The 257328-nt window shown below is 38.1% G+C and overlaps 1 protein-coding gene across 1 annotated transcript; it reads left to right on the top strand.

The window, feature by feature from the left end:
* Positions 1–27431: 27431 nt before the first annotated feature.
* Positions 27432–189769, top strand: TNIP3 (TNFAIP3 interacting protein 3; the record flags this gene model as incomplete). Its single annotated transcript, XM_080796339.1, has 18 exons — positions 27432–27619; positions 30300–30406; positions 30505–30572; positions 33108–33278; positions 34478–34771; positions 102852–102937; positions 140720–140840; positions 156028–156114; positions 159339–159419; positions 161129–161194; positions 162590–162721; positions 165007–165135; positions 170107–170226; positions 173049–173174; positions 177573–177623; positions 178510–178608; positions 181518–181578; positions 189155–189769. 18 exons carry the CDS (start codon positions 27432–27434, stop codon positions 189184–189186), a joined length of 2019 nt encoding a protein of 672 aa, XP_080652465.1. The 3' UTR covers positions 189187–189769.
* Between the last annotated feature and the right edge of the window lie 67559 nt (positions 189770–257328).

Here is a 257328-nt window from a genome sequence, read left to right as displayed (position 1 = left end):
AGCCTGATGTGGGGCTCACTCTCATGACCCTGAGATCATGATCTGAGCTGAAATCAAGAGTGAGATGCTCAACTGACTGAGCCACCCAGGTGTCCCTGTTATGTTTAAGTTCTCGATATCCTCATTCCATTTATTTTGCGTGACTACATAGATTGTTTATTCTACCCTCATCCTTTAATAGTAGCTGTGTTTTTCAGATGTTTCCATAATTTACTCTGTGTGTTCTTATTCCCTCTTAAAGTGTTAGAGATCTTGGCTAGTAATATGCAGAAAGCCTGAAAAGGGGTGCATCCAAGTGTTGCCCTCTTTGTGAGTTTACAGAAAGAGAGGATGTCCCTCAAGGGGCAAGTTGCTAGCACCCTAATTCAGACTATTCTGTCCTTGTTTACTCCTCTCCCCCTCAGGTAACCTTGGCCATTTTACCCCAATGTCAACTGAATTCCTTTTTCCAATGAGGATGAAGTCATCACATTTTTATTCTATCCGTTTATCTATCCATCCAATATATATTTATTGAGTGACTTCTATATGCCAAACCTACATTTACAAGATAGTTAGCTCTACTCATTAGTTATTAGTCCATAGAATGGGCTTGGGACAAAACTGACTGATCATCTTGAAAACAAGCAGACACACATAACATTACTAATTAGTCATTTTCAAAACTTTTGAGAAGATGATAAAGCAAGAATTTATAAAATGTGCAAAAGCTTACATACTTATGCCTGTTAAATAATTGTTTATACTTTAAATGCAGCCTTATTTTTTATTAATTACTTTTATTAACATACAATGTATTATTTGCCTCAGGGGTACAGGTCTGTGAATCGTCACACTTATGCACTTCACAGCACTCACCGTATCACACACCCTTCCCAATGTCCATAACCTAACCACCCTCTCTACATCTCTTGACTCCCAGCAACCCTCAGTTTGTTTTGTGAGATTGAGTCTCTAATGGTTTGTCTCCCTCCTGATCCCATCTTGTTTCATTTATTCTTTTCCTATCCCCCAACCCCCCCACATTGCATCTCAACTTCTTCATATCAGGGAGATCATATGATAATTGTCTTTCTCTGAATGACTTATTTCGCTAAGCATAATACCCTCTAGTTCCATCCACGTCATCACAAATGGCAAGATTTCATTTCTTTTGATGGCTGCAGAGTATCCCATTGTATATATATACCACATCTTCTTTATCCATTCATCTGTTGATGGACATCTAGGTTCTTTCCATAGTTTGGTTATTGTGGACATTGCTGCTATAAACTTTCAGGTGCATGTGCCCCTTCAGATGATTACATTTGTATCCTTAGGGTAAATATCCAGTAGTGTAATTGCTGGATCATAGGGTAGCTCTATTTTCAACTTTTTGAGGGACCTCCACGCTGTTTTCCAGAGTGGCTGCACCAGCTTGCATTCTTACCAACAGTGCACGAGTGTTCCCCTTTCTCCGCATCCTCTCCAACATCTGTCGTTTCCTGACTTGTTAATTTTAGCCATTCTGACTGGTGTGAGGTGGTATCTCATTGTGGTTTTGATTTGTATTTCTCTGATGCTGAGCGATGTGGAACACTTTTTCATGTGTCTGTTGGCCATCTGGATGTCTTCTTTGCAGAAATGTCTGTTCATGTTCTCTGCCCATTTCTTGATTAGATTATTTGTTCTTTGGGTGTTGAGTTTGTTAAGTTCTTTATAGATTTTGGATATTAGCCCTTTATCTGATATGTCATTTGTGAATATCTTCTCCCATTCTGTCAGTTGTCTTTTGGTTTCGTTAACTGTTTCCTAGCTGTGCAAAAGCTTTTGATCTTCATGAAGTCCCAATAGCTCATTTTTGCCCTTGTTTCCCTTGCCTTTGGTGATATTTCTAGGAAAAAGTTGCTGCAGCTGAGGTCAAATAGGTTGCTGCCTGTGTTCTCCTCAAGGATTTTGATGGATTCCTGTCTCACATTGAGGTCTTTCATCCATTTTGAGTCTATTTTTGTATGTAGTATAAGGAAATGGTCCAGTTTCATTTTTCTTCATGTGGCTGTCCAGTTTTCCCAACACCCATTTGTGGAAGAGATTGTCTTTTTTCCATTGGACATTCTTTCCTGCTTTGTCAAAGATTAGTTGACCATAGAGTTGAGGGTCTGTTTCTGGGCTCTGTATTCTGTTCCATTGGACTATGTGTCTGTTTTTGTGCCAGTACCATACCGTCTTGATGATTACAGCTTTGTAATAGAATTTGAAGTCTGGAATTGTGACGCCACCAACCTTGGCTTTCTTTTTCAACATTCTTCTGGCTATTTGGGGTCTTTTCTGACTCCATATACATTTTAGGATTATTTGTTCCATTTCTTTGAAAAAAATTAATGGTACTTTGATCAAGACTGCATTAAGTGTGTAGATTGCTTTAAGTAGCATAGACATTTTCACAATATTTGTTCTTCCAATCCATTGGGCATGAAATATTTTTCCATTTCTTTGTGTCTTCCTCAATTTCTTTCATGAGTACTTTATAGTTTTCTGAGTACAGATTCTTTGCCTCTTTGGTTAGGTTTATTCCTAGGTATCTTATGGTTTGGGGAGCAATTATAAATGGGATCAACTCTTTAATTTCTCTTTCTTCTGTCATGCTGTTGGTGTATAGAAATGCAACTGACTTCTGTGCATTGATTTTATATCCAGACATTTTATTGAATTCCTGTGTCAGTTCTAGCAGTTTTGGAGTGGAGTCTTTTGGGTTTTCCACATAAAGTATCATATCATCTGCAAAGAGTGATAGTTTGACTTCTTCTTTGCCAATTTGGATGCCTTTTATTTCTTTTGTTGTCTGATTGCTGAGGCTAGGAGTACTAGTACTATGTTGAATAGCAGTGGTGATAGTGGACATCCCTGTCGTGTTCCTGACCTTAGGGGAAAAGCTCTCAGTTTTTCTCCATTGAGAACGATATTCACTTTGGGTTTTTCATACATGGCTTTGATGATATTGCAGTATGTGTCCTCTATCCCTACACTTTGAAGAGTTTTGATCAAGAAAGGATGCTGTACTCTGTCAAATTCTTTTTCCGGATCTATTGAGAGTATCATACGGTTCTTGTTCTTTCTTTTATTGATGTATTATATCACATTGATTGATTTGTGGATGTTGAACCAACCTTGCAACCCAGGAATAAATCCCACATGGTCATGGTGAATAATCCTTTTAATGTACTGTTGGATCCTACTGGCTAGTATTTTGGTGAGACCTTTTGCATCCGTGTTCACCAAGGATATTGGTCTGTAATTCTCCTTTTTGAAGGGGTCTTTGTCTGGTTTTGGGATCAAGGTAATGCTGGTCTCATGAAATGAATTTGGAAGTTTTCCTTCCATTTCTATTTTTTGGAACAGTTTCAGGAGAATAGGTATTAATTCTTCTTTAAATGTTTGGTAGAATTCCCCTGGGAAGCTGTCTGGCTCTGGGTTCATGTCTGCTAGGAGATTTTTTTATGACTGTTTCAATCTCCTTACTGGTTATGGGTCTGTTCAGGTTTTCTATTTCTTCCTGGTTCAGTTTTGGTAGTTTATATGTCTCTAGGAATGCATCCATTTCTTCCAGATTGTCAAATTTGCTGGCATAGTTTTGCTCATAATATGTTCTTATAATTGTATTTCTTTGGTGTTGGTTGTGATCTTTCTTCTTCCATTCATGATTTTATTTATTTGGGTCTTTTAGTCTGGCCAGGAGCTTATCAATCTTATTAATTCTTTCAAAGAACCAGCTCCTAGTTTCATTGACTTGTTCTACTGTTCTTTTGGTTTCTATTTCATTGGTTTCTTCTCTGTTCTCTATGATTTCTCTTCTCCTGCTGGGTTTAGGCTTTCTTTGCTATTCTTTCTCCTGCTGCTTTTGGTGTAGGGTTATGTTGTGTACTTGAGACCTTTCTTGTTTCTTGAGAAAGGCTTGTATCACTATATACTTTCTTCTAAGGACCACCTTTGCTGTGTCCTAAAGATTTAGAACAGTTGTGTTTTCATTTTCATTTGTTTCCATGAATTTTTTTCAATTCTTTAATTTCCTGGTTGACCCATTCATTCTTTAGTAGGATGCTCTTTAGCCTCCATGTATTTGAGTTCTTTCCAGCTTTCCTCTTGTGATTGAATTCTAGCTTCAGAGCATTGTGGTTTGAAAATATGCAGGGAATGGTCTCAGTCTTTTGATACTGGTTGAGACTTGATTTGTGACCCAAGATGTGATCTATTCTGGAGAATATTCCATGTGCACTAGATAAGAATGTGTAATCTGTTGTTTTGGGCTGGAATGTTCTGAATATATCTGTGATGTCCATCTGGTCCAGTGTGTCATTTAAAGCCTTTATTTCCTTATTGATCTTTGGATTGGATGGTCTGCCCATTTCAGTGAGTGGGGTGTTGACGTCCCCTACTATTATTGTATTATTGTCAATGTGTTCCTTTAATTTTGTTATTAATTGGTTTATATAATTGGCTGCTCCCATGTTAGGGGCATATATATTTAAAATTGTTAGATCTTCTTGTTGGACAGACCCTTTCAGTATGATATAGTGTCCTTACTCATCTCTTATTATAGTCCTTGGCTTAAAATCTAATTTATCTGATATAAAGATTGCCACTCTAACTTTCTTTTGATGTCCATTAGCATAGTAAATTGTTTTCCACACCCTCACTTTAAATCTGGAAGTGTCTTTGGGTCTCAAAGGTGTTTCTTGTAGACAACATATCAATGGGTCTTGTTTGTTTGTTTGTTTGTTTTATCCATTCTGATACCCTGTGTCTTTTGATTGGGGCCTTTAGCCCATTTACATTCAGGGCAACTATTGAGAAATATGAATTTAGTGCCATTGTATTGCCTTGTAAGAAGACTGTTACTGTATATTGTCTCTGTTCCTTTCTGGTCTACTACTTTTAGGCTCTCTCTTTGCTTAGAGGACCTCTTTCAATATTTCCTGTAGGGCTGGTTTGGCGTTTGCAAATTCTTTTAATTTATTTGTCCTGGAAGCTTTTTGTCTCTCCTGTCTTTTCAATGACAGCCTAGCTGAGTATAGTATTCTTGGCTGCATATTTTTCTCATTTAGTGCTCTGAATATATCATGTCAGTTCTTTCTGGCCTGCCAGGTCTCCATGGATAGGTCTGCTGCCAACCTAATATTTCTACCATTGTATGTTACAGACTTCTTGTCCTGAGGTGCTTTCAGGATTTTCTCTTTGTCGCTAACACTTGTTAAGTTTTACTATTAAATGACAGGGTGTGGATGTATTTTATTAATTTTGAGGGGCATTCTCTGTGCCTCCTGGATTTTGATGCTTGTTCCCTTTGCCATATTAGGGAAACTGTCTGCTATAATTTACTGTAATATACCTTCTGCCCCCTTCTCTCTTTCTTCTTCTAGGATTTCAATTATTCTAATATTGTTTCCTCTTATGGTACCAGTTACCTTTCAAATTCTCCTGTTGTGGTCCAGTAGTTTTTTGTCTCTCTTTTGCTCAGCTTCTTTATTCTCCATCCTTTGGTCTTCTTTATCACCAATTCTTTCTTCTGCCTCACTTATCCTAGCAGTAAGAGCCTCCATTTTTTATTGCACCTCATTAATAGCTTTTTTGATTTCAGCTTGGTTAGATTTTAGTTCCTTTATTTCTCCAGAAAGGGCTTTGATTTCTCCAGACAGGGTTTCTCTAATATCTTCCATGCCTTTTTTGAGCCAGCTAGCACCTTGAGAATCATTGTTCTGAACTCTAGTTCTGACATATTACCAATGTCCGTATTGATTAGGACCCTGGACATTGTTATTGCCTCTTGTTCTTTTTTTTTGTGGTGAGTTTTTCCACCTTGTCATTTTATCCAGGTAAGAATATATAAGCAAGAGAATAAAATACTAAAAGGGCACAAAGACCCCAGAAAAATGTATGCTAACCAAATCAGAAAAGATCTAAAACTGGGAGGAGAATAAAGGGGGAAAAAAGAAATAAAAATAAAATACATACATATTTTATAATTATATATCTGTATATATAATTATATATGTATATAATTAGACTGGTGAATAGAACATAGCCACCCACTTGAATTTGGGTATATTTATGTCTCTTAGAAGAAACTACCTCTCAAAATTTTAAAGAAAGAAAAACTTATATGTATACAAAAATAAGGGTAAACATGATGAAGGGATGGAATATGACTGTAAAGATAAAAACTTTTAAGAAATTCTAAGAAAGGAATTTATAAGATAAGTTGGTTGGAAAAAGAAAAAAAAAAGAGGAGGGAATGTGCTCAGGCTGGAGACTAGAACAAACCCATGTGTTAGATTAGGGTATATTTTGATCTATTAGAAGAAATTGTACCCCAAAAGTTTTTAGAAAAAAGAAAACCTATATGTATGCATAAAATAAGGGTAAATACAATGAAGGGATAAAATATGACTATAATAATGAAGGCTTAAAAGATTTTTTTTTAAGAAAGGTACTGTTAAGATAAACTAGTTTAAAAATGTTAAAAGAGGAAAGAGGAAAAGTTAAAAAAATAGAATAAGAAAAAAATAAAATTAAAAAAAAATTAACTTTGCAAGACTAAAAGATCATGAGGAAAAAGCAATGAATTCTATGCATTGCTTTCCCCTAGCTCTGGAGTTCCACTGTTCTCCTTGATCCATGAGCTTGGTCTTGGCTGGATGTTCTTGCTGATCTTCTGGGGGAAGGGCCTGTTGCAGTGATTCTCAAATGTCTTTGCCCAAAGTGGAATTGCACCCTTGCCAGGGACTGGGCTAAGTAATCTGCTCGGGCTCACTCTTGGAGCTTTTGCTCCCTGAACACTTTCTGTATCACTTTGGAGGACAGGAATGAAGATGGCATCCTCCCAATCTCTGGCCTGGAGGAGCTGAGAGCTCAGGGCCCCACTGCTCAGTGTGCCCTCAGAGATAAGCAGTCAATCACTCCCGTCTCCCTGGTCTCCAGCTGCACTCCAAGCTCACTCAACCTTTGACGGAGCATTTCTATCTCTGGTGCACGGCCCCATTTGGAGTCTCCAAACCCAGCAGATTCTTGCCACACTGCTCCTCCTGGAGAAGGAAGGTGAGTCTCCCAGAAACTGCCACTTGTGGGGTCCCTGCTCCAGGAGCAGTGGCCCAACTGTGCCTTGGATCACGGTTTAAGGTAACCTCAATCTGAAAGCTCACTCCTTGGCTCTGTCTCTGTAGTCAGCTTCCCTGCACCAATACCTGGCAGCTCTGCCACACTCAGACACCCCCGATCTTTCTGTAACCCTGTGGGACCAGAGACCACACTGTCCCTGCCAGGGTTCCACTCCCACTTAGCCTCTGGAGCAATGTCCTTCAGTGGAGCAGACTTCTAAAATTTCTGATTTTGTGCTCCGTTGCTCTGCCACTTGTTGGGAGCTGGCCCCTCCCCCCACAGTCTATCTTCCTGTCACTCGGATTCACTTCTCCCCACATCCTACCTTTCAGAAAGTGATCAATTTTCTGTTCCTATAATTGCTGCTCTTCTTCTCTTTTGTCTCCTGTTGAGTTTGTAGATGTTCAGAATGGTTTGATACCTATCTAGCTGAACTCCTGGAATCCAATGTCATTTCAGCCTGCTACTTCATGCCATCTTGCCTATCCTCCAAAATGCAGCCTTATTAAGTGTGAATTCTGAGACACTATAATAGAAGTTATATTATGATTTCTGCCTTGATGTTTATTGTTACTCAAGAAGACAGAATATGCACATGAAAAGACAATACTAGGGGCGCCTGGGTGGCTCAGTGGGTTAATGCCTCTGCCTTTGGCTCAGGTCATGATCCCAGGGTCCTGGGATCGAGCCCTACATCAGGCTCTCTGCTCAGCAGGGAGCCTGCGTCCTCCTCTCTCTCTGCCTGCCTCTCTGCCTACTTGTGATCTTTGTCTGTCAAATAAATAAAAGAAAGAAAAAAAAGACAAGGCAATACTAGACAGCAAAAATGTGTCAAAGAAGAGATTTAAATATTACTAAGGAAATTTAGAGAGGGTCCTGGAATATTCAAGGAAACAGTAAAATAACAAGATCTGAAATTTGAAATATTTAGATAAGTTGTGGGGTTAGCATGGTCTGGAGGAAAAAAAAAATGTCTAGATTAAGGGAAGTAGTGCAAAGACAGATTCCTGGAATCCTATCAAAAATCTGATAAGATTCGTTTTAGAGCAAACACATCTACTGTGAGTAGGGAATAGTGCTTGAAGGGTTAGATTATATGGAAATGGTCCAGAACAGCCAAATGTGGGGAATGTGTCAATGAGGGATGATTGAAAGTGTTTCTGAGTAAGCAGGTGGGCCAGATTTAAGTTAGATTTCACAAGTTAATGGTCAATCAAAGCAGCATGGTCTTATGAAATTTTCTAATAGTGCCAAAGAGACAATGGGGTTGTCTGGGAAATTCAGATCAGCAGAGAAGGTGAACACAAAAGGAACACTAAAATAGGAAAAGATAACCACTGTTCTATTTTCAATAATGGAAAAAAGTAAGAAGAAAGCAGAAGAAAACAGATAAGGAGGAAAATAAATTACTTTCTTTGAGTAGATATGAAAGGTTCTCCCTCAGTCATCAGACACAGATAACAGAGGTATCCACAGGAGGAGAGTGGCAAGTGTGTGCAATGTGGCACAGAAAACATTGATAGGGCAGACTTCTGTGAGTAGATGAGATTTCAGGTTGTCTGATATCATTGTTCTTGTTGAAAATTTGATGTGGCTGAGACTCTGGACACCAGCTCCTCCTCATCACCTCCCTGGGTGGAAAAGGAAGAGGGTGTTTTTCTCTTTTGAGGCTCTTACCTTACTGGTAATAAGGTCCTCTGAGACTAGAATCTCATGGAGGCCTTCAACATTCTGTAGGAGAAATGTTAGCTCTTAAGATTGCCCAAGAACTGATGAAAGTTTTGTGTTTCCGTGGTTATAGATGACATCCTTATCCTTAGCAGGCCTTTCATCAGTACATGCCTGTGTCACAAGAGGGGTAGGATAAGCATATATGGTTGAATCACATCCAAAAAGTTACTGTTTACTGAGGGGAGAGAAGCAGTTAAAGAATACCGTATTTATTTATTTGCTTTAGCTAAATGAAAGTTAAAATTAATAAAATTAACTCTAACTACAGAGCCTCTATTTCACTAGGTTGGCGGGAAACTAGTTTAAACATTGAGTCACTGGTTATTCCATCTGCAAATATTAAATTTATTTATATTTTATTGTTGCAGAAATGTTTACCTTATTGTGCAGATTTAATTTAAAATGGCTACTCAAATAGAACTAAGTTTTTCCAGAAACATGACTTTCTAAAACAAACTAGCAAACAACTACAACAACAAAAAAAGACACATAATTAAATGAAAATAAAAAAGGCATACTATAAGCTTTCTTTTGGTAAAAAGAATAGAGAGTTGGGCTTCATAATAAAAATAAAAGAATTTAGGTAAATGAATAATTTAAAATTAGAATAATTCAAGCAGTTTTTTTTTAAAAGATTTTATTTATTTATTTGACAGACAAAGAGAGATCACAAGTAGGCAGAGAGGTGGGGGGGGGGAGCAGGCTCCCTGCTGAGCAGAGAGCCCGATGTGGGGCTGGATCCCAGGACCCTGAGATCCTGACCTGAGCCAAAGGCAGAGGCTTAACCCACTGAGCCACCCAGGCACCCCAAGCAATTCTTTATCTCCAATAGCTGTTTTGGGTTTTTTATCTGATGATCACCTTGCTTTTACAGATCATTGAGAGTATAAAACTCAAGACCTAAAACAAAAGTAGATGTTCTTATTTTTCCCATTATAATATAGTTCTTATATTTCCCAATATAGAATTATAGTACTACTTTTCTCATGCTATAAATCTTTATTGCCTCACATTTGGAAAAAATACAATGGGAAGTATAGTAAATAGATAAGGCCATTTATATTTGGTATTAGAGTGCAAGTAGATTTAAATTACAGTTGTGCTTGAGGTTGGAATTTATATCAATTTACCAAAACAGTGAAGTTTTCCTTTATATATACTCATTAATTTAGTATGTATTTATTAGGTGCCTATAGTGGTTATTTTTTTCCTCTAATATTGTTTTGTGGTATCTTTTTTTAATTTAATTTTTTCTCAATGTTCCACACCCAGTGCTCCATGCAATATGTGCCCTTCTTAATACCTACCACCAGGCTCACCCAACCCCTTACCCTCCTCCCCTCTAAAACCCTCAGTTTGTTTCTCAGAATCCACAGTCTCTCATGGTTTGTTTCCCCCTCCAATTTCCCCCAAATCACTTCTCTCCAACTCTCAATGTCCTCCATGTTATTCCTTATGCTCCAAGAGTAAGTGAAACCATATGATAATTGACTCTCTCTGCTTGACTTATTTCACTTAGCGTAATCTCCTCCAGTCCTGTCCATGTTGATGCAGAAGTTGGGTATGCATCCTTTTTGATGGAGGCATAATATTCCATTGTATATATGGACCATATCTTTATCAACTCATCTGTTGACGTGCCTATAGTTATTAAAATGCTAGGCATGAAACACAAATTAAATGCTCACTCTGGGAGTTTATAGCCTGTACTGGTAGAAGAAAGGGATAAAAATTTCAGGTAAAATGGGCAAGTTGAAGAGAACAATACATCAGCTACAGAAAAATCAGCTGGTTTAGAATCAGAGGAGGAGGAGGACTATACTGGAGATGACAGTGAATAGAAATCAGGAATAATCCAAGATAGAACTGACCATAAATTGAAAGGAAAAAGTCCTTAAATGACCAGACATATTTTCTAAAACTATTAAATACTTTCTAACTCAGAAGCTGATTTGTGGGATATTGAGCTTCTATGCCCTGAGAATTCTCTAGATGTGATGTGTGTCTGTGTATGTGTGTGTTTGTGTTTGTGTGTGTGTGTGTGTGTGTGTGTGTTTATCTTCTAGGAATTTCAATTATTTTTCTATTATTCTGTTCAATATTTTTCTGACACTCTTCCAATTGGGACTTCTCAGATCAACTCTTTCCTCCTTACATCTTACTGTGTAAACTTTCTTATATTCTCTGTGATTATAACAAATATAATAAATAAGTATATATAAATAATTATATAATACATAAGTAAATATAAGTAATAAGATAATGTATCATGCTGTTGTAAGGATTAAGAAAACATTTATCTAAATACACCAACACCATGATGCATATGAAAACATTCATTTCACTGATAGTAGTTTCCTTGCTTGCTCATTCTACCACTGAATTTTTTTTTTTTTGAGAAGTCACTTATTCCAATATATTATTTCTGGGAGCTGAAACACTTGACATAAATAACTTATTTCTGGATGAGAAAGGGAAGAAACTCTCTAACAAGGCATGTAGAGCGTTAGATTTGGTTCATTTTCATAACAGTAAAAAAACCTCTTTAATGCTTAGCAAAAAAAATTTTAAAAAACGCCCTTGCTTTTAAGAAATCTAGATTTTTTTTGCAATGCATTTCACATAGCATAAAATTTGCCATTTAAAAGTATGAAATTCAATAGTTTCTAGTATTCATGAAGTTGTGCAACCATCACCACTGTCTAATTTCAGAATATTTTCATTACACCAAATCAAAACCTTGTACTCATTAGCAGTCACTCTCCACTATGCCATTTCCTAGTCTCTGGAAATCACCAATCTACTCTCTGTCTCTATGGGTTTCCCTATTCTGGCACCTATTTGCCTATTCAACCTATTCTTAACAACAATAACAAATAACAAAATAGAACAATTATAACAATGTACTGGAATAAAAGTTATGTGAATGTGGTCTCTCTCTAAAAATATCTTATTGTACTGTACTCATCCTTCTTCTTATGGTCATGTGGGATGATGACATGCCTCTGTGATGAGATGAAGTCAGGTGAATGACATAGGTATTGTGATGGGTTAGACTACTATTGACCTTCAGAAGGAAGATCATCTGTTGCCAGACTGTTGACCACAGGTGACTGAAACCATGGAAAGCAAAACTGCAGACAAAGAGGGGCTGCTGTAGTGTTTATTATGTTGTTGTATGTACCAGTAGTCCATTCCTTTTTATGGGTGGATATACCACTTATCAATTCATCAGTTGATAATTTTTTTCTGCCTTTTGTCTATTATGAATAATGTTGCTATAAACATTCATGTGTGAATTTTTGTTTGATCATATATTTTCAGTTCTGCGGAATATATACCTAGGTTGGAATTGCTGGGTCATAAGCTAACTCTATGTTTACCTTTTTGAGGAACTGTCAAATTGCTTTATCACAGTAATTACACATCTTTTCAATGAATACCAATGTTCAAGGATTCAGATTTCTCCACAATCTCACCACAATTGTTACTCTCTAATTTTTTTTTATCATAAATGTCCCAGTAAGTATGAGGTGATATTTCATTGTGGTTTCAAGTTTGCATTTCACTAATGATGTGTATATTTTTGTGAGTTTATTGTCCATTTGTATATCATCTTTAGAGAAATGTAGATTCAAATCCTTTGTCAATTTTTTAATTGGGTTGTATAGGTTTTTATTGTTGAGTTGAAGGAGTTTTTTATATATTTGAAATGAACTCCTTATTAGATTTATGATTTGCAAATATTCTCACCTATTTTGTGGATTATCTTTTCACTTTCTTAACAGTGTCCTTTGATATACAAAAAATTTAAATTTTGATGAAGTCCAATTTACCTCTATTTTCTTCAGTTGCTTGTGTTTCATGTTATATCTGAAAAAACATGCTTACTCCAAGGTAACAAAGATTTAGATGTATATTTTCTCCTGAGAGTTTTCGAGTTTTAGCTACTACATTGGAACTTTCATCCATTTTGAGGTAGAAGTCCAAATTCATTCTTTTGCATATGGATATCCAGTTGTCCCAGTGCCATTTATTGAAAGACTAGTCATTCCTTTGTTGAATGGTTTTAGCAACTTTGTCAAAAACCAACTGACCAAGAATGTTTAGATTTATTTCTGGACCTTCGATTCTATTTCATTGATGTGTATGTCAGTTTCTATGCCAGTACCACACTGTCTTGATTAATGTAACTTTATAATAAATTTTAACATCTGGAAGCTTGAGTACTCCTACTATGTACTTTCTTTTCAAGATCGTTTTGGGTATTCTGGTTCTCTTGCATTTGGATATGAATTTTAAGATTTTTAAAAAGCAGTGCAAATTTTGATGGAGATTGCTCTGAATCCATACATCAATTTGGGGAGTATTGCAACCTCAACAATATTAAATTTTTTAGTCCATGAAGATGGGATGTCTTTCTATTTATTTGACTTCCTTAATTTATTTCAACAATGTTTTATAGTTTTGTGTACAAGTCTTGTACTTTTACTAAATTTATTCCTAAGTGTTTTATTATTTTTGATGTAATTACAAATGAAATTTTAAAAAGTTTCCTTTTCTCATTGCTCATTGCTGCTTTGTACAAATACAACAGATTTTTGTATATTGAACAGGTACCAAGCAACCTTGTTCAACTGATTTATTCACTCTGATTGTTTTTATTGTGAATTCCTAAGCTTTTCTATATATAAGATCATGTCTTCTGTAGATAGAAGTAATTTTACTTTTTCCTTTCCAGTGTGGATGCCTTTTATTTTTTTTTTCCTTCATGCCCTCATGCCCTGACTAGAGCCTCTAGAACCTCTAGAATGTTGAATAGAATTAGTGAGAATGGATATCCTGCATTGTTCTTGATTTGGGGGACAGTTATCAGTATTTCTCTATAAAGTATGATATTAGTTGTGGGATTTTCATAAATGCCCTTTATCACGTGGGATAAGTTCTTTTCTATTATCTAATATCTATTGAGATGTTCATGTGGTTTTGTTCTCTATTCCATTAGCATGAGGTATTGCATTTATTAATTTTCATATGTTGAATGAACATTCTATGCCTGGGATAATAGAAACATAATAAAACAAATAAATAACAAATAAAAGTACAAATAAATAAACAAATTTAAAAAACAAAATAAAACAAATTTAAAAATAGAAACATAGAAACATGATTCTTATATGTCACTAAATTTATTTTGCTAGGAAGATTTTTGGATCTATGTTCATAATGGATATTGGTGTATGATTTTTTTTTTCTTGTGATTATTTTATCTGGTTTTGGTATCAGGGTCATACTGGCCTCATATAATGCATTGGCAACTTGTTCCCATTTTTCTGTTTTGTTTTGTTTTTGGAAGAGTTTGTGAATATGTTACTCTCTCTTTAAACATTTAGTAGAACTCACCCATAAAGCCATCTGGGCCTGGGCTTTTTGTGGGATTTTTTTTTATCACGAATTTAATCTCTTCATTTATTATTGGTTTATTCAGATTTTAAATTTCTTCTTGAATCAGTTTCAGTAGTTTGTGTCTTTCTAGGTTTTTTGTTTTTGTTTTGTTTTTTTTTTTTGAGGGAGAGTGAGAAAGAGAGCACAAGTAAGGGGTGGAGGGGCATAGGGAGAAGGAAAGAGAGAATCTTAAGTAGTCTCTATGCTCAGTGCAGAGCCCGATGTGGGGCTCAATCTCGCAACCCTGAGATCATGACCTTAGCCAAAATCAAGAGTCAGATTCCTAACTGACTGAGCCACCAAGATGCCCCAGGTCTTAGAATTTTTAAGTTTCATCTAAGTTATTGAATTTTTTGGTGCATAATTTCTATACTATTCTCTGTGATCCTTTCTATTTCTATAAAGTCACAGTAATATCCCACCTTCCATTCTACGACATAGACACATAGAACTAAATACAGTAATATTTTCTTCAGTTTCCCAGAATTAGGCAATAGTTCACTAAAATTAGAGAACACATGATTCTTGATTTTATTCTAAATTTTCTGAAAATGGGTCATAATTCTTCCTCCAAACTTTAAAATCATTCATATTTTCTATTATTAATCTTTTATTGTTCTGTCATCCTGCATCTTTTAGGGTTCAATTACCAAAAGCAGAACACACATAGACTCTAGCCTCGTGTATTTAAATAAATCAAGCCTTTTTTTTTTTTTAAGTTACCCAACATTGATAGCTCCTGCTGCTGGCTCCAAGACCACACAGTTTCTGCCACTATCTATTCCATGAGAATGGACAACCTATGATCTGCTGTTTAACACTGGAGAATGAGGAACTGAGCCCTGGGACCTCTGCATTCACTGTCACAGAAAAGCCAAATGTTTCCGTGACTATCTTTACCAGCAGGATCCAGAGTTTTGCCCATACTAGTTTTATCATTATTATTATTATTATTATTATTATATATCATATTATTTCAAGGTGATACTGTTGGGGACACACATACGTTTCCTACTGCTTTTATTATAATTTATTTATAACTTAAGCCACTTAGAAATATAAACAAAGTTTAAGAGTAATTTTCTCCCATTAGTTACAATATCCATCTCCAGTAGTATCTTTTAAAATGTGTTCTTTGCTCCTTTCAGCTTTTACAATACTTTTAGAAACATCCTATTGTACTTTTCTTCACAAAACTCATGTTTGCATAGCTCCTAGCATTGACATTTTTGTTCTCTGAGTCAAAGTTTCCTCTCTACAGCATCATTACATATTTTTGAAATAAAAAGTACTTACGGGGGCACCTGGGTGGCTCAGTGGGTTAAGCCTCTGCCTTCGGCTCAGGTCATGATCTCAGGGTCCTCGGATCGAGCCCCACATCGGGCTCTCTGCTCAGCAGGCAGCCTGTTTCTCCCTCTCTCTCTGCCTGCCTCTCTGCCTACTTGTGATCTCTCTCTCTGTCAAATAAATAAATAAAATCTTTTTAAAAAAAAGTACTTACGTTTTCCAAGTATTTGAAAGAACACATACACTTAAAATGTCTGAAACTATAATGGTATATAGCAACAAATACTTACTTGAAGTCATAAAGAGAAGAAACAAATTACATGATATGAGGGGGTCATAATTAAAAAAAAAAAAACACAACATAATCTTCACTCAAATCAGTGGGGAAAACAGCCAAGTGAGAATCCTTGAAGAGTAATTTGCAATAATGTTTTCACTTTTGACTTAAATCCATTTGTATTACAGTGCAAAATAGGAGACTCTTGGATATGAAAAACAATACTCTGTGTTGAGATTCCCAGAACAGAGCTGTATGCCTTTTTCTTGCTGTCTTCATACTACCAGAACATCTAATCTGTGTTCACTACACATTCTTTCCATATCTTATTTAACTTCATCCACCTATTCCAAGTTTAATTCAGTGAAATCTCTTGGCACTTCTCTCTTTCTACTATAGACTTTTTAACTGGAGTATTATATATATATATATATAGAGAGAGAGAGAGAGAGAGAAAGGACAAAATCATAAGCACTGAGCTCAGAAAACGAAAGTAATTTTAGAATTTTTTTCTACTGACACCAGTGTTGGCTTTATTATAAACTGTGCTCCCTGTTTTCTTACTGAGTGACATCTCAGCTTACTCTATTGAAGATAATTGTCAGATGGCATATATTTAAAAATTTCAGATTTCTGTAGAGATCAGTTATCACATTAGAAACTTTGAAAAATAGAAAAAAATCTAAAAGTTAATCATTTTTGGAGCCACTAGGTGATTGATCTGGTAACCATTTACATGTGTTATGACTAAATCCTCCTGAGAAAGTGGAGGCCAAAGCGAAGTGAGGTTAATAGAGGTAGAGCAGGACCAGATCTAAATCTAAAACCTGCACTTCTTCATGCACCAGGATGCTCAGCAGTGGCACATAAGACGAATTTTTGGTGGCATTCTGTTGAACATTTTGAAACTTAAATGTCATGTATTTATTTTAATATGCCCTGGGAAAAAAATAATGATGATATCAAGCTTGTAATTTATCAAAGAAGAGTTTGGTGAGCCACAGAAAAAACTTTTAGGCCGAAATCCTGTGAGGCTGGTACTGAAGACGGGCTCACTGCCTCCATTCCCACCTGCATGAAGTGGAGTTTCTGCACGCTGCAATCTGGGAGACAAGGATTACATTTCCCAGGTGCCTTTAGAGATCAGGCTTCCCTGGGATCTACCATCAGCCTGGGATCTAGGAGACACACCTATTACATTAATGTATCTACCTTCATAATTGTCACTCCTAATTACTTAAGAGCATAAATCGAACTTAGAAGGCCCCACTTCTACTCCTCATGCTGCCTCTGAGGAAAAATCCAGCCGTGGGAGCAGCTGGCTTTCTGTGACTGCTGCAGCAGAGGCCCCTCAACTCTCTTCCATCACTAACCTATTTCACTCCCATGTATCATATAGAGTTAGGGTTTGTTGAAGACAACAGAACACTCTTTACTCAATTTATGTCAAAAAAGGTTATATAGGAGTTTTGTGGTGACTCCTAGTATTCTTGGAAGGGCTGGGAGAGCAAGCTCTAGACTGAGGTTACAGGAATTACTCTCATAAAGTGTAACTGACTTGACTAAAAGCCTTTTTCTCTGATACAATCTGGAAGATGAGGAATCAAGAGACAACCCCTGCAATTGTTGACGTCCAGACCCCATCTTGTTTGTCATGATTCACGCACTGCGTGGATTGTGATTTGTTCATTTCAAATTAACTATTTTTCTCTTTCATTTTTTTATCTCTTTCCTTTTCACATTTTTATTTTTTTTAAGATTTTATTTTATTTATTTGTCAGAGAGAGACAGAGAGCACAAGCAGGGGGAGCAGCAGGCAGAGGTAGAATCAGACTCACCACTGAGCAAGAAGCCCAATGGGGGACTCCATCCCAGGACCCTGAGATCATGACCTGAGCCTAAGGCAGACTTTTAACTGACTGAGCCACCCAGGTGTCCCCCCTTTTCACGTGTTTAAGTAAAACAGTCTGTTGATAACGAAGATATGCAGAGCTATCCTTCAAAAGTAAAGATAGCCTAAACTTACCAAGTGCATATCGTAAATACACTGTAAAATGCTCTGGTTTTAAAAAATTATATTTTTCCATTCTTTGCATGAAATCTGACCTCCATCTCTGAGGCACTTGTCTTTTTTTCCACATTGTTCTGTAGGTGGCGCCATTGCTACACAGTGGCAGGTCAGCTGCGTAAAAATTGGCCTTCAAGAGGACTCAGAGCAGGTTAATTGTAAGGATCATCTGCAACTCCAGCACAAGGCTGGGTCAGAGCTAAGTTTTTTCAGGTTTGGTCTGTGGTTAAATGTTGGCGAATTGCCTTTACTGCCTGGAAAGTAAAGGTAAAAAGAGTTGGCAGTATTAATTTGTAAGTGGGTTTCTCAGCAAGACAGAGGGTGCAGTGCCTTGCCCTTTAGTGGGAAGCCCTCGACAGCCCAGCTCTTGCCTTGTTTTGCTTCTTTCAGAGCTCACCTGGGCTGGCATGCAAATATGCCATTCTGCTCAAGAGACCGTCTTCACCTGTGGGAAGGTGGTGAGGAGTTGCCTGGAAGAAGAATGTTTACATGCTCAGGGAAGATTCACCCAACCATGACTCTGGCTCAGCATTATTGGGTGTAGTCCACTGTACTCTCAGCACTGTGGTCTGCTGTGTGTTTCACAGACTATAACTTGTACTTCACATGTACCTTGTTGGGAGGTAGAAATTTTGGTTGGCTTATTTGTTTCTACTTAAAAAAAAAGAAAACAACATAGTCTGGAAGAATGTTTTCCATATCTTAAAACAAAAGATATGAGCCCCACCCACACAGATTACAATGCAATTAGGTTTGAGGCAAAATTTGAGGATCTCTATTTCTAAATGCTCTGTGAAACACTCCAAGAACTTGGTGAGTCTTGGAAGCCTGGCCTGTAAAGAACGAATAAGAAAACTGGTGTTAGAAACCCCAAAAAAGATGGCTACACTCCCAGAGCTTGTGCTTTGATGTGAAAATCAATACATTTATAAAGCTGGAAATGAATAAAAAGATGGCTGAGGGTGAGAAGTGGAAATTTGGATTTCTGGAATCTAAATCCCTTTACTGCCTTCCGATGACACTTTGATCAAAATTGCTTTTTCTCTCAAGTCCACTTTAATACATTGTAAGAGTAGAATCATGCTCACCTTCCAATGATATCTAATAATGGGATAGAACATATGTGTGGTTAAAAAAATTAATAAGTCTTTGTGCTGGCCTGGTTCTTTATGAGCTGATCTCTGGTTATTGGGCATGCTGCACACTTACATGTCTTGTTGTTACAAACTTCCTACTACATAAAGTGTCAAGGGAATGGAGATGGTGGGGGAATCTAATACACTCCACAGTGCAATTTAAATTGACTAAGGGGGGGAGCATCTGGGTGGCTCAGTCAGTTGAGCATCCGACTGTATTTCAGCTCAGGTCATGATCTCAGGTTGTGATTCAAGCCCCACATCGGGTTCTGCGCTCAGTGGGGAGTCTGCTTGTCTCCTTCTCCCTCTTCTTTTGCCCCTCCCCTGCTTGCCTTTCTCTCTCAAATAAGCAAATAAATCTTCTTAAAAAATAAAAAATAAATACATAAATATATAAATACATAAGTAAATAAACTAATAGAGAAATGTAGTCCCAAGCTTCAGGCTTACTGATATGGAGTGGGAAAGAAAATGGGGACTATAATAAGGTACATGTTATTTCTAAGAGCATATTAAAATAACATGAGAAGCCCAAGGTAGAAACTCAGTTCAAATAGTTCAACCTTGTGTTTAAAAAAAAAAAGTCAGAGTCATAGCCTTCTATTCTTTACTGACTATGGATATTATTTCTTTTTGCATTAATAGATTACATTTTATTGTTATGTTTTATTATTAACTTTTTGTAATACATTTTTGCATCACTATTTTAGAGATTACCTTAGAAATTCAAAATACAATCATGACTACATAAAAGTAGTAGAAGTAGTAGAAGTAAAGTACTGCAAGGGGATTATAATAGCTTAACTCCATTTATCCTCTTACCATTATTTTTGTTATTGTCTCATTTTTTTCCTTCTGCATAAGTTATAAACTCTTGAATTTCTATTTCCGTGCTTCTGTTTTTTCATCTGAGCCATTATCTTTGACATGAAAAGCAATCTTTAGTATTTCTTCTATTATAGGTCTACTAGCAACAATTCTTTCAGCTTTGGTCATATGAAGAATCTTTATTTCTTCATTTTTGGAAGGATATTTTCACTCTGTATAGAGTTCTAGGTTAGAAGGTTTGTTTTGTTTTTTTCTCATTCAGTTCTTTAACAGTACCTTCTCAAACAGTTTTTAAGGATAATGTGTTTTTTCCCTCTGTTTTAAGGATTTTCTCTTTTTAGTTTTAGAGTAAAAGTTTGTTTCTTCCACTCTTGTTGCTGCCTGTGCCTCCTAAATACTTTCTATTGACCCATTTTGAGTCTACAAACCTTGTCTTGTGTGTTCAACTTGTTCTTAAACTCATCAAAAATTTCTTAATTTCAAATTCTGTATTTCGCATTTCTAGAATGTTTGATTCTTTCTTACAGACTCTAATTCTCTATTCCAATCCGCTATCCTTTCATCTGTTTTCTTCATATTTACTTCAACTTTCTTTAACTTATTAATCCTGGGTACTTAAAGTCTTAATTCTTTACTACAACTTCTGGATTTTCTCTAAGTTTGTACTTACTGGCCACTTTATCTCATGTCCCCTTTGGAACCACTGTTTTATGTTTTTATAGTATTTTAGATTCTCGTTTCTTGTGTCATTTATTTCTTCTGAGGTCTGTGCATCCACCAGTTCATCTGGGATTTTTAATAGTACTTCTTACTCTACCCTGTTTTTTATAACATTTATCCCTTATGAGGCCTGTATTGAAAGATACCTTTCAATTGTAGAGAATCCAGAGTTCTTTCTATTTGTAAGTTGTTGAAAAGTAACCCCTTGAGAATAGTATTTTGAGAAACTGTTTCGAGAAAATTTCTGTGTTCCAGCCACTGCACAGAAGCATGAAATACTAGAATTTAAGGGTTGTTCATGCGTAATATATTCTGTGAATGCTATGTGCAGCTTATTAGTCTAGATTAACTTTATTTTCCTATGACCATATTTCTCTTTGTGCTTTATTATTCGTGGCAAGAAGAGCATTTATTTTAATGTTTACTTTCAAAAAGGGAAAGTGAAGCTTCTGATTTGCCCCATTATGAAAAGGGTTCTCTCTTTTGGGAATTATGGCTCACATAGAATTCTTTTCCTTTCCCAATTCATCAATTCCACTTCTCATGTCCCACATATTATTCTTTTATTTAACCGCTTCATAACCATATGAGCTACACAAATATTATTTATGTATAGACTAATGCCAGAATGGTTTATTCAGCCATAAACTGATATTCCTCTAAAAAGTGAACATGTTTCATGTGCTTTGTACTCAAAGGAGCCTCAAACATTTGAGACCCATTTAACTGTAGGGAAGGAAGGGAAATTAATCTAGGGGATTCAGTCCCTGAGCCCATTTTAGAACAGCATCAGACATTTTAAAGTAAAAGTAGGCTCATTTTCTTTGTTTTTCAACATATTTTATTAAACCTTTACTATCAGGAATGATTAATAAAAGAATATGCCTTCACTATGCAGACATCCTTTCTTCTGTTAGGGTCACCATGACCAAGAAGCATTCTTTCGATCTTCCAGGAGAAATGGCCCCGGATTATTTGCCCTTCATAGCCCTTTAGGGTACATATAATAATATAAGTTTGCTTTGATTATGAGTCCATTACCAGTGTGTGTGTGTGCGCGTGTGTATATGTATGTGTATGTATATATATATAAAATTTCAGTCAAACAAGATTTATAAACAAATTTTAAATAGATTTGCAGAAATTATTTGTTCATCTCCCTCAGGTAATAAAGGAATATTGGTTTTGTTTTGCTTTGCTTTGCTCTTGAGAAAATATGGCATATGGCATACTTTGTTTAACAATAGATAAAAGAGACAGCGTGTTGAACCACATTTGTTCCTTTAGAAGGAAAAATCAGAGACAGCAGTGTCAAGACAGCCTCATACCCATGTAGGGGATTTTTCTGAGGGTTTCCAGTAATATCCACCCACCTCCTTAAACTCTGGTTCTCTGCCTTGACATATAATTCTCACTTAATACTATACACAATTTTCCTCTGATTTATATTTCAGTCCTTACATTCAGATTCACAGCATTTTAAATTAGCAACCTCTTGGCTATCATCTAATGGTGTGTATGGGGAAAACCTTTACTCTGTCCTACCTATTATCACTTCGTTTACCTACCTTCTGATTACTACAAATAATTTATAACCTCCACATACAGTAATCTACACTCATGAGAATACTTTCCAGCACTGAAGCAGAGAATCATAAGGATATATCATTGGAAAATCCATGAAAAAATTATTACTACTTTACATTGATAGGTCAGTTGAGACTTCCCACAAATATGATCCCACAATGTCTCTCTAGCATATCAGATGCAGGGTTGCTGTGGATTGAATTAAGTACTGCCCATTAAGTGTTTAGTGTGATGTCCTACATTCAGAAAACTCTAGCAATTTTAGCTATTATTAATATTATATTAATAGTAAATGGCAGTGCTTTTTCCAGTTCGGTATACACAGCCATCTCTCTCCTGACATTGGTGTGTTCCAGAATTCTTGTAAATGTAACATAGGCCATTGCCAGAAAGCTGTCTTTTTCCCAAAAGATAGGACTAAGTTGCACAGAATCACTTAATTATATCATAGTTAAGCAAAGTCTGCACTCTCTCAAATATTTGATTTACCCTTGTTGAAACAAAGTTTTAAATTTGTCTTTTCAACTGAATGGCTTACTTTTCTGACACAGGCGGAACTGGCTCCTAATTTCATCATCGTGTAGAAACATGCTAAGAGTGGATCGTAGATGTGTAGCTCCTTGATGAACACGGTTCATGAAGAGCTATCTACCAGCCTCTGTAAACATCCACAGACAACCTGCTCAGGTTTGTGTGTGAGTATGTGTAAGGTTACGAGGGGAGGTGAGAAAGATAGCAGGTCATGCTTGTGTTATATCAGGAAAATTCCTATCTAATCTTCTCATGAACAGATTCAACTGAATGATTTATTATTATTATTATTTTTAAAGATTTTATTTATTTTTTTGACAGAGATCACAAGAAGGCAGAGAGGCAGGCAGAGAGAGAGAGAGAGGAGGAAGCAGGCTCCCTGCCGAGCAGAGAGCCTGATGTGGGGCTCGATCCCAAGACCCTGAGATCATGACCTGAGCCGAAGGCAGAGGCTTAACCCACTGAGCCACCCAGGCGCCCCTTGATTTATTATTTTTAGCCAATTCTCTACTGTTAGAAGTTTCAGCTTTTTTTTCCCCACCACGATTTAGCAAGGCCCATCTCACTAGTTTTCTTTTTATCACAAGTCAAATATGCTTTAGAAATAGGAGTGAATATGTCATTTGTTTAGTTCAACATGTAATTAAGTGGGTCACTTTAGCAACGTGCAGAGATGAGGAGGTAGGATTTTAGCCACACATCGGCAGCACACCTACACAATGCCAAAACTAGGTGGGTTGTATAATTTATCATCTAAATTGGGACACTTTAGAAAATGAGAAGATGCTCTGTTCAGAAAGACAGCAGGAGAACAAGCATGAACTGAGACTGTCCCCAGTTAACTAGAATGTATGGTCACTCTGACTGTAACCCTTCTCAGATCTTGGAAAAATACTAGAAGACATGAGATGTCTTTTGCTTCCTTGTAAACTATCCCATAGATCTTTATGAGGCCTGGCCAAACTGTAGTTTAATAACTGATGAGCATTAGTTGGACAAGTAGAATCTATTACATAGATAATAAACCTTACAGAGGAGGACCATGAATCTAACTGCAGACTGGGAACAAGGGAATGATGCCTAAGCATGTTCTTCAGGAACTGTCTCAGAATGTCTGAGCCTGCCTGGGACTCAGCTTCTGCCAGGTGTCTCCACATCAGGGTCCAGCTCACATTTCCTAGATATTCTGGGGTTTGGGGCTCAATTACAGGCCTATCTATGCATCCATCAAGACTAATGTTGGAATTAGGTCTGTTAGGGTTGTGCAGGAAAATGAAGGCTTTGAGAACCGTGGCCTGAATGTGAAATAGAAGGGCTTATAGAAGTTGTGGAAGAGAAATCAGTCCACGGAAAAGACCTCAGGAGAACTTGGATTTAAAAAATCAACATCCAGGTATAAGAAAAAGTTTTCAAACTGAAGGAGAAATTCTGCCTCAGATTACCATGTACATCCAAGAGACTAGTTTGAGCCTCAGAGGAGCCCAGCTCTAGGGGATGCTTCGGTTTAATGAGACCTGAGAGGCAGGTTGACGCAGAGATAGAAAGTTAAACATCTCGGCTAGATTGAAAGGAACACAGGCAGTCTGAGATTTAAATCTTCCATTCAAAGCTACTCTGACAGAGGTGGCTGTATCAGGAAATGGTTCCTGGTATGTATTAGGGCCTTTATTTCTGGACAGATAAAAAACCAGAGAATAGCATTAAGTAGACAGTGAAAAAACCATGGGTTTTAGCACTGAATATTTTCATATGTCTTCCAGTCTCTAGGAAGGCCCTCCTTTCTCTTTTTCAGCCCTGGGGAGCAAACAGCCCCAAGGCTAAGGACCACAGAGATCTTGAGAGCACTGTGTTTGTAAGTCTTACCCCAAGAACGAGAGGAAGAAGCATTTAGGAAACGTCAAAGAATGACTGTAAAAGCATTAACAAAGTTTCGGGGACTTTACTCTTCCCGGAAAATTCATAGAACCATGAGATCAGAAAACCAGAAAGGGGCCTGGAGACCAGTGATTCAGATCCCTTCCCCATGACCAATCAGGCTAATGAGACCCCACATTGTTAGGAAGTTGGCCAGAGCTGTCACACAACCAGACAGCGGAAGAACTGGGGATAAATCTCGGTGCTCCTCACTCTCTGCTCAAGTCAGTGGACGGAGGGTTAGAAGGAAGAGTTTAGGGGGGAAAAGACTCTGAAACCTAAAAGGTGGGAGATAGATGAATTTTAAAAATGGATTTTCAGTTACAGAACGTGGAGTTAGAAGAAAGCATGAGTGCAAGAAGCAAACACGTAATTAGAAAGTAAGGGAGGCATTGTGGCTAGAAGGGGCAGGCCTTAGAGAGGATTAGGGGGACAACGTTAAGGAATATCTCTAAAGGCAACAAACAAAAATGCCAATTAAGATCATTCTTGCTATACATCATGGTCACCTGGACTGTTTTTTGGACAATGATATTTTAGAGGAACTGCCCCAACACTCTTTGTTCCCTAACACCAACAAAATTTTCTTTTGTGTTCTCTAAAAATATCTTGTAGATTAGTCGAAATGGTTTGTCATGGCACCCATAAACTGGGGGGTGGGGTTATGGCATGGATTCAGATCTAACCTCTGAACTTTATGTATGAGTTGTTCAGAACCAAAATCTTTGGTTCGTGAACACAGATGGCATTTCATCCAAGCTGGCTTATTGCTTACATATCTCACCAGTTGGCTATAATGACATATCTACAATGTTCGTGATCATTCCTAGAATACTCTTCTCCTTACTTACATTCTTCAAAGCCTGGGATTAGCTTTTGTTAACCTCTGAGGGTCCGCTACCTACCATGTGTCTGGAACATAGTGGGTGCTCAGCAGATATTTTTTGAGTCCACAAAGGATGGATGAGTGAATAGCCATCACTAATTACATGATCTAGTAAGGCTGAATTGCCTGGAACATCTCATTCAAAGAGAACTTGCTACTGATTATTGGGATAAGGAAAAGAAGGAAAACACATACTTAATTTTATACATATAACTTTACACATAAAAGAAGCCCTGATAAAATGTGATAACCATGCAATTACTGGAACATGTCTACCACCCCCAATAATTTTCCAAACATGTGAGCTTTTTTCATGACTCAACTCTTAAACACTTTGTGATGACCAAATACAGAAGTGAAGACCATATAGGTCTGTACTGAATCTATTCCTTTGACCTTGTTTCAAATGAAAACTGCCTGAAGGAACTAAATTTTAATAAAACAAAATTTTAGAGAAAAATCTTAAAGAGAAGCACACTGACAATATAACTAAGGGATCAGGGTTTCTGTTTTCATACGTGGAAGTTTAAAGTCACAGCAGTCGAGCAGCCCGTGTCACTAAGGAGCAACCAACCACAGCCCCAAAGTTTCCCAAGTAACAGAGCTGTGGGTACCCTGGAGCCAGCACGGACTGCCCTAGGCTGGCTCGGCCTGGAGGATCAGCCCCACAAATGAGAGTTGTAATGTCAGTTTCCACCAGAAAAGTAGCTGAAGACTGCTTTTGTGTGTGTGTGTGTGTGTGTGTGTGTGTGTGTGTGTGTGTTAAAGACACATGTTGTTTTTCCCTGCATTGTTTTGACTGATGAAAGAGTGGAACTAGGAGATACATCCTTCTCTTCCTAGCACAGCTAGTTCCTTTGCAAACAGGATGCATCTGAGAGGGAAGAAAATTTAGAGCATATGAATTAAATGGAAGTCAATCATGAAGGTCCCCCATAATGTTCACTGGGGGAAATGGGTACTTGAGTTAACCACTGAGGATGTTTTTTGCAGGCCTATTCAGTTACCTATGAATAGTTAGTCACTTTAAGAGAGCATAGATACTGCCTTCTGGGTATTTTCAGACAAGTGCAGAATAACTCGGGTTTTTTGGGGGGGGCGGTTCTTGGTTTTTGTTTGTTTGTTTTTAAAGATTTTTATTTATTTATTTATTTGAGAGAGAGGGCTGAGAGAGAGACAGTATGAGAGGGGGAAGGGTCATAGGGAGAAGCAGACTCCCTACTGAGCAGGGAGCCCGATGTGGGACTCAATCCTGGGACCCCAGGTTCATGATCTGAGCTAAAGGCAGTCACTTACCCAACTGAGCCACCCAGGTGCACTAACTCAGGAGTTCAAGCAGAATATAATTTCTTCCTTTTCAGAAATTGCTTGATCTTTCTCATGAGATGCTACCTACCTGAGCTGTGGAGAAAAGCATTTGGTCCAACTTGGAAAACCATGTTTGATCTAACGATATAAATACTCTCTTGAATAACACTCAGTTTTTCATTAATTGCCTCCTTCCTCACCTCAGTGCTCTAGACAGGGAGACCCCAACAGATAGACAGATAGATTCCCCAACAGTGTGTGGTGGGGAGTGGGGAGCCTGCATAGCCTCATAGCAACAGAGAAGAGGGAGTGTCGGGGATCCCCGCATCAGTCCCTGCAACCCTCTCACCTTTTCTGTCGCCATACAATGTTCCTTCCACTGATTACTGTACAACCTCTGGTGTAGAAAGCTGAATTTTTTGGCAAATGAACTCAGCTCTCTCAGGGCTCCTCTTTCTTCACTTGGCCCTACTTTGGCTCTGACTGGCTCAATTTCTATTCCTGAGGTTGGGCTCCAAATCAGCTTGTGGCCTTGGATCCAGGGTCATTTGCCTGTGTGACTGTGACACTCCTCCTTCACCTATGCTGACCGGCCTGGACTACTGGCTACCGTCCACGTCCCTCCTGAGAGAACGCAAGATGAGTTTAACACATTCGTGCCACAAAGAGTTTTATGGGGCCTCTAGAACCTTGACTCTGGCCATGTGGCAATCAGTTGGGGATCCCAAGTCTCTGTTGGTGGTGGTGGCAGCAGCAAGAGCAGCAACAGCGTGTGTGTGTGTGTGTGTGTGCGTGCGCGCGCACGTGCGTGTGTTGTGCATTGCCTTAAAATTATTTAGCATGCCTTCTACATTCAGAACTCCTGCTCAGAGACAGGACTTCTGGAAATGGCATCACTCTACCTGTTTTGTCTCCGATGCCCATTCTCACACAAGCCAGCAAAACAGTAAGAGGCAGACCCTCCCATTCTTCTTTCTCTCAGGTAAGGAATTTCCTTATGAAAGAACTTAAGGATTAGATCTACCAGGCCAGGTTTTTGATATATTTAATAAGTAAGTTAGAATAAGTTTGGATTTTTTTTCTAATATTTTGATAAAGACTGTGCATCACTACTATTGTCTTGCTGTAGCCTAGAGAAGGCTACCTCTAAGAGGCAAGGTTAATGGTAGACCTACTCTTGGAGGGCTCTGCCCTCTCCTTTCCTACAGGGACCTCAGGACTTAGCCTAGGGACTTCGAGGGAGCAGGATTCGTAGGAGGAAATGAAACACAGCAGTCTATTTTCCTCAAAATACTATCCCTGCTTTAGGAGTGGGAGATGGCTGCTGGGTCTGTTCTGTTCCTCCCTTCATTCTCCAGGCTCAGCTGTGCCCTCTAACAGCCCATATACCATCCCCTCTTCTTTCTCTGGCTTCCTCAGGGGCCCTGGCAGCCCCCGTTAATCCTTGACCTGGGGCTGATTCTTGCACAAGTGTTGTTCAAGATAGGAAGACCCTCCAGTAGATTATAGTGCTTGAGGACAGTGACTGAGCTTGTAGGTCTAATCTTGAAGCCTAGCTGGGCACCATCAAGGCTTGGATAGGGATCAGGGCCAGCAAGGAAATCTTGCACAAATGCAATCACAGCCACCAATGCACACAGGATCCAAGTAGCCATGCAGCAGGCACTGCCTGTATTTGGACATGAAGCTCCTTCTAGAGGGCATAAGTCCTGAGAGCAAATGAAAGGAGCCTTGATGAACTGAGCACAACCAAGAGGTGTGAACATATTTGTATCCTGAGTTGGTGAATGAGTACACCCAGGTTACAAATTAAATCATAATCAAGATTCAGTGAACTACAATGCTCCTCCTCCTAGTCTAGGTGCTTAGGAGGAGAAAGCAGTTTAGACCACAGTACCTGTCCACAAGGAGTTACTGATGAATGTGAGAGAGGCAGTTGCAGTCCGAGAATAAGGAGTGTTGAAAGCATTAACTATGCGCAAATAACAATACATGCCTAGTATTTACTAGTTACTGGATCCTGCTCTTAGTGCTTCACATCCAGTAACTCGTTTAAACGTTTCAATAACCCCATTATTTCCATTTCACAGGTGAAGACACTAAACACAGAATTTGAATAATTTGCCACAGATCACACAGCAGGGTGTGGAGAAGCCAAGACTGAAACCCATAGTCCCATTTCAGAGTCCGTGCTCCCAAGTAACTACACCACACAGCCACTGTGCATGAGGTCCCTGGAGTTCAGTGTACACAATAGCAAAACTTAGGTGGTGTAGATAAATGCACAAGATTCCTTTTACATCGAGAATCAAAGTGGAAGTTACATTTTACTGAGAAGCAGACAAAATAAAGGAATGCATTAAGCATATGTGTGTTGTTTAAGAAAGGTAGGTTGATTTCTTTAAACTACCCTTTGTGAGTTGTAAGATAAAGAACTTTTATAGAAACCTTCAAGATATTGAGCACTGTGTTCTTCGCAGAGGATAACCAAAGGACTTTAATTTCATTTTCGTACATCTAGCTTCTTATCAGTCCTTTCATTTTATCTTCATGTCTATATTCATTCAGCAAATATTTAATGAGCACTGAAGATTTAACAAGGAATAAGATATATTCCTTGCCTTCAAGGAACTTACAGAGAAGTAGGGATGATAAATAATCAAGCAAAATAATCAGAATAGCGTGAAAAGTGCTGTGCTACAAGGAAAAATGCAGACAGCTGTGGACATCAAGATGGGAAATGGCTACCTCTTGGTGTGAGTCAGGAAGGGGAGCATAAGGAGAGGTTATTTGAGCTGATGCGAGGAAGGGTGGTGTCTGGAGGACAAAGGAAGCAGCTCATTTAAAGTCCTGGCAAGAGAAAGCATTTTAGAAAATGAAGGCCATTCAGTATGTCTGGAAAAATTAATTTTGTGTGAGAAACGGCTTGGCAGGCATGGTATTTGATGAGACCAGAGACAAATTTGAGTTGGATCATGAGGTCCCTTATAGCAATTTAAGACTTACTGATTATATCGTGAGGACAATAGGAAATGGTGGAAAGGTTTAAAGCAGGGATGTAACAAAATCCGATCTGTATTGAAGAAAAAAAAATCCTATTTTCAGCATAGACAAGGTTTGGGGTTTGCTGAGGCTGGGGGTGAGCTGGTCAGTAACCGAGGCAGTAAGTCAGGTGAGAGATAATAATAGCCTGACCTGTTCAAATAGTGGTTAAGACAAAAAGATACAGACTGATTCAAGAGATGTTAAGGAAGGAAAACCAGTTAATAACTGATTGGAAGTAATGGGCAGAGAAGGAAAAAGGAGCCAGGAAGGATTTCCACATTTCTGATTTGGTCAGCTGGGTGGACGGTGATGTCACCCTATGCCCTAAGGAATAAAATGAACTTGAGCTTTTTGGGAAAGCACCATATAGATATGTCTGGTGGGCTGTGACGCCCTTTCCTTCAGGGCTGGGGGCCAGGGTGGGCAGTGTCTCACTTGCCACGATGAATATTCATATGAATATGAATATGAATATGTCAGCCAAGAGATAGGAACCAAAGCCAGGGCCAGAGGTAGGAGACAGGAAAGAGGGATGATAAGTCATAGAGAAAATATTCTGTAGAGGAGAAAAGATGCAGAGTTGGACGGGTGAGGAAAACTGACTTTTAAGCGCTGATTCCCGAGAATGCCCAAGGAGATTTTGGCAATTACGATGAAAGCAGATTTGGTGAACTGAAGGTAGTGGAAATCGTATCCAGGCGGGTTGAGACGTAAATGGAGACGTGAATTGGTGAGGAAGTGGACGCTAAAAGCAAGAAACTGTTGCTAGAAATTTGGGAGTTTAGGGGAGACTAAGTTGTTTTTTTTGTTTTGTTTTTCCCCAATAGGAAAGATTAAAGACTTAAACCCAAAGGAAATTGGGACTTTGTTAAGCAATCCAAACTCTTACTTTGAGGTCTTTCTTGGCTTCTAATTCCACAGCAAAAATTTTGCTGATTTAAGGACAGTGGTGAAAAAAGTACTGAAGCCTTGACTGAGAGGATTACAGTAAGTTAATTCTCTCCCACTCTAGTCTCTTCCTTCTTGGACTTGGGATACAGGGAAAATAAGTCTTGTGAAGAAAAGAAGAATTCAGAAGAATTTGATATTTTATTCTTTAGTTTCTTACTGATTCAAAAATCTTTCCCCGATCTTGCACAATCCACTTTAGTTTAATGAAATATAATAAGTGATGACTTGGTAAAAAGAAGAAATCATGATTAATATTGACAAGAAAGAGTTTGAGTAAACATGGATAATTGCACTCATGTGCAGATAAGTTATGGACTGTTAAAAGTATAAAAATAATTTTTTTAAGATTTTATTTATTTGTCAGAGAGAGAGAGCACAAGCAGTCAGAGTGGTAGGCAGAGGCAGAGAGAGAAGAAGCAGGCTCCCCGCTGAGCAAGGAGTCCAGTGCGGGACAGGATCACAACACCTTGGGATCATGACCTGAGCCAAAGGCAGCTGCTCAACTGACTGAGCCACCCAGGTGTCCCTAAAAAATTATTTTAACTAAAACGAAGTTTTACAAATTTATTTAATCCTAGCTTATACACACTATACAATCTTTCAGAGATATTTTTGTTGCATTATCTACAAAGACATATAATCAATGCCCCTTTTTCTTTTTCTCCAGCAGACTGATTTTTTATTTAAGTAACTACTTCGTCTTTTAAAGGGCTACACAGAATAGTCTCATAAATCTGGTCTGAGGATTATTTTTTTCATTTAAGAATTCCTCCTCCTAACAGACCCTCACCACATTTTCTCTGTAAGGGAGCTTCCTTCTCTCCCGCAGCAAATCCACTCATGTCTGCATTAAGCCAGCCTTGAGTAACTGCCCCATATGCTCCCAAGAAACCAAGCACCCTGTCCCAGCTGTCTTTGGCTTTGGATATCTTTATTTTATCCTCTCAAAGACAGATGTATAGTAAAAGGCCTTCCTTTCTTTATGAACTTGATTTAATGATCTACAACTTGTTTTTCTTCTTGTGGTCAAGAGTTTACACAACCCATTTAGACTCTTTATATTCGTTTATGCTCTTTTGCTCAATGTATGTAGTGACAAAATTAAGTAATTAATTCAATAACTATTTTTTAAATGTGTGCCAGGGTCTGTGATAAACCTCAAGAACACAAAGGTGAATAAACATGGTTTTACCATCAAATGGAAGAAGAAAGGCATTTCAAGAAGGAAATTTACTAAGCATGTTAAAGGTGCTATCATGAACTTATGTCTATGGTGACGTGGATCCACAAGAAAAAAGCAATCTTTCTGTTGAGGGTCTGGGGGGAATTGAAGAAGATAACCAGTACCAACTGAATTATAGCTCCCAGGTCCTCACTGTCTCTCTAAAAAAAAAATTATGTATCCATGCCACTTTTCATGAGACATTACAGTTGACCCTGGGACAACGTGGGGGTTAGGGGCACGCCCCCCACCATATAGTCAAAAATCCATGGATAGCTTTTGATGTCCCCAAAGCTTAACCACTTCTAACCTGCTGTTGACCAATAACATAAATAGTCAGTTAACACACATTTTGTATGTTATATGTACTGTATTCTTATAGTAAAGTAAGTTAGAGAAAAGAAAGTGTTATTAAGAAAATCATAAGGAAGAGTGTGCCCGGGTGGCTCAGTGGGTTAAGCCTCTGTCTTTTGCTCAGGTCATGATCTCAGGGTCCTGGGATCAAGTCCTGGATTGGGCTCTCTGCTGGGCAGGGAGCCTGCTTCCTCCTCTCTTTCTCTCTGCTTGCCTCTCTGCCTACTTGTGATCTCTCTCTGTCAAATAAATAAATAAAATCTTTAAAAAAATATTTCTAAGAAAATCATAAGGAAGAGAAAATACACTTATAATACTGTGCTATAAGAAATCCACACATAAATGGACCCACGGGGTTCAAACTTGTGTTGTTCAAGGGCCAATGGTGCTGTGACTCTGGCTGTTGAATGGGGAGAGTATACTTTTCCACTCCGTTGATTTTGTGCTTTGCCATGTACCTTGCACCAAGCAGTGGAATGTTAAAAATCTTTAAACTTATTTTAGTGATTGACTGCTTTTCCGAACCTGTCCTTCACCAGGAGAAAAATAGGCCCGAAGTAGTCACAGGTCCCATAATCAGAGACACCGTCTGACACAGGGCTCTTCTCCAGTTAATCTGTAAGACAGCATGAGATAAATGATTATGGTTGTAATCCACCAAAATTTGGGGATTATTTATTACCTAGCACAGGGCAACTGAAACTTCAGTTAGTACCATGATCCTTCATCAAAGCAAGGAAGGCATATGTGTCAGGAGGATAGACTATAAAGGGTATTCCAAGCGGGAGGAACAGCATGGGAAGGTTCCTCCTGGTCCACAAAAGTCTTGCTATGCACTGCAAGTTGTTCAACAGATGGTAATACAGGGCACAAGTAGGGCATAAAATTAGATTGAGATAATCAGGAATAGAGTGTCATAGAAGAGTTTGTTATAGTGCTTTAAGGATTTAGCCTTTACCCTATAGATATTAAGAAACCAATAGAGGGGCACCTGGGTGGCTCAGTCAGTTAAGCATCTGCCTTTGGCTCAGGGCATGATTCCAGGGTCCTGGGTTCAAGCCCCATATTGGGCTTCCTGCTCTGTAGGGAGTCTGCTTCTCCCTCTCCCTGCCACTCCCCCTGCTTGTACTCTCTCTCTCTGTGTCAAATAAATAAACAAAAATCTTTAAAAAATTTTTAAAAAAAGAAACCACTGGAATAAGGACACCTGGATGGCTTAGTTGGCTAAACGACTGCCTTTGGCTTGGGTTGTGATCCCAGGGTTCTGGAATCACATCCCACCTCAGGCTCCTTGTTCAGCAGAGAGCCTGCTTCTCCCTCTGCTTGCTGCTCCCTCTGCTTGTGCTCTCCCTCTCTCTCTCTGACAAATAAAATCTAAAAAAAAAAGAAGAAACCACTAGAATAGTTTAAGCAGATAAGAGATATAGTTACTTCTGCATTTTAAAAAGAATTTAACAGCAATGTGGGAACAGTGTGGAGCCAGGCCAGAGCCAAGGAGATTCAGGATACCAGTGAGCACTACTGAGGACAGAGACGAGAACGCAGGCTCTAGAGAGCTTATAGAATTGAGAGCACCATCATTTTTTTCACAACATCAATCTTCTACAATACTTTTCAAAGTGAGCTCTGGGGAAGTTCTCAAAAAATCAAGTCTACTGACAGCCAATAGACAAAAAAAAAAAAAAAAAAAAAAAAAAAAAAAAAAAAAAAAGCAGTGCTCTGAATAATCAATTCATTGAAAATCAAATAGCCAAAGCACATTCATTTAAAGCCAATTGGCTAAATAACTCTTTCCTCCCTAAATGATAACATGAAGTGAGAATAGGATGGCATGAAGATACAGAAGAGGGAGAGGCAAGGCCAGATGTTGGGGCAGACATAGGGGTTGGAGCGGGGGAAGGTGAGCGGCAAAGTTCAAGGCGTGGAGAGAGTCAGGGACAGGAGTAGGGAAGGCACAACAAAGAGAAAATCTTGAGGAAAACCATCCTTAATGGTTCAGCAAATGAGCTTTTGGTAACAGGTTTTCATTGATTTTTGGTGACATGCTATTCATCAGTTGGAGAGCCCCTTAGGGAGCAAAGAGCACATTCATGGGGTAGAACTGGAAAGACTTCAGTGGGAGAACAACTTAGAGAGGAGTGGGCAGAGTGAAAGCCAGCGAGGTCTGATGAAGCACCAAGGGACAAGCAGCGGTGAAAATGCTTTCCACCTTGCCCTGCGGAGCCCAGCCCTGCGTTTGGGAAGAGCGGTGCTGGAGAGGAACGCGGCTGCTGATCATCCTTCTAAGACTGCACAGCCTGTGCTCCCTCCTGAAAGTGTGCTCTATGGGGTTTCATGTGCCTGCAACGGGGTGTGGCGGGGAAGGGGCCCGTGTGTGCCCCTTGTGTGTGTGTGTGGTGTGCGTGTTTGTGTGTGTGGACACAGGGAGATGAAGGAAGGGGCCTTGGACTGCTACCTCCGCATCAGTTAGGACAGCTCCATTATGTCTATGTTACATATTAGAGTTTCTTACAATAACAACAAAATGGAAAAAAAAAAAAAAAGACTTACTGGACATAGACCTTCTATTATGTCCGTACTAGAAAATGGAAAGCAAAAAGAAAGGGTCTCTGCTCCAAGTAGCACACAGTGAAGGCAAGGAGAGAAAACATGCATCAAGGTAAATAACTGTACGAACTAATGTATACTGAGTGCTAAACGAGGCCAATAGGTAATTAAAGCCACAGAATTCAGAAAGGCAGGATTAAAGTTAGAGAGAGTGACTCTCTCTAGTTTATCTTTTAGATTTTGTGAATCATGTGGATGAGAATATTTCCCTCTTGTCATTTCAGAGCAAAATTTGTGATCTGTCCTCGGGTGCTGCATTGAACCTTATGGCAGACGTTTTATGAATATAAGCTTAATCCTTGGTTCCATTTTATAATGTGATCTTTGTTTTCTCTTGCTCTGGTTTTTCTTCCATAAAGATAGTTTAGTTATTTTCATGTTTTGGAATCAGAAAAGTATGACTCAAATTCCGATGCTACCATTTATTAGTTGAACGACCTCAGATAAATGTTTGGATTTTGGTCACTTGTAAAAGTTTAACCTAATCCAATTTTGTGAGAATGTATATTCTTAGCACATAGCACCATAGGTGTAGGTTAATCTGAAACCCCTAGTGGTGGTTTTCTCAGTCATGACTTTTGTCTTTGAGATTCAGCTAAAGGCACAGATTGAGGACAGGGGGTGATAATTGTCCCCACATTCAAAGATTAACCACTGGAGATCTCGATGAGGGTGTACAACTCCTCACCGGGGAATTTCCAGAAATTTGAGGGGGTAATTTTGGCTGTCAAGGGGGGTAGGACTGCTGCCTCTGCCAGTTAGTGGGAGGAGGTGGGTATGCTTGACATCCCACAGTGCACAGGGCAGTCCCACACAGTGAAGAATTGTCCCGCTCCTCCCACAATCTTCCAGTATTTCACTGGATGTTCTCTAAACCCAGAACTTAACTCCATTGCACATGTAAACACCTGGAAATTCTGGCACCATTTTAACAAAGCCTGATTTTGCAGGAATGTAACTACTGAGCAAAGAAAGGGAAGATTGCATGTTGCCTTGTTTGGAAATTAACCAAAAGTCGTTCACGGTTTTTGGAAAGCTACACAGGAAGCCTCCCAATGAAAATCAGAAATGTGCCCAAAGGGCATTTGGCTCTGCCTGTCTTACAGGGCACTCCTATCAACCAGTTATAGGAACCTCTGGAACTTTGTGCCTTTCCCCTCCCTGTATCTTCTGGCCATGATATGCAAGAGAAGGAAGCAAGACATGAATGTCGCAGAGTTGGAAAGGCAGTAGGAAGAACAACTCTTCCCTTTTCCTCACGGAAGTTTCCAAGTCACAGGGCAAAATTGACACTGTGAAATTAGTGTATTGACTCTAAGAGTCTAAAATTGAACTTCTGCATTGGATTAGGCTAGGAAGTTTTAAAGCCTGAAAACAAGTTGTAATTACTAGGAAGAGGCATAACTGAAAACTCTGGGGCCTGTCTAAGATGATTTCGAGGGCTATGTCCCACAGTGAAAATGCCTAAAGGCTGGGGTGAGAGAAAAAGTGCAGTCAATTCCTGATCATTCTCCTTCGAGATAAACCCATTCAATTCATCAGTTGATAAGGGATCTGAACTTTATCACTTACCCCTATCAGGGTCATGTTCTAAACATGAGCGGGCAGATGCTGTAAGCTAGACTCCTCCCGCAACATTGTGTGAGACACACTTTAGCCTTCAGGCGCTGGGTCATGCCAGTCTTCTCCTTCCAGTCTCTTTTCCACACCATGCGGGGGAAGTTCTCTAAAATCAAGTCAAAGAAAAATTGAACTTTTATGGACTCTCAAATAGATAACCAATAAGGAGATAGAATTTGGGGGGGGGGGGTTGAATAAAACTGGACAAAGGCAAATGCTATTCCTTTAGAAATCCCTTTCTCTCCCCAAAACTTCTGCTCCTTCAGATAGCTACACTACGTTGCTGGAAGACCAAGAAGGGCCTGAAATAGGATCAGGGAAATGGAGCCACAGAATGAGTAACCAGGGGCCGTCTCCATGCTTACAAGTCATGGAGGCTACATCATTAGGATTGGCATGAAAATAATGATTTTAGATCTACTCCAGCCGGTAATCAAGCAAGGTTAGTTTGATTAGTGTATACTTTAACCATGTACTTTCCAAGAAGCTGGTGTATTTGTAAGTAGCAGAATAAAGATTTGAAAGTTAAGACCCTGCCAAATCCTTTCTTTAGATCATGACAACCAAATAACCCCAGAGCAGCCCATTCTAATAGCTTTGTTCTGTATCCTATGAGAACTTCAAACATTTTCTCTGCAAAGGAAATTGGTTTCTAGCATTATTCAATTACGATTTTTAATAATTTGGGTGAGTAATTTGACATTTCAACTATTGAACTGGGTTTAAGAAATACTCATAACAAGAGATAAAACAATCTCATTTTCTGCTACCTAGAGAATGCCGCATGTTTGCATACTTATTAAGTAGCAAGTTTTTTGTTCTTATACAAATTATAGTAAATGTGTTTTGGGGACATTTTAATTCTTACAAATTCTGCTAAGTTTAAGAAGCAAAAGTGTTTACATATTAAAATTCTGTGAGTTATTGTTAGATTATTGACAATTAGATTATAGATTATAGTTAGATTATAATTGTTACCTGAAGAACTAATTCCTAAGAAAGATTATTTAAACTTGAAAATTCCCTAGTACAAGATCTATGTTGATTTTTAACTGTGTTCAAAGGGCATTCTACCTGATTTTCCTAAAGCTTCAATACCATTTTTTTTTCCTTTCTATACTCAAGCCTGGGGAGTATCATAGAACAAAACAGGAAGAAAGGAAAAACATTAATTAATCACCCTTAGTCAGCCATGGAGCTAAGAGTTTACTTGTTGAGAAATTGTGGATTACATTTTAGAGTCTCTTCCTAATGAAAATCCCGAGGACAACCTTCTCAGCCTTTTTGCTAAGCGTTGATCTTTTAGATAACTGATGGAGCTGATCATGCTTCCCTTTCGAGGTTTTTTTTTTTCCTCCCACAACAAAAAATTAAAGCCAAAATTGAGTTCTCTGTTTTACAAATATTAAGAATTTCATGGAGTACATTTGCAGATTAGCCTTATTTCTGGCTTCAATCCATGTTACTGCCTTCGTATCTCTTTACATCAGTTCTAATTTATGTTATGTTTTTGCTTTGTATATCTCTTGGTAAGATGACTTAAATCCTTTTAGTCTGGAAAAAGAAGGTATCAGGCATTCATACATGTAAAGCTCATAGATTACTGTCTAGCAATATGTATCATATACAGCTACTTTCTCATCAGTAGTAGGCATTATTCAGGGAGAGAAAGCCCAGAAGGAAAGACAATTATTCTGTTGTCCTAGAATACTTCTAGGGCTCTAAAGCTATGGAGAATGGGTTATAGGTACCCTCGCTTTCTAAATAAAGCTGCAAGACATATTTCTATGGATCTACTCAGAGGTGGCTAACTCGGTCCTTTGTATGTTCACCCTGACATCTACTTCTTTGGGAGAATTAAAGGAAGAGATTATACAGGGGTGGAGAACATACAGATTTTTCTTCCCATCCTTGCCTTAAGCCTATGGGACTTCCCAAAGAAGAACCCTCTAAATTCTCAAAATCTGACAACTATCTCTATTCAGGCAAAGAAGGAGTGCAGTGGGAAGAGCTTTTAAGAGAAACTGATGGGTGTTCCCTAGGATTAGGAAATGTGAACATAGAACTGGTGCCTTCTTCTATCTCAAGAACTCTTAAGTCAGGAGGCTGGAGGGAATAGCTTATAATGTCAAGGCAAGGAGACGGGAAGTAAGGAAGGCAACCCCGCTTAGAGAAAATGTTCTGGCAAGAATGTGGAGGAGTTTCCCATTGGCTAAGCAGGTACCGTTAAAGGTAATTAAACTCAAGCTTCTTGAAACTGTTACTCTCAGTGGTGATCTCCTGCAAAGGCAGGATTACTCCAGGGGTAAACCACTAGAGACAGGAGCTGAGGAGGTGTCATCTGGGTCAGTCAGGGAGTTTACTACCTGACTGCAGTTCAGAGGTTGCCAGGGAGCCCACATATATGCCTAGGAAATGCCGGTATTTGATTACCTGTATCATTGGAGGACATGAAATCCAGTCTGTACAGATCAGCACCAGTAAAATTTAAAAACCTTGGTCCTTTTATCCATTTTTTAAATTGAAGTATAAGTGAAACACAACATTATTGGTACAGCATAATGATTTCATTTTTGTATATATATTGCAAAAGGATCACCACAGTAAGTCTAGTTAAACTCCCTTCACCATATGTATTTATAGCATTAATTTTTCTTATGATGAGAACTTTTAAGACTTATTCTTGCAGGAATTTTCAAATATGAAATGCAGTATTACTAACTACAGTCTCCATACTGTACATTATCATAACTTATTTAAATTAGAACTGGAAGTTTATACCTTTTGACTCCCCTCACGCATTTTTCCTCCACACAATCCCTGCCTCTTGTAACTATCAATCTGTTCTCTGTATCTATAAACTTGGGTGGTTTTTTTTTTAAAGATTTTATTTATTTATTTGATAGACAGAGATCACAAGTAGGCAGAGAGGCAGGCAGAGAAAGAGAGGGAGAAGCAGGCTCTTTGCTCAGCAGAGAGCCCAATGTGGGGCTCGATCCCAGGACCCCGAGATCATGACCTGAGCTGAAGGCAGAGGCTTTAACCCACTGAGCCACCCAGATGCCCCTGTAATTCTATTTTTAAATTTTTGAGCAACATCTATACTGTTTTCCTTAATGGCTGCACCAATTTATATTCACACCAATAGTGCATAAGGGTTCCCTTTTCTCCACATTGTGGGTGTTGAATCATCCTCAAATCTTTGAAATAAATCTCACTCAATCATAGAGAATGAGGGTTTCTGGAGGGGAGGAGGATGAGAAGGATGGAGTGGCTGAGTGATGGAGATTGGGGAGAGTATATGCTATGGTGAGTGCTGTGAATTGTGTAAGACTGATGAATCAAAGATCTGTACCCCTGAAACAAATAATACATTATATGTTAATAAAAAATGTATCATTCAATTTGGTTTGCTATTATTCGTTGAGAATTCCTGCATCTATTTTCATCAGAGATACTGACCTGTAGTTTTGTGGTATCTTTGTCTGGCTTTCTCTTTGTCTTTAATTTTCTGTAATTTGAATATGATATGCCTATGTATAGTTTGTTTTTGTTTGGTATTTATTCTGCTTGATGTTCTCAGAGCTTCCTGGATCTATGGCTATGTGTCTGTCATTAATTTTGGAAAATTCCTGGCCATTATTGCTTTAAATATCTCTTCTGCTTTTTTCTAACAGGGCATTTATACATATGTTACACCTTTAGAAATTGTTCCACAGTTCTTGAATGTCCTGGTTTTTGTTTTCATTCTTTTTTCTCTGTATTTCAGTTTGGAAGTTTCAACTGACATATCTTAAACCTCACTGATTCTTCCTTTGGCCATGTACCCATCTGCTGATAAGCCCATCAAATGCATTCTTTATTTCAATTATAGTTTTTTTTTTTTTCTCCAGCACTTCTTTAGGTCTTTCTTAGAGTTTCCATCTCTCTGCTTACATTAACCTTATGTTCTTTTATGTTGTCTATGTTTTCCATTAGAGCTCTTAACATATTAATAATTATTTTAAATCCCCTGTGTTATATCTGTGTCCGGTTCTGAAGATTGCTTTGTCCCTTGAAACTGTGTTTCTTTTTGCCATTTAGCATACCTTGCCATTTTTTGTCGAAAGCCAGACATAATGCTTAGGGTAATAACTGATCTAAAGAACTTTTTTGTGGGGTGCCTGGGTGGCTCAGTGGGTTAAGCCTCTGCCTTCAGCTCAGGTCATGACCTTGGGGTCCTGGGATCAAGCCCCACATCAGGCTCTCTGCTCAGCAGAGAGCCTGCTTCTCCCTCTCTTTCTCTGCCTGCCTCTCTGCCTACTTGTGATCTCTCTCTCTGTCAAATAAATAAATAAAATCTTAAAAAAAAACTTTTTTGTGTAGTTTCATGTTAATATGGCTAGAAATTGAATTATGTTTATTGTTGGTTTGGAGCTATAGATATCAGAAACTTTAAATTCCTCTAGCATTCTTGTTTTTGTCCCCCTGTTGTGTCTTTAGGTATTCCTAGAAATTCTTTGTTAAATAGTCTGAGGCTTGAAGCTCTTTTAGCTGTAATCCACTGTTATTATTCGGAAGTCTTATTGCTTTGATGGTAAGATATTAAAAGGGAAAGCATTCTATAATCTTATGATTAAATCTCAGTCTTTTAGTGGGCCAGTGCCCCAGGCTATGACCTTTACAAGTGTTCCTTAGATTTTTTTTTTTCCCCCTTTTTAGGTGAGACAAGATGGCTGGAGGGAACTGAAGTTAGTTACTGCTCTTTGAGCTGGTGGGATGAGGCTTTGGTAAAGCATTTTCACCTGGATAGTAGCTCTTTCTTATGGAGAATGCTCTGAGCATCTTTCAAAATGGTTACTTTTCCTTTCCCTCTGTCAGATACATAATGAGATCTTTCCTAACTCTTCACTGTGAAGACTTGGTGGGATTTCTGGAAGAAAAACCCACGATAATCGATATTCGAGTGCTTATCTCATCACATTCACAGGGTCCACCCATACTGAAAGAGAAGGAAACTGTACAAGGGCAAGACTTACTGAGGATAATATTATCCTATCATGGTGACATTTTGGCAAGCTTAATTGATAGCAAGAATTCTACATTAATTAATGCGCACAATGAATGGTTCATCTTTCTATCTCTCCCCTGGAGTAGTAGCCAGAAATCCTTGAGTTATAAGTAAATTGTCTTTCGGAGTTTCAGTTTTTGCTTCAGTAACATTCTTAACCTAACACAATTGTTGCAAGCATTTGTATCTCTAGTTTTTATTACAGTAACAACTACATATTACTTGCAAATAGTAGTTGTATCTAAATTATCACAGTAGCTTTGAATTTCTCTGTGTCTGAATGACCTCAAACCCTGTCAGCAGGAGAGAAAATTGGGGGTTCTTTAAAGCACAAGGAGTGGTGGATGAGTTCACATTGTAAATGGAAAAACCTATAACTATATATTAACAGTTTCAAAAGCAGAATATAATATTGAGGCAATGGAATTGAACTTCAGCTTCCTCCTAAAAAAACCAATGTCATCTTTCAGGTCCCAAGTTCATTGAATGGGTCAACGGATCAAAGCTATTATTAGAAAAGAGAAAATTATTTTGGGACTGATAGAAAGTTATATCTTATAGATACAGATTATCTGAAAGAATATTCAGGAAATGGTAGCAAGAAGTTTCTAATAAATCATGTATTTAGTAGTGAGAGTGTGTGAGAGAAGCTAGTTTTACAGGCTACTAAAATACATAAAGGTAAAAACTATAGTATTAGCAACACAATTGGAAATAGAGTTACAAATTGATCCAAGCCCTAAAACATATTGTAATTTTTTTTTTAAGGGAGTTAAAAGATACATGTCTGGAAAAAAGTAACTTGTGAATTGGTATAGTTGGAAGTAAAAGCTATTATATCCTCTCTTTATGCAATGTACTAATATAAATTCCAACTTTATTTAGCTTATTACTACTATGTGATAGCAGAGGCAATAATCATTACCATTCAGGAAACAGTCCTCAAATGTCTGAGAATGTTACCTGGTTGATTTGTTAATAGCCATTGGTTCATGTTTCTCATACAGATGGTGGTAACCTATCAAAAGCCCTATATTTTGTTCCTTTCTTCTTTCCTGCAGACCAGTGTAAGCCTGGACAAGCGCTTCTACTTTGGAGGCTATTTCTTTCAGGGGTGGTAGAAAGTATATATTTCAAGGTGAGTTTTGCAGAGAGAACAGAAGTGTCATTTGCCTTCCACCCCAAGCCATATCCATCAACAAAGCTTTATCAGTAGTAAAGGCTTTATTTTTATTTCATCTGCCTGACTTCTACAATTTTCTTCTAACCGCTACTAAACTTGGGCTGGGTAAAGCACTATTATTTTACACCTCTCAAAGACCAACAATTGTTTGTTGAAAAAAATTATGTTTGAGTTATTTATATTATTTTATTCATTCATTTCTATTAACTTTAGTGACCAATGTTAATAGCCCCATTTTATAGAAGAAAATGTTGAAGTTGAAGGGGTTTAAATAATTCTAAAGATCACATAAGTAGTGTGAAAAAATAAAGTAGAAACAAAATTAGGTGAACATAGAAACCATTATTATCAAATCTCTGAAGGGAGAAAGTTGTCTGAATTTAAAAGCAGTAGAAATAGGTACACTTTCACCATTCTTATTCAACATTGTCCTGGATGTTCTAGCAACTACGATTAGGTCAGAGAAAGAAATAAAAGGCATATAATGTGGAAAGGGAAAAAATAAAATTTTTCCTATTTACAGAGACATTATTGCATTATTGTCTACAAACACAATCTTAGGGAACCCACCAAAAAAAAAATCCTAGAACTAATATATAAATTCAGCAAGGTCACAGATTACAAGATCAACACACAAAAATCAATCATATATCTGTACACAAACAATTACACATCTTGAAGTCAAAATTAGGAATTTAATGCCATTTAAAATTACCCCCCCCCAAAAAAAGAAATGCTTAGGTATACTCTTAAAAGGACATTTCAGGGGACACCTGGGTGACTCAGTTAGTGTCTACTTTCAGCTCAGGTCATGATTTTAGGGGTCCTGGAATCGAGTCCTGCATTGGTATCTTTGCTCAGTGGGGAATCTGTCCCTCTCCCTTTGTGTTCTCTCTTTCTCTTTTCTCTCTCAAGTAAATAAATGAAATATTTTAAAAAATATATTAAAAAAGAACATTTTGGATCCATATGATGAAAATTATAAATGACTTATGAAAAAAATTAAAAGCAAACCTAGTAAGATTGACCTATTCTGTTCATGGACTGGGAAATTCAACATAGTAAAGGTATAAATTCCTCCAAGTTGATCTATAGGTTCAATGCAATTACTATTCAAATCCTAGCAAGTTTTTTTTTTTTTTTTGTAAACATAGACAAGCTTACTCCAAAATTTATATTAATAGGTACAGGCCTTAGAATAGCTAAGACAACCTTGAAAAAGAAGAATAAAGTGGGACAAGGCTTGTTGTTAGTATGTGGCTATAGTAATCAAGGCAATGCGGTATTAGCAGAGGAATAGATACTTTAAACAGTGGAACAGGGTAGGGAACCTAGAAAGAGACCCTTATAAAAATGCTCAAATAATTTTTGACAAAGATACAAAAATAATCCAGTGGAGGAAGGATAACTTTTCAATAAATGCTGGTAGAGCAACTGAAAATTCATAAGCAGAAATTTGAACTTCAACTCAAACCTCACATCTTATACAAAAATTAACTCAAAATGACTTGTTGACTTAAATGTAAACATAAACCATAAAATGTTCATAACGTGTATTATGTTTTACAAAGTTTATTAAAAATTTTTGTAAAAAACAGTAAGAATCTTCTTCAGGATCTAGGGCTAGGCAAAGAGTCCTTATGACTGACACCAATGCACAATGCATAAGAGAAAAAAATTGATAAACTGAACTTCATCAAAATTAAAAATTTCTTCTTTGGAAAACACCAAGTGAAGAAGATGGGGAAAAAGCTACAGACTGGGAGAAAAAATTTGCAAACCATGTATCTGATAAAGGATTAGTATTTAGAAATACAAAGCACTCTCAAAGTTCCATATTAAAAAATTCAATTAGAAAATAGACAAAAGACATAAAAAGAAATTTTATCAAAGAGAATATACAGATGGCAAATGAAAAGATGTTCAATATAATTAGCCATTGGAGAAATGCAAATTAAAAATACAACAAGATATCATTACCCATCTGTCACAATTTCTGAAATACAAAAATTAGTGACAACACCAAATGCAGAAGACAATGCAGAGAACATGAATGAGTCCTGCACTGCTGCTAGGAATGTTAAATGGCACGGTCACTCTGGAAAACAAGTTGGCACTTTGAACTAGAACTAAATATGCTTGACTCTTAGGATGACTACTATTAAAGAAGAAAAAGGCAGAAAACAACAAGTGCTGGTGAGGATATGGAGAAGTTGGAACCCATATGGGAATGTGAAATGGTGGCGAACAATATGGTGGTTACCAAAAAATTAAACACTGAATTATCATATGATCCAGAAATTTCATTTCCGGGTATGTACCCAAAAGAATTCAAATCAAGAACTTAAAGAGATATTTGTATACCCACATTCAGACCAATGGTATCCACAAGAGTCAAAATGTGGAGGCAATGCAAGCATGCATCTATGGACAAATGGTTAAACAAAACAATATGTATGTATAATGATACACTATTCAGCCTTGAATGGAATTCTGACACATGTTACAACGTGGATAAACCTTGAAAAGATGCTAAATTAAATACACTAGATACAAAAGAACAAATATTTTATTATTCTACTTATAGGGGGTATCTAGAATGGTCATTTTATAGACAAAAAAGTAGAATAGTGGTCATAGAGTGTGGGCTGGGGAGGAGGAGTCATGGAGAGTTATTGGTTAATGGGTAATGAGTTTTAGTTTTGGATGAGGAAAATGCTCTGGAGATTGTTAATGGGACAAAACAATGTGAACATACTTAATGCCACTGAACTGTACACTTAAAAATGGTTTAAAATGCAAATTTCATGTTATGTATCTTTCATCACACACATACATACAAACTAAATTAAATGTGCAACTACAGTATTATCCAATAACTACACTCTTGGATATTTATCTTAAAGAAACAAGAAATTGTATTTAAACAAAATGCTGTATACACATGTTCATAGCCACTTTATTTGTAATAGTCAAAACCTGTAATCTGTCCAGATACCCCTACAGGGTGACTGGCTATGGCACATACTAACTGTGGCACATAGTAACCATGGACTACCACTCAGCAATGAAAAGGAATCGACCTCTGAAACAGAACCATTTTGAAGGATCTTTAGGGAAGTATGTTGAGCAAAAGAAAGCCACTTTCAAAAGTTTACATGTTCTATGCTTCAATTTATATAGCATTTTTAAAGAAGATTTTATTTGTTTATTTGAGAGAGAGCACAAGAAGAGGGGAGGGGCAGAAGGAGACAGGTAAGCAGAATCCCCGCTGAGCAGGGAGTCCCATGCAGGGCTCTATCCCAGGACCCTGGGGTCATGACCCAAGCTGAAGGTACCTAAGCCACCCAGGTGCCCCCATTCATATAGTATTTTTGAGAAAATTTTAGAAATGAAAAAGAGATTCATGGTTTTCAGAGGTTAAAAGTAGGGAAAGAGGGGAGGCAGAAGACATGTGGATGTGGGAAGGGAAACACAAGGGGTTTTTGAGGTGATGAAACTGTTCTGTACATTGACTGGACACAGGTGCCTACACATGTGAGAAAATTAGTAGAAGTAAATAGACAATGAGTACAAATGAGTACACACAAATGAGTACAAATAGAACTGGGAAAGCTGAATAAAACCAATACATTGTATCAATAACATGGTTGCAATATTAGACTATTTTTTGCAAACAGATTTTTTCATTTTATTTTGCTCATTTGTTACCATTGAAGAGAAACCTCAGAGTTTCTTGGGATCTCTCTGTATTATTTCTTACATCTGCATGTGAGTCTACAGAAATATTAATAAAATTTAAATAAAAAAGGAAGCAAGAATTGGCATTACACACAAAAGATCCAATGAATAAGAGTATATAAATGTTTAAAAATCTGTGCATAAAAAATAAAAACATGACCAAAACTATAATATGAAAAAAATAATTTCAATAGCAAATACAGCAAAAGGTTACTATCTACAGTATATAATGAACCTATACCCAGGAAACCTCCAATAGGCAAATGAAGAAAGGATGTGAATAAAAAGTTCACTTTAGTAGTGGTGATCTGACTGTGTTATCTGTGGACGTCTGGAAGTCCCCAAGGTACTCTATGCTGACATTGTACAAAAGTCATGGTGGGTAAACTGTTGGTGCCTGTACATGCAGCAAGACAATGGCACCAAATCATCATCATTGCATTTTCCACTGCTATGTACAGAACAAAACAAAAAGGCCAATTTTACTGAAGAATGTCCTCGATGAAGCAGCAAATGTTGTAGATTTTATTAAACCTTAATCCTTCAGGACACCTATTTTTAATTTTCTGTGTGACAATATGGGAATTATGAGCAAAGCATTTTTGGTAAGTACCAAAATACAAGAGCATCTCAAGAAAGCACTTTGTCATTGTTTAAATTGCAAGATGACCTAGCCATTTTTTTTCATGAAACATTTTTACTTGAAAGAAATGACAGGCAAATTATGGCTATTCAGACTTAGGTATTTGACAGATTTTTTTTTGAAATTGAAGGAAGTGAGCCTGTCACTTGCCAATGTTAAAATCTGAGCTTTCAAGTGAAATTTAGAATATTAGAAAATGTGTAACTACTACTGTGAACTCGGTATCTTCCAGTCCTTTAAGACTTTTCTGATGATATTCAGTGGTAAGATTAACAAGTTTGAGTTTTGACATTTTATAATGAAATATAACATTTGGAAGATTTGCATTACTCAGTGAACTAACATTTTTTAAATGGCTAAGACAGGATATTTTAAAATCATGGGTACAAGAATCTATTCAAAAGCTGGAAATACCAGTGGGTTTTAATGAAAAGAACACTAAAGTTTCATTGATGTGTTTCCAGATTATTTTTTGGAAGTAATCCTTAAGAAACAACCACTTGTTGGGGCACCTGGGTGGCTCAGTGGGTTAAAGCCTCGGCCTTCGGCTTAGGTCATGATCCCAGGGTCCTGGGATCAAGCCCCACATTCAGCTCTCTGCTCAGCAGGGAGCCTGCTTCCTCCTCTCTCTCTGCCTTCTTCCTCCTCTCTCTAACTGCTTCTCTGCCTACTTGTGATCTCTGTCTGTCAAATGAATAAATAAAATCTTAAAAAAAAAAAAAAAGAAACAACCACTTGTTGAGTTCTGGTGTATCATTGAAAAAGAACAGCTACATTTTTTCCAGGAAAAGTCATTAAAATAGACTTTCTTTTTTTTAAAAAAGATTTTATTTATTTATTTATTTGACACAGAGAAAGAAAGAGAGAGAGAGAACAAGCAGGGGGAGGGCAGAGAGAGAGAGAGGGAGAAGCAGACTTCCCACTGAGCAGGGAGCCCAATAAGGGACCCTGGAATCATGACCTGAGCCAAAGGCAGATGCTTAACTGACTGAACCACCCAGATGCCCCTATAATATCTCTTCTTTACCAACAACACTTGACCCCTGAACAGGTGAGAGTTAGGGACTCTGACCCCTAGTGAAGTCCTAAATCCACCTATAACTTTTGACTCCCCCCAAATGTAACTAATAATAGCATACTACTGACTGAAAGCTTTACTGGTAACGTAAACAATCAATTAATGCATATTTTTTATGTTATGTTCATTATGTGCTGTGTTCTTACAATAAAGGAAGCTATGAAAAAGAAAATAATACAAAGAGCATCACCCCCAAAAAAGAAAATACATTTAGAGTACTGTACTGTAGAAAATCTGTGTATAAGTAGACCCACACAGTTCAAGCCTGTAATGTTCAAAGGTCAACTGTAGTTGGTAAAGAAGGGATACATATTAGTGAGAGACTGGTTTTTCTGCGTATAATTCAACTAGAGCAACATATTGTGACTGCCAACATACCTAAGCAAGTATGAGAATTCAGTTGTTTTCTAATCAGTCTGACATTAAAAATATTTGTAAAAATGTAAAATAATGCCACTCTTCTCAAAAATTTTTTGTTTTGGAAATTACTATTTTCCATTAAAATGTTATATGTGATAATATGTAATATATTTATTTTTACAGTGAATTAATAAGTATATGTTCAAAAACTTCTCAGTTTTAATTTCCAATATGGTAAGATGTCAAAGGATATGACCCACATAAACAAAAACTCTATGGTCCTTAGTATTATTAAGAGGTCAAAGTGTCCTGGAACTAACAAATTGAGCATAGTTGTATTATAGGAAATATAATTGTTTAGAATAATAATGGAAAAGTGTTTGATCTTATTTGCAATAAAAGAAATGCAAGCTAAGACAATAATAATTTTTCCTTTAGAAAGAGCAAAGTTTTAAATGCTAATGCTCAAGGTAGATAAATTATGCAAGGTAGAATAGATGTATTCAGAGATCACCGGCCAGAATGTTCAACACTTTTTTGGAGGGTGGGGATAAATTAAAAGCATCAAAAGCCTTCAAAATGCTTAACTTGGTGTTTAACTTTTAAAGATTAAAGAAGGAAATCTATTGTAAGGGGAAAAGAGTACTATGCATGGAGACGCTCGTTGACATTGACTTGTACATTCATAAGGGTCATGAAAATTTTAAAACAATCTAACTATTGGAAAAAAAGACAATGGCTTAGGAGACAAGAATATTGCTGCTAAGTAAAGTTTTACGCAGCTCTTTGAATCATATCTCAAATAATTTGAGCCAACATAGAAATATTTGTGTTACAACTTAAATTTTAAAAATGAGGTATATGAGTTTGAATACAGTAGGATTAAAAATACACATGTAACTATGAGTTTTAAAAGACCAGATAGGGGCACCTGGGTGGCTCAGTGGGTTAAGCCGCTGCCTTCGGCTCAGGTCATGATCTCAGGGTCCTGGGATCGAGTCCCGCATCCGGCTCTCTGCTCAGCAGGGAGCCTGCTTCCCCCCACCACTCTCTCTCTGCCTGCCTCTCTGTCTACTTGTGATCTCTCTGTGTCAAATAAATAAATAAAATCTTTTAAAAAAAGAAAAGACCAGATAGACGTACACTGTGATATTTGTTGTTTTTCTATCTTCCTGTATTTCCCCTTACATTTTATAATAGCTGTATATTTGTTTATAATTGATTTAAAGATAAACTTTATGTAAAAATATATGGTGTTTCCCTGCAGCTCCCTGTCAGTCCGTCTTTCCTTTATCTCTCCTTCGGTACTGAGCAATCTTCCTTTGGAGACAGTTCGGTGTGGGCAAAAGTCCACAAGAAATGTCCTTTGATTTACACGTAAGGTGTTTAGATTCCAATTTGCCCCCAAAGTCCCAGTTTTATATATATATATTTAACACAATTATTAGTGGTATCCCCTTTCACTTTTTGAAAAAGTTTTCTGGTTTTGACAATAAATTATGGTCTTCAATAGGTATCATGCAGATCCACATCTAATCTCTTATCATTTTCTTGCTTGAATCCTCTAAGGTAACTTATCCTAGGTCCTTTTTCAACTGCTCATAGCTCCCTAACATTGAAGACCATATTTCCTTATGGTTCTCTTGGATTCTGTTCTTTCAAACTCAGAGTCTCAGGATGATCATCTTTCTTTAGCTTCTCAATCTCTGCACACCTCAAGAGGACAGAGTCTCTGGGCTGTTTTTCATGACAGTTGGCAGAAGCTTCTAACTACAGCTCCTGGAAGTCAGAGAACATCTTAAGTTGAGATTCATTTGAATCCAGTCCAGAAACAGTCCATTTGTGTGTGTGTATTTCTTGAACTACCTATTCAGTAACTAGATCTCTTAACTTCTCACTAAGCTGGCAGATAAGGCCATTTTTATAAACTTGTTCTTGTTTGTTAGAAGAAAAGTGGGGAGACAGTCCTAAGTGTTAAATGCAAAAGGTTAAGTTTCCATCTTTATTAGGGTTCTCCAAAGAAATAGAGCCAATAGGAGAGTGTATATATAGATACACACATGCGCACACATATATATATGTTTTTACACTGGCGTTTCCTCATAGAAGGCAGATGTGATTAAAAAAAAAAGACTTTATATTCATTGTTTTTATGCAAAGTATAAGATCTGTGAGGCACAGAGCCATTGCATATCTGCCTCAGGACAGATTTGTAGTATCTAAAATTCTCTATGAAGAGTACCTCTTTATTTTTAATTTGTTTTAATTAAAAAAAAAAACAAACTTCCCTTCAATGTTTGAAGTGAGAAAGAAGCAAAATGGGTTAGGACATTCCCTTCCCATGTCAACTCTTTGAAAGGCCATCTGATGAGTCCTGTAGGGGGAAAAAAGGCCACCTTTCTGATCTGCTCCAGTCCTGGAGGAGAATCATTTTCTCTGGGGGCCAGATATACTGGGCCAGAGGAATGGAGCAAGTACTGGAATTACCTAAATATCATTTGGAATATCATATTTTACAGGAATATCATATCATATTTTACAGGAAATAAAAGAGCTATAAAACCCTTTAGGTTTGTCTTTGTCTCTTGATGTCTGAAATGAATTAAAATATGCTTTGGTCCAAAATATGCTTTGGGAGGCATCCAAAATTTCAGTAGGTGTGCTAAATATCATTGAATGGTGATGAAATAAATGTTGCTTCATATCCCTGGCAAAATAATCTTCAAGTAAGGTCATAAGTAATGATCTCAGTAATGGACTTGATGCCCTTTTATATGTATAAATATATATAAACATATATAAATACACACATATATGATATCATATACGTATATGATAAGGAGCAAACTGAGACATACTTCCTTCTTACCCAAAAATATTAATAATAGGAAATTTTACCTTGTATTGAAACATATCAAGCTACATAGAAGCATAAAATTTAAGACAAAGAAGGAATTATGAGCAAATTCATTAGATGCAGATTTGCATATTGCATATTCAAAAAATTATTTTGAAGTGACACTGTGAGACTTCCAAGGTAACACTTTTCAGAAAATGGTAATATCTCCAGCCTCTGTCTGGTTCTGGCTCTGGCTCTGGCTCTCTTTCCCTCTCTGTCTGGATGCTTGTCCTTGGAACACATCTGTCATTCTGTGAGGAAGCCAAGCTGCCACAGACGGAGGCCATGTGTAGCTGTACCCACCCACCCCACAACTGCCAGATGTGTGGGTAAGGAGGTCTTCAGATGACTTGAGCCCCCAACCTTGAAGTCACCCCAGCTTCAAAGCTGTAAAAAGTAGATCAGATACAAGTTGTGCCCACTGAGCCTTGTCCAAATACAAGTGAGAAAATATGTGTTGCTATTGTTTTAAGCCAATGTGTTTTGGGGTTGCTCACTACACAGAAAAAAAAAAAAGTGGGGGTAAGATACTACCTAACTCTAAATTCAAGTTAACAGCTTTTTTCTTATTGTTATAATAGAAGACATATATTTTTTGTTATTTTTCACTTTTTGTATGTTCTTTCTCTCTGTCACACACACACACAAACACACATACACACACAGGTTCTAATATCTTAATTAATTACAGCCTGAATCTAAACAAAATCCGGAAATCAACCAATAAGAATTACCTGAATATAATCTGTTCTGGTAACAGGTGGTCCAACAGTATGAATGTGCTTCCCAGCTCAAGCTATATATTGATGACTTATAGCAAAAGAACCCATCTGGAGATGACACAGATGATTGTGAATGATGGTGGACTTAACAGAAGAGAGAGATGATGTTTCCAGCAAACATTAGCATCCTGTTATGACTCACTGCGTCCTCAAGCATGAGAAAGGCGCAATGTCTGTTCCCTTATCTTTAGAACATTGGAGGCATTTTGTCCCCACTTTGCAACACTGAAGGAACGGATGACTAAGCAAGAAGAGTTGAAGGTCGTGCTGCCTCTTCTGAATACATTCAGAAAATCTCTGGTGATGATACATAACTATTCAATCATCCCTTTTTTTCTTCGATGTTCCTCAATTTAAACACAAGTATTTGTCCTTCTGTGTCAGGCAGTGTGCTAGGCACTTGGGCTATCATCCTAAACAGGGCACAATCCCTGACCATAGGACTCTTGCATCTAGAGGAGAAAGACACATATATGGACAATTTCAGAACAGAAAGATAAAGACTATAATGGAGTTGAATATAGAGGTCTGTGAGTTCCTAGAGAACAGGCACTAAGCCAGTTAGAAGAGGGCTCCTTTCCATGAGGACTTTCTGGAGAAAGTCAGAGCAAATCCAACCCTGAAGGAAGAATAGAAAGGGAAGGAGAGAAGGATGTGTGCATCATGTTGCGTGCAGGGCAGGATAGGGACAGGCTAGAGGCAACATTTTTTATGCAGAGAGTATATGGTGTCTCTACAATCAAAAGCAAGACATTGCAGTACTGTGAGGGAATGGAAAGCCCTTTTTATTCCTTGTTTGGTTGGTCATCTGTGTTTTTAACAATAGAATGAGGAGTGCTAAGAGATGAAACTGGATATGAGAGCCACTGTTTGATCATGGAGTATACAGGTGTTTCAACTTGGAGGCCAGTGTAGGAAGCTAAGTCAGGGAGTAATATAATCATATTTGTGCTTTAAAAAACAACAACAGTACTGGTACCAGGAGACCAGGATAGGAAGGGCTGGATTCAAATGGAGGGAGTTATTGGAATTACTGGTTCCATGCTGAGGAGGAGGAGAGCCACCTCTGGTTATTCCCTTGTTGCAGCTTCTCCTCAGTAAGGACCCTTACTCCCGGAGTAAGGATGATGGTGGCTTATATGTTCAGTGTCCTCCCGCTTCCCCTTTGCCTGTGTCTTGTGATATCATGCCACCCTTGAGGTGCTTGTGAAGTCCAGAACTTTTCCAAACACTCCAGCAACTGTCATAGCAACTCAACTATTCGTTTCTCCCTTCCACCTTTTATTTAAGTCTGCTTTCTGCTATAATGGTATTATTATGATAAGGAATGAAAAATAATTACCACAGTGGTACTAACAACTAATTATGAAATAAAGTTCAGATAATAATATTGTGGTAATATCTGAACATCCCTCAAACTCCTCTATGCATACATTGTCTCTTCAGTTAAAAGGTACGACTATAAATAATATAAAACAGAATAGACATTTTGATGGTAAATAAAAGGCAAGAATGGGATAATTTGTGTAATGTTTGATGTTTTAAAGTTAATGTATATTATTTCTAAACCCTAATTAAAATATCATACATAGAATCATTTTCCTCTGTGATCCTATCTACTTAGTATTTTGCCAAACAAATCTGAGGATATCAAAAGTGATTATACCATACCTTTGAAGCAAATTTATAATACTTTCATTTAAATAACTCATTAAATTTCAGAAATGGCCACCATTTTCACCTCTGCCTCACATTTGTTGCTTAATTTTGTAGCACCCTACCATTTTGACTTTAGGTTTAACCATGTAACTTGATTTGGCCAGTGGGGGCAAATTGGAGGCAAATAAAGACTTGAAAAGCACTTGCACAATTGAGCTTTCTCTGTCTTGCACCTTTGCCTTTGCATTGAGAACATACTTAGACAAGTCTGCTGGAGGATGAAAGACCTGTGGAGGGAAGCCTAGTCACTGTGGTTGTCACAGCTGAAGCCAGCGTAGACCAGTAGACAGCCAGCTGGCCCTGAAACATCTGAGGAAACCAAGCCATGATCAAGACAGTCATCCAGTCAACTCCCATCTTCTTCCAGTCTCTTGAACAATTATGTTTATTATAGAATGCCCCTGAGATTTTGCAGTTGGTACACAGCATTATCAAGGTAATAGATAACTGACACAGAAAAAATGAAAAATTTCCTCTAGCACAGTTCTCAAAATTTGTTGTTTCTTTTAAAATTATTGCTGATTTTAAAAAGTCTTTTTCAACTTCATACTTCATTATTGATAATGTCATTATTTGTTAGATTGACAACTGACCTTGGTAATATAACTTTTTAGAACTGTTGTCAAGTTTGGGGAAAGTTCTACCAAATTGTGTTAATATTTGTCACAGATATGATTGCTGTTTGTATTAACACTGCTATATTGGTTTGTGTCCTACAAACATAGGAATTCAGGAAAGATCTATTTTGCATGATCTTTATCAAAATCAGGCAAAAAGCATATGGCACAGTGGCATTTGTATTTACTGCATTACTTAATATATTCCTGACAGAGGGTACCTTCTATTTTGAATAGTGCACTATGGGATCTGAATCCTCTAATTAGAATTTTACACAGCTGATTGGAAGAGTTTTATGCAAATTATCTTCTAGCTTTGTACACTTCAGATCTTGACATTCCCCCCGTTTCCATGTACTTCTGATGTCAGTCTCTGTGGGACATATTCATATTTTCCCATGACCTTTGGCCAGGCTCTGCATTTTGTAACACCTGGTGAGTGGCCACATGGGGCCGTAGGAGTATTCCTGACAGCCATTTCTAGGTGGGGATAGCAAGCAAAATTTAATCATATGTGACAAAATGATTCTGAAACACATACGTATATCTTTCTATACTCAAATTAAATGTATCACCAACTAAATATCCCTGTAGCTGGATCCCAAAAATGTCTATGGCCACTTCAAATACCATACAATGAGGGGAATTACAAGAGAGGAAGACAGACAGCAAAAATATCTTACATTTGCAAAATTTTTGAGAAGACATGACTAAGTAAACACATTTCTAAAGCTCCTCCTCCCAGAGCTTTGAAAGGAGATCATTCAAGTGAAGAGGTCTAAAGCTTAAGCTTTATTAGCTTTGAGTTAAATCAGCCTCTGTAGGTTGAAGCTGCTAAGATATCCCTCCTTTATAATTAAGGGAGATTTAAGAAGTTTAAGTCATTTGTTCCAGGACACAAATGCAGCAAGGGGCAAACTGAGACTCAGACCCAAACTGCCTAAATTTAGGGTGCAAAGATTTTAACCACCCTGTCACCTTGACTCCTGCTACAGGAAAATGTTTAACATGATCTGAGCTACAGTTAATAATAGTGAGGAAAAAAACAAGAGGTATTTAGAAGAAAAACAAGAGGTATTTAGTTGTTACTAACTGGCTAAATTGGTGTGGAAGACCTGAAGTTCAGCTAGGAGGGTCTACAGGTAGGGATTAATGACCCATTATGGGGAGAGAAGAAATACAGATATCAGAAGGCCAGTTGGGCCTAGAAGTCAGGTGGGAAGATAATGGATCCTGGAGTGGGAGTCTTGTTAAGTAGCTGAGAAGGAAGGACAGGAATGTGAACTGGAGGAAACAGGGACTGAGGGGTGGGTTGAGTAGATAAAGAGATTTCAGACTTTGGTGATCCAGTAGTAAGGCCCTAAGTACTTCATAGTGGTGAGTTAAATCTAACCTAAATTTGAAATCAAAGTCTATGGAGTTAAGAAGGAACTGGTTTTGGGATGCCTGGGTGGCTCAGTTGGTTAAGCGGCTGCCTTCGTCTCGGGTCATGATCCCAGCGTCCTGGGATTGAGTCCCACATCGGAGTCCTTGCTCCGCAGGGAGCCTGCTTCTCCCTCTGCCACTCTGTCTGCCTGTGCTCACTCTCTCTCTCTCTCTCTCTGACAAATAAATAAATAAAATCTTAAAAAAAAAAAAAGAAGGAACTGGTTTTGAGGTTGCAAAGAAGAGAGAAATCAGGGAGAAGATGAAATGAAAAATTCAAGCAAAATAATGAAGAACTACCCAGAAGATAAGAAATTGATTGCCTCCTGTTTAAAACTTCCTATCATTTGAAAGTTATTATTAAATCCCTCACAATTCTCCGTTAACCCAAAATAGATCTTCAGTCCTTCATCAAAGGGTCTTTCTAACCTTATAATTACTTTTGACTTCTGAATACTTGGGTTTCTTATTTTCAGTTACAGTATCTCCAAATGAGTCTATAGCACATCCTTCTAATAATGTTCTGGCTAAGGTCAGAATCAGAGAGAACTTCACGTCTACTGGTTAACCACAGCAGTGTGTTTATTTACATCTATAATACTGTGGTGTTTCATGGCCCCTCTTGCATCAATGCCAATTTCACAATACACAAGAATTTAGGGGTAAGTTGGTTAGGATCTTCAAAATCAATACCGCCATGATTTCCCTTCCAGAGTTCATGGTTGTACGTCATATTTTTGACACGAGTTCTAAACCACACAAACTTGTTCCAAGCAGACAAGGGCCAAAGGCACTCTAGCTCTGCAGTGACAAATGGACTGTGGACTTTAATCTTTTGAAATACTTTACAATGAAGAGCTGTAAATAGATCTCTGTCTTTTCTCCACTCAACTTTCTATTTAGGCCTCAGTACGGCATCTTCGTCTTCTCCTTGGTCAAAGAGACTCCAAGCTAAAAGGGAATTGAATACCAGAGGCAGTATAAATTACCCGCTCTGTCCCTTAGCTCAATACTGATCTAACGAGTTCCATCTTTTGAAGTCATAGAGAGTGGAGGCCAAAGCTTTCACTTCTGAAATGTCAAGAAATAATTAAAATCATAACACAAGTGACACCAAAGGAAACTCCTGATGTTCTTGGTATCCTGAGGGAGAATTTCAGTGCATATCCCAGCCTTAAGTGCATAGTTTTGCTGAAAACACAGTGAAATTGTCAGTGATTTGGAAAACTCAAATCAAATAGCCTTTGAGGGAAAATGGCTTTTTAATAATTTCAGTGCAATTTGATTGGTTCCATTATATACAGAGGCCATTAATGCTGCTTTGAACCACTGAAAAGAAAAGGTGACCTTGAAGAGACTATTTTCACTATCTAATAAGAATAGAATAAACCGAATGTGATTGTTATTGAACTGCTTTGAAGGCAGGAAAAAAAATAAAACTTTTCTGTTTTTATACAAAACTTGCTATTACAAAATACCTATTAAAATCACAGTTTACAGTTTGTTCATAAACACAAATTTCTTTTATCAGTACAATAAACCTATTTAAAAAGTAGGGTATTATTATCATATTATAGCTACAGTTTATATATGCAGAAACAGGATTTGTGATATCAAGTTCACTTACAGAAACACACACAGCTAGTAAGAAGTGAAGTCCACACTTGAACTCAGGTTTCTATCTTTTAAGCAGTGATCTCCTCATTGACATCACCATCACACTCCTTCTACAGTCAGCCTTAGCTTTGTTGTGTTTCTGGACATAAGAGAGGAAGCTACTGACAGGATCTTTCAGAGCTCCTTCTAGGTGTGCAGGCCCCAGGAAAATAATTTTTGTGGAAACCCTGTTTATATCAACATTTCAATAAAAAATGAATTCTCAGATAAATGGCTACATGGGAGTATGGTATAGTGTTTTACTGATGAAGATTTAGAATAATGGGTAGAGACGAAGGACTTACTTATTTGTTTATTGTGTACTCAGTTCAGTAAAGATTCTTTGAAAGGATAATGAAGAGGTGGTATATACATATGTGTGTGTCTGTGTGTGTCTCTACCTATATATAGTGGAATATGACTCAGCCATCAAAAAAGAATGAAATCTTATCATTTGCAACAATGTGATGGAACTAGAGGGTATTATGCTAAGCAAAATAAGTCAGTCAGAGAAAGACAAATACCATATGATTTCACTCATTTGTGGAAGTTAAGAAACAAAACAGATGAATGTAGGGAAAGGGAAGGAAAAGTAAGAGAAAAAGAGAGAGAGAGACAAACCATGAGACTCTAACTACAGAAAAAGAACTGAGAGTTGCTGTAGGGGAGGTGGGTGAGAGGATGGGATAACTGGGTGATGGGCATTAAGGAGGGCACTTGACTGAATGAGAACTTGGGTGTTGCATGCAACTGATGAATCATTAAATTCTACCCCAAAACTAATAATAAACTATATGTTAACTAAATTGAATTAAAAATTTTAAAAAATAAAGATTCTTTGTGGTGTCCAAACACCACCTCTTCCTGTTCAGATCCAGAAATCATCTTCTCATTTCTTTATTAACACATGAAGCTTCTGGGTAATTTCATATCTCTCACCACAAGCAAATGGAAGCAATGTTGTTATAACTCAAAATGCTACGGGTTTAGAATCTGCTTATGTGGAAACAAATATAGCTCTTCTTGTCTCTTCAGTTGTCTGATAACATTTATTAAAAGCTGGTTACATCATTACACTTGACGTTGTGTGATCCATCATGCTGCCCACAAAATGCTTGTTTCCAATGACTGCACAGAAAGTCTGTTTGTGCTTAATTGAAGGAGCCCACAAATGCCAGTTTTCCTCCAGGTATTTAGGAAAATGAGGACAATAATTCATTTTATGGTGACAGTAAATTTGCCACCTAGAACTTTATGCCTGAAGCATAGAACAATTCACCTTCTAAGTATATCTTCTCTTGAACTCATTAGTCTATAATCATTGTATTCTTAGAATGTTCTCTCTTTCTATGTCACCTGCACCATTGCCTTCCACATACTGTTGTCAATGAGAAGAATAGGCAAGAGGCCAGTGAATGAAATGAGAAGGGTGGTCCCATTGTTCAAGGACTGTCTACCTTTATCTGGCATGGTCTGAGACACACCTGAGAACATAATCACAATATCAGTCAGAGATGAGAGAGAACATGGAATGAAAAGCCTACCGGTATCATGGTGCATTTGTCTTGAACACTTTCAGCCAGATATGTGTGGCCTGGTGTGGGACACTAACCAATATATGGCAAGGAGCCTGCAGAGAGGGTAGGCCTGGGCACCAGAGAGGGTACAAAAGCTAAAGTATATCTTCTGCCATGCCCACCACCTTTGAGTTTTACAGAAGAGAGATGACACCATTGTTGAAAGGTGGACAAATAAGTTCCATGCCACAGTCCATACCTGCACTTTGAGACCAAGGGTAGGCAGTAGAACAGAGTCTTGAACTTATCACGTGTCTGACCTGAATGAGAGTCCCATCAATTCACTGTGTTACCACAAAGCTGATGGCCTATAACATATGATCCCATTAAAAATATATACTAGGGGGCGCCTGGGTGGCTCAGTGGGGTAAGCCTCTGCCTTCAGCTCAGGTCATGATGTCAGGGTCCTGGGATCGAGCCCCACATCGGGCTCTCTGCTCGGCCGGGAGCCTGCTTCCCCCTCTCTCTCTCTGCCTGCCTCCCCTTCTCTCTCTCTGCCTGCCTCTCTGACTACTTGTGATCTCTGTCAAATAAATAAATAAAATATTAAAAAAAATATATACTAGGCAGCAGAACAAAACATTTGTCTGTCCACCCTCCTGGAACTAGGGCCTGTTCAGGAAGGCTAGGGACAACACCACAGCAGAAGTCCCAGAGCTCCAGAGGACGTGATACACTCTTATGTGTGGGATAGAGTATCAGACAGTGTTCTGGTGGGGAGAAAAAGAAACCAGGGTCCCACAAGTCCTGATATTTTAGAGCACCCTGCCCAGGTAGTTCTGCTGGCTTCAGCTGGTCTCAGGCACCAGAAGGGTCTTAGAAAGCGGGGAAGAAGGAAAACATTCCAAAGCTCAGTGGACTGAGTGCAAAACCAAGACCTGAACAGGGCCCTTTCTTGCCCAGGTCTCTGAGTGTACTGGTCCCTCCATTCACTGCTTCTTGGTTAGCAAGATAATCAAAAGATCCAAAACACACTGTATGAATTATCATCCATTTACCCTACAAAGAATCTATTTCCACCAGTTTTTACCAACCCCTCTGCCCCAGAGGCTGACTGGAAAGGAGTACATGTTCAGGGTTCCTGTACCCCCTGACTTCCAGCTAGGTTTGATGAATGGGAAGCCCTTGCCAGAGATGAGCGGAAAGCAGACAGATGCAGTTAGAGAACTTCTTTCTCAGATCCTTCCTTGTGAGGCCATTTTGGCTGTGCCCATCCACCAAAGGCCACTGCTCCTCTCAGGCAGACATCTCCACACTAGCCTCTCTCCAGGTTCTGATCACCATCTTTCCATGGGACCAATTTGGCTGCTTCTAGCCTCAGGATATCGCACTATCCCTGGGGTGGCTTCAAGCCTCCTTATAATTAACCTTTTTAGAATTAGCCTTTACTGTGCACATACAAATGCAAAGCATTGTTAAAAGATACACAGATTAGAGAGAAAGTTGACAACTGAGTGGCTCTTATTCAGGGGCCCACTGCCAATGTGAACTGCCTGCCAGCCTCATGAATAAGCTAACCTCATTCAATTGGCTACTGGGGCCCACACTTTAAGTTTCAGATGAATGGAGTCCTCCAGCTATGAGCAAGGAACATGCCATTCTGCCTGTTTGTGAAGGAAGGAGGAGTCATTTCCTGGTCCTCTGCAGACAGTGTTATGGTTTGGCATAGTGTTGCAGCCAGTCATCATGGTTGGTCCCTCCATCTTTAAAGAAGTCAGACTAGAGGATCTCTGAATCAATCTAACACTAGAGTTTGTAATTTGGAGAATGTTCCAGAGGTGGTAGTGCCTCTCCCCAGGTCTACCTCTAATATTTGCAGGTCTCAGAGCAAGAGCACAAACGTGAGGTCATTTTACTATAACTCTAAATATTTAGAAGTTACAAATAATAGTTACAGCCAAATATAGTGAATTCTGTATTTCTACCCTAACAAATATGTCTTCATCACAACAAAATGAAAAATACGCATAAAGGTATAGTTTTTTGGATAAAATATCAAAGATATTTGAATTTATGCATAATTGCTCATGTATGAGTCTTACTTTGACAATATTAAGATGAGTAATAAAATACATATGTTATTTATAAATAATTTTTATTAATTCCAAAATTTTTGCCTTTGTTTCAGTAAAGTTACTAATAATGTTATAGTTGTCAAAATTTCTCCCTAATCTGTGTACTACAAATTAATTTTAGATTAAAAAATAAGTATAGGGGCACCTGGGTGGCTCAGTGGATTAAAGCCTCTGCCTTCAGCTCAGGTCATGATCCCAGGGTCCTGGGATCGAGCCCTGCATCGGGCTCTCTGCTCGGCGGGGAGCCTGCTTCCTCCTCTCTCTCTGCCTGCCTCTCTGCCTACTTGTGATCTCTGTCTGTCAAATAAATAAATAAAATTTTAAAAAATTAGTATAATTCTACTCAATGTATGCATTCTAATGCCTTTTATATAAATATAAATTACACTACATGTAAAAAATTTAAACATTAAAATTATTTTTCATAAATGTTTTAATTTTCTTTTAAATATTCATAACCATGAAAATTAAAATGCAAAGTAAAATTAATGACTATCAAATACTCACATCAAAATTATTTAAATCAGGATTAACTTTTTATTTGGTTTATAGATATACTGAAATTATATTGTACTAATAGACCAAATATATATATATATATATATGTAGACCAATTTATATATATATTTATATTTTACATATAAATATATATATTATATATAATAGACCAAATATTATATATATATATAACATAAAATGTATTTTGTACTAATAGACCAAGTCTTGAAACTTCCAAAAGTCATCTAACTTCTACACATAGGAGCACCTTTTAGAATTAAGATGATGCTTAGTGTCTAAGATGACACTTAGAGCGTCTTTAGAAATAAGATGACTTTTGTTAAGTGCAATGACTATAATATTGTTAGGATGCTATCTTGCCTTTTCTAGCTGTTTGCTATTCCCTCTATTCTCCCCAACATGGAAGGAGTGAGCCAGAGGCCCCAAATCCTTCTCTGTCCTCATAAGAGGAATAGTTTTATCTAGCAGAATTCCCTAAAATTTTCCCAAGACATTCCAGCCTGATGACGAAGGAAGTCCACAGCCAGATAAAGAGAACCTAAACTGATCCCATAGATGAGAACTGATTATCTGAGGCCTCTCTGCTTCAAGAAAACATTTCTAAACATCCAAACAAATGAAAAATTCTCTGAAAAATGGTGCAGTAACCAATGTCTGAATAGGAGCAGATCTACTAGTCCCAAACATAGCTTATGAATATTATTCAGCATTTGTATTGTCAGTGGCCAGGCTCTGAGAGCTCTTGATGTAAAATAAATGAAGTTAAGTGATGGAGCTAAACTGGCTTTCACAGTTCTTTAATTTCAGAATTAAAAGTAAAACAGAGAGGTAGTGACCTGGCCAATGTCCCAGCATTGGATTCTGCCATAGACAAAGATTGCAAAGCCTCAGAGGAAGTATGATGTGGTGGGAAGATCATGTATCATGTGATTGGGCAAACCTTGGCTCCAATTCCAGACTGCCACTTCCAAGATTATATTGGAAAATCTCTCTCTCTCTCTTTTTTTTTTAAGATTTTATTTATTTATTTGACAGAGAGAGATCATAAGTAGGCAGAGAGACAGGCAGAGAGAGAGAAGGAAGCAGGCTCCCCGCTGAGCAGAGAGCCCGACGTGGGGCTCCATCCCAGGACCCTGGGATCATGACCTGAGCCGAAGGCAGAGGCTTTAACCCACTGAGCCACCCAGACACCTCTATATTGGAAAATCTCTTAATATAACTAAGCCCCTGTTAACAATTTTCACATCTTTCAGAATGAAGCATAATACCTGTTTGTGGATTGAGTAAAATAGTGTGTAAAGAGCACATAACACAGACACTTCTCCAATGAAGATATACAAATGGCTCACAGACACATGAAAAAATGTTCATCATCATTAGCCATCAGGGAAATTCAAATCAAAACTACATTACACCAGTTAGAATGGCAAAAATTAACAAGGCAAGAAACAACAAATGTTGGAGAGGATGTGGAGAAAGGGGAACCCTCTTACACTGTTGGTGGGAATGTAAGCTGGTGCAGCCACTTTGGAAAACAGTGTGGAAATTCCTTAAAAAATTAAAAATAGAACCACCTTATGACCCAGCAATTGCACTACTGGGTATTTCCCCCAAAGATACAGATGTAGTGAAAAGAAGGGCCATCTGTACCCCCAATGTTCACAGCAGCGATGCCCACAATAGTCAAACTATGGAAAGAGCTGAGGTGCTCTTCAAAAGACAAATGGATAAAGAAGATGTAGGGTTCATATATACAATGGATATTACTCAGCTATCAGAAAGGATGAATACCCAACTTTTGCATCAACATGGATGGCTGGAGGAGATTATGCTGAGTGAAATAGGTCAAGCAGAGAAAGTCAATTATCATATGGTTTCACTTACTTGTGGAACATAGGGAATAGCATGGAAGACATTAGGACAAGGAAGGGAAAATTGAAGCAGGGTGGAAATCAGAGGGAGAGATGAACCACAAAGGACTGTGGACTCCAAGAAACAAACTGAGAGTTTTAGAAGGGAGAGGGGTAGGGAGATAGGTGAGCTTGGTGGTGGGTATAAAGGTGGGCACTTATTGCAAGGAGCAATGGGTGTTATACATAAACAATGAATCTTGAAACACTGTATCAAAAACTAATAATGTACTGTATGGTGACTAACATGACATACTAAAAAAAATAGCATATAGCAGATTATAGCAGATACTGTGAATATACATTTTCTTTTTCTGTCTCTAGTCCAGCATTCTCTTAACTACATACACTTATATAAGATGCCATTAAGGGTAGTGAATAAAGGAGAATGTATAGTGTTAAATATACTCTTTAAATCTCTGACCTAGAAAGTCCTTACTTTCAAAGCAATAGGCAGCAGTGACTCATTACTACAGCACTCAAAAATGAAGGAAGGATGGGGGTGGGGGGTTCCTATCAAAGCAAAACATAGAATACAGATGAATAAAAATACACGTATACATGTTTTATACACACATATTAAAGTATCTGCTTATAGGTCTAACTAGATAAGAGAGTTCAATCATAACTGATTCTACTCTCTTCTGACTCATAAGCAGCATTAAGTAACTTCCTGTACTTTACTGAAATGAGTTCTCTTTCTGCCCACCCCAGCAACCTGCAGCCTGAGAACCTGGCTCTACTTCAGAAGTTGAGTCACTGCCTTTATTTTAAAGGCTGTTTCTGCCAACAGATTCTCCATCCAATTTCAGAAAAGATTCACAAAGTGTGATTGCCTTTTGATATTTTAAGCAGTAGCTTGATTTTCTTGGTGCATTAGACATTGCCATTAGACATTTAAGGTTGATCTCAAAAAGATAGAAAGGTAAGTTTGAGATGTTATATAATCAAAAATATAAGTTTGAGATGTTATATGATCAAAAAACTAAGTACAATATCCAAACTTAAAGAAAAATGCCAACATTTAAACATCTCTCACAGCTGAGTTCAACTGCAATTTCGGATGTGCAGAAGGAAGTGATGATTCATCTCAGTTCATAATGGGTCCCCAAAGTGCTAAATTTTTCTTGCTTTACTTAATTAGAGACGCCAAAGGGACCTGAGAAATGTGGTTTAACAGTGTGGAGACTCAATTTTTTTTTATTTAATCCTATCAGTCAAACTATATGACCCTTTATTAATTTAATGGATTAAAAACTAAAAGGAAAGGTCATTTTTAAATTTAAAAAAAATTATAGCTTTATATGGGATTAACCGATAGATGGATACATTAACAATAAAGCTTTGACTTATCACATAGGGTGCCTGGATGGCTCAGTAGGTTAAGCCTCTGCCTTCGGCTCAGGTCATGATCTCAGGATCCTGGGATTGAGTCCCACATCCGGCTCTCTGCTTGGCAGGGAGCCTGCTTCCCCCCCCCGCTCTGCCTACTTGTGATCTTTCTCTCTGTGTGTCAAATAAATAAATAAAACCTTAAAAAAAAAAAAAAACCAACTTTGACTTATCACACAAAGAAAAGGTAATTGTGGTGAATGCATTCAGTTTCAATATTTTATAGAGCACCAAAAAAGAATTTCTATGTTAAAAATGGGACATGTAACATAGATTTATGGAAAGAAAGAACATAAGAAATACCTTGTGATGTGTATGGTTGTATTGAACAAGGTTGTATTCCTTGTCTACTCCTACCACTGTGAAGACTGTGGTTTGGACCATGTTTCAACCATGTTCACACAAGCCCAACCTGCCAGTATTGCTTTGAGCCATGTCATGTGCCTCATGGTGTGACATGGGAAGTCCATGGGAACCCACTTGGCATTCACACATGTATTCTGGAAGTCTGGAGAATTAATACCCATGGAGCATGCTTGAACAGTAAAGAATGGAGCTGAAAGAAATGCTTTACCTTGACACACAGTTCATAAGGCTCCTCAGAAGTTCCTACTAAGTAGAGCATCAGTTCACCATAACAACAGCAACACATCTTTATATTAATTTTCTCTCCTTCCCTGATTGAGTTCCTGTATTAGTTACCTATTTCCATGTGACAAATTGACTCAAATCTTAGTGATTTAAAACAACCAGTATTTATTCTCACAATTTCCATAGTCAACAAATCAGAAGCGGATTCAGTGGGGTGATTATAGTTCCATCTCTCATGAGCATGTAACTCAAATGTCAGGTAGGGCCACATTCATCAGAAGGCTCAATTGGGGCTGGAGAATCCACCTCTGAAATTACTCCTATGGTTGTGAGCAGGAGCACTGAGTTACTCACCATGTGGACTGCCGCTCACCTCATGACAGCTGGCTTTCCTCAGAATGAGTGATCCAAGACAGAAGCCAAGGGAGAGTACATACAAGAAGCTACATGTCTTCTGTGACCTAGTTTTGGATGGGCCATACTACCACTTCTGCTGTGTGCTTTGTGACATAGACTAACTCTGGTGCAGTGCGGGAGAGACTACACAAGAGTATGAATACCAACAGGTAGGAACAGTGGGCTTTTATGGAGATTGGCTATCATACTTCTTCTACCCTTCATTTATAATCCCTGGAATAACTCCCAATAAAGTACTTGAAAAAACTTTTATTTCAGGCTTTGCTTTGGGGCAGAAGCTAGGCTAAGACAATAAATAACTTCCTCTATTTAATTTTTTTTTAATGAGTAGATCAGTATGTGCATACAGAAAGATTTCTAAAACATTATTAAGTGCAAAAAAGAAAAATGTAGAACACTTCTGGTATATGTATGACTGAGAGAATATTTTTAAAAACTAAGTAATAGTTAATAGTGACAGAGAAGTTTTGGGAAGAAAGGTTTATTAATTTTAATTTTATTATTCTCAGTATTATTTGAATTTTTGATAATTTGATTTTTTAGGTGATGAAATTGTGGCTGATTTTCAATTTCTCTATAATTTTATGTATTAAAAGCATAATAGTACTTTCAAAAATAGTTAACAGTCAGAGAAAATCTTTTCTGTCAGAAACTACAGAAAATGTTTAGGAGAAGGCTCAATTCAGATAGTACTTTAAATAGTACTGTATTTAGTCTCTCTAGGCAGTGAGCTACAGTGTTAGCCTAATTATTTCACCCCAAAAGAAAAATGGAGAGGCATTCCACTTCTATGATAAATCCATGCCCAAGGACACAGCACATTTCTTGTTGTGCTAGCTGTACATTATCTTAACATCATATTAAAACTGGGAATACATGCAAGAATCATCTAGAACCGTGCCCCAGAATTTTGCTCTTGTCCACTATTACTTTTCATGTTTCAACCTAAAGTCAAATCCACTAACAGTACAGTGCCAAGATAATGAGAATTCCAGTATAAAGCAATTGAAAATGGGTTTCTATTATTATCTCAAAGAACAGTTCAAAATCTTTACCTTGGAAACAACAGGCAACATTGGCTGGTAAAGCAAGTGATAAAGGAGAGTGGGCTCCCTACATCCTCAGTATCTTCCTAGTCAACCTTCTCCAGTTAGAGCAGGAGAAACAGAGGCCAAATAACTAGAAGATTCCAGGAATCAGCAGGCCTCTCCTCATTAAACTGTCCTGGTGGCTGCCCCAGATGATGCTCAATTGCAGCTGAGACCAGGATGGATTTGGATTAAGCCTCTACGTCTCTCTTGCCAACTAGATACATAGCTCCAGCAGGAAATTCACAAATTTTGCATAATGTGATCTCACATTTTAATCTTTTTAAAAATTTCACCTAATTGTACCAAGATTTTATATCATAAGCAGACACCTTTTATAGGCCAGATAATCTCTTAGTAGTGGTAACTTTTGTTACCAGATAAGAATTTAAATTACTATACTAAAGAATTTGAATCATCTACCTCATTTGACTATAGTTGTAAAGAATGGAGGAGACAGACCAAAACACCTAAACTTACCAAAATCTTTTTTTTCCTAAAGATGAAAAAAGTGAACTTTAGACAATAAACATTTTTTCCTGAAGATAGGCACATTTCTCAGTAATCAAGTTAATCTCCTACAATTTTAATTGTGAATCCAAGTGTCCTTGCCAAGTCTTCCATGTTGTCAATGAGAAACACAGGTGGTTAAGACATTGTGTCCTTTGGGTGCTCTGGGCCATGACCACAGTGCTGTTCCCATTTTGACACATTGGACACTGGCAAGGCTTGTTTTTGTAATCAGTATTGGAGTCTGCTAATATCTGGAGTGCTAAGTGGCATCACTTTCCACTCCTCTGGTGTGAATCTCATTAACGTGACAAAGTTCAAAGTCTGATGCGAATACATTAAAAAAAAAAAAAGTTGAAAGTTTTTTGTTTTTTGTTTTTTGTTTTTTTCAATAAATGGCTTAACTTCCCTACAAGTTTTGTCCCCTCAAAAAAGTCTTGATGGTGGAGGGGAATTGGATGGTGATCAAAAGGTACAAACTTTCGGTTATGAGATAACGGAGTTCTATATAATATACAGCATAGTGACTATAGTTAATAGTACTGTACTGTATATTTGTAAGTTGCTAAGAGAGTAGATCTTAAAAGTTCTCATCATAAGAAAAAAATTGTAATTATGTGAAGTGATGAATGATAACTAAATTTATTGTTGCAATCATTTCCGTGTGTGTGTGTGTGTGTGTGTGTGTGCACGCATGTGTGTGTAGATAGATAGATATGTATATATATATACATTATGTTGTATCCCTTAAATCTCATAACATTATATGTCAACTATATCTCAATAAAACCAGAAAAAAATAATGAGTTCACCATGTTCTTCTGAATGACCCTCTAAAAGAAGCTATCTCTATTTAGAGTGATGTAAATTGCTTGAATTTTCATTTTTGCCTTCATATGGCAAGCTTGGATATATAGTGATTGGATTTAGGAAAGCATAGAACACAGTGGATGGCATGATGAAGGTTAAGTGACTGTGGCTAAAAATATCCTTGCCAGAAACAGAAAGATCAGTAACTATGAAGTCTATGTAAATGCAATTCCTTTTACTCATATACTCCTAACTCCTTTTAATCAAATAAGACCAAGAAGTAAATATTAATATAATATGCAAATTTATATAACAAGTTTTCTCAATTTTATAAAGTCTTGAACCACAGAGAGAGGGAATCTTCCTCTTTTGCTGTCCCCTCATTCTTTTGGCGGGGAGAAACACCACAGTTTTCCTGTCAAACTGCATGTATTCTAGTCTTGACTTAGTTAATTACTTTCATGATCACCATAAAATACAACCTTAAAATTTCCTCCATAATTTCAAGCTTCTTGTTCCAGAATTAAAACTGGAAAGAAATTGTTGTGTGAGTTCTCTACATTGTTCATGATTTAGAGCTCTCTTCAGAAAAGTTCCCAAGAGACTCTTGTATCTCCTAGAATGTGGTAACTCACAAAGTGTACATACCAGCTTTAACTGAATGTTCTTTTTTTGGACATGGAAAGTAACTGGAGTATTTACACCCTGGTTTTATCTAGGGAAATAAAAAAACTAATATTTAGAAGCTGACTTGAGAATATCAATATAAATGTAAATAATAAATAAAACATTATTTTCTTTGCTATATTCCAAAAGTTTCACCTTGAAGGAGATTCATCTTTGAAGTTAATTAATGCGTTGACAAGCCTATTTGGAGTATCCAGGGCTGTAGCTTGGTTGGCATTGAGATGGATTGGGAGAGATGGCAGAAAACTCCACTGTTCTGCTTAGAAGAGGAAGAGATCTGACACTTCACAGGGAATGGGTGGCTACAGAGAGACCCAAAGGCTGGTAATGGGAAAGAGAGACAGAAAAATTTAATGTTATTCTGAGTAAAATATCATATGTTGTGTAATGCAAGTTTTCCCTTAGTCTTCTGTACACAATCATTAGTTAATTTATACTGGTCATTCATGCTTTGCAGAGAAGAATTCCTAGTAGGGGAAACTGAAGAAGTACTGAATCCAGCTTCAAGGCTGGTATGAGGTGAAAACAGGCATCCACTGAAGATATTACATATGAGATGAGAAAAGATTTCAATGATATGATTTTCAAGCTAGAGAATCACGTCCTTTTCTAAGACCCCACATCTCTCATAATTTGTATAGATAGAACAGAATCTTAGATTTTTCTATGAGAAAATATTTATAATATTTTAAAGATAATGGTCATACTTGTGTGTGCCACCACTAGATTGTCAGGAAACAAGGAATTAAAGACAGAAATATATAAGCATGGTGCTTGGAGTACCTTAAACACCTGGAAATATAAGTTACATAAACCAGTGATTTTCATTTAGGTTGGTTTGGTTTGGATTTTCATCCCTTACAATGGGAAGTCTCTTGCCTTTGATACAGAGAACAATTCTGGTTATCATCAGAAGGTCAATGAGGACAAAGAGGGTCATAGGGATGATAGATGAAGAACCAGTACAGTTAAAAGAAAATAATCTGGTAGCTGAAAGCATTTGCCATTCTACTTGCCTTGAACAGATCAATATCTAAGCTCTAGTTTGAACACTAGTGTTGGCCTCAGAGAAAGAAATCCAAGGGCTTGTCAATGAGAGAAGCATTTTATCAAACTTTAGCTGTACCTTGAGTATTGAGGAGTTAGCCAGCTGCCAGTTTGGATGTGGAAGATGAGTAGAAGAGAAAGTTCTCCATAGCTGGGTCAACTTGGATGGGGAGGAAAGAAGAAAGGATTCCGCAGGGCGGTACATAATAAACTATAAAGGTTACTCACGGCTAAAGATCTGGCCCTTAGTCCTGAACTAGCACTGACCTCTCTTCCTTGGCCATGCTTCAGTAAATTTTTCCCACTTAACTGCACATACTTATTTATGACCCTGGTTAAAGCCACCTCTTCTATTCTTGATCCTACCAGCTCATTCTTCTTTCATATCTTCCTTGGGATTGCCTGAATCTGTCCCCCACTGGGCTAATTATGCCTCGATCTCTTAGCTGTGTTTGTGGTTATACATCTAGACTCTTGCCACCTGCTCTCTTCTTATATGGTATTTTATCCTTTGAGTTTTATTAGGGCACCAACTATGCCCATTTGGGGCTTTTGATCCCATTCACTATACTGTGAGAGTCATATGGAGGCTTATGTAGCAGTAACTGAATGGTCCAGTCCAGGGGAAAATATAAGGGCAGAAAGAAGACACAACTTGGAAGAGAGTGGGAAAACAGAATGAAAAATTATTAATAATGTTGACTTTCACTTTTTCAACCTTAAAAAAAATCTTTGTTGTGCTTTATTTTATCTCCCAAAATTAGTGGAAGATTTCCAGTCACGATTCACCAGTAGTTCAAGATGAGCTGCCAGGCTGATTTCTACTCTTCCATCTGGCCCATCAGGAAGTCCCTCCTCATATTTTGGTTTGAATATCATTTTGTCACTGGAGCTCTCTCTGACTACAGTGGTCCCTCTTATTCACAGAAGAATTGTCTCAAGACCCTCAGTGGATTCCTGAAGCTTCAGATAGTACCAAGCCTTGTACATGTTTTTTCCTATACATACATCTTTATGATAAAGTTTAATTTATAAATTTGGCAAAGTAAGAAATTAATAATAAAAACTAAAATAAAATTTAATAATTATAACAATATATCTGTAATAAAAGTTATGTGAATGTGGTTTCTCTGTCTTGATATTTTATATCGCTCGTTTTCTTGTAATGATGTGAGATGAAAAAATCCCTACATGAGATGAAGTGAGGCGAATGACATAGGCATCGTGACATAATGTTAAGCTACTACTGACCGTCTGACCATACATCAGAAGGAGGATCATCTGCTTCTGGCCCATGGTTAATCGGAGTTTGGAGGACATAAATGAAACCTTGGAAAGTGAAACCATGGATAAACGGGAACTACTGTGCCAAATTCCACATCTCCATCACTTCTAGGCTTTATGTTTCTGCATATCATTTATCACCATCTGACAGAGTCTATGTCTTACTTGCCTGTTAATGTTTCATCCCTCTCCGGTTAATCTTCCGTCCCACGAGGGCATAACATTAGGTACTCAATAGATATTGGCTGAGTGAGTCAATGAATGAATGACAAAAAAAAAATCAATATTTCTATTATATAACATTCCCCCTTCCCTCAAAAAGAGAAGTTTGGTTAATAGTGCTATTCTCTGTAGGCAGTTTCAAAGACAGCCATTCTCCCACTCATTTGTGTGTATCATGGTTTTATCTTACATGTTTCAAGACATTTAAGTATTAAAAATAAACAAAGCTGATAATAAAAGAACTGGAGAGGGGCACCTGGGTGGTGCAGTGAGTTAAGCACCCTATTCTTGGCTTGGGCTCAGGATTGAGCCCCGCATCAGGCTCTGCACTCAGCACAGAGTCTGCTCGAGACTGTCTCTCCCTTTGCCCTTCTCCCCTGCTCAAATTAATAAATGAATCTAAAAAAAAAAAAAAGGATGATATTTAAGGTTTTCAAAAAATTAAATGTAAGCAAAAAATTTAAAAATTTGTAATGATTATAAAAGATATGGGGAAAATCACATTTGGGGAATATATTAGTCAAAACAAACAATTTTAAACACGTTATTAAAAACTGAAACTGGATGACAAATTTTCATTACTGTTATTAATCTGCTACAAAATCTTTAGATTATAGATAATATAATTCAAGGCCAAGAGCAGCTTTCTTTTAGCCAAGAAATGCTTTAACATCATCCACATAATGCTAATTGGAAGAGTTCTAAGACAATCACAGTGACATTCAGCAGCCTTTGTGCACAAAGTGTGTGATATGTCAGAGATACTCACCATTTTTCTGATAAAATATTAATGATATATAAGCCAAGGCATTGAGCAAAGGGAAAGTTCAGTATTAAAAGGGGACAAATTGGACCACCCTGCCCTAAGCGTGTGGGGTGTGGGTCATGTGGGGTGGGTGTCTTCATGATAATCACCTGTGACCAACAAAGAATAACCAGACCCTAAAAAGGAAGTAAGCCACTGAAGATGTTATCAACAGAGATGCTAAAAGATCTCAATGTTATCAATAGAGATGCTAAAAGTTCCCTGGTTAGCTTTCTATAAAAGATCAACCCTAAAGGCCCTTGTTGGCAACCCTGTCGGACCCCTCTCACTACTGAGAGCTTTTTTTTTCTGTATCCTTGCTTAGTAGACATATATTGCTTCATTTGCTAAACAAATAAATAAATAAATGGGAAATTTCATTAAAGTATCATTTTTTAAAAGATTTATTTATTTATTTTAGAAAGAGAGAGCAAGAGCACAGGGGGAGGTGCAGAGGGAGAGGGAGAGAGAATCTCAAGCAGACTTCATGCTAAGCACAGAGCCAAGGGGCCCCATCCCACGACCCTGAGATCATTACCTGAGCCAAAACCATGAGTTAGGTGCTTGACCAACTGTGCAACCCAGGCTCCTTTATTAAAGTATCATTTTAATCAATGGACACATGAAATTTTACTTTGTTGTATTAAAATAGTTTAGGGAATATGTTTTGCCAACAATTTACCTATGAATGAATTAAATCAATTTGAGATTTTTTTTTTAAAGATTTTATTTATTTATTTGACAGACAGAGATTACAAGTAGGCAGAGGCAGGGAGAGAGGGAGGAAGAGAAGCAGGCTCCCTGCCGAGCAGAGAGCCCGATGCGGGCCTCGATCCCAGGACCCTGGGATCATGACCTGAGCCGAAGGCAGAGGCTTTAACCCACTGAGCCACCCAGGTGCCCTCAATTTGAGATTTTGAAATATGATTTTCTAAAATACATCCAAGAGATTTTTTTCTTTCACAAAAGGAATATTTATGATCATCCACAAAAGACTAATTTTCAACAATTTGAAACTGATACTGAGAGTTCCAGAAGTTGAAATGGTTGACTACAGGTTTAGTTCTGGTAATAACGCGGGGAAGATGTCAGATAGACCAGAGGCAACATCCACAAATATCCTGCTTCCTTTTTACTGCTGAATAGCATTGCATGCTATTTACCTGCCTCGGAGGCTTCCAAGAATTCAAAATACCCTGGCAATATGTGTGGCAGTGCCCTGCTTCCATCTATTTACTTCCTTTGTCTCAACCTTGCTCTACTCTCCCATCACCTCTCTTTCCTATCTCACTGAATCATATACTTCCAAAAGCACTCCATAATAAATAGACACAAGCCTTTTATGTATACACAACCCTTCACACATACACACACATACACATTTTACATTATGCTTATGTATATACATTTTATGTTGTGTCTATATATGGTGCTTCTGTAAACATCAGTACCAATAAACTAATTTATAGACCCTAATACTAACATTGGCAGAAGCTAAAAAATGAAATCTAAAATCAACACATGTTACCATTTTACTTGCCAACTATACCTTTAAAAGGCTAGAAAAAATAAAACATGTATTTCCAAACTGAAAAACAAATAAAAGATGATAGGTAGGTAGATAGAGATATGATAGGTAGGTGTAGGATTTTTAAATTATGTACAATTTATCAACTCCAAATCATTGAAGAAATGTTACTAACATGCTAGGACATAAAAATATGTGATACATTATAATCTGCTTGAGAATATTATTTTTTGAAAATTTTGCTAGAGGGTTTAAGTTTCCTTTATCTTACTAGTTTGGTTATTGGGATTTTTTTCTTCATTTCCTCTGAATGTTTCCCTATCTCCTGGAAATTGTAGAAATTGATGTTTTACTCATTCTACTTGTAAGGAGGTTTTAGGATATGGTTTGTGAAAGGGAGAATCACAGAAGGGCAGTTCATATAGAGAGTGTTTGTTTTTCTGAGGCAACATTCAAGGTGAATTTAAGCTCAGCATAGGTTTACACAATTTCCCATGTCATTGGCAATGTGTGATGAAACTGTACCTCGAATAATATCCTCACCCTTCAAAGGAGTGTAGATATATTCTCCTATTTAACCATCAGACTCATTTCTCGTGTCAGGTTTTTATAAAATTGCCTGCATGTTAATTGCCCAAATTAGAGGGTAAGAAAAGAGCAGTCATAATAAAAGATTTCCATCAAAATCATCATCTAGTCTTAATTTTTTCATACATCAGAATAGGGGCTTGGCAGTTTTGTCCAAGTCTCCAGATTTCTAGAACTGTCCGTGATACATCAACTAGTTTAAGTATAGCTGAGGTGATTTGTGTATGTTCATTTCTTGTCATCAAAATGACTTCTGTTACTTTGAAAACCCTTGTAAACTTTTTTGAGTGTTCTGCACTGTGGCCAATTTTGAAAGACCTTTTCTTTTTAAATGCCTTTATTTAGAGGAATCATAAATAGAATAACCATCAAAGTCCTGTCTCTGCAAACGGTTGAATTCAGAGTTAGTGAAGTATTTCATCCAGAAAGTGATGCTATGATGTGGATGAAATGAAATGTAATGAAAGCGATCTTTATGCAATGAGAAAAATCTAGCCCCAAAGACATGGTGTAAATGCTTACTAGTTAAGTCTTTAAACTATGAGTCATGAGCCATGATTAGTGAAGTATTCCTTCTCAGCTTTCAGTAACCATGAAGGTAATTTTTATAAAAGTAGTTTTTTACCCTACCCATAGTGATAGCTAGAAAAGATAAACTCCCACACAAGGCAGTGGTGGGGGCAGCGAGGGAGGAGGTTACGATCTGCGTGGGAAGCTGTAGGTTGTCAGGGATGCTTTATAGTCCAAGATGAGGCTCCTACTCAGCTAGCTTGAGCAGTTAACAGCCACTTTTTAGTTGTTTAGTTGGCCCTGCTCTCTCTCTTCCACTCCCCCCACCATCAAATCCAACACATATGTTCAAAGAACAGCTTGCAGTTCTTATTAGAACACTTGAGCTTGTATCAACTTGCACCAGCCAATGGAATCAATTATTAAGATCTTATTAACACATATTTTATCATTCAAGCCATGTTTCTGTAAATATCTCATTGAGTTGTTCCATTTAAAAATAAAGATGGTGTATCCCTCAAGATATTGTGTGTGTGTGTGTGTGTGTGTGTGTGTGTGTCCTTCAATATATTAAATTCAGCATTTCATTCAAAGTTATCCAAAGCCTTGGGTCATACTGTTCCTAGTTTTCACCAAACAAATAACTCCTAATTTCTATCTTGGCATTGCTCAGTCTGATACTGTGGCTCAAAATTATCTTAGAAAAGAATACAGTCCCCTGCAGAAGCACTTACCAACAAGAAATTTATGTTCTGAATTCATTTTTCTCTTGAAACTGAAATCTTCACAAAACTTTTTACATTAGCTTTTCTTTTTATCACTGACCAATCGCAAATGTCCATATTATATATTTTGTGTAAATGTATATGTGTGTCTATGTCTCTCTCTATACTCATGTGCATACACTCAAATAAGCAAAGGTATATGTGATGAAAAATAAAACAGAAGTCACAGCAGCACATTTTCACAAGTTGTTTGTCAATTTCATAACCCTACCACCACCTGAAAAGGTGTTCAGTGGTGTTCAGATTAGCAATCCTAATCTGAAAATCTACAGATCCACAGTGGCCATGAAGAGTTTGAAGTGTTGATGAAGCCACGCCTCCTTGTCACTTTAGAGGCCCTTGTATGCCTCATTAACACAGGGCAAGGAAGCGGAGTGCACTGCTTACTTCCCCAGCCTCTACTGCCTGTTGCCACACCCTGAGGAAGTACTTCCTCTTTATCCACAATTTTAGCAGGAGCTTTTGTGGTCTATTTTCCAGAAATTAACTCCCCTTCCAGTTATCACTCTGATTATTTCTGAGAGCCCCAGGGAACCATATCCCATATTCTCCAAGGCAAAGGCCTCAGACTTTCAGATTCCAGTAGACACGCATGCAGTCGCTCAGCAGCTGTGGCAGAGTTGACCCTCACAAGTTTGTGGTCTTCTGAGAAGAACAGTCCTCCAGTGGAACTCCGCTGGTGTTCCCTTGATGGCCTTGAGGAGTATCGCTACCCCACCGAATCCTCATACCACAACTAGGACGGGGATGTAATTTTTCTTAAGAATTTCCCAAAGAGTTGAAGGTAATGGATACATAACTCAGAAAGTACCTTACAACTGTGATTAGAGACCTGAAGATGGCTTCTTATGACTCTGTGTAGCCAGCAATAAGGGACAATATAACTCCCGACTCATAGGAAGCCTCAGATATCCATACCTCAGGGGTCACTGAGGAGAAATGTTCTCTTCTGTCCAAGCTGATTAGCAGAATGTCTGAGATGATCTAGCGACTTTATAGGTTGCCTCTTTAATCTTCACAACAACCCTATCATAATGATAATTACTACCACCACCATAATAATCCTTTTTACAGATGAGGAAAATAAGATCCAGAGAGGTTAAAAGTCATCTTGCTCAAGATCACAAAGCCAGGATTTGAAAAGTGTCTGACTCCCTCACTTCAGGGATCTAGAGGCAACTAAAACTCTGGTGGTGATCAGAGCGCTAACTTCAAACACTAGACTTAATGAAATTCTGACAGCTTCTTGAGTAAAGAAGACAGGAGGGAACCTTGCCATGAGGAAGAAGTCAGGTGATAGAAAGCAGCAACCATATTCTGAAGGTTAGGAGGAAGAGCTGACTCTGAAATGGCACCTTCCATTGCAGACCTCCAAGTTACAGCAGTGTTAAGGTTGATGCTCTCCAAGTCAAGAGGAAAAGACATTCTTCCAGCCGCACAACTGCCCCAGCTCCCCCACCTTGAGGCAGGAATCCCAGCAGATCCTAATACTGCACCCCCAGTAGCATGTGCCGTGGGAAGGAAGAGAAAGAGACATATTATTTCCACTGTCCTTTAAAAAGCGTCCTTCCGGGCGCCTGGGTGGCTCAGTGGGTGGGTTAAGCCTCTGCCTTTGGCCCAGGTCATGATCTCAGGGTCCTGAGATCGAGTCCCGCATCTGGCTCTCTGCTTGACAGGGAGCCTGCTTCCTCCTCTCTCTCTCTCTGCCTGCCTCTCTGCCTACTTGTGATCTCTCTCTGTCAAATAAATAAATAAAATCTTAAAAATAAAAAAAATAAATAAAAAGCTTCCTTCCCATTCTAAAGAAAGCTCAGTCTTACAGGTAAGCATACCATATTGTTAAGCCATGATTAAGCCATGATTCGTCTGATGGCTTCGTGGCTTGGTCTACGAAGGTAAGTACATATATGACCCTTGAACAGTACGGGTTTGAACTGTGTGGGTTCACTTATATGTGGATCTTTCTCAATAAATACAATACAGCGCTGTCAATGTATTTACTCTTCCTTACGATTTTCTTAATGTTTTCTTTTCTCTAGCTTATTTTATAGTAAGAATACAGTATATAATACACATAACATACAAAATACGTGATAATTGACTGTTTGTTATTCGTAAGGCTTCTGGTCAATAGTAGGTTATTAGTAACTAAATTTGGGGCAGGGGTCAAAAGTTATATGTGGATTTTAAACTGCATGGGGACTTGGTGCCCCTGACCCTCACTGTGCTCAAGGGTCAACATGCATATATATGCGTGTATGTGTGTGTGTGTGTGTGCGCGTGTATACGTGTGTGTGTGTATACACACACACACGTATACACACACACAGATACCTACATACATGTATAAAGTTAGAACTTACAGTGCTATTTAACAGAGATATAGGGAATGATGTGGACACTATAGAACCAAAAGTCAAAACCTGGGGACACAAAGACCAAGGCTAACAATATGGTAAGCTCCATAAGAGGATGTTCACCACTGGAAAGAACAGAGGCCAGAGGTGAAGGAAAAATAGTGTGTCTATACCTAGTGGACAGTTAGGAATAAAGCAATAAGGTCAAGGTAAATTACTTGTCAGTGAGACAAGCAAGAATGTAAGTCTTACTCCTTAAAAATACAGATGGCAATTTGCAGTTGCATTTCCTCTACATAATTAAATTCATGGCAGATGGTACAATTCTTTGCATTGTCATGTAGATTTTGCAACTACTTTTAAAAAATAACAATTTAATGGCACATTACTTCATTTTATCTGCTATCCTAAATTATTTGATGCAATTGCTTCAAGATTCTACAAGCCCAATGACAATTATAGTGACACTTCCTGTAAAATTTATGAAGTATATGCTCAAGTTGAAGTCTAAGCTGAGAAAATGGAATGGCTTTAAGAGACTTAATTGCAGAAATCTCTATCCTAGCAACATGACACTCTCTTTAAAGAGATGGATACAGGCCTAAGATAGCACACTTCTTCCCTAGTCAGGGCGAAAACATGATTCTTAAAGATGTACAAATATAGCTAAGCCAGGTATCTTAGCTCTGCCCTCTAGGCATAACTAAACTTGACTTCATAATCCTAAATGTTCAGACTAATTGCCAGGGAGCACCTTTTCGATACAAAACTTCTAGACTTGCAGAACCATCACCAGCCAAGCAGCCCTCCTGTCTAAAAAACATTGTCTGTATGATAATAGAATCTGCTCTACCTAAACAACCTCTCCCAGGAAGTTCAACTTTCCTGAACTTTCCATATTCTGACCCAATCCAAATTAGTGCTTTTGTTCATACATGATCTCGAGTCATCCTTTCATTGGTCAAGCTTATTAACAAATGGCAAATAGACAAAATCATATTTGCTGAGGGATTCTTAATCCATTCCCTGTACCTTTCCTTAAAAATAAATCACAATAAGTACACAATGATTTCATCGATCCCTTCTAAATATTTTCAAGTCTACTTTATTGTAACTACCACAATCATGTTTACCTTGATTCATCTTCTTTTTGGCCATCCTGATTCTGTTGTTTACCTATAACCATCACAGCAAGGTGTCAGAAAGAATTTTTAGCCTAAGCCAAGACCTTCTATCTCCAACATATCTATTCCAAAGCTGTGGTTCTGAGGCCCAAAGAAAGGCCCTGGGAATTTGATGATTATATTCAGAGTCTTTGACCTTTTCCACCTTCTGCTGTCATAACCAACAAGCCTACGTCTTACCCTACTCCCCTGCACCGGGGTTCTCCTAACAGTCAGTACGTACGGTGCAGATTTGTACAACTTTCCATTCATATAGACACAGACCACTTTTAGGAAGAAAAGAATTAAGTAAAACACTTCAGTTTCTCCTCCCAAAGGACTGTGGGTGTAATAGTTTGACTTACTCCTAAGCCTCATGGCTGATTCTAAGATGTGATAATTGACTCTGGCTCCCCAACTGTGTGAAGATGGCCTGTTTTCTTCCTGGTTCTCATTCCTGAATTTCTCTTGTAGCCTAACATCCTGACTCACTGTTTTGGCTGAGTTTTCCATGCTAATTGGCAAGTCAGATCTCCTGGCCTCCCACAGAAAACATCTTGATACCCACAGTTTACCCACATAGCTCTCTAGTCATATCATCAGCTGAAGCTGAACCTAAGCTGACACGTTTCTCATTAAGTTTCCAGCAACAACTGGAACACTTGCTTTCCGATTTCTGCTTGCTTGGGAACTGAACTGCTTCCCAACTTGAGGAAGTTGTGTATATTTTTAAAAAGTTATCTTCTAATTGCAAATTTGTTTGCATGAAGCCTCATCTCACTCTGTTTTTCCCCATTTAAACTCTTCATCTGGATCCATTCCTCAGGTATGATGTTGGCAATATGTCCAGAAGAGAGTGTAGACAGCATTCCATGTGAAAGTGTGAATGATTTTCACACTCCAAGGCTCCTTTATTTCCACATATCATCCCGAAAAGGATTTGCTTAGGTAATAAGGTGGAGATGCTTTTCTTTGGAAGACTTTTCAGAGTTTTTCTTGTAAGAAAAGCAATGTGTGTGAGGAAAGAGCCCAGCTTTCTGAGGAGCACAGGCCACAGGTGTCCAGTGAGCAGCAATGACAAGGGAAGAGGCAGCTGCTAGATGTTCTGGCTCCCCCAGGGGACAGGGACAGACCATTGGTCTCATTCCCTGAGGGGGGCAGTGAAGCATGGCTTTTTGAGAGATGGGAAATGAGGAGCCTGGGTGGGCAGGGTGTGTGTTAGTATTTAGAGGAATGATTTCAGAATGAGGCAAGCAGTGTTCCAGACCTGCTTGAGGGATTACAGAGCAAACGATAGAGGATTGATTGTGTTGTTTTGTTTGTTTCTCTCAGAAGTGAGGCTGTGAGCTTGTGCATTGGATACCCTTTAATGTTTTTCAGTAGACAAAAATAAAGCGAGAACTACATAGAATTATAGAATTACAATGTTTAATAGTAATGCACATTTTTGAGTATGTGACAGGGCAGTCTATCAGTTTTTGCTGTGTAGCAAATCACTCTAAAACTTAGTGATGTTAAAAAACGAGCAATTATTTAACTCACAGTTCCATGGATTGTCAGTTTGGGGTGGGCTCAGAGAGGAAGTTTTGGCACAGCGAGACTCACACATACGTTTGTAGTAAGCAGCTGGCCGGGCTAGGCAATCGTGTTGGCGGCCATTAAAATAGGTGGAAGGAGAGGGAGGAGCACCCGGGACACATGTCTCTCCTCTTGATGAGAAAAACTGAAAAGTCACACTGCTTCTCCCATCAAGAGAATAAAGTCTATTTCTCTATTCCCTGCATCTGGGCTGGCTTTATAGGTTACTTTTGCCGGTAGAATATACAGGAAGCAAAGTCATTTCTGAGCCTAGGCCTCAAGAGGCAGTTCGTTTCTGTTCCTCCTTTTCAGCACTCTATCAGTTACCAATGAAACATTGATGAAATATAACTGAAATGTGAATTGCTTTCTGGATGGGAATGTGTGGGTCAAAGCTGGCTGTTTTGGGTACAGCATCAAACTTACAAAATATTGTGTTGCTTCAATAACTTAGCCAAAGTCAACATCACACTTTTTGCCCAACATCCATGAAGATTATATATTTTCTTGAGAAATGACAAGTATTTAGGTTGGCACCCTTCTTGCTTTGACTATCACAGGCTTGTTGTTCTCCTTTACTAAGACAGTACAGATTCCTTATGGAGGTGGCTATTACTGTGTGACTTGTAATCAAACAGGCTTTGAACTATGGGCATATGGAATTTCTACCCTAACTAATTTCTACCCTAACTAATTCACGGAGAGCACTCCTCTAAGATCCTAAGGAAAAGTTTGAGTCTTGTTACCAGGGACACAAGACAGGATGGTAACCTCAGAACCTGACAAAAATCAGTAGCCAAAGGAGAGATTTTTGGGGTTTTTTCATGATCTCAGAGACAGACAAACCATGGAGAATGTCCAGAATAGATAGTGACTAAGAGAATTCCCATGGCTTCCCATCCCAAATGGAAGGCAACCACACAAATCAATTGGGAGAAGTGACAGCAAGATGCTTGACAAAGGAGAAACAAGTCAGGTCCGAGTAGAATATATTTATAGCCAAGGACATCTAAACTATCTTGATATTCCCACACAGAGATGAAATAGGAAAAGATGAGTCTCCAGAAGTCCATCAGGAGCAGGACAAAGGAGAGAATTCCAATTCTAGAAGATGCAGTGGACTTTGAGAGCTAGCAATAATGCCATAGCTTCTGAAGTCAGACCCAACAAACAAGAACCTAATGGTGGAAATAATCAGGTTCTTCAATTATAATCAGCAAACATCCCACCCACAATTGACTTTCAAACTCTACACCTTCCTGTCCACCTGAACCTCATTTTATAGACTACATTAACTAATTGGGCTTCAGTAGGATGAGATGGGTCACAAACTGGAGAGATAGTTACCTCTGGCAATTCACAAAACTGGCCATGGATAGGCAATTAAAGGGCTACTTCCTTGGTAGTGTTCTGCTTCTTGAAAGGGGTGTTGTTTATACAGGTATATAGTTTTTGAAAATTCATCAAGCTACATTTAGATATATACACTATTTGTATGTGTTATACATCAATTAACAATTTAAAATTTAAAAATAAAAGACTGCCTCCTAAATTCTTCTAACATTGACGTTTGGATTTTGCTTTGGCTGTGTTGAGAAGAAACACGTAGTCAGAGGTTGTAACCATGAGATGTTTTCCAGAGAAATGAATTCTCCTTTTCACATTACCATTACCTGTAGTCACAACCTTTGGGATGAAAGAAGGAATCACACAGACACTCATGGATGAGCCTGGCGAGGCCACTGGGTGCAGCGACACTGACCGGAGAAGAAGATATGGGTTCCTGTTAGATTGTGAGTAGGAAGACTGTGGGATCAAAATGTATATGGACTTCCACATTACAGAGGGTGACACAGATTTTACTAGGGTGTGACCAGAAATATTCCACACCATTTATTGTGAGAAGAGCAGTCACAGAGACAGGATCATTACATTTTTGGAAGGTGTATTAAAAACACCCTATTCTGTTGTGTCTCTTTACTTTTATATTATTTCCACACTCACACAGGACTCTTCGCTTCTAGCACATCTGGTCACCAAATGCATGGAAGTTTTCCCCCACAAGAAGTAATTCTCTGTGACACCAGCTGTGTGTCCTACAATTCAACTCATACCCGACACTATCTACCCAGAAATAACGTCAGATCCCGGAGGCTAAGGGCTCAGTCTCACAAGTCCGCCCACCTCCAACTTCCGAGGCCAGTTGAAAATCTAGATTGCCACATGTGCTTTTGACAGATTGGATATAGATTGGGAGCTCCAAAAACTCCCTTCTTGGACTTCAGACACCAGTCACAAGTCCAGGCTTTTACCTGTCTTTCTGACTGACACATTATTGATGGAAGTTCCCTCCACCTCAATCTTGGTTAATTTGCTAGAGTAGTTCACAGAACTCAGAGACACATTTCACTAGATTGTTGGTTTATTATAAAAGGATCTAACTCAGGAACAGCCAGATGGAAGATACGCATATGGCAAGGTATGGGGAAAGGTGTGGTGCTCCCATGATCTCTCACAACATGCTACTTTCCCCAAATCACCATGCGTTTACTAACACAGAAGCTCTCCAAACCCCATTTACTAACACAGAAGCTCTCCAAACCCCAACCTTTTTAATGGAGTTTAATGGAATTTTAAGGGGCTTTTAATGGAGGCTTTTTTATAGAGGCATCATTGGCCATTATTGATTGATTCAACCTCCAGACCCACTCCCTTCCCTGGAGGTCAAGGATAGAAAGAAAAATTCCAACCCTTTAATCTCACGGTTGGTTAATAGGCAACCTTAGTCCAAAAGGTTACTCATTAACATAACAAAAGGCAACTTTATGGCTCTCATCACTTAAGAAATTTCAAGGGTTTACAGAGCTCTGTGCCAGAAAGGTGGACAAAGTCCAAATACATATTTCTTAAATTAATCGCAGTATCCAGACGGTATCCATACAGTATCCTGTGTGGCTCAGTTGGTTAAGCATCTGCCTTGGGCTCAGGGGCTCAGGTATGATCCCAGGGTCCCGGGACCCAGTCCCCCATATGACTCCTTGCTCAGCGGAGAGTCTGCTCCTCTCTCCCCCTTTGCCTGCTGCTTCCACTACTTGTGTTCTCTCTCTCACATAAATAAACAGAATCTTAAAAAAAAAAATCAAATCAATCAATCAATCACAATATCACAAAAGGTCTTTGCAGGTAAATGTCATGTTCTATCCATCCTCAAGAGAACTGGACTTTGTTTCTTTGACTGAGACAGCACACCATTTTGGCTGGCTTGGATATATTCAAGCAGAGTGGTAGGACAGAAGAGATTGAAATGAAGAAATGAATGGGCAGAGGGAAATTGGAAATGGTGAAGTCTTTTAAGTTTAGTTTTGATCTACCTCTTAACCCAGCTGACCTTAGAAATTCTTGGTTGATATGTGAAACAATCATAATAATCTGTGTGGGACAGTGAGAAAAGTATGTTCTGAGACACACAAGCCAGGGTCTGAAACCTAGCTATGCTAATTACTGGCTGAGATAAGATAGCCTAGATGGTACTTCAGTTCTTGCTTGTCAGAGCTGATGTTGGATGTTTACGCCTACTCTTGTTCAGGTCTCCCCTCTCATTGGCCAATGCCTGTGTTGACCCAGTTGTCAAATATTTTGAATATCACTTCAGCATCTCTGAGTTTCATTTTCCTCGTGGGAGCTAGTGATACCTTGTTTACTAGTCACTATAAAGAATACATGATATAATTCAATGCTTCTCAAACTTCAATGTTTATTAATGAGATCCCTTCTCATACCTGGAGATCTTATTAAAATGAAGATTTTGATTCAGTAACTCTGGGGTGGGGTCTGAGATTCTGCCTTTCTAACAAGTTTCCTGCTGATCCAAAGACTTCACTTTAAGTAGCCAGGAGACACTGAGGAAGATATGTGCTGTGAGCGCTGGCTGTTGTGTACCTTTACTCTTGAAACAAATAACACATTACATGTCAATTAAAAATCAATCAATTAATTAATATAAATAAGTTGGGGGAAAATAAAGGCACTGTTGGTAATAAATAAATAAATAAATAAATAATTAGTAGCCAGGAGATAATGTTTGTAAAGCATCTGATATATAATAGATGATCAGAAATTATTGCTAGTCATTATTCCCAGTGATCATCATCATCAAACTCATACATCTGAATGGCTTCTACATATAGTTAATTGCCATACAACACAACAATGATAATATAAGTTATTTAAATTTATCCAAGCTAATGTTTATAATGAATTTGGCTCAATTTCAGCAATGGGCTTTGTCCATATGTGTTTATTCTTTATATTACACAAATCATTTATTCACAATTTTAGAAACCAGAGAGAATGACCATGAAAATCTCTTGAATTTATGACATGATTTTTTATTTTTCCATCCATTTTAGTAGATAAAGGAGAGACTATAATTTATTAAATGATAAGAAGTGTTCTTAGCATTACCCAATCAGAAATATTATTGCCAATAGTAATACTTGTTAGCTTCATTCAGTAACAAAATGTTACACCTAATAATGATACCAATTATTATATGTATAGAAAAGAAAAAAATGGGAGGGATATGCAGCAAATTACCTGAAAATGGTGTTTTCTTAGGAAATCACAGTCTAATATCAGGAATTATTTCCTCCATTTTTTTCTCTTTCCATGTGATATAGTTTTATACCCTTAAACTTGCCATAATTCCATGTTTGACATTTGTAATTAAAAAATTAAAGGAAAGGCAATTATTACTTTTAGTCCTTGGATATGCTTGACTTTCTGGAGTCCTAACATTTTTTTGTAAAATAGACAAAATTTTCTTGAGAATAAAGTACTTCCTCTTACTGCCAAGCGTTTTTACAGAGCAGTGAAGAACATGATGAGATCAGCTTTTCCTAAGGCTTACTTAGTTCTTGGGAGTAAATTAGGCATCCGAGTATATACTTTTCAGTTGTGCTGAGAGTCCATCTCCTTTAGGTCATTAATGCTTTGGTTTAAGAGTTGAATGAGTTAATACACTTCCATGAGTAGAACTTACTCAGGATAGACACACTTGTAGACAATGCAAGGATAGTATTTTTGATATTTTTTTCTCCTCAAGGGATGTTAAAAACCATAAAACCAATCAAAATGGAAATGTGCTGTTTGCTATTTGGGATGACACCAAATTATAGACTCTTTAGCCTGGGATAAGATTTTTAGGCATCAACTTGTCCAAATCTCATTTTTAGGTAAAGGAATAGAAGCCTTTGGGGGTTAAATGAATCTGATCTGTAGTAATGCTGTTAGAATGAAAGCCACTGGAGAATAATGAATTGGTTTAAATTAAACTTCTGCGGGAAGATCTCAGCATTTTTTTCCTTGGTGTATAAAATGATTTCCAATACAAATTTTAAAATTATTTTGAGTTTCAAAGTGCTGGAGGTAAAGTTTTACATCTGTTATGTAATCTTCTGAGTCCTCTGGAATAAGACAGTGAGGACTCCTCCCAAACGTCAGAATAGTAAATGACTTTTCCTTAAAATAACCATAAAGCTAATCATTTTAGTAACTGTTTTTACAGTTTTAAAGTTCCTGTCTATTCCCGAGTGCACAAACCTCACAATGTGCCGATGTGCAGTTAAGATCTGAAAAGCATTAAGAAGACATTTGGCTGTAAAGGAGGGTTACAGAAGGTAGAAATCACAGCTTAGGATCAAAAGTTATTTCTCCATTTTAGATTTTCAATTAAAAACTGCTAGAATTAGAACCTTCTAGAAGAAAAATTCCCTTCAGATCGGATGTGTAGGGCTTCCAGTACCCATACTCCATGTTCACACAGATAGGGAATGTGTAAATTATTCAATGTTGATCCTGTAGAATTTGATCCAGAATGTCTGACTTCTAAGTTAATGCTCTCTGGGTGGTAATTCCTACAAGATAGGAATGATCAAAAGCAAATTTAATGTTGAAAACAGGTATGGTTCCTGAATTTGGATGAGACAATAGATTCATGTGTATTGAAAACAGGAAGGGATGCCATTGTGGTGCAGGTAAATGTCAAAGGAGTTGTGCGTCAGAGTTCTCCTGGGGCGTCTCCACTTGTCAACACCTGGGGTTCTTTTAAAGATCACCATGTCTTTGGGCCTGGTGTATAGTGATAACTGGACTTTGGTCCCCAACAGCTGCATTTCTGATTTATCTACATCCGTGATTCTCATCCATCCTTTCATCCTCTTTAGAAAGGAGATTTATGCCCCTTCTCCCCCACAATTGTTAGCCTGATATATCCTCTTTTTGGCAGAATTTTTCAGAGAAAATTTTGTTCCAGTCCTTAGGAAAAAGCAGAACTACGATAATTTAATGGGTCTAAATCATTTGTTGTTTAGCCCCTTGTTATCCATAACTGGAATTTTTTAAAAGTATGCACACGCATACACACACACATACACACAGTAATGACAGAGAACTCAGGAAAAATGTATAGAGTTACCTAAGTTATTAAAACAACAGTTCTATTAAAAAAAAAGAATGGAGAAAAAAAATCAAATTTAACCATTATATCATGAGTATAACTGTTTCCAGAATTTTATGAATGGATATTCAGTTTTGCAAAATGATGACAAATTGTCTATTCTCTATGTCAGTTTTCATCCAGATGAGATTTCATCAAATAGCAAAGTCAGCTACACTCCTGGTTGTTATGATAATTTGAATCCAGGAGAAAAAAAAAAAAACACATGACTTTTTTTATGAAGTAGAAGGCCCAAATTCAACACTAAGCTTTATTACCAATAAACCAGGATAGGAGACAGTAAAGCACAAGCCATATTCCCCTTCTAGTTTGATACCCACTCAGCTGAAGCTCTTGGCACAACCATCTCTGTCCTTTAAGTAGTATTACAGGTGATGTCCTTCAGTTATAATAAAAATACACTCTTTGACTCTCGCATGGAAACAGTAAGGACCAAAGTTTGGCAAGAGGCTGTGGCCTCCCCCTTGAAGGACTCTAAACGGCCATCAAATGTCCCTAATCCCAAGAAAGCTCTCACTGAAGAGAAAGAATCTAGTTTGAAGAACTCCCAAAGAAACTCTGCTTTCATGAGACTAACATTGTCAGATTGGCTTTATCATATTTCTTAGAAGCTTTGAAAGTAAGTTCCTCAACTGTAGTATTTGCATTATAGTCTTCATTCAATGAAGACACCCATGATGTGGAATCTGGGATGTTGGGAAATGGAGTTGGTGGCAGAGAGGGAGAGGGGGCAGGCCTGGCATGGGGCCAGGACACAAGCACGTGAAAGCACTTTGCTGAGCTTCTCCGGGGACACTTGTGGCTGGCCCACAAGGTGCACCTGAGGTCCAGGTAGCCTTCTTACTAGGAGACACATTTGGCTCATCCTTCGAAGCAGACTGGATTTGCCCTTTCCCAAGCCCGAAGCTTGGAAACCTCCATCCCTTAGACTCTTAAATACACTTGATATTACCTCTGGATAAAAGAAGAAACATTGTGTGTGACTTTTTTTTTCCAAACTCAACTCACAAGGACCTTGTCTTACTTCTCCAGTCTCATTTCCTCCTTCTTTCCCCCTTTCCCTCAGACACTTGTACCTGTAAGCCATGTGAAATTAATTTTAGATCAATCACTTTAGACACTAGTCTTCAAGTTTTATTAACATATTTTTCAACTCATTTCCTTGTTTTTCCTTAAAGGTAAAACACTGAACAAAATGCTCTTTTGTGAACAGTAAAAATAGTTTGGTCGGCAAATAGCAACTTTTCCTTCCAGTCGATAATGAGTGGCTTAAATATACACGGGAAGCAATGCAGTGCCTTATGGACCAGCCACATCTTTGTTTCATGGTAGTGTTCTATAGAGTCCAGCTTCCCTTTCACAGTTCGGGTGGTGGGAAGTGGAGGTAACAAGATCTGCCTTTGTGTTTATGGACTCTCTCTTCTCCAGCATTTCATGAGGTAAATGAAAATCATATCTTATTTCATTTTCCATTGACTAGCATCGTCATCCCCACTGTCCACCTCATAGTTTTTAATGGAAATAACCTTCCTGCATAATCTTTGGTAGACTCTGAAACAAACTTCTATGCTTTCTCTACATTCTTTAATTTACGTGATTGTCAAATGAAGAGGTGCGTGGCTTGAGACAAGATTGGACACACTTTGGGAACACTGGAAAACTTTAATGACAGCAATTACATTGTGCATTTGTGTAGCACTCTGTAATTGTAAAAGAAGTTACAAAAATGGAAAAGCTGAATTAGATGTAGAGATTCTAGCCTGTAAGAATGACCTTATCACCTTATTGCTGTTTGCTGATATGTCTTCTTGCTCTTTTGGTATCACATTAAAATGGCATAGTCTTGTGAAACATTAAGTAATTATTTTTCTCACAAGGAAAGAAACTAAGAGGGTAAATGTCATTTTGTGTTATTTAAAAATACTTTTTAAAAGAAATGTTCAAAAGACTTTAGGAGACCTTGCAACAGTGGTATTTTCATATCAAATGTTTAATAACTCAGATTAAGGACAGATCGCTCGCTTCCTAGTTTTGTTTATATATTTTTTTCTTTTTTTAGGTTAATGGTCTATGCAATCTACATGGCATTATGGAATATTTTTTCTTTTGAAAAAAATTTTTTAATTTAATTTTCTCTTTTTCAGCGTTCCAAGATTCATTATTTACATATAACACCCAGTGCTCCATGCAATACGTGCCCTCCTTAATACCCACCACCAGCCTCACCCAATCCCCCACCCCCATCCCCTCCAAAACACTCAGTTTGTTTCTCAGAGTACAGAAGGGCATGAAGAAAAATATAATGAATGTTCATGACTTCACCACCCAGGATTGATACTTACTAACATTTTGTCGTAAAAAAGATAATGCTGAAGTTCCCAGTGTAAATCACTGACTTCACAAAGTCTTTGTGTCAGAAGTGGAATCACAGAGGTGGGATCCTCCTTAACTCACGTTGTGGAGTCTGCTTTCCTGTGGTGCAATGCCTTGTGAGCAGAGCTAGTGTCAGTCACCCAGGCAAACTCTGACCCACTCCAGCCTCTCCAGCGTATTGCTGACCTGCTATTTGCTGTTTACTCAAGCTTGCCATGACTACCTGAAGAAGGAATGCTTCGACATAAACAAATGGTGCAAATAACCATTAGCGATTACTACTGGGTACTTCATCAGCCATGATTTCATTCCTGGACTGCACAAATTTCTTTATCATTTTGGAGATGTTTGCCACTGCTGATAATTACATAGACTATTTTCTCATATGGTGAGAAAAATATACATAATTCCTATTCTGTTGCGCCAGTGAAACAAGATAGGGACTATAAATATAATTTCCCCTCTAAGTTAAGAAAAAACAAAAAACAAAAAATAAAAAAAACACTCAGCAACTTCTTCTGCTTTTTTTTTTTTTTTTTTAAGGTACTGGGCTTATTTCTTAATTTCTTTGAAGGATGAGTATTTAAATGTTAACCTGGGTGCTAGCTCTCTCAGGGAAAGAAATAGGAAGATGAAACAGAGGAACATTCCTAGAAATGAGTGTGTGACCTACGTGGTCCTTACAGTAAATTATACTAATTCTACATTTATGTTTATGTGTTGTGGTCCTATTAAGCTGAGATAACTTTTCCATTAAGTGGGCAGGTTGATTTCCTGTAGTACCCCCAATTGCTTGAAGAGGTGTATTGTTTTCTTGTGTTTCCATTACAACATGTACACTAAGAGGGAATCCTCTGTGGTATTTTCACATAGGTTATGAATCTTTTATCTGGCAGTTGTATTTGTATCTGAGGGGTGAATATTAATAGCCTCTTGGCAGCAGAGTGACTTTCTTAAAAAAGGGGTTTCCCTATGTATGGGTGGATTAACCTTTCAAAATATATGTTTCTACTTAAACGACTTAGTTACTGTTTGATTCAAAGAGTCATAAAGACAACCTCGCCACATCTCTGTTAGACCTTGTAGTATGCTTACCTAGATCTGAGAGGGACTTTCAGTAGAGACCATGGTGAGTAACATAACGCGGTGTGCCTTTACTTTCATTTCGCTCGCTTACCAGGGTTTGCTGTATCTTCATTTCTTTTTTAAATGCTTAAAGTTTTCATATTAAAATGGCATGTGTGATTGATGATAAGTTTTGCAATGGCAGTTAAGATATGGTTTCGTGTATTGCAGGTGGGAAGTTAGGTGGAACTTCTGAAATGTAATAATGTCGGATGTTCTCCTTTAAAATTTTCATAGCTTTTACCAGTTAGCTCCTTTGTCCACATCACAGAACCAAGCTTTTGAAATGACACATTGAACTCTATGAATGTTATCCTATTTACTTTATTATTTCTAGCAGTTCTGTAGCGAGTAACTAAATTTAAGTACTTATATGAATAATTTAACTATGCCTTGTCCTTTTTGTCTATTATAGGGGCTAACAATCTTGACTGAGGAATAGTCAGTGTAGGGAGTCAGGCAGCGTGTGTCACTGTAATCTTCATGGTACGATGTAATCATGTTGATGGGAGGCATAAAAAGATCTCAAAATGTGTACTTCTAAATATAAAGTCACTGGCCTGTTCTATTCAAATAGTCAAATGTTGCGAAGGAAATAGAAAAATAAACCTCCTTGGGCATACTTGAAGTGTAAGCAATCAAACTGACATCCAAGGGAAGTTCATTTTAAAAGTCAGGGGCGGACAAAGGTAGACTGAATGCCTATGATCATAGGGACAATGTTTCATTAACCTAGCAGCATTAAACTCCTGGCTTGACCACGACATTTCTTGCTGTGAAATGCTAAGGGACTTCATTCTTAGGAATCACAGGTCATGCCCTGTTGCAGAAACTCCCAAAGCCCTCTTTTAAACATAGCATAAACATGGTAGCATAAGGCTTGCACAGGACCTTAACAATACGTGTGAGAAGCAGGTATTTGTAGGATGGGTTGATGTGAACTCATTATTTTCAGATATGATCCCCTCACTTTTTTGAGGCAATTTTTTAAAATCAGAATTGTAATGTGTTTTTAAAGAACAGGAAACATATCTTCTCATTTTCCATTTCCTCTTCATTCCCTGTCTCTCTTTCTCTCTCTGTCTCTCTGTCATCCTCTCCACTTGCTTCTCTTCTCTCTCTCCACTAAGTCTTCATTTTAATTAGCATATTATCGGCTTCCAGTACAACCTTTCCAGTGAAATTCATGGCCACTGTACCATTTTCCAATTTAAATGAGGTAGATGACACGTGAATGAGGAAGAAATCATAGTTTTTGAACATGGGAAATTTAATATTAAGCTCAGTTCCTCCTGTTAACGGAATGTGAAGCACATAGGCACTAAAGGAATAATACAGGACATCCCTATGCCTAGTCAGTCAAGGTCGCTGGCCTCGGACCATCAGACTCTACTGGGGTTAGGTCTCTTTATTAGGTCAGTGGGGGTCAGGGTGGGGAGGAAAGCAAAGATGCTTACTAAGTTCTCTGTCAGCCAAATATTTCCTGCTGAGGATAAAACCTTAGGCCTTGTTTTAATTAACTTTTAAAAAGTGCTCTTCTATGCTCTATTTTTTAATGCTTTAAAAACTATCATTTTTTAAACTTAGTATCCTCATTCAGATTAGATAATGAGGATCCCTCAGAGGAAAACCTGTGAGTCACAGTTGTTCTCCCATCTATTTGGAGTTGGGACTGTTTGGACCTTTCAAATATTGTTTTCATGAAGGATGAAAGACTTGGAATAAAAGACACGGACTTTATACACATATGTCCTCAAGTCTTTAAGAAAGATGCAAAAATTAAAAATGTCTTTCTACTGAAATTGCACAGTGTGAGTAAAAAAACACAGCCAAGATTAAATATCCCCACGGTTTTAAAATTAAAACAACGTATGGGTGAAAATTATTCTAGTGGCCACAAAGCACAGTTTCAACAAATGGATCCTCGGATGGATCTAAGAAGGTAGAAAACTTGGATGGCCGAGAAATAGTCAGAGTGGGGCAGTTAGTACACAGTTAATAGATCATCATGGTAAGTAATCAAAGTTAATTATTCTATGCTTTTGTATAAATTCTGCAAGAAGAAACATATTAAGCAGCATAATTCATAAAATACATTCGAAGGTAAATTATCCCTTTAACAGTTTTAAATTATATCTTAAATTACAAATCTGGTGAAATGTTTCCTTTTGATGTGAATGAATACTGAAAAACAGAACATGGTATGTTTTGGTGACCCTAAAATAGATTGTATGCTTACAGGTTTTATCAGTATCTACTTTAATAGATCGCCATATTCACTTTTTCTCCTTCAACTTTAGAGAATACATCATCAATTTTCACAAATTCTTTCCTAGAAGAAAGTATTCAAAAGTCTTCTGGGAAGATAACTTACATTTTTTGAATTACAAAAGGCAAAACAGCTGGGGATACTAGCCAAAAAAAAAGGCGTTCCACCTAAACAAAAGAAAAATGCGTGTGCTTCACTTTTGAATTTTTCTTGTAGAGAGGAACATAAAATATTGGCACAGTATGAAAACTGTTAGATTCGAATTATCATTGAAAAAATGAGCAGGAAGAACTTCAACTTTAAGGTGTTTAATGTAGACAGATTTCATCCTACCTAAATATGTGTCAAAAAATAAGATGACTTTCTAATTAGAGATTGTCCTGTTGCTCGTCTAAAAACAAGAAAGAGGGCACCTGGGTGGCTCAGTTGTTTGAGCAACTGCCTTCGGCTGGGGTCATGATCCTGGAGTCCCAGGATCGAGTCCCACATAGGGCTCCCTGCCCGGCAGGGAGTCTGCTCCTCCCTCTGACCTCTCTCCTCTCATGCTCTCTCTCTTTCATTCTCTCTCTCTCTCTCAAATAAATAAATAAATAAAATCTTTTTTAAAAAATAAAAACAAGAAAGAAATATCAAAAAACATAAACATTAACAGTAAGATAAGACTAAGGTGAAGACTCTATAATTAGTCTGAGAAGATCTTAAATTTCACAGGTAAAAACCTAAGCATGGATTCTGTAGCTGAACTCCAGGGTTCAGGGGTCAAGTCTCATCTCAACTTTTGATTACCAGCAGAATTCCTTTATTAAAATCCCAGAGCTGAGCTCAACAATTATTAATTAATTCTTATTATAATTAAAGTCTTTCACTTATTTTTGTTAGGGTCATCTTCAGACAGTATAGATATTTAGGTATGTTTGTTAATCTGGAGATAATCACCTGTTAAAATTCCAAGGTTATTTCTTTGTGGTCACTGATATTTAGACTTACTGCAATCGTTTGATTTTTTAACATATTTTTAACTGAAGTAAAATTAACAGTGTTATATAGATTGAGATGTACAATATAATGATTCAACATTTCTACACATAACTCAGTGCTCATCACTGTAAGTGTACTCTTAATCCCTTTTATCTTACAATTGCTTGCTTTTAATAATAATAACAATATTTTGAAATAGAGTCTCTGATGTGGCTTCTATTGTTTAAAAATTTGGTGTCGGTCAGAATACATTCACTTAAAGCATATTTTCTTAAAGCAAACAACACATCCTTACTCTCACATTTTCATTATTATCAGCAGAACAATCAACATCCACAAATAATAACATACATACTAGCATTCATGTTCCATAAAAATCACTTTCTCTGTAGGCTTCCAGCAAGTTTTAGACATTAAACAAGATTTAAATTCCACCATTTTTATTTAGGGTATACTGAATAGTGCCTCTGATCATTACTATAGTACCGAATAGGCAACTCTAGGCAAATGTGCTTGTAGTGCCGATGAATTAGAAAGGCTTTCAAATCCAATCTCTTATTTAATCGTTATGTTCTTCCCTTTGAAGATGGGAAGTATTATCCTACTTCACAGATAAGGATATATTGGGGCTCAGAGAGCTTAAATAATTTGCCACGAGTCCCAAAGCTTGTTTGACACTTAATCCAATCGTCTTTACAATATACATGTTAAGAAAGGTGAATTCATCATTGAGGGAACTTCAGTGAAGTTCTTCAGTAGAAATCCACATTCCAAGAATAGTTCCCAAAGCTAAGCTGGATAAAGACCCAGAGTAAACATATGCTTATCTTGCTGCAGAATGGGGGACTATTATACGGACAACAAAATCCTCTCTATAGGGTAAGAATTGGCCTTTGGTTGCATTTTGGTGAATCTCTCAGATACACGCAGCATGAGTGATATTGCAATGTATATAACCCTAGGATGACCAATTCCATAACGCCTATGTATTGGAAGGACTCTTAGCTATTATAATGTCCAATCTTGGCTCACTTCAGAAATGGTGATAAACACCTTATTCAGGAACAAGCGTGTTTAGTGACAGCCCTAGTGACAGAATCTTGGTCTCCTGACTCCTGGTTCAGGAACTTCTCCAGTGTCAGTTTCCAGATGTCAGTCTTCCATACAGAAGTAGTGCAGGTGGCCTGATAGGATTGAGTAATAGAGAATCTGTGATGGCAAAGAATTTTACTTACTGCTATAAAACAAAAAGACTTCTTAGAAGGAAATAGATGATAAAAGTCCCCTGATTTGACACCTTTCTCAGAAACATGAAATGGAAAAAAAAAAAAAAAAAAAACACAACGGCAGTTCTTTTGGGTATTTCTTTCTTTTGGTTTAGCCAAACGATGTGTAGCCAAAAATCTTTCTTATTCTTAATTTCCCTCAAGCCATTACTGTAAATGAGACTGGTATGTATTTTCCTCTCCTCCAATTTCTTCCACACTGCAATCAAAGGGCCTTAAGTATCTGTTAGATATAGGAATCTTACTTGCTAGAAGATATAAATGAATGAAAACCTAGAACATATGCTTATTTTTATGACATTATCATGCTCTTAAAAACCTTGATTATTTGCCTAATTTTGAATAGAAATTATCTGAAGTATTTTAATTGAACCTTAGCTTTTTGCTTATAAATTTAGGTTGGTTTTATAATCACCTGAATGTTTTATAGTTCCTGTTTCTAGACTAAGTGAATTCCTTCTTTTTTTTTTTTCCTTTTTAAAATTTTTTGGGGATATGATGACTTTGATAGGGATCTGTGGGGCTAAAGTTTCTTGAACATAGAACTGGTATAAAGAATAATTTAGATAAAGCTGAGGTATAATTAGGAAACCATATTCAAGATTTTGTATGAAAAATGTTACAGTTCTTGGGGCGCCTGGTTAGCTCAGTTGGTTAAGCGTCTGACTCTTGGTTTCGGCTCAGGTCATGATCTCAGGGTTGTGAGATCAAGGCCCAAATTGGGCTCTGTCCTCACTGAGTGTGGAGACTGCGTGGGATTTTTTCTCTCCCTCTGCCCCTCCTCCCTCCTCTCTCTTTCTAAAACAAATAAATCTTTTTAAAAAATGTTACAGTTCCATGTACTACTAACTGCTGGCATAATTAATATTCTTCAATTCATTAACTGAATGTTTGTGGAACATTTAGCATACATATTACAGGCAGTGTACTTGGTACTGGAGATTCAGTTGTGAACAGAACAGGCATAAAATCACAGAATTTACAGTCTAGTGGAGAAGAATGGTCTTTAGCAAGTAATCACTCACACATCAAAATAGGGAAATTACCATTATGATAATTGCTACATGAGGAAGGTTCATATAGTTCTAAGAGTACATATTAAAGGAATTTGTATAATATGGGAAATCAGGAAAGATTTACTTTAAAGAGAAGAACAATCTGAGAAAGAACAACTGCTTCAAAGTTTACAGCAGAAGGGAACATGGCACCTTAAGAAACTGACAGAATTTTCTTATGGGTGATAGAGAAGAGGCTGAAAATGCTTCTGATGGGAGGGGGGGGAGGGAGCATTTTTGGTTATCATAATAATTGGGGGACCATGATGTTAAGCATCTTGCAATACCAGAAGTGTTCCCACATCAACCAATAACCATCACCTCCTATATCCAGTAAGTAACCCATCTAAGACATGCAGAGCTCTTTAGCTATTACAAGGACTTTGGTCATTATCATGGAAAACCATTAAGGTGCTTTTATTGTGGGGGTGCAGAAAGGGGAGATGACAAGGTGAGATATATGTTTTCAAAAACAGACAAACAAACAAACAACCCATGCTTACATTGTAAAGAGCAGATAGAAGGGAGCCAAGGGAAGGAGGCACAGCAGTTAGGAGGCTACTCCAATGGTCCAGGTAAGAAGGAACACATTGCCAATGGCTTGCAAGCTTTGGAAAAAAACCTATATGCTTGAAGTTATTTCTTACTAGTCAATATAATAGAGCATGAAGCATAAAGAAAACTTTCTTTGGCCCTTTAGCGCCCCAGTTCACTACTTGAAGGAGAGCCACACATGGAGGCAATAGCACCCGTGCTGCACTTCTGCCCTAAGCATTAATCCAGTAGTAATCATGTTCACCATCCCATGCTGACAGTAACTATTTGCCAGTGATAGTCATACAATTTCAGAATTCAAGGAGTATTAGATATAATCCCATCAGGCCTTGATCCTGTAGAAGAGGTCTGAAACCTAGAGAAAATAATTATTATCCTTAAGATTTCATATCTAGGTAATTTAGGAATTGGGACCAGAGGAAAAAGTGTCTAATGTGATGTGCTTTTTTTTTCACATTTCTTTCTTACTAATAATAACAAGGAACTCAAAACTGTTATGCATTATTATCTGCATATTGGCATCAAATAAGCTCATGCTTTGGAAGGGACAAAGGTTATGAAAAATACACTCAATAATTGCAGAAAGTAAATGGGAATTTTTTTTAGAGAGAATTGTGTTTTGTTTGTTCACTTTGCTGTTTTTGAAAAAATGGAATTTTAAAACTTTTAGGCAGGGCGTTCATTAACTGGTTCTTCACAGGTCCTACTGCCGAGCACCAACAATGTATGTTAGCTTCCTGACCCTGCAGGGTTTTCCCACTCCTGAATGAAACTATTGCTCTTTTTCTATCCTCCACTTAACCAACTGAGCATGGATTAACCATGCTGACCATTCTCTTTGTAAAACATACAGACTGGCATCAAGGCACACTGAATGCTTACAGCTGAGGGCATTCACTTATTTCTGTTCCCAAAGTTGAGTGGGACGTTACACCAAGAGTCAGCCTTTATTGTTCCCCGAGTATTTATAACAATCTTATTTTTCCTCCAATTACACACTTTAGATACAATTTATATAAGCTGATGTCACACAAACACAAAAAAGATAAAAGAATTGCTATTTCTAAACAAGCTCATTTGAGTACCTTGGAAACATCCAATAAAGGTGAGTTGCCAAATTTAAATTGGACGTGGGTGAGGCAAATAAAAAAGATTGGACAAATATTATAAAGATCTAAAAGCATTGTTTTCAGATAGCTTCGTAAATGTCTTAGAATTCTAGTTCCCTTGTAAAGAAACCACAACAAGAATTCAGAGAGGATTTGTTGTGGGCCAAAAAGCCCATGTGGATTACCATCAGTAGACTCCTACTTGGAAAAGAGAGATTGCCAATTGATGTGCACCTGGGTATTTTAAATTAGGATAAATTAATATGGTACTAATATATTATTTTTCATGATTCCCAGCCTTAAATAGTTTTTTGATCAACTCACTATCTGTAGGTCTCTTATGTGAATGACAAGAAAGCTTTTTTATGTATTAGACACTAAAACATAACTTCTAAAAAAATCAATAAAATTGCATTTATATGTAAGTATGTAAGTATAAATAAGTATGTATGCCTTTATATGTAAGGCATGTTGTCTTATAACATATTTATTTTTTATCATATATATAGAGATATAAGAATAGTAATCTTCATGATGTTTTAGTACTTACCTAGAACATTCCATCCTTAATGTATTGAATCTGGCTCACATTCGATTTTGATTTTAGTAGAGGTGGATACTGGAATGAAACAGTCTTTCTAGGTGAGAATTATAGGTTCTAAATTATATGTCCCAGAGGAAAGAGCACTGCATACAAATAAAAACTCCTTGTCAGCTTCAAGGTTTTTCTCTCTTAAGTGGAGCTCTCAGGCCTTTGATTCCACATATGTTTTGATACATTCCAATGCTACAGCATAGGCTTGACCAACACAAAAACTTATACGATGGTGGAAAAATTCTTTGGTAATTTTTAACATGACATTTTCAAGGTCTATAAAACAGATTCTTGCAGAGTTGACTATGACCTCTAATACTCACATTCTAGTCCTTGAATCTGACTTTAGAAATCCAAGTGTATTAAAAGCTGTCACCACAAATGGCAAAAAGCTCATAAAACTTGGTTTACTTCCCAAAGAAAGTTTATCCTTTAAAGTTGGGTTATTTTGGAACTGTGGATTGTGTAAACTTCTGCTTAAACAATCAAACAGCTTATGATCTTCACTGATTTACTGAAATCCATCCAAGAATCCAGGACATCTTTTGGTTAAGTTAAACAGAAAGCAACAGCTGCTTCTTGAGCGGGGCAGGGGGCGGGGAGTGGGGATCCCTCCTTAAAAAGAGGAGTGTGGGAGGGGGAGAAGAAGAGGAAAAAGAAAGTAACCAAATGATGCAAACAGAAATGTGTTTGCTTTTAGCTTAGAGGATGCTGTCAGCCAGTCAGGTACTCTAACATCTATGGTCTTTAATTGCAAATCTTTGGGTTAAGATTTAAATCCTAAACCTTAAAATTAAGAGAGGTAAGGTACCCTATCTTTCCTTTATCTTTCTACTGTTTGGTATTCAAACACAATTTGCCATAATGAAAATCCACCATGTTCTGTGTTAACTTGGTTGTCCCATTTAGAATCTGTTTCAAATATTTAAAATGGTTAGCAAGATAAAAGGTTTGAATTACATATTTTATAAGACATTAATGAACCATAATCCAAGGTAAGTGCAATGTACTGCTGGAATTGGCAGTTTTGACTCAATGTCTGCTGGTTTGTTGTAGCGGCTTTGCTCCTACACGTTTTCATGTCTCCACACCAGTCAATAAAAATTCTAGAAATCCATTCCCTCCCTTTTAGACTGATTTTGTGCTTTTGCTCAGTGAGGAACTATTGAAGAGCGAACTTGAGGAGAATTCCTTATGTTACAGTTTCATGTCACCCTGAATTGTAATTAGTAAGATAAAGTTCAGAGGCACACGAATATTTGCTAAGTCTTAAGAGACTTTTGAAGTTGTTCATTTTCTCTATGATTAAAACAAATGAGGCACTGGTATTAAGAAGGGCTCTGTGTCCTTAGGGTTGGCTTGTTTTATTTGTTTCCACTTGAAAGAAAAGTCTTTTAACTGCCAAGTGTCCTTTATTAATTGTCTTCTTTGTCGCCATTCCATTGGAAAAATATCTCTATCAATGGAAAAGGATAAACTATTAGAAGTTATAATATTGGCTTTTGGCTATTGGCTATTGGCTTTTCTGATTATCACTACTCGGTATTTTGACTTCTATATAGAATAGTAACAAGTATAAAATCTCAGCATATGAAAAGGCTATTTAGAAAGGAAATACATTGTTCAGTAAAATAATACCTTTGAGATGATACCAGTCTTGTGTGTTTCCACTGCCTCAGAGGTTTTATCTGTGAATCTTAAACTGTAAAATTCTAAGTCTGGAAATTTCCCTCTCCACATGCTGTTTTGGGGTTGTTTACTTAGTTCAATTGATACAATGTCCTTACCTAAGAAATATACTTTTATGAGTTTTGGGAGGCATTTGGCTCAGTCAGTTAAGTGTTCAGCTCTTGATTTCAGCTCAGGTCATGATCTCGGGGTCCTGAGATCAAGCCCAGACTTGGGCTCTGTGATGAGCGTGGAGCCTGCTTAAGATTCTCTCTTTCCGTCTCTCTCTACCTATCCCCCTGCTCAAGCACACGTGTGCTCCCTCTCTTTCTGAAAAAAAAAAAAAAAAAGAACGATATATATTTTTATGAGTTTTATTCATAATGTAAAATTTTTGTATGTTATTTTTAAAATATTTTAGTATTAAAATGATATCTTCCCTTATTTCAAACTTGAAATTTTGCCTGTATCATGTTTGAATATAAAAAAACAGTAGAAAATCACGGACTATGAGTTCAGTTGGCTTGACATCTAATCCTAGATCAGCCATTACTCAGCCAAATCATTTGTCCTCTTCTAGGTTCTGGTTTTTTCTCTTGTAAGATGATGGTGCCAAAACACTCAGAGTATTCTCCGAGATCTCAAATCCCATGATTCTCTGACAACTCCAGGACTCCACGTGTCATTTCAGATCTTTTGTGATATTATCACTTTTTAAAAAGTAGCTTTAAGGATAATGAAGGCATTGGAAAGATTTTTAAAAATTTTTCTACAAATTTATGTTAATGAATTAATTAAATACATTTTTAAAAAGTCTTCAGAAATTACAGCATAGGCACTTACTGCTAGTTAGTTTGTCAGGTAGCACCTCATTTGCCTGCTTTTTCAATGCATTTGCAGAACTGTGTAATATTTCCAGAGTGCCATATAAAGAAACTGGGCACTTTTGCAATACTCCATAGTTAAAAGATAGCTGTACTAGTTGGTGGTCCAATTCCTACAACAGTCCTGAAAGGCATTTGCTTTCATCTACTAACTGGCTACCATGGTGGTAACAGATGACTTTTAAACAGCTGTCACAAGCTGAAAACAAAACAAAATTAAAAAGTCACCCTCCCACACTATGTACAGACAGCTTGCCAATAGCTGAAACAAATCCTTCTAAGATCATTTTAACAAACAACCCCCCCCCCCGTTTTTTTTGTTGTTGTTATTGTTACAATTAAATAGAAACTCATAAAACTCAGACAAGCTGGTTTCATGTTTCTTGCAGACCTGAACTGCCTACATTTTCTAATGGGATCACAGCAATTAGTGGTTTCCAGATGCATTTAAAATGTGTTAAGTGCCTGCAGGAATTGGCTTTTAACACACACGAGTCTTCAAATGCTTCAATCTCAAGAATCTACTATAAGCCCCACGAGGTACTATGAAGTCTATATAATGTTTGAACAAAGTTGGGTGCTTACATTGCAATTAATAGAAAAAAACATGGGAAATTTTTAAAATTCTGTGTCTTACATACAGTTTTCTTTTTACTTCCTTCTTCTCTTTTAATGGTCACATCACCAGTTCCCTTATTATCCGAAAATCATAGAAATAATTATCAGCTTTCATTGGAGAAAAATCTGGAATGAATGGTGTTCTGAGAAGAAAGTTCTTGGTGTCCTTGGGTCATTAGGACTCCTGGAAAACTCATTCCTGGACTGTGGCTAATTGAACTACAAACATGTCAGTCTGACGATGTTAACAGTTTATGACTCGTCCGTTGAAATGTCCAGCTTTCTTTTACTTGCTCCTGGACAATTTCTCCCTGTTATGAGACTCTTCTACAACTGAAAGACTGAGTCTTTATGTTTATACCTAGTGTTTTACCTTTGGTTGAAACTAGGCAGAAGGCGACTTTGTGGTCTGTTTTCTCATAACTGTCAGTGCTGAAAACAAGACATGAGAATAAAAACATGGCTTTTGATGAAAAATGTATTTAACAGGTGGTTTTCTCCTCCAGTCACCGACATGGTTACCTTCCCTTGAGACCCATCCGAGCCTCACGTCCTTCATATTTTTTTTCTTTTAGATTCCATGTGGACGACCCATAAACAAAAACGAGAAACAAGAAGAGAAACTGGTAATGTTCACCAATCAGCCGGAGGATTCTGAAAGGTAATAATGACATTTGATTTAGAGGATATATGCCTGTAATAATAATGTTCTAACTGAGCACTTCTGCCGTCAGACACAGATGATAAGTCCACTAAAAGTGGATGAGAAGCTAACTGGATCAAACCATATAGGGTAAATAAGAAAAAGAGGGCAGATAACAATGTGGATTACTTGAATATATTTTCTTTCATTGCTCTCTCTGGGGCAAGAACCTATGGTAGGCCATGGAGGTTTTTGTTTATTTTTTTAAGTATTTGGTAAATTTCCCTTGGCAAGTTTGGACCTTAAGATAATTTCTCTTGAATAGCAGAAATTAGCTCCTAGAAAACAACTCTAGTTCATTAATAATGTGGAGTGATCGCAGTATCTTCTCTCCTGAGTTATTAAATCCTTAGCTGAGGGATAGGGTGAGAAATTTACTACATCAAAAAATCCCATCCTCAGTCACTTTCCATATTCTGTCAACCCTTTATAGATTTTCTCAAGCTTTCTATTCATTGACCCACATAGCTTTTTCTTTGACTTTTTATATGGCACCTTCTAGGTGCAAGATATTTTGCTTGCTACTTGCAGAAGATGAGTCAGATACAGACACTATCCTCTAGCTTGCTTGCTGTTCAGAAGTGAAAAACCAGACACATACCTCAGTATATTATACATTCAGCATTTGCCTTATAAGTAAGGCCTATATACACTTCTCTGAGAAATCAGAGGAAGGTGAGAATTATGGTTGTGGCCGTAAAAAGATGCCAGAAAAAGGAGTTGTTTGGCCTGACTTCCAGCAAAGGAAGATGGGAGAAAAGATGAAAAAGAGAAGGAAGGAGTGTTTCGGGCTCAAGGCAGAATGTGTACAAAAATGTCCTCACAGGAAAATGAGGACTTGTGTAGGGACCAGTAAGCAGTTCATTCTGGCTTCCACATCTGGCATGTAATACAAAACACATCTTGAGTGAGAGACTAAATAGCCGACAACTTATTCTGTAGAGCAGTGTTTCTCTGTCTATAAAGACAAAACTTCTTTCAAGTAAAAGTTAAAGAAATAATAAAACGCAGGTTCATAAGCCGGTGTTTCTCAAATTAGTGTTCTTATAACCTGTAGGTCTGGAGACACATGTTCAGGGTTCTTGGTCTGTGAAAACTACTCAAGAAAAGAGGTCCATATGTACTTCCAGTATGGGAATCATGACCCCATATGAGGGGAGGGAATTTTGAACAGGGCATTGACAATAGGGTAATCTGGCAACAGTGCTTACAACTGGCAAGGAGGAAGATTAGAAGCTTGAATAAATATAAAAATGTCAATTCCTCCCATTCCTCTCAACCAGTGTCTATAACAAGCATGTTAGTCTTTAACTGTATAAGTTTAGCATCTTAATTTGTACTACTCTTTGTTATTCTATAACTGTGCTGTGTGTATAAGTCTTATCTCCCTGATAAGATTTAATCTATCTCAAGAGAAAGAACTCAACATACAGCAGTATAGCCCACTTTAACAGTAGGTCCACAACAAGCATTGATCTATTTCACATAGAATTTTATCAAACGTAAGTAAAATACAAAATGTACATCACAGAAATACTCTGAGGATTAACCAATTATATTGACAACTCTAAGATACTATAGATATTACAGAAGCACAGAATATAACCTACAATGTTGAGTGATTTCTAGGAAAGCTGATACCTTACTCTCCTTTAATAGAAGAGGTCCATGTTTGACAAATTTTACCAATTTAAAAGAGAAAGAAGAAAAGTGAGGAAAAGAAAGAAAGAAGGAGGGAAAAGAGACGGAAAGAAGGCAGTCAAATCCATTGTTTCTGGGTTTTGAAGATATGTATATCCTTAGCATTTTCTGTATATCCACTCTGAAGAGGTAGGGATTAACCTCCTCCCCTCCCCCCACACCATTGTCTTCATGTGGAGAATTATAAGGATTCCATAGGTTCCTGGGTCTTACTCTGTTGCCTCCTCCTGCAATGTACAGACATGTTGAGATTCTCTCCAGTAACTAATGATGAAAATTATGCAGAATTTAGTAGTTAACATATTTTTTTCTACAGTAGTAAAAAAAAAAAATGTGTATTTCTGAGAGAAGCGGGGGGGGGGTAGGTCTTCAACAGTAATTTGAAATGCTCAAGAGAGTTTTCAGGTTAACCTTTCAAGGTGTGTATGACTCAGGGTCCAGAAGAAGTGTGAGTGGATGAGGCAGATACTGCAGGCTGCGTCTCTGTCCCAGGCGAGGTGAGAAAGAAAGAAGGAAAAAGGGAGATGAGAAGCAACAGGGCAGCAACAGCAGTGCGAGTGCTGAGTCATCTTTCCCTCCTGCTTTCCTAACCGGACTCCTTTCTAATTGAACCATTTTAGGTTCTCCAGGGGTAAAATTTGCCATCTCTTCAAGTACTACTGGTGATACTCTGGATGTCATATCAAGCTTCTTTGCAAAGTATAAATAAAGAGTAGAGGTTTTATGGATCCCAGGGAAGGATTATCAAAGTAAATACAGTATGTTATAGTTTTTATATCTCCCTTTAATAGGATCTCAAAGCATCTTTGTTTTGGAGTACTCTTATAATGCTAGCTCTTCATCTTAATTTTCCTAAGGTAGATGTTTGTCTGTCTTAAAGTTTATTTTAAGAAATGCGAGTATTTTTAAAATGAATTATGTGTTCAGAAAATTATAACTTAGCAAGGAAAACTACTATGATTCATTATAGCCTCATGTAGAGGTAATCTCAAAAGGATAAAATGAATGTTAAATTCTCATGAATTCCCTCTTTTACCTGGCACTAAACTTAATCATGATGGCACTCTTTCAGCCTATTATTAAACACGATTGAATACAATCTCAGTCATTCATTGCCTTCCCAGCACAATGTACTGGTTTTAGATGCACTTAAGGAGCTTCTGTGTCTTTTCCCATATTCAGAGAACTCAAATGCCATTATGCAAAACATTGGTGTACTTTAAGAAAATAAAGCAATAGTGGCTGGGGTTTTGGTCGTTTTTTTTTTTTTTTTTTTTTTTTACCATATGAATAGTATACTCCCCTCCAGATGCAGTATTTGGCAGCCAAACAGCTGCTGGCGATTAAATGTCCCTTAAAACTCCATTTTTTGCTCATAAAGGGAAGAGAAGTGCAGGGACATTTATGGGGTGACAGGCAGATGTTTTTGTTAGAGCAAGACTATGTATTTGCTAAGAGAAAGCTAAAGTGATCTCTTTCATGATATCATCAGCATTTTTACAATTCTTTTGGCTTCTCTGTTTTTAACTTCCTTCTTACCTGACCCTAAATTAAACTATTTTGGAAAGGCAGAACAAAAAACCGCTTGCACAGTTGCTGTCCACATTGAAGAGAGGTTAGTGGTACCATCTACTTTCTCAGAGAGACATAAATTATTTTCTGTCCCCTCAGATTGTTTCATCAGGTAGAAGAAAAATGATTTTGAAGTGTTGAGTATTTTTAATGACTCACAGAACATCACAGGTCATCATAATTTTTTTCTCATAAATTTTGCTAATTCTTAGTCATGCTTTAAGTAGTTTCAATATTAAAGTTCATGAAACAAATTTGTCAGTTTTTCATAAATTATAGATATTCAAACTAGTAAACATCAAAGTCATATTGGATTTCTGGACAGTAGTCTAATTAAGTCTTTTCTCCTTCTGAAAGAAGAACGTGCCATCTCAATTATGTGTTTATGTGTAACATTAAATAAAACTAATTTTTTATTAGATGTATAAATTCACAGAGATTTAAGACAAGGGGCTTTTGGAAAACTTGTGTTTTCATCCAGACTCTATAAAGCACATTTAGGAGAAGCTTCTTCCATGTAAACAGCACCCACGGGATGAAAACAGACTTTTCATTTTCTGAGGCCTCGCTTACACGAATGCCTAAACAGATATCAATAGTATGTCTTTTGTTCTGTCTGTTTTTGATACTTTATGCCTGCATAAACTCTTTGATTCAATGCAACAAGCACTTGAGAAATTCCTACTATGTGCTAAGAAGTGCTGGGGAGATGCTGGTGGAAAGAAGACCAAATTAGAATTCCCCAAAGAATCTACTGAGTGAAATAAGTCAAGCAGAGAGAGTCAATTACCATATGGTTTCACTTACTTGTGGAGCATAAGAAATAACATGGAGGACATTGGGAGATGAACAGGAGAAAGGAGTTGGGGGAAATTGGAGGGGGAGACAAACCATGAGAGACTGTGGGCTCTGAGAAACAAACTGAGGGTTTTGGAGGGGCGGGGGTGGGGGGTTGGGTGAGCCTGGTGGTGGGTATTAAGGAGGGCACGTATTGCATGGAGCACTGGGTGTACTGCATAAACAATGAATTTTGGAACACTGAAAAAAAATTAAATTAGATTTTTTAAAAAAAAGAATCTACTTATCAGTTATCTGGGAAGGACGGCTTCTGCCTCTCAGCATGAAATTTGTGTATTCAGAGGCTGTCTCTGCCAGCTTTTACCTCAACAGAAATGTCTTTGATATTAACTGTGGAGGAACAGAGCTTGCTGGGCAGGTCACAAACAACATGCAGTTAGCTGAATGATCTGTATATTAGTCTCCTTTTTCTGCGTGTGCCAACTCTTAGAGTTGCCTTTTTTGCTAAAGGCTTCAGAATTTAAGCTCAAGGCATCTCCTCCAATGTGCTAATTAAATCCACAGATCCTTCTAAGGCGGTACAGTCAGTTTCCATGGATCAAACTTGACACAGTTTGAGCTGAATAACATGATGGAAGATACTGCATTAGCAAAACTCTGGTTTTCAGGGCAATTTGGAAATAACAAATTCACGACTCTCTTTGTGCTGTTTGGACAGGAAATCATGTAAATATACTATGTGATGAAATAATGAAAAAATAAAGGAACTCGAATTTGGAAAATTCAGTTTATGTTGGTCTAGATCTTTCTCTTTTATTCTTTAATATAAATTGAAAACTTAAATACCCTCAGCAAACTGGATTTTTTCAACCTCTGGTAGGTTTCTACTTCGAAAACTCTCTATGTCTATTCAAACATAGGTTTACTTTAGAGAGTAGACAAGTTACGTGCAGAATTTGATATAAATTTTTATTCCCCACTTTTAGTCATTTATATCATTTACTAATTTTTATTTTGATACAGTGCTCTGGCTGTCGCTTTATATTCGGAATATACTGCTCTGTTAGGATTGTAATTACTTACTTCACACATCACCTCATTTTCCAAGGCAACTAGACTAGAGATTTCACATCTAGAAAATATTTCTAAGATAGGGACATTCGCTTTCCAAAACAATTACTTCCATTGTTTTAACCATATAAGTTCCATTATTCTTTTTATAGTACCAGATCAGTGTTTTTGGTTGTTGTAGAAAATACCAGCACATTAAAAAACAAAATAAAACATATATTTTTAAAGATTTATTTATTTATTTGAGGTGGGGCAGGGAGGGGCAGAGGGAGAGAGAGAGAAAGAATCCTCAAACAAGACCCCCTACTGAGTGTGGAGTCCTACTCAGGGCTGGATCCCAGGTCCCTGAGATCTGAGCCAAAACCAAGAGCAGGCTGCTTAACCCACTGAGCCACCCAGGTGCCCCAAAATAAAACTTATTGTAAGATTGAAACCATTTGGCTGCTTTGCCTTTAAAAAAATTTTTCATTTTACTCTTTACCATATCACCCTTTATATTGGAACACAAGCAAGAAAGAAAATATAAATATTAAAAGCAAAACTTAAGTTTCACAGCCTATACTGTCATTATTAATACTTGAAATACTGGAATACGACACTGTTGGGCTGCTATTATTCATAATCAGACTTAAATTTGTTTACTATTTTACACAGCTTGGAAAGTCTTTTCACATTTATATCTAAATTTGGAGTAGGTTAAAAAGGTACATGGAAAAGTAAGCTTTGGTGTGTGATTGTTGGTTTCTTCCAGCTGTTTCCATATCTTATCTGCTGAATGGTTAGTTGCTTTGTATAGGAAAAGAGCTGATCACAACGTGTAGCACATGGTAAGTGCCCTGAAAACATTTGCAGAATGAGGGGATACAGTGGAGATTAATTTAGCCTGCAAGGTTGCTCTGCTCTTATGCTAAGAAGAATCATTTTCTGGTCATTACAGATTAACCTGCCACCATTCCATCTTCTTATCCTTGTCTTTCTCTTTCTTTTTGAAATTAGTTTTTGTTTTCTAATTACAATATTAAAACATTAGCTCTAAGTCAGTTCCCCTGTGTATGGCAACTTTCAGAGTTCCTGTATTTATGCAAAACATCTTCATGTTTAAAATACAGACGGAAAAAGAAAAAAAGAAAAGAAAAATTGGGTTTAAACCCACTATCCCAAATAACTACTGATAGAATTTTACAGATGTCTCTCTGTCTCTCCATTTTTTCTTTAAAAATAGGACCACAGGGGTGCCTGGGTGGCTCAGTGGGTTAAGCCTCTGCCTTCAGCTCAGGTCATAATCTCAGGGTCCTGGGATTGAGCCCCAAATCAAGCTCTCTGCTCAGCAGGGAACCTGCTTCTCCCTCGCTGCTCTGCCTACCTGTGATCTCTCGTTCTCTGTCAAACAAATAAATAAAATTTTTAAAAAATATATGAGACCATAGCCAAAGGTTGTTTTGAAACTCTTTTTTAGTAAGTGTATTATAAATATTTTCCCGAGTAAATATTTATCTCAATATATCTAGTTATATAACTGTTTCAATATTTATTTATTTATTTATTCCCTGTTTGAGACATTAGATTGAATTCAACCCTTTACTATCAGGAAAAAATGCTACAACAAGTACACTTGTATTTAAAATTTTTGTGCACATTCACTTTTTTTATTTTTTAGTTAATTCCTTTTTTTTTTTCTTTTTTTTTTTTTTTGGAGAGAGAGAGAGAGAGAGCAGAGGGAGGGACAGAGGGAGAGAGAATCTCAAGCAGACCTCCTGCTAAGCACGGAGCCCAACACGGGGCTTGATCTCAAGGACCTTGAGATCATAATCTGAGCCAAATAAATCAAGAGTCTGATGCTTAATTGACTGAGCCAGCCAGGCACTCCTTTGGGTAAATTCCTAAAAGTGGATTATTGACTGAAAATTTAGAAAAACTTAAGGTTTTTGATATGTACTGCACAATTCTCTCAAGAAAAATAACACACACCAGTTTACCTTCTCTGCAGGAACAAAGAGAGTGATTTCTTCTACAGTATTGTTATTGCTCCAAATATTATTCACTGTTGAGCCAAGTACCTCACTGTGGTCAAAATTTCTTCCCTAAGAATATTATCCCTTTCTTCAGTTAGAAGTTGCTCTGCTACTTGACTTGGTTGGCTTTCTAGATGTCCTCACTAAATCAAATAACCTACCTATGATATTTTCTCTACAGTAAATCCCAGAAGACCCTGCTTTTTTTCTAACACCCTCACTTCTTGAACACCATTCAGCTCTCCAACCTGGAATTTTCCTTACCACCTCAGAACTTCCGGTCGTTGCTTCTTTTCTGGCCATTCAGTTTTTCTAGTGAGGATTTTCCCAAATGTGTAGTCTTGGGACACATGACTGGTTAATAGGTATTTAGAGTAAAAGTGAGGGAAATGATCTCAGGCTACTACAGTTGATTTGGTAGATTTTCGTGCAACCTCACACCCCCACCCCTCTGTGTCCTCCTCTGTGCCTTCTGTCCCTGAATCCAGAGGCTTTGGTTTTATCTTCACAAAAGAATCAGCCTCTGGCCACACAAGGGTTGTTAAAGACTGTTGCCAGGCTGCAAACGTCCACGTGGGAAGAGACCTCAGGGATTCAAACGCTCCAAAATCAGACACCAAATCAAGCCCCTTGTTTTCAACTTTTTCCTCACTCCTTTCAAGAGCTTAGCCTCTCAAGGACTCTTTGGGGCAAATTGTCCTCACTTCCTGGTGGCTTTCTCTCTTTAAAGAGACGGGTTTTAACTTCCTGTGTCCCAATACTGCAATTTCAACTTCTGCTTTTCTTCTTCGAGAAACTGATTGAGAAAAATCTCATCTACTGGTATCTCCTCTCCCAATTCTCTTTGTCCTTGTGGGTTAATATAGTGTAAAGAATTAATTTGTTGGGATCTTAACAGAGCTCCAAGAAAAGAGTTTAATTGATATGTATAATCTACCTTTTTTTTTTTTTAAAGATTTTATTTATTTGAGAGAAAGAGAGAGAGCATGAGCAGGGGGAGGGGCAGAGGGAGAAACAGACCCCCACTGAGCATGGAGCCCCACGCAGGGCAACATCCCAGGACCCTGAGATCATGATCTGAGCTGAAATCAAGAATCTGCTGCTTAACCACCTGAGCCACCTAGGCACGTCTGTACCATCTACCTTATTGATATAATGCTTATCTGATTGTTACTGAAATAGAGTATGTTTAAGATCAATTTTAAGAATTAGTTTATAGGGGCACACTTGGTTTCAGCTCAGGTCATGATCTCAAGGTTATTATCTCAGGGTCTGGAGTTCGAGCCCTGCATTGGGCTCTGGGCTCAGTGTAGAGTGGACTTCAGATTCTTTCCTCCTCCCTTTTGTTCCACATCTGCATTTCCCCCTGCTCATGCTCTCTCTATAAATATATACATATACATATGTATATATTTATATTTATAAGTGAGCCCAGTATTTAGTACTATCTGAGGCTTAATGTTTTCTGACATTTTCAAATTAATGGCCAGAGATAGGTGATCTATCAAGTGTACTCACTTCCAATTAATTTCATAGAGTGTTAACTTGTCTCATTTAATGCTTCGAGTCTGAATTTTGCCTCACTGATCTCAAACACAGCATTCTCCCTGCCTTCATTTGTCTGCTATGTCTTAGCCCAGTCCTTTTCTTCTAGCCTCGTGGAATCACTTGGTTTTGGAGTGTCTGTTCTTCAGCAAAGATTTGTTTTGCTTTGTAAGCCACATTGAAAATCCTGTTTATTAAATAGCCAAGTGAATCCCATTTACATTTGTTGATATTACTAGTATGTTTGCTCTCAATTCTGTCCTATTAGTTGATGTCAATATTAATATTAGATTTACTTTGCTTCTTCCTCTTCTTAATCTGTCTATTTTGCTAATGTTTATTACTTACTTTTGCATTTAGGAAAGCTTGTATTTTTATTTTAGTAGTTGATTAACTCTAGCTAATAACTCTTTAAATTTCCTTTATCTTTTTTTTCCTTTAATTAGGCTTCTATGATTTGTTAGACTTAAATGATATTATTGGACTTCTATCTATAATCTATGCAGCAATCAATGAACTTATTCTAATTTCTATTTTTTCTCTTCTCCAGTTTTTTTGAGTTACTTTTACTTTGTCAGAACACACACAATTTACATAAGGCTTTTTCATACTTGTTCTTACCTTTGTTTGGATCCTGGATGCATTCTTAGATCTACTATTTTAATACTCATCAACAGTCCATTTGCCAAGATTTCCTTTAGTTTTGATACATATAAAACAGTTTCGCTGGATACAAAATTCTTTATTCATAATTCCCTAAATTAAAAAAGTCATTTTTTGTCATGTTTTTATTATGTTTCAGTCAAGAAACTTTCATAAGTTTCTTGGTTGTTTTTTTTTTTTCCCAATGATATTTTTTCCAATTCTTTAAAAGTAAACAGTTTTGCTAGACTCCATCTTGTAATTTCTAAGGTATAAGGTGGGCGCTTTCGACAATACGTTTAAGATTTTATTTTTTTCTTTGGCTATAGTTTTAATAGTAGTTCTACTCCATTGTTTTATTTTTCTTATTGAGGAAAATCCAATGTATATATGATCTGTTTTGTTGTTCTATACCTAGTACTTCTTTCTGATCCTTTCATTTTAGTTGTGTTCCCTTACTCTAAATCTTTTATTAGACTTGCAAACATTTATTCTCCCTAGGATACTTTGTAATTTGGGCTTCATGGGTGAAATTATTTTTATCTTTTCTTCAATTTATTTCTTGAATTTGATCATGTCTCATTTTATTTTTTTTAAGATTTTTTATTTATTTATTTGACAGACAGAGATCACAAGTAGGCAGAGAGGCTGACAGAGAGAGAGAGAGGAGGAAGCAGGCTCCCTGCCGAGCAGAGATCCCGATGTGGGGCTCTATCCCAGGACCCTGAGATCATGACCCGAGCCGAAGGCAGAGGCTTTAACCCACTGAGCCACCCAGGAGCCCCGATCATATCTCATTTTAAATTGTGCTTTTTGTTCACTTCTGCCCTGAGTTTTCTGAATTTATGATTTAAGGTTGTCTTTTACATCTAAGAATACTCATTTAGAGATGTTTAACTTGTTGAGGCATGTGTTTTATTGCAGTTTTCCTCTGTTTCCTGTTTGTTTTTATTAAAGAATATTTCCATCAGCTAAACTCCTTTAATTCTCATTTTCTATTTTCTTCTTTCAGTTTTTAATGGGCACTGCCCGTCATCCTATAATCATTTTCCTGAACTGAGGATAGAAGTTGTTTCTTTGTAGATATGATGAGTATGTATTACTAGGTTCCTTAGTTCAAGAGAACCCTCTTCTGCTGATAAAGATAAATGCTTTTCCTTTGGTAGTTGATGTATTCCTGGTTGATGTATATTCTGATTTTATTTCCATGGGGTTCATTTCCACAGCTTCTTTACTTATATCTTTTCACCACCAAATTCCACAGGGCATTCCTTCTTTCCAAGTCTCATCCTCCCCTCCTCAGTCATGCCTTCCCGAGGTTACCACTGTTAAAGAGACCTTGGGCTTCCAGACTCCAGAATGGTGAGAAATACATTTCTCCTGTTTAAGTAACCCAATCTGCAGTATTTTGTTATGGAAGCCCGGGCAGCCTAAGATACTTATTTATGTTGCAGGTGCTTGTTATGGATTTTATTTGCCATTTTGCTGATCTGTAAGGATTTGGGAGCATGTGTGGAGCAGTTTGGATTAGCAGCTGCTAATATATAATAGGTATTTAGAAGTCCAGGTAATTTGTATTCCTTAGAGAACCATAAGAACTTTTAATAGTAACCATATGATTGCCAAACCTAGCTCAATTCAAGACTATTAGAAATTAGAACATTTCTAAGGAATTATTTCATCTCTATATAGTGGTAATCTTTGATTAATTATTATATGGTGTAATTTATTAGGAGATGGTGAAACCCCTTATCATCAATGGCCCAGGGTCACTCACACCTATCTTTTTGTGCAAACCTGAGACCAGAAGTTCTTATTTACTGACGAGTAAAGGACATTCACTATTTCAATCTCACCATTTAAAAACTGTATTGTGGTTAAGAATGTGGTTTCTTGAGTCAGACTGCCTGAGTTTGAATCTCACATTTTAAGTAAATTACTTAATCTCTCTAAAATTTTCATTTTCTCATCTTCCCAATGCAGATAATCATAGTTCTGAGGATTAAAAAAGATAATACATATAGAGCTTCTGACACATAGTAAGCATTCAATTGCCATGCAGATCTATTTAAAACAACCAATTAGCAACCAAATTAGGCTATGGTATAGGAAATTGTTTGCTTAGAAATATTTTCAAACTTCAGTAATTTTCTTAGAAACAGTCATGTAAGATTAGGCATAGTTATATGTATTACCAGAAAATTTGTTACTGGTTTATCTCTTACAATAATAAATATATTATAAGAAACATCTAAGACAGTTCTTGGCCCGTAATAAACTTTAATACATATTTGTTGGAGTAAATAAAAACCATATAACAAAATGATTAACTGTTATTTATCTCACCCCACTTGGGATCAAAGAATAGAGGATCTTGATTCTTCTGCAGTTATTTTATGGAGACCCAGAGGTAGAAATAAGTATGTGTGAGATTTGTAATAATTTTATGGATCTGAATTTACAAGGCTAATCTGGAGACTTATCTCCTCTGGGCTCACTAATCTTTCTATCATTATAAAGAATTTGGGGTTAATATAAACATTATTTTTACCCATTGTGACATCTTTCTTTCCAACAGCAAATGAGTGGTTTTTGCACACCAGATTTTCCAAAGCCAGCTGGGTATTTGGCAATTCAATTCAATTCTGACACCAGCTCCCTTGAGTTAGCACAGATGCCACAAGTTAGTGGTTTAGTACTGCAAAACTGACCCCACTTTGAACTCCAGTCACAAGCTCCAGGGGCCACCTCTGCTTCTGACTGACCAGCTATAAATTTGGGGGTTCTATAATTCCCTCCTCAGGTTCAATAATTCATTAGAATGGCTCACAGGACTCAAGCAAATATTTTAATTACATTTACCAGGTTATTATAAAGCATACAACTCAGGAACAGCCAAAAGGAAGAGACACATAGGTAAGGTATGGGGAGGTATGCCCTCTCTGGGACACCAGACTGAAGCTCTCTAAGAGTCCCACCCTGAGTCACCTCATTAACATAAATTAAGTATGGCCAGAAGAAGCTCCAGTTGATTAATAAGACACTCTCATCACTCAGGAAATTCCAAGGGTGTTAGGGGTTCTGCTAAGAACAAGGGACAAAAAAAAAAAAAAAAAAATATATATATATATACACACACACACACACACACACACACACACACATATATATATATATAGTTGTTGTTGTTGTTTGTTTGTTGTGGCTATATATATATATATATATGTAAGATATATATATGTATATCAAGACTTTATTTATTTGAAAAAGAAAGAAAGAGAGAGAGTACAAAGCAGGGGGAGGGGCATAGGGAGAGGGAAAAACGGACTCCCTGCTGACCAGGGACCCTGATGTGGGGTTCCCTCCCAGGACCCTAGGATCATGACTTGAGCTGTTTATGGACTTAATGGACTGCTGCTTAACCTACTGAACCACACAGGCACCCCAAGACCAAGTATATTTTTAATTAGATGACATCCACTTTTTTGTTCCTTTACTCTGGGTGGTAAACTATGCCCAAAATCTGCATGTTTGGGGCACCTGGGTGGCTCAGTCTCTAAGCTTCTGCCTTTGGTTCAGGTCATGATCCCAGCGTCCTGGGATCAAGCCCCACATCAGGCTCCCTGCTCAGTGGGAAGCCTGTGTCTCCCTCTCCCACTCCCCTTGCTTGTGTTCCCTCTCTCACTGTGTTTCTCTCTGACAAATAAATAAATAAAATCTTAAAAAAAGAAAGAAACTGCATGTTTGTTGTTGTTTTCCTTGACTAATATCTTAACTCAGTATTAGAGCAGTTAAATAAAACACTTTAAAATCACCTGACTTATGAAATAGTGTAGATAGGAAGATTTAAAGAAATATAGCACCTACATAGAATTAGTTGCTTAAGTCATGGACATTTAACTATCATAAATCATGTATTGGTGTATCCTGGTTTCTACCAAACTTCAGTAGATTTAACCTTAATTAAATTTTCTGATTGTTCTGAGACTTGTAAATTGCTCTTTGTGATTTTAGAAGTTCTTGCTTTATAATGATCAGACTCTAATATCTTCTTTATATTCTAGATTAAAATATATCATTGACCATTGTTTTTTATTCATCTTGTGCTTGTTTTTCTTTGTACTTTTGAACACATCTCTGAACATTCAGGGTCATTTTTCAATTGCCAGTAGTTAACATGTTAAAAAAGAGAAAAAAAAAAACAAACCCAGACCACATACACAAAGATATTCTCACTAATATTACCCTCCATGACTGTTCTTTTCCAACAAGATTTTCCTCTACCTGACCACCTTGTTTTGTTCTTAGCTCTTTGCCCTTTGGAGTCAATACTTAAATCTATTTCTACTGTGAGTCAAAATGTCAAGTGGCAACACCATAAATACAAAATTAAACAGTTCTGTAGCTCAGGGGCTTCGTATAAGAAAAAACCTAGAGTAGGTCCAAGCCTCATGTTTCAACACCTTTAAATAAATTTGTATTTAAAAGATCAAAATACTCAGTCATGTGTCTATGATAAAATGCCTCTGACAATAATGAATAATTTGTAGATTATCTTTAAGAAAAGAGTCAATCATGATTACACTTAACTTACCTGCAAATCAGGCAATAACCACAACTTCCTTACTGTGTTAAGGTGAGGATTAAATTTGGTCAAGTCTTATTCATTTGCTTACTCAACATAACTTCAGAGATGTCTTTGTAGAGATGTCTAAAAGACATCTGAAATAAGAGGCTCCAAAAAAAAAAAACCAAAAACCAAAAAACAAAACCCTCCTTCTCTAAGTATCCCAAATTTGCTCCTCCCTCTGTCTTCTGTCTCTCAATAAAGGGCAACTCCATTTTTTTTTTTTTTTTTTGGTTGCTTATTCTCTGTCTCTCTTCCCCTTCTCCTTTCCTGTCCTACTGGTTAAATTCACATTACACCCAGAATCCAACCTTTTCTCTCCACTTCCCCACTAACACGCTGTCCAAACCGTTAGCACCTCTATCTGGGTCACCACAATTATTTTCTAAATGGGTTTGTGCCTTTTCCCTTACCTCCTTAAACCCAGCAACCAAGGGATCTTTTCAAAATAAATCACATCATTTCACCCCTTTGCTCAAAAACCTCATCTCCTCAGAATAAAAGCCAAGATTCTTTTTCTTTAGTTGAAGTAGAGTTGACACACAATGTTACATTAGTTTCAGGTGTACAACATAGAGATTCGACATTGTTATGCTCACTAGGAAAAAGCCATGTTTTTTTAATGTTCACCACACAAGCCCTCCTTGAGCTGACTCCCTTTTATTTCTAGTATTATGAGCTACAGCCCCCCTCCTAGCTCCTTCTACTCCAGTCATATCTTCCTCCTTGCTATTTGTAGGACATATCAGGCAAGCTCTAGCCTTAGAATCTTGACACTGGCTACCTTGACAAGGAAATGACTGTTTGCCCAGTAAGTTACATGGCTCACTCCTACACCTCCTGCAAGGCTTACCCAAATGTCCCCTTCTCAATGAGCCCTGCCTTTGATCACCTATCTAAAAGTGCAATTCTTACCTCCTCAAGCTAACACCCATAGTCCTAATCCCATTTATCTTGCTTTGTGTTTTTTCTATAACTCCTATACCTGTGAAAATGCCCACTAAACAAGGATTTACTGCAGATGGGAAAGGAGAAACACACATAAGGAAAGTCAGTCAAGAACCAGAAAAAACAATTATAGAATAGAACAAGCAAATAAATAATAACCATATTGAAATATGATCAACATCATTGATAATTAGGAAAATACAAATTAAAATAACACTGAGATATCCATTTCAGCAAAGATATTAATACATGTAGAGCTGACTTCATTGTACGAAAATAAGAAGTCTTACACATAGATGATATAAATGAAAATTACTATAACAAATTTGGAAATAACCTAGAAGCATTATTAAAAGTTTGAACATTCAGGGATTAAGTGTCAGGCTTCAGCTCAGGTCATTATCTCGAGGTCCTGGGATTAAACCCCGTGTCTGGCTCCCTGCTCAGTGAGGAGTCACCTTCTGATTATATCCCCCTGCTTGTGCTCTCTCTCTTTCAAATAAATAATGAAAATCTTAAAAAAAAAAAAATTGTGAATATTCATACTCTTTGACCCAAGAATCTAACTTTGGTAGATCTATATAAATAAAGTATCAGTATATAAGAGTATACCTAGACAAACATTTCTTTTTTAAAAAAATATTTTATTTGTTTCTTCAAAAGAAAGCACAAGGAGGTGGTGGGGAAGAGGGTGAGAGAAAAGCAGGCTCCTCACTGAACAGGAAGCCTTTGGGGCTTCATCCCAGGACCCCTAGGATTATGACCTGAGCCCAAGACAGAAGCTTAACTGACTGAACAACCCAGGCACCCCTAGAGAAATATTTCTATTACAGATTGATTCTAGTGAAATTAAAAATAATAATAATAGAAACAACTTGCTTTTCCATTATAAGGAAATGAATAAATAAATTTGGTCCATTTATAATTTTCAAGTAATATTTGGCCATTAAAAATCATTGGTTAACATTATATGTATGAGCCTGAAAAAATTTTCAAAGTGGTACAAAATAACCAAATAATTAGCACAGTGATGTGTAATATGGGTATATTATTATTTTAAAAAAGAAAGGAAGAAAATAAATAAATAAATAAATAAATATCATATATACTTACATTTGTTATGAGCCTAGGGAAAAAACATGGAATACTTGTGTTAATATTAATTATTACAGTAAGGTAGAACTCAGGGAAGGATACAAAAATTACTAACTTTTTCTTTTTGTCTTCACTAATGTCTGCTTGTTAAAATGCATGCACTTTTATAGTGTAAAAATATCCAATAAAGAAAAAAAAGTTTATTACTTGAAAATGCGTAGCCCAATACTTTAATCAATACGTAATAAATCTACGTATCATACCACATTCTCAAAAAGAAAAAAGGTGACATTTTAAAATCAACCATGTGCTTTCAACACTGAGTCGATCTAGGATATTTCCTTTGATTTCCATATGAAGAAAATGATATCCTCGTGCACATAGCATTTTCTTGGTATCTGGCCGTTGAATAAATGAATAGATGCATTAATTACTAGGCAAAGAAGAAGCTAAGTACTTGTCCAAATCACAGGTAGGTAGGGGCAGAGGTACATCTAGAATCCAGACCTTCCAATTCTGGGTCCAGAGCTCTTTCTATGACCACATAGGCTTGGAAGAGCAGCAGGGAGAAAGATGTATTGCCTGAAGCAATGATAGACTTATCCGAAGACTTGTAAATATTCTACCTCTAAATTCGCCTAAGGCAAAAATCATAGCAAGAAACCATTAACTATGTTTTCCTCTTAGAAAGCTGGTGATATTTTGTTTTGGGTTTTTGCTTTGGTGTTTTGTTTTCTGAAGCATGCAAAATAGTGCTTAGAAATTAATTTTAAACACATGAGACAGAAAACAATACCTAATAACCAGATGTTCTACTCTGGAGCCTGCTGCTCTGTCAGAAGCAAGCTGGTGACCACATGCCATCATCTTGCACGGTTTCTATTGTGGGTCCTCCTGTGGTCCTTTCCAAGCACTAAATAAAGCATTAATATGGCTACCCCGTCGTTCTCTTTTGTGGAACATTTGATTAGCACCTTTTCTGGACTTTCCTCACACCCCAGAACTTCCTCTCTTGCCCCCTACTCATTCAGGTTCATCTGAAGCATCCACTGACGTAGCTTAGAGTCCATTCATAAATTAACCATAGTTACTGCAGCCACCAAATTTCCCCCTTGACCTTCAACTCCTACTCTTTTCCCCAACACACAGTTTCACTTTTACTAATATTCAGAGTCTGTTACCAAAAAGTGACCTTTACTTTCACTCTCACCTAGCAGATCCAAAGAACAGTTTCACTTTGTGACAATCTCCTCTGGGTTCATTCTACCTAAGATACACGATTTTCCAGTACAGTTCTGCTTTCTCTTTGGAGTCTGAGCAGAGAACTTGGAATGGCCAATGAGACTGGAGTTCCAGAAATCCAATGGATGAAAAGAAACAAAAAGCTCTCTGAGGGAATAAAAACGAAACAAACACACACACACTCACACACACAAAATCTGTTTAAGAAAGGCTAGCCAGTGTGCCTGTTTGCTGGCAGTAATTCCCTGGTCATTAAATCAATCATGCCCTGAGCGTCAGCCAGAGCTCTTTTTTGAATTAGAGTTCTGTCACAGGCAGAAGAATTTTCGGATGGGCAGTTCACTGGTGGTTACCAAAAGCACCGTGGGAGCTGGAAGCCTGCTGGTCAGGGCATGTGTGCTCAGGGATCCCTTTATGCATCCAGAGACCGCCAGTGGCTCTGCAGCTGCCAACTGTCAAAACTGTGTGTAAAGATGAAAAACGTTGCTCAGAAGCGTGGAAAATCCCCTCAGCCTGACAAGTTCTAACTAGGTACAGTTTTGAGAAATTGGGTCTAAATAAAGCCCTACTACAACGTTTTTGAGAAATCTTGGACTGTCAAGTGTCCTCCTATTCTTAATTTAAGATTATGCAAAGGGAATTTGTAATTTTCATAATGTCGTTGTTGTAAAAATTCTTCTGCAGTCATCCTAGTCACCCTTCGCCAGTGCTTGGTACTCTCAGGTGTGATCGGTGTTACCTGTTGGGTGAGAACAGGCACGAGGAAGTTCTTCCCCTCATCTGTATCCATGTGGGGCCAGTAAAGGAGCTGAGGCAAAGTGGTCGCAACACCTCAACATACAAACAGAAGAGATGCCAAATGTCACCCCAGTGTTGCCAGGTAAGGGCTCTGCCTCTGACTGTGGTTTCTGAGAGTGGACACAGTTGCCTGGGCACCACTAGCCCATGGAGTGCCTTCATGTAATTGAGAAACAGGTGCTCCTCCTTCTGGGAATAGGCAGCCCAGTGCAGAGCTCTTAGAGAGGCAAGTGGAGAACCAGGGAGATCCCAGCCTTCCCTGCCCCCTCAGTCGGGACTCTAATGCAGCAACCAGAACCATGCACCCTGTCAGTGACCCTGACAAGTTCCCTGCCCCAAAGTCACCTCAGAAGGATTGAGTTCCCTTAGCTTCCTTTCCTACTGAAGCTTCCTTGAAACATTCTTCTCAAGGCGTCTCAGCCTGGCACACACCATCTGTTCCAGCTGAGTGTGGGAGAATTGGGGAGATAAAAATCAGTTCAGTTATAAGTTTAATCTCACATCTCTCAACTTGTCGTGGGGTTGAAACATTTAATCGATGGTTGCCGGTGAGATTTTCTAATCCATTTGACACCTAGTCTAGCTCCTGGCCGGGACATGTGGAGTTCTATGGGTTCCCTGGCCAGCACAGGGGAGCAACATTCTTTCCTCACAGGCTTCCCGCCCACCTTCTTTTACTCTTAAATAAAAACTGCTGTCAATAGCTATCACAGATATTTTACTCAGCTCCTCCTAGCTCTTGCCCTGGCTGTTCCCTGAGGTTGTGCAGGGAGAGGGGAGGAGGGGGCCGTCCCCATGAGCACTTCCCAGCTTTCTTGTCCTCCACAGGGTCTCTAGATTTTCTTTCTTTGTTTTGCTTTTGGCTGGAAATGTCTATCTCCTTGCTCTCATCCTTGCCCAGTGTTTTCGCCTGGGGCTGCTGTGGTGTGTCCCGCGTTCTCAGGGTATTTTATTTTTTTGGAGCGTTTTGCCAAACCACCTTTCAGGTTTTCTACAACTTTGTGTCTCTAGCTGTCATAGAGGATCTGTACCCTTTTCGAAAGAATTTTTGGAAAGTTTTACAGGTTAAAGATATTATTTTTCTTAGGAACCTCCCTAATTCTTCATTTTTATTTAAAAAACTTAAATACTTACGAGTTATGTGTGTATTTTATGACGTAAACTCTAGGGTCTTAGTGCAGATTAGTCGCTTTTGAGAGGGGTTATTCTCATAGCATATTCCATGATTTTGTTAACATTCTCCTTGAAACTATTTATGTTTTTCAAACAGGTATACTAAAATTTTAATTATTTGAAAACAATTAATCTCCTCGATCAGTATTCCTGGTCCTCACTTGATCTTCTGAGCCATGTTTATTAAGCAAATTCACTATAAATTTGTTTGGAGATCAGGTAATTATTGTTATTTTTATGAAATTCTGGAATGTAATCTCCACAACAGCAGAGATTTTCTTTTTCTTTTTTTTTTTTAAGATTATTTATTTATTTGACAGAGAGAGAGATCACAAGTAGACAGAGAGGCAGGCAGAGGGGGACGGGGCGGGGGGGAAGCGAGCAGAGAATCTGATGCAGGGCTCCATCCCAGGACCCTGAGATTATGACCTGAGCCAAAGGCAGAGGCTTAACCCACTGAGCCACCCAGGCGCCCCTTCTTTTTCTTTTTTGTTCATCGATATAATGTGCCAGCCAGCAAGAAGAGCGTCTGGCACATAGTAGGTGTACAATAATTATTTGCTGAATGGATGAATGATAAAAATCTCATCATTCTCTTTTTATTTTGCTTTTTTACCTCTGTAAAGCTGTGAGGATGATTTCATAAGCAAACAATACGTTTTGGGTTATGTTTTCTCTGAATGCAATTCCTTACAATGAAAGTCAAATACCACTTTCCATAGCTACCCATAAACTTATTATCTTTCCTGTGGTTTATTGTTTTTCCTTTAGCATTTTGGTTTGAAAAGGTTTTAAAAATGTCATTGTCATTGCTACCTTTTTCTTTCCTATAATTTACCAAAAAACCCCAAAAAACAAAAACAAACAAAAAAACTTTTCTAGCCTAGATCCTTAAGAGAAACCAAATATTTATACTGAATCAGAAATATATCTATTACCTACACCCTTCAGTTCTTTTCTAGAACCTCTTTTTAAAAACACGACAAAATATTTTTATTGGTACTCAATTTTTAAAATTGCTTTGCCTACTTGCAAGCTTAGTGAAATTTTCCCATGTGTGTTTATTCAGTGAAGCAAGATCTGTCCTTAGGGAAAGGTTTCTTTCTATGACTTTTTCATACTAGTGGATCTGTATCATGAAATTCTACTCCTCGCAGATAAGGCCTTTGACTTTCTAATATGGCTCTCTTATTAATTAAATTATTACTAGCAATCCTTGCATCTCTTTCTTGATGGCAACCATATTTTGAGGAAGCTTCCTAAATTTGCCCTCAAATTCCTTCAGAATCTTTGAGTGAATCCCAATTTTTTTTTTTTTTTTTATGTGTAGCTGTGTCACAAGACTTAGAATAGATCCTACATGTGCTTGAGCTTGGACTTAGTTCCATACATCAGCTTTTACATTGCCCTGATAGTCTCACTCTCTTCTAACTGTTTTTTTCCTGTCTTTGGGGTTTAAATACACTGTAATTTATTAACATTTATTAAGCTCCATAATTTAAGCCAAGTTGGCTCAAGTTTATTCTTAAATATTTTAAATTGAATTCCTATCCTGCCCATGGATGTCTTTACTAAAGGAAAGGCCTTTAGTACTCTAATGATACATTAATCAGAAAAAAGCAAAATATAAAAGTTAATATACCCTTAGCCCCAATTTAAAAAATGCGTATGTGTATCTAAAGAAAATATTTATTCAAATTTTCTGCATTAAAGTTGATTCTTATAATTATCGTAAAAATATTTATTATAAAAGATTAAAATTCTTGTTATTCCTATTTATTCAGCATATTTGAGACTTGACATTGTTAGATATTCATACTTATATTTAGCATGAATGTATATCTTTAAGCAATTAATTTTTTTATCTACAAAACTAAATTATTTTCTCTGCATATTTATGATTTCATTTTTCTGAAAATAGTCTGACCAATGTTGTGGTTTTCCAAATCTCACTGGAATTCTGAATCTAATTTTTTTGTGTTATGATCTCCATGACATAGTCAATCACACAAAACTACTTCCTGTACCAGTTCCTGATTTTTCAGTTCTTCAGGACCTAATCTTGCATATGAACCTTTCTTTTCTAAGTGTCTTTTTCTTTCAAATGATACTTGCTATGGGGGAGGGGGGAGAAAAAATTTTAAAAAGATCTACCTTTACCAGTGTCACTATGATCTTTCTAATGCTTTACCTTTGGCAGTGAACACATAATCCTTGCTCAGTGGAATGCAAGAGTTAAGAGGGCAAATGATCTCATCTCTGGGAACCTCAGTTTCCTCAACTGTAAGTCAGGGGAGGCAGCTCTGACCTCAAGAGGGACTTTGGATTGAATGAGATAAAGCACATACAGTGTTCAGTGCAGTGCCGGGCTCAGTAAATGCTGCCATCCCCACGACTAGCCTGGACAGGCAGGCTATGTTTGTTATATTTCAACAAGTGTCCCTGAGTGAGGGTGAATGTCCTGCCTTTAATAGAAGGCTACTGTTTCCCATCCATCCTGTCATCACTTGTCAAAACGATGTCACCTTACCCACCTGTTGGTCCCTGTTTTCACTACAGAATGCTACCTGGCCTTTGAAGATTCTCCTTTTTCCACTGGATCTCTGAAACACCAGTTATATGGGAGGTTCACTAGGTTGCCATGTATTCTGACCTACCCAATTTTAGTAATTCCTGTTCTAGTCTTGTGTGTGTGTGTATGTGTGTGTGTGTGTGTTTGCACTTACACAAATACTGCATTGCTTTAATGTCAATCTTGGAAAGATGTATTAAGAACAAAAACTAATTTTATACCAAATAATAAAATTATTTTGCTTTGCTGGTTTCTTTCATAATCATGACCCCTGAAAATTCACTCTGAATTCAGTGGTTTGATATTTTGTAAAAACAAAGAGAAGCCAATGGGTTTTTTTTTTTTTTCCATTTCACCTACAAATAAATAATCCATTCTTTACACTCAGAAATGACTAGATAAGGTTTGTATAGTTTTAGAGCTTTTGCATCTAAAAATAATATGGTGATAGGGGCGCCTGGGTGGCTCAGTGGGTTAAGCCTCTGCCTTCGGCTCAGGTCATGATCTCAGGGTCCTGGGATCGAGCCCCACAACGGGCTCGCTGCTCAGCAGGGAGCCTGCTTCCCCCTCTCTCTCTGCCTGCCTCTCTGCCTACTTGTGATCTCTCTCTCTATCAAATAAATAAAATCTTTAAAAAAATAAAAAACAAAAATAATACAGTTATAAAAACTCATTATAAACATCTGCGATGTTCTCCGATGTCAAAGGTCACATCCTTGTGTAAAAAAATTTTAACTATTGAAAGGAAAAAAAATTCCCTTTTATGCACATTCCTTTCTTTTTGAAAAGCATCCAAAATGATGAGGACAGTCTTGGTTGATTTTGAAGGTTAATGGACCTTACACAAAGAAGTTTTACGGAAATATTTGTGGAATCAAATGAGAAAAAAATGTCTTTCTAAGACTTTTGTTTTTTCTAGTGTGTATGGATTTTAGCACTAACCCACATTTCCAAAAGTAGGCTTCTACAATATGAGTTCAACAGAGCCTATATATTTATTGTAAGTCCACAGGGAGGTGAAATGCCAGCTATTACAGAACAAAGGTGAAGACATTCAAAGTTTGGGGTTTTGTTTGCCATTTTGTGTGTTTTTTTCCTAACTGGGTTTTAAATACTATGGTGAAAATAGCTCATTTGTTTTTCTGGAATGGCTAGAAAAGACCATCAAACTAATATGATTCATACAAATGTTCTTCCTCTGTATTCTTTTACAGAACACTTAATCATCTTTGCTTTGTTTTGGTTTGCACTAATTTCATAAATCTCAAAGAAGATTTATTGGCCTGTGTCTTAGCGTCTGCTGCATAATGAAATGCTAATTTCATTTTATAAAATGATTTCAACATTGAGCATAAGATAATTTATGTGTCAAATCAGATTTTATTTTGTAGGTTTAATATTTAAGTACTTTTTTACTTTGAAATAATTTCAAACTAGAATTTCTAAGTGTACAAAGATCTTTTTACTCCTGTGCCATTCAGAAATAAATTACCCCTGGATGATTTAGTGTGCATTTCCTATAACGAAGGACACTCTTCCATGTAATCACAAGATAATCCAGGAGGAAAACCTTTACCTCTACCCTCTGAGGTTCAGTACCAGGAGTCTGCTAATTTACCTGACAAAGGCTATTTAACCAAAGAAAAGTAATATACATGTACTAATGTTTTTATTTACACAGGAGTTCACAGAAACGAGTGAAACTTAAAGAAACAGATTCGGGAGCCTATAGATACTTCTTAACAAAGCAAAGAGGTGTGAGCATCAACGGAAGACAAATCGTAGGGAAATGAATAGGAAATATATGGGGGAACCGATGGATGATAAAGATCATTTTGGTCAGGTTTGTTTATGCAGATTAATTTCCATGCTGGCTCTCCATTTCTGTGGATAAAAGTCTCTCTTCCCATCCTGGTAGAGGAGAGGGGTGAAATTTATGCCACTGTCACAAAGGAAAAATGCATGCTCTGCTTTTAGGGAGATCAGGGAGGACCGAGAAGTCTTCTGTATTTGTCTACTCATAATTGCCCTCAGCTTCAAATCATCCTTTGCCAAAGTGAAATAAAAAGCTACACATCAAAATCAGAAAGTGAACCAAACTGATACAATACTACCACCTAACCCTCAAACCCATTCAATTTTTTGCCAATTTTCTGGTTCATACTCTTCAAAAAAAAAAAAAAAAAAAAAAAAGGATGCAATCCAGGATCACACACTGCATTTATTTTTCATGAATTTAAGCCTCTTTCAGCCTGAGATAGTTCCCTAGTCTTTGCTTGACATTCATGATGTGACAATTTATAGGCCTGATATTCAGTAGAATGTCTCTCAGTTGCTTTTGTCTAATGTCCCTCATAGTTAGATTCAGATTATGCATTTGGGGCAGGAATATCACAGATGTGAAGCTGTGTGTTTTTAATGCATCCCATCAGATGGTCACAGTTTGGATTTTTCTCATTACAGGTAATTTTAACCTTTATCATTTGGACTAAGGTGATGCCTATCAAGATTCTCCAATGCGAAGTTATTCTTTAGTATTTCCTCCAGTGTTCACTAAGTATTGGGGTGGGAGATTCCATGAAATTATGTAAATATTCCATTCTTCATCAAAATTTGAGCCACTACTATTAGCATCCATTGATATTTCTTAATTTCAATTGTTACTCTGATGGCTGTCAAGTATTGATTTTCTAATACCATAGTTTTACAGTTATTAGTAGGCATTCCAATGTAAAGAAAATATTTCTTTTGTTCCCATTTCTGTTTATTTTAAAATTTGTGTATGTATAAATTAGTGAGTTCCTATTTTATTTAATGAGATATAATGCATTCTTATCATTATTTATTTTAATGCCAAAATTGTCCCATTTGTTTTTTTAAAGATTTTATTTATTTATTTGAGACTGAGAGAGAGAGAGAGAGAGAGCCAGGGGAGAAGCAGAGGGAAAGTGATAAGCGACTCTGCGCTGAGTGCAAGAGCTAGATGCGGGGCTTGATCCTTTGACCCTGAGATCATGACTTGAGCCAAAATCGGTTCAACTGACTGAGCCACTGGGTGTCCCGAAAATTGTCCCAATTTTTTTTTTTAAAGATTTTACTTATTTGTCTGAGAATAAGAGCACAAGCAGGGGGAGGGGAAGGCTGAGAGAGAAACAGACTTCCCACTGAACAAGGAGCTTCATGTCGGACTTGATCCCAGGATCTGGGATCATGACCTGAGCCAAAGACACTTAACCCACTGAGCCACCCAGGTGTCCTAAAATTAGTCCATTTTAACCAGTCTTCTGAATACTTCCTAATTTTTGGCACAAGAAGAAACTCTAGGTTCATCAATTTCACATTCATATGAACATTGCAAAAAAAAAAAAGGCAAATAAGGACTATTGCTATCTTTAATAAACCAACTTACCATTATAGGAGGAAATCTATTTGGTATAAGTCTATTACATGAATGTTAAGCAATGATTGCAACATAAAAAACAAAACAAAACTTTACTAAAAATTGAATACAATTTTTATTATAAGACTTTAAAAAGAAAATAAACAGAAGTAAGGTACAATTATCACACATGTGTACACTCCACATCTCTCCTCTCTCTCCCTTTCGTAAAATTCAAAATGAGAATGTGAGCAACCTCAGAAACTAGTTTCTATCTGAACTGAATGCAGAGTGCCCTCTAGAGGCTTTATTCAATCAATACAGTCTTTCCAACAGAGGAGGAACCTACTTAAATTTCTGTACATTTTCAGACACAGTCCTCAGAAAATCCATAGGATTACCCCACAGATGATAGTAGCTGACCATGTGATAATTCAGCCTATTAGGTACCGCCTTAAGAAAACATGCAAGGGAGCTAACAAAAAGTTGGCAAGTACCTGATGAGTTAGACAAAATAATTGGAAACACGCCATCAGAAGATACCAGAAGACATTAAATTCTCATATGTCAGTTTGCGACCTTTGGAAAAGCTGTTATGAAATCTCCCCCAAATTTCTGACACAAGGAATGTCTTCATAACTTTTTCCATCAATTCCTTAACGTCCGTAGACAGACCAGTGTGGATTCCGATGAGCAAGCTGCCTCACTTGCCTGTCTTCACTTGGCTCTGCACCTCCGTATGTTGTATGCCACTCCAAATCCACAGACGGCTCATAAATTAAAACCAAGAATGGCAACCATGCTTTAATGAAACTCCAAAACAGATGTGAAAAAATAATCACATTTAAGCAGATATAGTTTACGTAAGTATTATTTAATGATCATTTAAAATTTTTATAAAACTCTCGAGTTTAGTGTCTAAATTACTTAATACCTCAGGTATCAACATTAAAAGCATCTCTCACCATCTTTGATATAATTTAAAAGAATTTGAATGAAATAATTTTGCTAATAGCTGCTCCTTTAAAATAGAAAGTCCCTTCAAATATTTGTCCCAATGAAATTCAACTTTAGCAATAGTGATTTAAGAGAATAGTCTTTTTTTAAAAAAATATTTTATTTATTTATTTGACAGACAGAGATCACAAGTAGGCAGAGAGAAGGGGGGAAGAAGGCTCCCCACTGAGCAGAGAGCCTGATGCGGGGCTCGATCCCAGGACCCTGGGATCATGACCCGAGCCAAAGGCAGAGGCTTTAACCCACTGAGCCACCCAGGCGCCCCTAAGAGAATAGTTTTAAGGTGATATTGTTTTGTTGTTTGATGGTAGCACTTACCTAAAGAAACATCATTTGAGGTACAAGGGGAAGTATTATAATTAATTAGGTATGACTCAAAATTTAGTCTTTCAGTCTTCCTAGTCACAAGTTGATGTTGTGTAGAGATTTGAGAGATACTTTTTTAGAAGTTAAAGGAAAACCACAGTCAACACAAGAATGTGGTTACATCAGATGAAAATCCCAGGCCTAACTTACCTCTTTTGTTTTTTTATATGGACTCAACTGCAAAATATACCAAAATATTCCTGTTGAAATTCTTATTTATAGGGGAGGCAAATTCTTTCCTCTGCCCATTTTAGGGCTTGGCTGGGGGTCTGTAAAGAAAGTTTACAAGAGAAAAACATACAAATGTTTCTGTGATATGGGAGCCCTTCTGTGGAAATGAAGATCCAAAGAAATTGTGAAACCTAAATGCTTTTCTACTAGGTTGAACAAAGAGAAGCTTTTTTGGAAATGTAAAATATATAGCGAAGCCAAAGGAAAATCAGAATTATTTTAACAAGGTCTGTTTGTGGAGAATTCGCTCAGTCTTCCTGGCGTAGGTAATAGGAATGTTTCTTTTCTCCTAGTAGAGGGAGGGCATCTTTCAAAAGGAGTCTTATCTCAGTTTTTGGGAAGAAAAGGGGAGATCCGAATGCTTTCCTTCCATCTGCTATTTTCCAAGTGACTTTAGTTCAAAAACAATCCTCATGCTGGAGTGGCATATTTTGGAATGGGATAGTCTGTCACCGTTCAACATGAACCAAAAAATAAATAATTTTTCTGTGCGTGAATAGCTAGTTTAATTTTTTCTCTTACAGATGTTCATCAATAAGTCATATGAGAATATTCATACTCCAGAACAATGGTTCAAAATCACTGACTAGGTGATGCAAATGGTAGAGTAAGTGCGAAGGTTTTCTTGACTTGAAAAGCAAGGCTTAACTTGCTTTTCATAATGGTGCTTAGGGACAAAGTTTCCTATCACCTCAATCTTTAAGATTATTCACTTTTTATAGTCTGCTTCTTGAAGAGAACAAAACTTTAAACAAACAAACAAACAAACAAATAAACCTTAATGATAGTATCCCATATTAAAACAAAAATAACAACAAAAATACCAAGGACTCTGCCTGCCTCCCCTCCCCCCACCCAATGATCCACAAACCTGTGAAGCTGTGTTCTTCCTGCAGCCTTGTCCAAGAGGGCATTTTGGGTTATTTATAACTCTGTGATAAATGATAGGCAGAATAGCAATGTTTGTTTGACATCTTCCTCTTTTTCCTTTTCCACTTCTTGGATCCTTGCTCCCTGGGGTAGAAAAACTCACTTCTCAACATAGAGTGCTCTTCTGGCCTCATCGTGCTCGTGATGAGATCTAGTGTGGTATCATTTTCCTCTCGTCAAAACTCAGAGAGAGTGTTAGGAAAGAACTGTGCTTAATACTTGCTTTTGAACCTTTATTTATGTTTCTTCTCAAGCATTGATGTGACTGTGAGTTTAATTAATTAACTGGAAATTCCAAATCAGAAATACCTCCTGAACCCTGCCTACTGACGCCTGAAACTACACTTTGTAGCAGAAAGGTGTGTCCCTGTCACGATATTCATAGCTGTAAGTCTTTGTCAGCTCCTTTTCTCAGAGGCAAATGTATTGACATGAGGAGGGAAGAAATAACATAGATATCATTGTGGAGAAAAACACTCTAAAAAGGACAGAGGGGCAGCCTACACATGACTTTTTAATAAAAGCTTCTTCTTTAGGACTACCTTCTATCTTTGTTGACTTTAGATCTAGTTGCTCTTAACTATTTGTTCTCTAGTGCAATATTTAATAACCCTGGTGTGGATCTGTATGTAGATGGATAAGCAAGCTAAATCTGTCCTTGCCTCCAGAGGCTTATAATCGAATGGAGAATGTATGTAAGTAAGCAAACACACAATTACGATAAAGCGTAATAAGCTTTGTAATGGGAGAAAGGCAGGTTGTGATGGAAATACAGAGTTGGACTATACCATGCAATCTAGGATTCCGTTTCCCTCCCATATTTAAGGTGAAAACCGTAGGGTGGCTGACATTAAGCCAAGCAAAGAGGCCAATGTATGCACATATTGGAATATTTCCCGAGGCTATATCCTATCTCTGTCCTTCTGCCCTTGTGAAAGAGAGAGCTTCACCGGTACAGAACAGCTCCAGTGAAGAGCCAACTCAGTAGAGTAACTGTTAGGAGGATGTGGTTTCTACATAGCTTTGCTCACTGGTGCCCTTCCGTGGCCTGACCAGCACTTGCCGCAGCTCTGTATCTCTGCTCCAACCTGGCTTCTCTGTGCGCATGCTCCTCGTGGGTGCAGCGCAGGCGCTCTGCCTTGGGTAGGAGGTGCATTAGTTCAGCAACCCCGCACATTTCAAAAGCAGGGAGGAGGTAGGTAGGGATCCAGCCAGGAATGCAATTTGAGGGCTATAGCAGACTCCATATTTCTAAGAAATAACCCCATCCTCTGGGCTTTAGTATCAGGCATACCAAGACCATTTTTAGACAATATTTAAATTATTAAACCACATAACCTTGAGTAAAACTTTAGAAATATTCATTCTTGCCTGAGGCCAGTGCTACTTTAAAAACTCTCCGAGTAATCATTTTCTCCTCTACTACCTTCTTAAGCCACAATTGTTGAAGTTCTCAACTACTAAAATAATTAAGACACTGTGACTTATTCACTTAGAACACATATACATATTACAAAGTAATATATTACATATCACATATTACATATTATAAAACACATATTACAGAGTAATTTGTTTCTCTCCACATTGGCCAGGACCATACTCAGAGTACTAATATAATAACAAAAAATAAAACCTAAAAAATTACTCTTTGATTATACTCTTTTAGACAACACTTCTCATTTCTGGGTCACCAAAGATTACAACTCCCAGGCTTTGAACATCTGGAAGCATTTCCATTAGAGAAGACCCACTATCGACTTTTCCTTGTCTTATATTTGCAAATGTACTTTGTTCTCCAAATTCTTCCCTAAAAGGTCTTGGCTTAGGAGGTAAGATCAAAGCACGAAATGTGACCTTGGCAGCAGGCTGGGAGGAAATGTGGACATTTGAAGTGGGCGAGTATGTGGAGGAAGGAAGAACATTAGTGTCCTTAATTCTTGCCCTGGTTTTGCAATCCGTCATTTAACCCCTCTGTGCCTCATTTGTGTGTGTTCTAATGCAGGAGATGAATTAAATGAATTTCAGGTTATTTCCAAGATTGTAGTTATTTGTTTTGTCTATTGAGTAAAATAATGTTCTTCAGGAATTTACACTACTGGCCAATACCGATGATGTAACTATAGCATGTAACCATCAAAACCAAGTCTGGTGGATCTGGATTGCACGCTCACCATGAGTCATTATCAACAACTAGAAACTTGATGACTTTGAAGTATAGATATCCAGTGATGTTAACATCAATGCACAAAAAGTTAAAAACAGGATCATCATACAGCGTAAAATGAACTTTTGTTCATGGTTTTAATTCAACTCATTAATTAATGATACCCCAGAAGATAAGAAGACACATTCAAAGAGCATTTGAGGAGCTGGGTAGTTACAGGCAATTTGATAAAGGAATGTTAGAATAAGATGCTTAGATATTAGTTAATGCCCTATAAAGCAGGAACCCATAACCTTTGGGATTATCTTTTCTAGCAGAGAGGTTTCTACAAATGAATAATGTCTAAGCTCTAATCGAATAGTAAAATTTAAATAATGAAATTATTCTTGGATAAGCTTATTAAACTATGGCATTCAAAGACATGCTCTATACTTTGTTTAACTGGATAATTTTTTTAAGGCTTCTGTACTGGAGACTTTCGAATGTGTAAAAGAAGTCTGAGGGCTCCAAATATACCTATTTGGTATATCGTTCACCTCTTTCCCTATTTTCTGTGGTTGCTCACTGGGTGAATCATTTTTTCCTGGTGGTAGTCTAGGGGAAATCAGCTCACACATCATACATAATTTAGGGAAAGTTTTTTTTAAAGCTTCATTGTCATACTGGATTAACTTACTATCCTACTGGTAAAATCTGATTCATATTAATACCATTGCTATTTACTTTTCTATGTTGGTTTATTTTTGCATGTGAAAGGTAGGAATGAGGGATAATAATTCAGGAGATTTATATTCATGTGATTTTAAAATAAACTATGAATAAGTCAGGGTCCAATGGGGATTTACTAGACTTCATCGAATTCAGTCATGCTCACCTCAGAGAACTCCGAGCTTAACAATATTATCTCTGTAATTCTCTGTTCACTTGTGATTTAGTAGGGAAGCCAAGTCAAATAAAAATTTTAGTAAGAGTGTTTGAATCAAAGAGACATTTATGAATTTCTGTACTTTCTTCATGGTAAGAAAGAAATTAAAATGTACTCTTAGAGAAAGCCATGCTGAGATTTGATTTTTTACAATGTTCACTCATGACAATAACTTAAGTCGGGTCAGTAACTTTCAGCCTTTTGGGGAAGTCCAGAACTTGATAAAAACTATAGACCTTTCCTTTAGAGGGAGACAATGAGCATATAATGCATCTATTATTTCATATTCAATTTTATTTGGGATGATTCGTGGACCACCTGCATCTCATCTATGCACCCAGGTCAAGAACTCACAACTTAGAAAAAAGGAGTCACATTGCATAGGTCATAGGTGAGATACCTGCTCCTCATAGCTTGTCTCCTAAATCTCTCCTAACATCTGACTTTGTAAATCAGCTACATTTCAGTTTAGACCCCCATAGGTTGTTTTCTTTGAAGCTGAAGCAGACACACTCAGCAAGATGGAAAACCTCAACTCAATTATTTGGGTATAACATAGCACTCTTATGGTCTTGCTGTGTTGACAATTCACACCATAGAGTGAAATGTCCTGGGTTTCAGAGTGCATCCTTATCCTGCCCCTTATAACGAGAGACCTTAAGAAAGGTTTTTTATTGTTGTTGTTTTTAAGATTTTATTTATTTGAAAGCGAGAGAGCGTGCCCGTACATGAGTGGGGAGGAGGCTCCCGGGAGAGGCAGAGAATCTCAAGCAGAGTCTGCACTGAGTATAGAACCAGAAATGGGGCTCAATCTCAAGACCCTGAAATCATGACCCTGAGATCATGACCCAAAATGAAACCAGGAGTCAGACACTCAACTGACTACCACCCAACCACTCCAGCATTTCTTTCCTAAGGCTCAGTTTTCACATCTGAAAAATAATGGTGATTAAGAAGTAGGGACCGGGAGTACCTGGGTGGCTCAGTGGGTTAAAGCTTCTGCCTTCGGCTCAGGTCATGATCCCAGGGTCCTGGGATCGAGCCCCACAACGGGCTCTCTGCTCAGCAGGGAGCCTACTTCCCCCCCTCTCTCTGCCTGCCTCTCTGCCTACTTGTGATCTCTGCCTGTCAAATAAATAAATAAAATCTTAAAAAAAAAAAAAAAAGTAAGGACCAGAGTGTAGGTCATTGGAACCATAGACCTCAATCTGATCAGTGGGGTAGAAGTAGAAGCAGGAAACAGATCCAAAAGTGAGGATAATATGTACCCAGTAAAACTCATGCAGGATCATGTGGGCTTTGTTCTATTTGTATATAAAAATTTGGTAGAGTGTTATTCTTTTTAACACAACTCTGGACATAGAGTTGAAATGTTATATTAAAACTATAACTATAACTATGGGGGGCACCTGGGTGGCTCAGTGGGTTAAAGCCTCTGCCTTCACCTCAGGTCATGATCTCAGGGTCCTCGGATCGAGCCCTGCATCGGGCTCTCTGCTCGGTGGGGAGCCTGCTTCCCCCCCATCTCTCTCTCTGCCTGCCTCTCTGCCTATTTGTGATCTCTGTCTCTCAAATAAATAAATAAAAATCTTTAAAAAAAAAAAAACTATAACTATGGTGCATGCAATTATTTAAAGATCTAAAGAGAAAAGCAGAGTTCATCAACTTTAATTCATTCTTCCTCTCAACTGTCACATTGTTGAGCCTAACAGAAAGAAATAAACCTTGTTAAGTACTGTTTTGGGTTTTTTTTGTAGAATAAATCTAAGGTCAGTTGAAATCCATGAACTAGAACAAATTTCACTAATAAAAAACAATATAAAATATTTTGTCTAACAAATTCTTATATTAAAGAATAATCTAAGAGATTTGCTAAGAATGTTGTAAAACCCAAATAGGCAACATGGCTATCTTTTTTTATCCAAGGTGTGACTAAACTTTTTGCTTATCTTGTGAATCAAATTGGATTTTTGTGTGTGTTTTCCAAATTATTTTTCTTTTCAGCAATATGCTAAATGTATTTTTCTTACTTTCCAAGCTCGTTTGTTAGAGTGTTTGGTAGCCGGGCAGGACCCTCAGAATGAAGAGAGTGCTCTCAATTATAGAGCACCTACAGCAGGGCTGGCCCTGGGCTAACCCTTGTACGTGTTATCACTAATCCTACCAAAAGTCTCACAATGTAACAGTATTTCTCTCTTCTTATAAACCACACCAAGAATGTTCAGAGAAGTTAAGGGACTTACTCTAGGTAACATCATTAGGTTCAACTCTTAAGGCTTATATTCTACTTTCCACTGCATCTAATGCTTCTTTCAGAGGCTTCAACTGTACGTTCTGAGGTATACTCATTATAGTGACAACAATGGCCATAACAATGCCAGTGAGAAATAAGCTCAAGTCCTCACTGCGGTAAGATCTCTGGAGTCCCACTCCCTCCTGTGTTCTTTCAGTTCCCAGCTGGGGTCCTGAGCACTCAAGCCCTGTCCCTGCCACAGTGGTCAACACTGAGACCCACCAGCTCCATATATATGACCAGGAGCTCCTTGCCTTTGGTCACCACCACGTGGTTCTCTTCCTCTTTGTTATCATTTCTCCTCTTCCTGTAACACTCAAAGTCACCACATGGAGGCTCATTCTTCACCGAGTCCAGGGACCACCACCCTCATAAGACACTCTGTCTTTGGCTATTATTCTGAGCCCCACACTCAAGAGAGGGAAGAGGGTCCCTGCTCAGAAGCAAAACATTTACTCACTTGTCCAAATGAAAAAGGAAATGGTGGCTGTTGGCATCTAACCGTGTTCACCATTAAAGTTGAGACAGTGTGAGAATCAACACCATGTGATTGTTTCTGTGAAAAGTGAGTACCCTGCAATAGTGAATACTCAATGAATTATCGTTGAACATTGAAGAATGCACATAATGCAAGTATAGAAGAACAAGGCAGGGGTACCTGGGTGGTTTGGTCAGTGAACCATCCAACTCTTGATCTCAGCTTAGGTCTTGATCTCAAGGTTGTGAGTTTAAGTCCCAGCATGGAGCCTACTTAAAAAACAAACAAATAAACAAATGAACAAAATACAAGGCAGCCATGAAGACAGTAATAACTGAGCTCAAGTGGCCATTAGAAAGCAACTGTTAGTGTTTCCTTGCTTCATGATTTATGTCTCAACTTTATAGTCTTATGAGTTTGAGGTTATTCACATACATTTTAAATAAGCATCATAATTTAGTGGCTAGATTTGAGTTAAGGTTAGGTATTGTGAGTTAAATTTTATCACAGAGTCACATTTATTTAATGACAAATATTTATTGAGCTCGTATTATGTGCCAAGGAGCAGAGCAGCTGAATAAAATCAAAGGCCCTTCTTTTCTGGGGCATATATGGGAACTCCGTGGATGTCAGAGGGAACAGCAAACAAATAAGAAATCAAAATAATAGAAAATTCTAAGAAGAAAATGAAACAGAATTAAGGGATAGTAGTGATGGGTATGAAAAAGCTATTTCAGATGCATTAGTCAGAAGAGGTTTTCTTGTTAAAGTGATTTTTGAGGCAGGACCTCAGTGGCAGTGGGGAGTAGGTTTTGTGGAAGTAATAGTAATAGCAAACACCAAGTCCCCAGAGTGGGCTTTGTGCTTAGCATGTTTTGTACCCTGTGATGGCGCAAGAGTGCATGGAAGATTAAAAACAAAAACAAAAACAAAAAAAAAACCAGGTAGGAGGGGAAGAGAAGATGAGCTCAGAAACATAGCAAGGGAGCTAGATCATCTTGGGGCTGGGAGGTTGTTAACGGGTCATACCAAAGTGGTGATCCTGTCTGGAGTTTTAAAGGGCTTAGTAACATGTTTGCCACAGAGGGATGTTGTGACAGAAAGTATTGTGAGCTGGTGATAGGCAAGTCTGGTTCAGATTAGGTCTGAAAACTGCCTCAGGGTTTTAACCTTTGGTTTAGTTCAATCCCAGGGCTATTTGGGACTCTAATCTGAAGGATTTGAGGGAGTTTTCAAAGGAATTTTGCAACTCTTCTCAGAGGGTTGTGGGAAATAATTGCAGACTCAATGTCACACATATGTAACAGTTTGGGCCATGAAGAATTTTACCCTAGACCCAGTAGCTTGAAACATACAGTGACATCATATGTGGGGCATGAGGTACAAGTTCACAGCCTGAAAGAAAGAATAAATATAAATATGAAGGTCAGGGTGCCTAGGTAGCTCAGTCATTAAGCGTCTGCCCCCAGCTCAGGTCAGGATCCCAGGGTCCTGGAATTGAGCCCCACATCAGGCTCTCTCCTCCTCAGGAAGCCTGCTTCTCCCTCTCCTAATCCCCCTGCTTGTGTTTCCTCCCTCGCCTGGTCTCTCTCTGTCAAATAAATAAATAAATAAAATCTTTTAAAAGAAAAAATAAATACGAAAGTCAAGATATATTATTTAGGGGTTTTATATCACAGATAACAGAAATCAACCAAAGCTAGATTATACATAAAAACAATAAGACAGAGATAATTTACTATAAGGACATGGAATGGTTCCCAGAATATATAAGGGTGGGAAGGCAATTATGCCTTAGAAAGGGATTATTCAGAAACAGAAAATTGTCAAGGCTCTTTCAATCTCCCAGCCCTGAATTTTCCTACCCATAGCTCTCTCTGCATACAGAGGAGAATCTCTTGGCTGGGATCAGTTGTTTTCTCTTGGTTCAATCAGTTACAACCAAAGAAGTGAGGTCAAGAAGTGAGGTCAAGAAGTGTCAGCAAGCATGACTGTCAGAGTCTGCTCCTAGGAGTCACTCTCAAAGAAGGTAGCGGGTTGGGCAGACAAGCCAAGTAACCTCTTCCACATAGGTCTACACTTAGGTCATCAACTGACGCATTTATTTTATGTGCAGACGATTTGGAAAAGTACTCCTAAAAGATTTCCTACCCCAATCTAAGGGTAATTTTTACCGGTTAAGAAATTATAAGGCAGGAAAAAAAAAATATATATATATATATATGTATGTATATAAAGAAGAATCAACGTATACATTTTTCTTGTGAATTGTGTTTTCAGTGAGAAATTTTCTCTATCACATCAAAATGGGACAGATGGGACAGAAATATGGACTTAAGTCAGAAATTTTGGTTTAGGTGCACCTGGGTCGCTCAGTCAGTTAAGCATCTGCCTTCAGCTCAGGTCATGATCCCAGGGTCCTGAGATGGAATCCCACATTGGGCTCCCTTCTCAGTGGGGACCCTGCCTCTCCCTCTGCTTGCCACTCCCCCTGCTTGTGCTCTCTCTCTCTGTCAAATAAATAAAATTTTTTAAAAAAGAAAATCTAGTTTAAATCTTGGTGTTATTAACTAATGGTCATAGGAAGGTGAGCAATTCGTTCTAGTTCTCATAAATGATAACCAATGGACTGGATTCTCCTTAAGGTAATTAATCTTTGACTCTAATATAATATTTCCATTTGGTAGCAAATAATTGCTTAGGCATTTGTTCTCAGGTTAATTGCAAACATATAGCAAGAATGGTTAAGAAACAGGCTTTACATCATCATTGATAATAACCAAGACATGGAAACTACCTAACTATCAGTGATGAATAGATAAAGAAGTCGTGGTGGGGATATATATATATATATATATATATATATATATATATATATAAAATTTCATTTATTTATTTGAGAGAGAGAGAGAGAGAGGAAAAGAGAGAGCACAAGCAAGGGAGAGTGGGAGAGGCAGGGAGACTGGCATGGGCTCGATCCCACGACCCTAAGATCATGAACTGAGCTAAAGGCAGACGCTTAACCAACTGAGCCATTCAGCTGCCCCTATACAATAGAATATCATTCACTTAGAAAAGGAAATACAACTATTTGTGACAACATGGATGGACCTTAAAAGCATTATGCTAAGAGAAATAAGTCAGACAGAGAAAGACAAATACTGTATGTACTATGTGATCTCACTTATATGTGGAATCTAACAACAAAACAAAACAAAAAAACACAAGACGAGAAAACCCCTCTTTTTCTCTCAGAAAAAGAGATCAGATTTGTGGTTACCAGAGCAGGTGGGGGAGTGCCAACTGGAGGAAGGTGGTCAAAAGGTATGAATATGCAGTTATAAGATAAATAAGGAATAGAGATGCCATGTACAGTATGATGACTAGAGCTAACACTGCTGAAGGATGTATGGGAAAGTTGTTAAAAAGAGTAAATCATAAAAGTTCTCACCACAAGGAGAAATGTTTCTTTCTTTTCTTTTTATTGTATCTATATGAGAAGATGGATATTAGCTGACCCTATCGTGGTAATCATTTCACAATATATGTAAATCAAGCCATCATACTTTAACGTATACAGTAATCCATGATAATTATTGCTCAACATAACTGGAAGGAAAAAATAAAAAATAAAATAGTAAAAAAGTAAAAAAAAAATAAAATAAAACACACATGCACAGGCACATGCACACACAGAGGCTATAGAATGCTATAGATTTGAGTTTTCTCTTGGCCCTGCCAGCGTTTGACTTTGCATAAATTTGTTAGTTGGTTAATTTCCTAAATCCAAGTCTGCTTAACTGTAAAATGTGGGTATGGGTGATACTTCAGTGGACTCTTGTGCCACTGAGTAAGGAACTGTAGGTCACCTGGTTCACTGTGAGTGCTCAGTTCTGGTCATTGTTATCAGACTGTGAAAATGCCTAAACTTGTCTGCATCTTACTTTATCATTTTGTATAAATGTTTAAGAAAGTGAAAATTTAACTCCCGTGTTCCTTGAAGTGTTCTAATGGCATGGACTAATACAAAATGAGATCAGAGATTGGGAGATTCTAGAAAGGTACTGTATACCTCCATGCCATTGAAAACTCATCGTACCCTAAAATAATTTTTAATTGGCTTTATAAAATGTGCCTTTCCCATTCCCCCCTGCGCAGATGTGAAAGCGTGGAATTGGACAATAAAATTCGAGATCTGATCGAGAGGAATGCTTCTCCCGATCTTAAAGGGGCGACACTGGGAACCACACCAAGTCACAGGAATTCATGTTCCCTAAAGGTAAGAAACCACCTTTTTTTCCTACCTTTTCTCAAAACACCCTTCAACAGTGTGTTCACCCAGAAGAATTTATGGGGACAGTCCCCAAATCATTTACAGTAATGTACTTCCTTGATGACTGAGAGGATAAAGTCAAGCACTATAAAACCTCTCTTACACAGTCACTTCCTGTTACTGAGGAAACCCTTCAGCAGAAACACTTTCCCATTTAAAGTGTGAGGCCAGGCAGGCAAATGTTGCTACAGGGAAGTGAGGACAAGCTCAGGCTATGAGAAAGAATGTCAAATACAGCAACATCTCTTTTTGGGGGGTAAATCACCCAATTTGTGTAAATATTCTTACATTGGATGACTAAAATCTGTACAATTCATTGTCTTTTTTTTAACATTTAAAAAAATGTAAAGATTTTATTTATTTGAGAGAGAGAGAGAGCGCACAAGCAGGTGGAGTGAAAGAGAGAGAAGGAGAAGCAGACTCTCCACTGAGCAGGGAGCCCAACGCAGGGCTCCATCCCAGGATCCTGGGATCCTGGCAGACGCTTAACTGACTGAGCCACCCAGGCACTCTACATTGTCCGTTTTTTAAAAGAAAAAACAGGCTTTCCAGATAAAAAGAGTTGTCCAATTTTGAGTTTCTTGTTTCAGGATAGTTGTCTATGGTGCTTCATAGAAGCAAATAAAATTCAAGGGTAAGGTCAGGCTAGGAATCTTGAGGATGACTTTCTTGAAATGCATCATAAATGAACACACGAACTCAAGCTCTGTAACCCTCCTGATTAGAAACCATCTCTAATGATCTTTTCAACTATAAAAATCATACAGAGATTTTTATAGCTTGGATCTTATAGACAAATATTTAATTATGCACCTAAGTTGCTTTCATACACTTACATCTTTTTCTCTTAAAGGAGACCCCAGAATTAAATAAGGTTTAAACTCCGGACCTCAGTGAAATCTCTTGGCCCACGACTCCCAGAGAACATCTCTTAGCATTTGGGATCTCTCTGTGTCTCTCTTTTCCACACACACACACACACACACACACACACACACACAGACACCCACCCGGTTTGTTGAACCTACCTGTTTTCACTTTAAAAATATGCTGCAGATACCCTTCTACCTCTTTTTTCATTCATTTAATAAACATAGAATTGTGTGTGTTTGGTATCTACATACTTTTTCCTGTTTAGAAAATCACTTGTCCCTGACAAAACAGTATCTTTTTTTTTTTCAAGATTTGCTTATTTATTTTAGAGAGAGAAAGAGAGAGTGCACAAGTGTGGGGGAGGCACAGAAAGAGAAAATCTCAAGCAGACTCCTCACTAAGCATGAAACCCGGCTGTGGGGCTCGATTTCACAATCCCAAGATCATGCCCTGAGCCGAAATCAAGAGTCGGACGCTTAACCCACTGAACCACCGAGGCGCCCCAAGTAGTATCTATTTTTAAAGTAAGAAATGAATGTCTGTGGATGGTTAGAGCCATGGAAGGCTTATTTCTCCCCTTCTCATCTCACCCCTTCCTCCAAACCCTCATACATACCATCTCTAACCCCCAGTTAGGATTTTCCTCCTTCCTGGAAATGTATGCTTTTCTCAAGTAGCTTTCTTGTCTACTTTATGATGAGAGTTTGAATCCCCTCCAGTACCCTGATCCTCATATGTTTTGATTATCAGCCCCTGAGACCCATTTGCTCATGACTGACTTCCTCCCAACTCTGTTCATTTTGTCCTCTGGATTTCTCCTCATATGGTGAAGACCTCTTCTACATACTTATCATCATCGTCTTGGTAATTAGTTCCCTCTATTTGGGGGACTTACCCAAAACTTGTTATCTTTCTTTAACATACTGCTTCTCCCATCACTTCCCTGATGAAATTTGCTCATTTTCCTACACACCACACATCCAGGCAAAGGGCTGCAGATTCCAAGCTGATGGTTTGCTTTGCTGTGCTTTTTTGGTTTTTTTGTTTTTTTTTTTCCTTGAGAAGTATGAGATTTGGAGAAAAACATCTGAAGAAAGTGAGAAGGTGAGAGGTGAGATCCAGTATTTAAGGCATTTGCAGAAGGTATGGCATGAACAGTGGGAGATGAAAGAGAGGAATAAAATTGCAGTGAGTTGCTGAATAGCTGTGAGGACAGAGCTGAACTTGAGAGCCACCATTCGGTGATAGGACAAATCCCTCCATGGCATTTGGTCTCCTGTATCTTCAGTAACCCTATCACCTCTCACCAGCTTAAAATATGCTTAGCACTCCTCCACTTTTAAACATGTGTGAGATCCCATATTATTTTATGGATAATGTTCTAACTTATTCTTGCGCATCATATCCAAGATTATTGATCAGGACATTCAAAGCTTTTCAGCCCCTTATCACATCACTAATAAGCTCTGCCTTGAAAAACCCAATGGTCATTTTGCATCTGATTTTTCACTTGTTCTCTCATGCATTTGATGCTATTTACTAATTCAACCTTTTAAAAATGTCTTTCTCCATCAACAGCTATAAAATCAATCTCTCATCATCTCTCCCTCCCCCATACATACAACTTTTTTTCTTCAATCTTTCCTCTTCATTCACCTTCACTGGCTTCACTTACATAATGTGCCTGTGTCGTATTAGTGTTACCCAGGGATCCATACGTAGTCCTTGGCTCATTAAGCTACAAAATATATGCCAGTGACATATGCCACACACATATAGCTTCCTAAACTTGGAGTTCTCTTCTTCATGCACAGTAGTTGCAAAATGAATTCAACATCTTTCCTGTTAAAACCGCTTGCTTCTTCCTCTCTACATTTCCTGCACTAATGAATGGATTATTTTTTTTTATCCAGTTATCCAAACTCGGGTATAATCCAGGGCTACCAAGCTGTCCAAACCCAGGAGGCATTCATAGAATAATGTCAGTCTTCACCCTGGACCCTCACGTTCTTACCTCTTTTACCTTGGTAAAATCTTTGGACTTCATTTTTTTCCCTTCACCCTTCCTACTGTGCAATGGTTTGGATAGTCATTATCTCTTGCCTAGACTATCCCCAGGAGATGCCGAGTCGCCCTTCTTAAGTTTTATTCCACATTAATTCATATTTACCAATATGGATCTTGCTAATGTGCAAGTCCTTAGAACTTAAAAGTAGACTATCTTACCTACATCATAAAGTCCAAATGCCTTGGCTTGATACATAAAATCCTCCAGGGTCTAGTCCCTACTTACATCTAGAATAAAACAACAGGGAGAGAATCTAGTATTTGTAGGTCAACTACCACGATAGGTATGGAGGTATTTTATATTATGTTTGAGATCTACAACACTTAAATATGGCTATCTTTATCCTAATTTTCCGGATTCCCTTTTTGTGGCTCCATGGTGTGAGGTAGGAGCTTCAGAGTAGGTTCTGGGAGTGGGGAAACTCTTTCTTGTGGCTTTTGCCCCACTTTTATCTTCTCAAACAGTGTTTCAGACGCAGAAGGGAACATACCTCTTCCATTTCATAAAGGGGAAACTGAGGCATTGAGGAACAGACCTTTGTACATGGTTCTTACAGCTTCCATCTAAGCCATTTCAGGGTCCCAATGCTCCTGTCACCTTCTTGTCATCCTCTGGCCTAAGACAGGGTCAGAATATGTGAACCTCCCCCAATAAAATATTTGACAAAGAAATAAAAAAACAAACAAAAAACCCACCTGTGCTTTCACTCTCTCTTTGAGAAAAGTTTCCCAGGAACAATCCCTGGGAGTCTCTCTGCATCCCAATAGACTTCAAACACATCTTCCTCAGTTGTCGTCTGAAGGTATCTTCAAAAATTTCATTGCTTAAGCGAACACAATTTAGTTTCCAGTTGGAATCTCAGCTGAATTACTATTTACCCAATAGCACTCTACAGGAGGGAATCCTACATTCAAAACAAAACAAAAACTTTTGCATTCTCACTGAGATATCTATAGGACTGAAAAAGTATATGAAAATTTATTTTTGGTGTAAGACAAAGGTGAGACAATGACAATGAGACTGTGGAGGGTGTCTCTCATTTTCCACTGAATGAAGTAACCATAAGATCAGTACAGTAGACTTCTTTTCCAGGAGCAGAAAATAAATTTCTTTATAACTTAAGAGATAGGAAAAAGTGTAGCTGAATGAAAGAAATATGATTTAATGAAAGGTCCTGAGACATATGTCAAGTTCCCTTTTTCACTCAAGAAAATGAACAGACTGACTCATTGCTGTGAGGAAACAGAGAAACATTATTGATGAACATGAGGAACTCCATAAGTATAAGAGCATTCTTTAATATTCAGGAGAGTTGAAATACACAGTTGGTGAGCAAAGAACACTGAATGTCTTATAGGCAAAAGAAAAATAATTGCCTAAGTGACAGGTGTCTGAGTGGCTCAGACTCTTGGTTTCAGCTCAGGTCATGATCTCATGGGTCATCATCTCATGGGTCATGATTTCCTGGGTCATGAGATCAAGCCCCAAGTGGGGCTCCATGCTCAGCAGAGAGTCTGCTTAAGATTCTGTCCCTCCCCCAACTAACATGCATGCATGCACTTTCTCTCTCTCTCTCTCTCCCCCTCTCTCTCAAATAAATAAATAAATAAATCTTTAAAACAAAATGGTCTAAGTGAGAATAATATTCAAATTCCAAAATGAATGTTAAAAATAGAAGTGACACTAAACCAAGACATCGTCCTAATACTATAAGAAAATTAATGTATGAACATTCTTTTGTGACCCTGTAATTGTAGGTCTTAAAATACAACAGAAAGTGAGAGGAGAATTGACATGCATCCATCCAAAAAATATAAAAATCAATTCTTGAAATTTATTGTAACTCTTGGAAATAAAGATGCAATTGGCGAGTAAGAAGAAAAGCTATCTGATTTTTTTTTTTTTTAGATTTTATTTATTTATTTGACATAGAGATCACAAGTAGGCAGAGAGGCAGGTAGAGAGAGAGGGAAGCAGGCTCCCCACTGAGCAGAGAGCCTGATACAGGGCTCGATCCCAGGACACTGAGATCAGGACCTGAGCTGAAGGCAGAGGCTTAACCCACTGAGCCACCCAGGTGCCCCAGCTATCCAAATTTTAAAAGGATCCACTAGAATTGAATTTATTTAAGAAGTTTGTCTTATGTTTGGATTCTTCTTCTTCTTCTTCTTCTTCTTCTTCTTTTTTTTTTTTTCTGATTTTAAATAAGAGGCAGCACCTGAAATTGGCTTTCAGTAACTTTGGCACAAGTTGAGGAAGGATTTCCCAGTAACTAAGAATAAATTCTAGATCTGGACATTCTTCCCAAAATAAAAGGCCCTGGGAAAATTCTTTTGATGATTCAGAGAGTAATATAAACTTATGACTCTTGGAAAGATTATAAAAGAAAAACTTCCTACAAACTACAGTAAGTTGACACACATTTTCTGTAACCACATTGTTGAAAAAAAAAATAGTTTCCCTTTCCTTATTTCCCTTTTTTTAAAGCTCAGCTAGTATTCTTTATCAAAATGCAATTTTGAAGATTAAAATATTGTTTTCTCATTCGTAAAATGGATAGTGATAAAAATATAAAGTAAGTGAAAATGTGAAAGCAGTTTGTAAGTATAAAGGGCTAAATGAGCATAGCATTATTGCCGTCATCACCATCATCATCATCTTCTTCTTCATTATATTTATGTTAGTAAGATGATCTTGAGCCCCACCAATCTTATTTTTATATTTTCTCATATAATAACTAGCTTCTTCTTTGAAGCCCATTATCTACTTTCAGCAGTGATGGCTGTGTAATTTTTTAAATGTATTATTTATTTGGGGGGGAGGGTCACAGGGAGATGGAAACAGAGAATCTCAAGCAGGCTCCTCACTAAACGTGGCACCTGATGTGGGGCTGGATCTTAGAATCCTAAGATAACGACCTGAACCCAAACCAAGAGTCAGACAGTTAATGGACTGAGCCATCCAGGCACCCCTCCAAGCGTCATCTTTATATACATAGGCTTTTTCTTAATTATACATACTTATAATTTTTTATTTAAAAATAGTATCCACATTATGCATATGATGTTGGTATGTATTGTCTCAGGAAGGAAGTAATCTCTTTTACCTGAAATGTCCAAGCTAATTACTTGTTGATTATGAAATGACACAGAAGCATTTCCATCCTCAATGGAGTGGTCCCTCGGATCTTCATGTTTATATTCAAAAACCAGAAAATATGTGAAAGACCTGTCTGTTTTGTTCATCTTTAAATCTATAGTTAGCACAGTACCCAATCCATAACCCACAATCAATAAATAGTTGTTATAAGAATGCATACATGAATGAAGATGAGGAAACACATGAGCAAAGTATGAGAAAAATAAAGTGATCTGCACTGATATAGCGTGATAAGGAATTAATGTTCTTACTGAGAAGAGAAAAAAAATTTAATTCAAGTAGGATTATAGGATTTGGAAGCTAAATTTCTCTTTGCAGATGACTAGTTATTCATAGTAGAAGTTAATCTCTAGGCAAGTGGTGGTGGAAACTGGTAAGATTTTGTTTGGATATAATCTCCAAGGTCAAGACAATTCATATCTAGCCCTCAAGAAAGCTCAATGACCTTGAAACTGTCCTGAATTCTATTCCTTAATGGCTCAGGCTCCTGCATGATGTTTTGTCCAATAATTTTCAGCTGTGTTATTCGTATCTTGCCAATATAGATAAAAGGTTCTTCATGGGGAATAAACATGGGGGGTTAAGTGAACTCTGGTAAGGGTTCAGCTACCCACATGTCATAAAATGACCATGGCCATGTTCCTTAACATCTCTGAATTTCAACTTAATCCTTGTTATCATCAAAGGTAACTTTCCTGGGGTGCCTGGGTGGCTCAGTGGGTTAAAGCCTCTGCCTTCCTCTCAGGTCATGATCCCAGGATCCTGGGATCCAGCCCCACATCGGGCTCTCTGCTCGGCAGGGAGCCTGCTTCCTCCTCTCTCTCTCTCTACCTGTCTCTCTGCCTACCTGTGATCTCTGTCAAATAAATAAATAAAATCTTTAAAAAACAAAAAAAAAAAAACAAAAAAAAGATAACCTCATAGGGTTGTTATAAAGTTCAAATTAAAGCAAATATAATGTTCCAAACCACAGAACTCATGTATGCAAAATATATATATTTTTGCTTTCTGAACTGAATTTAGTTTCAGTCTAGGACCCCATCCTGTCTCTTACAAGATAAAGTAATCTTCTTGGCTACAGGGAATGTCAGCCACTTCATTGTTTTCTCTGGCAATTGACATTGTAGGCCTTCTCTTGTCTCCCTCCTTCTCCCCATAATGGCAAATAAGGTCCGTGCAGCCGATTTTGCGAAGTAATCAAGGTGGAGGAGGATTGTCAGAAATAGCAAATAAAAATACAGGATACCCAGTTAACTTTGAATTTCAGACAAACAAGGAAATATTGCATGGGGTATACTTATAGAAAAATAAAGTGTATCTGGAATCCAAATTTATCTGGATGTCTTATATTTTCTGGCAACTTTAGGGTGAAAGCATTTAGGCTAATAATCCACCATCCTACAATGCCATTGGCACTAATGTAAGCTCCTCCTTATGGTCTTTTCATTGGCCCATATCCTTGGTGGCAGTCATTGAAGCTTCCATGGCACTCATTTTACCTCTTATCCTCGGGGCCATATATATGGTAAATACTGCAAGCTTCTCAGTTAACCACTTTTTCATTCTTCTCAGAAATGTAGGAAATATCTGGTTCTGCTTCCACAGCACTTTGGTGTTGAGCTGTCTCAGGACCTAGACATGCCACAAAGTCTCAGCTGGGTACCATGGTGGTATGGAGAAATTCTCTTCAGGACTGGCCCGTTCTCCAGGCTTAACCCAGGGGATGAGGCTGAAGCTGTCTCTGCTCTTTGCTGCAATCTGGGCACTTGGATAGATGATGGATGAGTCCGTAGAAGTAGGGGAGTGGAGCTCCATTTCTTCCGGAGCCCTCACAACCATCCAGATACTCTTATTCCCTGATCTTTTATCATTTTCCCTCAGGCCATGAAACCTTGAAATCTATTCTTCAGTGAGGGAGTGGGAGTGGAAGAGATAAGGAAAAGGTTATATTGACTTTTCAATGACCATCTTTTTTACCAGTTCTTAACGGCAAAAGGTTTATGCCTGGATTCTGTCTTTTTCTCAAGCATTTTATTCTGAAAGTTTCAAATATATAGCCAAGTTGAAAGGCTTTTATGATATACACTGGTATATCCACCACCTAAATGTTGCCACCAACCATTTACTATACTTATTTACCACACGTCTATCTACCTACTCACCCCTCTTTGTATGCATTAATCTGTGTTATTTTTTGAGGCATTTCAAAATAAACTGCACAAGAGGAATTCATCTTTAAAAAGCTTTTAAAGATAATTTTCAGGAAAAAAATAGCTTTTGCAATTCAAAGTTTTGGTCTTCAATATGGTCCCTAGAGTTTGGAGAGTCTATTTTGAAAACCAGAGGTTAGGTACATCTTGGTGACTCAGTCAGTTAAGTGTCTGCCTTTGGCTGAGGCCATGCTCCTGGGGTCTGGGAACGGAGTCCTGGCATAGAGCTTTTTTGCTCAGCGGGGAGCCTGCTTCTCCCTCTGCCTGCTGCTTCCCCTGCTTGTGCTCTCTCTCTCTCTCTGACAAGTAAATAAATAAAATCTTAAAAAAAACAACAACAACAACAAAAGAAAATCAAAGGTTGAACAAGGACCATTTTTCTCTTTGCATTCAATGGCAAACTTAATCAGCTCTGGAGGCAGAAGATATCATTAACCAAGCAAAGAAAGGATTAGTTACAGAAAACAAAGAGCAGTGCCTATTTGGAGGGATCATGAGTTAATCAAGATATTAACTTATCTCATAAGACGTAATAAAGCACTGTGCAAATGTAGGAAATGTTATTGAAGACCACATTTATGCCTTTTAAAAATTCCCACATAGCATGTACAATTATTTATATTGTTTATTTATTAAATAGTAACCAAGATTAAGAGAAAAAAACTTAAATCAGGATTTATATGGTGGCAAATATATAGAGAGATCATATAACCAAAATAGAGAAGGATAAAATATTTACCTATAAAATGAATAAACAGAAAATACACAGAAATAGAACAGTTTTTAAAAAATGGTTGATACCCCTACTCGATCTTTTTTGATTTGGAGGCAGAATATATAGCTTTGTGTGACTGTGGTCATTCTCCTCCGGGCTGTATTCTTAGAAGCAGAGGTGTGTTATAATTTCCTACTGAAGACTCATGCATAAACAGATACATTCAATAAAAATGGGTGGTTTCACTACTCTGGAGTCTGAAGGTACTTTGTTAGTTCCCAATGTTCAAATGATAAATATTGACCCCACCTTCAAGAAGCTTCCAGCCTCTCAGAAGGGAAAGATACGTAAAATTAATGACTATTTTACAGTAAATGCTGGAGTTGATGCCTCACAAAACACCCTGGCATCACCAAGGAGGAAATAACTAATGGCTCTGAAGAACCAGGGCTGCCTTCACAGGAGGGGCGGATGGTCCAGTTGCCTCAGATGGTTGGCTGCTTTGTGCTGTGCTGAGAAACCTTCAGATGTGGAAGTCGCATAGAGTCTGCAGTTGCATAGACTACAGACTAATCAGCAGAAACCACTTTGCCTAGAATGTATCTGATATGCACCAAACACTAAAAGTGTATAGAGAGAACAGACTTCAAGCAACAGTCTAAACTGCCTGAAAGAATTGCTTCAGACTCAGAAGCTGAAAGAACAAAACCAAAACCCCTCCCCCATGATGTTATGGAATTTGGGACACCTCCCTCACCTGACTTTCCTAGTCCAAGCCCAAATTTGGGGTCTGAAGGAGAGGTGATTTCCTAGTTTGGAGGCTAAGAAGTTGAAGGTTTTGATCCTTAGATCTTTTATAATCTCTTCTGAAGATAGCTGATTCAGGAACATTCTTGATTTAATTTTGGTTAGCAAGGAGACTTTATGTGTGTCTGAGCATTACGTGTCCTTGAGTAGGCACTAAAATAATTGGCATGATCTTAAAGATTTGAGAAATATGGAATGAACACAACAGACAAAAATTATTATCATGAAGTTTACATTCTAACGGTGGGAAGCCACAAAGAAGAAAAATCTATATTGTATTATACATAGCGGTATGGAAAAATACAGCAGGGAAGGTAGATAGATAGAAAGTGCTGGGAGGGAGGGCAACTTTAAATCAGGAGGCCAAGTAGGAACTCAAGAAACAGCAGACATCTAAGCAATCACCTGTTGAAGGTGAGGGGGTGAACCCTGTGGATATCTGGGGGAAAGGTAGTTCTTGGCAGGGAGAACAAGGAATGTGCCTGCCAGGTTCATGGAGCAGCAGTGGACAGGACACAGGGCAGAGCAAGCAGAGGGAAGAAAGTGGGAAAGAAGTCAGAGAAGTGCAGGTGAGGGCCCTGTGGGCCCCTCTGTGGAGTTCTACTTTCACTCTGAGTGTTCTGTGCAGAGAGGTGTCATGAAATGACATTTTTAAAGACTCACGATAGCTCCTATATTGATAATAGACGGGGGAGGCGCAAGAGCAGAAGCACAGAGGCTGTTAGGTTACTGCGCCTACGGGATGAGCGTGGCTTGATCACTTCAGAGCTGCTAAGCACCTCGCCCAAGTTCACATAACTAGTAAACGTGGAAGCAGGATATGACACAGAGACAGATTTCAGCCACGACTGGACTTTCTCTGAAATTGTGTACGTGAATAAAGTCAGGACACAAACACTAAAGTTCCCATTTTGAAAAAGTTATCAAAAGGTACGTTTACTTCACCTTTGCTGCTCTCTCGTTGAACTGGGAAGCCTCTGAGCTCTTGGGCCCATGCGGGGCTCTCCATTCTGGTATACTTTCAAAGTGCCTACAGAATGTTCTGATAAATTGGATACAGGTTGGGAGGGAAAGAGGAATCAAATATATCAACTCTAAGATTTGTAACATGGAGCATGAAAGGTGCCATTGAATGTGATGGGGAAGAAAAGTTTTATGTGGAAGATCAGGAAATAGGTTTTATACCCAGTGGAGAAAGAGATGCATCTAAATAGAGATGACAAGTACATGATTAATTTCGGAGTGAGACTGCTTCATTCTGTGTGCCCTAGATGAAGTGATGGTTAAATTGTTAAATATTTCAAATATTGGGACGCCTGGGTGGCTCAGTTGGTTAAGCGGCTGCCTTCGCCTCAGGTCATGGTCCCGGCGTCCTGGGATCGAGTCCCACATCGGGCTCCTTGCTCAGCGGGGAGCCTGCTTCTCCCTCTGCCTCTGCCTACCACTCTGTCTACCTGTGCTCGCTCGCTCGCTCTCTAACAAATAAATAAATTAAAAAAAAATTTTTTTTCAAATATTGTTTTTCATTATATCTACTAGGTGGTATTGAAGTTGTCAACCTCACTCATGTGGTACGTAATGTGTATATCCAGGTTTCTTTTTATGAAAAAGATACTTTGATCATGTAAAATTCCTTTTTTCAAGGGTCTTCAGTGGCCCCTTATGGCCTATGCAATAAAGTCAAAATTTTTGGCTGTGAAATGTAAAGTCTTTCACAGTTTGATCCAGATCAACATTAGATGAGCTCTACTTTGGTTACATTGGGCTTGTTAGAATCCTTCATACTTGGGTCTGTCCACCTCCGTTCTGTTCATGTTGCTCACATTACAGCAGTGTACCTCAGCTTTCACCACCTACCAAAATCCTATCCACCCTTCAAGGCCCAGCAGAAACTGAAGCTCCTTCCATAACAATTAAGGCTGAGAATGAGCTCTCTGTCCTCTGAATTCTCACAGGCAGGTGTGTGCGCACACACACATATGTGTGTATACGTTAATTTCATTAGAAGCAGGGACCTTTGCTTATTTCCCTTTGGCATCCACTCAGAGCCAAGTGAAATCTAAATGATTGATAGCCCTTCTTTTTCTCATATTATTTGTGCAACAAATAATATGATCGATATCCCTGTCTTTAAGATGATATTATTACTAATATCTAAGCTTTTATATGTATTACCAAAGATAGCAAGGAGGACACAATTGTGCCCCAAGGAGGAGGACACTATTACAATTGTCATTTTACAAATGAGGAAGTTGAGGGATGCCTGGATGGCTCAGTCTGTTAAACATTTGCCTTTGGCTCAGGTCATGATCCTGGGGTCCTGGGATTGGGTCCCGCATCAGGCTCCTTGCTCAGTGGGGAGCCTAATTGTGCCCTTTGTCTCTTTCTCTCTCCCTCTCTGACAAATAAATAAAATATTTTAAAAAATAAATAAATAAAATTTTAAAAAAGCAAAAATAAAATTTAAAAAAAAAGCAACAAGTTGAGCCTCAGAGGCCTTAAGGATCATGCCCAAAGTCACAAGTGGTGAATTACCGGTAAAGCCAAGTTATAAGTCCAAATGAGCTGACTCCAGTCAGACCTTTGCATTCCCCGTTGATGTTCTCAGTCCTTTCTGGATAGCACACTCACTTAAAAATTTGTGCAAACAGGTTCAGAAAGCAAAATAGGGTTTCAACCCTCATCCTAAAAGGATAGTAAAAAAAAAAAAAAAAAGAAAGAAATAAAAAACATGTTTATTTTACCTGACAAAGAATGCCTCCAAGCATTTATAGAAATGTGATGATCTCTCTTAGAATAGTTTTGAGAGAATTATCATCAACTCACATGAGAGTTACAAACCAGTGACTGGTAGTTCCTTGGTCCTTTTTCTTCACCAGATCTCTCTTTGTTCATTATTTTCCTCTGTGTAATATTTCAGTCACTTGAGAAATGAGGACTCTTCAGATTCCACTTGGAAACAGGGAATGACATGTCTTTTCCTCTGAGGGTTATTGCAGCTAGTAAGACTTGTCAGGAAACAAAGCCTGACTACAAGTCAGACTCTGACATGGTACATGTGAGAAGGCTGGAGGTGAGGTAAGGAGGGCATGTGTAACAGAATATATCTAGTTTATTTCTCAGGCTGGCCTAGTGCAAGTTCCTTTTTTCTCAAACCAAACTGGGGGCTCTCCGGAAGAGCCGTTGTTAATTCATAAGTTACCACACTGTTCTCTGGAGCTAACTGAAAATCCGTTTGCTGTTAAACTGCATAACAGAAGAGGCAAAGGAATTGTGATGAAAAATGCAAAGGTAGAGGATTTTCACTCCATAGAGCCATCATGCCATGCCGTGCTGTATTGATGAGTGTGCATTGAGAGAACTATACAAAGGAGACCCAAAAGTCACCAAGGCCAAGGACAGTACTTTCTGGCAAGAAATGTCCTTTCCAACCACCCCTCTAGGTTAATGTTACCATATCCACTGGGTTTATTATTACCAAGTACACAGATGAGGCTGAAGTGAACCTTGAACAATATACGTATAACTGTTGTAGGGGAGGAGGATTGGGAAAAAATATTTTCACATTATAGTTTGTTTTCCTCATTTTTGATGAGCAGGTTTTAGTGTTAATGAAGTGTCAGTCTCCAGGGAATCTCTGCTTATATCCCCTAAAATCAGATCACATGTGAAATCTGAACAATTTGATTCCCACCTGCATTTTTGGATATTGCCTCAAGGAAACATCACTCTATTTGACCAGAGTGCACCCCTAGGACAGACCAAGAAACCAGGAGGAAACAAAACCATGTACATATACACATAGACAGCAAAAAATCTATAAATTTGGCATGTAGATATACATCAATTTATTCATTCAGCAGAATGCGTTGAACACATGCTGTGTGTCACGGTGCTGTAGGCACAGAAGCAACCATGAAAACATGCAAATAAACTATTATAAATACTAAGTAAGGGCTCTGCTTGGTTGATAAAAGGAGGTCAAATAAGGTTATGGGCAAGAGAAGCATTAGCCAGGTTTTCCAGGTCAATTAGCTGGAGTGGGCCCAGAAGAGGGAATGTTCTGGGCAGAGAAAGCAACGTGTATTAGACATATGGCTTATTTCAGGAAATGATGGAGATTCAGGACGGCTGGAGCACAGGAAGAGCTGGGAAGTGATGGAAGATATGAAAGAGAAAAAGGACAGCCAAATTTGGGGCACCCACTATTCTCTTTTTAAAGAGTTTGAATTTCAGGAGTTTTAGGATTTACCCCACATTTAAGAGGCCATCTCATAGGAAGGTGTAAAGGAAGATGTAAATTAAATGATTGACTATAAATTCTTTCTTTTGCTTTCTATATTCTTGGCTGTTTTTTTTTTTTTTTTTTTTTTTTGCTCCCTCTCCTCCAAGCCCAGAATTAGGTCTTCTGTTCTACCATGACACATTTGTGTAGCTCCAAGCATCCATCTTTTCACACTTTTATCTCCACGACCCGGTATTCCATTACCTCAATGTCCGGTAAAAGGATGCGTCAACTAGTTAACACTAAAATATTAGTGATAAAATGACAACAACAACAAAAACAAAACAAAACATTGAACTGCAAATGAATCATGGAGAAAATCTGGACTTGATCTATGGAGAAGACAGTCTTAAACTTGAGAACCAAGTTTCAGTTTTCTGCCAATATAAAAAATAAGCTTTGCAAACAATAGCCAGTTTTTGTTGTAATGGATTTTTCTCCTTTACTTCCATAGGAATTAGTAGCACTTACAGAATTGCGAATGACTCATTCAGTTCAACACGGCTCAGCGCACAGTTAGAAGGCATTGCCAGAAAATCTGGCCTTAAGGGAAGCAAGTAACCGAGTTGTCAAAAAGTCAACAGTTACCTAATTCTCTGGGAAATACAATGAAGTTATAGCAGTTTGGCTACTGAGGCAAGACTTGGTTTGCCCAGGCTTTCTGTGGTAACTTCCTCCTCCAGTGGGAGAAACTGCCGGTAAAGGAAGAATGACAATTTACTTACCATAGGCAAGGCTAATAGGCCTGTCTTAGTCACAGCCTGCCTCCTTGAGACATCCTGGGAAATCCCTATCTGGAAGAGAAGAAAAGTTAAAATCACAGATGCTGTGCCGATGACTTTATTCCGTGTAAATCGTATACGGACTCACTTCTCTTCATTTTTAATGAAAACTATTGCTGTTATTTTCTGTCATGAGTTAACTGTGTGGTCTTTTTTAAATTGTACATATTTGATCTCACTTTAAAAAATACCGCAGGAAACATTTTCTTTCTCTTTATCTCTCTGTCTTCCAAGACCCCAGGAAAAACAGCTTCCACGGCACATCTTGCACAGGGAACAACTAGAATGAGTGCTGCAGAAGGTTCTATGGAGCATGCAGAGGTAAGAACACATTTCTAGGGGATGAGTTGTCCATCTCTAGCATCAACTGCATTTCTTATGGTTCATTAGCCAATGATGAATAAGAGTAGAAATGGCTAGTTTGTTTTCTTTAGGTACTATCTGCTACATATTTTTAATCAATGTTATTTAACAAAGGGAAAGTATATGGGTGACCTTAGCATTTCCTTTGGTCCCTCTGAGCTACATTTCTTCTTGTACTGGTTTACAAAGTCCTTTCAGTGGGCTCCTGTGGGCTCCATATTTTGCCCTTGCTTTAGAGAAATTTGGTTCAACGTAAAATTTTTTAAAAAAACAATATTTGTGTAGTTGGAAATAAAAGAGTATGTATGTACAATTAATACCATAATTTTGTTGGGTTACTGGTTACTGCAACAGAAACTTACTACATGAATGAATGAGTGAAAGTGCTTTCTTAGAGTTCTTTTTAGAACTTTTTAGAACTTTGGTTCTTTTTAGTTCTTTAGAACTTTTTAGAACTATTTTTTTAGAAGAACTTTTAGAACTTTAGAACTTTACTACTAGTGTAGAATCAAACCAAGTGATTTAGATATTTAGATACTTAATTTAGCAGTGTCAGAATTTGAGTATCTTAGAAGCTGGTTTGGGTGTTATGATAAATGAGAGAAATGCCCAGATACTTTAAGCACAGATTACACTATACAAGAAATAACTGTTCTGTAAGTGGGCCCTTAGTAGAACCAATGACTAAAAATCTTTGTATTTATTGAAACATCAGATACCTTCATAAGTAACTGGAAAGCAAAGCAAATACAAATGGAAATTTCTCCCAAAATTTTGTGTTTGATTGACTTTGCTCTGTTTTAATACATACCTGAGACATATGAACCATGGTAACATGTTGATTAATCTCCAGAGAAACCCCTGGTGATATATTTATGGCTTTAAGAAATTCTTATTACTGTGCTTTCCCTCTCTCTCTTACAGATTTAGGATCTAGTTTTTCAGTAACTCTTATTTATAAAATAAAAACCAAAGTCCAAATGTTTTATAATTTCTTTGCAGAGAAAATTATATATGACAAAAAAAAATACACACTATATAATTACTTTTAATCTGGATTCCCAGAAGCCTGGGTCATACAAATGTTTGCTGGTGGCAGAGGTTTATTTTTTTGTCTATATCACAAATAGAGAGGAGACTTTTTGAAGACCCCAAATCTATGCCTCCAGGCATGGTCTGGAACAGGAGAAACTTGAACTTTAGTATGAATCACTATGAAATTTATTAAAAATAGAAATGAAATAAATAGGCTGAGAACAGAGGATTTTTAGGGCAGTGAAACTATTCTGTATGATACTGTAACATCATTATACATTTGTTCACATTGATAGAATGTACAAAACCAAGAATGAACCCTGATGTAAACTATGAATTTTGCTGATGTGTCAGTAGAGGTTTGTCAATTGTAAGAAAAACACTGCTCTGGTGGGAGTTGTTGATAACGTGTGCATAGGTATGGGACAGCAGGCATATGGGAAATCTCTGTACCTTCCACTAGATTTTGCTGTGAACCTGAAACTTCTCTAAAAAATAGTTTATTAAGAAGAAAATGGAGGTGCTATACTCCCTTTTCAGAAATTCTGTTTCAGCGTTCATGATGCCCTATGTTTAGCAAGCTCCCAACAGTGACTTTTATGTGTTCTTGTACTAAGAACCACTGGTTTGGAATCTGGTCTCACTGAATCTCTGCTTTGCTGAGTTCAGGATACCCTAAATACAGTTTACTCACAGCACTTTCCAAATCAAAGGTACCTAATAGTCTGTTCTGAGGCAGAAAGAGTCTAGACTTCCTAAAAAAGGGAAAGCCCAGTTATAAGATAATGTGTTGTCACCTGGATTTTGATGTTCCTTTTGGAACTAGCCAAATCAACTTCTTGAGGTCAGATGCAAGTGTAATAATTCTAAACTTGCTGATCCGCAGAAGAATATCTCTTTTTAAATGTGGCCTTAATTGTTCATGGGTCTGAAGCTAAGAAAACTAAGAACAGCACCTATAGAGATATAAAGTATCATCTAGCCCTAAAACATCGAGTGAGATACAGATAAGTAGAGAAAAGATGGAACAACAGTTTTATAAATCATTTCTAATGAAAAAAAAATCCTGGAAATCCCAGGATGATTGTAAAAGAACACTTCCTATAAATATTTTTGGCAAAGACTGACACATGTTGAAAATATTTAATTGTTCATGAATATCTGTAATCAATTTCCAAAACTACTGAGCCTAAAACTGAATAGCAGACTTCGGACTATCCTCATCACCAGATTCGTTGTATTGTTTATATGACTTGGAGATGAGATGGTAACAAGACTATTGAGTTAGTATAGAGAAAACAGCACTTAGTGAACTTTGTTGGTGGTCCATTTAGACAGATGGCCCACAGTTTCCAGAGCTTTTGTTCTTTCTTTAAATAAATACCCCCAATGCCGGGCGGGTGGGGGAGAGCTGAAAAGAAAGGTGGTTAACTTTTTTGCTGTGCCAATGATTTATTATCTATCTTAACTTATAACCTATTGGCTTTATTCAAAAGGGTGGTGAAAATTGCACAATATCAGATAATCTATGCGAACCTCTCTATAACCTAATTGTATGATGGACACTGAGGTAGCTAATTTATTATAGTCTCAGAATCAGTTTGCTGCCTTTTAGTTATATGTATTGGTCTTTTTTTCTTGATGATTCTATCATTCCTCTGACTTTTGTCAGGGTTACTCTTCAGATACGGACACATCTACAGAAATGACTTTTTAGAAATTTTTATTACTTAATATAAATATCCATTGCTCGCTTCGGCAGCACATATGCTTAATATAAGTATCCAAAATGTGTCCATGAAACCTACCTGATTTCTATAAGAATTATTATTATTTTTGTTTGGAAAGAGGTTGAAATCAAAACTCATGAAATCCTAATTTCTTATTTCCCTATTGTATAGATATATTTGTAATTTATTAGAGAATTATTTTGTCAATTATTTCATATAAAGGAGCCTGAAACATAATATAAACAGGTCTCTATGATGGACTATGGTGTGAGGGTTGGTACCTCTAGAATAAGATATTTTTACGAATCACCACAGGAGAGCTGGGCAAATGCACGGAGTTTGTGAAGGATAACATTTCCCCAACTTATGTTGTAGACTATTTTGTTTCACTCTTTTTTCTTTTTTTTTTTTTTTTAGTATGATCAATCATCAAGCAGAAAGAACTTGACAAATTCTCTTGAACAAAAGATAAGGTGTTTGGAAAAACAGAGAAAAGAGGTAATTTAGAAATATTAGTTGAAGCAACATGTAACATGATTTAATGCTAAGAATAAAATAGAATGTATATCTAGAGTCTTTTATTTTTGTTATTGGGTCACTGTATTTAGTTCTAGGATATTGAAAAGTGTTATTTTGAGAGCGAGTGCTTTTCTCTTATTCACTTTTATTTCTCTTACTCAGTCTCTCAGTTTTTGTGTAGAAGAGTGAAAAATGACAGTCATCAATCCCATAATTATAATCTTAATTTTCTCAAAACTTAGATGTTTCATCCACATGGACTATGTGAGCTTATCAACTATGCCATTATGCCTTGCAACCTGACACACTTTGAGACTCAAACTGTCACAGGCTTTAAGTGTAATTGACTTAGGTTCTATGACTTTATGAGCTGGACATCCAACCACATAGGGGTTAAGGAGCATTATCATAAAAAAAATGTTTCTTTCTAAAATGCCTTTAGGGATGTAATGGATGTTATTTTGAGTTCTGTTTTTCTCAGTTTAATGAATATTAGAAACTCTTTATTCTTCTTGACAGATGGAGAAGTGAAAAGTATAAAAATTTTAGCCCAGTGTATGTTGTCAATTTTTAAATTACTTTTCTAAACAATTATACATGTTACATCCTCCATGTCTTCTCTGTGGTTCCCTCTACTCCTTGTTGATACTTCATAAAATATTGAACCCCTCTGGAAAATTACTGAACGATAGCAGAGGAATGTTACCATAGCATAGAAATGTTAATCCTTAAAATGCCAACAGATCAGATATCCTTATAGAGTAATATTATATAGTCCATACTAAATACCCATATCATTTCCAGCATTTACCTAGTGATTTACCTAGTGATTGCCTGTCAGGATTAGGTATTTTGTTTTATAATTAGGAGAATATCTTTCTTCTTTTTAGTTATTGTGACTATCCTCTTGATCTCTGTCCCATATTGACAGTGTTGGATTTCTCTTAATGTAGGAAGTTACAGACTTCCCTTACAAGAAAACTAAAACACAGGTCATAGTGTTTTTTCTTCCTTTTATCTAGCATATAATGTTAAAGCTTCCAAATTACAGCCTAAATTATTTCTAAATATTGTCTTATGGTAAAACTATTATTCCTTGAAAATCTGTACTTTGAAAAAGGTGATATTATCCATTCACTGAGTATATTTTACAAATCATGTATTGATTCTAAAAAGCACAATATTGCAAGCACATGGTGTTCAGTTAATATAAATTGGAATTTGTTAACATAAATTCCGCTTTTAAAAAGCTAGAAGAAATATTTCATTGTAATAATCAATGTAAGCACATAGAAAAATATGGAAAGGTTTGAAAAAAGACCCTTCATATATTAATAAATTTTACAGAAAACCATCAATACTCACATATTTTTCCTGGATTTTGATTGGGCTAAACAAAGATGAAAATTCAAATAACTAAGCAAAGTGGAAAGTTGCTAACAAGTGGTTCAGCTGACAAGTCCAGATATACAGAAAACTTCATAGTTTTTCATACATGAACCACTTGTGAAAACAGGAAAAGTGTGCTCATTTAAATCATCGCAACCCTACCAGTACTTGGTGAAAGGAATACTGTCTTCACCCACGGCTTGCAAGATCTTAGTACCCCCAAAAAAGTGATTTCATTTTGGCCAAATTTCCAAATGGGCAAAAATCCATATTGATTTACCAAATTTTAATAATTTCAGCTCCTGGAAGTCAACCAGCAATGGGATCAGCAATTTAGAAGTATGAAAGAGCTATATGAAAGAAAGGTAAACACCTCCCTATTTAGTATTTGTTTAAATCAATAAGCAGTGGGACCAAATCTGTGAAGATTCTCACTGATTTCAGCTGAAGGAGATTCGTGACTAGCCAACTGTTGAAAAATGATGGGGGTGGGGGGAAGGTGCTGAGTGTATTATTGGCCTCTTGGTACTGAAGATTAATGAAGGATATCTGAATTATCTTGAGCATGGCAATACAAAAGACGAAGTACTAAAAATAGCTTCTCGAGGTGTCTCTAGAGTTCTTATGCACACATTTATCATAGCTCACATAGCAGGAATGAACACACAAGGTTATAGGTGAGGTGACAGATGGTTTAAGGTTCATACTGTTTTTTGCAAGGCCAGTTCTGTACTTCTTTAATTAGATAGCATAAGCTCTTTCCACAGATAAAGAAATAAACAACGGTAACAGTGAAAGTGTGAGGGGAATTGGTGCATTCCCTTTCCCCCCTAAAGTATTTTCTCTGTCAAAGAATCTTTAGTGTTGGTGAGAAATTTTTGGAGGGATCAACTTATCATTTTAAATTATTTCACATTCAAAAAGAGGGAAACGGAGAAAGTAAATTCCCCTGAATAATTCAGAATTAAGAAACCGGACCACAGTGAGTAACACAGCAGTATTGCTCTTCTCCATTTTGGTAGGCAGAAGTATTAAATTTAGTTAGTGCACGATAATGTTCCACTACATGATGCCATGGTCAGGTCACCTTATTAAAGTCAGTCTGGGACAGCTTTTGTGTCCCCAGATTTTAAAGAACACATCCCAGAGAAAATGTCTAAGCTGCTCAGGAAGAATGGCTGGCAGGTTTATGAAGACCGGGTGTTAACAACGGGCATCTTTGATGAAGCACCCTTTGCTAAAAGCTTCTCAACTGGACCGGCGTCACTCTGAGGGCTGATTCGGCCTTTCGTAGGGGGTCCAACATTGCACATTACTGATGAGTTAAAAGCCATTGTTTTTCTCTGGTGTAGACATATTCGCTTACCCTCTATCCCTCCATGCCGCCCTTTTCAAGTCAGGAAAAGGCCCATTTTGAGAGTTAGGAATAGATTGACGGGCCCAGAAGCGTCCCCTCACCCCGTCTAAGGTCCAAATCTTTATTACCTCGCACGTGGTGTGGTTTGGAGAAAAGAGGGAAGGGGCTGAAGTCTGTTTTAGGGGTTTGTTTCCCCCCCCCGTAAAGGAAGCCCTTTTTTAGATGCACTGGTCCTGATCTCCGCGAAGAGGGGTGGGAAATAGAGCCTCTTTCCTTAGGGGCCCGCCCAGGAGTGGGGCGTGTCTGTCCCCAAGTGCACTCGGTGGGAATAAATCCGGGAGGGGGGAAGAGGGTGTGAGTTTCAGAAGCGGTTTCTGCAACTCTCTGTGAACGACTTCCTCAGGTCGCGGAGCTGAAAACGAAACTGGACGCCGCAGAAAGATTTCTCAGCGCGCAGGAGGAGGAGCGGCAACAGAGTCAGAGAGAGAGCGACAGGCTGCGCGAGCAGACCCGCGAGCGGCTGCAGCGCCAGGAGGTGGGCGGGGTTCGCGGAGCGGACCTCCCCCGCGCGGCGGCGGGAGTAGCCGGACCCCACACGTGTGTGCGAGGGCGGAGGGCTTGCGCGAGTCCCCAGAGGCGCAGAGCGGGGCAGTTCTCCGCAATCCGAACCAGGGACATGCCCCGCTCGCTTCCTCCTTTGTTGACCAAATGGGCTTGCGGTCCTGTGTCGCTAGAGAACTGATCTTCCGGCAGAGAGAACTGATCTGAGATTTGGGGCTGTCTTTCTAGCGCATTTCAGCCTAGAAGATGAGTTTTGCTCTTTCGATTTTACTCATATGTATTATTTTACTATTAGTGTTGGTAATAATGGGATAGTACCTTGTATTTGTACAGCTGCTTTTCAGCTTACAGAGTTTTACAAATAAGCATGGCTTTTATCATCATAAAATTAGGACTTTTAAAAAGGAGCCTCACCTTCATTATCTCATTTAACAAGCTCTTCTCACCTTCATTATCTCATTTAACAAGCTCTTCTCATCTGTGAGGAAAATATTATTTTTGCATTTTAAAGACAAAAAAGCTGAGATGTGAAGAGGATGCGTGACTTGCCAACCTCGCCAGCCCAGTACTTGGGAAAATGGGAGTTGAACCCCGTCTCCTGATTCTAAGTCTCCATTAATTCCTGCTGAGAGCAAGGCGGTGGTCATGGAGGCGAATGGCCTCACCTAAAATACTCTTGGTTTTGAGGCTAGTGGATATTGTAGAAAATGGGAGAAAAACCTTAAGTTCTAATGGACTCTCATTTTTTAATATATGTTAACAAAAAACAAGAACTGTAAATATTCTAAGGTGAAGTCTTGTGACTGATTCTGTGAGGCATTGGCTGTATTTTAACAAATGCACCAATCTTAACGCAGTGCCTAAAATCAGTGCAGACAGTCCTTGGTGTAGGTTTCCTATTTTGTGAAGGGTGTCTCTGTCTCAGTGAGAAGAAAACAAGGTTTAGCAACTCCTTCTGGTCCTGGAGCAGTACCTTCCTTTCCCATTTAGATCCTGACCAACCGGGAATCATGGCAATTGTTCCTTCATGCAGTTGGAACCATATTCTAGTGAAGTCCTTTTCTTCTAAATTATGCCAAGTTAGAAAATGATTGATTCATTTTCTAAGCGTATATGAGCTCATTCTAATTAAAGCAAATAGAAAGGTTTTCACTAAAAAACAAAAACAAACAAAAAAGAATAACCTAAAGTAGATATCTTAAATCTCATTATTATATTGGGAGATATTAATCACTAAAAGAGCATACTTTAACCTACGTATTAGCTATTTTCTCATCTTGATTTACCTAAATTCTGAAATATTTATTTTATTAGGTTAAAATCTGAATGCCATTAAGAATCTAATTCATTCCAGAAAAAGTTTACTATCTAAAATACAAATTAAGAATTAGAAGACAGATGTTGTCTGAATCCAGAGCCCACTAGTGTCAAAGCAACAAACCTTGCTTCAGTTATTTAAACCACAGGACATCTTGAAGGTTATCTGGAACATGGAGGAGTGATGGCAGTTGGACTCTACCTTTTTTTGTCTTTTTTTTTAATCTCTACCTTTTTGTTTTTAGGATTTTATTTATTTATTTGACACAGAGAGAGAGATCACAAGTAGGCAGAGAGGCAGGCAGAGAGAGGAGGAAGCAGGCTCTCCGCTGAGCAGAGAGCCTGATGCGGTGCTCCATCCCAGGACCCTGGGATCATGACCTGAGCCGAAGGCAGAGGCTTTAACCCACTGAGCCACCCAGGCGCCCCTATCTCTACCTTTTAAAAGTAATAATCACAATAATACAGTGCTCTGAATAATTATCTGTAGTGAAGGCTCTTATTTGCCTGAAGTTGAATCCTCTTCTCCCTCTCTTCAGTTCAGAATGATGCAGGCAGGATTGGGTTTTGAGATATTTTGTATTTTTGTTGCAATGATGCTTTTTTTTTCTTTTTAGAAGTTTAATTACTTTCACTAAGTCACTTAACTATCACTTTGTAATAGTACATGGGAACTAGCTTATTCTGTGGACCCATTTGACCCTTGAAAGTGAGGATTGGGCATTTTGAGCTTTTTCGGCATCATAAAACTTAGTAGCACTGAGTAATAAAGAAAGATTTTCTCTAACCAAACCCTGTCCTCCACCCAAAGAATATTGCTTAAATGGATCAATTAAATGAAAATCTAGCAGGTCCTGTTTTTGTTGTATTTCAGTATTCCTACAATATTATCTCCTCTGAATTTTATTGATTTCGATTTTGTCTTCTTGCTGTTTACTTCAGAAGGAAAAGGAGAGCCTACACAAAGAATTACATGAATTGAAGAAAGAAAATAAGTTCTTGAAGGAAAAAAATGCTCTTGTGAACAAGAAGAAGGAACATTATGAGTGTGAAATAAAACGCCTCAATAAGGTATTAGCCGGGACAAGCTGGGGAGATGGAAGGGGAGGTCCCTGTATAAAGAGCACATTCTTACCTGAGAGTCACAACAAAATCCGTGCTCAGTGTTGCTCCCAGTCGTGGGAGCTTGCACAGAACTTCGCTGTAATTTTCTCAGTCACTCCTGTCTGCATCTTTCAGCCACACTTGACTAAGGAGGCTTTAAGGAATTAGTGTCTGTGCAAAGAATCATCATGAAAAAGAGAAACAAGGAGAAAATTTAGAAGACAGAAAGAACTTTTTTTTTTTTTTTTTTTTTTTTTTTTTTTAGTTCAAAGAACCATATAAAGCGAATGTGTTTTGTGAACAATAGCATACCTCTTGGTCAACCACAAAAGTTTCCTGAGGAAACAGGCTGTTCTTTAAAATCATCACTATGGAACTAGCTGTGATGCAGACTCTATGGAATCATGCTAAATGCCAAACCCAAGGCTGAGATGGTGACTTTCCCGAGAAAAAGCCTAAAACTCACTTTTAATTGGGGTGTGGGGTCCCGGTGGAGGACAGGGGGTTGGAGGGGCAAGTCTGTTAGAAAAACACAAGTGGTTAAATGCCTTTGCTTCAACTTAGCTATTCTAAGGGGCTACCTGTGAATTGCTTACCAAAGGATGACTAGGGAGAGTTTGTGCATTTGTGTGTCTGTGTATCTTCAAGAGCTAACAGCTTCATTTTCCTGGGAAAGGGATTGCTGACTTGTTCAAGAAAACAAATCCTTTGCTGTTGATTTTTCAGAGAGCCACATCAGATGTGGACCATAGGAATACTTTTAGTACATGTTTGAGTCAAGATATTCATCTCTGAAGTTAGCGATTTCATTTTTTTTCAAAGATTTTATTTATTTATTTGACAGAGAGAGAGAGAAAGAGAGCATAAACAGGGGGAGCGGCAAGCAGAAGGAGAGGAAGAATCAGGCTCCCTGCTGAGCAGAGAGCCCCGTGAGGGGCTCAATCCCAGAACCCCGGGATCATTACCTGAGCCAAATGCAGACACTTAACCGACTCAGCCACCCAGGCACCCCTCAAGTTAGATATTTCTTAACCAAAGTAACAGAAATTGCCTTCTAAAACAAGAGTAGGAGATTGGCCTTGAAAATGTACCCAGTGCCGGTATTTTGGACTATGCATCTTGTGGTTAACTAGTGTTGAGAGGATCATTTAAAGATCCCCCAAGTGTTAAGTTTGTGCCTGTACAGTTGACAGGATGTTTTACAAATGTGCTGTTATACTCGGTCTGCTTGTGAGATAAGTTACTGATCAGAAGATGGGAAAGTAGTGACTAACTTCCTGAACAATGTACCTCTCTATCCTCTAAGAGAGGAAAACAATGTTCAGAGATACAAATTTAGGGCAAATGAATTTTCCCTTTTATTCTCTCTTGGAAATCCTCCACAGATGAATTAGAGGAACTAACACTGAGATTATATTTGAAATCTTTCCATTTGTGATATATTGTTTGACAGGTTTTCTTCTGTTCTCTAATTCATTTCTGTAAGTGTTGGCACAAGAATATAAATGCTGTAGAAATTAGAACAGCCAAGAACTCTGCTTTTTGCTCATGTCCACATGTACACTTCATTTTTGTGTATCTGTATCTATAGTCAACAGAAATGTTTTAAAAGTCAGTAAAGAATTTTAACCCTTAGGATTATAATAAAATTGAGAAAGTAAGAACCATTACTTTGAGTAAAATTCAGGCCTTTATACAAATGTCATCTTCTCACTGAGAAGAAGATTTTTCTGGCCATCCTAATTAAAACTACATACCCCACATCTGATATTTCCTATTTTAATGTTTCTTTGTAATGTATTGCTATCTCATGTATGTTCAGTGTCTCCTATTATCAAATTTGTTTCCTGTCTCCTGATCTTGACTGTAAGCTCCATGAAGGAGGAGTTTTGCTGAACTGACATCTCGATCAGGCTAGTAGGCACAGTACTAAGGGCTCATGATACTTGTAGTGGCCTATTAATACGTTTAATTTCCCTTAAAATCCGGAGAAAAAATGGACCTTCAGGTTGAAAAAAGTTTTCATATTAATATTATTATATTCATCTTTATAAGAATGCAGTTATAAAACACAATTTTAATATGTATTATTTGGAGACAAGGACTCACAAATGCAACAGTCATAGTGTGGCCTAAGTTTTTCTGTTTTTTTGTTTTGTTTTGTTTTGTTTTTTACGGCTGTAGTCTGAATGCCAGCAACAGGGCCTTGCTCACAGTGTGTTCTTAGATATATATTGAGTAGATGAATTAATTAAATAATTTAGCTAGTACATAATACGTTCAATAGCCAAATCTGGCCCTGAGTTTCCTGCTTTAGCAGGCATAATGCATTACTTATGACTAGTGGGAAAAAAAAATAAAAATAAAAGGGCACTTCAAGCCAGAAAACGTTTTGTCTGCCACATCTATACCTTAAGGTGTCATTAAAAAAACAGATATACAATGATAAGCTATGAGTTTTTTTTTTGTCATTTAATCATGTATTAGTGTCTAATGAAATGTGTAAGATATTACTATTCATTTTTAAACTGTAGATTTGACTTGACTTTTCTTTTCTTTTCTTTTCTTTTCTTTCCTCTCCTTTCCAGTCCTTTCCTTTTCTTTCCTTTCCTTACCACTGTAATAAATAGAAGTTACTCAAAATGTTGATTTGGGTAGCTGATTGTGCATACCATCCAACACAGCATGGAGTTTGGGGCCCAACCTCCTTGCACAAGCAGACCGCCTACTGACCCATTCACTCAGCAGAAGCATGTCAGTTTAGTAATTAACATATGGTTTTCAGAAGTTCACACAACTGTGTGTACTCAATTCAACTTATTTGCTTTGAAGGAAATACCCAAGGGCATTGTTTTCTTTGAGTTCTTAAAGAGAAGCCAGATGTTTAACCAAAGTGAGAGAAATTACCTGAGGCTAGTCAGCCAGTGCCACCCATGGGCAAAATTGATTTGTCCAACATCTCACCGTCATGAGATGGGTAGATCTGTTTGGTTTGCCTGTGCTGATAGTAAATTACTGTTCTAGAGTAGGTTACAGGTGTTTGTTCAAGGAAGTTGGAAAACCCCAAGATGGAATAAATGTTGATTAAACTCACCTTTCGTTTATGACTCATTTGTAAAATTTCTAGAAGCCTGAATAGCATGAAAGGTAGACCAGGAAATTCAAATATAACAAGACCCACAAAAATAATCTCTTCATAGGGGTAGGATATGAAATCAGCATTTTTGACTTAAGTCTTATTTGGCTCACTTCATCCTGGATTCTCGCCATTACTACTAACACATTTTTAAAAATTATAATTAATATGATACTTCCTAAAACTCTATAGCTTAGCAACAAATTCTAACAAAACATAAATTATTAAACGACATTTGTTGTTTTTTTAAGTTCTTCTTGGAGGAAGAAAGTAGTTCTCGTTTCTCTTATGATTTCCTGAAAATTGATACTTACAATCAGGCTAGACAGTATCCATAGGGTTAAAAGACATTCTATTAGGAAATTCTGTCTATACATATTTAAGATAGTAACTTTTCTTTTCTTTTGCTATCTTTATAACCATATTGTACAGTAATGCAGGAAAATAGTTACTAATAGTATCACCAAACGCACATCATTGAAGCTACCAAAGCAGTTTAGAGGAATTGAAATCTTGGAACTCTGAAAGTGAAACTTTCCTCTTTGTTTGAAGGACTCATTTGATAATGAGCAAGTAGTCATATTGTACGTGGGCTCCCAGACCACACCAGGATGAGGTGTGTTGTATCTCAGTTTTCACGGCTGTTTATTGAACTCGTCATGAACCAAGGTCTTCAGAATAGAGGCGATGTCTTTTATATGATTTGATGAAGTATAGTAAATGTAAGAGATCATGGGCTAGTGAATAATGATGGTAATCTTGTTGGCAACTCTAAGTGTCTCTTGTTGCTTTCACCTCCTCACCAGTGAAACCACTAGGTTGGGCTGGGTGTCAAGAAAGCATGGAGCAATTGGGTGGTTCAGTCGGTTAAGCGTCCAACTCTTGGTTTTGGCTCGGGTCATGATCTCAGGGTTATGAGATAAAGCCTTGTGTTGGGCTCCACACTGGAACCTGTTTGAGAGTCTCTCTTTCTCCTCTCTCTGCCCTCCCTGCCCCATATCTTGCACACTTTTGTGCTCTCAGTCTCTCTTGGAAAAAAAAAAAAAAGAAAGAAAGAAAGAAAGGAAGGAAGCAGAGTACTCTCTTTACCCTGTAGTGAGTTAATTAATGTTTTATTAGAGAATAAATATGACTGTGGCTAGGGCAGGGCACGGTATACTGAGGACGACAGGGCAGAAGAGCAGAAAAAAAATAGATCTAAGGAATATTGATCTGCATGGGTTCACGTTTCCGTGGGTCTCGCTCTTTCCTATCGGGGACAGGGCAGGATAGCACAATATCACTCATGATGTCATCTGGGACCAGCAGCATCAGCTTTTGAAGAATGCAGATTCTCAGAATCTCTCCCACATCACACAACTGATTCAGGAACTCCGGGGTCAGTGCCCAGGGATGGGCATGTTTGCTACCTCTCCAGGTGATTCTGATGCTCTCTAAACTTTGAGCATTATTGATAAAGTATGTGTTTGACTGAAGCAGAGAATCTGAAGGAAGGTTATAGATGTTTTCTTTTCATGGTTGGCTTGGTGGCGGGGAGATCCCCAACATCAATATCAAAAGCCCTTCTAAATAACAATGACAGTTGAATAACATAAGCATCGTCATGGAGAAAAGACAGATTCTGAAAAAAAAAATTGTATCCTAAAAAAGGAGAAAGAAGAAAAGTTATTCAGTCGGAAAGGTAGCATCAAAAATGGAGTTCTGTCTTGCAGGGGTCATTTGAGATCATTGTAACAATTATAGAGGAATTCATAAGATGTGGTAACTCTTTAGCTCAACCGTGTGCTTATCATATAACATAGGCTCTTCAAGATGCCTTGAAAATCGAGTGTTCTTCATTTTCGGAGGACTGTTTGGGAAAGTCTGAAATGGAGTGCAGGCATGAGGAGATGCGAACAGAAATGGAAGTTCTCAAACAGCAGGTGAGAAGTTGAAAGTGGCGCGATCATGTAGAAAACACAGGGCCCATTGTTCATGCTCCTTTGGATATTTTTGGAAATCTTTCTATTCAAAACGTGTCCAAAGTCTTTGCATTTATTTTCATTAGAATTATCTAATTTTAAAGCTTGATAAGAGAATATATATCAGCTAGCCCAACTAACACTTTATAAAAGGGGAATTGAGTTTCAAATGGGTGAAATGGTTTATCCAAGATCATACAGTTAAAAGAAGGGCTTCTTAATTAACCTTTTGGTGAGATTTTATTAGCATTGGTCTAGAGTTTCACGTGGACACAATTTATTTTGAACACACTACCACCGCAAACCTTGGACCTTTTCAGAAAATGATTGCAGCCAGGCTGTTATTCTGAGCTGTTGGCCTCCAGGCCTTTGAACCACACGGGCAGTGTTAAATACTCTGCACTGATCATAAGCACTGAAGAGCCAGCTCTGCTCACCGACAGCTGCATGTGGATGGCACCACCTAGCAATTTATTGATACACAAGTTCCTCCTCCTCCCCACTCACCCAGCCCCAACCCCACGTCACCAAGTGGACAGAAGAGTAAAGGTGTAAGCTTCTACATGTATCAGCAACATAGGTCTGTAGGCACAGAGCACTGCCTGACTGATTTGGATCTAAATTTAGTTCAGCCAGCTGGAGCTGGCTTAGCTGAGGGGCCACCCATGCACATCATATCTCTTTTCCTGTAAGAGGTTAAATAAACTAATGAAGATAAAGTTCATGGAACAGTTCATGGCGATGTCAATAAATATAGGATACATATAGGAATCCTATCTCTGAAGCACACAATGTCAGTGATATATTAGCGGTGGGGGAGAGGATGTGATAGAACAAAGAGCTGGGAAGTATGTCCCTGGAACTGATTTGTTGGCTGTTTTGCTCTGAGCAAGGCAAACTCCAAGGATTCTTGATGCAATACGCCAAAGGATGAAGCAACTGCATTCTTGTTGTTGTTTATCGTTATCACTTCCTAAGAAGTAGCCTATCTGTAAATCTAGAAAATTCTAGATCTTGCACTTGATCATAAAGTTGCATTTTCTCTTCTTTTAAACCATTTGAATATTCGGCCCCATTACATTCAGGATCAAATACATGGTTTAAAAATAAACCTATGAAGAGAATAAGGGTAGTATTCGGAGTGTTAAAGCTCTGCCAAATTCTCAACCCCTAAAGTACCATTGCCACTAGCCAGGATTCCTCAGAAAAAAACTACTTCTTATGTTCAGACACTTGAATCATCTTTGATGCTCTCATATAATGTATCCCACATGCGAGAGAGTCACTCTTACACATGCATAGAATTTGCAGCAATGGTTTAGCTCATATTGGATGCAGACAATGACAGGTATCCTTTTTTTCATTATCCCCAAGAGGTCCAGAATCCATCTCCTTAGTTTTTGAGTGGCTATTTTGCTAACTTTATGCATACACATTTTAACTGTGCATATTTTTAATTGGACACCCACAATCACTATATCACCAGGTGTCATGTGATACACTAAAGGATTTCAATTCACAAAGAAACTGAGCTAGAATCTTGGCCACCTGGCTGCAGTGATGACATTGCTATCAGTGTTGTGTTTGATAAAGAGTGTTCAGTTCTGATTAGATGAGCTTCTCCCATTTCAAATGCCTCTGGTAATTGTTTACAGAGCATTAGTTTGACTCTGTCTGGAACTGAGCCTCAGATCTTAACCCAAACCCAAACCAAAGCAAAATGTCAGCTTAGCTGGGTGTAGTTCCCTTGCAATGCTTCTGGTGGATGAAGTCTTAAAAATTAAATGTGTATATCTGCATCTAGATCTGTATAACATGTTTAATTTTTTCCTTTCTTGCCTATTACATGTTGTTCTATTGTTATCAACTTTAATAAGCCTCTAGTTAAAACATGGTGCATTATTCGTGGTGAAGGTTCAGAGTGCATTGGTATTAATAGACAAAAATCTAGCTACTAGGTTCCCTTGGAAGTTGTAATTTAACTCATTGTCTTAAAGAAATTCCTTTGCCTCATACCCTAAGCTTCATTTATTTTTATAGTTCCACATACTAGTCTCCAAACCATCAGTTAACACTATGCCAGCTAAAAACAATAATGATCAAATCTGTTTTTCTTTTGGTTTGATTTTCTGGAATATGTGGAATATTTCTTGCAAAGCATTCCACTAAAATATTACTACTTTTTAAAAAATGACATATCCCCCAAATTACTGGGGCCAATTGTGAATACCTTTTAACAATCACACTTGACTCTTTCACATACATGAGCCTTTAATTTCTATTGCATATTCAATTTACTATCTATATTTGGAAACTGGCTTGCCAATATTTAGTGGCTTCACTTAACAGCTATTGCCAGTAAACTGTCTTTTAGAACTTCAAACACTGTTCCTACATCAAAGCCTTGTGTTGGGGATGGATGGCTTTCTCCAAAATAGAGATACTTAACACTAGGCAAGGGGAATGCTTATCACAATAAGGAAATCTGCGGCGAATAATGGGTGAGGGGAATATTTTTTTCAAAATATCCATGTTGTTACTTTACTTCTGAATTCCTGACACATACTCAAGGAGGAAAAAGTTGAAAACTGCCATTCTAAATAAAGCGAGAGATAAAATTATGGTCAGATCCATTAGGATGGAGTCTCACCATGAAGAAATAGTGATGAAAAGAGGATAGGAATTACTCATATTGGACAAGCCCAGATAGCACCTCTTCTGAAATCATTTTAATAGTTTAGAGAAAAGGATGCCAACAGTAACAACAAGTCAATATTTCCTAGGTGCAAATATATGAAGAAGACTTCAAAAAGGAGCGATCAGACCGAGAAAGACTTAATCAAGAGAAAGAGGAGCTACAGCAAATTAATCGAACTTCTCAATCCCAGTTGAACAGGCTGAATTCTCAGGTATAAGTCAAAACAAAATAATCTTTGCCAGCACGTGTGTGTGTGTTGTTTTTTTTTTATTATTATTAAAAAAATTCAAGACTTTGGCTTCTGTTAATTGACATTGATTTTCTTTGAGAGGTAAGCACCTGGGATGAAATCATTCTTAAACAATCTTGTAAAGAGATGAAAATGACTGGTGATTTCTTTTAACTTAAATCTATTAAGGAGTTACCTAAGAAATTGGATTCCAAAGTCTTTTATAAAATTCAGTTCTTTTGATCTTTTTCTCATAATATTTATCTTGGTAGAAAGGGAGTTGAACTACTTAATACTCAAAATTCAAATCCAAAGCACTCCAGCATCGTGAATTTGTTTCTACACTCTTGTCATTTTCTTTGATGGGCCATATTGGAATGTTCCTGTCTTCCAGAATCATACATATTTCTAAATGTTATTTATATATATAAAATACAGTGAAACCGAGAGTTTTATTCAGTGGGTTCCCCAATTAAATGTAACTGGATCACTGTCAAGGAAGCCACATAATGCTAGTTTATTGGAATAGAATATATTAAATGTAAACGTATTATAATTAAATGTAATAGGATATATTAGAGGTAGACTCAGGAAGTGGCATGATGAGTAAATATTGATGTTAATGAGGAAAATGTAGCTAACACAACTTTGGCTTAAGAAAATGAACCACAGAATTTTTGATTTGCAAAATCATCCAGTGGTTTTCAGTAAATAGGAAATTGTTGCGGGACATACTGTGACAGCTTCAGAGCTGCAGGATTCTTAGTCTCAAAAGAAATGTTTAACTATTTGTCATCCTCTTCTTCCGAATACAAAGTGTACTGTAAATTAAACTCAATTTCTTCTGTGACATATTTTCAAGGATTCACTTGGAATTCTTAATTTTACATGCAAAAATTATTTGGCCAAACCATTTTCCAAGAAATTAAAAAGAATAAAATAGTCATTAAAGTATAATAAAATGCTTGTCTGAAAACGATTCATGCACCTTACTTTACACAAACGAGGAGTGAGGAAATGTTGTGATGACTCTCGGTGAGGAAATCACTCTTGATTTGTATGTCCTATGTGCAGAGCTCCCTTAATTTCTTCTAAGTTGTCACTGCACAATTATTTTACTTCCAGCCAGATTTTAACTTGCTCATTCTACTATATTAAATTCAGATTGAATTTAATTCCAATCTAAGATTGGCAATGTCTTTGCCATTGTAGACGTTCTAGTGCATCCAGGAACACATAACAATCTAAATAGAGACTATAATCCACAAGTAATTTTTATTTCTCTGTCATCTGTAAACTAACTTTTAATTGATATCAACAAAATAATGCATTGTCTACATAGAGTATGGTATAATTGTATTGATAAACTAAGGGATAATCTTTATGATACCTTAAAATTACCAAAATTTTTCTTTAAATGATGATAGTCCAAGCATTTATTTTTCATTTTTTTAAAGATTTATATATTTAGGGTCCCTGGTGGTTCATTCCGTTAAGCTACTGCCTTCAGCTTGGGTCATGATCCCATGGTCCTGGGATTAAGACCCACATTAGGCTCCCTGTTCAATGGGGGGCCTGCTTCACCCTCTCCCTCTGCTGCTCCCCCTGCCTGTGTTCTCCTTGCTCTCTTCCAAATAAATAAATAAAATATTTAAAAAAAAAATAAGGATTTATTTCAGAGGGAAAGAGAACTCTTGGGCATGCATGAGTTAGGGGAAGGGCAGAGGTAGAGGAAGAGGCAGAGAATCTCAAGCAGACTACCTGCTGGGCACGAGCCTGACACAGGGCTCCATCCCATGACCCTGAGATCATGACCTGAGCTGAAATCAAGGGTCAAACACTTAACCAATAAAGCCACTCAGGCACCCCCAACCATCTATTTTTCAAAAGTCTCATTCACTCTAGTCAAAGATATAGTAGATGGCTTAACAAACTATGTTTAATATATTAACAGCAGATTGAATGCCATGATATAATAGAATTATATTATTGATGTTATTTGAATAGCATATTATCTGTGGTCCAAAAAAGGAATTCTTAGGTCAAATTATTCTGGCACTAGTTTCCTGTGTACCAGAGTTTATTCATTCTATCGCTAAGGATGTTTTAAGCCAATGACTAGTAAAATAGGAGTGTGGTAAAGAGCAAGATACTTAGGGGCACCTGGGTGGCTCAGTGGGTTAAAGCCTCTGGCTTTGGCTCGGGTCATGATCCCGGGGTCCTGGGATCGAGCCCCACGTTCCTCCTCTCTCTCCCTGCCTGCCTCTCTGACTACTTGTGATCTCTGTCTGTCAAATAAATAAATAAAATCTTTTTTTTAAAAAAAAGAGCAAGATACTTAGAGATACTTAGAAGTAGGAGTAGGGGTAGAAGCTTCAGCTTCATGTCTGTCCCTGCTTTGACAATCAGGGATGACAGTGAGCAAGTTCTCCAACTTTTCTGTGCTTCCTTTTCTTCATCTGTAAAATGACAAAGTTGAACCAGATGGTCTCTAAAATATTTCTTATAATTCTAAAACCTCTGTCTCTAAAAGTAAGTTTCTAAATCTCTTAGTATACTCACCTGTGAAATATGGATGATGGTTTCCACTCCTGACTTCACAAAAGTTGTTCTCAGGGTGAAATGAAAAAAAAAAAAATCTATACAAAAACATCTAGTTCAGGTCATGCCTCACAGGTTTTTCACAAAATGATTTTAGTCTGTTGGCAGGGGGAGTTTTTAAACAGAGTCAGTTAGTTACATAATTAACATGCCACATTTAGTCCCTTGTAATTTAATTTCGATGCTTTCTTTCTCCAAGGCATTTGTTATATCATGAGGAGCTAAAAGAATGATCCTTGCTATTAAAGACTCACAGTATAATGAGCAGGACATATATAGTCTATCCGTATGGATTCCTTATAGTCTATCCTTGTGGATTCCTGATAGTCCTTAAGGATTCCATATCAGTGCATCTGCCTGCTCACTGAAATGTATCTGTCACCCCAAAAATCAATACTGGTGCCACCTAAGTCCATTTGTGAATATGTACAGAGCAGAAAAAAAACTCAAGTCACCTTGCACACTTGTTCACAGTTGAGGTCCAATAAGGCCTTCCTCCTTGTTTCGGCTCTCAGACTATAACAGTTGTCTTTTTTGTGGTTTATTTAGTCCCACATGTTCTCATTTTTGTCCTTTTTGTTGGTTATTACATTGCTTAAAATGCCTCCCCAAGAGTGCTGAGGTGCTACCTCATTTCCTTTGGCACAAGAAGGCCATGCTGTGCCTACAGAGAAAAGACGTGTTAGACAAGCTTCGTTCAGGGAATAACATATTGCTATAGGCCAAGAGTTCAATGTTAATGGACCAATAATCTATAATTAATAAGATGCCTTTAACAGAAACACACATAAAACAAGATTCTGTACTGATCAGTCAACAAAAATGGTCTGACCAGAAGCTCGTAGGAAACTAACCCTGTATTTCCTGAGGAGCAGTGGTTGCATTCGCCACTTCATGTTCATGGTGACTTTACAGAACATAACTCCTGTGGGTTATGAAAAATGATTGTACACAGTACACATTGGACTATAAAAAGTCACATAGAAAATGTATAATGCTAAATGGGAGGACAAAGGAAGGAGAGAGGCGGGACTTGGAACAGTATCATTCAGTGGGGATATATGCCTTACATGGATGAGGAACAGGGTGTGTGGGGATGACAATAGCCTGCCTAACAAGCCAAACAAAAACGGCCTTTCTCTAGTTGTGTCAGATGTTGAAAAACTCCAGGGTGGGTAACTCTGCTGGGCCTTAAATAGGGAGAAGCCATAAAGTACAGCAGTGCGACATTGGACAAGTTCCTCAGTATCTCAGAGCTCCGTGTCCTCATCTGTAGAACAGGGATAATAACACTGAGTATCACATAGAGGCATTGGGAGGAATCCGTGAGTTATTACATGTAAAGCCATAGATCAGTGTCTGGCATGGAGGAAGTGCGTTGACAACTTCTAGCATTGACGGTGGTAGCTCTTGAGTGTACAGCAGACCAATTCCAATTCTGCAATAAGCCAGGGAAGCTCTTTTTGTGTCTCTTCCTAGGTCTCTACATTATATCTGTATATCAGAATATCAACCCCAAACTGAGAACTACAGTTGTTTCAACAAATTGAAATAACAATTTAAAATGATTCCACTTTCCAGACTTAACTTGGGTGTTTCAAGATAGAATCAACGCGGGTCTGGAAAATCCAAAACGTGACTCTTTTCAATGGCATGACTGCTATATCCGTGCTTCACTCCTGGGGGTTCTGAGCAGATCATGACAGCTGGGTCAAGAGTAACTTTAGAATGAACCATGTGGACTCTTTCGATAAACAAATGCCTTTGTTTTGTCTATAGATAAAGGCTTGTCAGATGGAGAAAGAAAAACTCGAAAAGCAATTAAAACAGGTACGTCGCTCCTTAACCTGAATTCACCAATCTTCTGATTGTAGTTGAAATGGCAACATTAAGTTCTGCTCCCACATCTATTCCTGGGCACAGCAGTTCCTCATGGTTTCAATTAAAGATGTATTCAGGCTCTGCTACAGATGTTCCAGAACAACCCAGGCTTTGCATTAGGGACGAAAATGCCAGTGGATAGATAATGCTTACATACCACCAAAGCCTCTCAGCCCTAACGCTCATGAAAAACACATGCTTTCCAGAACATGTTACCAGTAGCACATGCCTTAGCACATAGAAATTTATGGGGATTTTTTCATAGACCCATGAACACCTGGTAAGTATATTTCCTAGGTGTTTCTTGCAGTTGCATACACAATGTACAGTGGAAAATTACATCAAAGGTTTGTGCCTCGTCAAGAAAATACAGTATCTTGGCACAGAAGTGTTCTGCCCCATTGGTTCTCTAGTAGGCTTCAGGAATGAATATTATTTCTCTTAATTCTTAATTTCCTCTCTGAACTTCCATTATGCTGTAGGAGTCTTGTTAAAACTTCTTTAATGGCTTCAATGGCTGGTTCTTCTTAAGTGAGGACCCTCTGTGAAGATAACTCAGACACATAAAGTTCACCCTATACCATTTACGTGTTTCTGATGTCTTCAACATGAGAAGCTAATTAGAGGTTCACCTAAAGTAACATCTTCCCTGGGTGCCTCATCGCTGTCAGCCCAGAGATCACATCTGTGCGCCCACTATGTTGAGTTGGGATTATGCGAGAGTTCGATGGAACCTTAAGATTTCAGCCAAACCTGGGGTTGTATAAAGCAAGTACCAGTGTGACTCCCCAGTTTCACCCACTTCCAGTGAACCAACAACATTATCCTCCCCCAGATGTTGTTCCCGATGTGTAACAGCGGCTTGAATTCCCACGGGCAGCATCCATGCGCACCAGCAGGCCCTGGAGCTGCACGGGATCAACAGAAGCCCCCAGTAAGTAAGAGCTTGCGTCTCAACACACGAGTGCTTATATCATCTAGTATTATATATATATATATTTTTTTTTTGGTTGAAATGCTGTCTGTCTCTGTAATTTGGACACACACTCTTGTCCACAGAAAGAGCCTCTTTTTATCTTGGCCTCTAAGTTAGAGAGTTACAGTGGTCACTGTACACTGTACACTTTTTGGGACACGGAATCCACAGGACACACGTGGATATGAATAAATTCACTGAATGGCATCAAATTGAGCTGTAATTCCTTGAACGAACACACAACATTTTATAAAGGCCATTTTAAATGACATACCTGACTCTTCCAAAAGAGCGTTTTTGTGCATAAAGAGAACAAAAATGAATATAGCAAGTCTGAGAGATGCCTTTTTCAGTTGTAAACTTATATTGAACTACTGTGGATATGGCTACATCTGTGCAATATAGTCTTTGACATTTTTCAATTAAAAGGATATTCTTAAAGGATCCCAGAAAAAGTGACCCACTTAAGTTGCTCTCTGTGGCTGTGTCTAGCCAGGCAAAATGAAATGAACTGTGGAGCAATTATTTGTGAGTTGAATTGATTTGGACAGTCAACCTGAATTAACCAGAACCAAAGCATCCTTCCTTCCCTTCTCCATAGCACTATCCCCCCCACCCTCCCCCACCATCTGGATGCTGGTCTCTACTCTGTGTTTTGGCTACATAGACAGTGTCTTTATGCAGGGAAAAAAAAAAAAATTACGCATTTTCTGCATTTTGGAAACGCTCAGACAACTCCCCTCCCCCTTACTTTGTGTTAACTGTGTTTTTAATTATGCAAAGAATCTTGAGATTTTAACTGGGATTTTCCTGGCAGAGCACTTACGGAGAGCATGATTCTCTTGGTTGCCATGCTTTTGTATTTGAGTGTGACTCAAAGCCCTTTTCCCAAGGGAGGAGGTAATGACTCTTTGGGTGGCAGAGGCATGTCAGAATTTAATGAGCATCCCTTCTTTGACCCTGGTGTGATACACAGCACACTGCTGAGAATTGGGTTCTTTTTGTGTTGTTGCCCGTTGTCACTTCTGTCTGCTCACCCTGCCCCGTTTCCTTTTTTCTTTACCTGTCTGCTTACTTTTCAATCTTTACCAGAAACACTTCTGGGAATCCCAAACACAGCTATCATTCCTTAAATTTTTGTCTTTCAGAATGTAGAAGTAAATTAATATTGTGGGAAACATAAAGAGATAGGAGTTCACTTTGGAGTGAACTCCTACAGATTTGGGAATTGGAGAAATATTCTTGTGAAAGGTTAACAATAAAACCAATGAGTCATGCAAGTTTATCTAGAAGTAAAAATGACTATTTTCTTCAAATACTCATTTATGAAAAGAAGACAGAAATTCACCTATTATAAAATCTCATCAGACTTGCCCGATCAATTATAAGAGGTAAGGTAGTCCAGACCATGTAAAATTATCACCAAATAAAGTTTTGTATTTGAAAAAGATTCCAAGCCATGTATAATGGCCTACACTTTCAAGCAGTGTTCAGTCAAACAGAATCTTGGTATAACAGTAGAATTTCACTCCCGGAGTTCGTTTTAAAAGGACAGTTCATGCTTTATGCTTATTTCTAAGCCTGAATTAAAGGACAAACCGGTAGTGTTTGTAAAATTACAGTATATTTGCCTTCTTTTGGCAACTCTCCTGGAATCTAAAACCGAGGCTCACGTCACTTATCCTATGTGTTCTTTGAGACATCTAAAAATAAACGAGGAGATAAAAAACAGAGGTGATCTCATTTCCTCTTTTAGCTTTCTCATGGACCAAAAGGAGCCAAGAGCCTAGGTGTCTGAGTGGGGGTAAAGTGGGGTCAGACTGTACTAAATGCAGCGTTTCTTAGTGTCTTGTCAGATAATTGAGCTTTAAGGTTACTTTCAGTGATCTGGCAGCCCTGCAAATTCTCCCTGTTGGCTTATCGGTAGAGACATTTTCAGGAGTTATTTTCAGGAGGTAATTGATTAATAGAACAAAAGATCTGTATTCTCTGTGTCTTGGGAGGTGGGGAGTAGGAGGCAGGGGTGAGCACTGGGAGCAGGAAGACAGACCATCCTCATGGGCAGGTGAGGCTGGGTTGCTCTATTCCGAGTGGTTAACTACAGAGGTACTCTATCTTGGATTTCTCTATCTCTGTCTTGGAACTCTATCTTGAATTTCGGGTCAGTAGTTTATAATTTACTCAAAGCAGTTTGTTTGACATGTTCCCCAATGTCCAATATCTAGGTATTCTTAACTGGTGAAGCCTAGAAGAAAATCCCACAAGAAAAATCCAAGTCTACCCTCACCTCTTACCCCCTCTCTAGTCTAAATTCTCTGAACTGATCTAGAGAGTGCTTTCCACGGAGGAACAGTACGAAGAGAAAGATCAGCCCTGCTTCATTGTCCTGAGCCTCTGTAAGCGCTCTCCTCACTAAATAGCTTAGATTTCTTCCTTGTACCCCAAAACACTAAACTTGTCATTGTTGTCTTGGTCTCTCTGTTGTCTCCTGTGTGAGTGCTTTAAATGCTGTATTTATTGATGGTAAACTGCTTTGTTTTATTTATGGGCTGTAGTAAGTTTTACAGAAGTATTTATACTTCTGCAGATATCCCAAACACATCTGCTTTTTTAAAAAAAATGCCACAACCCCAAAGTAGAAGGAACTCTGGCCAACACAGAGTGGATTTGGGGGGGTGGGGTTGGGAGATGGGGATAGTGATGAAGGAGGTAAGAGAAATGAGCAAGATTGGCAACAGGTTTGGATAGAAAGGACTTTTGTGCTGCCTACGTAATAAAAGCCACATAGTATAATTATATTTTTAATATGCCACTATGTTTTGTTTGAAGTCCATATTGCTATAATAATGTTTTATTGTTCCACACAGCCAGACTATCAGTGGTATGCTCCGGACCAGTTTCCGCCAGATGTGCAGCACAAGGCAAATGGTAAGACCACAGCTGTATTGAGCATTCTTTCATGTTTACATTTTAATGGGATCTTTTTGGGATGTTTACTCAACATACATTCATTCGTACTCGAGGAGGGCCTTCTATAAAGTCGTGTTGAATACACAACTCTAATTTGATGCACCTGGGATTAACTTGAACTCCTTCAGAAACAGAAAATGTTCGAATGCAGAAATGTAGGAATCTCAGTTCTGGCTTCTGCTCCTATTCCAGGCTTAGAGTCAGTATTCCATCTGGGGCTAGAAATGAAAACTTCAAGTGGAGCTATACTGTAACAACAACAACAAAGCTCTGGGATTCCACTACAAAGGGCAGATGCACGTCCACTATTCCAGGTTGAGTTTGCTAGACAGATGTTTTAAATGTCACTGGCAGACAGACAGAGGAAACCAAAGGCTCAGAACTGTGTTCCCTAATGACTAAATGTCAGACTCCAAGTTTAGGCCAAGGTAGCTCACAATACCCACCTCTAAGTGTGCTGGGGGGGAAAAAAACCCACTAAAAAAGTCACCTATCAAGTACTAACAATGGAAAACTCTTTTATCTTATTTTTCTTTGGTGGACCATTCTCCTCTTCTTTCCAGAATCTGCCACACTTTCTCCTGTTTGTTTCTGTGCTCTCATGAGGCCACTCAGGAACGGGCTGTATAAACTGGGCTATAACCATAATCCCACCTCTATTCTCATCACAAGTCAGCCATGCCTGCTATGTGTTTAAAAATCTCAAATGACACACACTTGTGACCCTACATTCTTAATTACTAGAGATCTTTCTATCTAGAAAAGCTGAATATGAGTCATATTCCAATTTCAGGCCATACTTGAAGCTTGATCTCATTTAGTTCAGATCTGAGATCATAGAATTCTAGATTTTACTACAAGGAGCCCATTGTGGAGTAGAAATAGAATGCCAGGGATATAACACATGTGGTTTTGTAGATTGTGTACTTCACAAGTCCAAGTTCTGTAAATGGAGCTTCCTAGAGTTGCACAATACACAACCTGGACAGGTGTACGCAGCAGCACTAGGAGTGGCAAGGGCCGTAGCTTATAGCAGCATTATAGAGAAGAAAGATAAAAAGTGAGAACTCTATAAAAGAATGTCTAGGTATTTATCATAAAACTGTAGGACTCTTTTTTTCTTCTCTTTCTACTATGAATACAACCATTGGTTTTAATGAAGTTCTTGAGTTCCAGCCACAATAGAGAGCTTTTATTAGAAAGGCATACTATTAACCATAATGGTTGTTGCATAATGTCTGTGTTTTTGAAATCCATTGTTGTATAATAGCTGAGCTGCCACCCAATTATAATTTTCCACTTCCTATTATATTGGTCTGAAATGAATATTAAAGATATTTTCTCCCTGAATTGGAGTTTAACTACTAGAAAATACAATTATGCAGTAGAGAATTCAGTAATATCATAAAGCCATTTATGTATCACTAATAGATTCTTCTTGGACCAGTGCAATAGAAGCTAATAATTATATAAGGTAGACGTGAATTGTGATGACCTTCAGAAACTAAATTAAATATGTAAAAATAGAATGTTATAGGCAGTATATAAGACCTAATGATTTTTGTCTGTTGGGAAGAAACATAATGAAGTTTGTGTTGCATAAACATGCTGTGTAAGAGTCTACAGTTGTAAAATTACAGTAAAATAAAAACCTCTATTACATAGCAACCTGAGTATTTTTAAGGACATTGTTTTAATCCTCACAGCAATGCTATAAAATAGGTTTTATTATATTATACCATTTTACAGATGGAGAAACTGAGGCTTGGAGAATTAAAGTAGCATGCCTAAATCACACAGTTGGTGAAATTTAGTCCTGGGATTAGATTCCAGACATATAGGACTTCAAAAAACCTGTGCTTTGAATCACACCCTATAGTGCCCTCAAAAACCTACCTCTCTCACTATATTAGAGTTTTCTATAATGACAGATACAAAATGAGAATGGGGATTTAACTTGCATAATTATAGAACTTAAATCTAACCCTCAATAATCTTTTCTTCCTATGAAGCCATCACATGTGTTATTTGTACTACTCTTTTGGTATTTTGAATATCACAGGTAAAAGACAAGGTATTATGTAAGATTTAGTGTGTAATAAATATGTATGAACCAATTCATGCTTGGTCAGCCCTGGTCGAAACTGATGGGATATGTTGCCGTTTGAACCCTTTCCTTCTCCATAACCAACCCAGCTCTGCAGCTGACTGTGGCTTGTCTGCAGCAGGGAAGAGGTCTGATCAGGGATAGGGAAACACTGGAGAAAGAAATTCCTTACTCAGGAATCTACCTGTTTTTGATTTCTATTTCTCCTCTTCTAGCTTTCAAAGCTGATGCTATCTCAAGGTTCAAGCCAGTTCAAAATTGGCAAAAACTCTGAAATCACCCTTGTCAAAAATATCCCTCATGTGCCATTATTTAACTTCAGGGGTGGTTCTTATTATTTTTTATGTCATTTAATTGGAAAGCTCCTTTTGATTCGTAGATCCAGCTCAATTGCTCAGAATTCTTAAAAGTAACTTTGTGGTATCGTTAAATAGGAGTTTGGAAAAGTTTTTGTTAAGCAGACATTTTTGTTATGATATTACTCATTGTCTTATTACTTGGCTAATATGTTTATCTTTCACTATTCACAAATACACTGCTAGTCAGCACACCCTGTGTTTTGGGCTATAAATACCCAAACTCAAACAATGGAAGAAAAAAATGAGTGGAAAAATTAGGCTCTGTTTCTGGTAAATTATAAACAGAAAGTATTTTTAAAACTCTTATAAATTTTATTCATCTAATAAGTACGGAAGTATTCTACTTGTATTTCAGTGAAAATAACCCTTTCAGAAGTATCGATATTCAAATGAATATTAATCTGTATGTGTGCTTTATACATTGTCCTAGTTTTCAGTTTTTATTAATTTCCTGACTCCCAACAAATTTTACTTTTCTGACCCTAATTTATATAGCACATTATAGTTTGGTCCTAGTATCTATCCTTATAATTCCTCTTATGGGAATCTAACCTGAAATAGTGGCTCTGACATCTATACGTGAAGTGTTTGCAGAACAGTGGCCTTTTGGGTAATGAATGATTAAATTGCTATGATCACTAGATCCTCCTTTAACATTCCCTGAGGCATGAATACATGGAGAGCTTCGTACTTCAGGCTCAATATTTAAATGTCATGAATCAAGCGTAGAAACGATTATAATCTATCCTCCTATTGACAAATATAGCTGGAAGGGTAGATGAAATTTAAAATGCTCACATTCCAAGGAGGACACAGTGGCCCAGGAGGACCTGAGCTGTGGCCCATCCCCTTTTCTTCCCACCTTTCCACTGGGAAGGATCTTGAGTGTGAACTTGAGTAGAGCCCAGTTGACACATCCGTATGTTCCTCATTACGCTACAAACAGGACCCCTGGTCTTCAGGCCTGGGAGAGAGGACCACATGAGGCTGAGAAGCAGAAACAGGGTCACTTAGGCAGGAATTTTGAGGTTTCTCATGTGGGTACCAAGAGCTTGTTCTAGAAGGAGGCAGATTTACAATGGGGAGGTAGGTGGCTGGAGGAGGGCCAGAGCAGGGTCCTCTAAAAGTGGGAACCTGATGAAGGGCTTCCTGGCTAAAGATGAAAGTCAATAGGTACTGAGTACTATCATACAGTCTTTGGGTCACCATATTTCCAGCTTTGCTCTCAGTTACATTCTCTGGTTTCGTTTTGTTTTGTTTTGTTTTTTTAACGATCTTATTTATTTATTTGAAAGAGACAGCGAGAGAGAGAGAACACAAGAAAGGGAGTGGGAGAGGGAGAGGCAGGCTTCCTGTTGAGCAGGGAGCCTGATGTGGGACTCGATCCCAAGACCCTGGGATCATGACCTGAACCGAGGCAGATGTTTAACGACTGAGCCACCCAGGCACCCCATTTTCTGGTCATTTTAGAATGCTTTGCAGACACATTGGAAATTAACTCTTCTTTCAAAAACTCAAGATTTAAATAAAGATTTTTAAGGCATTTAAGACTTACTTGGCTTTCTCTCTGCACATTACTAAATAATTGCATTTTTATATATCGAAGTCTATAGATGTTAAGGGGTTACTGTTTCTGTTAAGAAACATATGCTTTTATGCAGAACATTTTAATCTCATTTCATCTGTTATCAGAATGGGATGCAAAATGACTTCCATGTTTCTAGAACAATTATGGCATTTTAGAGTTAGTATAACCTTGAAAACATGTTTTTTGTTTCTTTCTTTGTGAAATGTTGAAAGACTGTGTTTTCTAACTACATCACATGCCAGTCTCTTCTGTACCTTCCAAATTTTTCATATGGTGCAGAGTTGAACTTTGTCTAATGAGCTAGAACTCAATTCTTACATGTTTGGAAAGACATGAAGTGTAGGCACGTGAGATTGTGTTGTGAGCAAACATAATTATTTCTTTATGATATAAAAGATCAAAGCCCAACTATTATAATTGGCCTTTACTAATGTCTAGTAATAACTAATTAACCGAATACTGACTGAATTCCTTTCCTAGGGCTACCATAACAAAGCACCAAATACTAGATGTTTTAAAACAGCAGAAATTTTATCCTCTCATACTCTGGAGGCTAGAAGTCTGAGATCCAGGTGTTGGCAGGGTCATGCTCCCTCCAAAACCCCTAGGGAAGGTTCCTTCCTTGCCTCTTCCTGCTTCTGGTAGCTCTAGAAGTTCCTTGGCTTTGGCAGCATAACTCCAATCTCAGCCTCACTCTTCACATGGCCCTCTTCCCTCTTGTTTGGATCTGTGTCCAAATTTTCATCTACTTATAAGGACTCCAATCATATTGGATGAGGCTAATCCAGTATAATCTCATATTAACCTGATTATGTGTACAAAGTCCTATTTCCAAATAAGGTCACGTGCAAAGGTACCAGAGGTTAAGACATACACATTTTGGTGGGGGGGGGGGTGCACAATTCAACCCATAACATTGACCATGTGCCAGAAACTATTTTAGGCACTGTATATATTTACATATTATTTCATCAAAACCTTAGAGCAACCCTATGAAATGAGTACTACTGTTGTTCCTGTTTTAAAATTGTGGAAACCAAGAAACAGATAATGTCACTCGTCCAAGACCACGTAGCTGGTTATTGGCTAGGACATAGAGAAGCCAGGAAGTCTGCCTCCAAAGCCCACACTGTAACCACCAAGCAATATGGACAACTCCATTCTACACATTAAAATATAATGGTGTCATCGTTTAGATCTATTCTATTTAAATAAATTCTAATGGATCTATCCTGAAAGCCAGAATCTGCATTTCTCAGTTTGTGTCTTTTTATAACTGTCTTTATAACTGAAAATTACAGATAATTTTACATCAGTAAAATGGCTGGATTAGTTGGATTTTTTCCAGTGGTATGAAGAGATATAGGAATCAACATAAATAGCAGAAGGTACTTAAGAGATGTAAGAAAGAGAAGAAACTTAGACACTATACTTGTGTGATTTTTAATACAGATGGATAAAATATTAAGAATATTTTTCTTTTATAAAATATACTTAATTACCTTACCAGCAGTTAATAAAAATAATCAAAATTTAGAGACAAATAGTTTTATGTCTATTTCTGGATTTTAGAAAGAATTGCAGGAGAAATGCATCCTCACCTCTAATGCCATAAAGGTCGGCTTAATGGTAAACTAAGTGGTTTTGAGAAGGGATATTAAATAAAGTGTAAATGTATAATTATATGTACAGGAACATATTAAAACACAGGTGGTAAATATATTCCTATGCAGACATTGATTTATAAGCAAAGACTAAACATTCTGATTAACATCTTATAAAGATAGACATAGGTAGGTAGGTAGAACCTAGATGAGAAAAATGCCCACAATAAGCTTAGACTAGTCACAATTCCACTAGGTGAATAAAATTGCAATATTTGTCTTAAACGGAAGATAAAAATCTGTAGGGGAAACGAGGTTTCTGTTACATGTCGTATCCCAGCTGGGAAGAATGTTTACTTACCTACGTTTCCGTACTGTTGATGTGTGAGCATGCACGTTCTGAGGTGAGTGGGCATGTAGAGAGCAGAGTCCCCCTTTAACTTCTCTGCTGCTCTAGGGCACCTCCCCTTGTAGGGGACTTTAGATTCAGCCGATCCTTGATGTAGAGTCAGACATGGCCTCTGCCACCAAGATGTCTGAGTCCTGTTCAGATCACTTCAGCATCATGGGAATTAACCTGCACTCTTGTGAACATAAAAGCATAGAGTGTAACACATACCATTAATAAATAATAAGGCACACAATCAGTTCCTGGAACTCTTTATCAACCAGTAAGGCAAAGTGGACTGTGTCTGCACTATGAGAACCCATGTTTCCCTGGTGGCGTTTCTCTTGCCCTGCCATTCGAACCGTGGAGCCAAGTCTGATGACAGAAGTCTCTTCCCACATTCACTGCATGGGGACATTCTGTCTTCCATTCAAGAAACTGAAGACCTGTTTTTTTTCTTTTGTTCACATTTCCATTCTGCCATGGATGGTCTCGGGGATCACAACCTCTCTCTGCTAAAACATGGGAATACTGATTTCACCTCTGTATCTATTTCACAGGAGTGCTATACAAACTATAGAGAAATTAATTTTTCTTAATGTTTTAAGATATCTAGGGGTAGGTATCATAAATGGATTAAATCTAAACTTTACACTGGTCAGACCAGTGGATTATACTTCTGGGTCCAAATTCATGCTCTCACCATATTAGATACCTTTTTAGTAAAATGGGCACCATTCTTAGAGGAGTATTTTATTTAAGCCTGGAAAGGAAACAGTTAGTTTTAAAGTTTGTTTATTTGAAATACCAAATACAGGACAACAAGTGTAGAACATTTAACATGTCCTCAATTGTTATCATAAATAAGAAAATACCTTATTTCTTGAAATTTGTATGTATTTTTTTGTCACCATGAGATCTCTTTGATTTTGTCTTCCCTATAGTGCTCATTTGTGGTATTCTATCCTAGTCTTACTGAAATATACCACGTTTTTCATATTGGTCTTCATAGTACATTAACACATCTTAAGTACAGTGATCTTTTCTATCGCTCTGACAATAATGTACCCTTCACCATACTTAAAGTAGTTTATGTGGTAGTTATCTTCCCTGGGCTAAGTACTAAACCTAGTAGTAACAAATATGACTTACTATCCTGAGCAAATGCTTGAGCTACCAAAATGCCAACAGAGATGAGAAGTAGTACAGAATATTCCTCTTCAGGCATGAGTAGAACTAGGCCACAGCTGATTTCACAAAGTGGTAAGCATATGTCAATGCTTAAAATAATAACCCTCCATTTCCCGCCTCTTGATTTTTCAGTGTAAACTTGTGGGAGCTCATGAATAAAATATTTCTCTCTCTCTTTCTCTCTCTCTTTTTTTTTTTTTTTTTGCCAGCCTCAAAGTTTATGTTAGCCCTGAGCCAGAAGAAGAGAAATGAATTTTTAATTTTTAATCTGAAACATTTCTCTGCTGTTTTTCATAGGTTTCTCCTCAGAAAAGAAAGTCAATCAGTAGAAGCACACGCAAGTAGAGGAACATTCGGGCCAGAGGAAGAGCTTGGCTGAGGACCCTCATTTTTCTTTTTACTGGTGGCTTATGTCAACACAACTGCACATCATCTACTCCATGATTCGTGCGTGGTAGTGTTTCCCTTTGGCACGGAGAGAGGAAAAGACTTGGGACAGCTAAGATCCTGATCAAGTCTAAGAAGCCAGCATTACATGACCAAATGCAATGTCCAGTTTCCTCGAAATGAGATTTGGCAGATGGATTATGCGCCATTCTTTGAAACTCTCTTCAGCATATTGCTGTTGGACTTAGAGGCTGATCTCATGATTTCAGCAACTCCACTTTTGGTACAGTGATGTTCTATGTTGATTGAAATATATATTCCCTGGGGGAAGAGTTACTGCAGTTATAAATTTGTAACATTGCTCCCATGATTTCTGTCGGGGCTTGGTTCTTTAGCCAGTGTGACTAGGTACTGTGCTCATCATTGTTGGTCTTGGTGAACCTATGAATAGGACTGAAGACATGTACAGACCTCCTTAAACTAAATGAATGGTTCAATCTGAATAAAATGGTAACCTTGAAACTGTGCTTTGAACAGATCATTCCTATAAGGCAGATAGAGAAATTGTGAGCCTCCTTCATTCTTCGGTGGGATAGGTTATGAAAGACAAAACCCCACTGTGGTGTTGATGGCTTCGCTGTGTTCATATGTACTACAGTAGTAGTTTGGAGACACATGGGTTTAGGGTGGAATCTGTTTTTATTTCCCATGGATTTGAGTATTTATTGATGAACAACTCGTCTGACTTCTCAAACCTATAAAACTGAAAAATGAATGTATCCAGATTCTATTGCAATTAAATTTTACCGTGGCATGACAGATGTCTGTAGACTAAGCAGATTTAAAAGCATTACGTTCATCCATTTAACAAGGTTTCTGCTAGGACCAACTGGAGGTCTTCTTTGTGAGGAGATGTAGAACAGAAGTGTGAGACCCACGGATATCTGTAATCCTAGAAGCACCTAAAGAAAACTAGGAGCATCTGCTGAAGCCGCAGTCAAATGAAACCACCCGACATACTGCTGAAACTCTCTGGCTCCAGCTTCCAGAAGTTAAACTACTTAATTCCAGCTCAGACTCTTTTCTTTTTTTCAACTCCTGAATATACTTGCAGCTTTGCGTAATGGGAAGGTGAACCAGCCTTAGAAAGTTAAATATTTTCAGCCGGGGTCTGGCTACTAGGAAGATAATTCCTGAGAAAGAATTATCCTTCTCTTAAATTAATTCTCCTAAGCTTTGTTTTTGCTGCTGCTTATTAAAAAGACAAATCATCCTTGAGCAATTCTTCAGCATAAGTGAATCAGAAAAACAATGGGGTTTACAAGTCAGTTTCATCAAAGCTTTTTTTTTTTTTTTTTAATTTCCATTTCCTCAGATTTGTGGAATAGTCATTTCAATAACACCTTTTAGTGGTGGATGAAGTTTGCCAACTGAGATGTGCCTATAGGAATAAAAACTGAACATACATGCAAAACGTACCCTTTGATAGCCTCATTCTAGGTTAATCCAACAGCAATAAAACATGATTTAACCATCCTATTACTATTACTGGAGTCATCCTATTATTAATTAGCAAGTTGGCAAACATTGGCAAGATTATGCAAATGCTAATGTAATGGGAAAAACTCCAATTTAAGTGAGACCTAATTTAATTTGAATTCCCAGTGGGTGACTGCAAATGTGGGAAGAGGACCCCTTGCCCAGAGTGCAACGAAAGAGAATTTCTACAAGAAGACAGATTTCTATAGCCCCAGCCCAAGAGCCAGTCAGTCCCTCCTGTGCCCCTCTTTCCAAATCATTTGTTTGGGGACTTCTGTCTCAGCCCATGCTTCATCCTCAGCTGTGGCCCTTGCTTCATTATCACACACAATTTCTGGAAATTAGGTGAGGAATAGCTGTGTCCCTTTGTAGGAGAGGAAGTCATACCACAGTCTCTTTTATCGAGGAAATGGTAGACAAGGGCACATTTTAAGTTTTTGACGATCATGGAGAATTTAACCTTGAAGGTATCACATGAAGAAAAAGGTGTATTCACCTTGTCTTGGTTGTGACATGAAGTAAAAAAAAAAAAAAAAAAAACCTTCCTTCGGGCCTTTGGGTCTGGTTAGGTCTGGGCATTAGGCCAGTCTCTGTTGCTCCTAGCATAGTTTTTTTTTACTCCATTTTTCTGACAGAAAGGATATTTTGGACTAAATTGCTAATATGAAGCATGAACATACTTCCAGGTGATTTTCTTCATTTTATTTACTGAGCTCTATCCCTTAATGTTCAAGTGCATTACATGGTGGAAGTATGGGTCTGAATGGTCACTTTCATGTATTAATACTTTTTTTTTTCAAGATTTTATTTATTTATTTGACAGAGAGAGATCACAAGTAGGCAGAGAGACAGGCAGAGAGAGAGGGGGGAAGCAGGCTCCCCGCTGAGCAGAGAGACCGATGCAGGGATCGATCCCAGGACCCCGAGATCATGACCCGAGCCAAAGGCAGAGGCCCAACCCACTGAGCCACCCAGGCGCCCCCATGTATTAGTACTTTTAATGTAGCTCGGTCATAAGTGAAATCATATCTAAAAGACATATGACCTCCCAACTCAATAATTCAATTTTACAAAAATTTTTTTAAATTAAAAAAAAAAACATGGCGTGCTTCACCAATTCATGTGTCATCTTTGCTCAGGGGCCACGCCAATCTTCTCTGTATCATTCTAATTTTTTTTATATGTGCTGCCTTAAGTCAGCACAATTATTAGATGAATACCCACTTGTTTTCCAAAATGTCTAGGCAACAACAAACATCAGCCCATTCCTTTCTTGGTTCCAAAGAATCATTCCTTTATCGCCCAACCCCCCGGAACAGCACCTGGGTATGCTTTAGGAAAGTTACCCTTTCCTCATTGGACCCAGTTTGATCTAAAGTGCCCTGGCCTGTTCTAAGCAAGAGGCAACCATGTGATCCAAACCAGGCTAAGTGGACCCCCCGTTGCTGAAATTTGAACTTCAAGCCCGCATAGTCCAGGGGAGGCCATGGTCCTTACATTTGATCATGTTCTGCAAGTTCCATATATTTGATGTGAGTAACCCAGTGTTTCTCCAGTCAATTCTTGAAGTCAGAGTTTCTCTAGTTTGTAACAAAAGAACCTTAAATTACACATATGAGAGTTAAAGCTCAGAGACTGTCAAGGATATTGTGAGGAACACATATGTATGTTACACACACACATTTTTAATGATATATTTTAAAGTGGAAAATAAGCCTTGTAATAATATAATCAGATAAGTTAATTCAAATGTTATGCTTGCCAGTTTTACAAAATTTTACCTTGGATCATTGTGCAGTATATTTTAATATCTTTAAAGATATTTAATATCTTTAAAGATATTTTAATATCTTTAAAGATATTTAATATCTTTAAAGATATTTTAATATCTTTAAAGATATTTAATATCTTTAAAGATATTTTAATATCTTTAAAGATATTTAATATCTTTAAAGATATTTTAATATCTTTAAAGATATTTAATATCTTTAAAGTGGATATATTTTATATCTTTTATAATAAAAAATAAAATACAATTCTTCATTTGAATTTTCTCCTATATCCGAAAAGCCCCTTAGGAAAATATTTTAACTAGGCAAACTTGGGAAAAGTTCCAATGAAATAAAACCACCAAAGCCCATGTCTAACTTTCTCATTTCTTTTTCTGAAGTGCTAACTTGCATGTAACTGATAATTTACATTTTCATAGGTTGTTAATAAATAAATTATAGGAAATAGGATTCTTTTGTGTAAGAACAATACCAAATGAATTCTCCTTTAACATCTCAGTGGGATGATGGGTTTTTTCTCAGCAAAGTTAAACTCACATTATAAACTTCCCATTATTCTGTAGCAGAATGTTAATTCAAATGCAGAGTAGTTCCTTAATGAGAAGTTAAGATAAAATTCTTGAATGCTTCAAAATCCTCAGTACAGTTTTATTTATATTTGATCAATTCTACACATATCCTAATTCCCATCTTGATCAAATATCTATTTTGGATGTTATCATTTGTCAATGTCATTTACTAGAAATTTGTTTTGTTTTTATAAAAATGTGTGTGCAGTGATGGGACATGCAAAAGCAACAGAGACACTTTCTATTCTTTCTATTGTCTAAAGAAAATTATTCTAGCAGCTGTAGGGGGGAGGCTTTGAAGCCAGGGAGAGTGAAGCTCCTTTTAATTTCCAACATATTTTTTGGCCTTTCAGTGTCTTCAGAAGTATCGTATTTTTACGCAAAGCACAGAAGAGAGTCAGAATTTGGCATTTATACTGAGCAAGATATTAACATATTCAAGTGCTCTAGCAAAATTTTATAAGTTCCTTTTTACAAAAATGTATTCTTTCAGTAATCAGCAGAATCTAGAATCATTTCCTCTGAAAGGACAAGTAGCCTTTAATTTAATTTTATATTATTTCTAGTTCAATAAGGTTCTAGCAGTTTGACAAAAATCCATCTTTCCCATAAGGCATTAAAGGTTAGTCTCAGAATATAGATTCATTATTAAGAAAATTTACAAAATTAAAATGTATTTTTTTTAAATACAGGAAGTGGAGAGCCAATGTTCTGACTTAAATTAATTTCTTTTTTTCCCAGTTTCATCATGTTTTCCTAAAGAAAATTATCATTAACACTATTCTGCAAACTTTTAACTTTCCTTTGGACATTCTTTCTTGCTTCAGCACCAGATAATTTAACATCTATCTCCTTCACCTCCTCCACCAACTGGGGAGACAGGATGTGCAAAATTGCTTTCCAGTCAAATGAAAAAAAAAAAAATCAGGTAAAAATAAGCTTTTGTGGGTTTTTTTGTTTTTTGTTGTTTACCAACAGAGGAGTCAAGGTAGCTTAAGACCTTTTATCCTAAATCCTTCAAGAGATCGACTTTTATCAGAAAGAATGTAATGAGTGTGTATAGCAACATTTTGTAGAAAGAGTGTGGTATTTGGAGCCAGGCACAGATTCTGCACCTGGTTGTATCAGCTGTAAACATGAACAAGGGTGCCTAAAACTAGTGAACCTGGATTTCTGTAACCGAAAAAGGACAAGAAAACAGTCTCAGAAGATTTTTGTAGAAACCAATTCATATCACACACGTCACATTTCTCCCTAGATGGTGGTTGGGATTTGTTAGCTTCCTTCTGCTTATTGTGATAGTGGAAGAAATTTCTCTCAGGTAACATTTCCCAAAGTGTGCTCGGTAGGCAGGAAAGTGATTTTAACCGAGCTGTGCAGGAGAGGATTCCCTGTCCCCATAAATTTACGATGTGTTTTGTCCAATTCAGCTTTTACTGTGGGACACATCTCTTATCTCTTCACGTCACATTGCAAATTGCAAAACGTATATTGTGGATTGTTCTCACCGTGTTAAGATGTTATGTTACGTTGATAAAGAGAACATACATAGAATTAACACAAAAATCTGATGCCATTCAAGATTAATCTCTGCAAGACAGAGGCATAAAATTCCAAATTCTCTACTAAATTTAGATATATTAGGCTTATTAAAAGTTAGACCAAACACAGAAAAGGTTATGATATCACATATCATTAAGATTAGCTTCTTGTGGGGTGGGACAGGGTAGAAGGACCAGAAAAGGAGGTAAATAAAAAAAGAGGTATACACCTTGATGGGATGGACAGGTACAGATGATGGGAGGAAGCCCAGCCCCACGAATGGGTGTGATATGCCAAATAAAAGGTGAACCATACAAGGGAAGATCAATTTGGATGGAAGCCCCAGGAAAATCCAACAAGGAATAACAATGGTGTTCACGGTGAACATGACTGAAAATGGATCAAAGCATGCAGATTGAAAGGGTTATCCTGATCCAGAAAGAGTGAAACAAAATAGAATATCTGGACACATTCTGAAAAAGTTGTACTATAAAGATAAGATAATAATCATAAATTTAAAAATAATCCTCATACAAGTTTCCAAGCTAAAAAAATCAATCGGTCTACAAAGGAACAATAGAGGGACACCAGCCAGTCCTGGACAATGCAACATACAGGAAGGTAATGGAGTAGCACTTGTCTTTTTTTCTTTACATTATACTCTTATTTTTCATTTACCTTTTCACTCATCTTTCAGGTATCAATGTAAATAACATACTGAGTGTATATAAATAATACACTGAAATTATATTAAATTTTATATAAGTTGCTCTATAATGCCCTAGCAACTTATTATAAGGCAATTATAAATGCCTCATTTCTGGGTCTCCCAGGTGGCTCAGTCAGTTGAGCATCCAGCTCTTGATTTCAGCTCATCATGATCACGGAGTCGTGAGATCAAGCCTCACGTCAGGCTCTTTGCTTGGCCGAGATCTGCTTGAGATTCTCTCTCCCCCCTCCTCTGCCCCTCCCTGCCTGCACTCTCTCTGTCAAATAAGTAAATCTTTAAAAAATTAAAAAATAAATACCTTATTTCTTAGTAATAAATATTTTCACTTTTAAAAATATATTTAAGTTTTACTATATCTGTGGCTAGTTAGAATGCAGCAATGATACTGCAAGGAACCTCTCTCTCCTAGAGTTTATCTTCCAGTTTGCAAATCTGAACGGTTCATTACTTTTATAATATACAGGTCACAGTTCAAAGCCAAAGTCTAACTGACTAAGAGTGTTTATCTTTTAAATCTGAGAGCATTTTACATTTTGGCCATTGCACAAAATCCTTTTTGTAATTTTTATTCCATCTTGCAATTCAGAAGAACTTTAGGTAAAACTCAGATTTCATGTTTATCTCCCTTAAAAAAACAAATCATATCATGGAAGGAGAAACTAAACCACACTGTGGATATAGAGTTACCAACCTAGCAGAATTACAGCTTTTTATATAATTTTCTAGTTTGTAGGGTCCTGATGAAGCCAAACTTACATATGCCACTTTATGTAGGGGAATTTTGGACATTTTAGTCAATATTCCAGAGTCAACCCTCTTCAAGCACATTCTTGATATTAATGTCTGCAAGGCACCTCCAGTTTCCAAAAGACAATTAAATTGTTGATTGGTTTCATCAAGTTCCCAATTAGGTTATTTCAAAAGTAGAAGTATGGGGCGCCTGGGTGGCTCAGTCGTTAAACTTCTGCCTTTGGCACAGGTCATGATCCCAGGGTCCTGGAATCGAGCCTTGCATCAGGCTTCCTGCTTCTACCTCTCCCACTCTCCCTGCTTGTGTTCCTCTCTTGCTGTCTCTTTCTGTGTCAAATAAATAAATAAAATCTTTAAAAAAAATTCAAAGTATAAATATTCCATATATGCACCTGAAGCTATTAGAGTAACAGGAAATTAGTGGTAAAAACATAAAATCTAAATGTTTTTCCTTTATAATCAATCTGTGAAGACAGCATATATATATTAAGTATTACATATGTTTCTTAAGTAGAGCACTAAATAGACGATGAAAATATTCTAACAAATGTAAAAATGAAAGAACTGAGCTTTAGATAAAACTATTTTTTTCGTCTGGTAACTTTCTGAAAGTCCTTTTGTACCAATAAACGTGCCACCTGGTACCTTTCAGATTCTTTTTTATTTTTTTAAGATTTATTTATTTTAGGGAGAGAGATAGAGTGAGCAGGGGGAGGAGCAGAGTTAAAGAGAAAGGGAGAGAATCTCAAGCAGACTCCTAGCTGTGCAAGGCTCTATCCCAGGACCCTGAGTTCATGACCTGAGTGGAAATCAATAGTCAACTGGTCTAACCGAATGAGCCACCCGGGACCCCATTTCAGATTCTTTATAAGGGATATCCAAATTGATTGCTAAGGATGTTACATGTAGCTTATAAAAGTAAGAAATAGTCATGCCAGTGTGGCTTTTGCATGTTCTTGGACAGAGGGTTGCTAGAATCAGAAGGAGAACTCAGAGTGTAGTGAGCTTTAAAAAAATGCTTCTTGCATTCTCATCTAAGCTCCCCTTCACAGTCTTCTGATTTCACTAGGCTCTAGGAGTAAGGGGAAAGGAGCTGGCAGACCAAGAGAAGATGGAGGGTTAATAGGTGAGTTCGAGGAACGGTGACATCAACAAACACCCATCATCTGACACATCCATGACCACAACCGATCAGCTTCACTCAGTTGAGAAACCCAAGAACATTACAGCCAGAAGCCAACTTAAGTGCCAATGTCTTTGAAGCCTTGAGGTCCACTGATAAATTAGCACCTAGGACAAGCTACATGGTAACCATCAACAAGGCCAGCCACAGATAGCGAAATGCTATCTGAATGGCTCATGGAATGAGTCATCATGTTCTTAGCACAGAGTTCACAGCCTAAGAAGCTTCTCTGTTCTTTACTAGCATAAGGTCAGCTTTGAGAACCCATAAGAAAAAAATGGCTATCTTTGCTCTGCTATACTGGCATTCACCAAAATCACTGGATTTTCTTCTTTTACTCTTTACAAGCTTTCTTAAGAAAAATAGTTGCCTTTTTTCTTCACTTTTTCATCTACTAACAGTTACTGTCTTTGATTTTTTTGAAGATGATACTTGACTGAGGATCTTCTCATATTGACCCAGCAGCACCAGCCATGCTGAGCCATGTGGCCCTTTCCTCAGAGGGTCAGGACTTGTATTCCTAAGCTTTCTAGATGGCTGAGAGCACCTCTCTGAACCAGACCAGCTGTCAAAAGTCAGAAAGGATCCTTATAAAATATTGAAAAGAAAATATTGTGACCCAGTATACTTGCCAAAATCTTGTACCATGAGCTCCCATATACAGGAGCTCAGAAAATATAGCACCCATGTGAAAGTCTGAAAAAAAATGTTTTAAAGATACTTTGCAACTAAAGAATGTATTCTAGATGGATTAAATAGTAAAAAGAAAAACATGAAACCCTAAAAGCAATATTTACCAAAATGGAAGAAACAACAACTAAAACCAGTTTATTCAATCTATAAAATGCAACTACAAATATGTAAATGTACATGAGGAAACATGTATGTAAACATAAACCATAAAAATCATAAATACCATATGTGGTATTTACATACAACATATAGGTGACTATTTCAAAACAACATAAATATGTAAACACTTATAAGAAATACATATGCATATCAAATATGATGGACAATTATCTGAAATGTCTAATCTATAAATAGTTTTAATAAATCTTTAAAAACACATTTATTTAATAAATATTTGTTAAACAATTACATTCTATGCTATCTAAAATGAGCCTGGAATTTTTATATATTACTTGTGAGAATGTAAATTAGTTCAACTTTTCTGGAAAGCAGTTGATGCCATGTATCATGTGTTTTAATAACCCTCCAGTCTTTGATCCCGTAAAGTCCTCTTCTAAGACTCTAAAGAGTCGGTAATGTAATCAAAGGTCTACATGAGAGTTGTTAAATAAATTAAGAAACATGTAAGAGCCATTTGTTATTATTAAAATTATTTACAAAACTTTAACGTATTTGAATGTTTATTTAGCTCTAAGTAAAGAAAAATCACCATTTTAAAAAATGTACTTACGTTCACAATTCATTATCTGCAATTCTGAAATTTAGAAACTCCAAGTAATAAAAATTATTTTGTAACTCATTTAATAGCAAAATATGACCTGAATTCATATAAGGCTATTTATAGTCCTTATTTACCTTATTTATTGTAAACTTCAAAATTTAATATTAATGTATTTGATTGAAGGGTCCTACCTTAGCCCACACTGGGGATATTATGTAATATATAGTTTATACCATATTATCTTTCCATAGCTAATCAATTCTCAATTCCCAAGCATATTTTGGTTCCAAAATTTCAGGTAAGGGATTGAAGACCTATGTACAGTCTCAACTAAATATAGCTATATATATATATATATAAATATATATATATATATCCGTCTGTATATTTATTTTTCATTCTATCTAGATGGATAGATGGAAAGAAGGAAGGAAAGGAGGGAGGAAGTAAGGAAGGAGGGAAGGGAAGGGTGAGGAAGAGTGCAGGTATGAAAAAGAAGGATTTTTCTAAAATAGTAGTTATCTATGAACAGTGGGACTATGAGAGATTTTATTTTCTTTTTAATGTTCTGAATTTTATAAAATAAGCAAGATTTTAGAACAAAGAAAATTTTTAAAAATACAGAAAATTATTTTGGGAGTATTTTATATTACAAGCTCTTCATGGAAAACACAAAGATAAATTTTTTAACCAATTTGTGTTTGAATTATCACAAATTTAAAAATAGTGAGGGATATAGTAATAGATACTCAGTATAAAAATACATGTATCTATATATAGTTAATATTTAATTTTAATTTAGGTTGTGTTTCTGTAGTCATGTAAATATATTATACACACACATACATACATTATATATGTACAGTTTTCTCTCATGAGATCGACCCTGTCCATTTAAAAAGGCAAAAGGCATCATCTCTCATGCTCTAGATTTTCTCTCACGCTCTTTTTCTCCCCGATTGCACTTACTACCTTCTATCATAGTATATTTATTAATTTATCATGTTTATCACTCCTGCTAGAACATTAACTCACAAGGGCTTGGATCTTTTTTTTTTTTTTAGAAAAAAAAATTTTTTAAGATTTTATTTATTTATTTATTTGACAGAAATCACAAGTAGGCAGAGAGGCAGGCAGAGGGAGAGAGAGAAGGAAGCAGGCCCCCCGCTGAGCAGAGAGCCCAATATGGGGCTCGATCCCAGGACCCTGGGATCATGACCTGAGCCGAAGGCAGAGGCTTTAACCCACTGAACCACCCAGGTGCCCCAAGGGCTTGGATCTTTTCTCTGTTTTGTTCACAAATGTATCTCAAGCACCCAGAACAGTGGCTGGAACATATTGGGCATTCAGTGCATATTTGCTGAATTAATTAAGATACATATAATTCCAAAATACCCAGTAACAAAGAGAACAACACACATTTTAGTAATTCATAGAATGTCAGACTTCTCAGAATCATATTATCTAAAAGGAGCTTGAGTGCTCTTCAGTATAGATAAATATGGCTTAGCTGAATATGGTTTTAGGACATTACTCACTTTCTAAAGGTTTTCCACTGAAGAACCTCAATGACAAAGCAAAAATGAAAATGTTTGCAACATAGACACTTTTTGGAAGATTTCCATCATAGGTAAGAAAAATTTAGGACAATGTTGCCGTCGTGATATCTATTTGTTTTCATATATAAATATTGACTAAAATTGAGATGTCAGAAAGATGTGCCACGCATATTCTGTGACTCCACTCTATTTATATTCCAGAAATACCATATTTCTTAAGGAATATGCATTCTGTAGTTTTAAGACTTGAGAAAATAGTTTCTTCCTATTTTAAAATCTTAAGAACTTATTTCTAATGATGTTAGACTGCAATATCATACATCGTCAATAGGTGCCACCACTTCACAGAATTTACCAGAATGAGCAAATTCTTTAGTTCAATGTCCATAAGTTAATTAGTACATTTAAAAAGGAGTATCATAAATGTAGAAGACGCATTGAATAGCTTTATTTAAAATAAGGATATTTTCCAATGGAAATCTAAGAGAAGTAAAGTTGCATAGATAAATACTACCCAAAAAAGCTTTGTGAAATTTCATAAACTCCATGGAGGATAATGGATGCATCTTAGGAAAGCACCCATTATTTTCCTTATTTTCCTGGAGTTTAGGATACTAAACTTGCTATTACAACAGATTATGCCACATTCAAACTTGAAACTTTTTTTAAATAAAAAGATATGATTGTTTCCAAACATATTTAAATCACTCTCTTTTTCATCTCAAAATTTTATTTAAATTCTAGTTAGTTGTCATGTATGATAAAATTGGTTTCAGGTATAGAATTTAGTGATTCATCACTTACATACAACACTCAGCGCTCATCTAACAAGTGTCCACCTTAATACCCATCACCCATCTAGCAACCCCCTGCCCACTTCCCTCCATCAACCCTCAGTTTGTTCTCTATAGTTAAAAGTCTCTTATGGCTTGCTTTTCTCTCTCTTTTTTTTTTCTCCTTCCCTTGTGTTCACCTGTTTTGTTTTTTAAATTCCACATATGAGTGAAATCATGATATTTGTCTTTCTCGGACTTATTTTGCTTAGCGTAATACATCTTAGTTCCATCCATGTCATTACAAATGGCAGGATTTCATTCTTTTGATGGCTGAGTAGTATTCCATTGTGTATATATATATATATATATATATATATATAGTGTGTGTATATATATATATACACACACACACTCACATAATGGAATACTATGCATATATATATATACATATATATATAAACGGTTATATATATATGCATTTTTATATATTTATATATTTATATGCATATATATTTATATATATAACCGCTTATATATGTATATAAATGGTTATATATATATGCATTTCCATCATTTGGCTATTGTTGATAATGCTCTTATAAACATTGGGATGCTTGTGCCCTTCCGAATCAGTATTTTTGTATCCTTTGGTTAAATACCTAGTAGTGTAATTACTGGGTCATAGGGTAGTTCTACTTTTAACTTTTTGAGGAATCTCCATACTGTTTCTAGAGTGGCTAACAGATACATGGAAAGATGCTCACCATCACTCATCATCTGGGAAATAATATAAATCAAACCATGATGAGATACCACCTTGAACCTGTCAGAGTGGTTAAAATTAACAACACAGGAAACTAACAGATGTTGGCGAGGACTGGAGAAAGGTGAACCCTCTTACATTTTCTCTTTTTAAAGAAAAAGGTAATAATGGCAAAATGTTGTGGTGGAAAACACATGGGATTTGGAGTTAGAAAGACATAGGTTCGATCCCAGCCCTTCCACTTACTACTTGGACAATCTTAAACAATTTACTTGACCTTTTCTTTTTTTTTTAACTCAGGGTTCGTATATCTTAATCACAAGGCTTACACATCTGACAGAGTTTTTGGAAGATTAATAATGCATATAAATCACCTGATACATAGGCGGCATTCAAAAGTTAGTAGTTATTAGCTGCAGTCATGTTTTAGCAAAGCCTCAGAAACTACATTATTACCATGGCATAAATATGGTGGCGTTGAATGTTATTATTAATAGTTGTAATATTAAGTTATAATATTAATTTTAATTTAATTTTAATTTTAAGTTATAATATTAATTTTAATTTTAATATTAAGTTTAATATTAATTTTAATCCACTATGAATCTAACATTTAAGAGGTAAATATATTTCCATATCAGATCAACTTCCATTTAGCTTTTCTATTCTCTCGTTGGAAACTGAATGTGTACTTAGATTTAACTAATCTGGTGACCAAACGAGGTAGGAAAAAAGACTCATTCCAAATATCAGACGCAAAGGCACTTAAAGCAATGGACCTCCATGGCCCTGTGCATGTATTTCTGCTCCTGCTCTCAGGACACCCCAAGTTAGGCCATACCATCATTGTAGGTCAAAGTTCAAGGGTTGAAGGAATGAAGTAAAAGAACATCCCCTTCCCCAATCCCACCCTTGACGTGATAAACCACCTCAACCTGGAGTCCCTTATAGAATTTTTCCCAGGCCCTGAGAACCAGAAAACAAAAGACTGCAGAGGTGACATCCTCACATAAAATGACCTCAGAAACTTCTTGGCAGGCTTGGACCTGACCAAGGAGAATAGGAAGGACCCCCTGCTACTCAGGGTATCATTCCCGACATACTCTATGCCACTGCCACCATCTGCAGAGCACATCCTGACAAGTGGCTGATCATGGACTGTATACAGCGTGAGCATGGGTGAAGCACTGCCCAACAGTGATGTCTGCATGAGTTTGCCAGGGCTGCTGCAAAGTGCCACACACTGGGTGGCTTCAATGACAGAAGCTTCTTGTCCCACAGGTCTGGAGGCTGGTGATCCGAGATCAAGGTGCCAGCAAGGTTGTCTGTTCTGAGGGATGTGAGGAAGGATCTGGTCCATGCCTATCCCCTGGTTTATGGTGGTTAATTGGCCATTTTGGGGTGTTCTTTGGCTTGTAGAAACATCAGTTCATTTTTGTCTTTATCTTCACATGGTCTTCTCCCTGTGTGCATGTTTGTGTTCAAATTTCTCTTTTTTTATAAGGACGTTAGTCGTACTGGATCAGTGGTTCACCCAACCCCAGCGTGAGTTCATCCTAATTTAATGATATCTGCAATGACCCCATTTCTGAATAAAATTGTATTGTGGGGTACTAGGGTTAAGACTTTAACATATAAATTTTGAGAGGGTGCAATTCAATGCATAACAGTGTCCCTTTAGAAATGGCTCCAAGATACTCTGATTCTATGGTCTGAATGTTTGTGTCCCTCTCCAAATTCCTATGTTGAAAACCTGAAGTCGAAAGTGATGGTATTAGGGCCTTTGGGAGGTGATAAAGTCATGAGAGTAGAGTCCTCATGAATGGGATTTGTGCCTTCACAAGAGGCTCCAGAGAGCTAGCTTGCCTTTCTACCATGTGAGAACCCAGAGTAAAACAGGTAGAAGTTATACAACTCAGAAGAAGGGTCTCACCAGAACACAACTCTGCTGGCATACAAATCCTGGATTTTAGCATCCAGACTATGAAAAATAAATTCCATGTGGCACTGACTGAAGATAAGGAGAAAATCTACCTTCAAGATGCCAAAGTTAAGGCTAGAACTCTTATTTGGCAAGTTGGAGAGCTAGCGTTGAGTAATGGCAATAGATATTCTGAAAGAGTCAGCCATCTTGCTTTAATGAAAGAAACAACTTCCGTAGGGAATCCCTTCACAGCAACAAAAACGAAGCCAGAAAAATGGCAATCACCATCACTGCGTCATTTCTGGCCTCCAGGACCCTCATCTTGCAGTTTTTTTCTTCAGGTTCTATCCGATTTGTTTCACAGTACTTTTCAACACATTATTTGGTTGAAAAGAGAAAAACAAATTCATGCGTGATATCCTCAGGCTTTCCTAATGAAAATGGTCTTGCAATAATGACCATCCGGTTTTGAATCAGGTCTTTTTCTTGGACTTACTTAGGATGAACACATTTTCTGAAAGAGAAGCAGAGGGAAAGACTGTAGGGACCAGGTCTTCCTCCAGGGTGGAGAAGCCCGAATATTCACAAAAGCTGAGAGCATAAGGGTGCTGCGCACATGGTGAGGTGCTTAAAAGAACACCAGCTGCTTGACTGAAGTGAGCTTGGAGTAGGTCTTTCCGGATCAGTCCATCTGGGATTTGCGCTTACCTGGCTCTAGCCCACATGCAGAGTGAAGAATGGCGACCATGCAAATACTTGCATCGTGGGAAGAGGGCTAATCGAGGTGCCTTTGTGTGTACAGTGAAATAGCACTCTACATTGGTCTTAGTGTTTTGCATTTATATGGGCACATTCAAGACATCACTCCACACCAGCCTAGCATGTAACTAGAAGGGGAACAAACACATTTTTTCCAGTATGACAGAGCTATAACTAAAGGGTGCCATGGAGGCTATGTCACATTGATCTCAGCTAGTCTTTATTTTACCATCTGGCTCCTTTTCTAGGGCTCCCTCAAAAGGGATACCCCTAACTAACCCATCAGGGCCTTCTCTCCCATACATCAGTCCACGTAGAAACAACAAAGGAAGTCAATTGTGCTGATTTTCTGTGTAAGGCCCCATACCAGGCTTGTTAGCAGAAGCCTCCTCCTTCACCCAGCCTGGCTGGCCTCCCCTGCGCAGTCAGGAGTCTTCATTTAAGTCCCTTTTAATGAGAGGAGCGGCTGGAACTCAATAGGCCCAACCTTCCTCTTAAAGGGACTGAGCCCCACCCTCCCACCACAGCTACTTCCAACAGCATTCCTAATAAGACTCTGTAATGTTTCCTATGATACTTATTCAGCGCCTCCACATTTTTATTTTCGGAACCAACAGTGCTATTTTTCAGAATAAGTGTTACGTTAAACTTGTCCATTTGAAATAGGACCCTATCACCTACTGTTTTCCCAAATTAGCTTGTAGAATGAAGGCCACACATTAATAGGCCGGTTTCTATACGTAATATATACTAGTGAAGGCTTGGTCGCTCACGGATGAATATTGGAAACCCCTTCACCAGTTCGAGCTTATTCCATAGGAGATCTAATCTACTTAGCATTTCGTTGGGTTAAACCTGTTCACTGAGGAGATATGTTCAGCAGTCAAAGAAAGAAGAACAGTGTCTAACAGCTACTTCAGTTTCCAATTATTTCGGTGATTTATTTGGAGCCAAAGAAGCCACTTAATCTAAGAATGCTTAAGTAATGCACGGGTAAGCTGTAGCTTGCTGAATCTCAGTGGTAGTTCTTTTGATTTAGGATCCGTGCGGGTTCCCAGACCTGCTTGTGGACATCACCAGGAAGTCTATTCTGTGCTGGTCTCTTTGTGCTTGTCTCCAGTGGACAGCGTTCTTCAAACACAGTGGCGTGTTCAAACATATATATATATAGCGCAGAGTGTGCTCTGATTGGTGACTGGAGCAAATACATGGCCTCAGATTTACCTGTAAGAAATCTTTTTAATCATCTAATAGAAAATTCAAAACAAACGTTTGTATTTTTCACATCCTCCATTTACTTGGCATGACCCAATCAGTCTTGCCCAAAATGATAATCAACTCTCTTCCACAGAGGTAAAATTTATCAAACACTCCCATATTGCACATGTCATCCTGTGTGTGAAATCTTTGGGAAGTCGGCTGGGCAGAATTGGCACGATCTCTTCACGGCAGCATGAGAGGGGCTCCCATTTCCTCAAGTGTTGTCTTAACCCAGTGGCTTGACCACAATACTTCAGGAGCCCTCCAAGAGCTGTGACTTTTGCGATTTACACACTGATTTCCTCATTGTAAGAAATGACGTTATTAATGTTTACAAACAGTGGTTCTCAAAGTGTGGTCCCCAGACCAGCTGCATCAGCATCTGCTGGGCACTTGTTTGTTAGAAACACAAATTCTTGGGTCATACCCCAGAGGTTGAATCAGAAATTCCAGGAGTGGGAGTCTACCAATTTGTTTGAACAATCCCTCCAGGGGTCTCAGGCATGCTGAGCTCTATGGGTGAGATACTTAGCAGATGGCAGATTTTACCTGCACATGAAGTAGATAACATAAGGAGTCTCTTGTTGCTGAAAGTCTTAATAAAGAAATGCATAGAAGACATTACATCAGCTTTTTTCAGCCTTTTGCCTTTATTCCAGAAATGGTGAAATTTCAATATTTTGTTTTCACCCAAATCCATTTTTAGCACATGAATCATATTCTCTGACACCACAAGCCCTGTTGAAAAGATGGGGGTAAAAAATTCTAGGCCATTGGAACAACAGAGATAGTGACAACAGGTCTGATTCCCCCAAAAGGACCAGCAGGCTATGGGCCTCTTTAAATATTTTAAAAATACAAATCTCCATGTGAAGGATTTTCTCTCTCTTCATTACTGAAGCTAAATCTCTCATTCAGAATGGGTTTTGCCCAAGGACTTTGGTCTCCTAATAGGCTTTCCTCTGGAAGTAAAGTTTCTTTAATCCTCTCAGGTCAACTCTAAATACAGCCACTCTAATCATCTTTTCTGTTGTTGTTTATGGACTTGAAATGCCAGTCATTCCCTTTGATCTTTTCACATGAGTCCCCAAGTTCAGGTCTGGAGCCTGCATGTCCTGCGGTCATCTTCAGGCAATTTGGTCCTGTGTGGTCTTCTCTGTTCATTGACTATCTTCACCTAAGCTATTATTTTATAAGTGTCCTTCGACTGGCCCTTTGGGTCCCTTATCTTTGCCTTTTTCTGGCATCTGTTTAATATCTGGCAGCATTGCCTGTAAGTAGGTAAGCTAAAGACTGTCCACAATGACAGGGTAGATCCAAGACAGGGTGAGATGAGGACAGTTCCCTTGTGGATAAGGCATTTTAACACAGCATCTGTGTGTGAAAGAGGATTGAGGTTGCTGAGGAGAACAGACCATTGGTAGAAATCAGCTTAGCCAAGATGGCGCCAAGGCTTCACCATCGTTTGTGTGTTCTGAGTGTTCCGACACACCTCCAATTCCACCTCCCACTCCTTGCTTTGCACATCACTTCCACCCTTGGCACACCCCATGCCTCTGTGCAAGCTACAAAAGAAAGTGATCCCTTTGAGCAGACCAATGATGAAAAGATACACAGGACAGACATTCTGCAAAGGGGCCCTACCAAATGGACAAAATAGACAGGTGACTCTTCCTCAGGTTAAGGTAGTCCTCAGGACTCAGGAAGTGAGGTAGGGGCTGGATTTCAAGTCCCCTTGCCACCACCACCTGTACTCAAATTTTGTTTCATGCTAACACTGCACAACCCAACCCATGGTGCTCTTGTCTTTTTCCCCATTACTTACTGCTCTGTCTAAAGCCATGGTTCCCAAAGTATAATTCTTGGACCAGGGTACTATCACCTAGAAAGAGGTTAGAAACACTAATTCTTGAACTGAGTTAATAGACCTTCTGCCTCAGCAAATAGCAATCTGTGTTTCCATAAGCTCTCCAAATGATTCTGATGCACTCCTGACTTTGGACACACTAGAAGATGCCTGGTATTTTCTATCACTGCTGCATGACAGGTACTCAGTAAATGTTTATTTTGTTCATTGGTTGGGTGAATAAATGAATTTTCCATCAAAATTAAACTCGAGCATCCCCCCACCACCGCCCTTGAGAATAGCCTCCTTCAGCTTCCATCTTATCTGGCCGTGCCCCTTCACAGGGTTCTGTATCACTGTGTGATGAGATGTAAAGCACTGTAGAAAATCATTGGCTTACTTGGCTCTTTCCATGGCTTCAAATGGCTCTACTTGAGGTAGGAATTGTTTCTGGACTTCATTTCTGTACCCTCAGCCCAGTGCTTGCTCCACAATAGTAACTCAATTCTCATGAAAAGAAACAAAGGAGGAAGACACAAAGAAACAACCAGACAGAGAGTAAAGTAGTCACCAGCCAGGAATTGGTGACATCCCACCCCCACCCCCCCGCCAAAGGAACCTGGCTAGCTGTTTTCTTTGTAAAAAATTCCAATCAATTCAAAAACTCATGCTTGAAAAGGTCTTTTCTTATTGTGCCTGAAATAATGTGTCCTTTCCTCTTGTTCAGTGGTTTTGCTTACTCTTGGTTAAATAATAAAATTTGTTTATTAAAATATTCAAGTCCCTGTGATTTGTCAAGGAAGCATTTGCTTCCGTTTCTAGATCTACTTGGGAAGAGGATAAAGGAATGAAGATGGCTGAACATTTAAGATGCTAATCCAGTCAGCAGCAGGAGTCTAAGGATACTGGAAAGTTGGCCTTATATGGGTGAAACTCCAGAGCAAGAATGTGTAACACTTGCAGAAAATGGTCCCAGCACTTTCCTGTCCAGACAACTGCCTCTCAAGTCACCCAAAGGTCATTTTTATTAGAGGTACAGCCCTTCGTTTCCCCTTCCATGGCCCTCTTCAGCACAGTATGTGAAGGATTAGTTCCTACAACTCTAAAAGTATTCTACCATAGACCAACAATACCCCAAGAAACAAGGTTTTTTTACTTGTTTTAGCCCACTAGGGCCATCATAGCAAAACACATCAGAAACGCATTTTCTCAGAGTTCTGAAGATAAATGTGTCCATATGTTCGGTTTCTTCTTGGTTTGCAGATGGCCACCTTCTCCTTGTGACCTCATATTGTCCTTCCTCTGGTATGTGAGCATCCCTGGTATCTCTTTGTGTGTCCAAATTTTCTCTGCTTATAAGGGTACCAGATTGGATTAGGGTCCACTATAGTGACCTCAATTTAAATTAGTCACCTCTTTAAAAATCTTATCTCCACATACATTCATATTCTGAGGTACTTACTGGAAGTCAGGGTTTCACCTTATGAAATGAGGGGGAAGGGGAACATAACTCAGCTCATAACATAGCCAAAAGCAATATACCATGTCTCCTGTTCCTGGATTAAGTTGGAAGCAGGTTCAGCTATTAATAAGGGTCTTAATGGGCAAATCAATACACTTTCTTAGGTAGGTTGATGCCCTATTTGTCTACTCTGTTCCCTTTGATTATCGGAACTCAGACTTCGCTGAATCCTTGGATCACGGCTCAGTCCCCAAAATTTTCAAGCTCTATCCTCTGACTTTTCTGGATATGTTACAAGTGCATAGTTTGCTCCAGTCCACTGCTCCTAATTTTATTTGAAATCTTTGACCATTCCTCAAAACTCTTTCATCCTCAAAGTCTTTTATGTTTTTGTTTCTTTCTTTCTTTCTTTTTTCTTTTCTTTTCTTTTTTTTTTTTTTCCTTGAGAGAGAGTAGGCAAGCAGGGGTGGGGGATGCAGTGGGGCTAAGGGAGAGGGAGAGAGAGAATCTTAAGCAGGCTCCACACTCATCATAGCACCCTACACAGGGCTGGATCTCACAACCATAAGATCATGACCTGAGACAAAATCAAGCTTAACCAACTGAGCCACCCAGGTGCTTTTCTCTTTCATCTTAATTGTAGTAAAATACACATAACATAAAATTTACCATTTTAACATTTTTAAGTATTCAGTGTCATTAAGGACATCCACAATGCTGTATAACCATCACCATTATCTATTTCCAGAATTGTTTCTATTAACCCAAACTGTACTCATTAAACAATAATTTCCTATATCTCCCCATTCCCCAGCCTTTGGTAACCTCGATTCTGCTTTCAGTATTTGTGAATCTGCCTATTCTAGGTTCCTCCATAAGTAGAATCATATAATATTTGTCCTTTTGTATCTGGCTTAATTCACATCATGTTTTCAAAGTTCATACCTATTGTAGCATAAGCCAGAACTTCAGTCCTTTAAAAAAGAAAAAAGAAAAAAAGAAAAAAAGTACTTCACTCGTTTTAAAGGCTGCATAACATTCCATTGTATGTACATTCCACATTTGTTTATCCATTCACCTGCTGATGGACACTTAGATCGTTTCCACCTTTTGGCTTTTGTGAATAATGCTGCTGTGAATAGTAAAACTTTTTCTGAATAGAGTACTGCAGTGGTTTCAACCGCTTTCCATGAGATTCCATTAGTTTTATATATCAGCATTTCATTTGAGGGTGAAAATAATAGCTTCATTGGTAAAGCAGAGCAAACTAAGGATTTGGAGTGAGACAGGAAACGCCATTCTGCCTCCTATTTTCTGTGTGAACTTGGGAGAGTAATGTAATTCCTATAGACCTCAAGTTTTTTTATCTGTTAAATGGATCAATGTAATAATTTCTGTTGCCCAGAGTGTCGTGAGAATGAAGAAGACAACATATGGAAGTACCTACTAGAATGTTTGGTGCCAAGTAAGATAAGAGTGACTGGTAGTCATTGGTTTTCTTTCCAAATGGCCCCATACTCCAGGCCTTACATTTCTAAACTAACCTAGCTGCTTCCTTTATCCCATTGCCACAGATTGGAACTTTGTTCCCACTTTTTCCTCTCATTGCTCTTAAGAGTTTGATTTCAGTCTCTTGCATAAATCACAATAACACTCCTTAATTTTCTAACCTGTTTACCATTTCATTAAAAGGCCTAACCAGCACGTTTACCTTCAAGTCTAGTTTATAAATTCTACTATAGAGAAAGATCATTAGAGAATATATTATGGAGATTCAAGACCATTCATGTCTGTCTGAATTATTTTGAGGCTCATATACTGAAAAGTACTTCTGTGGTATCAAAGACAGTTGGTCAGACTCCTTCCATCCTGGTGAAAAGGCAATGACAGTTAACTTCTGACACCCAGAGGGAAGACTTCCAGGGACCAAATCCCTGAGCCACTGTTTTACAATTGCAAAGTGACGTTTTGTCACCACACAAATATATGGGAATCCCAGGAGGGCTACAAGCTCACATGCCTAAATTGAGAAAAACATCAGGACGCCCTGGGATTGGTTCCAATGTGAACAAAAGAGGTACAGAAACACTACTTAACCTAAGACTACCTTGGTGCTCAGTTTGTCTGCTCTGGCTTGAGCCAGTCATAGTCAAGTCATAGAAGGGATAAAAGGGAGCCAGAAATGCCCTGCCTTAATGCAAAGAGCCTTGCACCTGAAAATACAATCTGCACGTTTTAAAAGATTTACTCAGACCTTAATAATTTTAATTTTTAAACCAAGCTAAAAGTAAATAATGATTCAATCAACCATTTTGGTATTTTGAAATGAAATTCATGATAGGTCTATTCACAGCCATTCCCAGAAGAGTCAGGTTTTAAGTTCAGCAGGAAAACAATGACAAGAACTGTGACTTCAGGCTCATTTTATTCCAAGTGCTTCGAAGTTTACTCTGTAGGCCTTCAGTCAGCTTTTGGAGATCATGGAACTAACTAGAAGTGACACTGCCAGATCAATTAAAAAAACCCAACAATGTTAATACTTAGGAATACGTCCAGATGATTAATATTCAGATGAATCATCTAAATGGGTTGGATATTTTGTTACCATGTTGCAAATCAAGCCATTCTCAGAGGTCAAGTTTTTATATGCCCAGTGGTTTGTAGTGCCAGTAATATTGGTAGGTAGACCCTCTCGTGCCCTAGGACTAAAGCAGGGGTCGGTATCCCAGGTGCTAGAAAGGGACCAGCACCTACCTGAAGCGGAAGCCAATAAATGCTGTTGCTGAAATGAATAAATTAATGAACGATCTCCATTGTTTTACATTCGAAAGCTCTTGTACCAAACTCATCTCAGTCACTCCAGTGCTATTGAGCTCAGTCCTCTACACTGTTTAAATGAGCCCAGTCTTTGCTGAATTTCTCTTGTCTTCTTAAACACAGGAGAGTGTTTTCTTTACAAGTAGACATTTTTGTTTTCCAATGTAATTGGAAATTACATTATTAAATTTGGTTTCTAGTTCATTGTTTGTGGATTTAAGGTTTTAAGACAAAGTATCTCTGCTATTATTCCAGTTATTTTCTTCTAATGCTGATCTTGTTAACAGGGAAAACAAAAACAAAACCGAACATTTGGAATCAAAGGTTTGTTGCTAAGTAAAATGTCCACTAGATGGAACTATTGTTTCAAAAGAATGAGAGCAATGCCTAGAAAAGAGCCCGTTTCTAAAAACTTTCTCACTGAAAGTTACATCATAAAAACTGATAATGCTCGTTCTTTTAGGTTTTTTTTTAACTATTTTTTAAATAAAAACGACATTAGCACTTAAAATGAATGCCGTTTGACAGCTTAGCTCTGAAAACCTTTGCATCTGTAAGACTTTTTTAGTTTAGATGTCTCAATACTGAGTTCTTTTTTTTTTAATTTTTTCCTATATATTTCACAGATTGAATGAAAACAAATGAAAATACCTTGGTTGTTAAATCTGCCTTAAAATAAGAAGCCTGGGAACTTGCTTAATGAGTCAGAAATAATTCACAGAGCTTAAATAAAAACCCTAGGGCGCCTGTGTAGCTCAGTGTGTTAAAGCCTCTGCCTTCAGCTCAGGTCATGATCTCAGGGTCCTGGAATCGAGTCCCGCATCGGGCTCTCTGCTCAGCGGGGAGCCTGCTTCCTCCTCTCTCTCTCTCTCTGCCTGCCTCTGCCTACTTGTGATCTTTCTCTGTCAAATAAATAAATAAATAAATAAAAACCTTAAATAAAAACCCTAAAGCTAAAGAGCTTGGCAAAAATATATATATATAAAAACCCCTCAAGTGTGGGAACACACACACACACACAGAGATTAAATGCGAGTATCTATTAGGTATGTCTGTCAAGTGCTCAAAAACATAGTATTGTTGTGCATTCACATACTCTTGTCCAGATTACACAACTGTATTTAAAGGGCCTATTTTACTATTTGCTAATGTAAATGGCATAGTAAAGTTGCAAATTATTTTCCACTCCTGTTTGCAGTTGCTGACATGAATATAAAAATTCTCTTTATTAACTGAAATTTGTCATGATTTGTCCTTAGTTTAGCATACTTAGGGCAGCTTCCAAAGCATTTTTGTTGTTTTCTTACTATAATTTTTATGACTAATATTTTTAAAGCATTTGCTTAATGTCTTATGGCATATTATGTATTATAATTAAACATAGCTTTCTGGGTTAATTATTAACTTCTCTTTAAGAAGTGTAATTTGGAGGAAGCCAAGTTATGATGCCATAGAAAAGCATTTTAGGTAGAGGCTTCAAACCTCCAACTTAATGACAAGGTTCCTCTACATGTCACCCCATAAGTGTAATACTTTCAACAATTGATAAAGAGAAATCAATCAGTCCCTCCACAAACTCTTTATAATCAGAAATATCAAAGACTGGTTATTTCACACAGCAAGTCTGAGTCATCATGATGTCATTGAAAATACTTTGGTTCTTTTTTTCTCTAGGAAGGCAGAAGGAAGTTTTTAAAAAAATTAAACTCAAATAGTTATAATACTTTCTTAAAGGGTTTTTCAAGATCCTCACCACTGAAAAATATTTTTAACGTTTTAAGAGTTAACGTTTAAGAGTTTAACGTTTTAAGAGTAAATATTCTTCCTTGGGTAATTTACTTGACACTAAAATTTAGCAAAGAAATGAAGGTTCTCAAAAACTAATATGGTAATTTTATATTCTTCATTTGAATCATTCATCAAAATGAAGTTTCAAATATTAGGTTTTGATTATTTTATGCACAAATACAAAAGCAGTTCACACTTTGTTAAATTTTTTGTTAAATTTACTTTTGAAACATCTAGAAGCTTATTTTCCAGTCCTAAGACTAGCCAACTAAATTCACTTATGAAGGGATTGTGGGCCGGTTTGTTATAGAAATGACTGCACGCTGTTGATGTTTGGTTTAAATAGTAGACATAGAGCTGAAGGCAGCCTCCTCACATGATTTTTAGTAGTAAGTTCAAAAAAACACACCCTTGATTCCAGTGTTCAAATAACTGCATTCCCTTTCCTGTTCAACCTCACGATCACCTCTTCATTTGTTAATCAATATTTCTCGAATTCCTAATATACCTCCTTTAGCATTCAATGTTTTGCATGTCTTTATTTTTAGTATGCTGTCATACCTTTCCAATATGATTTCCAAATATTCTACTTTTTAAACACTAAAATAAATATATCTTCTGTAACTTCTCACTGAAAACAAGTTCAACTTGGGTCTGACGTGAGTGGCTTTCTTCAACAGAGCTCCCACTTATATTTTGAGATTTATCACCTACTATGCGATGTATCTTACATTTCACTCAAATATTATCTACTCATTGTTCTCTAAACACTATCTTCACTTTATGACATTTCCCTTTCCTTAAACTCTTCTCTTGCTAGGTAAGTGTCTACACGTCTGAGTTTCTTGCATACTTTCAGACGTATCTTAGATTTTACTTCCTCTCTGAGGTTCTACTCCATCCCAAATCAGAAGCAAACTTTTCAGTCTCTGAGCTACCATTCATTGCCTTAAGTCATTCATGTCATGTATCACTTTCTCCTTAATAACAGGTTGATTTGCATATGTTTTATCTCTCTCCTCTAACCTGAGAGAGGACTGAGATCCTGGCAAATTCATCTTTGTGTCTTGAAAGCTCTTACTACACTATCCTTTGTTACCCAACCATCTGGACTATCGTCATTCCTTTCTCCTGCTACTTAGAGGGGATTGTCTCTTTGTTGTAGAGGCTAATGCTTCCACCACCATCTCATACCCTCCCTCCCACTTTTTAGGGATCTCCTGCCACTGGCTATTCTCTTCTTTGCTGGCTTCTTTGCAATGGCATATAATTATGCTTGAGTCTTTCCTAAGGCTTCTTTTCAACCTCATACACACTTTCAGCTAGCACTCTATCACTCTTCTCTCCCTAAAAGTCAAACTTCTTGAGAGGCTTTTCTATACATGCTGTCCCCATGACTACAGCCCCCATTCAGTTCTGAACCCTATGTGATCTGGCTTCCATACCCATCACTCAGGTGAAAATGTTCCCATGAGAAACTGGAGACCTTCTGGTTCCTAAATCCAATGGATATTTCTCAAACCCTTCTTCTTTTGGCCACTCTAGATCACCTAACACTATTGGCCATTCTTTCCTCTTTCAAGTGCCCTCTTACCTTGAATTTCTGTGACATTTTATGTTTCTGGATTTCCTCTTGTGTCTTAACCCATCTCTTAAAATGTGGACTTCAGTCATTGTGCTGTCCTTGGCCTTCTGTTCTAAGCCTACACACTTCTCCTGAATGGTCATCTAACCCATAGCTTCAGAGGCTAGATTGGTGATTTGTGTATCTTTGACCTCCATCTCAGTCTTTTCTTCTGTGCTTTATACTCTCATAAAGTCTGCTGGATTTTTCTGTTTGAATGGTCCATATGCACCCAAAGTACATGTTCTAAGACAAACTCATCAAATTTTCTCCTTCACCCAAATCTATTGCTTATTTTTTGTTCCTCATCTCATTAAAAGGCAGTACCAGTTATCAAGCTTCCCAAGCCAGAAACCAGAGTATCTTCCCTGGATTCTTCCTCTCTTTTATTCCAAAAACTCTATCAAACACTAAGCCATACTAATTCTACCAACTATAAAACTTTTGAATATGGCCCCTCTTCTCCAATCTCTCTCCCATTATCCTAGTTAAGACAACCATGATTTCTCACCTGGATTTTTACCATGTCTTCTAATTCACTCTGCCTCTAGTCTTAGTTGCCGACAATGCATTTTCCACAATGAAGGTTCAGTAAACCTGACAAATACAAATCTGATTATCTCCCCTGGTTAAACACATCAATCACTCTAATGACTCCTAGAACAAAATCCAACTTCCTCAAAATCGTTTACAATAGTGTCCATAACCTGAGCACTGCTCACTTCTCTGGCCTCATCTGTTGTCATACCCCTTCAAACCCAATATTCCAACTCTTCTAAGGTCTCCAAGTTCCCTCAACATACCGTGCTCTCTCTCACCTCGGGCCCTTTACACGTTCTGTTCCTTATATCTAGATCACCCTTATTCTTACCTCTTAACCTCTTCGAAAGGCTAATTCCTTCCCATCTACCAAGACTTTCACCTTATACATCTCTTCCCCCAGAACATCTCCGTTTACCTACCGCACCTGGGTCGTACCTCCAACAGCATCTTACACTTTATAGATTATACTTGATTGTTCTTGCCTATTTACAAACACTGGTATGCTCAGAAATTGGTATGTAGGGACAGTGTCTAATTTTTGTGCTGTCCTAACCATAGCACCTGATATGGTACCTGGAACAGGCAGTGAATAATACATATTGAAGCGATTGTAGGTGCTCAATAATGTATATATGTACGAATTCTGAAAAGTAATCAAACCTACCACACTGGGGAGAAAAAGGCCATCCGTGGTTGGTTAATAGTTTTTATGTGTGTGTGTTGCATTATTTGTTGTTGTTGCTATTGTTGTTGTTTGCCATATGACTCTCACTATGTAAACAATGGTGATTTCATCTAAGAAGTCAACTACATGGTTATACACATAAGCTCTATCGTGGAATAGTAGGGCAATTCTATCAACCTATACTTTGACAAGTACATAGATGGGCAGCTCCTACGCAGATTGCCGCATCATAACATGTGGGTCATCCTATCATAATCAACAATGACCTCTAAAAGGATCAAAATAAATGAATTGGCTACGAGACAGTCTGTACATCCCATAAATTCAAACCCAGCCTGTGTATGCATTTATATATTGTAAGATTTGTATTAAAGAAGCAATTTGTACAGGTTATACTGAATTACTGGAAAAATCACTTTACTTCGTGCTGGACAATCCTAACCATTCACAAATTAAAAGTGAATTCTTCAGCGCATAGAGTCACATGAAATCTAACATTTTTAACTATCTAAAATAGCTAACTGTATAAAAGAAATAAATAAGTAACAGTGTGTTTTAATCCTAGAAAGTATTCAATACTTAATTTGCAATAGCTGGACAAGAAAGGGTCATCTTTCTCAATTCTCTCACTGGATAGATGAGGAGAAAGGAGTCCCAAGAGGTCAGATTTCATTGTCCAGGTCACACCACCACATAGGAGCAAATCCCCATCCTGTTAGTAGGATCATAGTGGAAACCATTGTCACACCTTCCTACATGGGGCTCTTTCCATCCACTGTGCAATTGCTGACCTCCCTCATTTCCCTTCATTTGCACCTCGTGTGAATGCCCTCCTCCTGGCTCAGAATTTCTAAGTCTTGCAACATTGAGATATGTATTGCAATGACATTTGTGGTCTAGCTGGGTTTGTAAAGAAATACTATTGCTACTAACAATAAAATCTTATCTGGAACCACAATGAGGAAAAAACACAGATAAGATCAATGGATAAGTTTTCCATTTATATCTTCACACTGTGTAATTTAAATCTTCATTGTAGAATCCCTGAAGCCTTTTCAAAGGTCTGACATATCTAGAGAACAGAGTTGGAAAACTACTCTGGCCTGAGGGAAGTGGATATTTGGCAACAGGAGTTCTGGATTCTGCCATTCTCCTTGAGCTTGAAGAGAGCCCGCTAACATAACAATTTGACATTCTTATGTGCCGTAATAGTGTTGAGGGTTGTTGTGTTTTGTTTTGTTTTTATCACAAGCAAGCTCTAAATAATTACCACAATAAAATATTAATACAACTCAGAGCTCATCCAAGACAAAATAATAGAAATTTGGGTGAGAGGGGCTCTCATGCTTTCTTTTTCTTTGTAGCCTTACATGCAGTCATTCAACATTTTAAAAATTATCTGTTTGTTTGTTTGGTACTCTTTTCCCCTGAGGGGGCTTGGTTCCCAGCATCTCGGCTATTACTCCTGCCACTTAGAGTCCTGACCTTGGTGAACCAACAGACAAATTTTTCTTTTTATTAACATAGTTTATGTTTCAGGCACTGGCCAGCCATAAAAACATTCACACATGTCATCTGCAATGTGTCACTTTCTCCTATTCATGACTCCAAGTCCACTCCATATTTCAATTTCTCAGTCATTCTTCAACGCTTATTTTGCATCCTAGCTCTCTCATGAAGCCATGTCCAATACTCCCAGAGGAGGCTGAGATTGCTTCATCCTTTTTACCCCATGGCATTTTGCTCAGACTCCTTTTATCATATTTGGGTTCATCACACAGCTTTCACAGTACTTGTCTTCTCTCTGCTCTGCCATCCACTCCTCTCCACAATGCTCACTTCTAGTTTTTAACATTTATTTATTTATTTGACAGAGAGAGAGAGAATGAAGGCTGGGTGGGGGGAGAGGAGCAACGAGAGAGAGGGGAGCAGACTCCCCACTGAGCAGCAAGCCCAATGCGGGACTGGATACCGGGATCCAGGGATCTGAGGCGAGTGGAAGGCAGACGCTCAAACCAACTGAGCCACCCAGGCGCCCTGCACACTTCTATTTCTTTCTTTCTTTCTTTCTTTTTTTTTTTTAAATTTATTTATTTGACAGAGATAACAAGTAAGGAGAGAGGCAGGCAGAGAGAGAGGAAGGGAAGCAGGTTCCCTGCTGAGCAGAGAGCCTGATGCAGGGCTCGATCCCAGGACCCTGAGATCATGACCTGAGCCGAAGGCAGAGGCTTTAACTCACTGAGCCACCCAGGCGCCCCCACACTTCTATTTCTAAGACAGTTTTGGTGTTACTTACCTATGCACCCACCAGAGCAACTAGCCCAGTGCTTTGAAAACAGAATGGGCTTTAGGAAAGACAAAATCCTAGCCTAAAGACAAATCCTAGCCTTGTATTTTTTTTTAACCTCATCTGTTGATGATATAACTTTTCTGTATCTCAATTTCCCCAACTACAAAATGGGGAGAAGAGCTATTTATAATATTTTGGCTAAGACAGCAAATAATACATGTAAGTTCCTCAGCCCTGAACTAGTAAAGGAGACATATCATTATTTACTACATTATTGGTTTAATTCACATAGTATGGCACTTTGGTCTGCTTTCTGGCCTGTAGGTTGCTGTGGTTGCAGTAACAGTCTTCCCTCCAGGCATCGATGGATACGTGGCCCAGAGATTGGCCTATAAACTCTGGTTTATAAAGGCAGATTTTTTTTTTCTATCCAATCTGTTTTTTTAATCCTTTGCACACCTAAGTCAGTGCAATATGACAGAAAGAACAATTTAGAGCAAGAAACCCTTGCTTTTAACCTAAGCTTTAACTGACTGCATGATGCTGAGGAAGTCAGACATTTGCATTAGTTAAGATGAGGAGAATCCTGCCATATTTACGTCACAGGCTTTTTGCAAGGAGCAGAGAGAATTAAGGAAGTTGGAGCCATTTGAAAACTGTAGAGAGCAATACAAATATGAATTAAACATTTTTTTTTTTAATTTTGAAGAGGTTATGTAAACCTTGCATAAAAATACAAATTCACAGTGACAGGCAAGTCCTCTCCCAGTCTTGTTTCCAGCCACTAGGATCTCTCATTCAGGACAAGAGACGTCTTCAGTTTTTAATTTATACTCCCACAGATATTATATTTATATGAAATTTATTATGTACCTTTTAATAAACTCTTCAACTGCCCCCCACACCTTCCTCCAACCTAAGGTTCCGCTTAACACCTTTAAAGCCAGCAACACCCAGGACTGACACCTACAATTGGCCTACTTGCTCTGTTAACTGTATTTACTACTAAGAGTCACTCAGTCACTGAGAAAAATTCTGTCACAAGTCTGAAAAGACCATCAATTCTTGGCACACAATCCCCACAGGGAACACAGGGCCCAGTGAAGCCCAAAGTTGCTACCTCTTCTGTTCAGAACGGTAACAACTTAAATGGTCCCTATTCTCACACGTTCCAACTGAAGCTGCAATCCACTGGAAATCAATTCTCTTCTACATGGCCTTGCTTAACTTAGATGTATATGAAATGATTTATTTGGATTATCCCCTCTATTCGCTTGAAACAAGTTTACCTGAAACCATCCCAGTATCACGTATGTGATATTTACCTCCTACCATATTCACAAGATTATTGTGCTGATGAGCTGATTTAAGGGTCCCTATTACAGAGCGCTTCCAAACCTTGAGGTGAGAGGTCTGCAGTATGTTAATGTAGTTTTCAGACCAGAGGGTCTCCCTAATATTAACCTACTCCAAAGGTGGTAAACCCTGAAACTTCTTCAAGATTGTATTCTTTAAAGCCTTCTGGGAGGTACATCCTGAACTGCAAAGATCATGCCTCAAATGATCAAGTTACCGTTATATTGTTATTTTATCATCTATGTTACCCTTCAGTCATTACCCTTCAGTCACATTGCTGACAAAATTTCTTCAGTAAGAATGGAGCCAATATAAAAATTTGAATTTCTTTTCAACCAAGTAATAATAATATGTGTCAGTCAAGGTCCATCAGGAAACAGAAATCGGATCTGAGAGAATTTAATATAGCCAAGTATGAAAGAATTGGAAAGGGCACACTAAGGGCAAAAAAAGGTGGGGGGACACCTAGGACTCACAGAGGTAACAAAAGAGAAAGCAGTGGGCTCCTATGGGCACAAAGGGAAGAGGTGGAACTCTCAAAGCCAGGAGCCTGGAGTTGAAGTGGGGAGACACGCCAAGCTAGGGAAATGCCCACTCTGAGGGCGAGGCCCAATCAGGCTCACGCTGCCGTCATTGACAGATGGGAGAGAACTCCCCTGGCCTGCGAACCCGGACTGAACCCGGACCCCCAGACCCTGAGGACTCGCGGTGCTGGTGTCCCTGAGGGGGTGTCACAAGGCTGCCTCTATGGGCTAGGAACACCGTTACCTAGGACCAAGGGTTGCTACGGCAAAGTCTGGCCACTGCCAAGGTTGGGGCGGGGGTGGAGGGGTGGGGGGTGGAAAGGGGTTGCGCAGGCAGAAAGCGGTCTGGGTGAGGCAGGGAGGCACAGGAAGGAAAGCAGCAGGGGAGTAAAACAGAAAGCCCTGAGGAAGGAATGTGCTCCTTCTCTCCCCTTCAGCCTTGCATGATCCCCCCATCACCAAGCCACTGGCAAAGCAGAAGTGGGTTATGCAGGGTCCCAGCCTCAACACCACAAAACAGGAGAGGGAGAGGGAGGGGGGTACAAAATGGAGTGAAAAGAATTTAATACCAGACACAAAATGATACATATGCAACATACACACATATATTTGAAAGGGAGCCCCATATACGTTTAGACTTCAGGAAAAGCATCATTTCCAAGCCCTAGCAATAAGGTAAAAAAAAAAAAAAAAAAAAGTTCTCTCATTGTTTTAGGAAGATTTGTGAACTTTCTGCTGCTTCTTAAATATTGATCAATGGAATGTGTAAATTACTCTCTTCTCCACTTTTGAGGTAACAATAATATTCTAGAGGTGTTCAATAAAACACTACAATATTACTCTTAGTGAAGAATTAAGTGGAATGTAAATCCTTTCTCCATCTCCACTCCAGAGTGGAACTATTTTTCTACCTTAAATGAATGTTTTTTTCTTTAAATGCTTGAAGTAGGTGTTTTACCCACAGAAAGATGTCATATAAAAACAAGCCACTTTGTTTTTCCTTTAGATTAAAATAAATTAAGTTAGCCTTTAACTTGGTTCTTCCAATTCATATTAGAAAAATGATTTTCTAATTCGGTGGAACAAAGATAGTGCAAGAAACCTGCAATACACCTGGAGGGGAGCGTGTTTACGTGAGTGTGTGTATTTACGTCAAACAGGATTTATGAGACTCGGTGTCCCAAAATAAGAGCAAGAATTAGATTAAAACTGTCCATCCATAAAAACAAAAACAAAAACAAACAAACAAAAAAACTGCCCATCCATTCCTCTCCTACCTGACCTCATCCTGTAAAAGTGAGCCCCAAACATATCCCCAAAAACATGAAAATGAATTTCCAGATTCATATCACCTCTTCTCAATTATGTTGATGACTCTGTTTTTTGAGCCTGTGATTGTCTGAGTCCAGATGGATTAGAAATGGCCACAAATTCTTTACAGTTCATCCCATCAAGGAATGGAGTCTACTTCCTCATTTCTTGACTCTGCGCTTGCTTTGTGAGGTGCTTTTATCAACAGAATGAGGCAGAAGTGACAGTGTGAGACCTCCATTCCAGATGTCAAGGGGCCTTTTCCTCATTTCTGCCCCTTTTCTTCCAGGCCTTGGGGTTCACTGCCTACTATTGTTTTCCTATATTTCCTGTCTCCTTAGGATCTTTGAGGAACTTCCCAACACTGTGGATTAGACAAGATTCCTCCTGTTTTCTTCTCAGCCTAGGACTATCTCATTTCACGGGCATGCAAAGCAGCAATGGCATGAGATATTACTTTAGACTGGTTCCATGGCAAATATTTTATTTATTTAGTGTGTATGAGAAAAGAAGGACATGACCAGTATATGAAACAGATATTACTGTTTAGGTTGCTAATTTCCCTTTTAAATAAGCTATTTAGGGAACCTGGGTGGCTCAGTGGGTTAAAGCCTCTGCTTTCGGCTCAGGTCATGATCCCAGGGTCCTGGGATCGAGTCCCACATCGGGCTCTCTGCTCGGCAGGGAGCCTGCTTCCTCCTCTCCCTCTGCCTGCCTCTCTGCCTACTTGTGATCTCTGTCTGTCAAATAAATAAATTTTAAAAATCTTAAAAAAAAAATAAGCTATTTAGTAAAAAAAAGAAGGTCTGCAGTTTAAACAAATCAAGTGATAGTGGAAGTTATGTTTAAATACAGAAAACTTTGGGGAAATTCTGCTTTAAGGCATATTGGCTCAAATCCCACTTGTTGCAAATATACAATCTAAATTACTTTCTCTCCTTTTCCTAAGAGGACTCCTCTACCTTCAAGATCTTCCCTGCTTCAGCTTTCTATCCCTTTCCCTTTCACTCAGATGGAAATCAAGCTCTTCTTTGAAGCTTCCCTAACTGGTAAGGAGATTGAAATTCTTGAAATATCGTACCCTGCCCACACCCACCACCAGTAAATGTCATTGTCCCTACTTCATTTTGTTTTCCATTGTATAAATATTGGCACTACGATGTCACTCTAGATTTGGTTCTCAGTTACTCTAGATTTGGCGCTATCACCCCTTTTCTTCTTGGATTTCTCCACTCCTCTGATATATTCACTCTTTATTTTCTTGCCTCCTTTACCTATTAAATCTTCTGCCTCTGAGCCCTCTCCTACTCTCCTTCACCTTAACCATTTTGCTACCTGACTTTACTTTCTCCTGACTCTCTATTTTAAATTCTTAACCACTACCTCTTCTTCTCTTCACTCCTCCCTCCTCTCTATCCCTATTTCCCCACTGCCTTCCTTCTCCTTTCTTCTCCTACATGTGTCTTGCTGGACTTGCCTCAAAATATAGAGGAAGAGCAAGTAAGAGGCCCATAAATGTGTTTGTTCATGCAAAGATAGAGTCAGACATTTTAGCACTTTTGAAGGTCTTTCTGCACTTGGATCCTGCTGGATTTGTATCACTTATTCCCTTAAGAACTTTCTCAGTCAGATTACAAACATTCTGGTCTAGAATTGATTGGATATAAGATTATCTTTAGTTTTTGAATGAGACTCAGTGTTTAACACAAATTACATATTCCTCATAGGTCAGTGTGCAATTTCCCACATCGATAAGGTCATCGAGAAGTTCTTTCAAAATCAGAATGATATTCCTATGTTTTGACAGATGCACAAATGAGTTTTTTGGAGTTTAGTATTTCAAGTGACCTCTGAATTTCCAACCTATTTGAATGTTCATGATGTTAGTTTCTTCTAATTGCAGAAAAATGCTCAACCCCTCAGCTGCAGTTTCTTCACAATGGGAATTCCCTCCGATTTTGACTGAGCACTGTCAGGTTTAGGAACTGAAATGGATACAGCGCCACTATGATTATCACGTTAAGAGAGATATATGTAACTAGAATACAGACAGCTACTGACAAAAGGCTAGGAAGACAAAAGAGAAAAATTCAAGGTTCTATATTGTTTATATTCTATGGGGGAAAATGTCATATAAGTATTAATCTGAAGAATGAAGATGATTTAGGTTAAATTACCTAAGCTTACATAAGCAAAAATCAGAATTTTCCTTTATAACACCAGGAGTTTTCAGAGTCACATCAGGAGTCCATTGGAATGAAAGCGGTTTTCCCCAAATAATTCCAGTGATTCAATTACAATTTATTATCCAGAAAAAATGGCTTAACTCCTTTTACATGACCCGAAATAATGCAATCTTTTTCTTCAATAGAGCATAATGAGAGTTGAGAAGTTATGCTCAGAAAATGAGAACCACCTCTGTTTCTCATTACCTTGAACATACAGATTTTCAATTTTACAGAGTAGTGATTCATATTTGATCTAGTTTTACAACAGAATCTGATTTGGCACACTGAAGGAAATATTAATACATTTCTTTTCTAGATGTGGTGTTTAAAACGAGAAATGTGACAAAATCCAGCCTTAACTGCTCTAATCCAATAAGGAATTTAGTGTATCTGAGTCTGATAACACACACAAAGAAGCTTAATGGAAATTTTAAATAATGCTATCCTATTCAAGAAAAGTCTTATTTTCTCAAAGGGAACATATTTATAAAAAATAGCTGAAAATGATTGTGGATATAACTGGAGTTGACTTATTCTTTAATTATTTAGTTCATTCCCCACATTTGGGAGGCACCACCTCGAATCTATTCCAAAAAGGGAGAGGACAGTGTCATAGAAGAAAGTGCTGACTGGGTTCCAATTTCTTCTTGGCAAGAAATACAACAAATTCTGACAGCCTCAGTAGCCACATCTCTAAAATGGGCATCATGATAATACCTCTGGAAGATGGCTCTTCTGAGACTAGTGAGCAGTAACAGTAGAGGCATGTAGACACCACTCAGTTAATACAAGGTTTAGACAGTCAAAGGGTTAATGAGGAGAGACCGTTTCTTTTTTCTTTTTAAGTAATTGAGCTCTAAGGTTAACAAATCACTAGTGATGAAAACTAGTTGAGTCAAAGTTATGTAAATCATATGTCTATTTTTTTTAATGAGCTGCACATGCTAAAATTTTTAAATTTTATTAGGCCTCCTATCCATCCCATTTTTCATAGACAAGCTCATTTGCTAAGTACCCTTAGGGAAGGTCCTACACTGTGTCAGTTGGATGGAGTTTAAATGGTTGTCTAGTGAAAGGCTCAGGCGGCTAACTCAGTCTGGACTACTCCACCTCCGTCTGGTTTAATCTTCTAGACTTGAGACCTGAGAAGTTTGTAACCAGACCTGATAAACTGGGAAACTTTTGTGAAAAGAGTATGTGTGGTTACATTTGCTCTTATGGAGTGCCAACAAGGAGCCACCAGATCAAATGCTGTGGTGAGACCCTCTTCTAAAAACTGCCCATTAACCTGACAGCACCAAAAGGAGAAAAATGAATCTGAAAATAGTTGCTACAAAAGGCTCCAAATAATATACCAGCCTGGAGAGTTGGTTAAGTGCAGAAGGTTTGGACCAGACCCCAGCCTGGCCACTTGTGCCTGTAACTCTTCTTCCTCAGCTGAGAAATGTGGAAAATTATGTCCTTTTCACTGGCTATTTTAAGGAATAGTCTAGAAAAAATTTATAAAGGGAAGAGTACTAGGTAGAGTACATTTTGTCAAACACGAATCACTCATTTTGGTCATCCTAATGAGCAGGTTCTGAATGTTCCATTCATGTTATTTTTTTCACTTAAAAATGGCCTTCTGATTAGGTAGGGGAAATGATTTATGTAAATTGAATTTAAATATAAGGCAAATTGAATCCAGGGAGTCAGAACTGCCAATTATTTAGTACGTATTCTTGTATCAGGCACTTTACATATTTAAAACAGTCTAATTCTGACAACAACCCTATCAGAGAAATTTTATTATCCCCATTTTACAGATAAGAATACAAAGCCTCAGAGGGATTAAATAATTTTCCAAGTTCACACAGTGACAGAGTTATTAAGAGGCAATGTAGGAAATCATACCCAAGACCTCTGACTCAGAAGCCTCTGTTTTTTCCACTCTATCTCATGCCATTCAGCTCCACAACATTTAAAAAATAACCAGCTTTGTGTCTGTGTGGCCTTAAGGCAGTATGATATCACTGGCATGGAACTATATGGTTCTTGGGTCAAACTACCCACACGAAAGAGTCTTCTTTTTAGCTGTGCCTAAACAAGCCATGAGATATAGAAAATAAAACAATTTTTAAATGATCCCACATTATAGGAACATAATCACATACCGCTGACTCCCTGTTATGGCTAAGACATTCAATAAATATTTATCTGCCAGATCCTGAGGATATGTTATTAAAAAGACAGAAGGTACCCATTTCTTTCAGCCCTTTTTATACTCCAGATTTTCTCATCTATTTTTGTGTGCATATACCTTTAGTATCCTTACAATGTTGCTGCGAGCTGAGGCTTGAGCTGTTTGTCACTGCTATATAATTGATCTGGTGCAGGGTGCTGAAAACAGCAATCCGTGCTGATTTGGTCAAACAGCCTGGACCAAAGAACAGTGATAGGATACCACAGGCTGAGACTCAATGTCATCTGTAGATTTCTTCTTCTAGAACATAGGAGGTCCTCAGGAAATGTTTTCTGGATTGACATTAAAAAAATATTTTAGTTTTTCCAGCACATAACTAGTAAGATGTAATATATCAGAAATGTTCCTTTTACTAATTGATATATTAAAATATATATTAAAATGCAAGGGGATACTGAAATGCAATGAATGAACAGATATATACTTTGAAGTGAGACAAATAGGGGATTTTTTGTAAGAGGAACTCATTTACTATGATCAAAAGAATGTGTCTTTTACAAACCAGGAGTGTTTTTAAGTGTAGCAAATGGTGCTTGCTTTAATGTTTTATTTATTTAAGTCTTCCTCATTGCCAAGAGGATCAAGTCCAAACCTCTTCTAACATCGCCACTCCAATCTGTCCAACCTATGTATCTAATTTTTCTGTGTTAATTCCATTAGCCAAATCCATCCTAGCCAAACTGTACTCTTCCCTGCCTCTTAATGCCTCTTGGTATTTCCTTCCTCTGATCCTTTGCTGATGACATTCTGTGGCTTCGATGCTCTCACCCTCTTCTCCATCAATCCAAACCTTTCCCAAGGTAAGTTCTATTTTATGATGTTTATTACTCCCTTGGCAATTATCCCTTGGTGTCTGATGTTGTGACCGAAATTTGAAAACTAACTTATTTGGCATTATTGTGCTATAAGCTTTCTAAGGGCAGGGCTCACTTCTGTCTTTTTAATAACATATCCTCAGGATCTGGCAGATAAATATTTATTGAATGTCTAAGGAAAGGAAAGAAAAAAAGTCTGAACTCTTCTTGCAGAGTTGTCCTGGGCAAATATTATTCTATGTATTTTTTAGTATCTCTTTCAGTGGTGACCAAAGTGCCTTGAACAAAGTAAGAATAAATTTTCTTTTCCATGTACTAAATTAATCTTTGAAAATCCATGCAAAACTATGTTTGAGGTTTTTAATAAAATTTCAAATTTTTTTTAGTCCAGTGATGCTTTTATAAGATAATGGTGATTCTGATTTAAGTTAATGTATTTAAATGTATTATAGCAATTTTTAAATATACCATTTTACTTCTCAAACAAACTAAAACTCAAGGAAATTATGTTGATCATATCTATACCTTTATAATTAAAGTGATTTAATTAAGGCAATTTTCTATAGTAATGGCTTCTTTGTAACATTCTCTATATATGTCACTTCCTAAAGTAACTTAAGTCCCCAATAGGTAACATTCCCTCGATACATTCTTTCTGTTCTTTCTTCCTTCGAACCTTCATTGACTCCACAGCCCTGTTCTGTAGCCCAAGATAACTGATCCATCTTTTGGGTCTCTACTTAGATGTTACTTTCTTCGAGAATATTTTCCTGAGGTCCCATTCCCACCTTCCTCATGGGCATGCACAGAATACCGCCCCCGCTCCCCTTATTATATCACATGGTAATTACCTAATTCTCCACTAGACTACAGCTTCTGGAGAACAAGGGCCCTGTCTATTCTTTTATTCCAGCAGCTAGCATAATGGCATATAGTAGGTGCTTTACAAATATTTATTACATGAATGAATGCCCTCAGGAAGAATGAAAGGTGACTTGGGCTTAACGTTTCAACTTTACATCGGTTCAGTGTGTAAGAGTCATGAAATTAGAAGTAATCATTAATTTCCAAGGAACTTTAGAGAAACATTTCAAGAACTGTGTAAAAACCTTTGCCATGGAGAGGGCAGGGTGGGGTGGGAAAGGGATTGAAACTGAGCCAACAGACAAAAGAATGCCTAGTACTGATTCAGTGGTATGGGCAGGACTAGGATACTGTTCTGTCCAAGCTCCAGGATCTGCATGATGGTTTCCACCAGTTCTTTTGTCCCAGTCCCCAGAGTGGAGATGTTAACCACAACACTCTGCGAAGTTACATATATGTATAGAAACTGTCTTTGTATGTGTAAAATAAGAAATATGTTGTACAGATACAATTAAGCGGTGGCCAATCGGTAGGCAGAATACTCTAATAGTATCGATGACTTTCAGTCTATTTGATCTTTCCAACAGTCATCTTTCAGTCTATTGATAATGTTTCAAAATCTATTTTCATGATCGAGCCTATTCCATATGACAGGGGTTCTCAGGAACACTTTATAGTCTTAAAATTATTGAGGATCCCAAGGAGCTTTGGTTTCCATGGGTTATTGCTATCAGTATTCATTATGTTAGAAATTAAAACATAAATTTTAAAAATATTCATAGATTTATTTTAAAATAACTGTAGTATATCTGCTACATGTTAACATAACATTTCTTTCTGAAAATAACTATATATTCCAAAGGAAATAATTTAGTGAGAAAAGTGGCATTGTTTTACATTTTTGCAAGTCTCTTTAATGTCTGGCTTAGTAGAAGACAGCTGGATTCTCATATCACTTCTATATTCAATCTGTATTGCAATATGTTGTTTTATTTGAAGTAGATGAAGAATATCCCATTTTACACAGACATGTTGTTGGAAAATGAAGCAGCATTTTAATAACACTTTTAATAATTCTGGATATTCTTCTTTGATGCTACACCAAAATTCTACATGCAGTAGTTTCTTAAATCTTCTAATTGCAGTGTGGAATACGAAACTGTGCCACTTAATTTTTCATACTCCATTATATTAAAATTCTTCGACCCATCTTGTACTTCGAATGGTTCTTTAACTTCATGAATGATTTTATAACATCATCCGTCATTGGTCATTTGGAAAATACTGGTTCACTGAGTCTTGTAGAGCTTCCAAATGTCAATATATTTCATTGTACAATATCAAAAACATATTAATTAAAATGATCACAATCTTAGTACAAAAGGCTTTGAATATAGGAAAGCTACCAAGCTCATGGTGGCAGAGACAAGTTTTCTAAATTCTCTATTTTTTACTTGAAAGCCTATATTTTTCATTGAAAATAAATACATCCAGTTGTTAACCTTGAAGTGACAGGCTCACTTAATTTGTTCTGAAAAGAAAAAAAATTTGCAAAACATCCAAGTGTAAATAACCATAGCTTGTCTGTCAGTTGTTCTTTTAAGTAAAAATATGTCTCATGGAAAAAAGCAGCTAGTTTAGCCCACAACCCAATTACCCAAGGGTTTTAATTCACAACTAACACTGTGCTTTAGGATGCCACAGAAGAATTTTATGTGTGCCTCCCATTTTGCCACACAGAATATTAAAAGGACAGAGTGAAGGGTTGAAATTTAATAAAATGAATAAGTTTTACTGCTTCATCAAAGACATTCTTAAGTAAAAGTGACATTTGTGGCAGTGGAGACTACAACTACTAGGAAGTTTGGTTCCACTGTCCTGATCCATGCTAAGGTGATAGTAGTTTTACCCATCACTGCTTTTGTACTATTAGTGCAAATGTCAACAAAGTAAAAAAAAAAAAAAAATTAACATCTTAGAACTAATATAATAATAGCTTTGGACTTGCAGAACTCCCTGAAAGTTTTCAGGAACCCCCAAGAGATCTATGGACCATACTTTGAGGACTGCTGCTTTAAGACACAGGCTTGTACAAGGAGTTCTCTTACACAGACTTTAATTATATTCTTAGTTTTATAATCGTTTTGGGCTTTCCCCTCCAATTAAATAAAAATAAATGTCATAATCTAAAAGTAATCTCATAAATAAATAAATCTCTGCCAGACACTTGAATATGGCATACAACCTCATCTTCACAAAACATCTGTAAGTCAGCTATAATTTGTTCCATTTTTTTTTTTTTTTAAAGATTTTTATTCATGTATTTGACACAGAGAGAGATCACAAGTAGGCAGTGAGGCAGGCAGAGAGAGAGGAAGGGAAGCAGCCCCCCGGCTGAGCAGAGAGCCCGATGTGGGGCTCGATCCCAGGACCCTGAGATCATGACCTGAGCCGAAGGCAGAGGCCTCAACCCACTGAGCCACCCAGGCGCCCCTAATTTGTTCCATTTTTATACTTGAAAAACAAAACAAAACACTGAAGCTCAGTGAGGCTAACCTATTTACCCCATAGCAAATAATTACCTGAGCCTAGAATTAAATACAAGTCTGTCTGACTAAATAATGCCTTCTAATATGACATATCACTCAAGTCTGAGGATATTTAATACATATATATTTTTTTAGAAGACAGATATATTGATATATGCAAATCCTGATGTTCAAAACAGAAATATTTTTAGGGACTTTCATAAAAACAACCTTCACAGAGTTCTTTTAGAACTTGTCACATAGATTTGGTCTGTCATGAATTGTCTGTGTTAATGATAAGTCACTTTCACACCTTTTGGACTCCGTTTCTTTCTAATGGCAACTTTAAAGTGCTATCTCAATCTCTGCTTTATTCAAACTCCCCACTAATTCTGTGAAATTCACAGGCCAGGTAGGGTGCCCTGTCCATACTGAGGAGGGAACTGACCCTCAAAGAACTTCATAGACTTCTCAGCCTTTCCCTTTCCACCTGTTTTTCCCTCAGTATCATCCAATTAAGACCAAGTGTCTCGCATAAGAAAGCAAACAAAAATACAACTTCTACACAAGTGCTTTTCTTATAATTTTTTTTTCCTTTCCCTCAAGGCCAAACTGTTAGGTAAAGGAGCTGATATTCTCTGTCCCCATGATCCCACCTTCTCTACCTGCTATGATCTGGATTCTTCATACACATAAATTATAAACTACAGCTGCTTAGGTGAAGATCACTGAGACATTTGTAAGGAGTAGCCGTTGCTTCTCAGGCTGGCTGTCTTGTTCATTCTGCCACCTTCTAAACTGGTCAACAGTCCCTTCCTCTCTTGGCTTCATCAGCCTTGCTCTCTCCTAGTTTCCTCTTCTTTCTCAGGTCTTCAACTCTTTCTTTTGCAGGTTCCTCTTCTTCCATCTATCCCTACGTGAATGGAACATTGGTGCTCTGCCATGTTCCATCCTGTCTCTTCCTGGCCGTGTCCGTCTTTTCCCTGGCTTTAAGAAATACCTGAAGGCTGATGATTCCTGATGGATCATCCATTTTGGATTTCTCTCTCCGGAACACTCCTTCCTACAGCTTACACAGTGCTGAGCTCAGATATCCCACATTTACACCCAACTCAAGAAGTTTCAAACAGAACTCATTACATTCCTACCAAAACTGCTCCTTTCTGTATGTCTTTTCTCTTCGCAAATAGCATCATCTCCTGCCTTCTTGCCCCAACCAGAAACCTCCATGTCAGTCTAGACTACTCCTATTCCCCATTATCCTCAATATAAACCATTACATCCTGTCTGTTCTATTTCCTAAATATCTCTAGAGCTGTCCCAACCTCCAGTTGGCACTTCCATTGCCTTAGTTGAGCCCTAAATTTTTCTCTAGAAATAACCTCCTCACTGTCATCTCTCTCCTATTTGTCTTCCACAACAATAATAGCCATAACTTTTTAAAACTCTTACTGAATGACAGTTAAAAACCTTAAAAGCTGTCCTTGCATAAAGCCCTTAGTAGTTTCCCAGCCATGCATCACCTTCAGGAGAGTTTTGGCTCTTTGGGCCTGTAGAGGCTGGTGTGTCCTGGCCATTCTTACTTCGAGCCCCAATCCACCACCCCTACCTTCTCCCGGCTCCCAGGACACACCAAGTACTTAAACACCTAACTTCTTCACTTGCTTTTCTCTGTGGAATGCCCTTCCCTCCCCCATCCTTATCAGCCTGGCATTCTCTTCTTCGTCCTTCAGAAAACTCTACACTAAAATCTCTATCAAGAGTACCTTCCAAAGAATAATTAGCTGTTCCCTTTCCAATGCTCCTACACAGAAATGTACCCAACAGGTACATTTATTATAGTGATAATTCCACTTTCATATATGCCTCTGTCTTCCCACCAGGCTGTGAGCTACTTAAAGTCAGCAGGCACTGTGTTTTACCTTGAAATCACAGCACAAAGATATACATAGTACACAGTAGACACTTAATAAATGTTTGCTAATCAATGCCCAATGACCAGCTCTGGGTCATTAAATGCTGCAGTCATTTCTCCTGATCTGAGCAGAAACCAAGAGATCCCCTTTTCCCATCTCATTGTCTCATATCCTAAATAAATAAATAAACAAGTTTGCACAGTGATATCAACATCCCTTTTAGCTTAAATATTCTATGGGTTTTACAAAACTACTTTGTGGAATACAAACAGTTTCATAAATCCATCTACAGCAATTTTCTGACCTAGGAGCCACAAAACTTTGGGAGCCTCATTGCACCACCCTCTGTGACCAGGTATTTAACAAAAATACCATAGTTGTTCGTAGGACCTCCGTAGGGCTGATTTTCATCTTCTTTATCTTCATTTCTATGCAGTAATAACAAGAGGGCAAGTATTTTTCATGCTTTCAATACTGACACTTGGAGAACTTAAAACTGGAGAGTATAAAAACCAGGTTTGCTGGAAACTAGGTTCGCATTTGGGAAAATGAGATCACTAAATCACTCAGTACTTCCCCCTTCCCTTCCCCCGCCTTTTTTCGATGCCCTGGCCAGGTTGCTAATTAGGTAACTTCTTATCATAATTACCTAGTCAGCCTTAATGGCTTCACACACTCTGCTCCGTCTCTCACTGGTCCTGTAGGGCCGCTTTTCAATTGTTAAAACAGCTGCTGAGTTTCAAGTCGGAGGAGGCTCGGTGTGCGCCGAGGGGGAAGCGCTCCCTGAGTGAAGGCTGTGGTAGGCAGGCGGTCGGGTGAAAAGTGGGACATGAATGCACAGTTTGCACACTCTGCTTTCCGCCTCCAACCTTCTGGATTTAGCTCGTCTCTCCACCCCCCCCCCCATCAACCCCAGAGTTCCCCCTTATTGTGCACCCGGGTCTCCCTGACAGTGCGATGGCCCCGCGTACGCCTCTCCCTAGGTTTTGTGGCTTTGAGGGGGTCTCGGTGGGCCTCCCTCTCCTCCCCCGCGACCGGCGGGGCGGTAAGGACGGCGGTGTGTCCCCTGCGATGCCGCCTGCGAGGGTCCCTGTTTGGGGAGCCCTGGGTCGTGGAGTGTGTGTGTGTTTGTGTGTGTGTGTGTGTGTGCGAGTGTGTGTTTGCGCGCGCGCGCGGTGGCGCGCAGCGGGAGGGAGGGAGGAACTGAGGGGGGAGGCATCGGGCAGAGGAGGGAGGGGGCGGGCGGGCAGCCGTGGGGCGGGAGGGGGAGCGGCTCTGGGCTTCAGCAGTGACACTCGGGAGCGAACACACACACTCCCCGCTCGGAGCCGCGAGAGAGCGGAGCTTACCGCGCCGCGTACCCGCCGCCGCCGCGCGCCGGGCTCTCCTTGCGTCTCACTCCAGCCAGGCGCCGGTGCCCCGAGCGGCCGCCCGCCGAGCCCGCGACAGCCCCGCTCGCCTCGGCAGCATCCTCCCGCCGCCCGGCCCCCGCACCCTCCCCGCCTTTTAAAAGGACCTCCCGCCACTTCCCCGCTCTGTCCCGGGATCCCCCAGCCCCGGGCTTCTCCCCGCTCCACTCCGCAGCAACTTCGGCGGCCCGCGCGCCGCCAGCCTCGTCCGCCTTTGAAGTTTGCAGCGCCCACAGCAAAGTTGGGACACTTCGGCCGATTTAATTTTTCTCTTTTATCTGCCTCCTCCTCCGCCTCCCAGCCCCTTCGGTTCCTGAGTACTGGTGCTTAGCATCTTGGCCGGTGCCGGGGACTTGGACTGTTTCGCACACCACACCTCGGGGAGGGATTTTTCCTCTCACCCTCCCAGGAAAATCAAACAGATTTTTGTAAGGTAAGTAGCGAGAGGAAAGCAAACTTGTGACGCCTCGACGCCTTAGCCCGCCACCCCAAGACCTGGCACAGGGAGTGTTCACACCCAAGGTTTCATCCGGGGTTGGGGGGTGGAGGCGCGCGTCCCCTAAGTCAGAGGGGCCCAGCGAGGTTCTCCGTCACCGCTGGACTAGGGCGCCAGATCCAGAAGAACAGAGGGCTTTAGGGGCGTAGAGGAGGTCTCCCTCGGTTTTCCACGCTGGCTTCGTGGTTGGGCGGCGCGAACGGTGTTAGGAGGTGGAGAGAGAGTGCCCAGGCCGGGGACACTAGGTTCCCGGTGCCAGGGTGAGGCGGAGTCCGGGGAGCCACAGAACCTTTATTCCGGACTTGGCCTGGACACTTACTTTGCCCGCCTGCCGGGAGGGCTGCTGCCTCTCCCTCTGCTTCATGCCCTCTACCCTTCGCTAGAGAAAGTCTGCGGGACTGGGTGATAGAGGCGCGTGAGTGTGGGACGAAGAGGGGTCTGGGCTGCGCGTGGGCTCGCCCGCGGGCAGAACAGGAGCGGGTTCCTGGCGGGCGGCCCCCAGCCCCGCAGCGGGGGCTCTGGGATCTCGGTCCCATTCGGCCAGCCGAACCCCCACCGCTCTGGCTCCTCGTTAGTCCTCTGCCTGCTAAGCGAGCATCGTTAGAGAAACTTCCTCGAGCTGAGCAGGGAGGCCTGGGACCTGATCCTGCTTTTGCCGGGGTACGAGAGCAGCCACCGAGGGGACCTTCCCTCTCGCCCCAGACCCAGCGACAGAGCGTCGTGCCCTAGCCCTGTCTGTGCACCAGTCGGTGTTCGCTCTAGTCGGCGCTACCTTCAGTACCACCGAGCTGAGAGTTGGGGCGGCCCCGACACTCGGGAATCCGAACGAGAGGTTCCAGGTCCCAGCTGTTCTCCCGGGACACTTCGCAAACTGCAGAATTTAGGGTGCGGTTTCGTTTCATTGTGCGCCCTTCCTGCCCCCACCCACCCCGTACGCCCGCCAGGGGCTGGAGAATTCGCCGCAGCCCCCGCACCAGGTCCTGGCGGGTCGCGGAGGCCCTTGGAGTTTGCCGTGGGCACCTCTGCAGGGGCGCTGAGCTGCTCTTCGGGCCAGGTCGCGGTTCCCCTCCCGGTCCCCTTCGGGGCGCTGTCCATCTCCTGCTCTGGGTACAAGGAGCTCCCTGAAACCAAGACCTTGAGCGAGAAATGAACCTGAGAAACTGTCTCTGGGTTTAATTTTTTTTTTTTTAACATAGTTCCTTTTAGCAACTTAGTTGCGCTGGTTAATTTGTCTACTTTTCATCATCATTCGATCCTGCTATATCAAAAAACAATTTATTTTTTCATTCAGTCGCTGACCTCTCCAACCACACTACCCTCTTCCCCCCACCGCCCTCGCCCACCCCTTCTTTTGCCTCGCTTCCTGAACCCTTTTTCTTTTCTGAAGGAGGGAATCTCCGCACCTCCTCCCTTTTTCCTCCCACCCGGTCCCTGAGCGCCTGTGAGAACCAGGGGAGTCGTCAATGGAAATAAATAGGACCCCCGCTCCATTCCCCGCCCCCTTTAAACAAGTAAAATCCTCCCTGGGCTGGCAGAAGTAGAGATAAAACATCCCTCCAGAGGGAGCGGTTTTGAGGATTTGATCGGATTGAATTGTTTTATTATCCTGAAAGATGTGATGGATGGATGCTAGAGCAATACGGGTACAGATCAGAGTGTACTGATCTCAGTATTTATTATTATTAATTATTATTATTAATTATTGTTTATTAAGGGTAATAATAAGGCCATACCCTAGCTGAAGACCATGTTTATGTTTGGTTTTGATTTTGTGTCAGTCTCTTATTACAGTGGTTTCAGAAAGTGAATACACCAAAAGGATATTAATTCCTCACACCCATTCTGCATATGGAATTAATTAAATGTTAAAAAGATACTGTCATTTTACCAAAGTTTTAACCCATGAACTTTTAGAAGTTTGCATTCTTATGAAGGTTGCATTCTTATAGAAGGTTGCATTCTTATGAAATGCCCTCCTTTGCCTCAGTCTGTCTCCTTAAAGTTCAAAAACTTGGCAACATAATTAATTATGGTCCCAATTCCCATTTTCAATCTAAACCTATATGCAGGATTACATTAAAATATCCCATCATTTATCCTTTAAAAGTGACTCTGATGAGTTTAAATTCTTGGGGAAGGGGAGTCAGCTGGGAATGAGAGGTCCAGAAGTTAGAAAAATTAGTGACTATTTCAGATTTCACTAAAAAATCCTTTAATTCCTCTTTTAAGGAATGAAATTAACAAGTGTTTTCTCTGCATAATTCTGAACTTCAGCAAATGTCCTTAATCTTTACCATACACTAGAAACACAACAGCTTGAAGCTTTGTCTGTATTGTTTTCATTTTTATGTCAGGACGTTTTATTCATTAAACCTGTATGTGGAAGTCACAGGCTCCACGTGGCAGCAACACTCTGTTTTAATTAGTAACTATCATAAAAAAGAAGCTAGAACTCTGTAATGGGCCTAAATTGCTAGGAATTATGTGTGGTTTAAATTACGCATTTATTTCAGCAGAAATGAAACCATGAATACAAAACATCTTTTAATCACTTGCAGACACAGCTTTTATCTCTTAAGATGTAACAAAATATATAATTGAAAAATATCCTTCTAAGAATGAGGGAAGCCCTGACCCTCATTTTATTTGTCCTGGGCCTATTGAACATTCATGTGGTAACATGAATAGTAAGCAAAGAGTGATATCATAACCTTGGCAATACCATGCTGAGGGAATGCTTACATTCAATGTAGCCATCGTGGATCAGTCTGCAGATAACTTAATGTAGCAACTTTTTCAGCTGGCTTCATGAACCTAGTGATTCAGATATTAGTTTTCTCACTGGGATTTATTGACCAGACTCTCCATGTGATAAGGGAAAATTTGTGTTGTAGAACTCTAAATATTTGGAAGGAAGGTGGGAAGATAGAAATAAAATATACCTGTTGGTTGTTCCCTTCCTGTATTCGTTTCTATAGTATTTCTATTCAGTGTATCAAGAGGCCAGAATTTTTATTTTCAAACTGATTGTGTTTTTGTTGTTTTTGTTAGGACAGAACTTGTCTTTCATTCTGCAATGATGAATGAGTAGATCTGGAAATGTAAAGACAATGCCTGAGTTAACAGCAAGGAGTAGTGTGAATTCCACAGGATGTGCACTAAAATTATTTTAATCTTTCTTCCCTTACTTATGCCAGTGATAGGGTGATTGAGTCTAGTGACCAAGCAATGCTCTCACGCTTTTTTTGCTCCCTGTTTCTGTGTCAGGTCTCGTTTTGGGGAGCCCTGCACTCATCCTAACATCCAAGTTAATGAATGGACCTTGGCAGCCAGTGTCAGCTGCCATCATCTTTGTCACCAGAAAGAAAGCATATCCCATAGCCATCCCTACTGGGTGAAAAGCAAGTGTAATCTACAAAAGTCGTTCAGATTATTCACTTGACCTCAAAACAATGTCTAGAATCTCTAAATATCTACTTTGGAACAATTATTCCAAAGAATATAATTTATTCATTTCCAGTTGATTCACAATCATTCAGTAGAAACAACTAAACAAGTTATAGTTGAGTAGTAAACAGTAAATCACACTAAATCTTTACTTTCAGACTGACTTCAAAATTAAAGTCCTCCAGTATTTAAATACTCCATTTAAAAATGCTTTGCAATTTAACCCTGAGGCTAGGCTAAATTCTGCCTTATTTTGACATTCTTTTACAATGCAAATTGACACCTATGTTACACACACTCATGCTTCCACGTGTTAATTTTCAACTAAGAAGAAATGTAAATACTTTGCTGTTACTGTTAAAAAGAATCACATAGCATGACATAGAAAAACAAAACTGCTGATATTTTATTGTATCATATGGTGGTATGCTGATCCTAAATTTAGTTAATATTTCTGAGAAGAACCACACCATTTTAGGGTGAATGTGTTGGGATATGTATATAGGTCTCTTGTCTCTTCTGAGAGGACACCTGGCATTTGCTTTCTATAGCCCACCAGTGCCCAAGCCAATGACAAATGCAGGTATATTCCTGGCTGCTTACTTCTTGAACACATTTCCTAAACCCAAAGATGCTATAGTCACACCTTCCCCCTTTCTTTTGGTATGTTACTAAAAACTGCAAACCAACTAATCCATGCATTTTAGTATTTTGAAATATTTAGAAATTATAAAATATATAGTATTAATTGATCCAAGATTTAAAAAAACATTTCTAGTTTTACATTTAAAAAATTAAGAGTAAGAGTATTTGATCAGTATGGAATAAAAAGCAAACTGGCAATATGTTTCTGCAAATTTTACCCTTTGGGATAGAGACAGATTTGACCACAGAACAGCTGGATATTGGGTCCTGTTACAATGTCATTTTTTTTTTAAGAACTCACTAAACTAAATGTGATTTAGACCTTAAAGTCCACAGACCTCAAGTTTTTAAATCTAGAAACTTCCAAGATTACATGTCATTGTTCCTTCAACAATTTCCGGATCCCTTGGAAACTGATTTATTTTAGTAAGTTGGTGAGTAGCTTTTGGTTTTGAGTTGTTAATTTTTCCATGTTTCAAATTTGAAAATGACACATATTTAATATTTTATATATTTCTCTGAAGCATTTATTTTTAGTTTCACTTGTGAAAACTCTGGATGAATCTTTAAAAAAGAAAAATGTGGCAGAATGTATATAGTTAACTTTTCCAATGTCCCTTAATTGTTCTTTTGAAAGAAATTGCTGCTATTCTTTTGAAAGAATTGCTTCTATATAGTTATGAGAAAAGAAAAAAAACATTTTTAGAAACAGTGGGTTATATAGCGTTTGGAAGGAACTCAATAAGAACATAATTACACGATTAGAAATCGACTCATTTGAACAAACCTCTTAGACACTGCCTCTGCAGTGTGGAGGTTTTAAATATAATAACCAAATAACAAAATTGAGTTAGCAATATGCACTCATTTTCTAATTGGAGTGATTACAGCCAATATCACAAATAGGGGTCACTGACTGTAGTGTATGGTAACTGTGCAAGTTTCTGTCTTCTCCCCAACATGAAAGCGAGGCACATACTGTCTTCTTCCAGCTGTGTGCTTGGAGGACATATATTCCACAATCTAAAGACATAGCCAAAAAATATGGACTATATTCAAATGCATGTTTTATCCATAACTAAAAATCATAAGTACATAGATCTTGTTCTCTGAGGCAATTGTCCATATGCATACAAATCTAAATAAAATGAGAATGAATTTTATCCTTTTTCTAAAAGAAATACAAAACCTGAACCCATAATTAGAAAGATTTGTGAAGGGTGATATCTTGTTTTTGAAATCACCATGACTGTGGTTAAATTTATAATATAGAAACTATGAGCAAGTGTTTATTTATGAAGATTGAGAATACTGTGTCTGGATAGTTGACAAACAAAATGAGGGGCAACATTGTAACGCTTACCTGAAAATATTGTATTTAAAAGGGGAAAGCTAGTGTGAAAGGGATTAATTTATTTAGGGTTAGTTTCTCTGACTTAGGTGCTACAAGTGTTTGGTGCCTCCTGGAGTATAGATGGTTACAATTTACAGGACATCGTAGTGAAAAATAAACCTCAGCAATCTGGATGAACTTAGGAGATGGCTTTGATTACCCTCTTTTATTCAGGTCATGTGTACTCAAAGCTCACCGGCATTGCCAAATGTAACATTATGCATTTTATTTCTGTAATAAAATATGTTTCTGATTAAATTATCAGTCATACCAAAAAAAATCAACTCACATAAGCATAAATGTACTTGATTCTTTTTAGTTATCTTGTTTAAAATACATACAGATAATAAATACACTTTACCCATAAGAATACACTTGTAGATATGTCCTGGTTGAAATCTAAATATTATTCATATGTTGATAGCACTCAATAAATGTTGTAATTCATATTAAATCCCAGCATTCACTGAAATTCACCGATATTATCAAAAGCTTCAAATTGGGATTGGTTCAGAAGTAACTGGATCCTTTAACCAGAGAGAGATTTGTTGCCAGCAGTGGTGACGGAGATCAGAAACAGCAGTGGTGGCTAAAACACCTGGCAACCTGAGAAAAGACAGCAATCATTTAGCATTGGGTCTCCCCAAGTCTCAGATATTTTAGTTCTCAGGTGATCCTTCAAAGTTTGCTAAAATGTGCTATGAAAATATATTACTTTTTTTTTTTATGGAAAATGAAACTGCTCCCTAAATAGAAGATATGGATTTGACCCTCTGATGATCCCAGTGGCAGGTATAACTGTATTAGTAGGTGGACAAGCAGGCAGGTCTTATGGGGAAGTCACCCTGCCCCCAAATGCTACCAAGGCCTCTTGTGGTACTAAAATGCTCTCTACAAAAAGATGATTTTTCATGTTTTTTTTTTAAGATTTTATTTATTTATTTGACAGAGAGAGAGAGAGAGAGATCACAAGCAAGCAGAGAGGCAGGCAGAGAGAGAGGGAGAAGCAGGCTCCCCGCTGAGCAGAGAAGACAATGCAGGACTTGATCCCATGACCTCAGGATCATGACCTGAGTGGAAGGCAGAGGCTTAACCCACTGAGCCACCCAGCCGCCCCCTGATTTTTCGTTTTTAAAATAACTTTGTTTTTGGGACGCCTGGGTGGCTCAGTTGGTTGAGCAGCTGCCTTTGGCTCAGGTCATGATCCCGGCGTCCTGGGATCGAGTCCCACATCGGGCTCCTTGCTCAGCAGGGAGCCTGCTTCTCCCTCTGCCTCCATCTGCCAGTTCTCTCTCTCTCTCTCTCTCTCTCTCTCTCTGACAAATAAATAAATAAATAATCTTTTAAAAATAAAATAAAATAAAATAAAATAACTTTGTTTTTGAGTGTCCACTGTAAATATGAAAATGCCGCTAGGATGGGAAACAGGGTAAACTGCTGTCAGCCAACATCCTCCCAAGATGTTAATAGCTGGACAAAGCCACGCTAGAAGAAGGTTGGTTTAAGACAGAATTTTAGAGAAGGGAGATACTGAACTTTGGATCTCTTGGCCTCTTCTTCTTTGAACAGCCTCCCGTTAGAGTACACCTGTTCTTTTTTTCCTCTTCCTCTGATAGTTGCTTCTCAGTTTCTTATACTCTAGAAGTTATACCCTGGGCCAGGTTTGTGGGCCACAGCTGGAATGGCCCCCTTACTTCGTTGAATGCTCTTCTGTCACCATCCTGAAGTTCATAATTCTTGAACAAGAGGCCTTGCACCGGGCCCCACAATTTTTTATTTTATACGGGGACTACAAAATATGTAACTCATCTTCTTCCCACATTGATGTGAATTTAAGATATGGAATCTTGATGTTGAAAAACTGGTAAGGACGTTTGAGATTATCTTTGCAAGGTTAGGTCGAGTGAATATTTGTATCGAAAAACTTATCTTTTCAGTAAAATGAAAGAAACAATACTCTTTTAAACAATTGAGATACTGAACAGGTATCTAGCTTTTGATAATGCTGATCTTGTAAAGCAGAGGTCTCTAAAAGGGAGTGATGTCTTTGCCTCACGAGACATCTCCTTGAGATGAAAGGAGAAAATATCAAAACTCTATTTAAACTTAACTTTTATGTATAAAGAAGGAAAAGAGTTTTGTTAACATTATGTAATATATTTATTGGCAAAGGCACTCTTACTCAGTGTATCAGATGATCACTGAAAAATCAGTAATCATAGATGTGACAGCTTCTGTGAAGTAAAAATAATAACAGGTGAAAATAGTGACATTCTAATCAGCTCTGATGAGAAGTCAGCCCTACCCAAAAGTTAACCAGAGAAAAGATGTGGAGTATAGGGGTTCTTCCAATGTAATCAACTATGATACTCATCACAGTGTAGAATGTCTTAAGTCATATATGTGTGTGTGTGTATGTGTGTGTGTGTGTGTACATATATATTTTTTATTTTATTATATATATATTTACTTATATAAATAAATATGTATTTTTTATTTATTATATATATGTGTATATATTACACACACATATATATATAAAAAATCCCAATTCTAAAAGATTTGGAGACACCACATTACAGGGCCAGAGGTTTTCAACAGAAAGCTGAAAGAGCCCTCAAATAAATCAGTCACCATTATCTTCAAGTATTCTTAGTTATATGTATAAGCATTTGATAATTCCTCTGTTACCAGTAAATAGATAATACACTCCATTATGTTCTGAAAAATTCAGTATTCTAAGAGTTAAAAAAAAGTTACCTAATCTTAATGCTCTTGTAAAAAAATATATTGTGTTACATTTTGAGATTTATATTTAAAATTTTATTGTCTCTCAGTAAAGTTGCCAGTTATTAATTTGCGCCAAAGTTGTCTCTGTGCTTTGAATGGAAATTAGCCTACTTATTAACAGTATTATAACTTCTTAAAACCCTCAGTTGTTCACAAGGTACTTCCACATCCATCATTTTCCTTAATCCTCACGGGAACCCAGTGAGGAAGATATTAATCCCCTACTGCTGAGAAGTCGGAGTTTCAGCTAAGAGAATAAACTACATTCACAAACTTTTAAAATAAAGTGGGGACTCCTTGGTTCCAGAAGCAAAACTGATGGAAATGTCTAAAACTTTTAAATTGAGATTAGTTTCCAAATTAATTTGCAAGGACACAATTTACTTGGAATTTTCTTTTGTTACAATTTAATGATTCAAAAAATCATTAATTTAATCTAAATTCACAAGACCTTAATCGTAGACAGTTTATGTGCTAAATGTCTACTGGTTTTGGTCATGGTTAACTTACTAGGTAATTTTGTGGCAGAAGATGAGTACACTTTTTCACTTTTAAATCCATATGTGTTAAGGTACAACACTGAAAAATTAGTAATCTGTAGACTCCCTTCTTAAATTAGTGGTAATTCATAATAATTCACCTCTAAAGTCATTCCAGTATTCTAATAATGTGGCATTTTTAAGAGATATAAGATTTGAAGTTAGATCTGTTTTAAAAATTTTTAGATAAGTGATTCTCCCCCAGAATGGATGAAGTTCTACATTTCAATGGAATACTGAGAGTTGCTGTAGACCCATAGGCTAGGATATTCCAAATACCCTAAATACTTAAAGCCCTTTAAAACATAATAAGGAATAAGTGAGCTCCAACAGTGAAAATATTTATACACCCACACATATTAACACTTCAGCCAGCAAGTTCAGCCTATAATTGAAAAAAAAAATCTATATTTAAAGTTTTGTTCATACTTGCAAAGCAATGACAACAAAGAGGTAGTTTTGAAACATCTTTTTCTCTTAGCAGGCTCTATGTTGTGTAATGACCGCTGATCACTGTTGACCCCCTACACTCACCAGCTACAGCCTTTCCTTAATGCATCCCTTAAACAATTTTTTTAAAGAAGGAAAACCACACCTAACTGCGTATCTTACTTTTAGGGGAAGGAGGGGAAGGGATGAAATAATTGTGGTCAGGATTCTGTGGTTTGTCTTCTCTCTGATTGTTGCAGACTTATGTGTTTGTGTTATATCATCATAATTTACTGTAAACTCTTCATTAAAAGTGACCGTGGGGTCTGCCCGCATTATCTGCCTTTTGAGTGCCCTGTTCTTTAATCATCTCTTAATCCAGAAATAATAATGCAGAACATCCCAGGAACTGAGCCTGATCCTCAGCTCTCTAATCTCGACGCGTGCATCTGAAATCCTTTGCTCGATCTACTGCCTGCAAAGCCTGAGCACACTCACCTTTGAATCCCTTTAATCCATCTTTGTTTGTTAAACAATATTGATGCCTTCAGATATGGTCTCTCAAGGCTAACGAAAAGAATATTAAGGATTTCCTACTGTTTGTGTGATTATTTTTAAAAACTCAACATCTTGGCCTCTCCTCTGTGTTTCTAGTCAGTCTTTGAGGAAAGAGGAACTTTTTATTTGATTGATTAGGTAAATTCAGATAGAATAACCTGATGCTGAGATTCCTTCTGATACCTGTTTAAAGAGCAGGCCAAAACATGTATCTTTGGTTGTTGAGTAGAATGTTGCAACTAGTTAGAGAAGCTGTTTTATACTATGTATAGATAAACAGGACCTCTTTTTATTTCAAAAGAGCATTCACATCCACTATCTTAAACCTCATAACAACCCTGGGAATAATTGTCTCCATCGTGTAGATGAGGAAACGGAGACCAAAAGAGATTAAGAGACTTGTTCCCAGTACAAAAGGCAATAATGGTTTAGTCAGAACTTCTTCCACTCAGATCTTCTTACTCGAAGTCCTGCGGATCATTTTCGGTTTTACTTTGGCAGCCTTTTAACTGTTCCCAAACTTGGAGACATGAGACCGGAGAGTGAAGTACAGAAAGAAAAGAGAGGAGAGACGTTAACTACCCTTTCTTTAAGGTTCTCTCAACTGTGAGATTGTCACGATCCAGGGTCCTTGGAGAGTATTATCTCATCTCTCCAAAGAAAGGGCTCTACGTTTATAGTTTGTTTTTGGCCTTGGATTTTGTAAAAGGGGTCACAGAAAAAATACGTATTTGAAAACTGTTACTTTAACTTATTTCTTTTTACAAGAACAGGACAAATGCATACTTGTGTGCCCCCCCACACACACTTTTTTCTTTTTTTTCTGGAAATAAGAATAATCTAGGGTTTAACTTTTTTAACTATTTAAGGTTCCTGATACATCTGTCCCACTCTTCTATCTTTGGATTATATTATCCTGATTATAGTTATTTTTAAATCAGTACCGTGATTTTGTCCTGTGTGTTGGCCCTGGAGGCCACCACAGAAAATCTGACAGCAGACAGGCTTTACTGCTGTCTTATCAAAATAAGTTCCAGTGGGTGCAGGGGAAGAGGCAAAGTTCCAGGACCATCACAAACTGGGAAAATACAGGATTGGGTCTGTGGAAACAAATGCCAATTCTTAGTCTATGGTATTTATTATTCTATAGTAATAACGATTTCTTCTTGATAGAATCTTATTTCTTAGTATTTGCCAACTCCATTAAATAGATGAATAAATTAGAATCTTGTCACAATCTCCTAAAAATTCTACTAGGCCATTATTGGGCTTTAATATAAACACAGACATATTCCCCAGAGCAAAAAACCTGCCGTCTTCCTCCTCCTCCTCCTCTTCCTCCTCCTTCTTCCTCTTTCTCTTCTTGCTCTTCTTCCTCCTCCTACTCTTCCTCCTCCTCTTCCTCTTCCTCTATGTAAAGAAGGTAGAGAAAAGAAAGCTGTGAAACTGTGTGGATGTAATAATAGTACTCACAGTAAAAGGAGGGAAGGATGTGTATAATCTGCATGTCATCCGTGCTGAATAGATGTTTAAAACATTAACATTTGGTAATGAGTAAAAATTGGAAATCAGGAAGTTCAAATAATGAGGGGAGGGGTGCCTGGCTGGTTCAGTCAGTAGAGCATGCGACTCTTGATCTCAGAGTTGTAAATTCAAATCCGACGTTGGGTGTAGAGTTTATTTAAAAATATATTTTTTAAAAAGTATAAATGGTGCAAATACTGGAGAAGAAAATCATAGTGCCACCATTATCAGATAATCGGTCACACGATTGGAAGAGACAGAGGTACTCAAGTGCAGCCCACGAACTATCAGCATCCATATCTCCACGGAGCTTGTTAGAGAGGCCCAGTGAAAGGGCCCACCCCACATCTTTTGAATTAGAATCTGCAGCTTAATAAGAAAGCTGGGTCATGTGATTGTATCTTCAGGTTGGAGAAGCACCGGTCCATAGCATTTGTTCCTATTTTCTGATCAGAATGTATCCGAACCAAACCATATTCTACATGTTTTCAGAGGAAAGAGGTCCTCTCAAGTAATGCACTATGTTATTCTTACTAAGACATGACTGTGTTTTTAAGGACAGAAGAAAATGCATCCTTCTACTAGGCTCCTGGACCATCCAGCATGTACCACTCATCTAATAGCAACCATTTAAAGGGTTTCCATGAGGTCCACCTCAAAAGATTAAAGAAATACTTCCCAAGTTTTTGAGTTTTACAAAGTAGCCTATTTTATACCCATAAAATTGCCAAAAGTATCCATGACTTATTTCCTATTTAGCTTATAATATCTCTTGCGAAACAAATTCCGTAAATCAGCAATAATAATCAATTTTCCTGTTTTGGATTTTATTTATTTGTTACCCACAAAGCATCACAAACACTGGCTCGGTGTTTGGGTTCCATGATCAGCATTATACCTGTTGTAAAGATAGCATTGCATTTCGTTTCTGCAGAACCTGGGCATCTCAAGAATATGTACAAACAGAAGTTAAAATGGTCTGCAGTAGAAGTACACACATTGGAAAACACAACTAGATTGCCCTGTGGTTGTAGATGCTTAAGTTGTGAAGAAAGCGTAGGATTCTGCCACCCAGAGAAGCGGCAGAGACAAAGGAGGCCTCCAGTGCCCAGGGCAGGCAGCACATGCTGGGAAGGGGAAACCCAGTGTGGGGAGTTGTAGGAAATAGGTGTAGGGGGAGTTGTGAGGTCAGAGACCTCACGGGCACAGACTTCGTCCTCCAGTTCACGGGAAATCATCTGACTTTTTTTATTTTTGTCAGCAGAAGAAGGAAACATTTTTGTTTTTAAGATAAGGATGTTGGTGCTGTGCAGATGATCAGGGAGAGATGCGGGCAATGGATGTGAGAAGCAGTGAGTGGCTCATTTGAGGGACTGGCAGTTTGGATAGAGAAGAGAGAACCAGTCTGGGGGAATATGCAGCAGGTGGATTGGCAGGATTTGTTGGTTAGTGGGGGATGGGGATTGAAAACAAGCAGACGATGGTGAGGTTCTTAGTGTAGCACCTGGCAGGCTGGTGCTCCTCAGGCAAAATTAGCGTGTGCTGGTTTTCCTGCGGCACCTGGTGACCCTCCAGCAGCCTTCCCAAGAACTACTCTTCCATTTCAGTCAACTAACACGGGAAGAAACCAAGGCAGTTCAGGAGTGGTCTCAATCTGCCCTTGGACTGGAGGGTGCAGAAGTGTTCTGGCAGAGGAAGGAATGGGGCCCAGATTCACAATGCAGCCTGCATCTGGCTCGGTGAGGCCGATGCTAAGCCACTTCACACTTTTGAGTTTTCTGTCCTGGGCATCAGAAGGAAAAGTGAGTCTGGAGCCAAGTGAATCAGCCTTGAAGCCTCGGCAAACAACCACCCCCAACTTCCTTGCGTAGTCCAGAATCTGATGGGAGAGATTTCAGACCCCCTTACTCTTTGCAATAAACTTCTTGAAATCAGTATAATTAAGCAAATACTTATTTAGTGCCTACTTTGTGTAAGAACCATAGAAGTCTCTAGAAGAGATAGAAAAATGAGTAAAAAAATTCTTTCCTAAGGGGCATTTACTTGGGTAAACTCATGAAAGCCTCATGAAGAGCTTTTTTTTAAGGATGAGAAAAAAAATATTAAAATATCTATAGTTCAAGTGAAATAAGAAAGGCCCATAAGAATCGAAGCCTCTGGTTTCACTGGAGGACCCTGGTTCTGCCTATTCTGCCCCTGATGTCCTCACGGAACTTGCAGTAGGCACTCAAACACTAGTTCACTTACTGACAATGTACAGAGGGAGCTCAGATAGCAAACTGTCTAAGCAAATACCACACGGCTACAATCTTGTTAAGAATCTTCCTGCAAATTTTGTAGGGCCCCCACCCTTTTTTTTTCTTTTGGTGTCTCACTCCAGAAAGTCAGGAAACATCCTTCCTCTGTCAGAACACCTCCTACTTTTTAAACTGCTCTGTTCAGTTTACCAGCTTTGTCAGAGAAGTCTGTATTTTACTGAGTCCCGAACTCCTTCCTTATAGTCCCATGACAGCCACTGGGACTAGCTGGGCCAGCCAGTGCTTCTTATGCCTCTTTCATCTGATAATAGACCTTAAAACATCTGGTGTCACAGCCCATCCCTGCATTCCTGGATTTAACACTGGCCAAGCCTTCCTTACCAGATGTGATTGCGGCTGCCTCAGTTGAGTCAGGACTGTCTTCTGTGTGCTGGGACTGTCCACTCTAGAGGCTGAGGGTTGTGGTTAAGGAACAGGTGGGGCAGATTCCTGGACGTAAAGCACTGCGGACCAAATAGGTCCTTCCCCTCAGTCTCCATGACTTACTCCTCTCCATTCAAGTCCCTGCTGAAATGTCACTTCCTCAGAGAGGCCTCCCATGACCACTCAGCCTAGAAGGGCTCCTTCCCCCCTACACTTCCTCCAGCCATTTCACCTACTCCCCTTTCTGTCTGGTGCTGCTGCTCTCTGGAATGGTTATATGTAGATGTTAGCTTGTTCATCCTCTCCCTTACCTACCGAACTCTAAGCTTTACAAGCACAAGGACATTACACATCTTGTCCATGGCTATATTTCTCAAGCAATGCTTAGCACAGAGTAAGTGTCCAGTAAACCTTTGTTGCATCAGCCGATGAATTCTGCAATTCCATCATGCTGGCTCTTAGAAGAAAAGTTCCTGTTGTCACTGCCTTGTTGATGAGTATCTTTTTATTACATCACTAGAAGCTGGGTTATAAAGATTTCTTTGATCAAAACTTTATGGAAGATTTGGCCCATGTGTTCAGCAGACATAACGGGCAGAATTACCAAAGCAATTTTTGAAACCAGGTTTTTCATCAGAACAGGAATATCTTTGAGCCTGAATAATTAAAATACCCGCTTTTGTGAGTATGGTTAGGTAAAACGAAAAAAGCTTTTTAAATTTTTAAGTTCCTTTGAGAAGATAGTATGTATTATCTGCGATAGATGGAAAATATATAAAAATTTAAGGTTATTTGCTGATGGATGAGTGAAGATGGATTGTTTTTAGAATCTTTGTTCCCACTAGGGTATTTATTTTATCCGTGTGGTCACTGGCACGCAAAACTAGTAACGATCTTCGTTCAGAAGATACAGTGATTATTGAGTTTGGCCCACCGATTGGTTATTCAGTAAACCCTACTGGGTATATTACAGAATGTCTGAAAAGATTGCTGACTTTTCTCCTTCAGAGTATTACACTTCAAAGTTTGGTGACCCCGCCCCCCAAGGACCTCTTTCCTTTCTCTAGCCCGCTTTTTCCTGCCTATCACTGAGCTCACCACCTGTGGGTTCCCTGCCCGCGCCTGCGCAGTTTCTCATTCGCCTATCAGCCCCACTGGTTTTAGGATTCCTCACTGGTCCGCCAGCTCTCTGCAGAAAAGTGCACAGAAGGATCAGTTAAGTGGTATTGGCAGATGTGAGCTCATAGGAAGATTCCTAAGTTTTATTTAGCCTGTCCGTTTGGACACAGCTTATGAAGAGGTCTGGTTATATGCCAAATTTCAGTGTTTTTTTTTTTTTCCAAATTTTCTTCATAACTTCCATATATGTTTCTCTTAGCTTCCTTCTCACTGACCATAAACAACCTCTTACCAGAACTTTTGACAAATTAGTTAGCCTTGGTTGTTACGCACTCTTCATTGGAAACCTAAATTCAAAGAAGCAGCTACTGGTTATGTGTGTGTGTGTGTGTGTGTACACATATACTTGTTGACTTTCCCCAGTATGTCTCACCCACCTGATCCCCTTTCCCACCCTGACAATTGAAATCAATATTTTTGGCTTTCAACCTGCACATCTTGCTACTTTCCACCTTGGCCAGTGCTTCTTTATGTTTCTCATAACAAGAAGAGAGTGTCTTCCTTTTCTGTCTTTTCTGATACCTTAACCAGTGTAAGAATTAGCTTTTAAAAACTGCATCTAACATTATCAGCAATTCATGTATTATTGGATGCCAACTGGAAATTCTGCCCAACTAATTTCATTTCTCTCTGATTTCTTCAATGTTCTGTTATTTCATTGCCCCTGTGTTCCTATAATCAAGGTGTTATCTTTGGTTCTTCTCATTTCCTCACTTCCTGCCTCCAACTCACCTGCACATTCTGGACAATGACTGTAAGACACAGTGCATCTCTCCATTACTCTCCATCTCCCCCACCAAGTTTAAGCCATCACCGTGTCTGCTGTGGACAGCTGTAGTGGCCTTCTTCTGATCTTGTTGCTTTTACAAAAATGAGGTTGGTTTTTGCTTTTATAGTTATCATGTCTCTAACATCTGTTTTCTACAAATAGAGTTATTCCTAAAAAACATGGATTGGATCATGAGCCTGAGCTTTTTTTTTTTTTTTTTAAGATTTTATTTGTTTTATTTGTTAGAGAGAGAGAGAGCTTGAGCAAGCAAAGGGAGCAGCAGGCAGAGGGAGAAGCAGGTTCCCCACTGAGCAGGGAGCCCGATGCAGGACTCTGTCCCAGGACCCTGGGATCATGACCTGAGCTGAAGGCAGATACTTAATCAACTGAGCCACCCAGGCGTCCTGATTCTGAACTTCTTAAAGGATTTCCCTCATACTCAGAATAGAATCCAACTCCTTAATATGGTTTGCAGAACTGTATGTGATCTGCCCTCTGCCTTCTACTCTCCCCTCTGCCCACTTTGTTCCACAGTGATAACCTTTTCTTCGCCCATACTCACGTCTAGTGCCAACTTTGGGCCTTTGCACCAGCCATCTGTCTGCCCAGAATGCTCTTTCCTCTGACATCTCTTTCACTGGCTTCCTCTGGTTCATAATGTCTCAGAGGAAAGGTCATTTCTTCCAAGAAACCATCTCTAAATCTTCCACCTAAAGCCGCCATCGCTTTCTCTCACGCAGGCCTATTGTAATTCTCTATAGAACTGTGAATGCCAGCCACCGGTGTTTTGTTATTGATGTTTCTGTGTATGTGCTGTCACCCCACTAGAATGTGGTTTCCTGAGATTATCAGTGTCCCTAGAGAGTGTCTGATATATAGTAAGGACTCATGACAGACATGTTGAGTAAAAAAAATAGTGAACGAGTGAATATACTGACATTATTGGATTCCCCTGCTTGGATATATACGTTTTGTTTTTATAAGTAAGTTGTACATTCTTAGGATATGTCTTTTGAGTCCTCTTGTTACCTAGGTTGGTTTGGAATATAGAGGCAGTGCTTGGAAGATTCTTATTCTCTTGACTTTTAGCTCTTTTTTGACCTTATTTAGTTTGGGTATCCTAAGAAGTCTGTGGAGTGTCTTACTGAAGAGCTCTCTTCCTGGTTAAAATAACTATAAAATATCAAATTCAAAATTGACATACTATAGTCTTAACCTCCAGTGAGTCTACAGCAACGTACCCCTATGGTCCTAAAGATTATTTCCAAGGGAATTGGAAGTGGGTTTACTCACTAATAGAAATTCACATTAATACTCTGGTGTGGGCTGTTACCACAGTTGTGATAAACCCTCTCCCAGGGCTAACTTAAAACAGCAGTAACTATTCAGTACATGACATGGATGGACAGATTTCCATGAAAGTAGATTAGTTTTTTCTTCACTTCAGTCTTTAACCTGTTCTTTTTTTGTTTTAGAATTAAATACAGGGGAGCCCAAGTCATAGTTTGCATTTTTGTGAAACTCAGTTGCTGCCTATGTTGCCACCTTTCCTAAGAGATATGATGCGCTAACCTCAACTCTCAGGGGTTCACAACTGTGGAGCACCAAGGAGAACATCTGGGCCAATAAGCCACCAATGTGAATACCTCTCATGCTTGCACCAGAAGTGTCCTGACTCAGTTTGTGATTTTTCCCACTGAACCATGCTCCTAACCTTGGGAGTGTAGGAGAGGGCAATTCTGTGTGGAAAAGAGAAGTTTTACAAATTGTGTTCTTTGACAAAGTAGCCTGTTTTGAGGAAATACTTGTTCTTGTCTCCATCACCTTTCCCTGTGGTCTTAGGACATGATGTGGAACTGTAGGCCGTCTTTTCAGAATTCTTCCCAGGAATCTCAGCAGCTGCTAAGAAACATATGGTAAACCATTAGAAAACTACCTTTTAGCTTTCTAAGTTTTCCCATCCTTTATAAAGGGATATCTTGCTTTTATGAACCTTCACAATTAGTTCCCTACTGATCTCTCTTTATCTCTTCTGAAAGTATTTTCTTTCTCACTTCTTTCTAGACCATAAAGACCTCAAGAAGAGAGGATGTCTTATATAACTGGCACATTGTTCGGTGTCTTGCACAAAGGAAGTATTCAATTAACATGTGTTTATTAACTCTTACTGTTGCAGTTCTCTCTTTGTGCTTCAGCTCCTGAGCTCCCACCTCTTACCAGAACTTTTGACAAATTAGTCTCTCTCCCTTTCCCACATCTAGCTCTTCTCCCCTTTTCCTACTATTTCTCTGAGTCTTGCTCTGTCTTCCCTCCACCTCTGTTAAGCACTTATTCTATGAGCCCCCTGTTTTCTGTTGGTATTTTGTCATCTTACATTGTAGGGTACTCTTATCTGGAATTAATGTCCACTCAACCTAATTGTAAGCAGGAGAACAGTCTGAATCTATATTAAATGTCTTTGCACTTTTAGTGTGTTACACAGAGCAGGGACTCAGTGTCTGTTGCCCATGACAGTTCATGTCTTCTCTTCTGCGCTGATAGGTGCTGTTGCTAGATGCTCCTGGCATGTTGCCATGTTACATCTTAGCTAAATTTCAGCAGAGGATGGGGTGTGTAGTTTGTTAACTGCTTTGGGGAACATTGCACAGGAAGTCATTTTCATTTTGTTGCAGATCAACAGGAAATAAGGCTTAGTTGCCAAACTAAAGTAAGAAAAGCAACCAAGCATATTATTCCTCCCTTAGGGACTTTCATTGTTCCAGGAATCATTAGCTTCTCTTCAGATAGTGAAAATTATCCTGGATACCTCAGTTGCACATGCAGAGAAAAGTTTGATAGGAGGAAGATGTTCAGTCTTTTGTTCCAGTTTTACTTTGCATTATCTATACTCTGTTGCAGTTGAATTTATCATATCTTCTAATCACTTATCAGATAGATGTCTTTAAGGAGATCTACTCCTTCCTTTTGTAAAATGGGTCTGGCTTCCTGGATCAAAGACTACTCTTACCTGCAGTACACTTATTTTGGCCGTTTCACTTGCTCATTATTCTTTTTATTGGCATTAGTGATGGTGAGAATACAGGATTACTGACTCTAAAATCTGATCCTCTTTCAAGTTTATTTCATAGGCATGACCATCTTTTAAAATTAGAGTGCCCTAACCTTGGCCCCACTGTGAACTACACACCATGAGGATCAGAGGGGAGGAGATGAGAGAATGGAAACTTTATTCAGATCTTTGGCATGTTTTAATTTTACGTTGCTTTTTCATACTAATTCAATTTCCTTCCAGAATGAAAGTTGGCAATCATTTAGAGAAGTGGTAGAGGAGGTTGGAATCATTGCCCTTGAAATGCATGTCAGAGTCCCTAATCCATAGATTATTGACATAATGAACTCTAAAACTCTTAATAATCATTCCACTATGTAATAACAGCCTGTATTTAGAGAGCTTTAGCAGGTGGATCGTGTGCCTAACCCTGGCTCTGCTCTGTTGGGGTTCGCACATTGCAGCTGTGCCCCAGTCCTCCGGAACAAGAGCTCACCTAGCACCTGCCAGGGAGCGCTCAGCAGCGGGAGCCCTTTCCTCCCACTGGCTTCATTTCACCCTTCGCAGAAATAGAAACACCCCAAACCACAAGATGCCGTATTTCCCTCCAGTTTTCAACTACAGCAGAGGATATTTCTGTACGGATAAGAATGACCAACTAATTTCCGTTACTGTTTTTCATATTTTTCATGTTTGCCATTTTCATTGTTTGCAAAAGACAGCAGACAACAGTAGGACTCCTGGGACTTCAGCTTTTTCATTGCTAAATGTCAGCCTGGAGGGCATCTGTATGCCCTTGGTGGGCATCGTGCTCTTAAAGAGGCAGACCCCCTCACTCACAGCCTCCTCTGTGACATGGGGGCCAGTCCCCCAGTGCACGCTATGTTTTTCTTTACAGCTAGATTAAATGCTGCAGACTTATTATCAGATGTGGCGTGGATGATTCAAATGAAAACAAATGGCCTTGAGTTTAAAAATAGAAGTTGAGAGACTAAATATTTGCACTTAAAAAGGAAGGGAAGAGAACAGAAATCTCCATAGCCAACCAGTTCTTGAAGTCATCCTCACTCAATTATAATTTGCACTTTCCATTCCCTATAACTAAACATTAGATTTCATTTACTCCAGATGCATTTGCCTCAAGTAAATTCAGAATGCCATCCTTCTTTCTGGTGATTGTAAATTTATTTCATGTTTGTGGCCTACATGTGACTGGGTACACTGAATAGTTTTTAAGTGAATCTTAATGACATTATGGGGAGTTTTTTTAATCGTTTGCTTGGTGTGACCTGTTTAGAGTTTTGCAACATTTAGTATTTATAAGAGCTTGACAACATTTTTTACAAACAAATCACATGTTTTTGCAGGAAACTTACAGGCCCTTGGTGGTTGGTGGTAGAGGGATGGAGGGATTTGCTTTGAGCATATCTTTCACAGGTAGACTGAGCTATTGTCTGCAGAATGTATGGTGTTGAGAAAGGTCACAGTATCTTTAATATATACATGACATCTTCTGTTCAGAGAGTCTTGGACAGTTGGTGAAAACCTGAAACAACTTTTTATTTAGCAGACTTGTAAATTCCTTACATTAGTGAGACAATATGCTAAACAGTAGCCTATAAATACAAAAGGAAGCTTTTTAGTGACCTGAAATATTTCTCTACACCTAAGACAAGATTACCAATTAAGATTGTGGTTAAGTACATCAAATATATTTTTTAAAAGAAGTAAAAAATTAACGAGATTTATTTACTTATAATCATTGTTTACGCAATTTCAAGCAATAAATTTTTATGTTCACTAAATGACCCAGTGGATTAACCAAGATGGTAAATTGACTAGCCCATCTTATGTAATTAAAGATAAATCTTGCCAAATGACAGTAGTGAAGTTGCTGCAGACACTCCCCAGGGCAAGTTTTATTGTTTTTACGCATAGTTTTTGTGCTGATGGAGGTCATGCTGGGTGTTTAGTTGATACATTGATAAATTATTTAAGCTCCTTTTTTTTTTTCCTGCTTACCACTAGGCTATTTTACAGTTCTGAAACATTCCCACAGGTTTGTGGTAAAAATATATGTTAGGTCAGTTTGACTATTTATTTTTCACCGCACTAAAGGCTCTGTAAAATAAAAAGTTGAAATAAATGCTGAAAATAAAGTCTTAGGATGAATTTCAGGCTTTCAGTTACCCATCATATGCTCTACTCCCTACCCCCTAGGAAACAACATAAATGCTTCATATCTCCTCCTTGGTGTTTCCTTCATAACCGGTCTTGAGTTCATTCCCTGAACTCTCTACTGTTCCCCTGTCCCTCTGTGGGCTGGGGGAGCAGAGAGCCCTGCAGAGAAGGTGGAGGAGAAGAGTGGGAGAAGCAAACTTGGTCCTCATTCCTAAAACATCCCAAAGAAAACCACTCTCCACTCTTCTTGACCTGTAGCTTTTACCCACTCGCCAGCAAATATAAAAATAATTTATTATCTGTAAAAGTTCTTCTTTTAGATCTGTTGCTCATTTACCTTTACTCTAACATCAACTAACTGGGCTCATATAATGTTTCCAAATAGTTTAACTTCAAATTTGTGTGTGTGAGTGTGTGAGCATGCATGCACACCGTGTAAGTTAATTATATTTAAAGTTATTTACTTTATAGTGCCCAGATCTCTCTCTAACTTTGTAAGTAGAGAACACATGGCTAATCTTTGGACAATTATATTTCAAAAACAATTGAGCCTTCCAAAGAATAAAACTATGCAATAATCTAGATTACTCATAATCTAGACTAAAGGTTGAGGTTTATCAAATCATTAATCATTTTTGTTTTTTCTCTTCGGTCTTGGCAGGATCTGAAAGTATGTGCCAAATACGAAGAAGCCTCTGACAACATGAAAACATTGGTTTTAGATTAGCATCTCTATTACTTGGTTCATTAGAACTTTTGAATTAAAACAAAGTCAATCTTTTCAGTAATAGGATAACAATGTCTAGTGTTTCTGGGCTCTGAATAATTGTGGGACCAAGTTGATTGATCTGCCTAGAAAAATAAAAATATTTGCCATCATCCTAGCAACTTCCTACTTCTGTTGGAACTAGACCACGAATTATAAAAAGATAGTGTGGTTTCTTGCTGTACAGATAGATTGCTGAGATTACTACCAGACGCCCATGACAAAAGAAATAAGACCGAAAGAGAAATTCTGAGAAATGTTATTTAACTTAAACTTTAAATTTAGGTAAGCTCTGGATACCTAGAAGTAACAAAAATAAATGAAAGGAAAAGTTATGCCATTAGAGGGCACTTTTGTAATCTTAGAAGAAGTCAGTTCTTATAGACTGGCTTACCCAAGTCTTATTCTTAAGAGGAATGTATTTTTAGTTGTTTATTTAAAATGACTAATTCTTAAGCTGAGTGTCTGAGAGAGAACATTTTATTGGTGGGGGAAAAAATCTATAGAATCTTAATATCTAAGTAAACCTTTAACCTGAATCACTGAATAGAAGTTGTAAAAATATGTACACTCCATCTGTATAATAGTTTTTTGATTAGCTATCTTCAGTGCTTCTTTTAAAGATTTATTTATTTATTTATTTATTTGACAGACAGAGATCACAAGTAGGCAGAGAGGCAGGCAGAGAGAGAGGGGGAAGCAGGCTCCCTGCTGAGCAGAGAGCCCGATGCGATGCGGGGCTTGATCCCAGGACCCTGAGCCGAAGGCAGAGGCTTTAACCCACTGAGCCACCCAGGCGCCCCTTCAGTGCTTCTTTTAAATACATTTTATT

This window comes from Martes martes (genome assembly GCF_963455335.1).
Source record: "Martes martes genome assembly, chromosome: 2".
NCBI lineage: Eukaryota > Metazoa > Chordata > Mammalia > Carnivora > Mustelidae > Martes > Martes martes.
This window is presented reverse-complemented; position numbering and strand designations above follow the sequence as displayed.